Source organism: Moschus berezovskii, chromosome X (assembly GCF_049115385.1).
Source record: "Moschus berezovskii isolate FMDL1 chromosome X, NW_MosBer_1.0, whole genome shotgun sequence".
Lineage (NCBI taxonomy): Eukaryota > Metazoa > Chordata > Mammalia > Artiodactyla > Moschidae > Moschus > Moschus berezovskii.
This window is the reverse complement of record NC_142488.1, coordinates 69,717,025-70,005,382: the sequence shown is the minus strand read 5'-3', so window position 1 is coordinate 70,005,382 and position 288,358 is coordinate 69,717,025. Positions and strand designations below refer to the sequence as shown.

Here is a 288,358-nt window from a genome sequence, read left to right as displayed (position 1 = left end):
AGCATCAGAGTCTTTTCCAGTGAGTCAACTCGTCGCATGAGGTGGCCAAAGTATTGCAGTTTCAGCTTTAGCATCACTCCTTCCAATGAACACCCAGGACTGATCTCCTTTAGAATGAACTGGTTAGATTTCCTTGCAGTCCAAGGAACTCTCAAGAGTCTTCTCCAACACCACAGTTCAAAAGCATCAATTCTTCGGCGATCAGGTTTCTTCACAGTCCAACTCTCACATCCATACATGACCACAGGAAAAACCATAGCCTTGACTAGACGGACCTTTGTTGGTAAAGTAATGTCTCTGCTTTTTAATATGCTATCTAGGTTGGTCATAACTTTCCTTCCAAGGAATAAGTGTCATTTAATTTCCTGGCTGCAATCATCATCTGCAGTGATTTTGGTGCCAAAAAAAAATGAAGTCTGACACTGTTTCCACTGTTTCCCCATCTATTTCCCATGAAGTGATGGGACCAGATGCCATGATCTTTGTTTTCTGAATGTTGAGCTTCAAGCCAACCTTTTCACTCTACTCTTTCACTTTCATCAAGAGGCTTTTGAGTTCCTCTTCACTTTCTGCCATAAGGGTGGTGTCATCTGCATATCTGAGGTTACTGATATTTCTCCCAGCAGTCCTGATTCCAGCTTGTGCCTCTTCTAGCCCAGCGTTCCTCATGGTGTACTCTGCATATAAGTTAAACAAGCAGAGTGACACTATACAACATTGATGTACTTTTTTTCCTATTTTTAACCAGTCTGCTGTTCCATGTACAGTTCTAACTGTTGCTTCCTGACCTACATACAGGTTTCTCAAGAGGCAGGTCAGGTGGTCTGGTATTCCCATCTCTTTCATAATGTTCCACAGTTTATTGTGATCCACACAGTCAAAGGCTTTGGTATAGTCAATGAAGCAGAAATAGATGTTTTTCTGGAACTCTGTTGCTTTCTCCATGATCCAGCGGATGTTGGTAATTTAATCTCTGGTGCCTCTGCCTCTTGTAAAACCTGCTTTAACATCTGGAAGTTCACGGTTCACATATTGCTGAAGCCTGGCTTGGAGAATTTTGAGCATGACTTTACTAGCGTGTGAGATGAGTGCAATTGTGCAGTAGTTTGAGCATTCTTTGGCATTGCCGTTCTTTGAGATTGGGATGAAGACTGACCTTTTCCAGTCCTGTGGCCATTGCTGAGTTTTCCAAATTTGCTGGCATATTGAGTGCAGCACTTTCACAGCATCATCTTTCAGGATTTGAAATAGCTCAACTGGAATTCCATCACCTCCACTAGCTTTGTTCGTAGTGATGCTTTCTAAGGCCCACTTGACTTCACATTCCAAGATTTCTGGTTCATACAGAATACTAAACAATCAAGCAGAATTATTGAAATCCTCAGGTAAAAGAGCAGGAGGAGCTATCCATACCAGATTTTAACACTAACTGTAAAGCCTCTATAATTGAAACCATACAATTTGAGTATGAATAAACATTAATGAAAGAAAGTAGAAAATTCATTTAAACAGGCATATTTTGCATTTGATAAAGAAAATATCTTAGCTTGGATTTCTGCAGAAGGAGGTCCTGAGACAAAGATTCAAGTGCAAATGTTTATTTGTGAAGTGTTCCTAAGAAAGACTGTAGGGGTGAGAAAATAAATCAGGAAAGGGAAGGCAGCCAATTAAGGGTTGGTTATCAAGCAATTACCTGTGGCTATTTAAAACTCACTTGGGCTAAGTAGTTCTGGGGAAACCACATACTTCAGGGTTATCCCTCCTGATGCTTCTTTTCCCTGCAAATTTTGTTAGTCATTGCTTGTAAGCTGCTTCTGAGGGATGTTAATTCCCAGGTATTTCCAGCCTCAATGAGCAAAAAGGTAGTGGTGGCCAGTACCTTTCTTTTCCCAAGGTAAAGAAAGGCAGTTTATGTTAACAGGAAATCCTGTTTGGCATGCATTAAAGTGATAAGAGTAAGGCAAAATAGACAGGGCGCCGATAGCTTCTGCCTTAGCCAGAGCTTAAGTCAGTAGGAAAAAGATGGACTACTGGTATAAGGGTAACTGGAAAGCTATATCAGGATTAGGAAAAAAGTTCATACATACCTCAAACTATATAAAAGATCAAATTATATAAAGATCAGATATTTAAGTATAAAAAATTAGGCCTACTTTTTGGAGAGTTTTTATAATAAATGAGTTTTTAATTTTGTCAAAGACTTTCTCTGCATCTATTGAAATAACCATATGATTTTTATCTTTCAATTTGTTACTATGGTGTATCTCATTGATTGATTTGCATATATTATACGACAAACCCACAGCAGACATTATCCTCAATTGTGAAAAACTGAAAGCATTCCCTCTAAAATCACGAAAAACACAAGGGTGCCCATTCTCACCACTATCATTCAACATAGTTTTGGAAGTCCTAACCACATAAATCAGAGTAGGAAAAGAAATAAAAGGAATCCATATTGGAAAAGAAGTATAACTCTCACTGTTTGCAGATGAAATGATTCTCTACATTGAAAACCCTAAAGATGCCACGAGAAAATAACTAGAGTTAATCAATTAATATAGTAAAGTTTCAGGATATAAAATTAACACAAAGAAATCCTTTGCAGTCTTATACACTAACAATGAAAAATAAGAATGAGAAATTAAAAAATAATACCATTCACCATTGCAACAAAGCCATAGCTTTGACTTTCCAGTAGTCATGTATGGATATGAGTTGGACCATAAAGAAAGCTGAGCCCTGAAGAATTGATACATTTGAACTGTGGTGTTGGAGAAGACTCTTGAGAGTCCCTTGGACTGCAAGGAGATCAAACCAATCTATCCTAAAGGAAATCAATCCTTAATATTTATTGGAAGGATTGATGCTAAAGCTCCAATACTTTGGCCATCTGATGCGAAGAGCTGACTCATTGGAAAAGACCCTGATGCTGGGAAAGACTGAAGGCAGGAGAAGGAGATGACAGAGGATGAGATAGTTGGATGGCACCATCGACTCGATGGACATGAATTTGAGCAAGCTCCAGGAGTTGAAGATGGACAGGGAAGGTTGGTGTGCTGCCGTCCATGGGGTTGCAAAGAGTCAGACACTACTGAGGGGCTGAACTGAACTGACTGCAACAAAAAGAATAGAATACATAGGAATAAATCTACCTAAAGAGACAAAAGACCTGTATACAGAAAACTATAAAACACTGATGAAAGAAATCAAAACTGACACAAATAAGTGGAGAGATATACCGTGTTCTTGGATTGGAAGAATCACTATAGTGAAAATGATTATACTACCCAAATCTCAAAAGTTCCCATTACAAGAAAAATTCTGTAAATATGGTGATGGGTGGAAACTAAACTTATTGTGGTGATCATTTCACAACACATACAAATAGAAAATCTTTGTGTTGCATGCCTGAAATTAATATAATGTTATATATTAATTATAGTTCAATAAAAAAATATGAAAAGCTCTATTTTAAATTTACTCCATCAGTCAAAAGAGAGATAGGAAAGAATGTAATGAATTAGCTAAAACTCCTCTTGACTGCTCAAGACTTTCAAATGAAAACTAACATATATTACTATTAAAGGTATCACCAGTTTCAGAAAATTATAACTGAACATCAGCTATTTTAATAGCATGAACTAGGAGGTTCAGAGGACTCAAGAATAAATAACAAGCAAGAATGATTACAGTAGCATCTGTTTCACAATACACAGTTGAAAAGTAATAAAGTCCCTTCTATTAGGAAGTTCATAATTAGCTGGAAATACAAAATATTATAAGATGTTAAGTGCTACAATAGATATAAACACAATGAATAATAAGAGCACTGAAGACTGAGTTTATATCTGAATGAAGTGTGGTAACTGTTAGGAGGAACTAATATTTTGGTGGGCCTATGATATGATTTTTCACCGCTGGAGGAGGGCCGGGAGGAGCTACTCTGCGTTCAAGGTCAGGAGGGGCGGCCTTGAGGAGATACCCCTCGTCCAACGTAAGGTACAGCGGCTGCACTTTGCTGGAGCGGCTGTGAAGAGATTTTCCACGACCAAGGTAAGAGAAACCCAAATAAGACGGTAGGTATTGCTAGGGGGCACCAGAGGGCAGACAAACTGAAATCATAATCACAGGAAACTAGCCGATCTGATCACATGGACCACAGCCGAATGTGGTCCACTGGAGAAGGGAATGGCAAACCACTTCAGTATACTTGCCTTGAGAACCCCATGAACAGTGACAAAGGGCAAAATGATAGGATACTGAATGAGGAATTCCCCAGGTCAGTAGGTGCCCAGTATGCTACTGGAGCTCAGTGGAGAAATAACTATAGAAGGAATAAAGGGATGGAGGAAAAGCAAAACCAATACCCAGTTGTAGATGTGACCAGTGATAGAAGCAAGGTCCGGTGCTGTAAAGAGCAATATTGCATAGGAACCTGGAATGTTAGGTCCATGAATCAAGGCAAATTGGAAGTTGTCAAACAGGAGATGGCAAGAGTGAACGTCGACATTCTAGGAATCAGTGAATTAAAATGGACTGGAATGGGTGAATTTAACTCTGATGACCATTATATCTACTACTGTGGGCAGGAATCCGTTAGAAGAAATGGAGTAGCCATCATGCTCAACAAAAGAGTCCGAAATGCAGTACTTGGATGCAATCTTAAAAATGACAGGATGATTCTGTTCGTTTCCAAGGCAAACCATTCAATATTACAGTAATCCAGGCCTATGCCCCAACCAGTAATGCTGAAGAAGCCGAAGTTAATCGGTTCTATGAAGACCTACAAGACCTTTTAGAACTAACACCCCAAAAAGATGTCCTTTTCATTATAGGGGACTGGAAGGCAAAAGTAGGAAGTCAAGAAACACCTGGAGTAACAGGCAAATTTGGCCTTGGAGCACGGAATGAAGCAGGGCAAAGGCTAATAGAGTTTTGTCAAAAGAATGCACTGGTCATAGCAAACACCCTCTTCCAACAACATAAGAGAAGACTCTACACATGGACATCACCAGATGGTCAACACTGAAATCAGATTGATTATATTCTTTGCAACCAAAGATGGAGAAGCTGTATACAGTTAGCGAAAACAAGACCAGGAGCTGACTGTGGCTCAGATCATGAACTCCTTATTGCGAAGTTCAGACTTAAATTGAAGAAAGTAGGGAAAACCACTAGACCATTCAGATATGACCTCAATCAAATCCCTTATGATTATACAGTGGAAGTGAGAAATAGATTTAAGGGACTAGACCTGATTGATAGAGTGCCTGATGAACTCTGGAAGGAGGTTCGTGACATTGTACAGGAGACAGGGATCAAGACCATCCCCGTGGAAAAGAAATGCAGAAGAGCGAAATGGCTGTCTGAGGAGACCTTACAAATAGCTGTGAAAAGAAGAGAAGCGAAAAGCAAAGGAGAAAAGGAAAGATATAAGCATCTGAATGCAGAGTTCCAAAGAATAGCAAGGAGAGATAAGAAAGCCTTCCTCAGGGATCAATGCAAAGAAATAGAGGAAAACAACAGAATAGGAAAAACAAGAGACCTCTTCAAGAAAATTAGAGATTCCAAGGAAACATTTCATGCAAAGATGGGCTCGATAAAGGACAGAAATGGTATGGACCTAACAGAAGCAGAAGACATTAAGAAGAGGTGGCAGGAATACACAGAAGAACTGTACAAAAAAGAACTTCACGACCAAGATAGTCACGATAATATGATCACTGACCTAGAGCCAGACATCTTGGAATGTGAAGTCAAGTGGGCCTTAGAAAGCATCACTACGAACAAAGCTAGTGGAGGTGATGGAATTCCAGTTGAGCTATTTCAAGTCTTGAAAGATGATGCTGTGAAAGTGCTGCACTCAATATGCCAGAAGATTTGGAAAACTCAGCAGTGGCCACAGGACTGGAAGAGGTCAGTCTTCATTCCAATCCCAAAGAAAGGCAATGCCAAAGAATGCTCAAACTACCGCACAATTGCACTCATCTCACACGCTAGTAAAGTCATGCTCAAAATTCTCCAAGCCAGGCTTCAGCAGTATGTAAACCGTGAACTCCCAGATGTTCAAGTAGGTTTTAGAAAAGGCAGAGGCACCAGAGATCAAATTGCCAACATCCGCTGGATCATGGAGAAAGCAAGAGAGTTTCAGAAAAACATCTATTTCTGCTTCATTGACTAGGCCAAAGCCTTTGACTGTGTGGATCACAATAAACTGTGGAACATTCTGAAAGAGATGGGAATCCCAGACCACCTGACCTGCCTCTTGAGAAACCTGTCTGCAGGTCAGGAAGCAACAGTCAGAACTGTACATGGAACAACAGACTGGTTCCAAATAGGAAAATGTGCACGTCAAGGTTGTATATTGTCACCTTGCTTATTTAACTTATATGCAGAGTACATCATGAGGAACGCTGGGCTGGAAGAAGCACAAGCTGGAATCAAGATTGCCGGGAGAAATATCAATAACCTCAGATATGCAGATGACACTACCCTTATGGCAGAAAGTGGAGAGGAACTCAAAAGCCTCTTGATGAAAGTGAAAGAGGAGAGTGAAAAGGTTGGTTTGAAGCTCAACATTCAGAAAACAAAGATCATGGCATCTGGTCCCATCACTTCATGGGAAATAGATAGGAAAACAGTGGAAACAGTGTCAGACTTTGTTTTTTTGGGCTCCAAAATCACTGCAGATGCTGATTGCAGCCATGAAATTAAAAGACGCTTGCTCCTTGGAAGGAAAGTTATGACCAACCTTGATAGTATATTAAAAAGCAGAGACATTACTTTGCCAACCAAGGTCCATCTAGTCAAGGCAATGGTTTTTCCCGTGGTCATATATGGATGTGAGAGTTGGACTGTGAAGAAAGCTGATCGCCGAAGAATCGATGCTTTTGAACTGTGGTGTTGGAGAAGACTCTTGAGAGTCCCTTATACTGCAAGGAGATCCAACCAGTCCATTCTAAAGGAGATCAATCCTGGATGTTCATTGGAGGGACTGATGCTAAAGCTGAAACTGCAATACTTTGGCCACCTCATGCGACGAGTTGACTCACTGGAAAAGACTCTGATGCTGGGAAAGGTTGGGGGCGGGAGGAAAAGGGGACGACGGAGAATGAGATGGCTGGATGGCATCACCGACTCTGTGGACATGAGTTTGAGTGTACTCCGGGAGTTGGTGATGGACAGGGAGGCCTGGCGTGCTGTGATTCATGGGGTCGCGGAGAGTCGGACACGACTGAGCGACTGAACTGAACTGATGATTTTTCAAATCACTGTGCTCAGTGGTTATTTCTTTCAGTCTCCACAACAATCATAAAAATTACATTCACAAAATGTACTTAATCTAACATTTCTAACACTTAGTTCAAAGGAACAACTACATATAAATGTATATAGTGAACTGTATGATGTTTTATTCAAACTGAAATTTTTGGGTGCTTCTTCCTAAACTGTCATGTTGACATGACCTACATGTCTACATATAAGCTCATACATGTCTACCTACAAGCTCATATACATGTCTACATATAAGCCTACATATACGCTCATATACATGTCTACACATAAGCTACGTATAAGCTCATATGCCATATAAAGCTCATAAAAAAATGGGTATTTAAAATTTTAATTTTTAAAATTTGCTAGTGGAAACATATGTTTCCTGCTTCAAAACCTCACTGTTCAGCAATCATGTTTCTATTTTCCTCTCACTTTTGCTTTTATTTGTTCTCACACAAAACTGTGGATAGAAGAAATGTTAAGTTACTTTTGATTATCTCCTTTTTACAGATCAAAGGAACTAAAACCTAAAGAAGTTAAGTAACTTGTCCAAGATAACACAAATGACAAGTGCTCGAGAATTCTAGATTTACAGACGTTTTTCTGACAGAGGAGAACTTTAGGCTGAACTTTGAAGGATGTGTCTCTAAGGCCATGAAGGGGAATGGTATGAGCAAAGATAGAGCTAAAATTGTTTTTGTTAATGTTCAGGAAATGGCAACTAGTCAGATATTGATGTGAGAAAGAGAGAGAAATTATGGAGGGAAAAACTGGAAGGTAATGAAGCTGGAATGGTGACTTGGAGTCATATTGTCAAGAAATTTGTAAGCTATATGGATATATTTGTTGTTGTTGTTATTCAGTTGCTGAGTCATGTCTGATACTTTGTGACCCCATGGACGGTAGCCCACGAGAGTCCTCTGTCCATGGGATTTTCCAGACAAGAATAGTGGAATGGGTAACCATTTCCTCCTCCAGGGGATCTTCTCAACTCAGGGACCAAACCCATGTCTCCTGTTTGGCAAATGGATTCTTTACTACTGAGCCACCAGGGAAGCCCATGTGGCCATATACATGAGCTTAAAATTAACTTGTGAGTAAATAAAAGTGATAGAATCAGATTGCAGTTTAGAAATTCCTGATGATCTTGTGTAGGATGGAATAAAGAAGGAAGAAATTGTATACAGGGAGATAATAATTATTATCTATAATAATTTTATTATGTAGATATTACATAATATCAGATATGAAATGACAGGGGTTTAAATTAGGAATGTATTATTGTGTGTGGAAAGTTGAAGAAAGAATCAAAAAGATAAGTTGGGGGACAGATTAAGATGATGGAGTTGTAAGACATGGAACATACCTCCTTCCATAAGCACATCAAAAATACGTCTACCTGTAGAACAATTCTTACTGAAAACTAACTAAAAACCGGCAGAAAGACTCCTGTACAACCAAGGATGTAATAAAGATTCATATATAATCATGTATTAAGGGAAGATAAGTAATCATATCAGGACCTGTGCCCCTGGGAGGGGATTTAGAGGAAAAGAGAGAATACACAGGTTGAGATATGCTCTGGGGAGTGAGCAGTTTAAACCATACATTAGGTGCCCCAGTACTGGGGTCCAACACAGGGAGGATGAGCCCCCTTCACTGGTTGGAAGGCCACTGGGACTAACAGGAGGGCTAGTTGGAAGCCTGAACTCTCCTTGTGAGTAGTGCACAAGCACTGGCTTTCTCCAGAGGCAGGACAGAGAGTACTGACTGAGGACTGCACCAAACACTGTGTGGTTTCCCACAATAGCCCCAGCACACACTATACCATGAGCCAAGTGAATGTCCCAGTCCCACTTATTTCAACTCGCAACTCCATATTGAAGCTAAAGCACCATAACCAGGGAGAGAACTCAGCTATGAGACACAGAGGACTCAAACCCAGGGTGGCATATGAGTGTGGTATGGGTGGCTATTGCTGATACTTGTATATGCATAAATTCTGGGGCATTCAGTCTCCAGTGGCAGTCAAGCAGATGCCTGCATCCACCACTAGCAAGAGGGAGCTGGGCAGGGAGGCACAGGCTGCATTGCTTAGAGTAAGGACTGGTCCTGAATGCCCTGAGGGCAATATGAGGGAACTAACTTCAGATAGCAAAGCAGACTGTAGGATAGCTACCCCACAAAAAGGCGAATAAAACCTAACCTATTGGGGGTGGGAGGAGAAGGGGATGACAGAGAGTGAGATGGCTGGATGGCATCACCGACTCAATGGACATGAGTTTGAGTGAACTCCGGGAGTTGGTGATGGATAGGGAGGCCTGGCGTTCTGTGATTCATGGGGTCGCAGAGAGTCGGTCACGACTGAGTGACTGAACTGAACTGAACTGAACTGAAGACACCGTCAGACCTGCTCACAGAACAAAAGGCTGACTAGAGATAACAGGCTGGGGATGGCCCATCCTCTGCCGAGACAGGCAGGGGAGGGCAGCCAGAGGCGAAAGGGGGCAATCACAGCCCCAGAGATACATCATTTACCAAACTGAAGCAGGCTTCATTGCTAACCAAGACTTCTTGGGATTCTGGCCGGTTGACATCTGCTTGAGAAGGTGCACCAGTTGTACACCCAGAAAACTGAGTGGCAGGGACCAGAGAGGAGAAAAATCGCAACAACCACACTCACCAAACACCTGGTCATCTGAGCTGCTCAGACTGGGGAAGGGCACAAAACGTAGGCCCAAATGAGTCTGTGTCTCTGTGGAGTACCTGAGAACCTGAACCTGAGCAGCTCAGACCTGGGAAGTATATGCAACCCAGGGCCTGCCTCAGACAGTTCCTGGCAGAGCAACCTAGAACCTGATCAGTATAGAAAGGGAAAGCACACATGCCGTGAGTGGGGGCAAACCCAGTGTGGCCAAGACACTGTGAGCACTTCCCAAAGACACCAGTGATATTTGTTTGCAGCGTTCCTCCCGCCCCAGGGCAAAACTGAACAAGTGAGCCTTAAAAAAGTGTCCACCACCGCTCCCTTGTGTCAGGGCGGAAATTAGACACTGAAAAGACCAGCAAACAGAAGAAGATAAAACAGTGGGAACTGCCTTGGAAGTGACAGATGGAGAAGTCTTGAGGCTACTGCAAGAATAAGACTGAAAACCAGAGGCAGAGGCATAAGTCCAAATCCGGAGAACACCAGAGAACTCCTGACTCCAGGGAATATTAATCAATAAGAGCTCATCAAATGCCTCCATACCTACATTGAAACAAAGCACCACCCAAGGATCAACAATTTCCAGAGCAAGACATACCATGCAAATTCTTCAACAACACAGGAACATAGCCCTGAACTACAATATACAGGCTGCCCAAAGTCACTCCAAACCCGTTGACATCTCATAACTCATTACTGGACACTTCATTGCACTCCAGAGAGAAGAAATCCAGCGTCACCCATCAGAACACCGACACAAGCTTCCCTAATCAGAGAACCTTGAAAAGTCACCCGTCCAATCAGACCCATAGCGAGGAAACTCCACAATAAAGAGAACTCCACAAACTGCCAGAAGACGGAAAGGCCACCCCAAACCCAGTAATATAAGAAAGATGAAGAGGCAGAGTAATACCCAGCAAGTAAAGGAACAGGATAAATGCCCACCAACCCAAACAAAAGAGGAAGAGAAAGGAAATCTACCTGATAAAAAATTCTGAATAATGATAGTCAAAATGATCCAAAATCTTGAAAACAAATTGGAGTTACATATGAATAACCTGGAGACAAGGATCGAGAAGAGGCAAGAAAGGTTTAACAAGGATCTAGAAGAAATGAAAAAGAGTGAATATTCAATGAATAATGCAATAGATGACATCAAAAACACAATGGAGGGAACCAACAGTAGAATAACGGAGGCAGAAGATAAGTGAGTTAGATGATAGAATGGTAGACATAAATGAAACAGAGAGGAGAAAAGAAAAATGAATTAAAAGAAATGATGACAATCTCAGAGACATATGGGACAATGTTAAACTCCCCAACATTTGAATCATAGGAGTACCAGAAGAAGAAGACAAAAAGAAAGCCATGAGAAAATAATACTTGAGCAGATAATAGTGGAAAACTTCCCTAAAATGAGGAAGGAAATAATCACCCAAGTCCAAGAAACCCAGAAAGTCCCAAACAGGATAAACCCAAAGTGAAATACCCCAAGACACATAGTAATCAAATTAACAAAGATCAAACAGAAAGAACAAATATTAAAAGCAGCAAGGAAAAACAACAAAGAACCCACAAGGTGATTCCCGTAAGTATAACAGCTGATCTTTCAATAGAAACTCTTCAGGCCAAGAGGGAATGGCAGGACATACTGACAGTGTTGAAAGAAAATAACCTGGAGCCCAGATTACTGTACCCCGCAAGGTCTCATTCAAATATGAAGGAGAAATCAAAAGCTTTACAGACAAGCAAAAGCTGAGAGAATTCAGCATCACCAAACCAGCTTTCCAACAAATGCTAAAGGACCTTCTCTAGACAGGAAACACAGAAAGGGTGTATAAACTTGAACCCAAAACAATAAAGTAAATGGCAATGGGATCATACTTATTAATAATTACCTTAAATGTAAATGGTTTGAATGCCCCAACCAAAAGGCAAAGCCTGTCTGAATGGATACAAAAACAAGACCCTTATATATGTTGTCTAAAAAAGACCCACCCACTTTCAGATTGAAAGTGAAGGGCAGGAAAAAGATATTCCACGCAAACAGAGACGAAAAGAAAGCAGGAGTAGCAATACTCATATCAGATAAAATAGACTTTAAAACAAAGGCTGTGAAAAGAGACAAAGAAGGACACTACATAATGATCAAAGGATCAATCCAAGGAGAAGATATAACAATTATAAATATTTATGCACCCAACATAGGAGCACCGCAATATGTAAGATAATTACTAACAAGTATGAAAGGGGAAATTAACAATAACATGATAATAGTGGGAGACTTTAATACCCCACTCACACCTATGGATAGATCAACTAATCAGAAAATTAACAAGAAAACACAAACTTTAAATGATACAATAGACAAGTTAGACCTAATTGATATCTATAGGACAAATCACCCCAAAACAATGAATTTCACCTTCTTTTCAAGTGCACATGGAACCTTCTCCAGGATAGATCACATCCTAGGCCATAAATCTAGCCTTGGTAAATTCAAAAAAAAATTGAAACCATTCCAAGCATCTTTTCTGACCACAATGCAGTAAGATTAGATCGAGATCTCAATTACAGGAGAAAATCTATTAAAAATTCCAACATATGGAGGCTGAACAACACGCTGCAGAATATTCAAAAAGTCATACAAGAAATCAAAATATGCATAGAAATGAATGAAAATGAAAACACAACAACCCAAAACCTCTGGGACACTATAAAAGCAGTGCTAAGGGGGAGGTTCATAGCAATACAGGTATACCTCAAGAAACAATAAAAAGTCAACTAAATAACATAACTCTACAACTAAAGCAGCTAGAAAAGGAAGAAATGAAGAACGCCAGGGCTAGTAGAAGCAAAGAAATCTTAAAAAATTAAGGTAGAAAAAAGTGTAAATGACATTTCTAAGATGGCGGAGGAATAGGACAGCGAGACCACTCTCTCCCCCACAAATTCATCAGAAGAACATTTGAACGCGGAGTAAAGTCCACAAAACAACTTCTGAATGCTGGCAGAGGACATCAGGCACCCAGAAAAGCAGCCCATTGTCTTCAAAAGGAGGTAGGAAAAAACATAAAAGATAAAAAGAGAGACAAAAGAAGTAAGGACGGAGCTCCGTCCCAGGAAGTGAGGCTTTAAAAAGAGAGAAGTTTCCAAACACCAGTAAACACTCTCACTGGTGAATCTGTGGCGAGCCTTGGAACCTCAGAGGGCCACATAACCCTCTTTTTTTTTAAGATTTTTTTTAAAACCCACATATTACCCACCAAACAGTAACTCCCAGCGGAGAAGCAGTGCAGACACCTGCATACGCCATTAGCAAGCGGGGTCTGGGCAGGGAGGAGCGGGCTAAACTGCTGAGAGAGAGGAATGGGCTTGAATGCCTCAAGGGCAATCTGAGAGAACTGGGGATAGCAAAGCAGACTGGGATAGCTTCCCCGCGAAAAGGCGGAAAGCTCTAACCTAAGACTCCACCAGCCCCACTCACAGAACAAAGGACTGAGCAGAGCGAGCCGGCTGCGGTCGGCCCATCCCCCATCCCCCACCGAGACAGGCAGGGAGGTCAGCCAGAGCCGGAGGGGGCAACCGTGGCCCCAGAAAGTCATCCAATACAAACTGCAGGCAGGCTTCGTTGCTAATCAAGACTTCTTGGGCTCGGGCCGATCAATATCCGCCTGAGAAGGTGTGCCGGTTGTACACCCAGAAAACCGAGTGGCAGGGACTGGGGAGGCGATAAGTCACAGTGACTGTGCTCGCCAAACACCTGGTCACCTGAGGTGCTCGGACCGGAGAAGGCACAGAACGCAGGCCTAACCAAGTCTGCACCTTTGTGGAGTACCCGAGAACATGAACTTGAGCTACTCAGACCTGGGAAGTGCATACAACCCAGCACCGGCCTCGGACAGTTCCCGGCAAAGCAACCTAGAGCCTGTGCTGTGTAGACTGGGACAGCACACGCGCTGTGAGCGGGGGCAAACCCAGTGTGGCTGAGACGCTGTGAGCACTCCCCACAGGCACCAAAGATATTTGTCTGCAGCGTTACTCCCTTCCAAGAACAGGACTGAATAACTGAGACTTTAAAAAGTGTCCACCCGCACCCTAGTGTCAGGGCAGAAATTAGACACTGAAGAGACCAGCAAACAGAAGCTAAAACAGAGGGAACCACCTTGGAAATGACAGATAAAGTAGTCTAGAGGCTACTCCAAGAATAAGACCAAAAACCAGAGCCAAGAGGCTTAAGCCCGAATCCTGAGAACACCAGAGAACTCCTGACTCCAGGGAACATTAATCGATAGGAGATCATTAAACGTCTCCATACCTACACTAAAACCAAGCACCACCCAAGGGTCAACAAGTTCCAGAGCAAGACATACCACACAAATTCTCCAGCAACACAGGAAAATAGCCCTGAGCTTCAATATACAGGCTGCCTAAAGTCACTCCAAACCCACTGACATTTCATAACTCATTACTGGACACTTCATTGCACTCCAGAGAGAAGAAATTCAGCTCCACCCACCAGAACACCGACACAAGCTTCCCTAACCAGGGATCCTTGACAAGTCACCCATCCAACCCCACATACAACGAGGAAACTACATAATAAAGAGAACTCCACAAACTGCCAGAAGAGGGAAAGGCCACCCCAAGCAAAGAAATATAAGCAAGATGAAGAGGCAGAGAAAGATCCAGCAAGTAAAGGAACAAGAGAAATGCCCACCAACACAAACAAAGGAGGAATATATAGAGAATCTACCTGATAAATAATTTCGAATTTTGGTGGTGAAAATAATTCAAAATCTTGAAAGCAAAATGGAGTTACAGATAAATAACCTGGAGAAAAAGATTGAGAAGATGGAAGAAAGGTTTAATAAGGAATTAGAGGAAATAAAAAAGAGTCAATATACAATGAATAATGCAATAGATGAGATCAGAAACACTGTGGAGGGAAAAAACAGTAGGATAGTAGAGGCAGAAGACAGGATAAGCGAACTAGAAGATAGAATTGTAGAAATAAATGAAACAGAGAGGAAAAAGAAAAACAAATAAAAACAAATGAGGACAATATTAGAGACCTCTTGGACAATGTTAAACGCTCCAACATTTGAATCATAGGAGTCCCAGAAGAAGAAGACAAAAAGTGAGACCATGAGAGAATACTTGAGGAGATAATAGTTGAACACTTCCCTAAAATGGGGAAAGAAATAATCATCCAAGTCCAAGAAACCCAGAGAGTCCCCAACAGGATAAACCCAAGGCGAAATACTCAAAGACACATATTAATCAAATTAACAAAGATCAAACACAAAGAACAAATATTAAAAGCAGCAAGGGAAAAGCAGCAAATAACACACAAGGGGATTCCCATAAGGATAACAGCTGATCTTTCAACAGAAACTCTTAAGGCCAGGAGGGAATGGCAAGACATACTTAAAGTGATGAAAGAAAATAACCTACAGCCCAGATTACTGTACCCAGCAAGGATCTCATTCAAATATGATGGAGAAATCAAAAGCTTTACAGACAAGCAAAAGCTGAGAGAATTTAGCATCACCAAACCAGCTCTCCAACAAATGCTAAAGGATCTTCTCTAGACAGGAAACACAGAAAGGGTGTATAAACTCAAACCCAAAGCAAAAACGAAAATGACTACGGGATCGTACTTATCAATAATTACCTTAAACGTAAATGGGTTGAATGCCCCAACCAAAAGACAAAGGCTGGCTGAATGGATACAAAAACAAGACCCCCATATATCTTGTCTACAGGAGACCCACCTCAAAAGGAGGGACACATACGGACTTAAAGTGAGGGGCTGAAAAAAGATATTCCATGAAAATAGAGACCAAAAGAAAGCAAGAGTATCAATACACATATCAGATAAAATAGACTTTAAAACAAAGGCTGTGAAAAGAGACAAAGAAGGACACTACATAATGATCAAAGGATCAATCCAAGAAGAAGATATAAAAATTATAAATATTTATGCACCCAACATAGGAGCACTACAATATGTAAGACAATTACCAACAAGTGTGAAATGGGAAATTAAAAACAATGCATTAATAGTAGGAGATTTTAATACCCCACTTACATCTATGAATAGATCAACTAAACAGAAAATTAACAAGGAAACACAAGCTTTAAATGATACAATAGACCAGTTAGACCTAATAGATCTCTATAGGACATTTTACCCCAAAACAATGAATTTTACCTTTTTCTCAAGCGCACAGGGAACCTTTTCCAGGATAGATCACATTCTGGGCCATAAATCTAGCCTTGGTAAATTCAAAAAAATTGAAATATTCCAAGCACCTTTTCTGACCACAATGCAATAAGATTAGATCCCAATTACGGGAGAAATACTATTAAAAATGTCAACATATGGAGGTTGAACAACACGCTGCTGAATAATGAACAAATCATACAAGAAATCAAAAGAGAAATCAAAATATGCATAGAAATGAAAACAACAACCCAAAACCTCTGGGACACTGTAAAAGCAGTGCTAAGGGGGACGGTCATAGCAATACACGCACACCTCAAGAAACAAGAAAAAAGTCAACTAAATAACCTAACTCTATATCAAAACAACTAGAAAAGGAAGAAATGAAGAACCCCAGGATGACTAGAAGGAAAGAAATCTTAAAAATTAGGGCAGAGATAAATGCAAAAGAAACAAAAGAGACCATAGCAAAAATCAACAAAGCCAAAAGTTGGTTCCCTGAGAAGGTAAATAAAATTGACAAACCACTAGCCAGACTCATCGAGAAACAAAGGGAGAAGAACCAAATGATAAAATTAGAAATGAAAATGGAGAGATCACAACCGACAACACAGAAATGCAAAGGATTATTATAGAATACTATCAACAATTATATGGCAATAAAATGAATAACCTGGAAGAAATGGACAAATTCTTAGAAAAGTACGACTTTCCAAAAGTGAACCAGGAAGAAATAGAAAATTTGAATAGACCCATCACAAGCATGGAACTAGAGGCTGTAATCAGAATTCTTCCAGCAAACAAAAGCCCAGGACCAGACGGCTTCACAGCTGAATTCTACCAAAAATTTAGAGAAGAGCTAACACCTATTCTATTCAAACTCTTCCAGAAAATTGCTAAGGAAGGGAAACTTCCAAACTCATTCCATGAGGCTACCATCATCCTAATCACAAAACCCGGTAAAGATCCCACAAAAAAGAAACTACAGGCCAATATCACTGATGAACATAGATGCAAAAGTCCTTAACAAAATTCTAGCAATCAGAATCCAAAAAACACATAAAAAGATCATACATCATGACCAAGTGGGCTTTATCCTAGGAATGCAAGCCTTCTTCAATATCCGCAAATCAACCAACGTAATACACCACATTCAGTTCAGTTCAGTCACTCAGCCATGTCTGACTCTCCGCGACCCCATGAATCACAGCACGCCAGGCCTCCCTGTCCATCACCGACTCCCGGAGTACACTCAAACTCATTAACAAACTGAAAAATAAAAATCATATGATTATCTCAATAGATTCAGAGAAAGCCTTCGACAAAATTCAACATCCATTTATGATAAAAACCCTCCAGAAAGTGAGAGTAGAAGGGACATATCTCAACATAATAAAAGCTATATATGACAAACCCACAGCAAACATTATCCTCAATGGTGAAAAACTAAAAGCATTTCCCCTAAAGTCAGGAACAAAACAAGGGTGCCCACTCTCACCACTACTATTCAACATAGTTCTGGAAGTTCTGGCAAAGCAATCAGAGCAGAAAAAGACATAAATGGAATACAAATTGGAAAAGAAGAAGTAAAACTTTCACTTTTCGCTGATGACATGATCCTCTACACAGAAAACCCTAAAGACTCTACCAGAAATCTACTATAGCTACTCAATTAATACAGTAAAGTTGCAGGATATAAAATCAACACAGAGAAATCCCTTGCATTCCTACACACTAATAGTGAGAAAATAGAAAGGGAAATTAAGGAATCTATTCCATTCACTGTTGAAAAGAAAAGAATTAAATACGTAGGAAACTATCTACCTAAGGAAACAAAAGACTTGTACATAGAAAACTATAAAACACTAGAGAAAGTAATCAAAGAGGACACTAATAGATGGAGAAATATACCGTGTTCATGGATTGGAAGAATAAATATTGTGAAAATGAGTATACTACCCAAAGTAATTTATACATTCAATGCAATCCCTATCAAGTTACCAATGATATTTTTCACAGAATTAAAACATATAATCTCACAATTTGTATGGAAATACAAAAAACCTCCAATAGCCAAAGCAATCTTGAGGAAGAAGAATGGAACTGAGGGAATCAACCTGCCAGACTTCAGGCTCTACTACAAAGCCACAGTCATCAAGATAGTATGGTACTGGCACAAAGACAGAAATATAGATCAATGGAACAAAATAGAAAGCCCAGAGATAGACGCACGCACCTATGGACACCTTATCTTTGACAAAGGAGACAAGAATATAAAATGGAGAAAAGACAGTCTCTTTAACAAGTGGTGATGGGAAAACTGGTCAGCCACTTGTAAAAGAATGAAACTAGAACACTTCCTAATACCATACACCAAAATAAACTCAAAATGGATTAGAGAGCTAAATGTAAGACCAGATTCTATAAAACTCCTAGGGGAGAACGTAGGCAAAACACTCTCTGACATAAATCACAGCAGGATCCTCCAAGACCCACCCCCAGAATATTGGAAATAAAAGCAAAAATAAACAAATGGGAACTAATTAAAATCAAAAGCTTCTGCACAGCAAAGGAAACTCTAAGCAAGGTGAAAAGATAGCCTTCAGAATGGGAGAAAATAATAGCAAATGAAGCAACTGATAAAGGATTAATCTCCAAAATATACAAGCAGCTCCTGCAGCTCAATTCCAGAAAAATAAATGACCCAATCAAAAAATGGGCCAAAGAACTAAACAGACATTTCTCCAAAGAAGACATAAACATGGCTAACAAACACATGAAAAAATGCTCAACATCCCTCATAATCAGAGAAATGCAAATCAAAACCACAATGAGGTATCATTTCACACCAGTCAGAATGGCGGCTATCCAAAAGTCTACATGCAATAAATGCTGGAGAGGGTGTGGAGAGAAGGGAACCCTCTTACACTGTTGGTGGGAATGCAAACTAGTACAGCCACTATGGAGAACAGTGTGGAGATTCCTCAAAAACTGGAAATAGAACTGCCATATGATCCAGCAATCGCACTCCTGGGCATGCACACCGAGGAAACCAGAATTGAAAGAGACACATGTACTCCAATGTTCATTGCAGCACTGTTTATATTAGCCAGGACAAGGAAACAACCTAGATGTCCATCTGCAGATGAATGGATAAGAAAGCTGGGGTACATATACACAATGGAGTATTATTCAGCCATTAAAAAGAATCCATTTGAATCAGTTCTAATGATGTGGTTGAAACTGGAGCCTATTATACAGAGTGAAGTAAGCCATAAAGAAAAACACCAATACAGTATACTAACGCATATATATGGAATTTAGAAAGATGGTAATGATAACCCTGTATATGAGACAGCAATAGAGACCCAGATGTATAGAACAGTCTTTGGGACTCTGTGGGAGAGGGTGAGGGTGGGATGATTTGGGAGAATGGCATTGAAACCTGTATGTTGTCATATGTGAAATGAATCACTAGTTCAGGGTCAATGCATGTTACCGGATGCTCGGGGCTGGTGTGTGGGGATGACACAGAGGGAGGATAAAGGGAGGATGGAGGTGGGAGTGGGGTTCAGGAAGGGGAACCCATGTACACCCGGGTCGGATTCATGTCAATGTATGGCAAGACCAACCAATATAATATTGTAAAATAATTAGCCTCCAATAAAAAAAAAATTAAAAAAATCAAAGTTAAGTTTGAGACTCCATAAAAGTCTCAGCAAAAAAAAAAAAAAAAAACGGGGGGGTCTATGGTTATATAAATAATCAGGTCAAGTTTATTGAGAACAGATCTATTTTTTAAACAAGTCTTAATTTGTTTATATTTGGTAAAAATGAGGGTGATTTTACGGAGAAAATGATGTTTCAATAAATGTTAAATCCCAGTTTGTTAATGGCGGTTTACCAATGGAGGTAGTAAGACTCATTTCTTGGATAGTTCCTTGCTGTTATGTGATATTAATGTAAAATTTAATTGAATACTTAAATAACACCCTAAGTTTGTTTCTGAAGCTTATCTCAGTGATCTATCTTTGGATGAAGATCAGATGCCTTGTGACCTGCAACCAGGTCAAAAAAAAAAAAAAGGGACATAATTTAAAGGACTGTCTCCAACCTGGATGGAAGGACTTTCTTCAGAAGAAACTACACTACACCAGGATGAGATGACGATGACATCAGAGGTAGACAGCTTGCCCAAGATGCTGGACCTGATTCGTATGATCATTTATAATGTTTTCTTGACTTCTTAGCCCTCTGCATATAAATCAAATGCTTTTCTACCATAGGCCTGATCCTATGCTAGTTTTAGAAATTAATCCAATTGTCGGGTTTGTAGACATGTAAAAGCTCATTCTGCTTATACAAAAACTCTGTTAGAATTGTGCCATCCTAATATCCCTAAACCATGGCAACAGTCTGCTTCTAAATTGGAAAATTAAAAACAATAGCTGGAAATCAGAGTCAGGGCTATGAGAAATCCAAGATGGCTGCTTGGCTTTTCCCAGCTTCCTGACAAACCTCATTTTTTATTTGATAGGTTAAAGCCTCCTTGGCTAAAGGGCCTCCATAATGAAAAATTACGGAATATTAAGTTTTGTAAATTGTTAAATTAAATTTCTAGTTTTGTTAATGTCTAGTGTTTACTAAGACTCACTGCTGAGACAGTTCCTTGTTACATGATACTGCTAAAAGATTTAATTAAGTTATTAAAAAGGACACTCTAGGTTAAAAATAAGAAAGAAAGAAATGCAAAAGAAACACAAGAGACCATAGCAAAAATTAACAAAACCAAACGCTGGTTCTTTGAGAGGGTAAATAAAATTGACAAACCACTAGCCAGAGTCATCAAAAAACAAAGTGAGAAAAACCAAATCAATAAAATTAGAAATGAAAATGGAGAGATCACAACAGGCAACACAGAAATACAAAGGATCATAAGAGACTACTATCAGCAATTATATGCCAATAAAATGGACAACTTGGAAGAAATGGACAAATTCTTAGGAAAGTACAACTTTCCACAACTGAACCAGGAAGAAATAGAAAATCTTAACTGACCCATCACAAGCATGGAAATTGAAACTGTAATCAGAAACCTTCCAGTAAACAGAAGCCCAGGTCCAGATGGCTTCACAGCTGGTCTACCAAAAAATTTAGAGAAGAGCTAACACCTATCCTGCTCAAACTCTTCCAGAAAATTGCAGAGGAAGGTAAACTTCCAAATTCATTCTATGAGGCCACCATCACCCTAAATACCAAAACCTGAAAAAGATGCCACAAAAAAGAGAACTACAGGCCAATACCACTGATGAACATAGATCCAAAAATCCTTAACAGCATTCTAGCAATCAGAATCCAACAACACATTAAAAAGATCATACATCATGACCAAGTGGGCTTTATCCCAGGAATGCAAAGATTCTTCAATATCTGCAATCAATCAATGTGATACACCACATTGACAAACTGAAAAATAAAATCCAGGTGATTATCTCAATAGATGCAGAGAATGCCTTTGACAAAATTCAACATCCTTTTATGATAAAAACCCTCCAGAAGGCGGGAATAGAAGGAACATTCCTCAACATAATAAAAGCTATATATGACAAATCAACAGCAAACATTATCCTCAATGGTGAAACATTCAAAGCATTTCCCCTAAAGTCAGGAACAAGACAAGGGTGCCCACTCTCACCACTACTATTCAACAGTTTTGGAAGTTTTGAAGACAGCAATCAAAGCAGAAAACGACATAAAAGGAATCCAAATTGGAAAAGAAGAATTAAAACTCTAACTTTTTGCATATAACATGATCCTCTACAAAGAAAACCCTAAAGAGTCTACCGAAAAATTACTAGAGCTAATCAATGAATATAGTAAGGTTGCAGGATATAAAATCAACACACAGAAATCCCTTGCATTCTTATATACTAATAATGAGAAAATAGAAATATAAATTAAGGAATTGTTATTCCATTCACCATTGCAACAGAAAGAATAAAATACTTAGGAATATATCTACCTAAAGAAACAAAAGACTTACATATATATAAAACCATAAAACACTGGTGAAAGAAAGCAAAGAGGACACTAATAGATGGAGAAATATAACGTGTCCGTGGATTGGAAGAATCAATATTGTGAAAATGAGTATACTACCCAAAGTAATCTATAGATTCAATGCATTCCCTATCAAGCTACCAACTGTATTTTTCACAGAGCTAGAACAAAATAATTCCACAACTTATATGGAAATACAAAAAACCTCGAATAGCCAAAGCAATCTTGAGAAAGAAGAATGGAGCTGAAGGAATCAACCTGCCGGACTTCAGGCTCTACTACAAAACCACAGTCATCAAGACAGTATGGTACTGGCATAAAGACAGAAATATAGATCAATGGAAGAACAAAATAGAAAGTCCAGAGATAAATCCACGCACCTATGGACACCTTATCTTTGACAAAGGAAGCAAGAATATAAAATGGAGAAAAGACAATCTCTTTAACAAGTGGTGCTGTGAAAACTGGTCAACCACTTGTAAAAGAATGAAACTACAACACTCCCTAACACCATACACAAAAATAAACTCAAAATGGGTTAAAGATCTAAACGTACGACCAGAAACTATAAAACTCCTAGAGGAGAACAAAGACAAAACACTCTCCGACATAAATCACAGCAGGATCCTCCATGACCCACTTCCCAGAATATTGGAAATAAAAGCAAAAATAAACAAATGGGACCTAATTAAAATTAAAAGCTTCTGCACAGCAAAGGAAATATAAGCAATGTGAAAAGACAGCCTTCAGAATGGGAGAAAATAATAGCAAACGAAGCAATGGACAAAGAATTAATCTCAAAAATATACAAGCAACTCCTGCAGCGCAATTCCAGAAAAATACACGACCCAATCAAACAATGGGCCAAAGAACTAAACAGACATTTCTCCAAAGAAGATATACAGATGGCTAACAAACACATGAAAACATGCTCAACATCATTCATAATCAAAGAAATGCAAATATAAACCACAATCAGGATGGCTGCTATTCAAAAGTCTACAAGAAGCAAATGCTGGAAAGGGTGTGGAGAAAAGGAACCCTCTTACACTGTTGGTGGGAATGCAAACTAGTACAGCCACTATGCAGAACGGTGTGAAGACTCCTTAAAAAACTGGAAATAGAACTGTCATACGTCCCAGCAATCCCACACCTGGGCATACACATTGAGGAAACCAGAATCGAAAGAGACACATGTACCCCAGTGTTCATCGCAGCACTCCTTGTAATAGCCAGGACATGGAGGCAACCTAGATGTCCACCAGCAGATTAATGGATAAGAAAGCTTTGGTACATATACACAATGGAGTATTACTCAGCCATTAAAAAGAATACATTTGAATCAGTTCTAATGAGGTGGATGAAACTGGAGCCTGTTATACAGAGTGAAATAAGCCAGAAAGAAAAACATCAATACAATATACTAATACATATATATGGAATTTAGAAAGATGGTAACAATAACCCTGTATACGAGATAGCAAAAGAGACGCAGATGTATAAAACAGTCTTTTGGACTCTGTGGGAGAGGGCGAGGGTGAGATAATTTGGGAGAATGGCTTTGAAACATGTATATTATCATATGTGAAACGAATCGTCAGTCCAGGTTCGATGCATGATACAGGATGCTCGGGGCTGGTGCACTGGGATGAACCAGAGGGATGATACGTGGAGGGAGGTTGGAGGGGGGTTCAAAATAGGGAACACATATACACCCGGGGCGGATTCATGTCAATGTATGGCAAAACCAATACAATAATGTAAAGTAATTAGCTCCCAATTAAAATAAATAAATTTAAAATAAAATTTAAAAAAATAAAAAGAATTCTTCAGTGTATGTAAATCATCAATGTGATACACCACATTAACAAATTGAAAGATAAAAAGCATATGAGCATATCAATAGATGCAAAAAATGTTTTCTAAAAAATTCAAAACACATTTGTGACAAAAATACCAGAAATTTGGCATAGAAGGAACCTACCTAAATGTAATAAAGGCCATATACAACAAACTCACATCAAACATTACTCTCAGTGAAACCATTTCCTCTAAGATCAGGAATGAGACAAGGGGGCCCACTCTCACCATTATTAATCAATATAGTTTTGGAAGTACTAGCCATGTCAAGCAGAGAAGAAAATGAAATAGAAAGAAACCAAATAGGAAATGAAAAAGGAAAATTCTGTCTGCAGATAACATGGCAGATTTTATATATATAGCCCAAAAATGCCACCAAAAACCTACTAGAATTAATCAATGAATTTAGCAAATTCACATCAGTTTACATTTTGAAAAAAGCTAGATGTGAGATGTGAGGTCAGATTGTGCTGAGTCGCTTCAGTCATGTCTGTCTCTTTGGACAGCAGCACCCCATGACAGAAGCAACCCATGGACAGCACCACGTGGACAGCAGCATTCCAGGCTCCTCTGTCCGTGGGTTTCTCCAGGCAAAATTACTAGACTGGTTTGCCATTTAGTTCTTCAGGGCATTTTCCTGACCCAGGAATTGAACCTGCAACTCTTCTGTCTTCTGCATTGGCAGGCGAGTATTTTACCACTAGTGCCACATGAGAAAGGCAAAATGGTTGTCCAAGGAGGCCTTACAAATATCTAAGAAAAGAGAAACGAAAAGTAAAGGAGAAAAGGACAGATACACCCATCTGAATGCAGAGTGCCAAAGAGTAGCAAGGAGAGATAAGAAAGACCTCTTACATAAACAATGTAAAGAAACAGAGGAAAACAATAGAATGGGAAAGACTAGAGATCTCTTCAAGAAAATTAGAGATACCAAGGGAACATTTCATGCAAAGATGGGCACAATAAAGGAAAGAAAATGTATGGACTTAACAAACAGAAGATATTAAGAAGAGGTGGCAAGTAGATACAGAAGAGCTATACAAAAAAGATCTTCATGACCCAGATAAACATAATATGTGATCACTCAACTCCAGACATCTTGGAGTGTGAAGTCAGGTGGACCTTAAGAAGCATCACTACTAACAAAGCTAGTGGAGGGGATGGAATTCTAGTTGGGCTATTGCAAGTTTTAAAAGATGATGCTGTTAAACTGCTGCACTCAATATGTCACTAAATTGGAAAACTCAGCAATGGCCAAGGACTGGAAAAGGTCAATTTTCATTCCAATGCCGAAGAAGGACAATACCAAAGAATATTCAAACTACCACACAATAGCACTCATTTCACATGCTAGCAAGCTTGTGCTGAAAATACTCCAAGCTAGGCTTCAACAGTATGTGAACCAAGAAATTCTAAATATTCAAGCTGGATTTAGAAAAGTCAGAGGAACCAGAGAATCAAATTGCAAACATCCATTGGATCATAGAGAAGCAAGGGCATTCCAGAAAAATGTCTACTTCTGCTTCGTTGACTATACTAGATTCTTTGACTGTGTGAATCACAAGAAACTGTGGAAAGCTCTTAAATAAATTGGAATACCAAACCACCTCAATTGCCTCCTGAGAAACCTGTATGCAGATGAATAAGCAACAGTTAGAACCAGACATGGAACAACAGACTGGTTCCAAACAGGGAAAGGAGAATGTCAAGGCTGTATATTGTCACCCTGCTAATTTAACTTATATGAAGAGTTCAGTTCAGTTCAGTTCAGTCGCTCAGTCGTGTCTGACTCTCCGCAAACCCATGAATCACAGCACACCAGGTCTCCCTGTCCATCACCAACTCCCGGAGTACACTCAAACTCATGTCCACAGAGTCCGTGATGCCATCCAGCCATCTCATTCTCTGTCGTCCCCGTCTCCTCCAGCTCCCAAACTTTCCCAGCATCAGAGTCTTTTCCAGTGAGTCAACTCGTCGCATGAGGTGGCCAAAGTATTGCAGTTTCAGCTTTAGCATCAGTCCTTCCAATGAACACCCACGATTGATCTCCCTTAGAATGGACTGGTTAGATCTCCTTGCAGTCCAAGGGACTCTCAAGAGTCTTCTCCAACACCACAGTTCAAAAGCATCAATTCTTCGGCGATCAGCTTTCTTCACAGTCCAACTCTCACATCCATACATGACCACGGGAAAAACCATTGCCTTGACTAGACGGACCTTTGTTGGCAAAGTAATGTCTCTGCTTTTTAATATTCTATCCAGGTTGGTCATAGCTTTCCTTCCAAGGAGCAAGCGTCTTTTAATTTCATGGCTGCAATCAGCATCTGCAGTGATTTTGGAGCCCAATAAAATAAAGTCTGACACTGTTTCCACTGTTTTCCCATCTATTTCCCATGAAGTGATGGGACCAGATGCCATGATCTTCGTTTTCTTAATGTTGAGCTTCAAGCCAACATTTTCACTCTCCTCTTTCACTTTCATCAAGAGGCTTTTGAGTTCCTCTTCACTTTCTGCCATAAGGGTAGTGTCATCTGCATATCTGAGGTTATTGATATTTCTCCCGGCAATCTTGATTCCAGCTTGTGCTTCTTCCAGCCCAGCGTTCCTCATGATGTACTCTGCATAGAAGTTAAATAAGCAAGGTGACAATATACAGCCTTGACACACTCCTTTTCCTATTTGGAACCAGCCTGTTGTTCCATGTACAGTTCTGACTGTTGCTTCCTGACCTGCATACAGGTTTCTCAAGAGGCAGGTCAGGTGGTCTGGTATTCCCATCTCTTTCAGAATGTTCCACAGTTTACTGTGATCCACAGAGTCAACGGCTTTGGCATAGTCAATGAAGCAGAAATAGATGTTTTTCTGGAACTCTCTTGCTTTCTCCATGATCCAGCGGATGTTGGCAATTTGATCTCTGGTGCCTCTGCCTTTTCTAAAACCAGCTTGAACATCTGGAAATTCACGGTTCACATATTGCTGAAGCCTGGCTTGGAGAATTTTGAGCATGTCTTTACTAGCGTGTGAGATGAGTGCAATTGTGCGGTAGTTTGAGCATTCTTTGGCATTGCCTTTCTTTGGGATTGGAATGAAGACTGATCTTTTCCAGTCCTGTCGCCACTGCTGAGTTTTCCAAATCTTCTGGCATATTGAGTGCAGCACTTTCACAGCATCATCTTTCAAGACTTGAAATAGCTCAACTTGAATTCCATCACCTCCACTAGCTTCAAGTGGGCCTTAGAAAGCATCATTAAGAACAAGGAAACCATAAACAAGATAAAAAGACGACCTACAGAATGGGAGAAAATATTTGCAAACAATGCATCTGACAAGGGCTTAATTTCAAAAATATACAACAGCTCATACAACTTAGCAACAACAAAAACATACAGTCACATGGAAAGACGTTCAGCATTGTTAATTATTCAAAAATGCAAGTCAAACTACAATGAGGAACCACTCAAACCAATCAGAATGGCTATCTTTAAAAGTCTACAAATAAATGCTGGAAAGGATGTGGAGCAAAGGGAACTGTCCTACACTGTTGGTGGGAATGTAAGTTGATGCAGCCACTATGAAAAACAGAATGGATGTTCCTCAAAAAACTGAAAATATATTTACCATATGATCCAGCAATCCCAATCCTGGGCATATATCTGGAGAAAACTATAATTCACAAAGATACATTCGCCCGTATGTTCATAGCAACACTATTCATGATAGCCAAAACATGGAAACAACCTAAATACCCATTAACACATGAATAGATAAAGAAGATGTGGTACATATAGCCAAAGCTATGGTTTTTCCAATCGTCATATATGGATGTAATAGTTGGACCATAAAAAAGGACCAAAGAATTGATGCTTTCAAACTGTGGTGCTGGAGAAGTCTCTTGAAAGTCCCTTGGGCTGTAAGGAGATCCAATCAGTCAATCCTAGAAGAAATCAGTCCTGAATACTCATTAGAAGGACTGATGCTGAAGCTGAAGCTCCAAAATTTTGGCCAGCTGACATGAAGCGCCAACTCATTGAAAAATGCCCTAATTATGGGAAAGACTGGAGGAAGGAGGAGAAGGGGATGACAGAGGATGAGATGGTTGGATGGCATCACCGACTTAATGGAGATGAACTCAAGCCAGCTCTGGGAGATTGTGAAGAACAGAGAAGCCTAGCGTGCTACAGCCCATGGGGTTGCAAAGAGTTGCACATGACTTAGCAAATGAAAAACAACAAAGTAGTTGGATACAATGGAATACACCTCAGCCACTGAAGGAACAAAATAATGCTACTTGAAACAACATGAATGCAACTAGTGATTTTAATACTTTGTGAAGTAAGTTAGAAAGAGAAAGACAATATGATATTACTAATATGTAGAATCTAAAATATGGCACAACTTAACCTATCTACGAAACAGACTCACAGATATAGAGAACAGAGGAGTTGACTGGGAGTTTGGGGTTAGTAGATGCAAATATATTACATATAGAATGCATGAACAACAAGGTCCTACTGTATAGCACAGGGAAATATATTCACTATCCTGGAATAAACCATAATGGAGAAGAATATAAAAAAGAATGTATATGTATGTATAACTGAGCCACTTTGTTGTATAGCAGAAATTAGTACAACATCGTAAATCAAGTATACTTCATTAATTTTAAAAAAATCATTTGAATTCCATGAACCTCAGAGTTTTATTTATTTATTTATTTTAATTGGAGGCTAATTACTTCACATTATTGTATTGGTTTTGCAATACATTGACATGAATTTGCCCCGGGTGTACATGTGTTCCCCATCTTGAACCCCCCTCCCACCTCCCTCCCCATCCCATCCCTTTGGTACATCCCATCCCTCTGGTACATCCCAATACACCAGCCCTGAGCATCCTGTATCATGCATTGAACCTGGACTGGCGATTCGTTTCACATATACATGTTTCGATGCCATTCTCCCAAATCATCCCACCCTCGCCCTCTCCCACAGAGTCCAAAAGACTTTTATCCATCTGTGTCTCTTTTGTTGTCTCGTATACAGGGTTATAGTTATCATCTTTCTAATTTCCGTATATATGCATTATATGTGCATATATATGCAGTATACTGTCAGCTTTATCTGCAGATACAATACCAACTTCTCAGAGTTGTTATAGGAACTAAAGTGAGATAATATATGTATAACGCTTGTTATTGTACATAGCTAATAAACGTAAGTTTTTACCTGAAAGATAAGTAATGCTGAAGAATGAGTAAATTCCATATTCATTTCTAAATATATAAACCTTTCTTGTGTATAATATACTCTGTATAAAAAGGAACTGCAATTTGTGTGTGGGGAATTCTCAGATCTCTTCTAAAATTCAAATACAGGGGTCTTATTTTAAATATTGGAGTAAAAATCACCATGTAACTTTTTACCATGAATCTCAGAATAAGGTTGCAGTGTTTCTGAACTAGGATTATTTTGCTCCAAAGGGAACATTTGTTAATATCTGGAGACATTTTTGGTAGTCAAAACTGGGTTAGGGGGTTGCTACACACAACTAGAAGGAAGAGAGCAGAGATGCTTTTAAACATTTTACAATGCACCAGCAGCCCTCACCCAACATAGAAACACACCACAAAGAATTATCTGACCCAAAATGTCAGCTTTGGGCCAGATAATTTAAAGTGGGCTTCCCTGGTAACTGATATGGTAAAGAATCCACCTGTAATGTGGGAGACCCGGGTTTGATCCCTGGGTTGGGAAGATCACCTGGAGGAGGGTATGGCAATCCGTTTCAGTATTCTTACCTAGAGAATCCCCATGGTTAGAGGAGCCTGGCGGTCTGCAGTCCATGGGGTTGCAAAGAGTAGGACACGACTGAGTGACTAAGCGCACAGCACAAAATGTCAATAGTGATGAAGTTGAATTAATGAAAGTGAAGAAGAACTAAAAAGCCTCTTGATGAAAGTGAAAGAGGAGAGTGAAAAAGTTGGCTTAAAGCTCAACATTCAGAAAAGCTAAGATCATGGCATTCGGTCCCATCACTTCATGGCAGATAGATGGGGAAACAGTGGCTGACTTATTTTTCTGGGCTCCCAAATCACTGCAGATGGTGATTGCAGCCTTGAAATTAAAAGACGCTTACTCCTTGGAAGGAAAGTTATGACCAAATAGAGAGCATACTGAAAAGCAGAGACATTACTTTGTCAACAGAGGTCCGTCTAGTCAAGGCTATGGTTTTTCCAGTGGTCATGTATGGATGTGAGAGTTGGACTATAAAGAAAACTGAGCACTGAAGAAATGATGCTTTTGAACTGTGTTGTTGGAGAAGACTCTTGAGAGTCCCTTGGCCTGCAAGGAGATCCAACCAGTCCATCCTAAAAGAGATCAGTCCTGGGTGTTCATTTGAAGGACTGATGTTGAAGCTGAAACCCCAATACTTTGGCCACCTGATGCGAAGAGTTGACTCATTTGAAAAGACCCTGGTGCTGGGAAAGATTGAGGGCAGGAGGAGAAGGGGACGACAGAGGATGAGATGGTTGGATGGCATCACCGATTCAATACACATGGGTTTGGGTGGACTCCAAGAGTTAGTGATGGACAGGGAGGCCTGACATGCTGCAGTTCATGGGGTCACAAAGAGTCGGCCACGACTGAGCTACTGAACTGAACTGAAATAATGAAATGAAGTTAGAGTTTATTAAAGTTAATAGATGAATATATGTTTAATTGATAAATGTTTAAGATATTTGCTGTGATTTGCACTTGAACAAAATGAGTGTTCATCTGTAAAGTATTTGGAAATCAAAATATATGTCCCAATTTCTAGAATATGTGTCCACATTACCTAGGGATAGTTTTAGGAATGTTACTAGGTTTAAGCCTTCCATCTGTTCAGTTTGTTTTTTTTTTCATTTCTACTATTTTGAACTCAGACACATTTATCACAAACTTTAGATCATAGCCCCTGACTTCAAGGAGCTTACAGCATAGCTGTAAAAGTAAGAAACACATACAGAAAGCTCTACTATATTATCAGCTTCAAGACAGCAAGAGTCCTATCTATCTTGTTCACTCCTGTGTCTCTTGTGCTCAGCACAGGACCCAGAACTATATGAAAAAAGCAATCAGTGAACAAGGTACAAGAAGTCATGTGAAAAAAATAGTTAATGATATAGGATTGAGAAAAGGGAAAAATAGAATATAAGTATGAATTCATACTGAATAAGTCATAAAGGTTTAAAGAGGGAGATACTAAATAAATGAGAAAATTGAGTCACTAGAAGTCAGACAGAGGAGAAATATTGTATGACATCCCTTATATGTAGAATCTAAAAAGAAATGAGGCAAATTAAATTATTTACAAAACAGAAAGAGACTCACAGACTTAGAGAATGAATTTATGATTGCCAGGGGGAAGGACATGTATACACTGTTATATTTAAAATGGATAACTAACAGAAACCTACTGTATAGCACGTGAAACTCTGCTCAGTATTATGTGGTAGTTTGGATGGGAGTGGAGTTTGGGCGAGAATGGATGTATATATATGTATGGCTAAGTCACTTTGCTGTTCACCTGAAGCTATCACAACATTGTTAATCAGCTATACCCAAATACAAAACAAAAAGTTTGTTTTTTTTTTTAATTAAGTTACTAGAGAAGATGAGAGTGGATATTTCAGAATAAAGTAGCAATGATCTTGATAGTAGAAAAATGGCATAAAAGGGTATGATTTCCATACAGAAACAGAAAACTAAGAGGTCAGAAGGTGAAAGGATGAACATTTAAGAAAAAAATACTGAAAAATGTTTTTTATCATCCATACATAGTGAGTTTGACATTTGCAGAACATCACAAGAGAAACGTCTAAGAATTAAACAATCTGAAATTCTGACTCCTTATTGCCAAATTCAGACTTCAAATGAAGAAAGTAGGGAAAACCACTAGACCATTCAGATATGACCTAAATCAAATCCCTTATGATTATACAGTGGAAGTGAGAAATAGATTGAAGGGACTAGATCTGATAGAGAGTGCCTGATGAACTCTGGACGGAGGTTCGGGACAGTGTACAGGAGACTGGGACCAAGACCATCCCCATGGAAAAGAAATGCGAAAAAGCAAAATGGCTGTCTGAGGAGGCCTTACAAATAGCTGTGAAAAGAAGAGAAGTGAAAAGCAAAGGAGAAAACGAAAGATATAAGCATCTGAATGCAGAGTTCCAAAGAATAGCAAGGAGAGACAAGAAAGCTTTACTCAGTGATCAATGCAAAGAAATAGAGGAAAACCACAGAATAGGAAAAACAAGAGATCTCTTCAAGAAAATTAGAGATTCCAAGGGAACATTTCATGCAAAGATGGGCTCGATAAAGGACAGAAATGGTTTGGACATAACAGAAGCAGAAGATATTAAGAAGAGGTGGCAAGAATATACAGAAGAACTGTACAAAAAAGATCTTCATGACCAAGATAGTCATGATAACATGATCACAGACCTAGAGCCAGACATCTGGGAATGTGAAGTCAAGTGGGCCTTAGAAAGCATCACTACGAACAAAGCTAGTGGAGGTGATGGAATTCCAGTTGAGCTATTTCAAATCTTGAAAGATGATGCTGAGAAAGTGCTGCACTCAATATGCCAGCAAATTTGGAAAACTCAGCAGTGGCCACAGGACTGGAAAATGTCAGTCTTCATTCCAATCCCAAAGAAAGGCAATGCCAAAGAATGCTCAAACTACCGCACAATTGCACTCATCTCGCACGCTAGTAAAGACATGCTCAAAATTCTCCAAGCCAGGCTTCAGCAATATGTGAACCGTGAACTCCCAGATGTTCAAGCAGGTTTTAGAAAAGGCAGAGGCACCAGAGATCAAATTGCCAACATCCGCTGGATCATGGAGAAAGCAAAAGAGTTCCAGAAAAACATCTATTTCTGCTTCATTGACTATGCCAAAGCCGTTGACTGTGTGGATCACAATAAACTGTGGAAAATTCTGAAAGAGATGGGAATACCAGACCACCTGACCTGCCTCTTGAGAAACCTGTATGCAGGTCAGGAAGCAACAGTCAGAACTGTACATGGAACAACAGACTGGTTCCAAATAGGAAAGGGAGTGTGTCAAGGCTGTATATTGTCACCTTGCTTATTTAACTTCTATGCAGAGTACATCATGAGGAACGCTGGGCTGGAAGAAGCACAAGCTGGAATCAAGATTTCCGGGAGAAATATCAGTAACCTCAGATATGCAGATGACACTACCCTTATGGCAGAAAGTGAAGAGGAACTCAAAGGCCTCTTGATGAAAGTGAAAGAGAAGAGTGAAAAGGTTGGCTTGAAGCTCAACATTCAGTAAACAAAGATCATGGCATCTGGTCCCATTACTTCATGGGAAATAGATGGGAAAACAGTGGAGACAGTGTCAGACTTTATTTTGGGTCTCCAAAATCACTGCAGATGCTGATTGTAGCCATGAAATTAAAAGACACTTACTCCTTGGAAGGAAAGTTATGACCAACCTTGATAGTATATTAAAAAGCAGAGACATTACTTTGCCAACCAAGGTCCGTCTAGTCAATCTATGGTTTTTCCTGTGGTCATGTATGGATGTGAGAATTGGACTGTGAAGAAAGCTGATCACCAAAGAATTGATGCTTTTGAACTGTGGTGCTGGTGAAGACTCTTGAGAGTCACTTGTACTGCAAGGAGATCCAACCAGTCCATTCTAAAGGACATCAATCCTGGGTGTTCATTGGAAGGACTGATGCTAAAGCTGAAACTGCAATACTTTGGTCAACTCATGCGACGAGTTGACTCACTGGAAAAGACTCTGATGCTGGGAGTGATTGGGGGTAGGAGGAGACGGGGATGACAGAGAATGAGGTGGCTGGATGGCATCACCGATTCGATGGACATGAGTTTGAGTGAACTCCAGGAGTTGGTGATGGACAGGGAGGCCTTTCCTGTTGTGGTTCATGGGGTCGCTAAGAGTCGGACACGACTGAGCGACTGATCTGAACTGAACTGAACTGAAAAGAAAAAAATAAGTAAACTGAAAGTAGCCAAAGACTAGTCAGACTTTAGTAGTGACAGCTAAGAATATAAAGAGAAATTGGAGTTAATAAGGAAAACACGGAAGGAAATATTGGAAATTTGCGAAGAAAATTGGAACAACAAAACATCATGGAAGCCAAGGTAGAGTTTTGAGAAGTTTCTGCCACAAGCAGCAAAAAAGGGGGATGGAGAAATGTGGTTGGGTTTCACAATTTTTCAGTAGCAGTTGGAATAGAAGCCTGACTGCAAATAATTAAGGACTGAATTAAGCTACAAAGAAATAGAATCATCTGCATCAGTTTGGGCCCACACAGTAATTTGAATAGAGAAAGTTGAAAGTACAGAATTATTAGCTATAAGAGTAAATGGTAATGAAGGGATTGGCTAATAAGAAATAAAGCCTTTTTAAAGAATATTCCTAAAGAATAGCAGAAATTAGGAATAACTACTACTCCTAGGGCTGAGATAGAGCACCAAAAGTAAAGCATCCCTATCCCACCCCCTGGCCAAGGTTGAGATCCAGACATCATTGGACTGGGCACTACCATGACAAAGAAGTCACTGTGGTGGTACGCTGATGGAACTTGCTGGAAATTTTCCCTCCAAGGTTTACCAGAAACCACGCTCTAAATTACCTAAGAAAGTTGATTATGTGTAAGTATCAGCTAGAAAAATGCCCATGGGGGATGGTGTCAAGGGAAGCTGTGGGAACAGAACACTGAAGAAGCATCTCCGTTGAAGGAGCTAAGTACTTGGGAAGCTACACGTGCTACAGGAGCCAAGTACTGGAGAAACTGCCCATGTGTGTCATAAGCTAGGCACCAGGGAGGCCACATGCACTGGAGTCTACATGTGAAATCTCCAGTGAGGCAAATCTGGAGAGAAAGTGATATCTTCTTGTTAGAACCAGATTTTGTTAGACTGATAAAAGATTTAGAAATAAGCAGAATTTGCCTACAACCATTGGGGTCTCCATAAAGCACCCTAGAAGAGAGGAAAGGGGGGAAATGCAGAATTGAGAGCACTATAGAGTAGGGTAGGGATATGTTGGATGAGTATTTGTATCTTGTATCTTGATGGAGGTAAAAGAAATAAGAGATTGCATCTTCACTGGATGGATATTGAAAACTGAAATGGGTAAAGTAATGGAGTAGAAGCAAAGATTATAGTCACAGAATTTTAGAGTTAGAAGAAATACACTCATTATATAGTTGTTTTCTTAAAACCTAAATAGGTTAAATGATTTGCCTAAGTTCATGCAATTAATGACAGAGCCAGAATTAGAATAAAATTTTTCTGACACTCACACTATTCATTATTGTTTGAACTGCATCATGCTGGAAAGATCTATTAAGATTTTGAGAGAAATAAAGCTACTAGCAAATTCATAAGAATTTCAAAGGACAAAGTGTATTTTGATGTCATTAGCTCAGGTAGAAAACAAGTTTACTCAGAATAAGAAATTCACATTGTCAGGAATTTTTGTTTGTGATGCACTTAGAAGAAAGAATAGATATTTGGGGATTAGGTGATTTAACTTTGGCTATAAAGGCTTCCCTGGTGGCTCAGAGGTTAAAGCGTCTGCCTCCAATGCCAGAGACCCGGGTTCGATCCCTGGGTTGGGAAGATCCCTGGAGTAGGAAATGGCAACCCACTCCAGTACTCTTGCCTGGAGAATCCCACGGATGGAGGAGCCCGGTAGGCTACACCCCACAGGGTCGCAAAGAGTCGGACACGACTGAGTGACTTCACTTTCACTTTCACTTTCACTTTCATACCATTTAAAAATGTAAAACAATAAATTGAACGGGCAATATGGATTTTAATGCATCTAAAATTAATTATAGAGAATTTTCAGTTTAATCAGAGAGCTGGGGAAAGAAGAATTATGGTTCATAGTACCTGATTAATCAGAATTATCCAAAACTTAATGTGAAAATTTTGTCTTACAGTAGTGAATAAGAATGCTGAAATCAACAATATTTCTTTGAAGACTAAAAATTCTATACTAGGCTTTTATATTATCACTGTGTTTACTGGAACATTCTATAGACTCATTGCATATACAGAGATTGAGCTATGTTATCCTGACCCTCAGACATTCCCTAAAGTATAAAACAAAATTACTTCTTTATTTTGCTAAAGGTAAAAAGTTATATAAACTCATGTTTATAATGAAGGTTCTCAATTAGCTGGATATGAATGCAAATTTAGTATGATTTGTTCTGTTCATATTTGTAGACAACATCAATTAATAGTTAAGTGAACAATTTTTAAGGGAGAAGTCTGTAAATCATGATTATAATTTTTTGATGACACTATATAATTTGCCCCAAGTAAAGAAAGAAACTAGGAAAATTTCAAAAAAGAGATCTTCTACTCCAGAGACAGAAAACTGGCAGTCATAGGCCAGACCCAGCCCTCAGATTCTCCTGGGATTTGTGTTGTCTTGTTTCCTTTTGATTTGCCCATACAGAGTTTTAAAACAATTAGAATTAGATATCAATATTTAAAATCTAAGAAATTTAACATAAAATTCTGGATTTATGGCATCTCAAAAAATCAGATCTAACCACACTGGGTCTACATTCTTACTTTACAACAATCAACTGGCACTGAGTTATGGCTGTTCCATTTAGACGGGGTATGAATTATTTTGTTTATCACATCCGCCATCACTTTCTTTGCTACAGTTACAGAGTTTCAGCCTCCATGCACTATACAATTATATAACAGACCCACATTACTTAAGAATACAGGTTCAAAAATCCCAATTCAACAGTGTATTATACACTATGCTATATGCTAATATAATATGAAATTTAATATATAATAATATGCCATTCACAAATAGGGTTTAATCCAAGAATGGAAGGATGATTTTATATTAGGAAACCCATTAATATATAACATCTGGAGAAGGAAATGGCAACTCACTCCAGTATTCTTGCCTGGAGAAACCTTTGAACAGAGGCACACGGTAGGCTACAGTCCATGAAGTCACAAGAGTCAGACACGACTTAGCAACCAAACCACCACCACCATATCTATATTATTCATGGAAATATTTTTATGTGGTTCAAAAGAGTACAGCTGATAAGATAAATGAAGAATGAGCAGAAAAGAAGTAAAACAAAAGATATAAAATAATACCGACACTATCAGCTTAATAAGTACTAGAAAAATCTATTTGATTTATAAAAACAAACGCTTCTGGACACAGTAGGGGAAGAAGTATGTGGGGCAAATTGAGAGAGTAGCATTGACATATATATGCTGCTGCTGCTAAGTCGCTTCAGTCGTGTCTGACTCTGTGCGACCCCATAGACGGCAGCCCACCAGGCTCCCCCATCCCTGGGATTCTCCAGGCAAGAACACTGGAGTGGGTTGCCATTTCCTTCTCCAATGCATGAAAGTGAAGTCGCTCAGTCATGTCCGACTCTTAGCAACCCCATGGACTGCAGCCTACCAGGCTCTGTCCATGGGATTTTCCAGGCAAGAGTACTGGGGTGGGGTGCCATTGCCTTCTCCTATATATACACTGCTGCTACTGTTGCTGCTAAGTCACTTCAGTCGTGTCCGACTCTGTGTGACCCCATAGACGGAAGCCCACCAGGCTCCCCCATCCCTGGGATTCTCCAGGCAAGAAAACTGGAGTGGGTTGCCATTTCCTTCTCCAATGTGTGAAAGTGAAGTCGCTCAGTTGTGTCCGACCTTTAGCAACCCCAGGGACTGCAGCCTACCAGGCTCCTCCATCCATGGGCTTTTCTAGGCAAGAGTACTGGAGTGTCTTGCCATTGCCCTCTCAGCTATATATACGCTACCATGTGTAAAATAGGTAACTAGTGAGAAGCTTCTATATAACACATAGAGCTCAGCCAGATGCTCTGTGACAACTTAGATGGGTGAAATGGTGGGGGAAGACTCAAGAGGGAGGGGATATATATATATATATATGTACTCAGGGCTGATTGACGTTGTTGTACAGCAGAAACCAACACAACATTTTAAAGCAATTATCCTCCAATTAAATAAATGAACAAAACCCTTCTTAGAAAACGAAGAATAAGCCTGCTTTTTTAATCTGACAAAGAATAGCAACCTTAAATCAATAGTCAATATTATGCTGAACACTAGAAATAGCCAAAATAAAACTGAATTTTAACAGTTATAACCATATGACTATTAAACATAATTTGGAAAGTTCTGATCATTGTACTAAAAAGATGTGAATTAAAAGACTTCCCTGGTGGGCCAGTGCTTAAGACTGTGTTTCCAATGCAGGGGGCATGGATTAGATTCCTAGTCAGGGAACTAAGATCCTTCCTGCCATGCTGGGTGACGGGGGAGACATGAGTTAGAAGTAAGTATGGGGTGTTCCCTCATGGTCCAGTGGTTAGGATTTGGGACGTTCACTGTCCTGGCCAAGGTTCAGTCCTTGGTCTGGGAGTTAAGATCCCTCAGACTGCATGGTGTGGCCCCCCAAAAAAATTTGTTAAATGTTATAAAGGAGATTAAGTCATGATTCAGTTCAGTTCAGTTCAGTTTGGTCCCTCAGTTGTGTCCGACTCTTTGCAACCCCATGAATCACAGCACGCCAGGCCTCCCTGATCATCACCAACTCCCGGAGTTCACTCAAACTCATGTCCATCGAGTCGGTGATGCCATCCAGCCATCTCATTCTCTGTCGTCCCCTTCTCCTCCTGCCCCCAATCCCTCCCAGCATCAGAGTCTTTTCCAGTGAGTCAACTCTTCTCATGAGGTGGCCAAAGTATTGGAGTTTCAGCTTTAGCATCAGTCCTTCCAATGAACACCCAGGATTGATCTCCTTTAGAATGGACTGGTTGGATCTCCTTGCAGTACAAGGGACTCTCAAGAGTCTTCTCCAGCACCAATTTAAAAGCATCAGTTCTTTGGCGATCAGCTTTCTTCACAGTCCAACTCTCACATCCATACATGACCACGGGAAAAACCATTGCCTTGACTAGACGGACCTTTGTTGGCAAAGTAATGTCTCTGCTGTTTAATATACTATCAAGGTTGGGCATAACTTTCCTTCCAAGGAGTAAGCATCTTTTAATTTCATGGCTACAATCAGCATCTGCAGTGATTTTAGAGCCCCCCCAAAAAATAGCAGAAGACATTTATCAGTTTTCACAATCAATATTCAGACCAAAAAAAAAGATCATTATAATTGTAAGCCATAATGGAAACATGATTAACCTAACAATATACAATAATTACATACAATTTTGGGGGGGGGGGTTAAGTAGACTGATGTGGTAAGTGGAAGTGGATACATGCACATGTTTTCATATGTCCAGCCAATTTATATCTTTTGGTTTCAGCATTTAATCCATTTACATTTAAGGTAATTATAGATAAGTATAATCCTATTAAGATTTTCTTAATTGTTTAGGGTTTATTTTGTGTAGGTCTTTTCCTTCTCTTGTATTTCCTGCTTAAATTTCCTTTAGCATTTTTTTGTAAAGCTGGTTTGGTGGTGCTAAATTTTTTAAGCTTTTGCTTCTCTGGAAAGCTTTGATTTCTCTCTCAGAACTGAACAAGAGTCTTTCTGTGTAAAGTATTATTGGTTCTAGGTTCTTCTCTTTTATCACTTTAAATATGTCATGCCATTCCCTTCTGGCTTGTAGAGTTTCTGTTGAGAAATCAGCTGACAACTTTACAGGAGTTGCCTTGTACGTTGTCTTTTTTCCTTTTTGTTTTAAAATTTTTGTCTTTGTCTTTATTAGTTGTCAGTTTGATGACTATGTGTCTGCGGCCGAGAGGAATTACCCCACATCCAAGGTAAGGAACAGCGGCTGCACTTTGCTGGAGCAGCCGTGAAGAGATACCCCATGTCCAAAGTGAGAGAAACCCAGTTAATACAATAGGTACTGAGAGAGGACATCAGAGGGCAGACAGACTGAAACCACAATCACAGACAACTAGCAAATCTGATCACACGGACCATAGCCATTTCTAACTCAATGAAACTAAGCCATGCAGTGTGGGGCCACCCAAGATGGGCGGGTCATGGTGGAGAGGTCTGACAGAATGTGGTCCACTGGAGAAGGGAATGGCAAACCACTTCAGTATTCTTGCCGTGAGAACCCCATGAACAGTATGAAAAGGCAAAAAGATAGGACACTGAAAGGTAAATGCCCCAGGTTATTAGGTGCTCAATATGCTACTGGAGATCAGTGGAGAAATAACTCCAGAAAGAATGAAGGGATTGAGCCAAAGCAAAAAAAACAGCCAGTTGTGGGTAGGACTGGTGATAGAAGCAAGATACAATGCTGTAAAGAGCAATATTGCATAGGAACCTGGAACGTTTGGTCCATGAATGAAGGCAAATTGGAAGTGATCAAACAGGAGATGGCAGGAGTGAACATCGACATTCTAGGAATCAAGAAACTAAGATGGACTGGAATGGGTGACTTTAACTCAGATGACCATTATATCTACTACTGTGGGCAGGAATCCCTTAGAAGAAATGGAGTAGCCATCAAAGTCAACAAAAGAGTCCGAAATGCAGTACTTGTATGCAATCTCAAAGCCGACAGAATGATCTCTGTTCATTTCCAAGGCAAACCATTCAATATCACGGTAATCCAAGCCTATGCGCTGACCAGTAATGCTGAAGAAGCTGAAGTTGAACGGTTCTAGGAAGACCTACAAGACCTTCTAGAACTAATACCTAAAAAAGATGTCCTTTTCATTATAGGGGGCTGGAATGCAAAAGTAAGAAGTCCAGAGAGAACTGGAGTAACAGGCAAATTTGGCCTCAGAGTACAAAATGAAGCAGGGTGAAGGCTAACAAAGCTTTACCAGAGAACACACGGTCATAGCAAACACCCTCTTCCAACAACACAAAGACAACTCTAGACATGGCCCTCACCACATGGTCAATACCTAAATCAGGTTGATTATATTATTTGCAGCAGAAGATTGAGAAACTCTACACAGTTGGCAAAAATATGACCGGGAGCTGACTGTGGCTCAGATCACGAACTCCATATTGCAAAATTCACGTTTAAATTTAAGAAAGTAAGGAAAATCACTAGACCATTCAGGTATGACCTAAATCAAATCCCTCACTATTATGCAGTGGGAGAGACATATAGATTGAAGAGATTAGATCTGATAGACAGAGTGCCTGAAGAACTATGGATGGAGGTTAGTGACATTGTACAGGAGGCAGTGGTCAAGACCATCCCCAAGGAAAACAAATACAAAGAGTCAAAATGCTTGTCTGAGGAGGCGTTAAAAATAGCTGAGAAAAGAAAAGAAGCACATGCTCAAACTACTGCACAATTGGACTCATTTCACATGCTAGTAATGTCATGTTCAAAATTCTCCAAGCTAGGCTTCAGCCGGAGAAGGCAATGGCAAGCCACTCCAGTACTCTTGCCTAGAAAATCCCATGGACAGAGGAGCCTGGTAGGCTGCAGTCCATGGGATCGCTACGAGTCAGACACGACTGAGCGACTTCACTTTCACTTTTCACTTTCACACATTGGAGAAGGAAATGGCAACCCACTCCAGTGTTCTTTCCTGGAGAATCCCAGGGACGGGGGAGCCTGGTGGGCTTCCATCTATGGGGTCACACAGAGTCGGACACGACTGAAGTGACTTAGCAGCAGCAGCAGCAGCAGCAGGCTTCAGCAATATGTGAATCATGAATTTCCAGATGTTCAAGCAGGTTTTAGAAAAGGCAGAGGCACCAGAGATCAAATTGCCAACATCCGCTGGATCATGGAGAAAGCAAGAGAGTTCCAGAAAAACATCTATTTCTGCTTCATTGAGTATGCCAAAGCCTTGGACTGTGTGGATCACAATAAACTGTGGGAAATTCTGAAAGAGATGGGAATACCAGACCACCTCATCTTCCCCTTGAGAAACCTGTATGCAGGTCAGGAAGCAACAGTTAGAACTGGACATGGAACAACGGACTGGTTCCAAATAGGAAAAGGAGTACGTCAAGGTTGTATATTGTCACCCTGCTTATTTAACTTATATGCAGAGTACATCATGAGGAACGCTGGGCTAGAAGAAGCACAAGCTGGAATCAAGATTGCTGGGAGAAATATCAATCACCTCAGATATGCAGATGACACTACCCTTATGGCAGAAAGTGAAGAGGAATTCAAAGGCCTTTTAATGAAAGTGAAAGAGGAGAGTGAAAAGGTTGGCTTGGAGCTCAACATTCAGAAAACGAAGATCATGGCATCTGGTCCCATCACTTCATGGCAAATAGATGGGGAAACAGTGGAAATAGTGTCAGACTTTATTTTGGGGGGCTACAAATGGGGAAACAGTGGAAATAGTGTCAGACTTTATTTTTGGGGGCTACAAAATCACTTCGGATGCTGATTGCAGCCATGAAACTAAAAGACGCTTGCTCCTTGGAATGAAAGTTATGACCAGCCTAAATAGTATATTAAAAAGCAGAGATATTACTTTGCCAACAAAGGTCCGTCTAGTCAAGGATATGGTTTTTCCCATGGTCGGTGTATGGATGTGAGAGTTGGACTCTGAAGATAGCTGATCGCCGAAGAATTGATGCTTTAGAACTGTGGTGCTGGAGAAGACTCTTGAGAGTCCCTTTTACTGCAAGGAGATCCAACCAGTCCATTCTAAAGGAGATCAATCCTGGGTGTTCATTGGTAGGACTGATGCTAAAACTGAAACTGCAATACTTTGGCCACCTCATGCGACAAGTTGACTCACTGGAAAAGAGTCTTATGCTAGAAGGCATTGGGGGTAGGAGGAGACGGGGACGACAGAGAACGAGATGGCTGGATGGAATCACCGACTCTATGGACATGAGTTTGTGTGAATTCCGGGAGTTGGTGATGGACAGGGAGGCCTGGCGTGATGTGATTCATGGGGTCTCAGAGAGTCAGACACGACTGAGCAACTGAACTGAACTGAACTGAACATGTACTCCCATGGCAGATTCATCTCAATGTATGGCAAAACCAATACAATATTATAAATTAAACAAATAAAACTGTGATAGAAAAATAAAACTAACAACAACAACGAAAGATATGTGAAAGGCAAAGAAGGAAAGGGAATATATTCAATGCACAGTTCCAACGAACAGCAAGGAGAAATAAGAAAGCTTTTCTCAGTGATCAATGCAAAGAAATAGAAGAAAACAGTCAAATGGGAAAGATTAGAGATCTCTTCATGAAAATTAGAGATATCAAGGGAACATTTTATTCACAGATTGGCACAATAAAGGACAGAAATGGTAGGGACCTAACAGAAGCAGAAGATATTAAGAAGAGGTGGCAAGAATACACAGAAGAACTCTACAAAAAAGATCTTCATGACCCAGATAACCATGATGATGTGATCACTCACCTAGAGTCAGATATCGTGGAATCTGAAGTCAAGTGGGCCTTAGGAAACATTACTACAAACAAAGCTAGTGGAGGTGATGGAATTCCAGTTGAGCTAATTCAAGTTCTAAAAGATGATGCTGTGAAAGTGCTGCACTCAATATGCCAGCAGATTTGGAAAACTCAGCAGTGGCCACAAGACTCGACAAAGGTCAGTTTTCATCTAATCCCAAAGAAAGGCAATGACAAAGAATGGTCCAACTACCACACAATTGCTCTCATCTCACGCACTAGCAGAATAATGCTAAATATTCTCCAAGTGAGGCTTCAACAGTACATGAACCAAGAACTTCCAGATGTTCCAGCTGAATTTAGAAAAGGCAGAGGAACTGAGAACAAATTTCCAACATCAGTTGGATCATAAAAAAAACAAGAGAGTTCCAGAAAAACATCTACCTCTGCTTCATTGACTACATCAAAGCCTTCGACTCTGTGGATCACAAAAAACTGTGGAAGATTCTTCGAGTGATGGGAATACCAGACCGCCTTACCTGCCTCGTGAGAAATCTGTATGCAGGTCAAGAAGCAACAGCTATAACCAGGCATGAAACAATGGACTGGTTCCAAATTGTCACACTGCTTATTTAACTTATATGCAGATAACATCATGCAGAATGTCAGGCTGAATGAAGCACAAGCTGGAATCAGGATTGTTGAAAGAAATATCAATTACCTAAGATACACAGTTCTAACTGTTGCTTCCTGACCTGCATATAGGTTTCTCAAGAGGCAGGTGAGGTGATCTGGTAACCCCATCTCTTTCAGAATTTACCACAGTTTATTGTGATCCACACAGTCAAAGGCTTTGGCATAGTCAATAAAGCAGAAATAGACGTTTTTCTGGAACTCTCTTGCTTAGAACTGGACATGGAACAACAGACTGGTTCCAAATAGGAAAAGGAGTGCGTCAAGGCTGCATATCGTCACCCTGCTTATTTAACTTAAATGCAGAGAACATCATGAGGAACACTGGGCTAGAAGAAGCACAAGCTGGAATCAAGTTTGCTGGGAGAAATATCAATAATGTCAGATATGCAGATGACACCACCATTATGGCAGAAAGTGAAGAGGAACTCAAAAGCCTCTTGATGGAAACGAAAGAGGAGAGTGAAAAAGTTTGTTTGAAGCTCAACATTCAGAAAAGTAAGATCATGGCATCTGGTCCCATCACTTCATGGCAAATAAATGGGGAAACAGTGGAAAAAGTGTCAGACTTTATTTGGGGGGGCTCCAAAATCACTGCAGATGCTGATTGCAGCCGTGAAATGAAAAGACGCTTGCTCCTTGGAAGGAAAGTTATGACCAACCTAGATAGCATATTCAAAAGCAGATACATTACTTTGAAAACAAAGGTCCGTGTAGTGAAGGCAATGGTGTTTCCAGTGGTCATGTATGGATGTGAGAGTTGGACTGTGAAGAAAGCTGATCACCGAAGAATTGATGCTTTTGAACTGTGGTGTTGGAGAAGACTCTTGAGAGTCCCTTGGACTGCAAGGAGATCCAACCAGTCCATTCTAAAGGAGATCAATCCCGGGTGTTCATTGGAAGGACTGATGTTAAAGCTGAAACTCCAATACTTTGGCTATCTCATGCGAAGTGTTGACTCACTGGAAAAGACTCTGATGCTGGGAGGGATTGGGGGCAGGAGGAGAAGGGGACGACGGAGAATGAGATGGCTGGATGGCATCACCGACTCGATGGACATGAGTTTGAATGAACTCCGGGAGTTGGTGATGGACAAGGAAGCCTGGCGTGCTGTGATTCCTGGGGTCACAAAAAGTCGGACACGACTGAGACTGAACTGAACTGAACTGAAGATACACAGATGACACCACCCTTATGGCAGAAAGTGAAGAAAACAGAAGCGTCTCTTGAAGAAAGTGAAAGAGGAGAGTGAAAAACTGGCTTAAAGCTCAAAATTTAAAAAATGAGGATCATGGCCTCCGGTCCCAGCATTTCATGGCAAATAGATGGGAAAACAATGGAAAGAGTGACAGACTTTATTTTCTTGGGCTCCAAAATCACTGCAGATGGTGACTGCAGCCATGAAATCAAAAGATACTTGCTCTTTAAAAGGAAAGCTATGACCAACCTAGACAGCATATTAAAAAACAGAGACATTACTTTGCCAGCATAGGTCCGTCTAGTCAATGTTATGGTTTTTCCAGTAGTCATGTATGAATGTGAGAGTTGGACTAGAAAGCAAGCTGAGTGCCAAAGAATTGATGCTTTTGAACTGTGATGTTGGGGAAGACTCTTGAGAGTCTCTTGGGCTGCAAGGAGATCCAACCAGTAAACCCTAAAGGAAATCAGTCCTGAATATTCATTGGAAGGACAGATGCTGAAGTTGAAGCCCCAACACTTGGCCACCTAATGTGAAGGGCTGACTCATTTTAAAAGATCCTGTTGCTGGGAAAGGTTGAAGGCAGGAGGAGAAGGGGACGAGAGAGGATGAGATTGTTGGATGGCATCTCTGACTCAAAGGACATGAGTTTGAGCAAGCTCTAGGACTTGGTGATGGACAGGGAAGCCTGGTGTGCTGCAGTCCATGGGGTCACAAAGAGTCAGACACTACTGAGCTACTGAACTGGACTGAACTGTTCATATCCTTTCATCTAGGACATAACTTTCTGGTTTTTCATGCTAATTAAGCTTTAGTAATGTGTTTTTGTTCTATCTACTGTAGGATGGTTGTTCCTACTTCTATTGTCTCCTTTCTGATGGAAGAGGCTAAGAGGCTTGTGTAAGCTTCTGTGGTGAGGGAGAGGGGGACTGGGTCTTGCTCTTGTGGTCAGGGCTGTGCTCAGCAATATTTTAATCCAATTATCTGCTGATGGGTTGGGTTGTGCTCCTTCCCCGTTAATTTTTTAGCCCAAGGCGACCCAGCCCTGGGGTCTATGCTCCCTATGGTAGATTTAGTGGAGAATTCTGAGAGCACTTACACCAAAGGTCCCCTTTCAGAACGGTTGCTGCCAGTACCGCTGTCCCTGCAGTGAGCCACTTCTGACCAATGCCTCCACATGAGATCCTCCAGCACTAGCAAGTAGGTCTGGTTCAGTTTCCTGTGGGGTCTCTGCTTCTTTCCTCTAGGTCTTGGTGCATGCAAGATTTTGTCTGTGCCCTCCAAGTGTGGAGTGTGTTTCCCCTAGTCCTGTGGAAGTCATGTAATCAAATCCCGCTGGCCTTCAAGTCAGATTCCCTGGGAGATTGCCTGTCCCTTTGTTGGGGCCCCAGGCTGGGAAGTCTGATGTGGGGCTCAAAATCTTCACAACAGTGAAAGAACATCTTTGATATTAATGTTTTCCAGTTTGCGGGTCACCCACCTGGCAGATATAGGATTGATTTTATCATTATTGTGCCCCTGCTACCATCTGGCTATGGGGTTATCATGTTTAATGCTGATATAAGCATTCAAATACAAATTGTTGAGTAGACATACATTTTCAGTTCTTTGGAGTACATATCTAGGAGTAGAATTGTTTTAACTCTATGTTTACGTTATTGGGGAACTGTTGATCAGTTTTTCAAAACAGATTCCACATTTCATGTTCTCACCAACAGGATATGAGGGTTCCAATTTCTCCACATCTTTGTCAACGCTGTAAATTTCAGTGCAAGGTCAGGGCAGGATAAGATGAGATGTCCCAGCTTAACAGTAAAACAGGGAAAAAGAGATAAATTCCTCTTTCCTCTGCCTTTTGTTCTATTTAGGTTCTCAAGCGATTAGATAATCCCCATCTAAAGTTCACAGATTGAAATGTTAGTCTCATGCAGAAACACCCTCCCAGACACACCTAGTTGTTATTGTTGTTGTTCAGTCACTAAGTCATGTCTGACTCTTTGTGACCCCATGGACTGCAGCCAGGTTTCCCTGTCCTTCATTGTCTTCTGGAGTTTGCTCAAACTCATGTCCATTAAGTGAGTGACGCCATTCAACCATCTCATTCTCTGTCACCCCCTTTCCCCTCCTGCTCACAATCTGTCCCAGCATCAGGGTTTTTATCCAATGAGATGGCTCTTCTCATCAGGTGGCCAAAGCATTGGAGCTTGAGCTTTAGCATTAGTCTTTCCAATGAGTTTTCAGGGTTGATTTCCTTAAGGATTGACTGCTTTTATCTCCTTGCTGTCCAAGGTACTCTCAAGAGTCTTCTCCAGCATCATGGTTTGAAAGTATCAATTCTTCGTTACTCAGCCTTCTATATGGTCCAACTCCCCCATCTGTACATGACTCCTGGAAATACCATAACTTTGACTATACAGTCCTTTGTTGGCAAAGTGATATCTTTGTTTTTTAATATGCTGTCTAGATTTGTCATAGCTAGATTTGATGCTTTTGAACTGTGGTGTGAAGACTCTTGAGAGTCCCTTGGACTGCAAGATCAAACCATTCAATCCTAAAGGAAATCAGTCCTGACTATTCACTGGGAAGACTGATGCTGAAGCTGAAGATCCAACACTTTGGCCACCTGATGAGAAGAACTGAATCACTGGAAAAGACTCTGATGCTGGGAAAGAGAGAAAGCAGGAGGAGAAGGGAGCGACAGAGGATGAGGAGGTTGGATGGCATCACCAACTCGATGGACATGAGTTTGAGCAAGCTCCTGGAGTTGGTGATGAACAGGGAAGCCTGGCGTGCTGCAGTCCATGGGGTCACAAAGAGTCGGACACGACTGAGTGATTGAACTGAACTGAACTGAGATCTGACACAGCTAGAAGTAGTGTTTAATCTGGGCACCCCTAGGCCCATTCAAGTTGACACACAAAATTAACTATTAGAAGCCCACACCTGTCAATCTAAAACCATATTTTTAACTATCAAAGACAATAACAAGGTCTTAATTCTAACATATAAAGATATCCTGAAAATAACTGAAAACATACTGACACCTAAAAAGGAAATAAATTCCTTGAGTGATGTTTAGTCCTCTTAATTTCCCATTATTTAAATATTATAATGTAAAATTGACAATACTCAAATACTGTGATATAAAATCATTACACCTTACATGCATACACAGACACACCCGCATTCATAGCAAAGTAAGTAGAAAAACATCCATGATGATTACAGCTCTTGTTTCTATCACTGATCAGTGGACACAGATGGTATTTTATAATTACCTTCTTCTGCTATCCATTTTGTATTTCCTTTGTCTTCTGTAAGTACTTCAGCTGGTCAGGGTTCTTTACCTGGTAGGATGATTCAAATCTTCATTCCCGAAAGATCTGGGTAATGACTAATTTTGCCTGGATTTGTTTGTTGTAGTTTTCCATTGATCTTAATCAAAGAACATGGTAAACAAGAGAAGCAGTAAGGGATCTTTTGTATACCACACATATTCTTTACCTCCATTCTGAAGGAACAGTCCAGTATTCCCTTCGTATTCACTATCAAACAACTCAGTTCAGTTCAGTTCAGTAGCTCATTCATGTCCGACTCTTTGTAACCCCGTGAATCACAACATACCAGGCTTCCCTATCCATCACCAACTCCTGGAGTTCACTAAAACTCATGTCCACCAAGTTGGTGATGCCATCCAGCCATCTCATTCTCCGTCGTCCCCTTCTTCTCCTGCCCCCAATCCCTCCCAGCATCAGAGGCTTTTGCAGTGAGTCAACTCTTCGCATGAGGTGGCCAAAGTATTGGAGTTTCAGCTTTAGCATCAGACCTTCCAATGAACACCCAGGACTGATCTCCTTTAGAATGGATGGGCTGGATCTCCTTGCAGTCCAAGGGACTCTCAAGAGTCTTCTCCAACGCCACAGTTTAAAAGCATCAATTCTTTGGCGCTCAGGTTTCTTCACAGTCCAATACTCACATCCATACATGACCATTGGAAAAGCCATAGCGTTGACTAGATGGACCTTGGTTGGCAAAGTAATGTCTCTGCTTTTTAATATGCTATCTAAGTTGGTCATGGAGAAGGCAAAGGCACCCCACTCCAGTCCTCTTGCCTGGAAATTCCCATGGACGGAGGAGCCTACTAGGCTGCAGTCCATGGGGGTCACAAAGAGTAGGACACGGCTAAGCGAATTCACTTTCACTTTTCACTTTCATGCACTGGAGAAAGAAATGGCAACCCAATCCAGTGTTCTTTCCTGGAGAATCCCAGGGACGGGGGAGCCTGGTGGGCTGCCGTCTATGGGGTCGCACAGAGTTGGACACGACTAAAGAGACTTAGCAGTAGCAGGTTGGTCATAACTTTCCTTCCAAGGACTAAGTGTCTTTTAATTTCATGGCTGCCATCAGCATCTGCAGTGATTTTGGAGCCCCCAAAATAAAATCTGACACTGTTTCCCCATCTATTTCCCATGAAGTGATGGGACCAGATGCCATGATCTTTGTTTTCTGAATGTTGAGCTTCAAGCCAACCTTTTCACTCTCCTCTTTCACTTTCATCAAGAGGCTTTTGAGTTCCTCTTCACTTTCTGCCATAAGGGTAGTGTCATCTGCATATCTGAGGTTATTGATATTTCTCCCGGCAATCTTGATTCCAGCTTGTGCTTCTTCCAGCCCAGCGTTCCTCATGATGTATTCTGCATGGCAATATACAGACTTGACGTACTCCTTTTCCTATTTGGAACCAGTCTGTTGTTCCATGTACAGTTCTAGCTGTTGCTTCCTAACCTGCATACAGGTTTCTCAAGAGTCAGATGAGGTGGTCTGGTATTCTCATCTCTTTAGAATTTTCCACAGTTTATTGCAATCCACACAGTCAAAGACTTTGGCATAGTCAATAAAGCAGAAATAGATGTTTGGTAAGAGAAACCCAAATAAGACAGTAGGTATTGCGAGAGGGCATCAGAGGGCAGATACACTGAAATCATAATCACAGAAAACTAGTCGATCTGATCACACAGACCACAGCCTTGTCTAACTCAGTGAAAGTAAGCCATGCTGTGTGGGGCCACCCAAGACGGGCGGGTCATGGTGGAGAGGTCTGACAGAATGTGGTCCACTGGAGAAGGGAATGGCAAACCACTTCAGTATACTTGCCTTGAGAACCCCATGAACAGTATGAAAAGGGAAAATGATAGGATAATGAATGAGGAACTCCCAGGTCGTTAGGAGCCCAATATGCTACTGAAGAAGAGTGGAGAAATAACTCCAGAAAGAATGAAGGGATGGAGCCAAAGCAAAAATAATACCCAGTTGTGGATGTGACTGGTTATAGAAGAAAAGTCCGATGCTGTAAAGAGCAATATTGCATAGGAAACTGAAATGTTAGGTCCATGAATCAAGGCAAATTATCACCAGATGGTCACACACACCCCAAAAAACTCATTATCTTGTACCTGATTAGAAAATTTTCAAAAGAATGTGGAGAAACGATCTGTTTGTTGAAAATAAGATGAGAAGTGATAGTTTAGACAGACAGAAGGGAATAACCAAAATGACTTGAGAAGGGCATAATATTGAAGATGTGGGTCAAAAATTGGAGTTCCAAGAATCAAATAAAGGGGCAGAAGTTAAGGCTGTCAAAGGAGAGAGAAGGAGAGGAGAGAGAAGATAGAAAAGTAAATAATTCAGGGCAGAATAGTGCCAATATCATGGGTGATGTTCAATGAAGGTTGGGTGGATGGATGATGGATGGATGGATATATATATATATATATATATGTAAAATTATCTAGTGTTTATGTATATTATAAATAATTACATTTATCTTTAATAATACAATGTTATTACATAATACAACTTATTGAACTATCTACAGAGAGAAAAAGATAATTATCAAAGATTGTTCTTATTTTTGGTTTAATTCTTAGAACCCAATACAAAAAGACAAAACAAAACAAAAAATTTCCAGTCTCTATACTTACACCCAGAAATTGTCAGTTCTGCAGCTGAATAAGCCATAAATACATGCTCTATATGCCTGGTGTGCTGTGATTCATGGGGTCGCGGAGAGTAGGACACGACTGAGCGACTGAACTGAACTGAACTGGTCAACACCTAAATCAGATTGATTATATTCTTTGCAGCCAAAGATGAAGAAGCTCTACACAGTTAGCAAAAATAAGACCAGGAGCTGACTGTGGCTCAGATCATGAACTCCTTATCACCAAATTCAGACTGAAATTGACGAAAGTAGGCAAAACCACGAGACCATTCAGATATGACCTAAATCAAATCCCTTATGATCATACAGTGGAAGTGAGAAATAGATTTAAGGGACTAGATCTGATAGATAGAGTGCCTGATGAACTCTGGACGGAGGTTCATGACCTTGTACAGGAGAACAGGAATCAAGACCATCCCCTAGAAAAAGAAATGCAAAAAAGCAAAATGGCTGTCTGAGGAGGCCTTACAAATAGCTGTGAAAAGAAGAGAAGCGAAAAGCAAAGGAGAAAAGGAAAGATATAAGCATCTGAATGCAGAGTTCCAAAGAATAGCAAGGAGAGATAAGAAAGCCTTCCTCAGCGATCAATGCAAAGAAATAGAGGAAAACCACAGAATAGGAAAAACAAGAGATCTCTTCAAGAAAATTAGAGATTCCAAGGGAATATTTCATGCAAAGATGGGGTCGATGAAGGAAAGAAATGGTATTGACTTAACAGAAAGAGAAGATATTAAGAAGAGGTGGCAAGAATACACAGAAGAACTGTACAAAAAAGATCTTCATGACCAAGATAATCACGATGGTGTGATCACTGACCTAGAGCCAGACATCTTGGAATGTGAAGTCAAGTGGGCCTTATAAAGCATCACTACGAACAAAGCTAGTAGAGGTGATGGAATTCCAGTTGAGCTATTTCAAATCCTGAAAGATGATGCTGTGAAAGTGCTGCACTCAATATGCCAGCAAATTTGGAAAACTCAGCAGTGGCCACAGGACTGGAATAGGTCAGTCTTCATTCCAATCCCAAAGAAAGGCAATGCCAAAGAATGCTCAAACTACCGCACAATTGCACTCATCTCACACACTAGGGAACTCATTCTCAAAATTCTCCAAGCCAGGCTTCAGCAATACGTGAACCGTGAGCTTCCAGATGTTCAACCAGGTTTTAGAAAAGGCAGAGGAACCAGAGATCAAATTGCCAACATCCGCTGGATCATGGAAAAAGCAAGAGAGTTCCAGGAACACCTCAGTCAGTCCAATAATTCTCTTATTTGCCTGTTGATTTGGAGGCATTAGGGGAAATTCCCTGTCAGTCAGTGGTTAGGATTCCTGCTTTCACTGCCAAGGTCCTGGGTTTGACCCTTGGTTGAAGAACTAAGATCCCACAAGCCACACAGCATGGCCAAATAAATAAATAAATAGAGGCATTAGGAGCCCAAAGTGCCTGGGTGACAGTCTTAACTTTCTTTTCAACAGAATGATTGTTGCTACTAGTGGAAGCATTCTTCCATTTGGAACTAAGATCTCCAGCCAAACAAAGCATGATATCATTGTAACAAGAATCAAAAATCTTGCTAACAGACCACTAAGGGTAATTATAAGTGGTGCAACTCCCATTTTTACCCCTTGATTCTTGGATCCATAAATTCTGGCTATTGGAGCAACAGTTATCATATATTGGATGTTGATTCAAAGCATATACAGGTTTCTGGAGAATATTATATTATGAAAGATATCACCATCTAGTGTGCACTGTAACTGAATTTTCAAAAGCCATTACACTGCACTATCAAGCCAGCTTGCACAGTGGTAAAGAATTAGCCTTCCAGAGCAGGAGATGCAAGAGACCTGTGTTTGATCCCTGCACCGAGAAGGTACCCTGGAGTAGGAAATGGCAACCTGCTCCAGTATTCTTGCCTGGAAAATTCCATGGACTAAGGAGTCTCACAGGCTATAGTCCATGAGGTCTCAAAGAGTTGAACATGACAGAGTGACTGAGTAAGCATTAAGCCAGCTGCTTCAGGATGGCAGGGAACATGATAAGATCGGTGTATTCCATGAGCACAGGCTCATTGACACACTTACTTATTGTTTCTTGATCAGAAACAATGCTGTGTAGTATACCATGATGGTGGATAAGGCATTCTGTTAAGTCAAGAAATGATACTGATGACAGAAACATTGTTTGCTGGAAAGACAAATCCACATTCACAGTAAGCTATTTGAGAAAGAACAAAATGCTTTTACTTCCATGATAGAAGTGGTCTGATGTAATCAACCTGCTACCGGGGAGCTGGCTGATCAACCCAGGGAATGGCTTCATAGCAGGAGCTCAGTGTTGTTCTGTGTTGCTGGCAGATTGGGCAATTCAATGGTGACCATAGTCAGACTGACTTTGGTGGGTAGAAATCTATGTTACTTAGCACACCTACAACCTCCATTCCTGCTCGTTTTGTTCATGAGCCCATTGGGCAATGATAGGTCTGACTGGTACCCAGGGAACGAATCATACTCTCAACTAGGTTATTAAAATCATGCTCTGCTAAGGTTACTCTTTGGTAACAATTCATATGAAACACAGATATCTTCATATTTTTTGACCATTCAGAGAGTTATATCCACATGGTGTTAGTGTTAGTCACCCAACTCTCAGGAGCCTGCCAGGCTCCTCTGTATGGAATTATCCAGGCAAGAATACTGGAGTGGGTAGCCATTCCCTTCTCTAAGGGATCTTATGTACTGAAGGATCAAATCCAGGTGTCCTGCATTGCAGACAGATTCTTTACTGTCTGAGCCACCAGGGAAGCCCTCTTTCCACATACCTCTTCCCCAAATGCCTTTGTTACCATTTTCCTGATCATATTCCTTCCAAGTCCCAGACAATCCAGCCAAATCTTTGGTTACAGCCCGTCAATTTATATATAATCACACATTTGACCATTACTCCTACCAAGTGAAGTGAACAACAAGGTGCACTGCTCAAAATTCTGCACACTGGGAGAATGTCACTTTATCAGTGGCCTCCAGCAATGCCTCAGAAAGGGTCTGCAGTGCTGTATTTCTCCACTTTCAGGTGGTGCTATTATGTTGTCCAGAATCATTTGTAAACCATGTTGGAGCCTTTTCTTTCTCTGTCAACTTATCTTATAGAACTCCCCATAAGGGCAAATGGACCAGAATGGGAGAGCGAAGTTAATTTAAAAGAAATGAATTAAAAAAAGAAAAAATAAGATTGGAGACGATGGGCATTTGAACCACTTTTTAATATAACTTACTTGTGCTTCTAAAGCCTGCTTCAGCCCAATCCTGTATATATCACTTACACTTGATAATGGTGTGTTGCTGTGAATTCCCAATTTTATAACTTGGTGTGTCAGATAACACCCAGCTCATGATTGGCAGCTTAGGGAACATGGTAACTAGGTCACTCATGTTCATTGGAAGGACTGATGCTGAAGCTGAAACTCCAATACTTTGACCACCTCATGCGACGAGTTGACTCACTGGAAAACACTCTGATGCTGGGAGGGATTGGGGGTGGGAGGAGACGGGGACGACAGAGAATGAGATGGCTGGATGGCATCACTGACTCGATGGACTTGAGTTTGAGTGAACTCCGGGAGTTGGTGATGGACAGGGAGGCCTGGCGTGCTGTGATTCATGGGGTCGCAGAGAGTCGGACATGACTGAGCGACTGAACTGAACTGAACTGAACTGAAGGACTGCAAGGAAATCCAACCAGTCCATCCTAAAGGATATCAGTGCTGGGTGTTCATCGGAAGGACTGATGTTGAAACTAAAACTCCAATACTTTGGCCACCTGATGTGAAGAGCTGACTCATTGGAAAAGACCCTGATGCTGGGAAAGATTGAGGGCAGGACAAAAAGGGGACAACAGAAGATGAAATGGTTGGATGGCATCACCAACTCAATGGACATGTGTTTGGGTGGACTCCGGGAACTGGTGATGGACAGGGAGGCCTGGTGTGCTGCAGTTCATGGGGTCACAAAGAGTCAGACACGACTGAGTGACTGAACTGAACTGAAGTGAACTGAAGGCCCAGCAGCAGGCAAAGAACTAGTACTCAAATGTAGAGTAGCTATCTGCAGATGATGGCAAGATCTTGTTCCAAAATCCTAAAAGTTCTGTGCTACAATTCACCTAGACAGGCCTCTCAAAGGTTTTAAAGATTATCCCTACCTGCTTTAAGTACCATTGAATATGCAGGATAATATAGTCCAAGTGGCAGAGCAGTTTGCACAGCAGCCAAGACCTGTTGTAAATCCTTCCCTTGTTCTGGGCCCCGCTTAAAAGTAGTAACTTTTTGGTTGACTTGGTAAATGGACCAGAGAAATATACCAAGGTAGGAATATGCTACCTCCATAATACAAAGAAGCCCACTAGGTGTTATGCCTCTTTCTTGGTTTTAGGAGGGGCCAAATGCAACAATATATACTTCACTTAGAAAGGAATTCTCTACATGTCTCATATCACAGGACTCCTAGAAATTCCACTGAGGTATAAGTCACCTGAATTTTAGTCAGATATATTGCCCATTCTCTGACATACAAATGTTTTACCAAGTTTATAGTAGTTGCTATCTCTTGCTCTCTGGGTCCAATCAACATAATGTTATGAATGTAATGGAATAGTGTAGTATTTTGTGGAAGGGAAAGTTGATCAAGACCACTGAGAATTAAATTATAGCATAGGGGTAGAGAGTCCATACACTTCAGAGAAAGAACAGTGAAAGTGTATATTTGGCCTTCTCAGATGAAAGCAAAATGCTTCTGGTGGATTTTTATGTACAAAGATGTAGAAAAAGACATTTGACAGATCTATAGCTGTATATCACGTACCAGGGGATAAGTTAATTTCCTCAAGCAATGAAACTACATTTGGTATATCAGCTGCAATGAAAGACATCGCCTGATTAAGCTTATCACAATCTAGTGTCATTTTCCAAAACCCATCTGTCTTACTCACAAGCCAAATAGGAGAGATGAATGGGGATATGGTAGGAATTACCACTCAGATGTCTTTCAATTCCATGTTGGTGGCACAAATCTCTTCAGTTCTTCCAGGAATGTGGTATTGCTTTAGATACACTGTTTTTCTAGGTAGAAACAGTTCTAAGGGTTCCATGTGGGCTTTCACATCATGATAACCCTCATTCCACAGATTATAGAGAACCAATGCGGGAATTCTACCATTTACTAAGTATGTCTATTCCAATTATGCATTCTGAAGCTGGGGAAATAACCACAGGGTATGTTTTGGACACACTGTGAGATGGATCTGAGCTAAAACACTATTGATCACCTGACCTCCATCAGCTTCTACTCTGACGAGAGAACCACAGTGACATTTTGGATCTCCTGGAATCAATATCAGTTCAGAACCAGATCCCAGTAGCCCTCAAAGGTCTAATTATTTCCTTTTCTTCAGTACACAGTTATTGTGGTAAAAGGCCATAGGTCCTTTTGGGTAAGGTTGAGGGAAAGAATAACAGTATAATTTTTAGTAGTGTACTAGTCTCTCCAAAATCACTGCAGATGCTGATTGCAGTCATGAAATTAAAAGACGTTTACTCCTTGGAAGGAAAGTTATGACCAACCTAGACAGCATATTAAAAAGCAGAGTCATTACTTTGAAAACAAAGGTCCGTCTAGTCAAGGCTATGGTTCTTCGGGTGGTCATGTATGGATGTGAGAGTTGGACTGTGAAGAAACCTGATCGCCAAAGAATTGATGCTTTTGAACTGTGGTGTTGGAGAAGACTCTTGAGAGTCCCTTGTACTGCAAGGAGATCCAACCACTCCATTCTAAAGGAGATCAGCCGTGGGTGTTCATTGGAAGGACTTATGCTGAAGCTGAAACTCGAATACTTTGGCCACCTGATGCGACGAGTTGACTCACTGGAAAAGACTCTGATGCTGGGAAAGGTTGGGGGCGCGAGGAGAAGGGGACGACAGAGAATGAGATGGCTGGATGGCATCACCAACTCGATGGTCTTGAGTTTGAGTGAACTCCTGGAGTTGTTGATGGACAGGGAGGCCTGGCATGCTATGATTCATAGGGTTGCAAAGAGTCAGATACGACTGAGTGACTGAACTGAAGTCTTTCCTTGAAACAATGTGCCCTTCCTTTTATTCAAAGGTTTCTGGGTCTGTAAACTGGCTTGTCTGGTAATTGAGTGAGTGAGTATGACTACATTTCTATGACTTAGGTTGGACTTTGATTTACTTGACGTAGAACTTTTCTCCTCATATACATCAAGTCAGGTTTTAGTAGGTTTCCTATCTCTTTTACTTCTAAGATCACTATGATCAATTAGCCAATGTTATAGGTCTGGCAAGTCACACTTTTGTAATTGCAGCTTTAATCCTACTGTCCACTACAAAAATCATGCCCACAAAGCCTTTAATGGTTGAATGCAGCCACTTGGCCTCTGTCATCTTAGTTCACATCAGTTCAGTTCAGTTCAGTCGCTCAGTCATGTCCGACTCTCCGCGACCCATGAATCACAGGACGCCAGGCCTCCCTGTCCATCACCAACTCCCGGAGTTCACTCAAACTCATGTCCACAGAGTCAGTGATGCCATCCAGCCATCTCATTCTCTGTTGTCCCCTTCTCCTCGTGCCCCCAACCTTTCCCAGCATCAGAGTCTTTTCCAGTGAGTCAACTCGTCGCATGAGGTGGCCAAAGTATTGGAGTTTCAGCTTTAGCATCAGTCCTTCCAATGAACACCCAGGATTGATCTCCTTTAGAATGGACTGGTTGGATCTCCTTGCAGTCCAAGTGACTCTCAAGAGTCTTCTCCAACACCACAGTTCAAAAGCATCAATTCTTCGGCGATCAGCCTTCTTCACAGTCCAACTCTCACATCCATACATGAAAACGGGAAAAACCATAGCCTTGACTACACGGACCTTTGTTGGCAAAGTAATGTCTCTGCTTTTTAATATACTATCAAGGTTGGTCATAACTTTCCTTCCAAGGAGCAAGCGTGTTTTAATTTCATGGCTGCATTCAGCATCTGCAGTGATTTTGGAGCCCCCCCAAAATAAAGTCTGACACTGTTTCCACTGTTTTTCCATTTCCCATGAAGTGATGGGACCAGATGCCATGATCTTTGTTTTCTGAATGTTGAGCTTCAAGCCAACCTATTCACTCTCCTCTTTCACTTTCATCAAGAGGCTTTTGAGTTCCTCTTCACTTTCTGCCATAAGGGTAGTGTCATCTGCATATCTGAGGTGATTGATATTTCTCCCAGTAATCTTGATTCCAGCTTGTGCTTCTTCCAGCCCAGCGTTCCTCATGGTGTACTCTGCATATAAGTTAAATAAGCAAGGTAGCAATATACAGACTTGACGTAATTCTTTTCCTATTTGGAACCAGTCTGTTGTTCCATGTACAGTTCTAGCTGTTGCTTCGTGACCTGCATACACGTTTCTCAAGAGTCAGGTGAGGTGGTCTGGTATTCCCATCTCTTTCGAAATTTTTAATAGTTTATTGTGATCCACACAGTCAACAGCTGTGGCATAATCAATGAAGCAGAAATAGATGTTTTTCTGGAACTCTCTTGCTTTCTCCATGATCCAGCGGATGTTGGCAATTTGATCTCTGGTGCCTCTGCCTTTTCTAAAACCTGCTTGAACATCTGGGAGTTCACGGTTCACAATAAAACGGTAGGTATTCTGAGGGGGCATCAGAGGGCAGACACACTGAAATCATAATCACAGGAAACTAGTCGATCTGATCACATGGACCACAGCCGTATGTGGTCCACTGGAGAAGGGAATGGCAGACCACTTCAGTATACTTGCCTTGAGAACCTCATGAACCGTATCAATGGTGATGCAAAATGATAGGATACTGAATGAGGAAATCCCCAGGTCGGTAGGTGCCCAGTATGCTACTGGAGATCAGTGGAGAAATAATTCTAGAAGGAATAAAGCGATGGAGCAAAAGCAAAACCAATACCCAGTTGTGGATGTGACTGGTGATAGAAGCAAGGTCCGGTGCTGTAAAGAGCAATATTGCATAGGAACCTGGAATGTTAGGTCCATGAATCAAGGCAAATTGGAACTGGTCAAACACGAGATGGCAAGAGTGAACATAGACATTCTAGGAATCAGTGAATTAAAATATACTGGAATGGGTGAATTTAACTCAGATGACCATTATATCTACTACTGTGGGCAGGAATCCCTTAGAAGAAATGGAGTAACCATCATGGTCAACAAGAGTCCGAAATGCAGTACTTGGATGCAATCTTAAAAACGACAGAATGATTTCTGTTCGTTTCCAAGGCAAACCATTCAATACTACAGTAATCCAGGCCTATGCCCCAACCAGTAACGCTAAAGAAGCCAAAGTTGAACGGTTCTATGAAGACCTACAAGACCTTTTAGAATTAACACCCCAAAAAAGATGTCCTTTTCATTATAGGGGACTGGAATGCAAAGTAGGAAGTCAGGAAACACCTGGAGTAACAGGCAAATTTGGCCTTGGAGCACGGAATGAAGCAGGGCAAAGGTTAATAGAGTTTTGTCAAGAGAACGCACTGGTCATAGCAAACACCCTCTTCCAACAACACAAGAGAAGACTCTACACATGGACATCACCAAATGGTCAACCCCGAAATCAGATTGATTATATTCTTTGCAGCCAAAGATGTAGAATCTGTATACAGTTAGCAAAAATAAGACCAGGAGCTGACTGTGGCTCAGATCATGAACTCCTTATTGCCAAATTTAGACTTAAATTGAAGAAAGTAGGGAAAACCATTAGACCATTCAGATATGACCTAAATCAAACCCTTTATGTTTATACAATGGAAGTGAGAAATAGATTTAAGGGACTAGATCTGATAGATAGAGTGCCTGATGAACTCTGGATGGAGGTTCGTGACATTGTAAAGGAGACAGGGACCAAGACCATCCCCATGGAAAAGAAATGCAAAAGAGCGAAATGGCTGTCTGAGGAGGCCTTACAAATAGCTGCGAAAAGAAGAGAAGTGAAAAGCAAAGGAGGAAAGGAAAGATATAAGCATCTGAATGCAGAGTTCCAAAGAATAGCAAGGAGAGATAAGAAAGCCTTCCTCAGTGATCAATGCAAAGAAATAGAGGAAAACCACAGAATAGGAAAAACAAGAGATCTCTTCAAGAAAATTAAAGATTCCAAGGGAACATTTCATGCAAAGATGGGCTCGATAAAGTACAGAAATGGTATGGACCTAACAGAAGCAGAAGATATTAAGAAGAGGTGGCAAGAATACACAGAAGAACTGTACAAAAAAAGATCTTCACGACCAAGATAGTCATGATAATGTGATCACTGACCTAGAGCCAGACATCTTGGAATGTGAAGTCAAGTGGGCCTTAGAAAGCATCACTACGAACAAAGCTAGTGGAGGTGATGGAATTCCAGTTGAGCTATTTCAAATCTTGAAAGATGATGCAGAGAAAGTGCTGCACTCAATATGCCAGCAAATTTGGAAAACTCAGCGGTGGCCACAGGACTGGAAAAGGTCAGTTTTCATTCTAATCCCAAAGAAAGGCAATGCCAAAGAATGCTCATACTACCACACAATTGCACTCATCTCACACGCTAGTAAAGTCATGTTCAAAATTCTGTCATCTAAGGATACAGTTATTCCCACTGCATTTAGGTTTTCTAATACAGTAAACTGCAGTTCCCACTCTGAGGTGTGGCTTACAAAGAAGCGTGACCACAGAGCTCTTCAAGGATGCTGTGGCTCTGCTCACAAGTATATGCTTCACAACACTGGTAAAATGTGTCTTTTGGACCATCTCTCTTTGGGTATGTTGGTCTTTAATGACAACCTCCACCTTTCCAACCTCCCTAAGCCCTAAGTCTTTGTAGCCCTTCCTCTGTTCAACCAAAGCATGTCTAGAATTTTCAGCTCACTCATGCTGGCTACCTTTTAGTTCTACCAAACAAAAAACTAAACAAACTGTTAAGAGTCCTTTCTAACTCCCTGGGCTGCAACATTAAACATGTAATTTCTGTTTAATGAGCCCATATCAAAAAATTTGTCCTGATTCATTATGTTCCATCCACTATTATCCACACCTTTCCTATCCATTTCCACATATGTTCCCAGAATTTTGGTTTGTGTAATTAGAAAACACGTAGTTCTTTTGGAATACATACACTGCCTTATGGGTCACACACATTTTACCTCATCTTTAGGGGCCTGCAGGTATTCCAATCTAGTTATAGGTATAGAAGTAAAGAGTGGTGGTGGAGGTGGGCCCTTGGGAGAATCACCATTGTCTTACATGGCAACTGCCTTAGAAGGGATCTTTACAATTTCTTTGGGCAATGCATGATTAACTCCTTTAGGTGGAAGAGGAAACCCTGATACTGCTACTGATGGAAAAGCTGATACCAATAAAGTTTGAGATGTTGCTGCTGCTGGAGGTAATAGACCACTTCTGACAGGAGTTGGGAAGCCAATTCTGCTGGGATTGAGGAGAGCACTTTCCACTGGTGGAAAGATGTCCCTTGGACGAGTAAATGAGATTAATCAGAATTTAGGGGCCCAATGTCCATAGCTTCTTCAGGATCTTCCCACATTTCCCCATTTCAATTTATGAAATCTCATTCTTTCAAAATCTATGTTCTCACTTTAACACAGATACCTTGCAAGGCTGGGAGCTCAACTTACATTGTAAGTCAGCCAGTCACAAGATGACATTCTGTATTTGATTTCCAGCAATTTCAGCTCTACAGCTACAAGAGATAAGATTTATTTCATGGCACATGTACACCTTAGGTAATTTCTGTGCCTTTTTTAAAAAATCAAATTTATTTATTTTTAATTAAAGGATAATTGCTTTACAGTATTGTGTTGATTTCTGCAAAGCATCAATATGAATCAGCCATATGCATACTTACGTCCACTCCCTCTTGAACAACCCTCCCACTTCCCTCCTTATCCTACCCCTCTAGGTTATTACAAAGCCCCAGTTTGAATTTCCCAAATTATACAGCAAATTTCCATTGGCTATCTATTTTGCTTATGGTAGTCTATGTTTCCTTGCTACTCTCTCCATACATCCCACCGTCTCCTTCCTTCTCCCCAGCCCCATGTCCATAAGTCTGTTCTCTATGTGTCTCTGTTTCTGCCCTTCAAATATGTTAATCAGTACTGTCTTTCTATATTCCATATATATGCATTAAATATATGATATTTATTTTTCACTTTCTAATTTCATTCTGTACAATAGGCTCTAGGTTCATCCAAGTAATTAGGACTGACTCAAATGCATTCCTTCTTATGGTTGAGTAATATTACATTGTGTGTATGTACCACAGCTTCTTTATGAATTCATCTGTTGATGGATATCTAGGTTGCTTCCATGTACTAGATATTGTAAATAATGTTGTAATAAACATTGGGGTACATCTGTCTTTTTCAACTTTGATTTCTTCAGGATATATGCCTAGTAGTGGTATTGCTGGGTCATATGGTGGTTTCCTAGTTTTTTAAGGAATCTCCATACTCACTTCCATAGTGGCTGCATCAATTTACATTCCCAGCAACAGTGAAAGAGGATTCCCTTGGCTCCACACCCTCTCCATCATTTATTGTTTGTAGAATTTTTGATGGTGACCATTCTGACCAGCGTGAGTTGATATCTCATTGTAGTTTCTATTTTCATTTCTCTAATAATGAGTGATGTTGAATATCTTTTCATGTGTTTATTAGTCTTCTGTATGTATTTTTTGGAAAAATGTCTGTTTAAGTCTTTTGCCCACTTTTTGTTTGGTTGTTTGCTTTTCTAGTATTGACTTTTATGAGCTGCTTATATAATTTTTAAATTAATTCTTTGTCAGTTGTTACATTTGCTATTATTTTTTCCCATTCTGAGAGTTGTCTTTTCACCTTGTTTATAGTTTCCTTTGCTGTGCAAAAACTTTTAAGTTTAATTAGGTCTCATTTGTTTGTTTTTATTTTCATTACTCTAGGAGGTGGGTCATAAAGGATCTTGTTATGATTTATGTCATAGAGTGTTCAGCTTATTTTTTCCTCTAAGAATTTAATAGTTTCTGATCTTAAATTTAGGTGTCCAATCCATCTTTAGCTTATTTTTGTATATGGCATTAGGAAGTGTTCTAATTTCATTCTTTTACATGTAGCTGTCCTGTTTTCCCAGCACCATTTATTGAAGAGGCTGTCTTTGCCCCGTTGTATATTCTGTCTCCTTCATCAAAAATAAGGTACCCACAGTGCATTGGTTTATCTCTGGGCTTTCTATCTTGTTCCATTGGTCTGTATTTCTGTTTTTGTGCCAGTACCATACTGTCTTGATGACTGTAGCTTTGTAGTAGTGTCTGAAGTCAAGAAGGTTGATTCCTTCCAGCTCCATTCTTCTTTCCCAAGATGGCTTTGGCTATTTTGGGTCTTTTGAGTTTCTATATAAATTGTGAGCTTTTTGTTCTAGTTCTGTGAAAAATGCCATTGACAATTTGATAGGGATTGCATTTAATCTGTAGATTGCATTTGGTAGTATAGTCATTTTCACGAGATTGATTCTCCAACCCAGGAGCATGGATTATCTCTCCATCTGTTTATGTCATCTTTGACTTCTTTCATCAGTGTCTTATAGTTTTCTTTATATAGCTCTTTTTTCTCTTTAGGTAAGTTTATTTCTAGATATTTTATTATTTTTCTTGCAGTGGTAAACGGGTTTGATTCCTTAATTTCTCTTTCTGATATTTCATTGTAAGTGTATAGGAATGCAAGTGATTTCTGTGTATTGATTTTGTATCACGTGATTTTGCTAAATTCATTGATTAGCTCTAGTAATTTTCTGATAGTACCTTAGGGTTTTCTGCGTATAGTATCATGTCATCTGTAAAGAGTGAGAGTTTTGCTTCTTCTTTTCCAATTTGGACTTTGTATTTTTCTTCTTCTCTGATTCCCATAGCTAGAACTTCCAAAACAATGTTGCATAATAGAGGTGAGAGTGGGCACCCTTGTCTTGCTCCTGATCTTAGAGGGAATGCTTTCATTTTTTCACCATTGAGAATAATGTTTGCTGTGGGTTTATCATATATGGCCTTTTTATGTTGAGGTATGTTCCTTCTATTGGAGAAGGAAATGGCAACCTGCTTCAGTATTCTTACCTGGAGAATCCCATCGACAAAAGAGCCTGGCAAGCCCCAGTCCATGGTGTTGCAAAGAGTTGGACATGACTGCGACTAACACTTCATTTCACTTCATGTTCTTCCTATGGGCTTCCCTGGTGGTGCTAGTGGTAAAAATCTGTCTGCCAATGAAGGAGATATAAGGTATGTGGGTTTGATCCCTTGGTCAAGATGATCCCCTGGAGAAGGACATGGCAATCCACTTCAGTGTTCTTGCCTGGAGAATCCCATGGACAGAGGAGCCTGATGGGCTACAATCTATGGGGTTACAAAGAGTTGGACACAACTGAAGGGACTTAGCATGTTCCTTCTATGACCATTTTTTGAAGAGTTTTTATAATAAATGGGTGTTGAATTTTGTTGAAAGCGTTTTCCACATCTATTGAGATTATCATATTGTTTTAATCTCTCAATATGTTAATATGGTGTATCACATTAACTGATTTGTGTACATTGAAGAATCCTTGCATCCCTATGGCAAACCTGACTCGATTATAGAATATGAACTTTTTATTGTGTTGTTGAATTCTGTTTGTTAGAATTTTGTTGATGATTTTTGGATCGCTGTTCATCAGTGATATTGACCTATAATTTTCTTTTCCTATGTTGTTTTTGTCTGCTTTTGGTATCAAGGTGATGGTGGCTTCATCAAATGAGTTTGGAAGTGTTCCTGCCTCTGTAATTTTTTGAAAGAATTTTAGGAGGATAGGTATTAGCTCATCTCTAAATGTTTGATAGAATTCACCTGTGAAGCCATCTGGCCCTGGGCTTTTGTTTTATGGGAGATGTTTGATCACAATTTCAATTTCAGTGCTTGTAATTGGCTTGTTCATAATTTCTATTTATTCCTGGTTCAGTTTTAGAAGGTTGAACTTTTCTAAGAATCTGTCCATTTCTTCCAGGTTATCCATTTTATTGGCATATAGTTGCTCATAATACTCTTTTATGATCCTTTGTATTTCTGCGTTGTCTGTTGTAACCTCTGCTTTTTCATTTCTAATTTTCTTGATTTGATTCTTCTCCCTTTTTTCTTGATGAGTTTGGCAAGTGGTTTCTCCATTTTGTTTATCTTCTCAAAGAAACAGCTTTCAACTGTATTAATCTTTATTATTTCCTTCGTTTCTTTTTCTTTTATTTCTGCTCTGCTCTTTATTACTTTTTTCCTTCTAAAAACTTTAGTGGTTTTATTTTTCTCCTTTTTCCAGTTGTTTTAGGTGTAATAGGTTTTCTATTCAATTTAGGTTTTCTTGTTTCTTGAGATAGGATTTTGTTGCTATAAACTTCCCTCTTAGAACTGCTTTTGATGCATACCATAAGTTTTGAATTGTCAAGTTTTCATTGTCACTTGTTTCTAGGAATTTTTATTTCCTTTTTTATTTCTTCAGTAACCTATTCGCTATTTAGAAATGTATTTTTTAATCTCCATGTATTTTTTTTTTACAGTTCTGTTCTTATAATTAATACCTAGTCTCATAGTGTTATGGTCAGAAAAGATGCTTGATATGATTTCGGATTTATTAAATTTACTGAGGCTTGATTATTTGTTCCAAGATGTGGTCTATCCTGGAGAATGTTCTATGTGCACTTGAGAAGAAAGTGTATCCTTCTGCTTTGAACGTAAGATATCAATTACGTCCATTTGGTCTAATGTTTCATTTAGGACCAGTGTTTCTTATTAATTCTTTGTTTTGATAGTCTGTCCATTGGTGTAAGTGGGGGCTTAAAGTCTCCTACTATTATTGTGTTACTGTCAATTTCCCCTTTTGTGTATGTTAGTGTTTGCCTTATATATGGAAGTGCTCCTGTGTTGGGTGCATAAATGTTTACAATTGTTATGCCTTCTCCTTGGATTGATCCCTTGATCATTATATAGTGTCCTTCTTTATCTCTTAAAATATTCTTTAAGGTCTATTTTGTCTGCTATGAGATTTTCCATTCTGGCTTTCTTTTTATTTCAATTTGCATGGTATATCTTTTTCCATCCTTTTACTTTCAGTCTGTACGTGACTCTAGGTCTGAAGTGGGTCTCTTGTAGACAGTATATATATGGGTCTTGTTCATATATCCACTTAGCCAGTCTGTGCCTTTTGGTTGGAGCATTTAAATAATTTACATTTAAAGTAATTATTGATATATATGTTCCTATTGCAATTTTCTTAATTGTTTTGGTTTGTTTTCGTAGGTCTTTCCTTTGTCTTGTATTTACTGCCTATATAAGTCCCTTTAATATTTGTTGTAAAGCTGGTTTGATGGTGATAAGTATTTTTCACTTTTCCTTGTCTATAAAGTTTTTTTATTTCTCTATCAGTTTTGAATGAGATCTTTGCCATATGGAGTAATCTTAGTTGTAGATTTTTTTTTTTCTTTCAGTACTTTAAATGTATCATGCCATTCCCTTCTGGCCTGCAGAATTTCTGCTGAAAGATCAGCTGTTAATTGTATGGGTTTTCCCTTGTATGTTGCTTGTTGCTTTTCCCTTGATGTGCTTAAAATGCTTGCTTTGTGTTTAGTCTCTGTTAGATTGATTAGTGTGTGTCTTGATGTGTTTCTACTTGGGTTTATCCTGTATGAGACTTTGTGCTTCTTGGACTTGATTCAATATTTCCTTTCCCATGTTGGGCAACTTTTTTACTATAATCTCCAAAAAATTTCTCAGTGCCTTTCTTGTTCTCTTCTGCCTCTGGGACCTCTATACCTCATGTGTTCGTTCATTGTCCAGGAGCTCTCTGAGGCTAGCTTCAATTATTTATTTATTTATTTCTGCTTTTCAGCATTTATTTCCACCACACTATCTTCCTGTTCACTTATCCATTCTTCTGTCTCAGTTATTCTACTATTGGTTACTTCTAGAGTATTTTTAATTTCAACAGTTGTGTTATAGTTCTCTGTTTATTCTTTATTTCTTCCAGGTCCTTGTTAATTGTGTTAATTGCTTGTATTTTCTGTATTCTATTTTCACTGTTTTGGAACATCTTTACTATCATTACTCTGAATTATTTTTCAGGTAATTTGCCTATTTACTCTTCATTTATTTGGTCTTGTGTGTTTCTAGTTTCTTCCTTCATGTGTGCAATATTTTTCTGTCTTTTCATTTTTTAACTTATTGTTTGAAGTCTCCATTTCTCAGGAATCAAGGTAGAATTCTTTCTTCCTTTTTGTTTCTGCCCTTGGTGGGTAAGGTTTGTCCAGTGGTTTGTGTAGGCTTTGTGTTGGGTGTGACTTGTGCTTTCATTTTGCTGGGAGGAAGTGAGTTTTTTCCCTCTGATGGACAGACTTGTATGACATGGTAATCCTGTCTGATGGTGATTTGGTTTGTGTTTTTGTCTTGTTTGTTGTTTGGGTAAGTCTTCCTATACTGGTTGCTTCGGGCAGTTGGGTGACTGCCCAGGTCTTGTATATAGTTGTCAGGTCTTGTATATAGTTGGAGACCTTTGTAGGAGTTCTAGCTAATTAATATTCCCTGGGGTTATGAGTTTTCTGGCAGTAAAGAATACTGTTGTCAGGGCTCCCCCTCCTAATGCTCAAGGCCCTATCTCTGACTGGGAAACTGAGATTCCACAGGTGATTTGTTAATGGAATTAGAGTTATTGTTAGTGTTAGTCGCTCAGTTGTGCTAGACTCTTTGGGACCCCATGGACTGCAGCCCACCAGGCTCCTCTGTCCATGAGATTTTCCAGGCCAGGATACTGGAGTAGGTTGCCATTTCATTCTCCAGGGGATCTTCCCAACCCAGGGATCGAACCCAGGTCTCCTGCACTGCAGGCAGATTCTTAATCCACTGAGCTACAAGGGAAACATTAAAGGGGAGTAATGCACACAAAAAGAATAAACTAAATACAAATCCCTGACACATGGGAAATACACTATCAGGCAAATAATAACAAAAATAATGGAATGTACGCACACATACACACATAAACAAAACCAAAACAGTCCAAAAAAAAAAAAAAAGCAGAAGTGATTGACCCAGTGAGTAAAGGAAAGCTACAATGGTATCAAACAGTTAAACTAACTAAAGCACAAACTGGAAAACAAAACCAAAGCAAGATGCCAATTTGGGAATAAAGCAATGAAAGCAAAACAAACTAATAAACATAGAGATAAAAAGAAAAAAATAGAAGAGCAAAGTTAAATAGAGATGAAGATTTATATATATTAAAGAATAACTACAACAGGAAAAGGTTTCCCAGGTGGTCCAAGAGGTAAAGAACCTGCCTGCCAATGCAAGTTAGGCATAAGAGATGATGGTTTGATCTCTGGGTTGGGAAGATCCTCTAGAGAAGGGAATATCAACCCACTCCAGTATTCTTGCCTGGAGCATCCCATGGACAGAGGATCCTGGTGGGCCACAGTCCATAGGGTTGCATAGAGTCAGACATGACTAAAGCAATTTAGCATGGCACATAGCACAACAGGAAAAGAACAATAAGAAAAGCCAACAAAATCATATACGTATAAAAATAATAAATTTAAAAAATTCTAAAATAAAAAAAGTTAAAAGAAAAAGCCACATAAACTCATAAATGGCAACATAGAGGCAGAACTACTTAAAAGAAATTTAAAAATGTGATTAAAAAATTATCTAAAGTGTAAATAAATTTAATAGTATTAATAAAATCAACAACTTCAACAGAAGTGGAAAAAGGAAAAGAAAAAAATTCAGAAGCAACAACAGAACAGGTCAAAATATAAGAATAATAAATGTTTTTCTTGGATCTCAGTTGTCAGTGTCCTTTTTCTTTGCTGTGAATCACAGTCCACCTCGCCTCCCTAGGATACCCTTGGTCTGTGGACTTGCTGTGAGGGCAGCTCAGATTCTAATCTAGTCCTATTCCTGCATGTGCTTGCCACTTGTCCACAAGTGCCAGGGCTTGGGCGTTTTCTTTTGTGGGATTTCTCATTTTCCTTTTATTTATTCCATAGACACAAAGTCTGCCTAGTTGATCATGTGGATTTAATCTGAAGCTTGTACCACTAATGGGAAGGTTTTAGGTTCTCTTCCTTAGAAACACTGTCCCTGGGTTTCAATTGTGGTTTTAACTCCAACTCTTCATGTGAGTCATCCACAAGGTTTTGCTCCTGAGGCTGCCCTAGAGGACCTGGGTCTGACCGAGCAAAGACCAGATGTTGTGGTGGTACAGCTGCTTGGATCACTGAGGCTCTGGCAGCATCAGTTACTCAGGGGAGCTGGAGGCTAGGACAGCAGGAAATATGGTGATCTTAGGGTTTTATCCTAGCCTCTGGCAGCACTGTCCCAGTGGAAATTGAGTGTGGAGTTTGGGCAGTTGCTTGGATCAAGGTGACCATGCCAATGGTCCCTTGAATGTGTGAATTTGAATCTGATCCTTTCCTTTCACCATTAGTGACATTAAAAGCAATAAACCAACATCATTATACTCATTAGTTTTCCAAAAATACTGAAACGTATCATATACCAGTTACCTAGCTCTTGCTCAGTGTCATCTTTCAATGTAATCGATTAGAGATTGGAAAAGCTTAAACCCTAGAACCAAGGAGTTTTGTAACACTGTATAGGAGGTGGTGACCAAAATCATCCCGAAGAAAAAGAAATGCAAGAAGCAAACGATTGTCTGAGGAGGCCTTAAAGCTGAGAAAGAAGGGAAGCAAAATTAAAAGAGAAGAGGAAAAATGTACCCATTTGAATGCAGAGTTCCAAAGAATAGAAAGGAGAAATAAGAACTCCTTCCTAAGCAATCAATGCAAAGAAATAGAGGAAAACAATAGAATGGGAAAGATTAGATCTTCAAGAAGATTAGAGATACTAAGGGAATATTTCATGCAAAGATGTTCCCAGTAAACGACAGAAACGGTATAGATATAACAGAAACAGAGGAGATAAAGAAAAGGTGACAAGAATACACAGAAGTACTGTACCAAAAAAACAATGTCTAAATGACCCGGATAAACATGGTGGTGTGGTCAGCAACCTAGAGCCAGACATCCCAGAGAGTGAAGTCAAGTAGGCCTTAGGAAGCATCACTAAGAACAAAGCTAGTGTAGATGATGGAATTTCAGCTGAGCTATTGCAAATTCTAAAAGTTGATGCTGTTAAAGTACTGTACTAAATATGCCAGTAATTTGGAAAACTGAGTAGTGACCACAGGACTGGAAATGGTCAATTTTCACCCCAATCCCAAAGAAAGGCAATGCCAAAAAAGTTCAAACTATTGCACTCATTTCATATGCTAGCAAAGTTATACTCAGAATTCTTCAGGCTAGGCTTCAACAGTTATGTGAACTGAGAACTTCAGATGTACAAGCTGGATTTATAAAAGGCAGAGGAACCAGAGATCAAATTGTCAACATTTCTTGGATTGAAGAAAGAGCAAGAAAATTCCAGAAAAAAGATCTACTTCTGCTTCACTGATTATACAAAATCTTTGACTGTGTGTATCACAACAATCTGGAAAATTCTTAAAGAAATAGGAATACCGAACCACCTTACCTGCCTCCTGTGAAACCTGTATGCAGGTCAAGAAGCAACAGTTATAATCGGACATGGAACAACAGATTGGTTCAAAACTGGGTAATGAGTATGTCAAGCCTGTACACTATTACCCTGCTTATTTAACTTATATGCAGAGTACATCATGCAAAATGCCAGGTTTCATGAGTGGCAAGCTGGAATCAAGATTGAAAGGAACAATATCAACAACCTCAGATATGCTGATGATACCACACTAATTTCAGAAAGGGAAGAGGAGCTAAAGAACCTCTTGATGAAGGTGAAAGAGGAAAGTGAAAAAGCTGACTTGAAACTCAACATTCAGAAAACTAAGATCGTGGCATCTGGTCCCATCACTTCATGGCAATCAAAGGGGAAAAAATGGAAACAGTGACAGACTTTACGTTCTTTGGCTCTAAAATCACTGCAGATGGTTACTTCAGCCATGAAATTAAAAGACGCTTGCTCCTTGGAAAAAACTCTATGACAAACCTAGACAGCATATTAAAAAGCAGACACATTATTTTGCTAACAAAGATTCGTCTAGTCAAAGCTATGGTTTCCCCAGTAGTCATGTATGGATGTGAGAGTTGGACTATAAAGTAGGCCGAGTATGGAAGAATTGATGCTTGCAAACTGTGGCACTGGAGAAGACTCTTGAGAGTCCCTTGAAGAGAAAGGAAATCAAACCAGTCAATCCTAAAGGAAATCGACCCTGAATATTCATTGGAAGGACTGATGCTGAAACTCCAATACTTTGGCTACCTATGGTGTTACTGAAGGAGCATATGTGTGGGGTCTGGCTTTTCGCTGCTCTAAAGCCAATAAGCAGGCCAAGTTGTGGAAAAGAAAGTTTGCTTTATTTCAGATGCTGGCAACTGGGGGGTGGGGGTTGGGGAGGATGGCAGACATATGTCCAAAGGCTGACTCCCTCTACCAGACAAGCAGGGGGTGAGAGCTTTTATAGAGTGGGGGGGGGGAGCTATATGCAGAAACCGCACAGTAATGTCTATCCACCTGAGGTTTTAGTATCTATAAGAAAACTCACAGGATATGGCTCAGAATCTTGTCTACAGACCTTAAAGAACAAAATGTCCTTGACTATGCTTAATGACTACGTTATTATTATTTAGTCTCCTTTGGCTATCTTCCTTTGTTTCAGTATTTTACACTTCTTTGATTAAACTTATTCTTTTCCACAGAAAAAGCCAGGTAGAGGATGTGCTGTGGGGGATGGGGAGTATGGACAAGGACCAAGTGATCCTGCTCCATTTCAGTGGGAAAAGCCAACTCATTGGAAATGATCCTGATGTTGGGAAAGATTGAAGGCAGGAAAAGGTGATGAGAGGGGGAGATGGTTGAATGGCATCACCGACTCGATGGGCATGAGTTTGAACAAACTCCAGGAGATGGTGAAGGACAGGGAAGCCTGATATGCTGCAGTCCATGGGGTGACAAAGAATCAGACACAACTTAGTGACTGAACAACAAACCCCATAACAACTTCAGAAAACAGATCCATAAAATTCTGTTCCTCTAGAAATTGACTTATATGTTTACAAAGTCTTGAGAAGTCCCAGTTGTCTCCAGTTTAGAGACTGTGGTATAATGCACTCTTAAGTCTGAAGCCCTGAGAACGAGGGGAGCCAATGTTGTCATACTTATTCAGAGGGCAACATGAGGAACACTGGGCTGGAAGAAGCACAAGCTGGAATCAAGATTGCTGGGAGAAATATCAATAACAGATATGCAGATGACACCACCCTTATGGCAGAAAATGAAGAGGAACTCAAAAGCCTCTTGATGAAAGTGAAAGAGGAGAGTGAAAAGGTTGGCTTGAAGCTCAACATTCAGAAAACGAAGATCAAGGCATCTGGTCCCATCACTTCATGGGAAATAGATGGAAAAACAGTGGAAACAGTGTCAGACTTTATTTTTGGGGGCTCCAAAATCACTGCAGATGCTGATTGCAGCCATGACATTAAAAGACGCTTACTCCTTGGAAGGAAAGTTATGACCAACCTAGATAGCATATTAAAAAGCAGAGACATTACTTTGCCAACAAAGGTCCATCTAGTCAAGGCTGTGGTTTTTCCCGTGGTCATGTATGGATGTGAGAGTTGGACTGTGAAGAAAGGTGATCGCCGAAGAATTGATGCTTTTGAACTGTGTTGTTGGAGAAGACTCTTGAGAGTCCCTTGGACTGCAAGGAGATACAACCAGTCCATTGTAAAGGAGATCAATCCTGGGTGTTCATTGGAAGGACTGATGCCAAAGTTGAAATTCCAATACTTTGGCCACCTCATGCAACGAGTTGACTCACTGGAAAAGACTCTGATGCTGGGAAAGGTTGGGGGCGGGAGGAGAAGGGGACAACAGAGAATGAGATGGCTGGATGGCATCACTGACTCTGTGGACATGAGTTTGAGTGAACTCCGGGAGTTGGTGATGGACAGGGAGGCCTGGCGTGCTGTGATTCATGGGGTCGCGGAGAGTCGGACACGACTGAGCGACTGAACTGAACTGATTCAGAGGGCAGGAAAAGATGGGATGAGATGCTCCAGCTTGAAGAGTGAAATGGGAAAAAAGGGGTCAATTTTCTCCATTCCCTGTCTTTGGTCTTTTTAAAGCTGTGAATGCATAGGGTGATGCCTCCCCACATTAGGAGGGGCAGTCCACTTTACTGAGCTTACCAATTCACAAGTTAATTTCATCCAGAAACAGCCTTGAAAACACACCCAGTATTGTTTAATCTGGTCACCTATTTGTAGTCAAGTTGACACATTAAATTAACTATCACAATATTAATAGGAGATACTGTGTATAGTTTTCTTGTGATGTATTTTGTTGTTTTATATGTCAGGGTAATACCTCATAAAATGATTTATAAAGTATTATTTCGTCTACTATTTTTTGAGGAATTTGTGAAGCATTGCCATTAATAACTTAAATGTTTGTTAGAATTTAGGAGTAAAGTTAACTGGGTCTGGGCTTTATTTTTTGTAAGTTTTTTTGATTTTTTGTTTCTGTGAGTTGGCATCTTTTATTCCTGATTTTAGTAGTGTGATTCCTCTTTAATTTTTCTCTTGGTCAGCCTATCTAATTTTCTCAGTTTTGTTGGCTTTTCACACTATCAAATTTTTCTTTCATTGGTTTTTTCTCTACCATTTTCCCATTTTCCATTTCATTAATTTTTCTTTAATTTTTATAATTTCTTTCCTTTTGTGTGTTTTGCATTTCATTTGTTTTTCTTTTTCCAGTGTATTGTGGTGTAAGGTTAGATTACTGATTTTGGAATTTTCTTCTTTTTTAACATAGGCATTTACAACTTTAAATTTCCCTCTAAGCACTGCTTTAGATACATTTCATAAGGTTTTGTTTCATTGAGTTAATCTAAAATATTTTTAATGCAATTGAAGAAGCAACAGGACTATGGCTATGCACTTAGCATGGTAAAACCACCACTAGGACACATTCTAAAGTTTTTACAATGCTTTTCAAGCTTGTGTTAAATAGTTTTGGACAGTCTCAATGACAGGTGATAACATTTTCTATTGTATAGTTCTTTTGTGTATTCTTGTCACCACTTCTTAATCTCTTTTCCTTCTGCTAGGTCTTTCCCGATTCTGTCCTTTATTGTTCTTATCCTTGTGTTAAATTTTCCCTTGGTATCTCCAATTTTCTTGAAGAGATCTCTATACAAATAAAATAAAATAAAGCTGTTAATGACCTGGATAACCATGATGGTGTGGTCACTCACCTAGAGCCGACATCCTGGAGTGTAAAGTCAAGTGGGCCTTAGGCGGCACTACTATGAACAAAGCTAGTGGAGGTAATGATATTCCAGGTGAGCTATTTTAAATCCTAAATGATGATACTGTTAAAGTGCTGCACTCAATATGTCAGCAAATTGGGAAACTCGGCAGTGGCCACAGGACTGTAAAAGGTCAGTTTCATTCTAATCCCAAAGAAAGGCAATGCCAAAAAATGTTCAAACTGCCAAACAGTTGTGCTCATTTCACATGCTAGCAAGGTTATGCTCAGAATCCTTCAAGCTAGACTTCAACAGTTTGTGAACTGAGAACTTCCAGATATACAGGCTGGATTTAGAAAAGGGAGGGTCTTCCCAGGAGGTGTTAATGGTAAACAATTCACCTGTCAATTCAGGAGACATGAGACGCAGTTTCCACCCCTGGGTCAAGAATATCCCCTAGAGAAGGACATGACAACCCACTCCAGTATTGTTGCCTGGAGGATCCCATGGACAGAGGTAGTCTGATGGGCATAGGGTCTCAAAGAGTCAGACATGACTGAGGCAACTTAGCATGCACAGAGAAAACTTATTAAAAAGCAGAAACATTACTTTGCTAACAAAGGCCCATATAGTTGAAGCTATGGTTTTTCCAGTAGTCATGTATGGATGTGAGAGTTGGACCATAAAGAAGGCTGAGCGCCAAAGAATTGATGCTTTCAAATTGTGGTGCTGGAGAAGATTCTTGAGAGTCCCTTGGACTCCAAGGAGATCAAACCAGTCAATACTAAAGGAAATCAACACTGAATATTCACTGGAAGGACTGATTCTGAAGCTGAAACTCCAATATTTCGGCCCTTTGATGCGTAGAGACAACTCATTGGAAAAGACCTTGATGCTGGGAAAGACCTAAGGCAAAAAGAGAAAAGAGTGACAGAGGATGAAAAGATTAGATGGCAACATCGACTCAATGGACATGAGTTTGAGCAAACTCCTGAAGATAGTGAAGGACAGGGCAGCCTGGCATGCATACAGTTCATGGAGTTGCAAAGAGCTGGACATGACTTAGCAACTGAACAACAACAACATTATCTTTTGAGAGTGAAACCAGTTTTGGAGATGTTTCAAAAGTAATTCAGAATCAAGTCTACTGAACAACGTGTGTGTGTGTGTGTGTGTGTGTGTGTGTGTGTGTGTGTGTTAGTCCCTCAGTCAAGTCTGACTCTTTGCAATGCCATGGACTGTAGCCTGCCAGGCTTCTCTGTTCATGGGATTCTCTGGGCAAGAATACTTGATTGCCATTCCCTTCTTCAGAGGATCTTCCTGACCCAGGGATTAAATCCTGGTCACCTGCATCATAGGAAGATTCTTTACCATTTGAGCTAAAAGGAAGTCTACAATGGGAAGAAGAAAGTGAACAATGAGGGTAACACTATTTTCGTTTGAAAATTATGTCATAGAGAGGACACTGTGAAAACAGAGTAATAGAATTCTAAAATCAGTCAATGGTAAAGTATATTTCTGTACTTCACAGATACCCTCAGATGTCTACAAAATTAATTTGAATGAAGTTTTGAGAAGTTTTGTACAAAGACTACTACTGAAGTCTATGAAAATAATCTATTTTCTCTTCCTGTTCATCTAGTTAGCAATCATTTACAGAGTTTATAACTGCATGCAAGAAAATCTAAAGTTTGTACTGAAGGTGTTGATGTTATTTGAAATCATACTGTTCATGGGGTTCTCATACTGTTCATGGGCGTGCTTATTGGAAGAAAAGCTATCACCAACTTAGACAGCATATTAAAAAGCAGAGACATTACTTTGCCAACAAAGGTCCGTCTAATCAATGCTATGGTTTTTCCAGTAGTCATGTATGGATGTGAGAGTTGGACTATGAAGGAAGCTGAGAGCTGAAGAATTGATGCTTTTGGACTGTGTTGTTAGAGAAAACTTTTGAGAGTCCCTTGGACTGCAAGGAGGTCCAATCAGTCCATCCTAAAGGAAATCATTCTTGAATATTCATTGGAAGGACTGATGCTGAAGCTGCAACTTCAGTATTTTGGCCACTTGATGCGAAGAACTGCCTCATTGGAAAAGATCTTGATGCTGCGAAAGATTGAAGGCAGGAGAAGGTGATGACAGAGGATGAGATGGTTGGATGGCATCACCAACTCAATGGACATGAGTTTGAGCCAGCTTCGGGAGTTGGTGATGGACAGGGAAGCCTGGCATGCTGCAGTCCATGGCATCACAAAGAATCGGACATGACGGAGCGACTGGTCTGAACTGAAGTGAACTGAAGTCATACTATAAACATCTTGTTTTATCATTAGGTACTGATTTCCTCAAAGACTAGATTCCTTAAAAGATCAGAATATCTGACACTTCACGTATATTACCTCTTGAAGGATGGACAAGGACTGTCCCTAAGTTTTGGTTCATAATAAAAGAGAAATGTAGCTCACATTTCAATTTCTTTTTAAAAGAAATCCAATTTATTTCAATGCAACAATCATCAGATTAATATTATTTGGGAGAAATACAATCTCAGTGATTTCATCAAATAAATGAATAGATAAAATAGAATATAAAATTTTTCTTTTGGTTTCTTCTTCCTTGGTAATATAGGAGTGTGCTGTTCAATTTCCACATATTTTTAAGTTTCCCAAATTTTTTAGTTTAAATTATTTATTTTAATTGGAGGATAATTACTTTACAATGTTGTTTGTTATTAACTTCTAATTTTGTTCGATTGTGGTCAGAAAACATAATTTGTCTTACAGACCTTCCTTGACTTATGGTGGAGTTACATCCTAATAAACCCATTATAAGTTGAAAATATTGTAAGCCAAAAATGCATTTAATACATCTAAACTACTGAGCATCATAGCTTAGGCTAGCCTACCTTAAACATGCTCAGAGCACTTGCATTATCCTACACTTGTGCAAAATTATTTAACACAAAGCTTACTTACAATGAAGTGTTGAATATATCATGTATTTTCTTGATTACTGTACTGGAAGTGAAAAACAGATGATTGTGTGGGTACAAAACCTTATGTATCAGCTGTTTACCCTGGTGATTGCATGCCTGCCTGGGAGCTGCAGCTCACTGCTGCTGCCCAGCATCATGACAGAGTATTGTATTATATACTCCTTGCCCAGGAAAAGATCAAAATTCAGAATTCAAAGTATAGTTTTTTCTTTTGCACCTTTGAAAATTTGAAAAAATCATAAGTACCAACCTAAGTTGAGGACTGCTTGCATTTCTATCTTTTACAAATTATTGTTTTTCAGTCGCTCAGTCATGTCTGACTCTTTGTGACCCCATGGACTGCAGCACACCAGGCTCCCTTGTTCTTCACTATCTCCCAGAGTTCGCTTAAACTCAATGTCCATTAAGGTCAGTTTTATGGCCTAGAATATACTTCTTCCTGATGTATTGAAACTTCTACCATAAAATGTCCCTCTTTATCGCTAGCAACATTTTTTGTTTTAATTTTATTTCTTCTGATATTAGTACAGACTCCAACTTTCCTGTGGCTGCTGTTTGCGTGATATATATTTTCCCATCCATTTCATTTTAATGCTTGTATTTTTGATTCAAAAGTGTTTTACCTACAGACTGCATATAGTTGGATAGTGATATATTTAAATCCAGTATGACAAACTGCCTTTTCACTGGATTGTTTAATCCTTCATATTTAATGGCATTATTGATATATTTGGATTTACATGTAATTTTAGTTTTTCCCCAGCTTTATTGACATATAACATTGTGTAAGTTTAAGATGTATAATGTGATGACTTGATACAAATATGTATTGTGAAATGATTATCATACAAGATTAGTTAACACATCCTTTACATAATTACAATTTTTGTTGTTATGGTAAGGACGTTTCAGATTTATTTTCTTAGTAACTTTCAAGCATACAATACTGTATTGTTAACTATGATTACCATGTTGTACATTAGTGTTGAGGGTTTAGTTAAAGTACTCTACAACATCACTTCCTTGGTATCCATTTTGTGTAGCCAAGTGGCATCCAGGGTCCCTGAACTGACACTTGGTCTTCCTGGGAGCACCTGCCCTAGAAACAACTTGTAGAGTAACAAGCAGCTACAAGTTCCTGACGACTACCCTAAAGGCCCTTGTGATGAACAGTCCCCACCACATTTCAGAGCCTTCCCCTTGTGTACTCCTTAGATAAAACCCTTGTAAAACAGACCAAGCACCTTCTCTTTTTGGTTTGAATTGATCAGTCTGGCTTTAGCCTGGAAATCTCAAAACACTGCACCCTCGGACTCTAATAAAGGCATGGATATTTAGGTCGTGCTACACACGGTCCCTTGAGGCATGCTGTGTACCTCCTCCAGGACTTGTGAGGAATAAACTTTACTAGTTTTGGTTTTGTTTTTGTTTTTATTTAATGGCCTCACATTGCAAGGCTTGTGGGATCTTAGTTTCCAATCAGGAATTGAACCTGTGCCCCCTGCATTGGAAGGGCAGAGTCTTAAAGAGTAGTCTGTCAGGGAAGCCCTCAAAACTTCTCTATTTTAATCCTTTTGTGGTCTTTTCCTGAGCTGAGGCTCACCACCAGACACTGAGGCTCTACTTAAAAATAACTTAACACAACAATTAGATTCCCAGAACTTCTTTATCTTATAACTAGAAGTTTGTACCTTTTGACCAACATCTCTTTATATTCCTACTCCCTTGCTCCTGGAAGCCATCATTCCACTCTTGCTTTTATATTTAGCCTTTTTAGGTTCACATATATATGTGAATTTAAAAAAAATAAAAGATTATACAGTATTTGACTTTCTCTGTCTGACTTCTTTCACTTAGCAAAAGGCCTTCAAGTTTTATCCATGTTGTTGCAAATGGAAGAATTTCCATTTTTCATGGATGAATATTGCCGAAGAATTGATGCTTTTGAACTGTGGTGTTGGAGAAGACTCTTAAGAGTCCCTTATACTGCAAGGAGATCCAACCAGTCCATTCTAAAGGAGATCAATCCTGGGTGTTCATTGGAAGGACTGATGCTAAAGCTGAAACTGCAATACTTTGGCCACCTCATGCGACGAGTTGACTCACTGGAAAAAGACTCTGATGCTGGGAGGGGTTGAGGGCGGGAGGCGAAGGGGACGGCAGAGAATGAGAAGGTTGGATGGCATCACCGACTTGATGGGCATGAGTTTGAATGAACTCCGGGAGTTGGTGATGGACAGGGAGGCCTGGCGTGCTGTGATTCATGGGGTCGCACAGAGTCAGACATGACTGAGCAACAGAACTGATATGTATATATCAGATTTTTTTTTTTCATTTTTTTGGCTGCACTGTGTAGCATATAGGATCTTAGTTCTCCAACCAGGGATCGAACCTGCAAGCCCTACTTTGGAAGCACGAGACACCTTTCTACTAGACAGCCAGGTAAGTCCCTATACCAGATATTCTCTATCCTTTGTTGATTGACACTTAGGATGTTTCCCTGTCTTGGCTATTGAGGATAATGTTATGAACATGAGAGTGCAGATATCTGCACGACAGTGAAGTGAGTAGTTTATGATGCAGCATTCAAATTTCTTTAATAATATTTTCACTACATTTTGGGGAGTTATTTCCATAGTGGTTCTGAAGCTTACTATGTACAATATAAATCATCAGAATCATCTTAAGATTTATACTAACTTAATTCTGTGGAGATATAGAAATGTTACTCCTATATGACTCTACGGAGAAGGCAATGGCAAGCCACTCCAGTACTCTTGCGTAGAAAATCCCATGGATGGAGGAGCCTGGTAGGCTGCTGTCCATGGGGTCGCTACGAGTCAGACATGGCTGAGTGACTTCACTCTCACTTTTCACTTTCACACATTGGAGAAGGAAGTGGTAACCCACTCCAGTGTTCTTGCCTGGAGAATCCCAGGGATGGCGGACCCTGGTGGGCTGCCGTCTGTGGGGTCGCACAGAGTCAGACACGACTGAAGTGACTTAGCAGCAGCAGCATATGACTCTACTCCATTCCCCCTTTTTGATGTTAAACATATTACATTTATAAAGTTTTCAATCCACACAATATATTATTATAACCATTACCTTATGTAATTTAAAAAGAAGTGAAGAGAAGAACTAGTATATATTTGTAGCTTTTGTTATATTAACGTGATTATTTGTTATTTCTTTCACTCTGCATTTGTTCCTACAGATCTCACTTACCATATGGTATTACGTTCTTAACCCAGTACAGCTTTGTTCTCAACTTCTTTTTGCTGTTATCTGCAAATATATGTGATATGCTAAACATTTTATTTTATACAATCATAAAATAATTCAACAATGTAGGAGAAATATATATTTTTACTGTCTTTTGTAATTTACTCAGTTATCTTTGCCATTGAGTTTTGTTTTCCATGTGGGTTTGAAAATTTTTTTTTTCTTCTGGATCCAGTTGCTTTCAGGCCAAACAACTTCCCTTTATAGTTTTTGTAATATGGGTCTGCCAGCAACAAATTCTCTCACTTTTTATCTGGCAATTTCTTTATTTCACCTTCATTTTAAAAGATAGTTCTCTTGGATCTCGTATTGTCCTTTAATTTTTTTTTTCTCTTTGAACACATTAAATATGTTGTCCACTGCCTTCTGTCCTCCATTGTTTCTGATGAGAAATCAGCTTTTAATCATCCTTTGTAAGATATAAATCATTTTTCTTTTGCTGCTTCAAGGCTTTCTCTTTGTCTTTATCTTTCAGAATTTTTACTATAATGTGACTATTTGTGAATTTCTTTGTATTTTTCGTAATTGCAGTTCACTAAGCTTCCTGCATGTTTTGAGTACTGTTTTTCAATAAACAGTCATCATTTTTTCTATTTTTTTTAATTCTCTTTTCTCACTCTTCTTTCCTTCTAATACTCCCAAGCCACATATGTTAGTACTCTTTCTTTAAAAAATTATTTATTTATTTATTTATATTTGGCTGCACTGGGTCTTCAGTGCTGCATGAGGGCTTTCTCTGGTTGTGGTGACTGGGCGTTATGCTCTAGTTGCAGTGTGCAATTGAGGTGGCTTCTCTTGTTGCCCAACTCTGTCTCTAGGCACACACGCTCAGTAGTTGTGGCCTGCAAGGCTTAGTTACTACAAGGCATGTGGAATTTTCCCAGACCAGGAATCAAATCCATGTCCCCTGCACTAGCCTGGAATTCTCCAGGCCAGAATACTGGAGTGGGTAGCCTTTCCCTTCTCCAGGGGATCTTCCCAACCCAGAGACTGAATCCGGGTCTCCAGCATTGCAGGCATATTCTTTACCAGCTGAGCCACAAGGGAAGTCCAGCAATGAACTTGGGGGTGCATATAACTTTTTTGAAACAGTGGTTTCATTTTCTTCAGGTAAATACCCAGAAGCAGAATTTCTGCATCATACACTAGCTCTGTGTTTAGCTTTTAAAAGGAAACTCTACCATTTTGCAAAGTGTCTGCACCAATTTACTTTCCCACATCAGTGCACAGGGGTTCCCTTTTCTCCACATCCAGCTAACACTTGTTATTTCTTTTCTTTTTGATGATAGCCATTCTAACAGGTGTGAAGTGATATCTCAGCGTGTGTTTCTTTTTTCTCATTGTGGTTTTGATTTGCATTTCCCTGATGATTAGTAATGTTGAGCATCTTTTCATGTACCTATTATGTCTTCTTTGGCATAGTGTCTATTCAGATTCTCTGTCCCCACCTTTTCCTCCCTGAATCCTGTGGCTTGGGGGATCTTAGATCCCTGACCAGGGATTGAATCCAGGCCCTGGCAGTGAAACCATTGAATCTTAACTACTGGATCTCTAGGGAATTCCCTCTCTGCCCATTTTTAAGTCAAATTGTATGTTTCTTTTATTAATGAATTGCATGAGTTCTTCATGTACTTGGATATTAATGTATTATGAGATATGTAGCTTGCAAATATTTTCTCCCATTTAGTAGGTTGCCTTTTTAATTTTTTGCTTCCTTTGCTGTGAAGAACCTTCTCAGTTTGATGTAGTCCTACTTGTTTATTTTTATTTTGATATTTTTTTATGCTGCCAGTTCAAAGATACTCTTGTTCCCTCTAGTGAGTTTTACATTTTAGTTATTGTTCTGTTGAAACTTAAAGTCTCCATTTTTTAATAAATATAAGTTTTCTTTATGTTCTTTATTTGATGTGACATTGATGCCATACTTTCCTTCTTTAATTATGGCTTCCTTTAGTTTTTTGAGCATATTTACAATGGTTACTTTGAAGGCTTTGGTTATTAAATATAATCTGATCATTTTCACAGGAAGTTTTTGTTGCCCCCCCCTTTTTTCTGATATATGGTTCATCAGTTCAGTTCAGTTCAGTCACTCAGTCGTTTCCAACTCTTTGCGACCCCATGAATCACAGCACGCCAGGCCTCCGTCTATCACCAACTCCCGGAGTTAACTCAAACTCATGTCCATCGGGTCGGTGATGCCATCCAGCCATCTCACTTTCTGTCGTCCCCTTCTTCTCCTGCCCCCAATCCCTCCCAGCATCAGAGTCTTTTCCAATGAGTCAACTCATCGCATGAGGTGGCCAAAGTATTGGAATTTCAGCTTTAGCATTAGTTCTTCCAGGGAACACCCAAGACTGATCTCCTTTAGAATGGACTGGTTGGATCTCCTTGCAGTCCAAGGGACTCTCAAGAGTCTTCTCCAACACCACAGTTCAAAAGCATCAATTCTTTGGTGATAAGCTTTCTTCACAGTCCAACTCACTTTCCTATTTTTTTGCATGTCTTTTTTTTTTTTCTTTTGATGGAAACTGGACGTTTTAAACATATTGCAGCAGTTCTGCATACTGGTTTTTTTCCCCACCTCCATGTCTTTGTTATGTGCTTGTTTACTTCACTGTGTGAAGATCTTGATGTTGACCCTCAGAGGGGTGTAGCTTTGAAAACGCATACAATCACCCTGGGATGACACTAACTTCGGCAGGGTTCTCTTTCTCTTTCTCTGACCACTTCCAGCTCTTAAATTTCATGATTTGCCTGCTGTTTGCTCTACTCTTTTCAACAATACCCTTGGGTATTATTGCTTTACAGTCTGATCTAGTCAAATTTGTGCCCCTTTGAAGAGGTATTTCCCTAAGATAGTGTTTGAAATTTGCTCTGACTTCAGGAGGGATTTTTTTTTTTTGGCCTCACCACACAGGTTGTGGGATCTCAGTTCCCCAACTAGGGATCTAACCTGGGCCTTTTGCAGTGAAAGTGCAGAATCCTAGCCGCTGAACCACCAGGGAATTCCCAAGAGGGCTTTTTCAGTTGTCTTTTTCCTATGTTTCTTTTCTGCAAGGTAACCAGCCTATGGTTTAGCACATAATTCCAAAGAATATACCAATTTTCTTAAAATCCTCTTTTACCACTATCTTCACTGTTTTTTGGAGTGCTCGTAGATTTGAATTTCTTTATTCTGTTGCAAATGAAATCAGTTCTTCTGGGTGAAGATTAAGAGCTCTCTATTCTTAGCCCAGTTTCTCCCCTAGGACAAAATTTCTGAGCTACAGGTCTGGTACTAAGGGGCAGGACAATAGCACACTTCTCTCTGACATCTCTGCTTTTGGAGATGAGTGCTCTGTGTAGGAAGGGAGCAACAGGCCTAGGTCTCTTTGCCTTGCCTATTTAGCGTATATCTCCTGTGCCTCAATCTGGTGCAAGGGTGATTGAGGCCCCAGTATTCCCAATACTACCCATCGTGTCCAAGATGTAGTCCCATGACTAGGGGTTGGGTAAAAGAAGGGGGCTCCCACCTCTTGGTTATTGAGAAGTTAGCCTCAGCAATAGGTAGCTGGGAGAAATATGAGAAACATTTATATCCTTTCCCACACAAGAATATAGCCCTTCAACTGAGAAGCAAGGGGAGAGGAAGCCCTGTGTTCTTGGCCGTTCTACTCTGCAGTGACAAGTCCAGTGGTTAAGACTGTGTTTCCAATGCAGGGGACATGGCTTCAATCCCTGGTTGGAGCACAAGGATCCCACAGGCAGCAGGGCTTGGCCAAATTAAAAAAAAAAAAGAATCTATATCCTATAGCAAGAGATTCTGATTAGAGATGACAGACTTGTGGAAATATATCCTCATAAATGAGATACTAGGCATGCACTTTTCCTCCTTGACATGTCTCGAGAATTTATTAACAGTGAGGTGAGGGTGGTGGGTCTTCGTTCAAATACCATAAACTTTCACTGTTTTTAAAGTTTTAGTAGATTTCTTCAACATGTGTGTTTTTTTAAATTGTTTTATGCCATTAGGACCATTTTCAGAAATTTTAAATGATTGTTTACATTTTATAATTTTTACTAGTTTAATTGGGGAGCTGGTCTACAAAGCTCTTCATGCTATCATGCCAAAAGTGAAATTTATCCATCCACATGTAATGTTTTTATTGATGTAGTTAGATTTATGTCTGCCATTTTAATATTTTTTTCTATACGTCTCATGTTTTCTTTGTCCTACTCTTCCTTTTTTCCTTTCTTTTGCACTAACAAAATACTTCTTAGTGGAACTTTAATATTTCTTTGAACTTTAAAATTTTTTTAAAATTTTTTCCACTATTTTTAAAGTTACATTCTTAGTGGTTCATCTAGGGCTGACTGTGTACCTCTTAACAGAGTACAGTTTGCTTTTATACCAAATTCATTCTTTTGAGATATACAAATGATACTCTTCTATAGTTCTATTCCCTCTTCTTTCTTTATTTTTGTTATATTACACCTGCTGCTGCTGCTGCTGCTAAGTCGCTTCAGTCGTGTCCGACTCTGTGCGACCCCATAGACGGCAGCCCACCAGGCTCCCCCGTCCCTGGGATTCTCCAGACAAGAATACTGGAGTGGGTTGTCATTTCCTTCTCCAATGCATGAAAGGGAAAAGTGAAAGTGAAGTCGCTCAGTCTTGTCTGACTCTTAGCGACCCCAGGGACTGCAGCCTACCAGGCTCCTCCGTCCATGGGATTTTCCAGGCAAGAGCACTGGAGTGGACTGCCATTGCCTTCTCCATATTACACCTATGTATGTGTTAAAATAAATTATTAATAACATATTATAATGCACATGATATGTTTTTAATGTAAGAGCATGTTATTTTAATTATCATACTATATAATTTTGTTATTTTAAGAAATGGAGACAGGAAAAGAAAGCAACTATTTATTTACAAAGTTTGTTATATTAATCTTTTATTTTTAACTTTTTTGACAGTGCTGAGTTGCTTGCAGGATCTTAGTTCCCTGGCCAGGGATTGAACCTGGGCCCATGGCAGTGAAAACATGGTGTGTCCTAGCCACTGGAAAGCCAGGAAATTCCCTTAATCTCCTTATTTACCACTACTGTCCCTCCATCTCAGAATTTCCTATCTTCATTTTTCCTTTTTTTTTTTTGGCCATCCTGGGGAGAACTACTAAATTTTCAACTTTGATCTTCCCTTAAAAGGTGATTTTTGTAGAGTCAGAATAAAATAAATACCTTGTGGGTTTAGTTATGCATTATCCATAAAATATGTCTATGCCTTATCCTCTAGTACCTGCGAATATGACCTTGTTTGAAAACACAGTCTTTGCAGATGTAACTAAGTTAAGGTGCTCAAGATTATTCTGGATTTGGGATGGGGTCAAACCCCAATGATTGGTACTTTTGTAAGAGAACAAAGAGAAGGAGATTTAACACAGGGACACACAAGGAAGAAGGCCATGTTAAGCCAGAGGCAGAAATTTGAGTTCATGCATGCTAAGTCGCTTCAGTGGTATCCAGCTATTTGTGACCACATGGATGATCGCCCACCAGGCTCTTCTGTCCATGGGATTCTCCAGGCAATAATACTGGAATGAGTTGCCATGCCCTCCTCCAGGGAACCTTCCTGACCCTGGGATCGAACCCACATGTCTCTTAAGTCTCTGGCATTGGCAGGTAGGTTCTTTAACACTAGCACCACCTGGGAAGCCTGAGATATAATTTCCAGGAATGCCAGGAGCCATCAAAGCTGAAAAAAGGGTTCTTCACCAGAAATTTTGAGGAATTCTGGCCTGATGACAGTTTAATTTCAGACTTCTGGCCTCCAGAACTCTCATAAAACAAATTTCTGTTATTTTAAGATGCCCAGTTTGTAGTATTGGGTTAAATACCACAAAAGTTTTGTTTGGTATTTTCCTTAATATGGCTCTCATAGTGTTTAAGTTGTCTTTAACTTCACTTGGAACAATTTTGTTAGATTGTATTGTGACGGCTGTCAGATTAGCATGAATTAAAAAAAAAATCAAAATAGGTGAATTTTTATGTAGCCATTTTAATATTGGAAATGGAAGAGAAAAAGAAACATTTTCAGCATATTATGCTTTATTATTCCAAGAAAGGTAAAAATGCAACTGAAACACACAAAAAGGATTTGTGCAGTGTATAGAGAAGGTGCTGTGACTAATTAAATGTGTCAAAAGTGGTATGTAAAGTTTCATGCTAGAGATTTCTGGTTGGAAAACACTCCAGAGTCGTGTAGACCTGTTGAAGTTTATAATGATCAAATTGAGACATTAATTGAGAGCAATCAATGTTAGACAATGCAGGAGATAGCTGACATACCCAAAATATCCAAATCAAGTGTCGAAAATCATTTGCACCAGCTTGGTTATGTTAATCACTTTGATGCTTGGGTTGCAGTAAGTTAAGTGTGTGTGGAGGGGAGATGGGGGACATTCTTGACTATTTTCACATATGATTCTCTACTGAAACATAGCAAAAACATTCCATTTTTGAAACAAACTGTGACCAGTGATGAAAAGTGGATACTGTACAACAATGTGGAATGGAAGAGATGGTGGAGAAAGTGAAATGAACTAACATCAACCACACCAAACGTTGATCTTCATCCAAAGAAGGTGATGTTATGCATATGGTGGGATTGGAAGGGAACCCTCTATTATAAGCCCCTTTCGTTCCGTTCTGTCCCGTCGCTCAGTCGTGTCCAACTCTTTGCAACCCCGTGGACTGTAGCCTACCAGGCTTCTCCGTCCATGAGATTCTCCAGGCAAGAATACTGGAATGGATTACCGTTTCCTTCTCCAGGGGATCTTCCCGACCCAGGGATCGAACCCGGGTCTCCCGCATTGGAGGCAGACGCTTTAACCTCTGAGCCAGCCCCTTTCAGAAAACCAAATGATTAATTCCAATAAGTACTGCTCCCAATTAGACCAACTGAAAGCAGCACTTAATGATAAGCATCTGGAATCAGCAGAAAATGCATAATCTTCCATCAGGATAATGCAAGACCGCATGTTTCTTTGATGACTAGGCAAAAAGTGTTATAGTTTGGCTAGGAAGTTCTGATTCATCCACTGTATTTAGCAGACACTGCACCTTCAGAGGGAGAAGGAAATGGCAACCCACTCCAGTGTTCTTGCCTGGAGAATCCCAGGGATGGGGGAGCCCTCTATGGGGTCACACAGAGTCGGACACGACTGACGTGACTTAGCAGCAGCAGCAGCAGCAGCACCTTCAGATATCCATTTAATTTCAATCTTGACAAATTATCTAAATGGAAGAAATTTCAATTCCCTGGAAGACTGTAAAAAGGCACCTGGAACAGTTCTTTGCTCAAAAAGATAAAAAGTTTTGTGAAGATGGGATTATGAAGTTATCTGAAACATGGCAGAAGGTAGTGGAACAAAACGGCGACACATTATTCAATAAATTTCTTGGTAAAAATTAAAAATGTGTCTTTAATTTTTACTTAAAAATCAAAGGAACTTTTTGGTCAACCCAATAATTTGTATGGCAGCCCTTGTAACTAACACACCTATCAGGTAAACAGTCCTGACTCCTTCTACATATTCCATATTTGCTTTAATTTATAAAAATGTCCTTCTCCTTCCAATTAAGCCTTTAGCTACACGGTTAAGACTTTAGCCACAGGTGATTGTTTAATAATTTTATTTATTTATTCATTTTTGGATCTTTGTGTCTTCTTGCAAAACACAGGCTCTAGGGCATGTGGACTTCAGTAGTTGTGGCTCCCAGGATCTAGAGCACAGGCTCAATAGTTGTGGCACATGGGTTTTGTTGCTCTGAGGTGTGTGGGATCTTCTTGGATCAGGGATCGAACATGTCTCCTTCACTGACAGGTGGATTCTTTACCCTGAGCCACCAGGGAAGCCCCACAGGTGATTTTAATTGCAACAAAATAATTCAAAGCATTAGCCTTATTCTAAAAAACAGATGCAGGGATTCCCAAGTGGCTCAGTGGTAAAGAATCTGCCTGCCAATGCAGGAGACAGCAGGCCTGATCCCTGGATTGGGAAGATCCCCTGGAGTAGGAAATCAAAACAAGCTCTAGTCTTCGTGCCTGGAAAATTCAATGGAGAGAAGAGCCTGGCAGGCCACAGTCCATGAAGTTACAAAGAGCTGGACATGGCTGAGCACATTATATTATATACTATGTCTTCTATTTCTATTTTTTTTTTTTAGTTCTCATTACACCTTATTAGGTAATTCCTCATTATTCCACTTTTCTGTTATTTTCTGTTATTGTTAATAATTCTGTATCTTAAACTTTTTCTATTCAAATTACTGTGTGCTTTTTCTCTCCTGTGTGCACCCAGATTGATACTGAGAATCATGGAAATAACAATGCCCTATAAAGTTTGAAATATGACACAAATATATTCACATTATTTTACAGCAGTTCCTTTGAAGTGAGATGGCAAGTACTATTACATTTTATACATGAAGAATATGTAAGTGAGTTGTCCAAAGTCAAACAGTATTTTTATCATTTGTAAAATGCAGATAAAAATAGAAACTACATCCTAGTGTCATTATAAAGATTAAATGAGATAAATTATGTAAAGTGCTTTGTAAATGGTAATGGCTTAATGTTAACTGTTATATATATATTATACTTGATCTGTAAAATGTATTTAGTCTGGTATTTTGCTGAGCTACTTGCAGTTACTTATATAGGGCTTATATATTTTTTCAATATCTAATATTTTTTTAGTTAATGGCATTTGTCAGTACTATAGCATAATCACCTAAGACAGACCTATTATATCACATATCTTGTGCGGTTCTCTCTTAGGGGAAAATAATGACCAGAGTGAAAGCTAACCAAGGTATGCTAAGTTGATGTCATTACGATGTAATGCTAGGCCCTCTGTGGTCACTGGATGAGCTCTGTGGGAGGAAATCAAATTTCTAGGAATTCAGCCCTAACCTTAAAAGGTGAAACTTCAAATCGGAATATTTCATTGTAAATAGTACATGCAGCTTAAACAGCATTTCTGGTTTCATTAGGTTCGGCTTCCATTAAGTACTTTTTGGTCAGGGCTTGAGGTGGGAACATGACATTACATAAGAGAAAATAAGAGCCTTGATGAAAGTGAAAGAGGAGAGTGAAAAGGTTGGCTTAAAACTCAACATTCAGAAAACTAAGCTCATGGCATCTGTTCCCATCACTTCATGGCAAATAGATGGGGAAACAATGGAAACAGTGACAGACTTTATTTTTTTTGGTTCCAAAATCACTGCAGATGGTGATTGCAGCCATAAAATTAAAAGACACCTACTCCTTGGAAGGAAAGTTGTGACCAACCTAGACAGCATATTAAAAAGCAGAGATATTACTTTGCCAAAAAATGTCTATCTAGTCAAGTCTATGGATTTTCTAATGGTCATTTATGGATGTGAGAGTTCATCGCAGCACTGTTTATAATAGCCAGGACATGGAAGCAACCTAGATGTCCATCTGCAGACGAATGGAAAAGAAAGCTGTGATATATATACACAATGGACTATTACTCAGCAATTAAAAAGAATACATTTGAATCAGTTCTAATGAGGTGGATGAAACTGGAACCTATTATACAGAGTGAAGTAAGCCAGAAAGAAAAACACCAATATAGTATACTAACGCATATATATGGAATTTAGAAAGATGATAACGATAACCATGTATACGAGACAGCGAAAGAGACAGCTGTATAGAACACTCTTTTGGACTCTGTGGGAGAGGGCAAGGGTGGGATGATTTGGGAGAATGGCATTGAAACATGTATATTATCATATGTGAAACAAATCGCCAGTCCAGTTCAATGCATGATACAGGATGCTCAGGGCTGGTGTACTGGGATGAACCAGAGGGATGGGATGGGGAGGGAGGTGGGGGGGGTTCAAGATGGGGAAGAGGTGTACACCCGGGGCAGATTCATGTTGATGTATGACAAAACCAATACAATAATATAAAGTAAAAAAAAAAAGTTATCTCAGCAGATATGACCTTGGAACATATTATAATAAATTTGCTTTGCAAAAAAAAAGAAAGCTGAGCACAGAAGAATTGATGCTTTTGAACTGTGGTGTTGGAAAAGACTCTTGAGAGTCCCTTGGACTGCAAGGAGATTCAACCAGTCCATCCTAAAGAAGATAAGTCCTGGGTGTTCATTGGAAGGACTGATGCTAAAGCTGAAACTCCAATACTTTAGCCACCTGATGAGAAGAGCTAACTCATTGGAAAAGACCCTGATGCTGGGAAAGATTGAGGGCAGGACAAGGAGACAACAGAGGATAAGATGGTTGTATGGGGGTGGACTCCTGGAGTTGGTGATGGACAGGGAGGCCTGGCATGCTGCAGTTCATGGGATTGCAAAGAGTTGGGCAGGACTGAGCGACTGAACTGAAACATTCAGAAGTGGAAAAATAAAATGCTTCATGCCTGACAGCAAATTCTTCCTGAAATATTTATCAGAAACAGGGGACATTTGATAGCTGCTCCTTCTCTGTAACAATATGAGCCCTGCCCTCTGGACTGCTAACTACACAGAATTTTCATCCCGTACAAAGAACATTCTAAAGAAAAACAAGTGACCACGAAGTAGGGTATCCTTTTCTTTCTCAGTCACAAGATCCATTAGCGGCTAACCTTCTCTCGGTGGAAGAGAGGCAAAAAAATAAAGCCTCTCGTAAGGAAATCTAAGAAAGATGCTGAGTCAAGTTGGCTCCTCACAAGTCCCTCATCACAAAGCCAGAGGAAAGTCCTTAACAGGAAAGGACCTGACTGCTCTCACAGGAAGGGAAACAGATTCAGGATCTCGCGGAAGGGAACGTCACCACAGAGTTCTGCGGCGGCTGCCAGAGTGTCGGCCATCAGTTAGCACCTCCCCTTCCTTCTGGGAGTAGTAGCTAGGCAACCGTGGCAGTCTAGGAGAGAGGAGGACTGGCGGCTGTGTTAGTGCCCCTGGCGGCGAACAACGAGCGCTGCAGTTACCTCTTACAGTTTTTACCCTCCCCTCTCTCCACCCCCTCTACCCCCGCCCACCCCTCCGCCACTTCGGCTCCTCCCTCCTCTTCTCTCTCTTGCTCTCCTTCCTCCTCCGCCTCCTCAGCTCTTGGGCTAGAATATCTATGGGTCGAAACGTGATGCGATGAATCCGAGAAAGACCGAAACTGGGACGCGGAGTGCGGCGGAAGCGGCGGGACTCCTGGGCATGGGGGCTTCACCACAATAGAGACAGCGCCCCCACTCTCCCCCGCCAGTCCCTCTGGAGCGAAGCCCCCAAACCCCCTCAGGAAAAGGATGGCGGCGGCACCTACCCAGATCGAAGCCGGTGGGTGGCTGTGTCCGGGGGTTAAGAGGATGGGGGCTTAGCGCGGCGGCTGTCAGTTTCTTTTGAAAAAGCTTCTATTTCTCTTTGCCTCCCTCTCAACCTCTTCCCACCCCCCCCCCTCTTCCTCAGAGCTGTATTACCTGATCGCTAGATTCTTGCAATCCGGACCCTGCAACAAATCCGCTCAGGTGAGAAGGGGAAGGAGATCTGGGAGTCTTGGGGAATGGTCCCAATGGGGAAATCGAGGCAGCAGAGTGTGCGGTTTCGTTGTGGTTGAGGTAAAGGCCGGCCTTGAGTAGCTCTACAGTCAGCGGCTGGGTTCGAATTGGGGAGGGAGGAATGGGTGATGGCCCGAGCTGCTCGTCATAATCCGTGTTTCCCTTTTGCTCAGGTGCTAGTGCAGGAACTCGAGGAGCATCAGGTACGTAGCCCCTTCGGGAAGAGGTGGGTAGGGTTTGGGTGAGACTGGAGGAAGGGGAGGGCAAGTGAGGGGCGGAGGGCAAGGGCTGGGAGGGAGCCTTGGATCTGGGCACTCATAGCTGTTGCTACAGGGGTGAACTAGCTCCTTCCCTGAAAGGAGGCGGATATCTCTGGGGTCCTAACTCACCCCATTTTATGCCTGTGGGAGGTGGTTTTTCAGGATTTCCTCCTCCTCGGCCTCCCCCCTTCCCCTCCCCTCCCCTCCCCCCCGCCGCCACACTCGTCCAGCTCTGAGACAACAGCTATCAGGCCAGAGAAATAAACACGCCAAGGGTCGAGGACCCGGACCCAAGCTGGGTTGGGTTGATGCGGAGCAGAGGCTTGGCCTTTATCGTTGCCCCCTCCACCCTTCCTTTTTGCCGGCCCCCAGCTTATTCCTCGCCGCTTAGACTGGGAGGGGAGAGAGCACCGAAGAAGCTTCGAGGATCTGGTGAGTAAAGTTTTCATTTCAACTCAACCCAACTCTTTCTTCACTCCCTTTCCACCACCTTGTTCCCCCAACCTACCCCCGACCCTTCTACCGACGCGGCTCTAGCGCTCCGTGCTGAGCCGATGAACGTCCCTTCCCCCCTCTTGGCGAGTCGGAGAAAGGGTATCTTGCCCTCCCCTTGGCCTCGTTTGTTTCCACCCGAAAACTTTGAAGAATGTGAGTTGGTTATCAGAGATGCCATATTGTGGTTTATAAATGTTACAAACATCAGGAAAGGCCCATTGTAGAGGGAAAAAGGAGAGAAACCCGGGGGTTATCTTGGGGCACGTACCAAGGACTGACGCTGGCCAATGACAGCGTTGGTAACAGCCGGGAGTTCCGGATTAGTGGAAGAAAACTGGTTTTTGGTTGGTCCTGGCTTAAAATACGGGAACTGAGGCCAGGCTTAGCCTTTTTTTTGGGGGGGAGCAGTCGGGTGGCACGGCGAAGGCGCTTCCGAAGGGGAATTGACAGACCCGGGACTAGGGAAAAACGGCACAATTAAAAATAATAGGGAGCATCGAGCTAATTCCAAAATTTTCCAGGTTTAGATAATCGACTGCGGAATAATAGCATAATCATTGTATATCTCAGATTTTAGAAAATAGCTTTAGTCATTATTAAATTGCGTTTGTGTAGTTAAAATTTCACTAGATAAGAACTATAGATTATGCGTTTTTTGAGGACTGATGAAACACGATTTGGGATTTACAAGGAGACAACAATGGTTTTTGAAATTTTTAAATAAAATATACTTTAGTAAAGAACCAAAAGCACTGGATTGACTGTTGTCTTAGAGATATAATTCATAGTGTAAATGCACCTTCTGTTTGGCATTGACACACACAAAAAGGTGATCCTTTTTATTTGGGGGGGGGGGTTGTTACCTTCTGTTATCCACTGGCACGGTCAGATGGAAGGAAATGGAAGGAGAAAGGTATGATGTTACTAAAATCTAAATTCAGCTACTTTTCCTTCCAATAAGAGCCGAATGGAGGAAAATTAAAGAAAGTTGGAGGGATATGGTAGACTCTAAATGTAAATAACATAATTTAAAGTTTACTTTCAACAAGACAATATTTAAATTACTTTGGTGTTCATTTCACTTTTCTTTGTATTAAATTACAAGAATGAAGCCATGCTAATTACCGAATGTAAATTTTTTAGTTTTGCAAAGCACAGAAAATGGTATAATACTTGCGATAAGGATAAACTCCATCATCTGTACTATTATTAATTGCAAAAGTTCTCAGATGGATAAAAATTATTTCTGAAAGACTGCATGTATTTCCAGTTTATTTAATTTGTAGTCAGACCTTTTTGTTGAAGTCCTGCCAATAAAGGGCGAAAACAACAATGCCTACCAATATGTTTTAACGCTTCATGACTAATGTGGTTTTGAAAATAGTGCTTCATACTAAAGTGTATCGACAAATATTTTGGTTAACATTTATTTGTCTCTAAGTGTACCATTTTAAGCAAGTAGCATTTTTTAAAAGGAAAACGGTTTTTAAAAATTCACTTGATGTGATAAAAAGGAAATGAGCATCAAAAGTATTAAAAATACAGTCTTCTAACTACACACACATAATACACACAAACACACACAGAGAACAAAAAACTAAACAAAGCCCAGTTTACTAGACTTCCTTTCCTTATATTGTAAAGGCATATTTTCATGTATTTGCAATCAGTATCCACTTCATGCTTTATATTTTCTTAACACTTTTATATATACTTATCTATATTTGAATAGCTATTTTTGTTTTAATGGAAAGGAAAGATTCAGTTTTATTTAAGTTGCTGTGATTAGAACTCAAATGGTAGTTGAGTATTTGGGTTACTTGCAGTTTTTCACTAATATCTTTGCATAGTTAAGTAGTCATTCTGCTTTTTCCCCTCTTTTTTCCCCAGTTGTTTTCCTGGGCTCTATTTCTGAAGTGGAGTTATCAGGTCAGGGGTCTCATCCATTTTATATATTATAAAATGCTCTTCAGGAGATTGTACTAATTTATAATCTAACCATCTAGATACTTAGATACTTAGAATGAATTTTAAAAATCTTTTGGTGACTTTAATAGGTGAAATAATCCTCTTTATTTTGTTTATTTAATTAGCTCTTTTCTGTTAGTGAGCCTTTAACTTTAGCAAGTTATTTTTAAATTATTTTTAATTCATTTGTATATTCCTGTGTATACTTGATTTTCACCTTTATCTTTTTAATTTATTGTTTTTATAATTCCGTATACATTTTTAGTTTTTATATACACAGAATTTCTCTATTAATATTACCCTTAGTTTAGATAGTGTTATCTTTTTGTTTTTAACTTAATTTTTATATTGTACATATAGGCTTTTATTTTTCCACACCAGGATCCAATTTTTTCTAGGGATAATACATTTTGATAATATGGTTTTATTTTTAGTCATATGTCTGTTCGCTACCTATAGATTTCTTTGTAAGGGGAGATGAAGCAGAGCTGAATGAGAATTTGAACAGAAGGAAAAGAAGTGGCTGAGAACTGAGTGTGTAGTGTTAGACTGATTGCTAGATTCATCAGTTGTTGATAAAAATGATTTCAAATCTGATGTGAGATTTTGAGTGGCTTCATTGTAGGAGAGATGGATTTTTTCCTTGGGGTATTTTTTAAAGTGATGTTAGAACAATGGATTTAAACTGTGATCTTTGATTTAGCTACATATTTTTGATTGAAATTTAGAACAAAGTGTTATTAATTAGTATAACCTTATATGTTAAATTATATTGCAGAATTTCAAACTTAAAATGTACTGGGATATTAAAAGGAAAGAATACAAATGCATAATAAAGAGGCAAAGGAGCATAAACAAGGATATCAAAATACTGAATTGAAGTTGCATAGTCATGCATACTACATACTTGAAATAAAAAAATCCTGCCTTTCTGTCCATATGTATATTTTTAATTGAATTGTAAAAACTATATTGCTTAACTTGATTTATCCAGAAGAATATTAAGATAATATGTTGGATTTCTTCAGCACTTATTACTACTGTTATTATTACATAGTCTAAAAATCCCTCTTTTTCTTTCTTAAATCTGATTAAGTGTTTTACTTATACTTTGGAACACCAGGAAAGGTGCTTTTTTTGTTAAACCTACTTGCAGCCAAATATCAACATGTTGGGATCTAAAGTGCCTTTTATTTCATTTTTTATTTATTTATTTTTAAATTTTAATTGGAGGCTAATTACTTTACATTATTGTATTGGTTTTACCATACATTGACATGAATCTGCCCCGGGTGTATATGTGTTCACCATCTTGAACCCCCCCACCTCCCTCCCCATCCCATCCCTCTGGTTCATCCCAGTACACCAGCCCCGAGCATCCTGTATCATGCATCGAACCTGGACTGGCGATTCGTTTCACATATGATAATATACATGTTTCAATGCCATTCTCCCAAATCATCCCACCCTTGCCCTCTCCTTTTGTCAGTATATGTTGAACTGTAACATTTTTGATTATGACATTAGAAAATTCTAAATTAATTTTCAGAGTTTTGTAATGATACAGGGAGAGATTTGAAGTCAGGGTGATTGTTTTTGAAGTTTGAGTATTTTTCTTTATTTCTGCTTGACTTATTTAAAATATAATAGAATTAGATTTGCTTCTTACTTCTTAAGGTAGATAATTTAAGTAATTACAAATGTCCTTTCATTTGTGGTTATCCTGTTGATTTGTTCACTATTTTATTGCTTCCTCCTTGGAGCTATACTGGGGATGATCATTGGGAATGACAGAGCAGTGAGGAGTGTGTGTGTGTGTGTGTGTGTTTAAATGAATAGTTTTTGTTCATACACAAATTTTACATATTGGAAAGATGACTTGGAAACATTTTTAAGGACATACCTTAAGACTTTTGAATCATTTTGTGGGTACTTCTATCATAAGACTGAACCAGAGACATAATTATCTTTAGGTGTGTTGTATATTTTTACATTTACTCAGCATTTTTCATCCATAGAATTGAAAGCACCAATTAGTGCTTACATTTGGAGTGGCATAGATTATATTGCCTTTGTTTTATATGGAAAAGACTTGAAGCAGTTTTATGCTATTTAAAAAAATAAGAAAACTTTATCAAGATTTTAATCTTCACTTGTATCTTTAAAAGTAATACATCTATGGTGATATATGCCATTATAAGAATTTACACCTGCATTTAACATATTTAAGTTTAAAAATGTTTTCAGATTATTTCATTTGATCCTCACCAACTGCTTTTTAAATACCATATTTGAATTACAGACATACCTGTATTTTTTTCTCCTCTTATCCAGCTCTTGTTCTGTAGTTACTAGTAATAGCTTAAATTGTCTAGTAGAACTGTAGAATGATCTTTGAGCGCTAGTAGCATGGTTATTCTGAGGGAAGGCAATGGCAAGCCACTCCAGTACTATTGCCTAGAAAATCCCATGGATGGAGGAGCCTGGTAGGCTGCAGTCCGTGGGGTCGCTAAGGGTCGGACACGACTGATTGACTTCACTTTCACTTTTCACTTTCACACATTGGAGAAGGAAATGGCAACCCACTCCAGTGTTCTTGCCTGGAGAATCCCAGGGATGGGGGAGCCTGGTGGGCTTCCGTCTATGGGGTCACACAGAGTCGGACACGACTGAAGTGACTTAGCAGCAGCATGGTTATTACATCTCTAAGTGTGGAAGCAATTTAAGCATGTGTGACTTATTAACTGTTATGTGAACACAAAGCCATAGTTAGGAACAGAATGCATCGTGGGAAACCAAAAGTCATGTGCTGTTTGACCCCCTTGTGGATATAATGCTAACTGATAGGTATGGCAGGCAGCAATCAGTGTCTGGAAACTGATCTTCGCTACTGATTTGCCTGAGCCACATCAGTTTTAGTTATTCATCTGGATTGATCCTTGGCTTTCCCCCCCCCCACACTTGGGCTCTAGGAATGCATTTTCAGTGATTAAAATCCCTTTGGAGATTTCTCATCAGTCCTAGGAAAACTGGTATCTCAGTTCAAATGAGATGGTATTAAGGAAATGAAGAGAGTAAGAATTTGTATTGCGTGAATGTTTCTTATAAAATTTTGTCCCGAAAGAACCTTTGTGATATTTGACTACTAAGTTTAGTTTCTGTGTTTTTGTTAAAGTTTTGATGATGTTGGTTATTGATTGATTAATAAATTTTTGTAGGGATTAAAATAGTAATTTAAAGTCAATTTAATGTTTACGTCATATTTTAGAGATGCCTTTAACATTTTTCAAATAGAATTTTGTGAGTAGCAGAAAAGGCCATAATATTTAGTCATTACTTGCTGAGCCACCCTGGGGAAGTTACTTAACCTCTCAGAGAATCAGTTTCTTCATTTATAAAATAAGAACCCCTACCTGTTTTGAAAGGTTATTACGTGGACCAAATGAGTTAAATATGAAAGGATGCAAATGAGTGCAAGTAAGTTGGTTACTACATTTGACTATATTTTAAAAATAGAACAGAGAGTTTGAATGACCAGCATTAAAATCTGAACAACTCTGACCCCAGAATTTATGTTTTTTTTAGTTAGCTAATTATCACTACTCAATTTTCTTAGTAATTTTTTTTATAAGGTAAGGGGCATATATAATAGTAACATTAAAAAAAAGAGTAGAAAGTGTCAGAATTGAGCCCAAAATGAGTGTTTTTGAAGTGCATCTGTGTTAACTCAAAGAATGATCGTTATAGCAAAAGATATTTAGTGTTATTTGCATTTTTATGAATTACAGAAAATAATTCAGTGTAATACTGGAACAGTATTCACTGATTTTTAAGAAGTGGGAGGTATGTTTTTCCCATGTCTTGTTGCAGGGATCCTCAACCCTTCTGATTGATTTCTTCTTATCCTAATCTTATTTTCTACACATGATTGATAATTTATTTCTTGTACTTTATATTACCTTGTTGAAAGTGTTTTTCTTATGCCTTTTAGTACCTACCATGGCTCTTTATAATTAGCTAGTTCTTATTTTTTTAATTTTCTTAACTTTTTAAAAAATTGTTTCATGGTATATACTTTTTACATATGCTAATCTGCTAGCTAGTATGGAGTTCTTTTCATTGGCCCTTTCTCTCCTGAGAAACTTCTAGAATGTGGGTGGGTCCCTAGTTCTTGTCTTGATATCATCTGACCTCAAGGTTATAGTACTTTTAGTACTTTCTTGAGGCGGTATAACCCAGAGAATACTTGAGCCCTAGGTGGATTGCTCTGCCTGTTTCATTCCTGAGGAAATCTTAAAACTAATAAAAAGATGCTATGAACAATGATTAATATTTTCAAAAGAAAGTGATAGGAAGTCTTAACACTGTAGCCCACCCTGTTAACCAGTGGTATTACTACAATGGGGAGGCCTGTTTTCTTTCCTTTGCTGCCCAGTTTTTCATTTCTCCTTCAAATTATTCAAATATTAAAACTAATTTTTTAAAATTATAAAGGTAATATTGGATTATTGTAGACATTTATATTTTACTGGAATGTATCAAGCAGAAAATAAACTATTTTTTAACGTTCTCTTTCATTTTGCTTTTTTTGTACAATTACGTGCATTTTTTTCCTTAAAAATTAGATGGTACTCCGGATAGTGTTTGATTTTTTTTTTTTTTTAATGTTGTGGAGGTATATCTTAAACCTAGGCACTGTGCAAAGTGTTTTCTTTTTGCCTAGAATGCTTTCTCTTTGTCTCTCTTGTTAACTTTCACTTAGAATCCAGGTGTGAAATTGGACATGAACCCCTACCCCCAGGGTGAATGAGGTACTGTACTTTATTCCTTTAGCTCTCTGTACTAAACCTCTGGGAACTTGTAGATTTGATTTGTTTCTATCTACTAGTTTTCCTAACTCGGACTATGGATTCTTTTAGGGCAGCAATTTAATCTTTCATTATATCCCTATACTTTAAACGTCTGAATGAGTTAATGCGTAAGTGAATGGTTTTGTTTTTGGTTTATAAATAATATTAAGTAGCTATCATTACTCCCTGTTTTACAGATGAGGGAGCTCAGAGTCAGAAAGGCTGAACAATTTTGCAGGTCACATAAATAGGAGCCTGGGGATACTGGAAACATTCAAATCCAAGTCTTTTCTACTGCATCACACTCCCAAAAGGAGTAACAGCTAGTCAGTTTTGGAACCTGAGTAATTCAGGCTCTTAGAATTCAGAGTATCATGCTTATCTTAAAGCCTTGTTGTATTTTTCAAAATCTGTTTCGTTTTCTGTCCCTAGATATCAAAAAGTCCTGTGATAAACTGTGTATGTGCTTTTTCTCTTCCCCCTCCTCCACCAGAAAAAAGAACATTTTAAATCTCAGATAAAATGTTGCATTTTACTTCTTCAGCATATGTTCTCAGTTTCATCATTTTTCGTGTGTAGTCATTATTTTAGTTAAAAAACGAAATACACAATTCTGTTTTATTCATTTTTTAGTTACTTGTCTGATCCTATTATTTCAAAACACCAAAGTAGAAATACTATCATGGCCATCTGAAAATTAGTATTTCAAATATAGCTCTTGGTGCAGGCCTGGTCCCCTGAGATTAGGGACCCTTTGTGTTTTATTCAGTGCCCAGCTGGATTTCTTTTAACTAATTATGACTAGTAGGATCTCTCTGGTCTTCTCAGTTGTCATAATGATTCTGAAGTGTGGTAATTTCAGTTGTTAGATTTGCTCTTTAGGTCAGCCAGTCATCCTGTTAAGAAGGTTTATTTATAATCTAGGCTTCATTTAATTTCTTTCAGTTTATTCAGACTTATAGTTTTAATTTTTTGCAGTCTTTGTGTTAATTACCTTTATTTTTCAGTTGCCTTAATGGGGCAGTAATGGAAATAACAGTGGGCAGAGAGACCCAGATTGCTATCCATTCATTTTGACCATTGGACATCACTTCTCTGAATCTGTTTTTCCTACTCAGATGTGGAATTAAGTTAATTATATATAAGGATCCTTCCAGTTCAAAAGTTTTATAATTTAACTCCTTGGAGTTTTTTTTTTTACAAAATAATACAGAAGTTTGTATTATGCAATATATAATAAAATATCAAAAGTATGTATTAAAAATATTCTATGAAATTAATGCCTTATTAAAAGCCATTTTTTGATTAAAATTCAAAGCATTCTAATTTCAATTATTTAACCAAATTTCTCTTTCTGGAATATAATGACCAACAAGTAACAGAACAAGTGCTTTCTGCAAGCATTTGTTCTGTTACTTGTTGATAGAACAAATCTGAAAGCACTTGTTCTGTTACTTGTTGGTAGAACAAATCTGAAAGCACTTGTTCTGTTGCTTGTTGATAGAACAAATCTGAAAGCACTTGTTCAGTTACTTGTTGATAGAACAAATCTGAAAGCACTTGTTCTGTTACTTGTTGGTCATTATATTCCAGAAAGAGAAATTTGGTTAAATAATTGAAATTAGAATGCTTTGAGTTTTAATCAAAAAATGGCTTTTAATAAGGCATTAATTTCATAGAATATTTTTAATACATACTTCTGATATTTTATTATATATTGCATTATATTCACGTGTAATTCTAATATAGAATTTTTTTAAAAACTTAGAAATGTAATTACTGAGTATAGATAAGAGCTCTTACGTTTTAAAAGCTCACCTTTAAGAAATTCCAGCTTTAATCAAAGAACATGGGTTGAAGTAAACATTTATACCACTTAAAAGTCCTGAAGTTTGATTTAGAAGAAACTATTATTGCAAGAACTGTGCTGATAAAGTCTGGAAGCCTGCTAATGTTATTTAAAGGAGAAGAGCATGTTCAAACTCAAAAATATTGTTATTGCCATTGTGTTGATAGAATCTATGTTCCTCTAGTACATTTTTTTTAATTTTTATTTTTATTGGAGGCTAATTATTTTACAATATTATATTAGTTGGTTTTGCCATACATTGACATGAATCCGCCCCGGGTGTACATGAGTTCCCCTTCCCGAACCCCCCTCTCACCTCCCTCCTCCCCTTATCCTCCCTCTGGGTCATCCCCGCATACCAGCCCCGAGAATCCTGTAACATGCATCGACCCTGAACTGGTGATTTGTTTCGCATATGATAATATACATGTTTCAATGCCATCCTCCCAAACCATCCCACCCTCACCCTCTCCCACAGAGTCTCAAAGACTGTTCTATACATCTGTGTCTCTTTTGCTGTCTCGTATACAGGGTTATCATACTATTTTATAATCAAATTTTTATTGATTTTAGCGGAATGAATTTTTGAATGGGACTACCTAGAAGTTGACTAATTTTTCTGTTGTATAGGGTGAAAAGCAAACTTGTGAAAAATTTATTTAATAGTTTACAATGCAAATTTTCAAGGGGGGGGGAATTTGAGAGTAGATGAGCCTTGTTTTAGTTGCTTAATTAATGATTCTGTGTTTTAAAATAATTACTGTTCAGTTCAGTCGCTCAGTCGTGTCCGACTCTCCGCGACCCCATGAATCACAGCACGCCAGGCCTCCCTGTCCATCACCAACTCCCGGAGTACACTCAAACTCATGTCCACAGAGTCGGTGATGCCATCCAGGCATCTCAATCTCTGTTGTCCCCTTCTCCTCCCGCCCCCAACCTTTCCCAGCATCAGTGTCTTTTCCAGTGAGTCAACTCGTCGCATGAGGTGGCCAAAGTATTGCAGTTTCAGCTTTAGCATCAGTCCCTCCAATGAACATCCAGGATTGATCTCCCTTAGAATGGACTGGTTGGATCTCCTTGCAGTATAAGGGACTCTCAAGAGTCTTCTCCAACACCACAGTTCAAAAGCATCTATTCTTCGGCGATCAGCCTTCTTCACAGTCCAACTCTCACATCCATACATGACCACAGGAAAAACCATTGCCTTGACTAGACGGACCTTGGTTGGCAAAGTAATGTCTCTGCTTTTTAATATACTATCCAGGTTGGTCATAGCTTTCCTTCCAAGGAGCAAGTGGAAATGATAAAAAGTTTATATAATTGTTGGTGCAGATGGTAAAGAATCCACCTGCTAATGAAGGAGACACACACAAGAGGCGTAGGTTCAATCCCTGGGTTGGGAAGATCCCCTAGAGGAGGAAATGGCAATTCATTCCAGTATTCTTGCCTGGAAAATTCCATGGACAGAGGAGCCTCTCAGGCTACAGTCCACAGGGTCACAAAGAGTCAGACAGAAATGAGTGTACATGTGCACACCTGCGTGCACACGAACACACACAGACACACACACACCTGAAAATCAAACATTTTTTCGAAAATTTGTTTTCATTATTTATCTGGGTGTACACACACATCCATCTTAGTTGCAGCAGGCAGGATCTTTGATCTTTGTTGCTGCATGCAGGATCTTTAGTTGCAGCATTCAAACTCTTAGTTGTGGCATGCGAGAACTAGTTCTCTGACCAACGGTCAAACCTGGAGTCTTAGCCACTGGACCATCAGGGAAGTCCCTAAACATCATTGTTTTTATAAAATGAAGTAGACAGGGGTCCTAAGATTTCAGTGTAAGACATACTTGCTGGAATATTCAACTTTAAGCAGTAAGGGTTTTTTGAAGAAAGATTATTTTTTGTCCTTTTCTTACTGCTTGATTCTTAATAAAATTTATATAGTCACAAAAAAGACAAATCTGACAGGTTTCTATAAGTGGGTAATTCTAAAAATTCATATCAGAGAACTCCTATTTTCTGGGTAAATATTACTGTATATTGCAAGTTCTAGGGTAGTTAGCTTTTTGTAATTCTTGAGATGGTAAGGAAATGAGGAAAAGAAAATTGATAGAATAGAAAATGCCACTGAAGACATCAACTACCATCAAGTGTAAACCCTTCTTATAACATTTACTTGGTGGAAAATGATAATAGAAGCCCAGTTTACACAAGACAGTTTTTTTGGGAAAAAGGCACAAACTATTATAGATGTTAATATGCTGTATTTTATGGCTTTTTTCTTTGTGATGTATATATATTTTGGGAGTACTAATTATATTTGTGTGTAGGCCTATTTAGGAATGCCCTCTTGTGGAGAGGATGAATTACAAACTAGGATTCTAGGATATCAGTGTCTCTGAAAAGTGAAAGTCGCTCTGTTGTGTCAAATGCTTTGTGACCCCAAGGACTATACAGTCTATGGAATTCTCCAGGCCAGAATACTGGAGTGGGTAGCCTTTCTCTTCTTCAGGGGATCTTCCCAACCCAGGGATCGAACCCAGGTCTCCAACCCAGGTCTTCCACATTGCAGGTGGATTCTTTAAGAGAAGCCCATCAGTGTCTCTAGGTAACAAAAAACAAATGGCTTTTAAATTGAATCATCACCTGCTTTGACTTTAATATTACTTGTATTATTTTAGTTCTATGTAGTTAATTGCTTAGAAACACAACTAGAGTTGTGTGAAATAGCTGAAAGAATTTGCTTGATCTTTTGTCCCAATCCAGATGCAAATGAAAAGTAATCAGATTAAGTTGCCATTCTTCCTGACCATCATGACAGTTGCGCAGGCCACAGTGATTTGGATAGATCAAAATTGGTTTGTGGGGGCTTCTCCGATGGTCTAGTGGTTAATACTTCCACTGCAGGAGGCATGGGTTCTATCCCAGGTCTGGAACTAAGATCCCACATTTCATGTCGTGTGGCAAAAAAAAAAAAAAAAAAAAAGGTTTTTGAGGGGTCTTGTAAAAGATATTTGGCAATAAATAATTTGTTTTAATAAATAATTTTAAAAAGTCATAGTAGATCATTTATCCCCAGATCCTACCTAAATGTTGGATTGTAGTTCTTCAACCTGTGTTTCCTAGGAAAACAATCTGATAGAAACATTTTCCTCTGTGAATTCTTCTGATATTGCTTATAGGTTCAGTTCAGTTCAGTTCAGTCGCTCAGTTGTGTCTGACTCTCCGCGACCCCATTAATCACAGCAAGACAGGCCTCCCTGTCCATCACCAACTCCCGGAGTTCACTCAAACTCAAGTCCACAGAGTCGGTGATGCCATCCAGCCATCTCGTTCTCGGTCGTCCCCTTCTCCTCCCGCTCCCAACCTTTCCCAGCATCAGAGTCTTTTCCAGTGAGTCAACTCGTCGCATGAGGTGGCCAAAGTATTGCAGTTTCAGCTTTAGCATCAGTCCTTCCAGTGAACACCCAGGATTGATCTACTTTAGAATGGACTGGTTGGATCTCCTTGCAGTCCAAGGGACTCTCAAGAGTCTTCTCCAACACCACAGTTCAAAAGCATCAATTCTTCAGTGATCAGCTTTCTTCACAGTCCAACTCTCACATCCATACATGACCACGGGAAAAACCATAGCCTTGAATAGACGGACCTTTGTTGGCAAAATAATGTCTCTGCTTTTTAATATACTATCTAGATTGGTCATAGCTTTCCTTCCAAGGAGAAGGCGTCTTTTAATTTCATGGCTGCAATCAGCATCCGCAATGATTTTGGAGCCCCCCAAAATAAAGTCTGACACTATTTCCACTGTTTTTCCATCTCTTTCCCATTAAGTAATGGGACCAGTTGCCATGATCTTTGTTTTCTGAATGTTGAGCTTCAGGCCAACCTTTTCACTCCTCTTTCACTTTCATCAAGAGGCTTTTGAGTTCCTCTTCACTTTCTGCCATATGGGTAGTGTCATCTGCATATCTGAGGTTATTGATATTTCTCCTGGCAATCTTGATTCCAGCTTGTGCTTCTTCCAGCCCAGCGTTCCTCATGATGTACTCTGCATATAAGTTCAATAAGCAAGGTGACAATCTACAGCCTTGACGTACTCCTTTTCCTATTTGGAACCAGTCTCTTGTTCCATGTACAGTTCTGACTGTTGCTACCTGACCTGCATACAAGTTTCTCAAGAGGCAGGTCAGGTGGTCTGGTATTCACATCTCTTTCAGAATTTTCCACAGTTTACTGTGATCCACACAGTCAAAGGTTTTGGCATAGTCAATGAAGCAGAAATAGATATTTTTCTGGAACTCTCTTGCTTTCTCCATGATCCAGCGGATGTTGGCAATTTGGTCTCTGTTGCCTCTGGCTTTTCTAAAACCTGGTGAACATCTGGGAGTTCACGGTTCACATATTGCTGAAGCCTGGCTTGGAGAATTTTGAGCATGACTTTACTAGCGTGTGAGATGAGTGCAATTGTGCAGTAGTTTGAGCATTCTTTGGCATTGCCTTTCTTTGGGATTGGAATGAAGACTGACCTCTTCCAGTCCTGTGGCCACTGCTGAGTTTTCCAAATTTGCTGGCATATTGAGTGAAACACTTTCACAGCATCATCTTTCAGGATTTGAAATAGCTCAACTAGAATTCCATCACCTCCACTAGCTTTGTTCGTAGTGATGCTTTCTAAGGCCCACTTGACTTCCCATTCCAAGATGTCTGGCTCTAGGTCAGTGATCACATTATCGCGACTATCTTGGTCGTGAAGATCTTTTTTGTACAGTTCTTCTGTGTATTCTTGCCACCTCTTCTTAATATCTTCTGCTTCTGTTAGGTCCATACCATTTCTGTACTTTATCGAGCCCATCTTTGCATGATATGTTCCCTTGGAATCTCTAATTTCCTTGAAGAGATCTCTTGTTTTTCCTATTCTGTTGTTTTCCTCTATTCCTTTGCACTGATTGCTGAGGAAGGCTTTCTTATCTCTCCTTGCTATTCTTTGGAACTCTGCATTCAGATGCTTATATCTTTCCTTTTCTCCTTTGCTTTTCGCCTCTCTTCTTTTCACAGCTATTTGTAAGGCCTCCTCAGACAGCCATTTTGCTTTTTTGCATTTCTTTTCCATGAGGATGGTCTTGGTCCCTGTCTCCTGTACAATGTCACGAACCTCCGTCCAGAGTTCATCAGGCACTCTATCTATCATATCTAGTCCCTTAAATCTATTTCTCACTTCCACTGTATAATCATAAGGGGTTTGATTTAGGTCATATCTGAATGGTCTAGTGGTTTTCCCTACTTTCTTCAATTTAAGTCTGAATTTGGCAATAAGGAGTTCATGATCTGAGCCACAGTCAGCTCCTGGTCTTGTTTTTGCTGACTCTATAGAGCTTCTCCATCTTTGGGTGCAAAGAACAGAATCAATCTGATTTCGGTGTTGACCATCTGGTGATGTCCATGTGTAGAGTCTTCTCTTTTGTTGTTGGAAGAGGGTGTTTGCTATGACCAGTGCGTTCTCTTGACAAAACTCTATTAGCCTTTGCCCTGCTTCATTCCGTGCTCCAAGGCCAAATTTGCCTGTTACTCCAGGTGTTTCTTGACTTCCTACTTTTGCATTCCAGGCTCCTATAATGAAAAGGACATCTTTTTCAGGTGTTAGTTCTAAAAGGTCTTGTAGGTCTTCATAGAACCGTTCAACTTCGGCTTCTTCAGCGTTACTGGTTGGGGCATAGGCCTGGATTACTGTAATATTGAATGGTTTGCCTTGGAAACGAACAGAAATCATTCTGTCGTTTTTAAGATTGCATCCAATTACTGCATTTCGGACTCTTTTGTTGACCATGATGGCTACTTCATCTCTTCTAAGGGATTCCTGTCCACAGTAGTAGATATAATGGTCATCTGAGTTAAATTCACCCATTCCAGTCCATTTTAATTCACTGATTCCTAGAATATCTGTGTTCACTCTTGCCATCCCCTGTTTGACCAGTTCCAATTTGCCTTGATTCATGGACCTAACATTCCAGGTTCCTATGCAATATTGCTCTTTACAGCACCGGACTTAGCTTCTATCACCGGTCACATCCACAACTGGGTTTTGGTTTTGGTTTTGCTCTATCCCTTCATTCCTTCTAGAGTTATTTCTCCACTGAGCTCCAGTAGCATACTGGGCACCTACCGACCTGGGGAATTCCTCATTCAGTATCCTATCATTTTGCCCTTTGTTACTGTTCATGGGGTTCTCAAGGGAAGTATACAAGTGGTTTGCCATTCCCTTCTCCAGTGGACCACATTCGGATGTGGTCCATGTGATCAGATCGACTAGCTTCCTGTGATTATGATTTCAGTGTGTATGCCCTCTGATGCCCCCTCACAATATCTACTGTCTTATTTGGGTTTCAGCTACCTTGGGCGTGGGATATTTCTTCACAGCTGCTTCAAGGAAGCGCAGCCACTGCACCTTACCTTGGATAGGGGTATCTCCTCAAGGCCACCCCTCCTGACCTTGAACGTGGAGTAGCTCCTCTCAGCCCTCCTGCGCCCGCACAGCCACTGCCTATTGGACGTGGGGTAGCTCCTCTCAACCGCCGGCCCTGGCCTCAGGCGTGGGGTAGTTCCTCACGGCCGCGCCTCTTTGCATGGTCGGTTGCACTGGGGCGGTGTCTCTTGCGTCTGTGCTGCCGGGGCTGGCGTATACTTTGGTTTTTATTTATTCATTGATTCAGTGAACCAGTATTTATCAAGAACACACAACATCTCTTCTGCTGGTGATCATTAAGGATGATTTACAAAATTATCTTTTGTACTATATTGTTCTTGATTTGGTGGTAATATATTGATGTGTGTCCTATGTGATGGCAGGTACACAGACACACACGTGTTTCTCTCTATGTATCAGTTCAGTTCAGTTCAGTCACTCAGTCGTGTCTGACTCTCCGCGACCCCATGAATCACAGCACGACCTGTCCATCACAGGCCTCCCTGTCCATCACCAACTCCCGGAGTTCACTCAAACTCATGTCCACTGAGTTGGTGATGCCATCCAGCCATCTCATTCTCTGTCGTCCCCTTCTCCTCCCGCCCCCAACCTTTCCCAGCATCAGAGTCTTTTCCAGTGAGTCAACTCGTCGCATGAGGTGGCCAAAGTATTGCAGTTTCAGCTTTAGCATCAGTCCTTCCAATGAACACCCAGGATTGATCTCCTTTAGAATGGACTGGTTGGATCTCCTTATAGTCCAAGGGACTCTCAAGAGTCTTCTCCAACACCACAGTTCAAAACCATCAATTCTTCGGTGATCAGCTTTCTTCACAGTCCAACTCTCACATCCATACATGACCACGGGAAAATCCATAGCCTTGACTAGATGGAGCTTTGTTGGCAAAGTAATGTCTCTGCTTTTTAATATGGTATCTAGGTTAATTTCATGGCTGCAATCAGCATCTGCAGTGATTTTGGAGCCCCCCAAAAATAAAGTCAGCCACTGTTTCCACTGTTTCCCCATCTATTTCCCATGAAGTGATGGGACCAGATGCCATGATCTTTGTTTTCTGAATGTTGAGCTTCAAGCCAACCTTTTCACTCTCCTCTTTCACTTTCATCAAGAGGCTTTTGAGTTCCTCTTCACTTTCTGCCATAAGGGTAGTGTCATCTGCATATCTGAGGTGATTGATATTTCTCCCAGCAATCTTGATTCCAGCTTGTGCTTCTTCCAGCCCAGCGTTCCTCATGATGTACTCTGCATATAAGTTCAATAAGCAAGGTGACAATATACAGCCTTGACGTACTCCTTTTCCTATTTGGAACCAGTCTGTTGTTCCATGTACAGTTCTGACTGTTGCTTCCTGACCTGCATACAGGTTTCTCAAGAGGCAGGTCAGGTGGTCTGGTATTCCCAGCTCTTTCAAAATGTTCCACATTTTATTGTGATCCACACAGTCAAAGGCTTTGGTATAGTCAGTGAAGCAGAAATAGATGTTTTTCTGGAACTCTCTTGCTTTCTCCATGATCCAGCAGCGGATGTTGGCAATTGCCTCTGGCTTTTCTAAAACCTGTTTGAACATCTGGGAGTTCACGGTTCACATATTGCTGAAGCCTGGCTTGGAGAATTTTGAGCATGGCTTTACTAGCGTGTGAGATGAGTGCAATTGTGCGGTAGTTTGAGCATTGTTTGTGCTCAATGTGTAAGTGCTCTATGTATAGCACTTATAAAAATTGGCATTGTAAGTTTGTAACTAGATAGATTTTAGGCCCTTTTGTCAAGAAGAGAATGCAAATTTTCTTTTTATCTAAGAATTTTTAATATTCTACTCTGTTTACTGTTTTAATAATTAGGTTTTTGTGAAACACATCAGTAACTTTAACACTAGCTTAGATAAAAAATGGAAACCACTTTTGTTGTTTTATTGTCTCATTCCTTTCTGCATTTGTCAACCATCTTCAAAAATTGTGTTGTAAAAATGAGTTGTTGCATTGAATTTTGAGTACATAGTTTAGTTGTTTAGGACATGGTATATAAAATTATCATTAATTTTATACTCTTGAAAACCAATTAGCTTTTTTAGGGAAAGAGTGCTGTTTTAATTAAGCAAATATGTACTCTTAATCCTAAAGGGGCTTAAGTGGGAGTTTTATGGAAGTAATACCTTTGTTTGCATTCTTATCATTTATATAGAATCTAGATTCTCTGATACTTGATCAGTTTATCACTGCTGATTAAGTACTAGTAGAATTTAGCCATCATCTTTGTACTTCTTTGGGTTTTAGGCATGCTCATTTTTGCTGTTTTGTAGCACTTATTTGTATAAGATTAACAGCTAAGCAAATGATTTAATCAAAACATGTAAAAGTAAGTTAAACTGCCTTGTCATTTACATGTTAATATTTGTTTAAATGGTGCTTAATTCTTTGTAGCTGTTTCCTAAATTTCTTTGAAGTATTAAATATTTAAAATCTTATTTTCCTTGTTGTGTACTTTAAAATTGTACTTTGTTCCATGTTGGAGCAGTTTGGTAATGTTTTTAAACCAAATTTGTTTTCCTGTATTATATTTATGCCTTTTAGGTGGCAGCCAATGCACACATTCCTCCAGACTACCTCCTTAAAATTTGTGAGCGGATTGGTCCCTTACTAGATAAGGAGATCCCTCAGAGTGTTCCTGGGGTACAGACATTACTCGGTGTTGGTCGGCAGTCTCTGTTAAGGGATGCCAAAGGTAAGATTTTTACAGTTTTTAGAGAAAGAAATATTTTTATGTGAATGAAATGTTCCCAGGCTTTTCTAAATACTAATTTTCTTCTAGTGTTTCTTATCTTGCCAATCTTGTTTTTATTTTCCTAGTGTACAAGTAAATTTCTAGAGGCCTAAATGGAGCCCTTTTCTGTAAAACAGTGAATACTGTAGAGGTAAAGAATATAAAATCTCTTTGTAATCCTGTGGAATAGAGTTCTCAAAAGATCACTGCTCTGATTAGTACAGTATTAATGTGTAAAATATTCTTTCATTACATTTTGATGTTCTTAATCTTTGAGTCTTGTTATTCTAATCACAAGGGGTATTTCATAACAGGTAAATTAAAATTATGATCTGTCAAGATGTTTATATTTAAAGATATTTAAACAAAAGTATCAATCCATCATTTTTCAGTAAGAGTTTCTCTACTTTACTGTTTTTCAGTCTTTTACAGATTTTCCCCAAAGCTGTTTTTTAATTTATTAATTGATTTATGGCTGCACTGGGTCTTTGTTGCTATATGCAGGCTTTCTCTTGTTGCAGTGAACAGGGGCTCCTCTCTAGTTCTGGTGCTTGGATTTCTTATTACAGTGGCTTCTCTTGTTGCAGAGCACAGGCTCTAGGCTCTAGGACTTCTGTAGCTGTGGCATGCAAGCTCAGTAGTTGTGGTACACAGGCTTAGTTGCCCTATGGCATGTGGAATCTTCCTGGACCAGGTATTGAATCTGTATCCCCTGCATTGGCAGATGGATTCTTAACCACTGGACTACCAGGGAAGTCCTCCCCAATGTTTTCCATGGAACCCCAGTATGTAAATTATATAGACAGAATTTTCTGAACATTTAGGTGTTAAGGATGCTTTGTGAATTAAGTACTTCAGGTCTATCTAGCAACCAATTTATTTCTGTTTTGCTTTTTTAGCATAATGTTTTTAAAAATCCTAATTCACAAAGATAAATACATGGTTGCATAAATGATACCAGTTTTTTATTATCTCATTTTATAATTTAAGGAAATTCTTCAATTTGTTTAGCTTGACATCTTTCGGGAGATGAGTAGAATACTTTTGTTTCAAAGTTGAATTATTAGGAATATTTCATATTTGCTTGAATTTTGACATAAACATTAAAGACAAAAATCACAACTATTTTTACTCAGTTTTCATCTGATATATAGTGTTGTTACCTGTTACAGTACTGGCAGTCACTCCATAACATGAGCCTACACAAAGTATAAATTTCTGAATTTTACCTGGCATACTTGTGCTGTATTCATTTCCTTGCTTATATAGTTTTATATGAGTAGACATGTGTAAGCCTAAAGATCCAGAAGGGGACCAATATAAACTTAAAACCTTATTAATCCATGACATATTTACATAAGATTCAAATATATGTGTAATAAGATCTTTGATTCTAGATTATCACAGAAAATAAAATATCCTGATGATAACATGAAGGCATTTGTGTTTACCTGTCATAATATAGATTATAGCATGTTTAAATATATAAGTATGTTATTTTTTTATTGGTTTTAATAATTTTAAATGTATTTCAGCAAATGAAATTGAAAATAGACATTTGCCTCTGAGATACAGTTTAAAACATATTCTATGCCTTGACTAACTTTTGAATCTTTTGGTATAGACTGTAAGAGTACACTATGGAATGGCTCTGCTTTTGCAGCTCTACATAGAGGCAGACCTCCAGAACTACCTGTAAATTATGTGAAACCTCCAAATGTGGGTGAGTAATGTCCATGTGAGTTATAAACACATTCTTGATTTGTTCCTTCCTGAACTTATTATAAAGCCAAAAATAGGTACCAGAATTAAATTTGAAATGTAAATGAACTGCTTACATTTTGAAGTGTTTCATGGTTGGTCTAGAATTTTTTAAAGCATTTTTATAGTTTTGTAAAAAGTGACTTTTTAAAATTCATTTTCTTTCTTCCCCTCCCCCTCCCTCCCCTGCTCCCCTCCTTTTCCCCTCCTCTGTCATCCTCCTCCCTTCTTTTTTCCCTCCTCTCCCCTCTCCCTCCCCTCCCTCTTAAGACCCCTCCTTTTTCTCTCCTCTCCCGTTCCCCTCCCTATCCCCCTTCCACCTCTCCCCTCTCTGCCTCCCCCATCCTCCCCTTCCCCTTCCACTTCTCTCCTCTCCTGTCCTGTCTTTTTATTTCTTCCTAGCAGAAGCATTTCCTTTTTTATATACTTCAGGTGTTTTTAGCCATATGGAAGTGTATTTACATATTTCTGTGCCAAGCTCAAAGATTTTACAGGGAACTATGTAAAGACAGATTTTAGAAGGAAACAAAAGTATATTTTTCTTATATCTGCTTGCCAAACTTATAATGATGTAATAAGTTTTATCTTTATTAAAAGAAAGAAACATCGCCCTTCACATATGTAGTTTACTGAAATTCATATGTCCTTTTCATATTATCCTGGGTCATCTCTGGCCAAAACATTGTAAAGAAATGCTAGTAGTGATTCCTGAGAAGATCTAGCTAACAAAACCATTTATACTAAAGTTAATTCTTGCAGACTGTATAGAACCAAGCAGATAGATGAGTAACTGTCACTCTTTTTTCCTATTTTCTCACTCTTCTGAAAAATTAAATTATTTTATTTAGTGCCTAGTACCTAGAGAATATGCCTTAAATTTGAATTGAAAAATAAGAATACATAATTAGCTTATAGAACTTATTTACCCAAAGAGGTTAAATAAATTTAGACTAGAAAGTTTTTTAAATATTTAGATGAAGTCATTGATAAAAGATTCATAAGCATTATTAAGATAATTTTGGATTCTTTGATCTATATTGCCAACAGTACTCTTTGATAGCCTGGATTTTACCAGAAAAAGTAGACTACTAGGTTGGGTCTAATTTGACATGGTGTTTTTAACACTTTTTTTCATTTTCCGGGGTAGTTTGTTCACCATACAGAATTTTCTGGTGTTCACTTTTCCCTTAAGCTTTATTGATAATTAATTGATTGAATTAAATTGAGATAGCTTTTATTATTCATGTATTTATTTATGTTCAAATGATATAATAGTTTTAGCCACACTATCAATATTGTTTATATGCTTTATGCTTCCCTCAGTGGTCACATGTGAAGTGCTGAAGAGCAGTCTTTAGAGTATTAGGTTTTCAATATTTCTTTATTCTTTTCTTTCCTTTTAAAAAATTCTAATACTGCACATATGGATTTGAACTTCTGTTGGTTTTTTATACTAATTGCATTGATTTAATCACTTTGTTGTGCTGTGATTCATGGGGTCGCGGAGAGTCGGACACGACTGAGCGACTAAACTGAACTGAACTGAATCACTTTGTTATTCATAATTTTAATTGCTTAGGAATTTTAGTGTCCCTGTCATTGGTGTTTTCACGTTCTTAAATCAGCCATGTTATTTGGGGAGGAGCTATTAGAATAGAGATAGTTCAAATATGATATGTTTTCATGTAGTATGTACTAGTCAAGATACTTAAGTTCAGCATATTTAGAATTCAGAACCTGATAAAAACTCGAGGGGGTTGACTAGGAAGTAAATAAGATGAATAGAAGATCTTTTAAAATTTATCCTTTGAAATAGTTTTCTCATGGTGGGGTATAGTTTTTTCCATAGCTACTTTTAAATCAGTTAGTTTTATAATTCCCCTATGTAAATAAAGCTTAATCATGAAAGTAAGTCTTTAAGACTTACTTAAAAGGTTTTATAAAAGTATCTTAGCACTAGAAACAACTTTTATTAATATTATTTCTTATCTTGGTCAACTAAATGTGAAAAACACTGAGTTTTAAAAAAATATGGGAAAAAATGACTACATATAGGACTGCTTATATGCTAAAATGCCTTGTGAATCATCTTTGGGAGAACATTATCTAAGTAATTTGACAGTGGAAATCCTTTTCCCTGTAACATTCTGAAAGTTTCCTGGTAACAAATTTGGGAAACTGCGTTCTAAATCCCTATTTACAGAAGAAAAATCCATAGCCCAGAGAAGTATGTGGCTGGCATACATTATACTGCTTGTCTTTCAGTTTATTTCTGAACCATTTCATGAGGCGTTCCCTGACAGTCCAGTGGTCAGGACTTTGTGCTGTCGCTGCCAAGGTCCTGGTTCAATCCCAGCCCAAAAAAACAAACCAAAACCAAACAGATGTTACCAATACTTTGTAACAGATCTATACTTACAGCACTCAGAAGATTGAGAATTAGCCACATTACTTTTATTTTTTTTTTTAAGTCAAGTACATTACGGTGTATGTATGATTCACATAAAAAAGTTCTCCCCTTTTTTTTCTTTTGGTCCCTGCCATGAGGCTTGTGGGATCTCCACAACCAGGAATTGAACCTGGCTGGCAGTGAAAGTTGAGTCCTAACCACTGGACCACCAGGGAATTCCCAAGTTCTGCCTTTTTAAGTGTGCAGTTCAATGAGTTTTGACAAATGTATACATTTATATAACCACCACTAGCACAATACAAATATAGAACATTTGTATCACTCCTTAAATTTCTTTCGTGCCTCCTTAGAGTCAGTCCCCTATTCCTCAATCCCTAGAAACCACTAATCTCTATCACTGTTCCGTTCTGTTCCATCACTCAGTCGTGTCCGACTCTGCGACCCCGTGGACTGTAGCCTACCAGGCTTCTCTGTCCATGGTATTCTCCAGGCAAGAATACTGGAGTGGGTTACCGTTTCCTTCTCTATCACTGTACTTTTGCCTTATTTAGAATGTCATCTTGCAGTTATACAGTAAGTAGCCTTTTGTGCTTGTTTGATTTCGCTTAGATCGAATTCTTCTGATTCATGCATATCATTTCACCAAGTTGTATTCTGTTGTATGGATATAATACAGTGTTTATTCATTCATCAGTTGATGGACATTTGGGTTCCGTATTTTGGCTGTTATAAATAAAGGCCTATAAATATATTGTACACATTGTTTCATGAACATCTATTTTCATTTCTCTGGGTAAATAGCTAGGTAGTGGATTATTGGATCATATGGTAAGTGCAGGTTTAACTTTAAGACACTGTCAAATTATTTCGATAGTAGCTATTTCATTTTGTATTCTACTAGCAAGGTATAATTTTAGAATTAGAGTATCAAATTCTATTGAAAAAAGTGATGTAGATTTTGTTTGGGATTACTTTGAAGCTATAGATGAATTTTGGGAAAATTAATATCTTAGCAACATTGAGCCTTCAATTCTAGGAACATAGTATAATTCTCCATTTATTTAGATCTTTTTAAATTTCTCACAGCAATGTTTTGTGAAATTTTCCCCTAAGAATTTCCTGGGTTTCTGATGATATTTTAAGTTCTGTATTTTAAAATTTCAGTTTTCAGTAAATAGAAAATATACATATGTGTGTGTGTGTGTACACACATCACTAAATCAACAATTCCACTAACTACATCAAATGGCCTCTACTTTTTTGAGATTCTTTGGGATTCTCTACATGAATGATCATGTTTTCTGCAAATAAAAACAGGTTTACTTTATCCTTTCTAATCTTGTTTGCCTTATAGTGTTTTTTTTTTTTTTTTTTTGCCCATTGAACTGCTAGTACCTCAAGTACACTGGTGAATTGAAGTGATGAAACTGGATGTCCTTACGTTGTTGCTGATCTTATAGGGAAAGTGGGCAATCTCACCATTAAGTATGATTATAGATGCTCTTTATCAGGTTGAGAATGTTCCTTTCTATTCCTACTTTCTTTAGAATTTTTATTGTAAATAGATATGTCCCATGTTTACAATTTCATTCAGTAATGTTAGAATTTTACTAGTCATTTCTTGGCACTCATTTTAATTGACATTTTATGTAGAATAGTGCTATCCAATAGAACTTTCAGTGATAATGGAGATGTTCTATCCTGTGATATCTAAAACAGTAACCACTAGTCACATGTGGCTATTGTATCTGAGGTCTAAGTTTTTGTTTTTAATTTTAGTTATTTTTTGGGGGGCTTTTCTCTAGTTGCAATGTGCAAGCTTCTCATTGCAGTGGCTTCTCTTATTGTGGAGCACTGGCTCTAGAGCACATGCTCAGTCGTTATATAGCACATGGGTTTAGTTGCTCCGCAGCATGTGGGATCTTACTGGACAAGGTATAGAACCAGTGTCCCCTGCATTAGAAGGAGAAATTTTTACCACTGTGCCACCAGGGAAGACCCTAAGTTTTTAATTTTATAAAATTTTAAGTCAGTTTGACATTCTGTAAGCACATATAGCTAATGGACAGTGCATATCTAGACATATGTGGGAACCAATAAGCAGCCCTCTGAATAGGTGCATAATTTGTTAGTAATCTATTGACTAATATTCACTCTACATACTTAACCTGGAGTGTTTCCAATGTTTGTACTTAGAAGCTGAGTTTAACTTTTCCTATTATGAGTTTAGTAATTCAGTTTAAAAATCACATTGTGCCACTTTTTTTCCAATGAGAGTTTTACAGTTGTCTTTGGCCAAATCCAAGAAATTTTTACCTTATCTGGACTCTCTACTATATTGGGTTATGTATTCAAATGTTTCCATCTTCTGTGCAGTTAGCAACATTATTTAGTAATTTAATGAAATGGAGGGGAAGGAGCATGGAATGAAATTTAGGAGTTACTTCCCACATACTCTTCAGGCTAGCAACTGTAGTACTTTAAATGTATGTGATTTAAGTGCACCAGGAGTAAATTTCCAAATTCCTTTAGGGCAGGGACAGTGCCTATATTTACATTATTATAGGTCTAAGCTCCAGTCATTCTACCTCATTAGCTGTATGCTTGACTAATCAAGTTGATTTTGCTTTGTGTCAAATTAAATCAGAGGAAGAAACTTGAACTGAATTAAAAATAGTATTTTTTCATATTAAGTCTCTGTCTTAATCTTTTTTAACCTTTTTAAAAATTGAAGTATAGTTAGTTTATAATGTTGTATTAGTTTCAGGTGTATAGCAAAATGATTCAGTTATATGTATTTTTTACCTACTTCTCAGATTCTTTTCCATTATAGGTTAAGATACTGAATATAGTTCCCTGTGCTATACAATAGGTCCTTATCTATTTTATAAATAGTAGTGTATATAGGTTAATCCCAATCTCCTAATTTTTCTCCCTTCCTGTCCACTATCCCTTTAGGTATTCATAAGTTTCCTACGTCTGTGAGTCTTTTTTTGTTCAAAACAGTGACCTAATGCCAGTCAAAGAAATCTTGGGGCATATGTAATTAATATTTGTAGTATTGTTTGAGATCTTGCACTCTAGTCACTACGTATTTTTACTTCTTTATCCCTTAACTAATACAATAATGTAAAGTAAGTAGCCTCCAATTAAAATAAATAACAAAATTAGTAGTTGTCTTGGAAACTGTGTAGTGGTCACACTAAAATTTGAAAATATAATTTCACACCAACATAAATCTGCTATGAGCTAGTTTTTCAGTACAGAAATAATTTAAAAAATCTGTTTCATGTCTGTTCAAAATCGGTATTTGGAAGAACTAGTATTATAGTTATTACCCATCATGGTAAAGATTTCAGAAATTGTCCTAATTATCACATTCTGAACAGTTTTCATAAAATTATAGAAATATCAGAAAGATAGCTTGTTCATTTTAGTTTGCGGCTTAATGTAATACCCAAGGAACAAATGTACATTCTTGTATTTCTAAACTGAGTGAAGAGAATAATGCAGTAACACTCTAAACCTTTTTTTGTTTTACCACTTTTATCTTTAGTACAGTTGACATATAGCAGTGTTCTATAATTTGCATACTAGGCCTGTAATTTATACCTTGCACAGCTCAGGAGACTTATATTAACTGTATATACAAATTAATATTTATTTGTTTTCATAAGCTTCCATTTTGCATTGATTGGCTCTTGACTTATTGGCCATTGTATGGTTATATGTAACACTTAAAGCCAGAATTCACTTGGAGGTGGGAAATCTGCCTCTTGTTAATATGTAAATATAAATTGAAAGAAAGGAGTCTAATTTATGCCTTCTTTGGCTGAGGTGACAGGGTTTCTGCCAGGAATATTTGTCATCCTTCCTCTCTGATTTTGTGTAGTTTTCATCTCTTGCCCATGGATCACTCTTCAGCTAGGCCTTGCTGTTTGTTGCTTGCTTCCCTCCACTTCATCTTCCTCCTTTTGGTGCTTGATAATTGTGCATGAAGCAAGTTGCTTCTAAAGTTATTACCTTTTTTTTTTTTAATATCTGGAGAGGAGAAAGGGATTCTTGTCACACCTGCAAGTTATTCAGTTCAGTTCAGTCGCTCAGTCGTGACCAACTCTTTGCGACCCCATGAATCACATAACGCCAGGCCTGCCTGTCCATCACCAACTCCCGGAGTTCACTCAAACTCATGTCCATCGAGTCGGTGATGCCATCCAGCCATCTCATTCTCTGTCGTCCCCTTCTCCTCCTGCCCTCAATCCCACCCAGCATCAGAGACTTTTCCAGTGAGTCAACTCGTCGCATGAGGTGGCCAAAGTATTGGAGTTTCATCTTTAGCATCAGTCCTTCCAATGAACACCCAGGATTGATCTCCTTTAGAATGGACTGATTGGATCTCCTTGCAGTCCAAGGGACTCTCAAGAGTCTTCCCCAGCACCACAGTTCAAAAGCATCAATTCTTCGGTGATCAGCTTTCTTCACAGTCCAACTCTCACATCCATACATGACCACGGGAAAAACCACAGCCTTGACTAGACGGACCTTTGTTGGCAAAGTAATGTCTCTGCTTTTTAATATGCTATCTAGGTTGGTCATAACTTTCCTTCCAAGGAGCAAGCGTCTTCTAATTTCATGGCTGCAATCAGCATCCGCAGTGATTTTGGAGCCCAAAAAAATAAAGTCTGACACTGTTTCCACTGTTTCCCCATCTATTTCCCATGAAGTGATGGGACCAGATGCCATGATCTTTGTTTTCTGAATGTTGAGCTTCAAGCCAACCTTTTCACTCTCCTCTTTCACTTTCCTCAAGAGGCTTTTGAGTTCCTCTTCACTTTCTGCCATAAAGGTGGTGTCATCTGCATATCGGAGGTTATTGATATTTTTCCCGGCAATCTTGATTCCAGCTTGTGCTTCTTCCAGCCCAGCATTCCTCATGATGTACTCTGCATATAAGTTCAATAAGCAAGGTGACAATATACAGCCTTGACGTACTCCTTTTCCTATTTGGAACCAGTCTGTTGTTCCATGTCCAGTTCTAACTGTTGCTTCCTGACCTGTATACAGGTTTCTCAAGAGGCAGGTCAGGTGGTCTGGTATTCCCATCTTTTTCAGAATGTTCCACAGTTTATTGTGATCCACACAGTCAAAGGCTTTGGTATAGTCAGTTAAGCAGAAATAGATGCTTTTCTGGAACTCACTTGCTTTTTCCATGATCCAGCGGATGTTGGCAATTTGATCTCTGGTTCCTCTGCCTTTTCTAAAACCTGCTTGAACATCTGGAAGTTCACTAGAAGTGGAATATAAACTCAGTCTTTTTGTATGTTCTACATACATTCAGTGAGTCCTCGCTAAATATTAAATGAATGGATGGGTTATAATTGCTGTTACATGGAAATGGAAGCATCCCTTTTAAAGGCATTTTTATGGTTTTTTATAGCTTGTGTGAGTTTCTAGCCCTTCGTATCCATTTCTGGAATCAATGTTGTATTAATCTTAGGGCAAAAAATTTTATTTGCTTTATTTGAAGGAAAATAGATTTTATTGTCTTAGTATGATCATGTAAAGTATGAAAACAGTTTCTGTTTAATTCTGTTATAGACACTTTTTTCTTTTCCTTATTCTTTGTCATTTCTTTAGCTTTTTCTTTCAACATACATCAAAGTATTCTAAAAGGATCTTTCAGTACTTGTTATATACATTTTACTCAGTACCTTAAAAAAATAAAATTTTATATTTATAGTTCACAAAGGGAAGCTGTAAACAGTTCTAGATTTGTTTAGTTGGAAGAAAAGGCAGTCTAAAACGTCTGTTTACAATAACCAAATCAAATGAAATGGTTTAGAAGAATATAGTAAAATGAAGATTTCGAATATTTATTCTCAAATTATATTAAGTGAACTTTGCAGAAAGGCTGAATGGAATTAGAAATACTGTTTATTTGCCATATCTTAATATTATCTAGCAATAAGACATTCAATGACCATGAATACCAATAGCCTTAGGACTTACTGCTGCTGCTAAGTCACTTCAGTCGTGTCCGACTCTGTGTGACCTCATAGACGGAAGCCCACCAGGCTCCCCCGTCCCTGGGATTCTCCAGGCAAGAACACAGGAGCCGGTTGCCATTTCCTTCTCCCTAGGACTTACTAGTTTTATTTAAATTTTACTATGGATGGGTGTTTAAGGGGGTGGGAATGGCATTAGCCTTAAAGTCTGTAAAGCTGTTATTCTGTGTGATTAAGGTTTCAGAGACCTAATTTGATTCATAGTAGCATCAAATCCTGGAGAATGAAATGGCAACCCATTCCAGTGTTCCTGCCTGGAGAATCCCAGGGACAGGGGAGCCTGGTGGGCTGCCATCTATGGGGTCGCACAGAGTCGCACACGACTGAAGCCACTTAGCAGCAGCAGCAGCATCAAATCCATGAAAGAAACAGTTCTGTTTTGCTTCTACTACAGTCTTCAGGTTTTAATAAAATTCATTTTTCTTTTTTTAGTCTGGCTTCTTTTGAGACTTTTTGTTAATTTGCTTCCCAGGTGGCTCTAGTGGTAAAGAACTCACCAGCCAATGCAGCAGACCTAAGAGGCATATATTCGATCTTTGGGTTGGGAAGATATTCTAGAGGAGGTCATGCCAACCCACTTCAGTGTTCTTGCCTGGAGAATTCCATGGACAGAAGAGCCTGACAGGCTGCAGTCCATGGGGTCACAAAAGAGTTGTACTCTACTGAAGGGACTTAGCAGGCACTCATGCATGCAGAGCTATTTTGGGAAATCCCAAACCAAGCTTCACACAGAAAATACTACTCGTCATTTTAAATCTTGAGTTGACACTGAATTTCATGAGTCAATTTCCAATGTTCTTTTTTTATGTATACATTTTTAAATTATTTATTTATTTTGATTGTGCTGGGTCTCTGTTGCTGTGTGTGGGCTTTCTCTAGTTGCGAGGAGTGGGGGTTACTCTTCATTGTAGTGCATGGACTTTTCATTGTGGTGGCTTCTCTTGTTGTGAAGGACAGACTCTAAGCGCATGGGTTTCAATAGTTGCAGCTCTCAGGTCCCTAGAGTGCGCAGGCTTCAGTAGCTGTGGCACTTGAGTGGTTCACGGGCTCTAGAGTTTTGTGGGCTTAGTAGTTTTGGCACAGTTTTTTCATGGCATGTGGGATCTTCCTTTCTGGTCCTGGGATTAAACCCATGTCACCTGCACTGGCAGGTGGATTCTTATCCATTATACAACCAGGGAAATCTGATGTTTTTGACAGAGTATTTTCTTGGTTTGTTGTAGTCTTCTCTGTTTATAGGAGCTGATTGATATGTTGAACTACATTTTAACCAATCAGAAAGTGGTATATATGATATTATTCTATTTTCTAGTTAAAATTAAAATACATAACTATAAATGTTAATCATGTGACTTCTTTTGTAAAAGATAAAAGACTAATCCAAGAATATTTTAAATCTCTTTAAATAAGCCTTTTTTTTCTGAAAAAGTGTATTTGAAGATGTTGTTGATGGGTGTGGTATAAGGAACCTGATCTGTGAACAATAATCTTTTCTGCCTTGTGTGTATAAAGCCTTAAATCTTTTATTTGCTTAGTAGTTATTGGCTGAGCCTGGTACTGTTTTGATTGTCTTAAGCTTTTGCTGAAAGCAGGCTTCTCCCTGTTTCATCCTCTACCCTACTCCCACGTTCCTGAGGTTTGTCTTTGAGGTAGATGTATAGCTACTATTTCCTAGAAGGTCACAACTTTACTTTACTGTTATGGAGTTGTTTTAGTGGATTTTAAAACATTTCTTCTTGATGCTATAGGTATCATATTAGAGTCTGGTATCTCGAGCTTGATGCCAAGTTGAAGATAGTGTTTTTTTCTAGCAGATATAGTAGTTACTGGGCTTCTCAGGTGGCCCTAGTGGTAAAGGACCTGCCTACCAGTGCAGGAGATGTATGAGACGTGGGTTTGATTCCTGGGTCAGGAAGATCCCTGGAGGAGAACATGGCACCTCACCCCAGTGTTCTTGCCTGGAGAAGCCCATGAACAGAAGAGCCTGGCAGGCTACAGTCCATAGGGTCGCACAGAGTAATTACCTTGTTCTGGTTAAACATTATTATCTCTTAGCACCGTTGATATTTCCTGTGATATAAGGAGTAGAATTCAGTGTGTTGCTCATCTTTATTGGAAGTGGAAGTTTCTTGTGCTTAGTGATTTTCAGGTTTAAGTTCATGAATCTTTTGTTTTGGCGTGGAGAGGGCTTTTGTCAGTACTAAACGGCTGAATATGTAGGGTAATTCAAAATAACTTACCCTGTTAAGGTCTCATCAGATGGCGACCACCAGGAACAAGCCAGTCTGAAAAAATCAAATTTATTGACTCATAGTGAGGGAGTATACTCCTGAGGGATCATGGAAGGCCTTTGGACAAGAGGGAAGAGGGAAGTGTCTTTTGTGAATTTTGGCTTACCACTGAAGAATTCTGTGGTCAATCTGAAGGAAGCCAGGATTAGTTCTGGATTGGTGGCTGCTCCTGAGGCAAATTGAGAGAAGTGGGGTTGGGTGCTGTCATGAAACAGGGCAGTATAGGAATTGGGTATATTGTTCCAGTAAGAAATGAAAATACCAAAGTGAGGATGGGCGCATCATTGGTAAGAAAGCAGTAATCACCCAAAGAAGGGGTCGTTATGATAGTTTACAACTGCTGCATGACCTTGGGAGGAACAGTGTTTCCTGTTAACTTTGCAGCTGGCTTTATCTGTGTCTGTCTTCACAGTCTGATTAATTGCAGAGCCACTATTTTCTTTTTCAGCCCTAGCTGATAGTTTACTCTTTCAGTCCCAAATAGATTTTGATTCTTTCAACATTTGTTCTTATAAGTCTTTTAGAAACACATGGTCAGTATACAACGATTTGTTATTTTGTTTAAGGGCTTCTTTGGGCATCCCTGTGGTTCAGATAGTAAAGAATCTGCTTACAATGCAGGAAACCTGGGTTTGATCCCTGGATTGGGAAGATCACCTGGAGAAGGGAATGACAACCCACTCCAGTATTCTTGCCTGGAGAATTATGTGGACAGAGGAGTCTGGCGGGCTGCAGTCCATGGGGTCGCAAAGAGTTGGACATGACTGAGCGAGCAACAAGGGCTTTTCTGGATGTTCTTGTTTGTTGAATCGAAAATCCTTTGTTTAGCCTAGAAATATTTTCTAACACCAGTTCAATGTTCCATGCCAATGTAAAATAATTTTAAAACAAATAGATTTTTCTCCAATGTAAATAGAGAATGAGTGGAGTAGAAGAGTGGTCTAACAACTCTGATGTGGTCATTTCAGAATACTCTTTGGATCTTGGTAAACTTTCCAGTAAAACCCAATTTAGTAGATACCAGAATCTCTGCTGATTTTGTTCAGTGTCTTGCAGGTAGAGGGAATATTGAAGAATGTAATGTAGAATTTTTGATGTTAAAGTTATTTCCTATTTCAGGATTATATTAGGTTGTATTTCCTATAATGTCAGTAAGTAAACAGCGTTGAAATGTAAGAAGACTATTGAACTAGAATCGAGAGACCTGGATTGAACCAAGGGTCTGCCATGTATTGATGTTAGGCAAGACATTTAGTTCCTTTGGGCTTTAATTTCCTCATTTACGGATTGAACAAAATGCTTGCTTTCACATCTCACAGAATTACTGTGAACTCAAATGAGATGTCTGTAGAATTACTTTATAAGCTTTAAAATGTTATGTAAATATAACATGTAATTAAGATTTTGGGTCATGTGTGTGTGCTCAGTTCCTTGTTGCTGCTGCTGCTAAGTTGCTTCAGCCGTGTCCAACTCTGTGCGACCCCATAGACAGCAGCCCACCAGGTTCCTCTGTCTCTGGTATTCTCCAGGCAAGAATACTGGAGTGGGTTGCCATTTCCTTCTCCAGTGCATGCATGCATGCTAAGTCACTTCAGTCGTGTCCGACTCTGTGCGACCCCATGGACAGCTTCCCACTAAGCTCCTCTGTTCACAGGATTCTCCAGGGAAGAATGCTGGAGTGGGTTGCCATTTCCTTCTCCAGGCTCAGTTGCTTAGTTGTGTCCAATCCTTTGTGACCCCATAGACTGCAGCCCACCAGGTTCCTCTGCCTATGGAATTTTTCAGGCAAGGATACTGGAGTGGGTTGCCATTTCTGACTCCATGGAATCTTTCTGACCCAGGAATTGAACCCCTGCATTGGCAGGTGGATTCTTTACCACTGAGCCACTGAGGAAGCACATGATATTGGGTCACAGATGCTGATAATAATGTTGATAATGATAATAATAACTCAAAGATTAAAGATCTAGTATTCAGGTTATCATCACAAAAAGAATATCTAGCTCACGTGCAGCTATAGTGTGGTGTTTTTTTAGTATCTAAACTTAAGTTTCAAGATCTGTTCTTTGTCTCCAAATCCAGTGCCCTTTCCACAAAAGTCTCAGCAGAGTAAGTAATATATATTTCCTAGTTGCCATAATAGAACCCCTTGCAAGAGCTTAGGGTTCGTGTTGGGAGGTGAAACTGGAAAGGGAGGTTTGTTGTTGTTTAGTCACTAAATTATGTTCGACTTTTTTGCGACCCCATGGACTGTAACCTGCCAGTCTCCTCTGTCTGTGGGATTTCCCAGGCAAAAATACTGGAGTGGGTTGCCATTTCCTTCTCCAGAGGATCTTTCTGACCCAGGGATTGAACCTACATCTCCTGCTTGACAGGCAGATTCTTTACCACTAAGCCATCTGGTGAACCAAAGTGAGGTTGCTGCTGCTGCTGCTGCTCAGTCACTTCAGTCGTGTCCGACTCTGTGTGACCCCATAGACGGAAGCCCACCAGGCTCCCCCATCCTTGGGATTCTCCAGGCAAGAACACTGGAGTGGGTTGCCATTTCCTTCTCCAATGTGTGAAGGTGAGGTTAGGACCCAATTTTTCTGAACTGTCCATGTCAGGAGTCAGCAAAATTTTTGGATAAAAGGGCCAGATAGTCTAATTTTTTAGCTTTCTGGATCATTTGGTCTCTGTTAAAATTACTCGACTCTGTGGTAGTGTAAAAACAGCTCTAGATAATATGTAAATGAATGAGCATGGTGGTGGCCTGAATTTGGCCTACTGACCCTAGATTGCCAACCCCTGTTCTACAATTATGAATTTAGATTTTATCTTATAGGTACTGAGGAAATATTGGATACTTTTGAATGGGAAAATTATATGATTGATTTTTTTTTTATTTTTAAAAGATAACTCAGGTGACAGAGGCAGCTGCTGCTGCTGCTGAGTCACTTCAGTCGTGTCCGACTCTGTGTGACCCCAAAGACGGAAGCCCACCAGGCTCCCCCGTCCCTGGGATTCTCCAGGCAAGAACACTGGAGTGGGTTGCCATTTCCTTCTCCAATGTGTGAAGGTGTGAAAAGTGAAAGTGAAGTCGCTTAGTCGTGTCCGACCCTTAGCAACCCCACGGACTGCAGAGTATAGGGTAAATTGGAGAAGAGAGAGATTGGAGGAGGCAGGCTGGAAAATCAGAGAAGGCTATTAGTGTAGATGTAGACAGAAGATGATGAGTGTGGGGACAGTAGCAATAGAAATTGACATTAACAAATTTATTCAAGCAAAATTTTCGAGGTGAGATGAATACTACAGTTTGATTGGATATGGGGCATAAAGGAGAAGAGTAAAAAAAAAAATCTATCAGTAACAAAATTGAGGAGAAGAAGAATATAGAAAACTTGTGATGAAAGAATAATGAACTTGATTTGGGAACTCTCCATTTGTGGTACACCTCTAGGTAGAGGGGAAGGATGTCTATTAGGTAGAAAATGTGGTCCCGGAGCTAAGGTGAAAGATAATGTTCTAGGTAAAGATTTCACAGTAATTAGTATGTTAGTAGGTAAGATTGCAGGGATAGCGTGAAAACAGAGAAGAAAGCCCAGGGTAAGATTTGAATGAACTGTAAGCATTTCATCAAGAGTGAGTTGGAGTAAACAAAAACAATATAAGAAAGTAAAAAGCCAAGGTATAGAGAGGCAGGGGGAGAATCAGAAATGGTATTTGGAAGTCATAATAAGAGAATTATAGATTTGATCAATATTCCCTATAAAATTTGCTATTAAATTTATATTCTCAGTGGTTTGGAAGGTTTAACACTAGAAATAATTTTTATTTAATTCAGCAAACACTTGAACACCAAATTGATACAAAACCTTTTCTAAATGTTCAGGGAAGTACTTGCTTTCAAGGATTTGACTCTTTGGGAAAGTTTAGACAGATGTTGGAGTATGATTATAGAACAAGGCATTGTCTCAGTCCTTTTAGACTGCTATAACAAAATAGTATAAACAAAGTTATTTATAAACAACATTTATTTATGACTGTTCTGGAGTTTGGGAAGTCTAAAATTAGGCTCTAGCAGATTTAGTGTCTGATTAGGACCAGTTTTCTGGTTCATATATACCTCACATGGAGGAAGAAACAAGGGAACTTTCTTAGGCCTCTTTTATAAGGCCACTAATTTACTTCCCTGAAGGTTCCACATCCATTGTTCAGTCACTAAGTCATGTCTGACTCTTTTTGACTCCATGAACCGCAGCACACCAGGCTTCTCTGTCCTTCACTGTCTCCTGGAGTTTGCTCAAACTCATGCCCATTGAGTTGGGGATGACATCCAACCATCTCATCCTCTGTCACCTCCTTCTCCTGTCCTCAGTTTTTCCCAGCATCAGGCTCTTTTCCATTGAGTTGGCTCTTCACATCAGGTGGCCAAAATACTGGAATTTCAGCTTCAGCATCAGTCCTTTCAATGAATATTCAGGATTGATTTCCTTTAGAATTGACTGGTTTCATCTCTTTGCTGTCCAAGGGACTGTCACACAAGTTCAGTCTAAAGCAGACACAGACTAACTGATTTAAGGGAAATACAGTAATGAACATTAAAGAAGAAGAGATGGAACTGATTAAGAGAAATAAGGAAAGATATTAAGGAATAAGTGATCTTTGAAATGAACTTTGAAGGATAAATTATAACTGAAAGAGGGGAACATTCCAGGTGAGAGTCTATCTGCATAGGACAGAAAAAGAGGCTTGTCTGATTTTAAATGGAAAATTTATACCTTGGAGTAGTGTGAATTATGGTTGGATATTTTGGGAAAGATGGGACTGGTTAATTAAATAGTTGAGTGTTTTTTGCTTCCAAGGAACTGAGCTCAGTCAGTACATGATACATTAGACATTAATCTCTGTCCTTAAAGTGCTGGTAATTAATCGTAGATCAGAGATGTACACATTAATATTAGGACTGAAATAAGTGAAGCTAGAGAGTTTACTTTTGGTTGAAGTGGTTGAAAAATATTTTATGAAAAAGAATGGTTTTAGGTTGTGCCTCCGAGGATAAGGATCTTGACAAGATGAAATGGTTGAAGTTTGGCGTAAGACTAAGGGAATAGCATAAAGAAAGGTGCTGGGTTGGTAAACTTGGAGAAGTTTAGGTTTGAAGTTGAGGGGAAAGTTAATTTTTTTAATCAATAGTTGTCTAGTTGCTCCAGTACCATTTATTTAAAATTATATCCTCTTCCATTGCATTTGATTAGTACTTTTTTAAAGCATCAGTTAAGAATATTTGTCTGAATCTACTTCTTGGTCCTCTATTCTTTTCCACTGATCTATATATTTAACTCTTTACCAGTACTGTATTGTTTTGATATACTGTAGTTACATAGTAAGCCTTAACATTGGAAAGAGTAATCCCTCCCACTTTATTATTTCTTGAGAATGTTTTCAGCATGCTAGGGCCTTCTAGCGGAGAAGGCAATGGCAAGCCACTCCAGTACTCTTGCCTAGAAAATCCCATGGATGGAGGAGCCTGGTAGGCTGCAGTCCGTGGGGTCGCTAGGGGTCGGACGCGACTGAGCGACTTTACTTTCACTTTTCCCTTTCACACATTGGAGAAGGAAATGGCAACCCACTCCAGTGTTCTTGCCTGGAGAATCCCAGGGACGGGGGAGCCTGGTGGGCTTCCGTCTATGGGGTCACACAGCGTCGGACACGACTGAAGTGACTTAGCAGCAGCAGCAGGGCCTTCTAGGGCCAGCCAGTGCCATTCCATATAAATTTTAGAACAAAGATATTAATGTCTGTAAAAGCCCTTTGGAAAGAAATTGCAGTAAGAGCTTACTTAATTGCAGTAAGATCATTTTGAGGGAATTGATGTTTACTTTGTGGAGACTTCCAATCCACGAACCTGGTATGTCTCTATTGAGGTCTCCTTTGATTTCTTTCATCAGAATTTTATAATTACAGCATACAGATGTTGTCCATGTTAAGTATATATCTAAGTATTTTTTGAGTGATCAGAAATGGTATTGTGTTTTTAATTTTGGTTTCTGCATATTCATTATTAGTGTGTAGAAATGCATTTGATTTGTGTATGTGTATCTTCTTTCCTATGACCTTGCTGAGTCCACCTATTTCTAGGAGTTTTCAATCTCTTTTTAAACATATTCTATCTTGCTTTCTTATACTATAGTTTTGGGATTGGATGATTTGGCAGATCTTTTTATGTTCTGAGTTGGTTTGGGCTAGAACTTAAGGTTTGTGGTGAAACCTATTATAGTCATTGTAGCATAGTTTACCTATTGGGGTAAATGCTAATTTTTAAAAGTCTTTTCTTTTCTTCAGAAGAGCTATTATAGAATATTGGTTAAGAGATCAGCCTCTGAAGTCAGATTGAATCTTGTATGTATTGTTAACTAGCTTGGGACCTGGGAGAAGTTGTTTAACCCCTTTATGCCTCAGGTTCCATGTCTTAAAAAGGGGATATTAATAGTAATCACGGGGTTAAATAAGTTAAACATAAAATGTAGATGTGCTCCAGAATTCACTTCGCTTAATTTTCAAGATAGGTGGTATTATGCTTATAGATTTTATAGGTAAGAGAGAAGAAAGGCCACTTGTTCTTTTCTCAGTACTGTGTTACCTTTTTATTGCATCATTCTTCCAAAATAGGGGGAATTAGCAGAACCCATTCTGCCAAAACCTATTGAGCTACATGCCTGGCTCTTTGATTTTTCCCATAGGATTACTGATGTATATATCCTTACCCCTGCTCTCCTTGCCCGTCAGAAACATGTCCTCATTGTTTACCATTATGTATTGAACAGTGACTTGGTACCCAAAAAAACAAGGAGATGAGTTTCCTGCTTTGATCAGCAATATCTTTTATTTGGTGGGAGATAAGAGTCGCTGATATGTTTAAACATAAGCACTAACTAAAGAGGCAGCTATCATATAAGAAGAAAGAACACTGGACCCAAGTTCAAGCACCCTCCTCTGTTTATTATCACCTGTATGACTTGGGAAAACTTGCTTCACTAACCTGAATCACAGTTTATTTATATGTAAAATGAGTGGTTGGACTAAAAATTAATCTTTATAAAGTCCGTTCAAGCTCTGGCAGAATTCTGTAATGTACACTAGTTCAAAGAGAGAAAGGCTGCTTGTAGATTACTTTCTAGGGCCTCAGAAATGATGATTAGCCTCTCAGAATCTTCACTAGTGTTGGTTTGCATTTTTCCTTTTTATTTTTGACAGATACATATTGTATACATTTAAGTTGTACAATGTGGTGTTTTGATATATGTCTGTGATGTGAAATGATTACCACATTTGTGTGTATGTGATGAGAACACTTAAGATCCACTTTCTTACCAGATTTCAAGTATACACTAGATTATTAATGTTAATTATTGTCACTAAGCTGTATATTAGCTGTATATTAGATCTCCAGAATTATTTTCATCTTAAAACTGAATATTTGTACTCCTTGAATAGTATATCCCCTTATCTGTCTCCTCCAAGCCTCTGGCAGCTACCATTCTACTTTATTGTTAGTATGAATTCAATATTTTTAAAAAAGATTCTACGTATGAGCGAACTCATGTAATATTTATCTTTTTCTGGCTTATTTCATTTAGCATAATGTCCACCAGATTCATCCATGTTGTCATAGATGGCAGGTTTGCATTTTCTCATTGCAAAAGGCAGCTGTTTTCCCTATCTCCTGCATTTCCTATATCGAGAATTAAAGAGCACAAAGGTCAGTTACTTTTTAAATGTAAATCTCAATGAAAAATTTCATAAGACAGAAAATGATTACAAATATTAAATTTCTAATTGTACCTGTGGGCAAATGTTTCTTCATGTGGTTGAATCAAATGCTTATTTGAGCCTATGCTTTTTACAAAAATGGACATTTTTAATGCACATTTTTAAAATTGAAATTATTTGTTACACATATAGTGTAAATTTAAGGACTGCAACATGTTGATTTGATACATTTACATATCGTAATATGTCCATTGTAATGATAGTTAACACGTCTATCACATTACATAATTATCATTTTATTTTAGCAATTGGAATAATTAAGCTCTAGTCTGTTAGCAAGTTTGATGATTATAAATCAATTCTGTTGTCCATATTCACTGTACTGTGCATTATGCCCCTAGGACTTATTTACTACTTTTCAGACGTTTATACCCTTAAATATCTGTCCTATCCCCCTAGTCTCCAGCCCCTGATAACCAACATTTTACTGTCTTTATGAATTTGGCTTTTTTAAGATTCCGCTTATAAGTGATATTGTATAGTACTTATCTTTCTCTGTCTGAGTTATCACAGTTTTATTAAGTCTTCAAGGTCTATATGTGTTGTCACAAATGGAATCTCCTTCTTTATCATGGCTGAATAATATTCCATTGTGTATGTATTTATATACCATAACTTCTTTATCCATTTGTCTGTTGATAGGTAGGTACGGAGGTTGTTTTCCAGATCATGGCTATTGTGAGTAATACCACAGTAAACATTGGAGTGAATCTCTTTAGTGTCCTGTTTTCATTTCCTTTAAGTATATAATGAGAAGTGGAATTGCTGGATCATATTGTAGTTCTTCTTTTTTTTGACTGCAGCATGCAGAATCTTAGTTCCCTGACCAGAAGTTGAACTTGTGCCCCTGCAGTGGAAGCGCAGAGTCCTAATCCCTGGAATGCTAGGGAATTCCCTGGTAGTTCTAATTTTAATTTATTGAGAAACCTCCATATTGTTTTCCATAGTGACTGAACCAATTTACATTCTCACCAACAGTGGACAAGAGTTCCCTTTTCTCCTCAGTTCAGTTCAGTTCAGTTCAATTGCTCAGTCATGTCCGACTCTTTGCGACCCCATGAATCATAGCACGCCAGACCTCTCTGTCCATCTCCAACTCTTGGCGTTCACTCAAACTCATGTCCATCGAGTCGGTGATGCCATCCAGCCGTCTCATTCTCTGTCGTCCCCATCTCCTCCTACCACCAATCGCTCCCAGCATCAGTGTCTTTTCCAGTGAGTCAACTCATCGCATGAGGTGGCCAAAGTATTGGAGTTTCAGTTTTAGCATAAGTCCTTCCAATGAACACCCAGGATTGATCTCCTTTAGAATGGACTGATTGGATCTCCTTGCAGTCCAAGGGACTCTCAAGAGTCTTCTCCAGCACCACAGTTCAAAAGCATCAATTCTTCGGCGACCAGCTTTCTTCACAGTCCAACTCTCACATCCATACATGACCACGGGAAAAACCATAGCCTTGACTAGACGGACCTTTGTTGGCAAAGTAATGTCTCTGCTTTTTAATATGCTATCTAGGTTGGTCATAACTTTCCTTCCAAGGAGTAAGCATCTTTTAATTTCATGGCTGCAATCAGCATCTGCAGTGATTTTGGAGCCCCCCCGAAAATAAAGTCTGACACTGTTTCCACTGTTTCCCCATCTATTTCCCATGAAGTGATGGGATCAGATGCCATGAACTTTGTTTTCTGAATGTTGAGCTTCAAGACAACCTTTTCACTCTCCTCGTTCACTTTCATCAAGAGGCTTTTTAGTTCCTCTTTCTGCCATAAGTGTGGTATCATCTGCATATCTGAGGTTATTGATATTTATCACGGCAATCTTGATTCTAGCTTGTGCCTCTTCCAGCCCAGTGTTCCTCATGATGTACTCTGCATATAAGTTAAATAAGCATGGTGACAATATACAGCCTTGACGTACTCCTTTTCCTATTTGGAACCAGTCTGTTGTTCCATGTCCAGTACTAACTCTTGCTTCCTGACCTGCATACAGGTTTCTCAAGAGGCAGGTCAGGTGGTCTGCTATTCCCATCTCTTTCAGAATTTTCCACAGTTTATTGTGATCCACACAGTGAAAGACTTTGGCATAGGCAATGAAGCAGAAATAGATGTTTTTCTGGAACTCTCTTGCTTTCTCCATAATCCAGCAGATGTTGGCAATTTGATCTCTGGTGCCTCTGGCTTTTCTAAAACCTGCTTGAACATCTGGGAGTTCACGGTTCACATATTGCTAAAGCCTGGCTTGGAGAATTTTGAGCATGAATTTATTAGCGTGTGAGATGAGTGCAATTGTGCGGTAGTTTGAGCATTCTTTGGCATTGCCTTTCTTTGGGATTGGAATGAAGACTGGCTCAGATCATGAACTCCTTATTGCCAAATTCAGACTTCAGTTGAAGAAAGTAGGGAAAACCACTAGACCATTCAGATATGACCTAAATCAAACCCCTTATGATTATACAGTGGAAGTGAGAAATAGATTTAAGGGTCTAGATCTGATAGATAGAGTGCCTGATGAACTCTGGACGGAGGTTCGTGACATTGTATAGGAGACAGGGACCAAGACCATCCCCATGGAAAAGAAATGCAAAAAAGCAAAATGACTGTCTGAGGAGGCCTTACAAATAGCTGTGAAAAGAAGAGAAGCGAAAAGCAAAGGAGAAATGGAAAGATATAAGCATCTAAATGTAGATTTCCAAAGAATAGCAAGGAGAGATAAGAAAGCCTTCCTCAGCGATCAATGCAAATAAATAGAGGAAAACAACACAATGGGGAAAAACAAGAGATCTCTTCAAGAAAATTAGAGATATCAAGGGAATATTTCATGCAAAGATGGACTTGATAAAGGACAGAAATGGTATGGACCTAATAGAAGCAGAAGATATTAAGAAGAGGTGGCAAGAATACACAGAAGAACTGTACAAAAAAGATCTTCACGACCAAGATAATCATGATGGTGTGATCACTCACCTGGAGCCAGACATCTTGGAATGTGAAGTCAAGTGGGCCTTCGAGAGCATCAGTATGAACAAAGCTAGTGGAGGTGATGGAATTCCAATTGAGCTATTTCAAATCCTGAAAGATGATGCTGTGAAAGTGCTGCACTCAATATGCCAGCAAATTTGGAAAACTCAGCAGTGGCCACAGGACTGGAAAAGGTCAGTCTTCATTCCAATCCTTTTCTCCTCATCCTTGCCAGTTAATGTTATCTCTTGTCTTCTTGATGATAGCCTTATAATGATATCTCATTGTGGTTTTGCTTTGCATTTCCCTGGTGATTAGTGATGTTGAACCTCTTTTCATTTACCTGGTGCACATTTGGATGTCTTTCTTGGTTTTAGTTCCTCTATTTTTTTTTCCTCTGCCCACTTTTTAATAATATATATTTTTTGTTATTGAGTTTGAGTTGTTTATACATATTGGATATTAACCCCTTATGAGATATATGAACTGCAAAAAATGTTTTCCATTCTGTAGTTTGTCTTTTCATCTTGTTAATTACTTTGCTGAGCGGGAGCTTTTAAGTTTGTTTTAATTTTTGTTTTTGTTGTTTATACTTTCGGTGTCACATCTGAATAATCATTGCCACAACCAATATAAAGGAGTTTCTTCCCTATATTTTCTTTTTAGAAGTTTTATGACATCAGATTTTTGATATATTTTGAGTTAACTTTTATGAGTGATGCAAGATAGGGATCTGGTTTCATTTTTTGTTGTTGTTGGCCTGTGTTTATCCGGTTTTCTCAGCACCATTTGTTGAAGAAACTCCTTTCCCCATTGAGTGTCCTTGGTTCCATTGACTTTGTTTTAGAACATTAGTTAACTGTACATGTGAGAGAATTAATTCTAAGGTAGGTTGAGTCCTGGCTCTCCAAGAGGAGAAAGGGGTCTGGGGCTCTCACAGAGGAGAAAAGGACAAACTACATTGCTTTGTCGTAGTCACATAAGACATTTTTTTTCTTTAACTCTTGAGTTGTTATGGCAACAATCTTAAAGACTAACTTTCTTTAAGCCCAGAGCTAATGATTATGCAAGAAAACAATGCATTTTTCTCAAGGGTATGTTTTTCCTTAAGCTCTGTACTAATGATTATATAACAACAGTGTATCTTGCTCAAGGACATGTTTCTCCTTGTTAACAAGAACCTTCTGATGTTGTGGGACTGGGTCTGGTAAGACCTTTCTGTTGTTAGTTCTAATCTTGTTAACTTAAGATGTATGTTGTGGGAGTAGGTCTGGTAAAAGTATATAAGGCTTTGATAAGACTAGCAAGTGGGGCACTCTGCATCCCCCTTCTGATGTCTATGTCAGAAGCTTTCTCTGTCCTTTTGCACTGTAATAAAACTTCTGCCACACAAAAGCTCTGGGTAATCAAGCCTGGTCCCTGATCCTGAAGCTAAATCTTCTTTGGAGGTCATAAATCCAATGCCATTCGCCATAAGCTATCACATGAAGGCTTATTTCTGGATTCTCAATATGTTCCATTTGTATGTGGGTGTGTGTTTATATTGGTGTTATCCTGTTTTAATTACAATAGCTTAATAGTATAGTTTGAAATCAGAAAGTGTGGTGCATCTGGCTTTGTTCTTTCTCACGCTTGCTTCAGTTATTCTTGTGTTTTTGTGGTTCCTGTACAAATTTTAGGATTGTCTTTTCTTTATCTTTGAACTATGCCATTAGAATTTTGATAGTGGTTGCATTGAATCTATAGGTAGCTTTTGGTGGCATGGACACTTTAACAATCTTTCCATCCATGAACATGGGATTTCTTTCCATTTGCTTGTTCTTCAATTTTTTTCAACAAAGTCTTACAGTATTTTACTTTTTGCATAGATCTTTTACATTATTGGCTAAATTTATTCCTAGATATTTTGTTGTTTTTGATGCTGTTGTGAATAGAAAAGCTTGTTTACAGATGTTTCATTAATTTTTGTGTTTAGAAGTGAAGCTTTTATCTTTATGTTGATTTTGTATTCTGCAACTTTGCTGAATGTGTTGATTCATTCTAACATATATAAAATCATATCATCTCAAAAAAAAGAAAAATCATATTATCTGCTAATCACAACTGTTATACTTCTTCCTTTCTCATTTGGAAGTCTTTTATTTCTTTGTCTTAGATAATTACTCTGTCTAGGACTTCAGTACTAAACTGAATAAAAGTAGTGAGAATAGGCATGCTTTTCTTGCTCCTAGTATTAGTGGAAAAACTTTTGAAATTTTCCATTCAATGTGATGTTAACTATGGATTTGTTGCATGTGGCCTTTTTTATGTTGGTATGCTGTTTCTATATCCAGTGTATTGAAGATTTTTACCATTAAAGGATGTTGGATTTTTCCAAATGCTTTTCTTCATCTTTTGAGATGATTATGTGATTTTTATATTTTATTCTATTACTGTTATACATTATATTTGCTACTTTGCATATGTTGAACCATCCTTGTATCCTAGGGATAAATTCCACTTGACCATTGTCTGATTCTTTTAATGCTTTCTTGAATACAGTTTGCTGGTATTTTGTGGAGAATTTTTTGCATCTCTGTTCATTAAGATATTGATCTGCAATTTTCCTATAATGTCATTATCTGACTTTAGTATCAGAGTAATCCTGGCCTTGAGAATGAATTTGGAAGTGTTCACTTTGTCTACAGTTTGAAAGAGTTTGAGAAGGAATGGCATTACTTCTTGAAAGTTTTGGTGGAATTGGCCTGTGAAACCACCTGTTCTAGGGTTTTCTGTTTGAGAGCTGTTTGATTACTGATTCAGTCTGTTTATTTGTTATTGATCTGTTCAGATTTTCTGTTTATTCCTGCTTCAATGTTGGTAGGTTATGTGTTTCTAGAAATTTATCCATTTCTTCTAGCTTATGTAAATGTTGGCAACTAATTGTTCATTGTAGTCTCTGATGAACCTCTGTGTTGGGTTGGCCAAAAAGTGCTATCAATTTTTTTCCCCATAAGATGGTTCTTCAGTTCAGTTCAGTTCAGTTCAGTCGCTCAGTTGTCTCCGACTCTTAGCGACCCCATGAACCACAGCACGCCAGGCCTCCCTGTCCATCACCAACTCCCGGAGTTCACTCAAACTCATGTCCATCGAGTCGGTGATGCCATCCAGCCATCTCATTCTCTGTCGTCCCCATCTCCTCCTACCCCCAATCGCTCCCAGCATCAGTGTCTTTTCCAGTGAGTCAACTCGTCGCATGAGGTGGCCAAAGTATTGGAGTTTCAGTTTTAGCATCAGTCCTTCAAATGAACACCCAGGATTGATCTCCTTTAGAATGGACTGATTGGATCTCCTTGCAGTCCAAGGGACTCTCAAGAGTCTTCTCCAGCACCACAGTTCAAAACCATCCATTCTTCGGTGATCAGCTTTCTTCACAGTCCAACTCTCACATCCATACATGACCACGGGAAAAACCATAGCCTTGACTAGACGGACCTTTGTTGGCAAAGTAATGTCTCTGCTTTTTAATATGCTATCTAGGCTTGTCATAACTTTCCTTCCAAGGAGTAAGCGTCTTTTAATGTCATGGCTGCAATCAGCATCTGCAGTGATTTTGGAGCCCAAAAAAATAAAGTCTGACACTTTTTCCACTGTTTCCCCATCTATTTCCCAAGAAGTGATAGGACCAGATGCCATGATCTTTGTTTTCTGAATGTTGAGCTTCAAGCCAACCTTTTCACTCTCCTCTTTCACTTTCATCAAGAGACTTTTGAGTTCCTCTTCACTTTCTGCCATAAGGGTGGTGTCATCTGCATATCTGAGGTTACTGATATTTTTCCTGGCAATCTTGATTCCAGATTGTGTTTCTTCCAGCCCAGCTTTCCTCATGATGTACTCTGCATTTAAGTTAAATAAGCAGGGTGACAATATACAACCTTGACGTACTCCTTTTCCTATTTGGAACCAGTCTGTTTTTCCATGTCCAGTTCTAACTGTTGCTTCCTGACCTGCATACAGGTTTCTCAAGAGGCAGGTCAGGTGGTCTGGTATTCCCATCTCTTTCAGAATTTTCCACAGTTTATTGTGATCCACACAGTCAAAGGCCTTGGCATAGTCAGTGAAGCAGAAATAGATGTTTTTCTGGAACTCTCTTGCTTTCTCCATAATCCAGCGGATGTTGGCAATTTGATCTCTGGTGCCTCTGCCTTTTCTAAAACCTGTTTGAACATCTGGAAGTTCACGATTCACATATTGCTGAAGCCTAGCTTGGAGAATTTTGAACATGACTTTACTAGCATGTGAGATGAGTGCAATTGTGCGGTAGTTTGAGCATTCTTTGGCATTGCCTTTCTTTGGGATTGGAATGAAGACTGACCTTTTCCAGTCCTGTGGCCATTGCTGAGTTTTCCAAATTTGCTGGCTTATTGAGTGTAGCACTTTCACAGCATCATCCTTCAGGATTTGAAATAGCTCAATTGGAATTCCATCACCTCCACTACCTTTGTTTATCGTGATGCTTTCTAAGATGGTTCTTAGTTGTCTTTAAGTTTATTTGCAGCAGTTTTGTTAGATTGTATTGTGTATAATGATGCTGTCATATCAGCGTGCATTATAAAAAACTTACCAAAAATTGGTGAATTTTTGTGTAGCCATTTTAATATTGAAACTGAAGAAAAAAAGCAATATTTTGGCATATGGTGTTTTATTATTTCAAGAAAGGTAAAAATGAAACTTAAACACACAAAAAAAGATTTGTGCAGTATATTGAGAAGGTGCTGTGACTGATCAAATGTGTCAAAAGGGATTTGTGAAATTTTGTCCTGAGTATTTTTCTCACTGCATGATGTTCCATGGTTGCAGAGACGAGTCAAAAGTGATAATGATCAAATTGAGACATTAATTGAGAACAGTCAATGTTATACCACATAGGAAATAGTTGACATACTCAGAATATCCAAATCAAGTGTTGAAAATCATTTACACCAGCTTGGTAAATTAATCACTTTGATGTTTGTGTTCCACATAAATTCAGTGAAAAAAACTTTCTTGACCATATTTCCGCATGTTATTCTCTTCTGAAACATAACAGAAAAGTTCTGTTTTTTAAAAGAAATTGTGACAGATGATGAAAAGTGGATACTGTATAATAATATAGAATGGAAGAGAGTGTGGGTCAAATGAAATAAACTACCAGCAACCAGACCAAAGGTTGGTTTTATCCAAAGAAAGTGATGTTGTGCATATAGTGGGATTGGAAGGGAGTCCTCTACCATGAGCACCTTCTGGAAAACCAAATATTAATTCCAACAAGTACTGCTCCCATTTAGACTGTGGAAAGCAGCACTTGATGAAAAGCGTCTGGAATTAGTCAGCAGAAAATGCATAATCTTTCACCAGGCTTATGCAAGACCACATGTTTCTTTGATGACCAGCCAAAAACTGTTATGGCTTGGCTGAGAAGTTCTGATTGATCTGCCATATTGATCAGACATTGAACCTTTGGATTTCCATTTATATCAATCTTGACAAAATTCTCTTAATGGAAAAAAATCCAATTCCTTGGAAGACTGTTAAAAGGCACCTGGAATAGTTCTTTGCTTAAAAATATAAAGTTTTATGAAGATGGAATTATGAAGTTGCCTGAAAAATGGCAGACGGTAGTGGAACAAAACAGTGATACACTGTGCAATCAAGTTCTTGGTGAAAATGAAAAAAAAAAATGTGTCTTTAATCCAAAATTGAAGGAACTTTTTGGTCAACCAAGTATTTCTGCAGTATCATTTGTAATGTCTCTTTCATTGCTAGTATTATTTGAGTCTTCTCTTTTTTTTCTTAGTCTAGCTACAGTTATCAATTTTATTTATCTTTTTGAAGAACCAGCTCTTAGTTTTGTTGGACCTTCCTACTGTTTTTCTTGTCTGTTTCACTTATTTTCCCTCTGATCTCTTATTTCCATCCTTCTGCTGTTGTTCTTTCTAGTTTCTTGAAGTGATGTTGTCTAGTCCCAATTGTTCTGATTTTTTGATACATTCTGCATCGTCTCATAGGGTTTGGTATGTTTCCATTTTCACTTATTTACATATAGTTTTTTTTTTTTATTTCCTTTTGGTTTTTTCCTTTTACAATTGGTTGTTCAGAAGTGTGTTGTTTAGTTTTCACGTTTGTAGACTTTCCAGCTTTCCTCTTTTTGTTGATTTGTAGTTTTATACCATTATGGTTAGAAAAGATAGTCAAAATGATTTCAGTCTTCTTAAATTTGCTAGGACTTGTTTTGTGTCCTGTCATATGATCTTCTAAGGAACAAGTGTCCTTTTTAATAGTCTTTTCCTTTAAGCTGTATACTAAAGTGGTTAACGTACCATTCTAATATCGAATTATAGTTTTCTAACTCTGTCCATTTTTAACCTTTACCAGAGTGTTTCATATGTTATCATCTTGTTTTTCAGTGTTGTTTTTTTTTCCCCCTCAGCTTGAAGAACTCCTTTTAGCATATCTTTTCAAAGCAAGTGTACTGTTGTTGAACTCCTTCAGCTTTTGTTTGCCTTCAGTTCAGTTCAGTGCCTTAGAAATCCTTTATTTCTCCTTCACTTTTGAAGGATAACTTAGCTGGGTAAAGTATTCTTGGCTGGCAATTTTTGTTTTTTAATAATTTGAATATATCATTCCACACTCTCCTGACCTATAGAGTTTCTGCTGAAAAATCTGTTGATAGCCTAATAGGATTTCCTTTGTAGATTATCTTTTTTCCTTTTGCTGCCTTTAATATTCTTTCTTTATCATTGATTTCTGAAATTTTCATTATAATGTGTCTTACAGAAGGTCTTTTTGATTTGTGGTAATAGGGTTTTCTATTAGCTTCATGTGCTTGCATGTCTTTCCCCATGATTGCAGTGTTCTCGGCTGTTATTGTCCAGTTGGTTTTTTATCAAAGGGGAGAGAAAAAAAAGAAAAAAAACTCAACTGCTACAATGCCGACACTAATCCCCTAGTGCATTTTACATTTGGATTCTTTTACTGGGCCGGCTCCCCCGAGCCATAAGCCAGCCATTTGCTCTCCTCCATCTCTCAGAGCTCTCCGCTGTGCCACCCCGCTGCACCTGCATGACCCCACCCCGCCCCACGTGCGGGCTCGCATTCCAATTCCCACCAGGCCTCCAGCCCACAGCTTCAGCCCGTGCCTTCCCGGTCCAGCGGAGAGCCCACGGCGCAAGCACCATGGTCTTCTATTCCTTTTTCAAGTCCCTTGTCGGCAAGGATGTGGTCGTGGAACTCAGAATGACCTGAGCATCTGTGGAACCCTCCATTCTGTGGATCAGTATCTCAACATCAAACTAACTGACATCAGTGTCACAGACCCTGAGAAATACCTTCACATGTTATCAGTGAAGAACTGCTTTATCCGGGGCTCATTGATTCTCTATGTGCAGTTGCCAACAGATGAAGTCGACACACAGTTGCTACAAGATGCAGCAAGGAAGGAGGCCCTGCAGCAGAAGGAGTGATAGTTCCTCCTCCCTTCCCCTCCTTCCATTGGTGATCCTTAACATCATGTCCCCGGAGAAGGCAATGGCAACCCACTCCAGTACTCTTGCCTGGAAAATCCCATGGGCGGAGGAGCCTGGTAGGCTGCAGTCCATGGGGTCGCTAAGAGCCTGACACGACTGAGCGACTTCACTTTCACGCATTGGAGAAGGAAATGGCAGCCCACTCCAGTACTCTTGCCTGGAGAATCCTAGGGACGGGGGAGCCTGGTGGGCTGCTGTCGTTGGGGTCGTACAGAGTGGGAAACGACTGAAGTGACTTAGCATTGATAGCTGTATCCTCTCAAGGAATCATGTTTACTATGAGATTTAAAAGAAATTCTCATTTTATTTATTTTTAAAGAAATGTTCATTTTAACTCAACATTTTTATTAAGTATGTAAAAATATGAAACCTTAAAGTTAGTATAAGATAAATATTTTATGCTTTATTACTAATTTTTCCCAATTTTAAAATTATTTGCTACTTTGTAGTCTTTGTCTGCTGTTATGTGATTGTTTCAGCATGTTTTAGTGGAGGTTTCCTAATCTTTTTTTTTTTGTTTTTTGGTCTAATAATATTCTATTTTTCATGTATGGAGGTAATATAAGGAAATGTACTTTGAGGTTTGTTTTTTTTTTTTTCCCCCACAGAATTTGTGCATTTTCAATTGCAATGATCCTTCTCTTTCTTCCTGCTTACTGACCTAGGTGCTTTGATATGATTGACTGGATTTAGGAGAACAGACTGTGTTGTCTTGAACAATTGTAGAAATAAGCTGATGTACTAATTAAAGTTTTCTTGATACAACCACCCTGTAATAAGTCCTTGGTATGGATTTGCTGTCCTTGTTATTGATTCTTCTAATGATTTTTAGTTCTTTTTTTTTACCATTTAGTAATTGAAGGTCTAGTACTGACCTTTGAAGTCAAGGTAATAAATAATACATGTTGTGTTACACTCAACAAATGTTCGAAAATATGCACACTTTTTTCTAACAGAATTTTACCAGTTATTGATACTTTTTAATTTTTTTCATATGAAATGAGATGGATGGATCACTTAATGGAGAGGACAGTGAAGAAAAAAGTAACATAAGAAGCACATCTTTATAAAAAATTGAGGCTGTCACAGCATGAAGAAGTTCAAGCTATTATTGAAGACTAGATGAAAAAATTCAGTGTGATTCTAACTTTATTAATTTGGAATACAGTGTTCTGTATTGTAATTTTGAAACAAATAGAACTTGATTACATGAAATGGTGCATTAATATCCAACATACAGTAGAATATTATATGCTTTGCATTATGAGATTTTTCTTTTTTCAAAGGCCATTATTATTCATTTCTCAATGTAACTAAATAGCATTTAAAATGTTAATAGAATATAATGACAGATTTCAGGAGAACATTTATGTGAATTTTATTCAGTTTTAATTAATTCCTTAATATGTTCCTCATAAAATTTGAGGCTTCTTAGGGGATTACTGTGTCCTTGTATTCTCTCCCTTTTACTCTTCATTACCACTTCTAACTGATGTTGAGAAAGCACAGTATATTAAGCCAAAATAAGTTTAAGTTACTGTTTTTTAGTGACACTAGTAAAGTTACCTGTAAGAAAATTACCCAATGATATGATTAAGTATACCAAGTATAAAATGAGGAAAAGACCTATAAAGCAGAAAGTGACCAGTAATTCACAATAGAAAACATTTAAGTTAGGCAGGATATTTTTAAATATTGGATATAATGCAAGAGTGAACTAGAAATTTTAACATAAAGAGATTCAAAACTTGAAATAGTATTAGTGCTTAAAATGTGATGAGTGGCTATATTTGGTCCTAAACAAACATATCTATTGGGAAGGTGAGGCATAGTTCAGTTCAGTTCAGTCACCCAGCCGTGTCTGACTCTTTGTGACCCCATGAATCACAGCACGCTGGGTCTCCCTGTCCATAAGAGGCATAGTAGTGCAAGTTAACTGTATTTACAAATCCATGGACCAAAATTTGGCTGTACTACAGTGGGTAGAAATTGAGTGATAAATTTATACAGGATTATATTACAGACTGGGCAGTATGAATGATGCTTTCCTAGTAGAGAGGTAAAAAATCAGGATATCTAGATCAAACTAAAAATGAATGTCCCCATTCCTCCCAACTCCAATTTAGTTATTATGTTGAGGCATTTAAAACTACTACTTCTGTTTGCAGAAAATGATTTCATATTAACAATTTCATATGGTTAATCCATGTAAGAATATCCCCAAAACACATTTAAAGTTCCATTTAGCATATAGGGAAGGAATTTATGATTTGTTAAAAAGGAATAGATGGGATAAGTTAAGTACTAAAGTTTTAAGTGTTGGGAATAATTATATTTTGCTTTAGTCTTCTCTATCCAATAGAAAGATTTCTAAACTGTAAAGGGTAGAGCTAGCATGGTGAAAAAAAACCTCAAGATATATGAGTGAGTACCTGGCTACTTTGAGTTCCAAATGAATTAAGTCCTGGTATACTGAACTAGTTTAGGTTTTCTTTGTGCAATCAGAGTAGACAAAAGAAATGGGAATACCCAATGAACAGGAATTGAAAAGGCAACAAAGAATAGATCTTGAAATTATTGATTGGTGAATTTAGCGTAAACTCCAAGAAATTTTAGACAGGCTTATTTAATAACTGTGTACTTTTATTTTTTTAATTTTAACTTTTCATTGGAGTATAATTGCTTTACCATGTTGTGTTTCTTCTGTACAACAAAGTGAATCAGCTGTATGTATACATATATCCCCTCCCTTTTGAACCTCCCTCCTACCTCCCCCATCCTACCCATCTAAGTCATCAAAGAGCACTGAGCTGAGCTCCCTGTACTTTATAGCAGGTTCCCACGGTAGTGTATATGTCAATCTTAATCTCCCAATTTGTCCCACATTCCCCTTCTGCCTCTCTGTCCCCATGTCCATTCTCAATGTCTGTGTCTCTATTCCTGCCCTGGAAATAGGTTCTGCGGAAGACCTAAATAGACCTCTCTCCAAAGAAGACATACAGATGGCCAAGAGTCACACGAAAAGATGCTCAACATCACTAATTATTAGAGAAATGCAAATCAAAACTACAATGAGGTATCACCTCACATCGGTCAGAATGACCATCATCAAAAATAACTACAAACAATAAATGCTGGAGAGAATATGGAGAAAAGGGAACCCTCTTGTACTGTTGGTGGGAACGTAAATTGTGGAGAACAGTATGAAGGTTCCTTAAAAAACTAAAAGTAGAACTATATATGACCCAGCAATCCCACTTTTGGGCATATACCCTTGAATAAAACATAATTCAAAATGATATATGTACTCCAATGTTCATTGCAGCACTATTTACAATAGCCAGGACATGGAAACCACCAAAATGTCCAATGACAGATGAATGGATAAAGAAGATACACATAAATACAGTGGAATATTACTCAACCATAAAAAAGAATGAATTTGGGGCTTTTATAGAGATGTGATTGGACCTAGAGTCTGTCATACAGAGTGAAGTAAGTCAGAAAGAGAAAAAAACAAATATCATATATTAATGCATATATGTGAAATCTAGAAAAATGGTACATATGTGTACTTTAAGGAGGTTGTCACTGGAACTCAAATATGTATACTAAAAAGGAATGTCAAACTAACTAATCTGGCTAATAGGTAGTATAAGGCAGCTGTTTTAGAAATCTAATGTAGTAGAGGTGTAGCTGGAAATAATCCCCTGTATTCTGCACTGATTAGACCACCAGGATATTTTGCTCAATTCTTACTGTTTTAAGAGGCTCAGACATTGATGAACTAGGTATTTCCCAGAAAAAAAAAAAAGCAAACACAGTAGTTTTTATGGTGAAAGTGTTTTTTCTGTAGGGAATGATAGGAAAGAAAGGTGTTTGTAAATTATTGCTGTGAGTAATGTAAAGGGGGACCTCACATGTTGAGAGACACAATTAAGGTGCAAATGATAGTGATGTTTAAATATTTCATGAATTACCATATAGCAAAGGGATTTGACTTGTCTGTTATGTGTAGCTCTCAAGGGCTAAGCTCAGAGGAGGCAATGGCAAACCACTCCAGTACTCTTGCCTGGAAAATCCCATGGATGGAGCAGCCTGGTAGGCTGCAGTCCGTGGGGTCGCTAAGGGTCGGACACGACTGAGTGACTTTACTTTCACTTTTCACTTTCACACATTGGAGAAGGAAATGGCAACCAACTCCAGTGTTCTTGCCTGGAGAATCCCAGGGACAGGGGAGCCTGGTGGGCTTCCGTCTAGGGGTTCACACAGAGTCGGATACGACTGAAGTGACTTAGCAGCAGCAGCATCAAGGGCTAAGCTATTATTCTCTGGAAGTTATGGGGAAAGCAATTGAGTTCAGTTAAAGATAGACTCTCTCTAAAATTAGAGCAATTTTTGAGAAATAATAATCTCTTCTTTATTAGAAGTGTATAGGAAGAGTCTGAAAAGCCTTCAAACAGATATGTTATAGAAAGGGTAATTTGGTGGGGAGAGAATTTGGAGTAGAATTGGTAGTTCCCTGATGGGGCATAGTATCAGCATCACTTGCAGAGCTTATTAAAAAAACATGTTGAGAGCTATATATATTTCTGTAGATAATTTCATTAAAATATCTTTTTCATTCCTATAGTTGAGTAACGGAGAAGGCAATGGCAAGCCACTCCAGTACTCTTGCCTGGAAAATCCCATGGATGGAGGAGCCTGGTGGGCTGCAGTCCATGGGGTCGCTAGGGGTCGGACACGACTGAGTGACTTAACTTTCACTTTTCACTTTCACACATTGGAGAAGGAAATGGCAACCCACTCCAGTGTTCTTGCCTGGAGAATCCCAGGGACAGGGGAGCCTGGTGGACTTCCATCTATGGGGTCACACAGAGTTGGACACGACTGAAGTGACTTAGCAGCAGCAGCATAGTTGAGTAAATGATTAAAGCTTTTGCCCAGTAAAATAATGTAAATTCCACAAGGATAGGGATCTTGTTTGACTTATAAGTTGTATTTCCTGCATCTATCAGAGTGCTTAGCTCATAGTAGGTTGTGAACAAATATGTTTTAAGAAATATAGCAATAACTTTATTTGTAGCTGTTTATTAATTTTTATGACTTAATAAGTTTATAAATACATAGAGTAAGTCTTATCTTGTTATTACTTGAATCTTTAAGCATTTTGGTCTCTTACTGAGTTAGTTCATATATCATTTTTTTAGAGAACAGTTTGGAAGCTTATTCTACAAAAATTTAAAGAAAAAATTTAGGAGACATAATGGATTCTGAATATAATATTTTGTACTTAAATGCATTTTATGCATATGTATATTTGACTAATTTGTCAACATTTTATTTTGACATCAAAGATGTTTCAAAAATTCTTAATATATTTTAAGACAAAGTTGGCATGTTCACATCACTACTCAAGAGAAAATACTCTGTGGTTGATTGTTCGAACCTGACTATAACCATCTTAGCTCCCTAGAATGAAAGGTGTCCTATTTAATGTGTGCTATTTTTCAAAGGTTGCCAAATCCTTTAAAACAGTGGATGAAGAAGCAGACATTTTGTTCTGACTAAAATTATGTTGCTTGATTGCCTTGTTCTTACTAGTGTTTTGAATGTTGTAATCTCACTTTTTTGAGAGCTAAATTCGTTAGTAAAGAGAGGTTGAGATAACATTTACTTTTATAGTGTTTTTAAAAATGCTTTAATCAAGGTAATTAATTATATATACTGAAACTGTTACCTGATTTTGAAATATTGTAGATATTAGAAGACTAAATATTGAGAATGTGATAATGAATACTGGATATATTGGTATAGAGTTTCTGGGAATTTTTTTATTTGTAGCTGTTTCTCATTAATACATCATTTTACTTTGTTAGAGTGGAAGTTTAAATTGCTCATCTCTTATCTTGTGCTTATAATAGAAGAAGCAGCAATATAGTGTTTTAATCATAACTGCCAATACCTTTATCTAAAGACCTCCTGCCATTTTGACCTTTTCTGAAATTTTTGTCACCAACAAAGGCAGGATTACATTTTTTTCCTTCCAGATTGAGTTGGTGTAGTGTATTCTTGGTTATCAAGATACTCATAGCTTTGGGACTTTGGAATGGTAAATATTTATGATGTGTGAAACAGCATGATACTTAACTGTAAGATCTTAATTACATAAAAATGGATGCTTAGTTGTGAAAATAGAAAAATGAGACCTAGAAGACACATCAAATGGTAAACTACTTGTGATTATGAATGACTTTGTTTTTTGCTTCTTGTGTTTTTTGGTTTCCTAATATGTAATGTTAACTTTTAAGAAATAAATGTTATTTCAAAAACCTTACAAAAAGAATCAATGTGTTCAAATAGTGCATTTAATAGACATTTATTTTTAAAGATTTTTAAAATTTGATATATACCTTTTTTTTTATTTTTGACTGCTTTATTTTTAGTTGACATATAATTGATTTACAATATTAGTTGCAGATATATAATTGATTCAAAATTTTTATTGATTGTACTGCATTTATAGTTAATATAAAATATTGGTGATATTTCCCTGTGCTGTACAATATATATCCTTGTGGCTTGTATACATTGTAGTTTGTATCTCTTAATCTCCTATCCCTAAGTTGCCCTTACCCCCTTTTCTCTCTTCATTGGTAACCGCTAGTTTGGTTACTGATGGCCTATTCATATTTTTCTGTTTCCTCCTAGTTTAATCTTAGGAGTTTGTACATTTCTAGGAATTTGTCCATTTCTTCTAGGTTGTCCATATTATTGGCATATAGTTTTTCATAGTAATCTTGATAGAGACATTTAAATACAACACAGTAATAATTGTGTGTGTGTTTCCCTTTATTTTATTATTACTTTTGAGGAAAGGAACTTTGAGCATCCTTCTCCCCCAAAGGAGCTATATATATTCATGCTAGAAGAATGAGATTCACTTCTTTCAAGTAAAATACTCAACGATTGGTCAAAAGTGAACTCCTTTTAATTGTACTTTTATAGTCATTTATCAGCCATTACAAATTTCAGAAAATGTTCTTGATAAAATGCTCTTTAACGATGTGAGAAAAACAAAAAGCATCAGTGCTGAAAAATAGTGGCTAAATGGAGAATACATGCAGAAGAGTGTTGACAGAACTCCTTATTGAATATAGAGCCTAAGACCTGTTGACATTACCAAATGTCTGAGAAAAATGTACAAACATCATTTCATGTGATTATATATATATCATTTTATGTATAAAAAAGATTGCTGAGTTAAGAAGCAAGGAATATTTGATGATTATGCTGTCGAATATGCAATATACCTTATATTGGAATTTTCTGAATAGCTGTTAGTGGACTACAGAACCTAATGGAAAACTTGTGTTTAAGATAAAAATGTATGTTAAAAGAGTGTTAGTGAAAGTGAAAGTCACTCAGTTGCGTCCAACTCTTTGCGACCCCGTGGACTGTAGCCTGCCAGGCTCCTCTGTCCATAGAGTTCTCCAGGCAAGAATACTGGCGTGGGTAGCTGTTCCTTTCTCCAGGGGATCTTTCCAACTTAGGGATTGAACTGAGGGCTCCTGCAATGCAGTCATATTCTTACCATCTGAGCCACCAGGGAAGCCCATAGAAGAGCGTTTAAATGAAACTTAAAAAAAAAATCTACACTTTTATCACAAAGTAGTTGGTTTCATTTTTCTTTTTCCTTCTAGTGTTTATGCACATACATATGTATCTTTATATAATTTAAGTCATCATATATTTAGAAGTTCATATTTTTTCCTTTGTAGTTCATAATTGTTCCACACTGAGGTAGTTTCCAATTTTAATTATTAATTTTTATAGAATAGTTTATCATATATTGTGTAATTCTGATTCTTTCTCCATCTGATTTTCTGGTTTATACTTCATGTTGATGTTGTTGCTTTTAGTACTTAAACATCAAATAGATTTTTATCCAGGGGCAATTTTTTTCCCCCAGAGATGTTTGGCAATGTCTGGGGATGTTTTTGCACATCACAAGTTTTTGGTGATAGGGTGTTAATAGCCTCTGTTGGGTAGAGGCCAGGTATGCTGCTAAACATTGTACAATAGACAGATAGCCCCCTACAACAAAGATTCACCAGTCTCAAAGTTCCTTAGTCCAGTAGTTCCAAGGTTGAGAAATCCTTCCTTAAAGTAATACACCTTTTCTTCTATTTACTTACAAAATATGAATGTAGAAAAGCAAAGCAGAAGTAATGGCTGATTATTTCAAGGAACTCAGAGCAGTAAGAAATATTTGACTAGAGAAGGAAGATAACTTCTATAATTTTCAGACTTTAATGCCTACTCTTCCCAACTTAGAGTTGTGGATATTTCTAGAATTTGGGATGGGAAGCTACTGCCAAAAAGGAATCTTCTTACATGGTACTGATGGTTATGGATTTTCTACCATTATTTACTTAGCATCTTGATATAAATACTCAGATCTCTAATGTGTTCTTATGTTTTGCATTCAAAGTTGGATTTTGCTATTCATCATTCATTTTTTATCATTTTGTCAATTTAAGGTGACTGTTAAGGTGACCTCTGCCTGAAAAATGTTTGAGATGTTGAAAGGTTTTTTATTTTTATTTGTGGCATGGTTCTAATTGTATTAATCACAGTTCTTGCCTTAATTTTGCCTTGCTTCAACATAAAGGTATTATCTATACTGTTATTTATTCAGTATGGTAAAATTTTGCCTTGCCTCAAGATCAGAAGGTTTCTATGTTTTGATTAAAATACAGTTTATGGGATGTGGAATACTGGAGGAATTTCACAGAGCAAGTAGATGCTTGTATATACTTACATAGGGAACAAGATCTTTGTTTTAAGGAAGTGAGAAGATTCCACGAAGTATTTGGAGAATTGTGCAGGTTTATGCTTCATTCTGGCTGCTTTTTAAGAAAATTAGATCACAAAACAAAAAAAGGAGACAGGATCTAAGATGGTCTTGTAGGAGATGAAACCTCAAAAGTTCACTGATAACTAGAGGGGGAGTCTATAGGTTCTGAAACCAGAAATGGGGAAAACCTATAGATAAGTCTAGAAAGCATTGTTACTGAAAACCTATATGGTGTTATAGGCTTCTTCCTCTTTTTACTGTATGAATCTCTTGTAATACTCTTCATAAATTTTTAGGGACAACTGTTTATGGTGTGGATAGGTGTGAGAAGGTAGGACAGGAGTTCATAAAATTTCCTTTATAGTTTTTAAGATGTATTATACTTAACCAAATGCTTTCTTTATTCTAAAATTCCTTCATGTTATAGTAAGATTTATTTATATATTTAAAGTTACAGTTTCTTTGACTATAGTGAACCAAGGAAGGCAAAATGGGATTGTACTTGAGAAACCATAGGAAGGCAAACAGAAAATCAGACTTCTGGGATTTAAAAAAAAAAAAAGTATTCTTAGAGCTTTGTGGTAATGAACTTGAGTTGGTAAAATTGTGAAATGTGTGATGGAATTTAGACTTCTCACAGCATAGAATTGCTGTTGTATGTGTACCCTCTTTTTTTTCATCATAATATTGATGATTTAACTTTAAATGTAGGTTTCGCTTTTAGGTTTTAAGAAGTGAATCTTCTGTTTTATGTTTTTCAGTGAATATCACCTCAGCTAGGCAATTAACCGGATGTAGTCGTTTCAGCCATATTTTCCCTTCAGCTGCTTACCAGCACATTAAGATGCATAAGAGAATTCTGGGTCACTTGTCATCTGTCTACTGTGTAGCATTTGACAGAAGTGGGAGAAGAGTTTTTACAGTGAGTTTAAAATTTATGACACTTGCATATTAGAGATTTACAACAATAGAAGCTAGGCTTCATGACATTGAATTATGCTTTGTAAGCAGTTCTTCCTTTTTAGACACATGAATGCAAGAAAAAAATAAATAGAATTTGAAAATCTTTTCTCTTTTTATGTAAGTAAATGGATGAACTATAATGACTTCTATCATTTGGGAAATCTAATTTTTTTAAAAAATTAAATCATCAGAAGGCCTTATATTCTAGAGGTGGTTAATTTATGTGAATCAAGTTTCATCTGCTTAGTTTGAATTCGTTCTATTTTAGCAAACATTGAAATGCATTTTTCATTTGCCATTTAGCATAATTGTTGCCAGTTCTGCTTAATTAATGACTACATCATCCTTATAGTTGAGTAGTTGAACTACACAGTTAGTAACAAAGATTACATATTGTAATATTGTATATATCTCTGTTTGAATTCAGTACTATTTTTAAAATTGGATTTTTATTAACTAGATCATATTGTATGCTTTTTTGTACAAAATTATAGCACACTAATGTTTCCAAATTAAGGCTTAGTCTCATTGTCTCAGTACTAAGTTACGTAAAAGTGTAGGTAATGGCATAATTTTCTTTTTAAATTCCTATACTAAAACAAAGGAAGTGGTTTGTATTTTGAGAAGTTCGACTTCTTGGAGTTCATTACAGAGTCTTCCATTGCTGTTTTCATGACTTCAAAATGAGTATATGGATGTTGTTGAGGATGAGGATGAGGATGATGATTTTAATTTTTTAATAAACAGATAGCTTATCTACCACATTAGAGTAGAATTGCTTTTTACTATTTTAAAGCTCTTTTGAAATTCTCATGAGGAAGTTCATAATAGTTTCACCAGAGGTTATAACAAAGCCTCATGTTTACTGAGAAATTCATGTAGATTTTAGGTTAAAGTTTTAAGTATTTGTAGAGAAAAAAATATTCAAAATATTCAATCAATTAAGAAAAAAAGACTGTCAGGTGTAAGGAAAGAAATAATGGCAGATATACTTAATTCCACCACACTTAAATGTGAGTTAAAAATGTTTCGAATTGTCAGAATTGGTAGTAACTTTGAGGAGTTCTTCACATATCCCATTATCATTTTAGACTGTCAGTGCTATTATTTGGACATCTTTTATATTTGCTATCAGATCCACATTATATGAAGAAAAGAGACTAAAAAGTAAACACTTAGAAGCAACCTTAATAAAATCCTCACTTTGTTTTTGCTTTTTTTTTTTTTTGACCCCTTTTGAGGGGACAAATTTCTGTTTCATTGAAAATCTTTTGTCCTTTTGTGTTGCTGTAGGGTTCCGATGACTGTTTGGTGAAAATCTGGGCAACAGATGATGGACGCCTTCTTGCTACACTTCGAGGGCACTCTGCTGAAATTTCTGACATGGCTGTTAACTATGAAAATACTCTCATTGCCGCAGGCAGCTGTGATAAAGTTGTAAGAGTGTGGTGTCTTCGAACTTGTGCTCCAGTTGCAGTCCTTCAGGGACATTCAGCTTCTATCACTTCCATACAGGTAAGAAAAATATAAAGATACCTCTAATATATATATAATAAAAATGAGAATTTTCTTGTTTTTTGTTACATTGTTTGGATAATATAAAGAATGGCAACAGAAAAATTTTCATCTCTTAAGGGCTTTGTCCTTATCTTGCAGACAGGTATTTTTAAGTTCCTTTTTCATATAAATCTGTTCCATTTAGAAACAAGTAAAACAGTTATTGAAAAGGTTTTTCAAGTACAGTGTAAAACGTCTTATCTATCTCATTCGTATTTGTGAACAAGGGACAAGACTTGGAATGGCCTTAAGGAACACTGATACCGTTTAGGCAGGATATAAATAGGTTCTAACTTGAATATTGGCATACTTTTTGTTAATATTTAAGGCAAAATGTTTGTCAGTTCAGATTTTGTGTGTGTGTAGTTTAATATTAGGAAAATTTTTATTCTTATTTTCAGTAATTTCTTACTTCAACTTGATGTTTGACATATTAAATATTTGTCTATATAGTATTTTTACCAGACGTTGTTAATGAAAGTCCTGGATACTCCCCAAAGAATTTTGTTTTCTTCTTTGTGTTGACAGCAAAACAGAGGAATCCTTTTGACACTTTTAGTTTGGTCAGGGAGACCACTTTTGTGGATGAAATAATTACTCCCATTTAATTTTCTTTGTTCTTTAGTCACTAATAAGTATGCCAGGCAATTTTTGTTATTAATATTTAAATAATATATCACCTGTTTATAAAGCACTAGCAAGAACTGGGTTCAATGTATATTGGATTTGAAAATTTATACATCAAATTTTTGACTGGTTGAAATTATCTATTGGATTTTGTTTTGGGATATTACTAGTTACTTATGTTCTCACCATACTCTCTGACAGACTATTTGTGAAATTTGGAGATAGTCTCATACAACATGAAAAATATGAATATTTGTTACTACTGAAAATGTTTATGGAACTGTTTTGCTCCATCATAGTTTCATTTGCTAGTTTCTGTTTCATTTTGTTTGTGTGTGTAAGTGCCCTAGAAATCCATGGACCTCTTTTGTTTTTGTATTTTGTGTTGTTTTTGTGTGGACCTCTTTTCTATAACATTCTTTCCCTTAGTGATTGCATCAAGTTTCATGGCTTTAAATTTCATCTGTAAGCTGATGACTCCAAATGTGTACTTCCATCTTGGGGCCTGTCTTTTAGCTCCATACTTGAACATTCACTTACCTAGTTGGCATCATCACATGAATGTTTGCAAGGCATCTTAAACTCAACATCTTCAAAATTGAACCCCTGTCTTCCTTCCTCAGATTTACTCCTTCCAAACCTTTTCCCATATAAACAAATGACAACTTCATCCTTCCAGTTGCTCAGAGTAGTCATCCCTGACTTTTTGTTTCTTATATTGCATATCTAACTTGTTAGCAAATCATGTTGACTCCCTCAAAATATATCCAGAATCTGAACAAATTATCATGACCTTTGTCATTACTACCGTATTTCAAACCACCATCATTTGTGACCTATATTATTGAAACAGACTTCTAACTGATCTTCCTGTTTCTTCCCGTCTCTCTTTCCTGCCCGAGTCTAGCCTCTGCATAGATGCATAAGTGATTTTAAGATGGAGGTTTAAAAAAAGGAAATTAAATCATGTCACTTGTGCTCAGAACCTTTCAGTTCAGTTCAGTTCAGTCGCTCAGTCGTGTCCGACTCTTCGCGACCCCATGAATCACAGCACGCCAGGCCTCCCTGTCTATCACCAACTCCCAGAGTTCACTCAAACTCATGTCCATTGAGTCAGTGATGCCATCCAGCTATCTCATTCTCTGTTGTCCCCGTCTCCTCCTGCCCCCAACCTTTCCCAACATCAGAGTCTTTTCCAGTGAGTCAACTCGTCGCATGAGGTGGCCAAAGTATTGGAGTTTCAGCTTTAGCATCAGTCCTTCCAATGAACACCCAGGATCAATCTCCTTTAGAATGGACTGGTTGGATCTCCTTGCAGTCCAAGGGACTCTCAAGAGTCTTCTCCAGCACCACAGTTCAAAAGCATCAATTCTGCAGTGATCAGCTTTCTTCACAGTCCAACTCTCACATCCATACATGACCATGGGAAAAACCATAGCCTTGAGTAGACCTTTAATAGCCTCCCAACTCAGAGTTAAAGCTGAAAGTTTTACAGTGACCCATAAAACCTGACATTCTCAGCCCCTTGCTCTCTCTGACCATATCTTCTACTGCATGTACTCATTCTGCTTTAGATGCTTCTTTAAACCACACTAGCTACTCCCCTGCCCTTGCTTTTTCTGTTTTATGTCTCTGAAATGGTCCTCTTTGGATCGTCATATGACTCATTCCCTTACTCTCTTTTTTTAAAATTTATTTACTTTAATTGGAGACTAATTACATTATTGTATTGGTTTTGCCATACATTGACATGAATCTGCCTTACTTTCTAAATGAAGGAAATGCCTGTCAGTTTTCCCAGAGAGACCTTCTTTGACTACATTACTATTTTAAAATTGTAAATCATTACCCCTACCAGCACTCTTTCATTTTTGTTCATGGTAATAATCATCATTTAGCATGCATTCTATATGCTTTATTCTTTGCTAATTGTCTCTATTAACATTGTAGTATATTATTATTTTTTCAGTTTCTTTCTTTTTTAAATAAAATTGAAGTAAAATGGTATGGTGTTAATAGTGGTTGCCTCTAGATAGTGGGATTATGAATAGTTTTTGCTCTGTTTTTCTATATTTCCTAGCTTTTTTCAATAACTATGTATTAAAATTGTAATTGTAATGTAATAAAAATCATATTCAGAAATGCACATGTGTTTTTAATTTTATAATCTTAAACATGATTTCTCATTTAAAAACAACCCCATAATGGGGCTTCCCTGGTAGTCCAGTGGTTGGGAGTCTGCCTGTCAATGCAGGGAACATGAGTTCAGTCCTTGGTCCCAGAAGATCCCACATTCTGTAGGGCAGCTAAGCCCAGGTTCCACAACTACTGAGTCCACGCTCTAGAACCTGCAAGCTGCAACTACTGAAACCCGCATGCCTAGATCCTATAAGGGAAGCCACTATGATGAGAAACCTATGCACCATAACGAAGAGTAGTCCCCACTTGCTGCAACTAGAGAAAGTCCATGGGTAGTAATGACCCAGTGAAGCCAAAAATAATAAATAAATTAATTAAAAGCACATTAAATACAAAAATAGATACATTTATGGACTGAATTCCCCTTTGTGATTGAAAAGGTTAAAGTATAATGAGGATAATAAAGGTTTTAGTATTTCTTCAAACTTAATCAGTTCAGTTCAGTTCAGTCACTCAGTTGGTCCGACTCTTTGCGACCCCATGAACCACAGCACACCAGGCCTCCCTGTCCATCACCAACTCCCGGAGTCCACCCAAACCCATGTCCATCGAAGCGATGATGCCATCCAACTATCTCATTCTCTGTCGTTCCCTTCTCCTCCTGCCCTCAATCTTTCCCAGCATCAGGGTCTTTTCCAATGAGTCAGCTCTTCGCATCAGGTGGCCAAATTATTGGAGTTTCAGCTTCAACATCAGTCTTTCCAATAAACACCCAGGACTGATCTCCTTTAGGATGGATTGGTTGGATCTCCTTGCAGTCCAAGGGACTCTCAAGAGTCTTCTCCAACACTACAGTTCAAAAGCATCAATTCTTTGGTGCTCAGCTTTCTTCACAGTCCAACTCTCACATCCATACATGACTACTGGAAAAACCATAGCCTTGACTAGACGGACCTTTGTTGGCAAAGTAATGTCTCTGCTTTTTAACATGCTATGTAGGTTGGTGATAACTTTCCTTCCAAGGAGTAAGCGTCTTTTAATTTCATGGCTGCAATCACCATCTCTAGTGATTTTGGAACCCAGAAAAATAAAGTCAACCACCGTTTCCCCATCTGTTTCCCATGAAGTGATGGGACCAGATGCCATGATCTTAGTTTTCTGAATGTTGAGCTTTAAGGCAACTTTTTCACTCTCCTCTTTCACTTTCATCAAGAGGCTCTTTAGTTCTTCTTCACTTTCTGCCATAAGGGTGGTGTCATCTGCATATTTTATTGTCTCATTCCTGTAGATCCTAGACCAGCATATTTACTAGCCAGATATGGCTTTGCAAACCATATAGCCTCTATTGCAAACTAAGCTATTTTACTTTAATGCCTTGGAGAAGGAAATGGCAACCCACTCCAGTGTTCTTCTTGCCTGGAGAATCCCAGGTTCGGGGGAGCCTGGTGGGCTGCCATCTATGGGGTCGCACAGAGTTGGACATGACTGAAGCAACTTAGCAGCAGCAGCAACTACTTTCTGTTGCAGTGCAAAGCAACCATAACCAATTTAAGATGACTGTGTACCAATAAAGCTTTATTTACAGAAACAGGTAAGCTGGATTTGGTGTGTGGGCTATAATTTGGAGGCTTCTGCTATAGATTGTGAATTAAGCTTTCTGATGGAAGCTTCTGTAGCTCAGAAATGAATATATAAGTGTACTACCTGAACACTGGTTTCTTTACTGTTCATCAGCTCTTAATGGATAATATTAATTGGTATTTTTTGTTTGATTTAAGCTTTGTAGCCTTTAGAAGTTCTGTGCTTCCAAACAAGAAAACTAAATAAATGACTTCTAATATCTATAATGATTATTTGGTTTTGATTTAAGTTTAAAATTTAGTCAAGTCATATTCATCTTGATCCTTAATCTTCATCTCAGTGGAAGATATTCATTATGTTTATTTGAAATTTTTATTTTTTTAAATTATTTATTTGGCCATGCTGCATGGCTTATAGGATCTTAGTTACCCAAGCAAAAATTGAACCTAGGATACGGCAGTGAAAGCACTGAGTCCTAACCACTGGACTGCCAAGAAATTCCCTATTTGGGATTTTTAAAACTCATGGGCATGCTCAAGACCCTGGTTTGATTTTCAGTCTTCCTGTGTCCCAGACATCAAGAGTGCAGTTAACTTTTCCCTTATTTTCTTCTGAGGATGTGTAAAATACTGAGAGTTAGAGCTTGAGAATTCTAGGTGACTAAGACCATCTGTGGTTTATCTAGGATAGTAGTCATCCTTCAAATTGGCAACTCAATTTATATTTTTAAATCTGTTTTTCCACAATGGTACATACAGACATTTGACTTATGTTATCCATGTACATGAAAAATGATTTAGATTTAAAAATGCCAAAGTTTCCATTGTACTTCATTGAAGTTAAGAGTTATAAAATGTTAAAACCCAAATACTTGTAACTTCCTAGTTACTGATTTTTAGATTTTCTTTTGATGCCTTTTTCGGGTGAACTATAAAAATTTTATGTTGTCGTATAAGTATGTATTCAGTAGATTTATAATGGTTTAACTAGTAATGACTTTGTGTTTTCACCATTAAAAGCAGTGAAATAATAATCTTTAAGTGTTATGTTGAATAATTTTTAAATAATTGTCTTTAGGACTAAAATATTTCATCCTAAATGAAATGACTGAGTTTTCTCTACAGTTTTTTGATATTTTAATTTTTTAATAAGATATCCATTAATCTAGGAAATTTAAATAACTAATTTCTTGAAACTGAAATTAAGTTGGAACATGAAATGTTTCTATTTTAATTAGAATTTTTTTTCCAGTTTTGTCCATCAACTAAAGGCACAACCAGATACCTCACTTCTACTGGTGCTGATGGAACAATCTGTTTCTGGCAATGGCATGTGAAAACAATGAAGTTTAAGTAAGTTTAGAATTTGGTTAAAAATTTTATGAAAAGGATGTTCATTTTTCTTATCATCTTGAGAGATTCTTTTTTTTTTAATTTTTATTGGAGGCTAATTATTTTACAATATTTTATTGGTTGGTTTTGCCATACATTGACATGAATCCTCCCCAGGTGTACATTAGTTCCCCCTCCTGAACCCCCCTCCCACCTCCCTCCTCCCCTTGTCCTCCCTGTGGGTCATCCCCGCATACCAGCCCCGAGCATCCTGTAACATGCATCGACCCTGAACTGGCGATTCGTTTCACATATGATAATATACATGTTTATGTATTAAATATGTGAATTATGTGTGCATGGTTGTGTGTGTACACATCTATACTGACTTCAATTGGATGTTAGAGATTTTAGAGTAAATTTTTTATGAAACCAATGTTGAAGAGACTATACACAAAATTTTGATAAGGAGTATTTGTTTCATTTCTTACTGTGGTAAGAACACCTTGAACTTTTCTTCATAATGGTAGTAACATGGTAACTTATTTGTAAAGCTAAAATAGCAACACTGATAGTATAAATTATGTTTGTAAGTTTAAATGCATTTTTAACTTCAAATATGGAAATAGTACCTATTGACTACTTCAGTTTTGTGGTTTCTATAATATTGATGATAAATCTGTCAATGTCTAGCAGTGTGCTAAAGTATGTTTGTAAGTTTAAATGCATTTTTAACTTCATTAGTGGAAATAGTACCTATTGACTACTTCAGTTTTGTGGTTTCTATAATATTGATGATAAATCTGTCAATGTCTAGCAGTGTGCTAAAGTATGTTTGTAAGTTTAAATGCATTTTTAACTTCAATAGTGGAAATAGTACCTATTGACTACTTCAGTTTTGTGGTTTCTATAATATTGGTGATAAATCTGTCAATGTCTAGCAGTGTGCTAAAATTCTTGTACATTAAAAGAATATGATGAAAAATAAAAGCATCTTACTCTTCTCTTAGAGATCGCCCAGTGAAATTTACTGAGAGATCTAGACCTGGAGTTCAGATATCTTGTTCATCTTTCAGTTCTGGTATGTATAAAAATTGAGTGTTTTGAGTACCTAAAATATTGAATAATCTAGTTATGAAAGATTTTTCAGTTTTGTGCAGAAAAATGCAAATGTTTGAGAATTAATAGACACATACTAAAAATGTGAACCATGTTATAATAGACCTTTGTGGATTCTCATTAACATATAATAGAATTTGAGTTTTTTTCTTATTTACAATTAATGTGTTTTTGTGTAACAATGAATTTAGTTGGTAAAAAGTACAGCCTTCCCCCAACACTCACACACAATTCAACATGAAAATCCTACCCTGACTTTTCAGAAAACATGTACTGTGACTCCATATAGAAGACCTGTTAACCTGTTAATATGTAAACAGTGCTTTTCTACTGCTGTTAAGAATTGTATGCTAATTAACCTTCTATTTTTTGTTGTCAGAAAATATAGCATTAAATTTACCATTTTAAGAAAGATTTTTCAGTGTACAGTTCTATGGCATTAAGTACATTAACATTGTTCTGCATACATTACCACCATCCATCTCTAGAAGTTTTTTCATCATCCCAAAAGCTGCTGAATTTTCACCCTTAAACACTATAGCCACTATACAGAGAATTGTAAATATAGATTATTTTATAAATAATTTTGGAACGTTATGTTTTTATGAGATATAAAGAAATGAATTCCTCAAGGCTTTTAGTCTTAATGATCCATAGGCCTGTATTTGGTGTAAAATTTGTGTTTTTATTGGGTGAGTGATATAGTTATTCTTAAATATTCCTCTTGTTTTTCTTGAATTTTGCTTATTTTTCTCTGAAATATTAATATGCCTTTAATAGAAGATAACCTTGTGTTTGCTGAAGACTTTTTTATTAATAAGGTAAAGTATAACTAAGGAAGCAATCAGAGGGTTTTTAAAGTTTCTTGATATCATTTTCTAAAATGTTTGTTTATTTTTTAATCCCCTAGGTGGTATGTTCATTACAACAGGTAGCACTGACCATGTGATTAGAATATATTACTTGGGTTCTGAGATCCCTGAGAAAATTGCCGAATTAGAGTCACATACGGTAAGAACAAAATGAAAAACTTATCATGCTTTCTTTTTAAACACCCATGGAAAGCTGGTTTTATTTCTTCTTTGCTGATCTCTAATCTAATATAGATTGGTCCTGAAACCTGTATGGTAAGAGCTCTTTAGTGGTGAAGATTGATATGAAATTCTGAATTTAGTATACTTATAGTATTTAAGACAATTTCTGACTATATGAGAAAGGAAAAATATATGTTACAGTAATGATTTATTAAAAAATCATCTTTTAGCCTGCTTTATTAATCATATAAGTGTTTGTTACTTTGAAGTCTACTTATTAAAAGACATATTAAGGTACATCTTAGGAAAAGAATTCTTTTTACTGAACTTAGCTCATTGGTCTTAGTTTGATTATTTTCAGAATGCCATCAGACTCCTGAAATCTAATCCCACTTAATTGTCAACAGCAGCCTTCCATACAGCGAACAGTTTTATACTAGGGTGACAGCCATTGGTGCCTGGGACTTTTCTTCTCAAGCTCTCTCCACTGTTGTATGACATTTACAAGAAATTTTGGAGCCATTATTGTTTATTTATATCCCTGTATACCTTTTACTTCTTCCTCCTTTTTATTTCCTTACCTTCTTCTCCAGATAGTTGTTTACTGTTGAATATGGGAGTATTTGTTTCAATTCACTGTAGATCTTGTGTTTCTCATTGTCAAAGCTATATAGTCTGCATCTGGAAGCACTCAGCTTTACAAGTCTTACTATTACTGTTCCTACTACTTTTGATGCTTAATTGATTTGGGATAGTATTAGTACATATCAGTAAAACACAAAATTTCCCTGAAAGATAACTTTTAAAAAAAGGTACTTTGTGAGTTCCAGAATCACTCATGGTCCTGAAATTTGAGTAAAACAGAGACCCCTGTTAGAAACTTTTCCTTGAACTTTTGGAAACAGCCTCCTGCTTTGTCTTATCACGTGAACATAATTGGATATTCAGCTTATGAAGAGTTACTGAACAAAGCTGACCTCACACCTTGCTGTAACTTATTCCTAGATACTAAAATCCTGGAATATTATTTAAATTGTGAAATACAAAAACTTAGGAAATATATAACAATCTCAATCTTGACACTATCCAGTGGGAAAAATCCACTTGTGCTAGAGCACACGAAGGAGGCATCTTTACAGTTACCACCCAAGCAAGGTGTGTATACAGTGTGGTCAAATTTATTGAGAGCTGAGAAAGGAGGAAGTAATAAATAAATGGGAAACAAGTGAGGGGGAAATGTTGAATAAAGATTGATTGGTAGAGGGTTTTTTGGCAGAGGCCCAGATAAAAAATGTTAGAAAACTTAAAACATTCTCTGTTGAAATTAGTGCCAGCTGTTAGTCATTGAAAATAAGATGTCCTTTCATAACATCTAAACCCAGTTATTGGAACTGGCAGTGAGAGTCCTGAATCTATCAGATAAAAATACTCAGTGAAATCATGGAACAGTGTGAATCACAGATATGTCTGACTTATGAAGATGGTTTAATGTGTTTTTAGAATGAAAAAATAATATTAAGACATTTAGTATCAGCTTTTTACTAAAATTTAAGTACAAATAAAAAAAGAAAATTAAAAGAAGTTAAGTTCAAATGTAGTTCAATAATAGTGGTTAGTGAAAATGTTTACTACATTTGAATGTACATTACTGTAGTATAATCACTACAGTACACATTATATTTGTAATAAGTATAGTTTAGTCATAAAGGAAAATTCAAACAACAGTATCTAAATTAAGATACCAAAAGACTGTCAAATTAATTCATTGTGAAATAATTAAATAAACCATGTGAGAAACAGCAAATGCCTGATTTGTTTTCTGAAATTAAAAAAATGCTAAGTGAAAAATTTAATTCAAATACTGTTAAGTGAATTATTTTAAAATGGCATTTTAGTGTGTTGTTTTATTATGGGGAATATAATAAACTAATATCTATTCAGAACTATCTTGTCTCTTGAGATTATGGTTTAGAAACAGATTTGCTTATGTTAAGAAACAAGTTTGTCTCAAATTACTGCTGCTAACTATTCCTCCTTAGTTAATAATTTCAGTCTTCATTAATTTTTTAAAGAAAATTAGAGTTTTTTTAAAAGAAAATTATAACATTAAAAAAATCCACTTAATGATAATTTTGCATATGAATTTGAGGAAAATAGTATTAATTTTAAAAATAAATTAATTCTAATCACAAACCTTTTGTTTTATGTCTTAGGACAAAGTTGTTGCTGTTCAGTTCTGTAACAATGGAGACAGGTAATTATGTATACATATCTGTATAAATAGATGTTTCACATATTTTACCTCTATATCTTCAGAAAAAGCTACTTCTACTATAGATGTTTTATTTCTGTCTAGTTAATTAAACTGAAAGCTGTTGTCTCTTTTTGATGACATTCTCATCCCAGATCTTCTAAGCTGCCATCCAAACTGGTAGCCATAGTCTATCAGTTCTTCCTGTATGAATGATTTATTTTTATGTTTATTTTGCTTTTTCCCTTTCTGTATCATTTATCTTGGTCAAGAATTCCATTATTTGACCCATTACCTTCAATATTCTTCTCCCTTCTAAATGTGTCTTATCCATTTCTGTCAGACTAATTTTGCTCTATTCAGAAATTTTTAGTGTTTCCTCTTTGTTTATAGGATAGAATCCAGATGTTTTAGCCTGGCATTCAGAATTTTCTACAACTTGACTTAGGCCTACATTCTTTTCTCATCTACTATTCCTTATTTAAATACTCAGATCCAGCCCAATTGATTTAGTCATCGTTATTATTATAGTCCATATGCATTCTCCCATACATTCTTTTGCTTATACTTTACCTCATACCAGGAATAATCATACCCTAATTCCTTTCACTCCTATTCTATCCCTCCTATGTCTTCCCTTTCTCTTCTGCTCTCCTTCCTTTTATTTCCTTCTCCTTCCTGTCTCTTTTTCTTCTTTAAGTTCTGTCTTTCAAGGTTCATACCCTACCTGAAGCCTTTCCTGACTCATCGAGATTTTGGCTATCTTGTCTTCCTCTGAATACCTAGATTGCTTACTGTCTCTACTACTCATATGATACACATTTCCTATGTCTGTTAACTTAGAAATTATATACAAGTATTCTTGTACCCTCTCAAATGTCTCATCCCCAGAAGGTGATAACTTTCTGCCTTGGCCTACAGATTGACCTAGAATAGGTTTTAAAATTTATCCACTTGTCATAAATTTGTATCCATATCTGTCTATGAGGACATTATGTGAGTGACCATGTTTTACTATTAAATACTTTTCAAACACCAGGTGATTACTGTGGTGAATGTGTTCATCTTCATTCAATGTAAGAGTAAATAATAATGATCTACCAAGAGTGATATTTTTATTAGGAATGAAAAAACCTTCAAATAATTTTTAAGGTTGTTTTAAGAATATGGTTGTTTAAGAATAGCTACTATTCTTTCTTACTAGGAGAATCTGAATTTTTAAAATTCTTTACCTTTTTCCTTAAATGCAAAACAGCAAAACATTATTTTATCTAAGTTATGTGGCCAGTACATATATCAAAAGATGTCCAATTTTACTAATAATCAAGAGAAATGCAATTTAGAATAACAATAACAATTTTTTCTTTCAGAATGACAAGATATTGAAGAATCATAGCATCCAATATTGCCAAGGGTTAAGGAAAAATAGGCACTGTCCCACAACCTTGATGATAACTATAAATTGTTTTTTTAAAAAAGAACTCTTTAGGGAAATAATTTGGCAGTATGTCAAAAGCTTTCAAAATGTGCCTACCTGAAGGGGGAATATTACGGAGAAAAGATGCAGAAAGAGTATAAATTCTTCATGAAATAGTCTATTATACCATTAAACTAGGAAAATGTCCTTGATTTGACAGCTCCTAGTGTGCGCATCTGTGGCCAAATCTGAAGCTGGAACAAGCTTTTCTTTCTTTAAAAACATGTGCCTGCCCTTTGACTCAGCATATATATAAGGTTTTACAAAGATGTGTATAGAGATATTCATCACAGCATTATTTATAATGGCAAAGACTGGAAATAGTAAAAATGTTCATTATTTAGAGGTTGATTGAATAAATTTTGATAGATCCTTATTGTTGAACAGTTATTGAAAGGGATGTTAATTTTTATATTTGTAAACAGAGAAATATATCTACACAATATAGTTGATCTTTGAAAAACATAGGTTTGAACTGTGCAGGTCCACTTATGCGTAATTTTTTAAAATTAATACATTAGAAAACTTTTTGGAGATTTGTGATAATTTGAAAAAACTCAGACAAATCACATAGCTTAGAAATATTGAAAATATTAAGAGAAAGGTATATCATGAATGCATAAAATATATATAGATATATGTATAAGACATAAGATATGGGGTCTTCCATCTTCGTTGGGATGTGGGAGCTTCCATCTTCATTGTGGCATGCAAACTATAGTTGCAGCATCTGGAAAAACACTATAAATCAGTGTGTGTGTGTTTGTGTGTGTGTGTGTGGTAAGTTGCTTCAGTCATGTTCGACTCTGACCCTATGGACTGTAGCCCGCCAGGCTCCTCTGTCCATGGGATCCTCCAGGCAAGAATACTGGAGTGGATTGCTATGCCCTCCTCCAAGGGATCTTCCTTTGTACTGTAATTCTGTTCCCTGAAGTGGGAATATATAAATGCATGTAAAGAATAGAAACTAAGTTACGGATAGTGGTAGGTTATAGTTATAGGTTAACGAATGTATTTTTATTCAGTTTTATTGAGATGCATTCCACATAAAATTCAGTGTTTTAAGTATATTCCCAGGGCTGTGCAGACTTCACTATGATCACTTTTATTTTATTTTTTAATTAAAATATTTTTGATGTATAAAATTATATTAATTTCAGGTATAAAATATGGTGATTAAATATTTTGATAGATTACGCTCCATTTAAAGTTATTATAATCACTATATTTCTCCATGCTTTACTCTTATATCCTTATTGCTTATCTATTTTATGCATAATAGCTTGCATCCCTTAATCCAGTATCCCTAGAACATTGTCATCACTCCCAAAAGAATTCCCATATCCATACCCTTTAGCTTTCAATTTCACATCTTTCTGCACCCCTACCCTCAGCTCTGAACAACCATTAATCCACTTTTTATTTTTGCAGATTTACCTATTCTGGACATTTCATATAAGTGGAGTCATACAGTATTTGGTCTTTTGTGACCTTTTTTACTTAGCATGATGTTTTCAAGATTCATCCATGTTGAAGCATGTATAAGAATTTGATTTCCTTTTTATGGCTGTCAATAATTTGATTGTATGGCTATACAATATGTTTATCCATCTATCAGTTGATCAACATTTGGGTTGTCATCACTTTTGGAATATAATGAATAATACAATGAATATTTGTGTACATGTTTTTCTGTGGACTTATGTTTTCATTGCTCTTGTATACTTATGGAGGAGTAGAATTGTTGAGTCACGTGGTAATATTTATCATTTTGAGGAACTGCCAAACTACTTCCCAAAGTGTACCATTTTCATTATCCACAGAAGTGTATGAGGATGAATGTATTACTTTTATAAGTAGTGATTTCCATTCTAGAGAAAGGCAATAAGAATATTTTAACTGTTTCTTTGCAGTTTAAGATTTGTTAGTGGAAGTAGAGATGGAACAGCAAGAATTTGGCAATATCAGCAACAAGAATGGAAGAGTATAGTACTAGATATGGCTACTAAAATGACTGGGTAAGATTGGATGTTAGATATTTTAGTGATTCTCATATGGTATAGTATCTTTTACATTATTGTGTTCTATTTAATAATGAAAATAAATATCTTTTTAATTTGGAGTTAATTGGTAAAAATTTGTATCTGTGTTTAATCTCTAAGAACCTTGTCTTTAATTGTTGATTGACAGATTGGATGATAGGAACATATCTGACTCATTCAAACTTCTGGTCTCTTGTGATCCAAAGATCTCTGTACTTTACTAATGCCTATAGAATCATTCTCTGCCCTAGTTTTCTATAAGTCATTTTTATATTTTTGTATACTAGACAACTTTGAGGGTTGTCCGTATTAAATGTCATCATATTTTTAGATATTTCTCTGACTTATTGAGAATACCTTTATGTTTCATATTGTTAGTATTCCTTTTTTTTTTTTTTTTTTGCAAATTATTCCACTTTATTTTGAATCTATTTAGCAATTGCTTTGGTTTTGTAATTGTGCTGTCGATGAGCAAATTAGTTAGCAGCAAGGGAGGAAGCCAGCATTTGCCTAATTATCCTTAAATGACATTCTTCTGAATCCAGACTCCTCATATTGTTAGTATTCCTACTCAACATTACAAATACAGTTAATCAGAATTACATTTCATCATCTTCACTGTTAACTGGAAGATACATAATTACCTTTTTAGGATACAACAGTTTCTTTACGCTATGATCCTGAAATTAATTATTTTCCCATTAATAACAATATAGAATCAACTTTGTAGTCATAGTTAGCTACTGATAATGTCATTTGATTAAATCAATTAACTGAATTTCTTACTGCTTTTTTGTATGCCTATTTTAGTTTCAAAAAATGAATATTTAAAGGAATAAAATGTCCATTTTATTTTATTTATGTTTTCTTCATATTTTCTGGTAGCCAACCTGAGCTTGTATTTTACTTTTCAAGGTATCTGAAGATTCCTTTCTAACTTCACTTTTTTATTGCTCTCATTTAACTAACTATAAAATTTTTGTCATTTTGTGTTTTATTTCCTCCCTAAAATAAGCATATAGATGTTGCCCTATGTGGTATTAATACTTTTATTATTTTATTTCATGTGTAGTTAGAGTTTAGGATTTTTTTATCTAAAAAGTTGCAGGCTCCTAGAGAGATTTTTTTTCATAATTTGCTATTTAGATGCACTTTTGTTCAGTATCTATTAACTCTGAAATTATTTTGTTTAGGAACAATTTGCCATCTGGAGAAGACAAGGTCACTAAACTTAAGGTGACTATGGTGGCCTGGGATCGATATGACACCACAGTTATTACTGCAGTGAACAATTTCCTTTTGAAAGTATGGAATTCTATCACAGGCCAACTTCTACATAATTTATCCGTAAGTATTCTATTTTTGGAATAATTAAAAATGATCTACAAGGGCATTATTCTAGAAGACAGGAAATTTAAGTGTTCTAGTTTGCTTTCTATGGCTTACTGTTGCTTGGAGAGTTATTCAAAGTACCTTTGTTGGCATATCTACAAAATAAGGATGGTACATGCTGTAGCTATTAAAAGCAGGTATGAAAACTTTTCAGGATCTTTTTCCATATTTATTTACCCATTATGTTACCATATGCAGTCAAGGGTATATAAGTTATGTGTTCGTAGCATGAATTGGGATCTTTTTGTTGTTTTTAAGGGTAGAGCTGGCTTTATTTAACCCAGTGTATACAAAATAGTAGCTTTTCAACATGATATAAGAAATATTAATTAAATTGTTGACCTTTTTTCATACTAAGTCTTTGAAATCTAATGTGTATTTTAAGTTTACAGACCATCTCAGTTTCCACTAACCATATTTCAGATGCTTAGTAGCCACATGTGGCCAGTGGCTACAGGTCTTTATCTCTAAAAGTCAAAACTTCAAAGGCCATTTTGTAGCCATTGTTTTTATAAAATCTGTGTAAAACTCTGTCTTAATTAGTATCTTAATTTACAGTTCTGTTCAATGGTACTCTTCCCATGCACTGATTCATGGGTCATCTTTCCAGTGAATTTTAAAATTTTAAAAGAGACTATTTTTAGTCCTTGTAACAGTAAAATCTGCTTAGTTTTGGTATAGAATTTATATTTTATATGTTAAAAATTTGTGTACCAGAGTCTTACTAGGGTGTGAAGTTCTTCAGTTCAACAAATACTTATTGAGTATCCATTGTTCCAGCCACTGAGATAGGTTTAAATAGTAGATTAAAGAGTCCCTATCCTCCTGGAGTTTATAGCCTATTAAATAAAACAAAGAAACAAGCATTTAATCAAGTAAATGCTAATAAGAGCACAGCGCAAGTTTCTAGTAGGATCAAACCTGTTCTGGAATGGTCAGAGAAAGCTTCCTGAGAAGGTGAAGCTTGTGTTAAGATTTGTAAGAGAGGTAAAAATTTCCCAGCTCTCATCCTAAATGTCACCTCCTTGATAAGACCTTCCTTGAGCAAACAATCTCGGGTAGCCTCCCAGTCATCATCTTGCTTTATTTTCATCGTAATGTTGATCACTACCTAGTATTTTCTTACTGTATTTTTTGTTTATTTTATGTCTTAGCGTGGTAGGGGATCAATAAATATTTGGTAAATTACATGTGTGAGGAGGTTGAAAGTTCCCTCCAAGATGAGGGAAAAGCATGTACAAAGGTCTTGAGGTAGACAGGAGGTGAAAGCTAATTTTTTGGCTAAAGCACAGAGAGCAGAACGAGTATCACCTGATAGGAGGAGAAATAGGCAGGGGCCAGACCATGCAAGGTCTTGTAGGATCTATGCTGAGACTAATAGGTACCATGAAAAGGTTTAAAAGCAAAGGAATAGCATGTGAATTTTGCTTTTGAAAACTGCCTCCTAATTGTAGCAACAGAGTAGAGAGACTAGATTGGAATGCGATAAAGATGACTCTGAGTATACTGTAGGATTCTCTGATAGGATGGGCCTTAATGATAATTTGGATTTGTATGGAAGTGGTGGAAATAGAGGTGTGCTTAATAAATAAAAATAAGGCAGATGATAAATCTTAAGATATTATTTAATCTGACTAGATTTTGTTTCCCATGACCAAGGACCAAAAATGGAACCCCCTATTTAAAAGTCTCTCTTTCCTAATGTACACTAATGTAGTTGTATCATTATCATTTGACTTTAACAGTAATTTTACTGCTTACTGATTTGGAACCTGAGAAAGTATTTACTATATCAAAGTGGATATTCAGTAAGAGATTTTGTTATGACAAAGAAAGAATTTTTTTGATAGTCACTGGGAAAACAGTTTTTTGTTGGTATTTATCGAAATGGATTTTACCTGTTCATCTTCTACTTTTCATTTTGAGTCATTCTGAAGTTACTTTTTAATAAGCTACATTTTTTAACATAATGGTAGTAGGGCAGGATACTCTTCTATTTTTATGCGATGTTTTGGGGTAAAATGCACTTTTTAGGTTCACAACATGTGATTATTTCTGGAAGCTCCTGATGTGTAATATGCTGATTGTTTGTTCCTAAGTGAAATGCAGTTTCAGGATGTCCCACATGCTTCTCTAAAACTTGGAACCTGTACTCTCTAGCCAGGAATCAACAGAAATGAACAGTGATCTAAATTAGGTGTTGACAAACTTTTTCTTTAAGAGGCCAGATAGTAAATATTTTAGGCTTTGCAGGCCACATATGGTCTCTATTGAATATTCTTTTGTTTTTTACCACCTTTTAAAAAATGTAAAAATCATTCCTTAGGCTGTCTGTCCAGAAACATTGGGGAGCTAGTTGGCCTAAAGTTTCCAGACTCCTGATCTAAAGTCTGTAGAGATGCTGATATTAATTTATTGCTGGGGAAATATAGGAACGTTGGTTTTCAACCTTATTTTTTTTTAGCAGCATACGCATTTTTCAGGTAGAATATTAAATGAAACCTTCAAATATAAAGTAGATAAAGGTAAAAAAGACAAACTATACTTTGTTGTTTGAACATATCATAGGTCCTCCCATGATACAATACAAATATCAGTGAGTACTGGATGAAGAATAGTGAAGGTTTGTCTGTTATCACTGTGTCAGAATTGGGTGTTAATAAAATATTTTGTTTGTCACATTTTCTGTGACCTTTTAATAGCAAAGTCCTAGAATTATGAATTCCATTTCAGGGGCCTGATTTTGGATTGTATTTCAAATACCTTTCAGGTCTTCTGTCTATTGAATATTTTATGAAGTGAAAGTGAAAGTCGCTCAATTGTGTCCAACTCTTTGCGACCTCTTGGATTATATAGTTCCTGGAGTAGGGAATATCTCCGGGGGATCTTCCTAACCCAGGGATTAAACCCAGTCTCCCACATTGCAGGCAGATTCTTTACCAGCTGAGCCACAAGGGAAACCCAAGAATACTGGAATGGATAGCCTATCCCTTCTGCAGTGGATCTTCCCAACCCAGGAATTGAACCGGGGTCTCCTTCATTGCAGGGTATTTCTTTACCAACTGAGCTTTCAGGGAAGCCATATTTTATGAAGTCAGCATTTAAACATATAAGGAACTCTAACAACTATTTCTTGTAGTGTCCATGTTTGTAAATGCTGTTAAATTTGCATATGTGAATTCATCTGAATCAGATTGATAGGATATCCTGAGATCTTTTAACCAAATAATAGAGATATTCATGTTGCTTTTCATTTTTAATATTGATTTTATCACAGGGACATGATGATGAAGTATTTGTTTTGGAAGCACATCCATTTGATCAAAGGATCATACTTTCAGCAGGTCATGATGGGAACATTTTTATTTGGGACCTTGACCGGGGAACCAAAATTCGGAATTATTTTAACATGGTAAGGGAAATCTATGCTTGTGAAAGTCGCTCAGTTGTGTCCGACTCTTTGCAACGCCACGTTCTATACAGTCCATGGAATTCTCCAGGCTAGAATACTGGAGTGGGTAGCCTTTGCCTTCTCGAGGGGGTCTTCTCAACCTGAGGATTGAACCCGGGTCTCCCGCATTGCAGGCAGATTCTTTACCAGTTAAGCCACAAAGGAAACCCAATCTATGCTTAGTTGATATAAAAGCAGACTATGATAATTTTGTAATTAAAGTATACTTAGTGCCAAGGAACCTCTTGCCCTCTGTTTAAATCCATATAATAACTTAGAGAATGACTCAAGATCTGAAAGTAAGGCCAATTGAGAATTACGCCTTTCAGGGTGTCTCTGTTTTGTGGTGTTAACATTTTCCAAATTCTTTTTCCCAGCTCTTAATTCTAGAAACTCAAATTGAATAAGCATTTGGATTTAACACTAAACAAAATTACAAAAAAGTTAACGTTTAAACTGTAATCCTAATGAATGAATCACAACAGTGACTGTATTGTATCTGTCTCTGGTAAATGCTGTATAGTTTAGTTAGTAATCAGGAAGTTGTATGGCACACATGGAATTGGAGATGTGGATACTCCTAAGATATATTTCATACAAACAATGGAAAAATATGGTGAAGTATCTCTTCTCCCAGTTGAACACCCTCCTATGGTAATGGGAATACTCATATTTCCCATATTTATTGTTCCTTTCTGAAAAATAGTTCTGACTAAATATTTCTAAATTGTTGGCCTTTGAGCTCCGTTTTATAGGCTTAATACAGATTCAGAGTGTTAATAATAACCCTTTGTCTTTTGTCAGTGAGATTAATTTGTGTGCTTTAATTTTAGGATGGTTCTTTTAAAGTTTGATTTGCAGTTTAAATATGAAGATAATATCTTGACTTTCCTGAAATAGCACCTTTGTCAATTTGGTTGTGTTTAGGTCTTTTTTATTCTCATCAGTCATTCATGCAGTCCCTCTTCAGTTAGGGCATTGCTAGTAATGTTTGATACAATGCATTTCATATTGAATCTCCCTAATTTCTTTCAGAGCTTTACTATTACAGTAGGATTCTGGCTACATAAGTCAGAGGGTACATTGGAATGTTGATATATCACAGAATCCATGGTATTAGCAAGTAGAAGCTATTGACTACTTATTATTTGAAAATTACCTCCTAAGGTAACTTAAAGTGACTTCTAAATTTCAGATTGAAGGCCAAGGCCATGGTGCAGTGTTTGACTGTAAATTTTCACCAGATGGAAACCATTTTGCCTGCACTGATTCGCATGGGCATTTGCTGCTTTTTGGATTTGGATGCAGTAAATACTATGAAAAGGTTAGTATACTTGATTGTTGTTATAGATTGCGATTTTTGATAGTATCATTCATACATCTTACTTGAAGGTTAATGGTTAATAAGGATCACTATATTTCAATAGATATAAAATAACAAAGTCACTTTTTTTTGGTAAAATTTTTCACCACTGCCAGAATATAAGGCTTGGCAGTTCAAATTACTATTAAGATATAGGGTGATGTAGATATAAAAATTCATTGGAAAATAACTCTTGCTTAGTACATATTCTCTCTCTGTACTACCTTTTAGGTGTAATAAGAGAATAACTTGACCAGGTTTCATCCTTTACTTATCCTAAATTAGGAATAAACAGCTCATTGCTGAATGTTTATTTTACCTATTATTGATCTTGTTAAAATACTTTGGAAGCTAATTTAATTGGTTTCTTTTATTGTATTAGCTGCGAGTTTAGGATAGATGATAGAATCTTGGAGTTGGAAAAGAACTAGAATCTTTGAGTTCATCTCGATACTTAATCACCTTTGTGTTTTTCATGCATTGATATTTACCTGTCTCACCATTTATATTATACTCCGTCTATTCTTGTTTGAATAAAAACAAGCAAGAAAAATAGTTATTAAAGTTTGTATGTTTTTTGCAACTTAAAAACCACTAACTTTATCTACTACATTGTTATTTTGCTTCTTCTTATCCTAATTGGAGAAATATGATAGGGAAGGGCCAGAAAATAGTATATATTGTAGGGTTTTGTTGAGAAAAATAGGATTATCATCAAGGTGATTCACTTCTACCTAGGGAGAACACATGACAATAGAGGAGTATATAGATAATGCAAAAATTGTCTGATTTGAAAAACATACGTGCTCTTGGAATGAAAATAAATACTTATTAATAAATTTCCTGTGCACATTAAATACTAAAAGTCTATCATAAAGATTCCAGATCAGATGTTCTTCCATACTGATTATCGACCTCTTATCCGTGATGCCAACAACTATGTATTGGATGAACAAACCCAACAAGCTCCTCATCTCATGCCTCCACCGTTCTTGGTGGATGTTGATGGAAATCCTCATCCCACAAAATTTCAAAGACTGGTACCAGGACGGGAAAATTGTAAAGATGAACAACTTATACCACAGCTGGGATATGTGGCTAATGGTATGTTATCAACAAAGTTAAATTTAAAATGTTTTGTAAAGTGTTAAACTTACTGTTCTCTTCGTAATATATCCCCATGCTAAACTATGTAGTAGGTTATATTTTACCTGAAAGTGAAAAGTGTTAGTCGCTCAGTCATGTCCGACTCTTTGTGACCCCATGGACTATTGCCCACCAGGCTCCTCTGTCTATGGAATTTTCCAGGCAAGAATACTGGAGTGGGTTGCTATTCCCTTCTCCAGGGGATCTTCCTGACCTGGGTTTTGCAGGCAGATTTTTTACATCTGAGCCACCAGGGAAGCCCCATATTTTACCTGATACCTTATTAATTTTCAGTGGCATAGAACTTTTTACCTTACCAATGTACTTTTTTGCATTGTTTATCTCATCTGGACAGAGATAAATGGATTAGGGCAGACAAGAGTACACTCAAGCAGAGAATGTATTGACCTGCTTCCTTAGAAACCTGAACATGTGTATGATCCTGATGCTTTTAGAATTGACTTCTAGTGATAATTTAAGCTGGTCTAAAACTCAACATTAAAAAAACTAAGATCATAGCATATGGTCCCATCACTTCATGGCAAATAGATGGGGAGACAAAGGAAATAGTGTCAGACTTTATTTTCTTGGGCTCCAAAATCACTGCAGACAGGAACTGCAGCTGTGAAATGAAAAGATTCTTGCTCCTTGAAAGGAAGGCTGTGACAAACCTAGAAAGCGCATTAAAAAGCAGAGACATTACTTTGACTACAAAGGTCCGTATAGTCAAAGCTATGGTTTTTCCAGTGGTCATGTATGGATGTGAGAGTTGGACTGTAAAAGAGGACCAAGTGCTAAAGAATTGATGCTTTTGAACTGTGGTGTTGGAGAAGACTCTTGAGACTCCCTTAGACTGCAAGGATATCAAACCATTCAATTCTAAAGGAAATCAGTCCTGAATATTCCTTGGAAGGACCGATGCTGAAGCTCCAATACTTTGGCTGTCTGATGTGAAGAACCAACTCTTTGGAAAAAACCCTAATGCTGGGAAAGTTTGAGGGCAGGAGGAGAAGAGGGTGACAGAAGATGAGGTAGTTCGATGGCATCACTGACTCAATGGACATGAATTTGAGCAAACTCCAGGAGATGGTGAAAGACAGGGAAGTCTATGCTTCCTGCAGTCCATGTGGGTGCAATCTATGGAATCGCAGAGTCAGACACGACTGAGTGACTGACTGAACCACAAAAGTGATGATTAAACTTACTAACTTTAATGTGTCAGGCTTTTATAATTGGTGGAATTCTACTGCTCTTAATATTGGTATTTTAATTTGAGAGTACATAGTTAATGGACTGAAGAAGAGGAAATTTCAAGAACTATAAACTGGAAGGTGGCTGTTTAATTATTGAGTGTTGGGGAGGAGAATGCTAAGTTTTTAAATAGCAATAGTATTGGAGGATATTGAAGATGCAGTGATGTATGATGCCTGATGGGAGCATAGTAGAAAAAGACATTAAAAAACAACTGTTTTGGTTGATATGTTTCCCTTAGGTATACTGCCTCCATCCCACCCTAACACCAGAATGTCTTTATATGTTAGTTTGTTACTTGTAGGTTTTCTTCCAAGTATGAGACAATGAGTTATTTATTTGCAAATGGAATTTTATATCCTTACTTGCAAATTAAGACTTGACTTTTATAGAATGAAATGTTACATATCCTTTTATATTCTCTCATAAAGATTTGTAGAGCAATGAAATGGTGTTAAACATGTGATAATACTTTGTTGATGTCATATTTAATTAAACAAGGGGAAATATATGAATATTAAATAGGAGGTAGAGCTGAAAACCTATGAATTAGAAAATCTATGCTTTATCATATTTGTTTCCTGTAAGACCTGATCACTTGGCTACTCTTAAAGATACCATTTACTCTGACTAGAAGGAAGACAAGATGAAAAACAGGTCTAAGATGTAGTTAAGAAAGAAAAAGATCATAGAAATAAAAATTTTTCATTTGGACATAATAATTGAATTTCATTATAAGAAATAATTTTTATACTCAAATGTATGAAAAGTGAAAGTGAATGTTGCTCAGTCATGTCCGACTCTTTGCGACCCCATGGACTATACAGTCCATGGAATTCTCCAGGCCAGAATACTGGAGTGGGTAAGCCTTTTCCTTCTCCAGGGGATCTTCCCAACCCATGGATGGAACCCCGGTCTCCTGAATTGCAGGTGGTGGATGCTTTACCAGCTGAGCCACACGGGAAGCACAGGAATACTGGAGTGGGTAGCCTATCCCTTCTCCAGGGGAATCTTTCCAACCCAGGAATTGAACCGGTGCCTCCTGCATTGCAGGAGGATTCTTTACCAATTGAGCTATCAGGGAAGCCCTCACATCTGTCTACTGAGATATTATCAAAAGAGACAATATTTTAAAGACCATAATTTTGATTTCTTTCAGAAAGGAAGTTCTCATGAAAGATGCAAAGCATTTTTGGTATTTGCAGTTGAACTTATTAAAACCTTACTCAAATATTTACTCCTAGCTTTTAACTTCAGAGGAGCCTGATGGGCTTCAGTCCATAGGATCACAAAGAGTCAGACATGACTAGGCAATTGAGCATGCACACAACTTTTAGCTTTGAATATTCCATAGAGAAAATTCATTCTTAGTAATTTAATCACTTTTTTTTCTGTAAGATGAGAAGATCCTCATCAAAATGTCTAATTTTGGGACATTGGTTAAGTTAAACACACAAGCTGACATACTTAAAAGTTCTTTAAAAATATTTTGTTTGCTATGTGCTTTATTTTCATTTTAATCCTTTAAAAATTATTTGTCAATCAACTTATAGATTGACCTTGATTTTACTCTACTTATGGTACTCCGGGAGTTGGTGATGGACAGGGAGGCCTGGCGTGCTGTGATTCATGGGGTCGCGGAGAGTCGGACACGAATGAGCGACTGAACTGAACTGATGGTATATAAAAATGTAAATAATTTTGTGGCTTTATATCTTTGGTCTTATTTAGGTGATGGTGAAGTAGTAGAACAGGTAATTGGGCAACAAACCAGTGATCAAGATGAGAGCATTCTTGATGGAATAATCAGGGAGTTACAAAGAGAACAAGATCTGAGGCTAATTAATGAAGGAGATGCTCTACATTTTCCAATTAATAGATCATATTCTGCTAATGGTGGTAAGTATGTATATATTTGTAAAAGATATGATGAATGAACTTTATTTTATCTGTACCAAATAATTACACATGAGGAACATTTTAGGTTTTTAAATGAAAGCAACATTTTGTTAAAGTTTTGATATCAGATACACCAAAGTGCCATGATCTTATTATCATTTGGGAGTAAAGTAATTTAGCATGTTCTAAGGAATACAGGCCGTGTATTTTAATATACTATTTTCTTTTAACTTAGTAATATGTTTGCAGTCTTATTCTAATAAGCAAGGTACTATAACAAGTCCAGTCCCTTCTAGGGGAACCAACCTATAAAGTTTTCAAAATTAAAATCACTTTAAATTTAAAAATTACTTTCAGAAATATTTGCCCTCATTTATTGAAAACGTGGGCTTCCCTGGTGGCTCAGATGGTAAAGAATCAAAACAGTAATATATCATCTGTCTCTCTTGAGTTTACAAAATCATACTGGCAGACAACAAGCCCTCTTCTGAGGGAATATAATTTCTTAATCGACTCTCACAAGTTTGATCTCATAGTATTATATTATTCTAATCTATTGTAGGTCTTCCTTCACTTTACATGAAATGTGTTTATGCATCTGAGTTTTATATACTCTTAGGCTATGTTAGTTTTACTTTTGTTAAGAACCGTTCAACTTTAAAAATGCATCCTCTTATGGGATTTTGGCACATGTTTCTTTTTATGTTTACTTAATTGCGGTCATTGATTTGGGTAGTATAACGTTTTGGAGTTCACAGAAATGTGATCTAAATTTGAGGTGATTCACAGGGTCTTTTAAAAATCACTTTCTGATTTGTTTAGTATCCCATAAATTTAAAATAAAAATATTATTTGTTCATGTCATTTGGAGCACCTTTCTCATATAACTTTCCTTAACCTGGAATAAGATAAGATGTGGACTGGTGATCCTATGTGTCCAAGCCTTTTGTTCCTAAGACATGAAACTTTCTTAGATCCCTGATTTAGAGATCAGTAACTTCATTATTAGGTTTGCATAAATAGATTTGAATGTTGTTAAGCAAAGAGATTCCATTGTCTTCTCTTTGCAGTGTTCATTTGTTTTCAGTTTTTTCTGATGCATACTTTAACAGTTTAGTGTTTCAGCTTCCATTTTTGTTTCATTTGCAAATAGAACAAAATAATCAGAAACTTTTGTGGAGGATTAAAAAGAAAAATAACATTTCTATTACTTATTTCCCTTTTGTTTCCTTCCTTATCAATTTTAAAACTGAAATTTTGATAGTTTAAATTTTTTTATAATTTTATTTTTTATTTTATTGTTTTATTTTTAAATCTTTGGCTGCCCTGGATCTTCATTGCTGCGTGAGGGCTTTTCTCTAGTTCTAGCAAGCAGGGGCTCCTACTCATTGCAGCTCACACACTTCTCATTGCAGTGGATTCTCTTTGTTGCAGAGCACAGCCTCTAGGCTTCCAGGCTTCAGTAGTTGCCACGTGTGGGCTCAGTAACGGTTATGGGCTGTAGAGCATGGACTCAGTAATTGTGCACAGTTTCTCTTTTTTCCTTCAGCTATTTTTTTTAATAAATGATATTTATGTTATTTATGTGTTTGTTTATTTATTCTTGGCTGCACTGTCTTCATTGCTTTGCTTGAGTTTTCTCTAGTTGAAGCAAGTAGGGGCTACTCTTTGTTGCAGTGTTCAGGCTTCTCATTGCTATGGCTTCTCTTGTTGCAGAGCATGGACTTTAGGCACAAGGGTTTCAGTAAAACTGTGGCCCACAGGCTCAGTAGTCATGGCTTATGGGCTTAGTTGTTCCGCAGCATATGGAATCTTCCTGTACCAGGGATAGAACCCATGTCCCCTGCATTTGCAGGCTGATTCCCAAATACTGGACCACACAGGAAGTCCTATAATTTTTTTCTTCCTATTTTTGAAAAGTTTATTGGGGTTTTATTCAGAAACCTTGTAATGGGCTGAAGGTAGAATTTAGATTAAAAAGCTGCTTTGTGAACTAGTACTAGTAACATGTATAAATCTACCAAATACATTAAATTCACTTTTTGTATTTACTGTGTGTTTAGTAGATGACAGATGTGAAAGTACTTTGAAAAAAAATTAAAAGAGCTATAGAAACAATAAACATTTATTGAGTACCTGCTTTATTTATAAGACTATAAAGACCATAAAGGGGATACAAAAAATATATTAAAGGAACAGCGATATTGTCTAGCAGTATTATCTTTGAATCTCTTATTTTATTTAGAGCTCTGATCTGGAAAAGTTTGGTGTCATTCTTTGCTCAGAGCGTAGAGCATTCCTTTGTTTTTGTTTTAGCTCTGAGAAATCCAGATATGGACATATCTTCTTCCCCAAATATTGGACTGCGACGTAGTGGTCAGATTGAAGGTGTCCGACAAATGCATAACAATGCTCCTAGAAGCCAGATGGCCACTGAACGAGATCTCATGGCATGGAGCAGAAGAGTGGTAGTCAATGAGCTAAATAATGGGGTTAGTAGGTGAGTCAATATGGTAACGTTCATAAGAACATTGAGAGTTTTCCTTTTTAGTAAATAAATTAAAATGGACTATGTTAGGCTAATAACTAAGATTTTTTTTTTTAATTTAGCTGAGTCATGCATTATTTTTTCCACATTCTTCCATTAGTTCATTCCATAACAAGATTATCTTAAATTTTCTTAGCTTGTTGCTAAATGGTTTGGGGAATAATGAAAAGTGAAAAACATGACCTCTGTCTTCTTTAAGTTTATCGTCTAGGTTAGAAGATAAGAAAAAAATATTATTAAGTAAAAACATCAGGCCATATGTGAGTAAATATGTCAGTGATACATGGACCCAAAAATTCAACAGTGGTTCTGAGGAAACTCAGAATTGGAACAGTTTGGAAGTGCGGTACAGATATATAGTAGAGCCCAGTGCATAGTGTAGTTTTAGAAATATATTTAAGTAGACTTCTTTATAAGGATTTCATTAGGATGAATTTCAAATTTGGAATCCCTATCTTTATCTGTAAACCTTAACATTTACTATAATATTGACTTCAAATAATGCACAACAACTGGAAATAGATTTGGAAAAGGGAAAGCACATTGATAGAGGACCTATAAAATCTGTTTAAATCATGATATCTTCCCAGTAGACCTTTTCACAAGCTGAGCCAACAAGTAGCAAAATTAATTTGGTTTCACCTTATTATTTCTTTAACAGCAATAAGAAAAAGGGAGACATGGCTGATTTATGAACTGAATGATACGCCCTGGCAGTAGAACAATTTAATGTAATTCTTTGCTCAAAAGTGTGAAAAGTAGAATTGAAAGCAGGGACTCAGATACTTGTTTGACAATATTTATTGTAGCATTATTCATAATACCTGAATGGTAGAAACGATTCAAATATAAGTCAACGGATGAATAGATAAATAAAATGTGATAGATCTGATACAGTGCCTGAAGTACTATGGATAGAGGTTCGTAACATTTTACAGGAGGCAGTGATCAAAACCATCCTCAAGAAAACGAAATGCAACAAGACAAAATGGTTGTCTGAAGAGTCATTAACATATAGCTGAGAAAAGAGACCCAAAAGGCAAAGGAAAAAAGGAACGTTATACCCAACTGAATGTAGTTCCAGAAAATAGCAAGGAGAGGTAAGAAAGACTTCCTAAGTGATCAAAGCAAAGAAATAGAGGAAAACAATAGAATGGGAAAGACTAGAGATCTCTTCAAGAAAATTAGAGATACCAAAGGAACATTTCATGAAAAGATGGGCACAATAAAGGACAGAAACAGTATGGACCTAACAGAAGCAGAAGATATTAAGAAGAGGTGGCAAGATTACACAGAAAAACTATACAAAAAGTTCTTAATGACCCATATAACCACAATGGTATGATCACTCACCTAGAGCCAGACATCCTGGAGTGTGAAGTCAAGTGGGCCTTAGGAAGCATCACTACAGACAAAGCTAGTGGAGGTGATGGAATTCCAGTTGAGCTATTTCAAATCCTAAAAGATGATGCTCTTAAAGTGCTGCACTCAATATGCCAGCAGATTTGGAAAACTCAGCAGTGGCCACAAGACTGGAAAAGTTCAGTTTGCATTCCGAAGGGCAATGCCAAAGAATGTTCACACTACCACACAATTGTACTCATTTCACATGCTAGCAAAGTAATGCTCAAAATTCTCCAAGCTAGGTTTCAACAGTACATGAACTGAGAACTTCCAGATGTTCAAGCTGGGTTTAGAAAAGGCAGAGGAACCAGAGATCAAATTACCAACATCCGTTGGATCATAGAAAAAGCAAGAGAATTCCAGAAAAACATCTACTTCTGCTTCTTTGACTACGCTAAAGCCTTGACTGTGTGGATCACAACAAGCTGTGGAAAATTCTTGAAGAGATGGGAATACCAGACCACCTTACCTGCCTCCTATGAAACCGGTATGCAGGTCAAGAAGCAACAGTTAGATCAAAACATGACACAATGGAATGGTTTAAAATTGGCAAAGGAGTAAGTCAAGGCTATATATTGTCACCCTGCTTATTTAACTTATATGCAGAGTACATCATGTAAAATCCTGGGCTGGATGAAGCTCAAACTGGAATCAAGATTGCAGGAAGAAATATCAATAACCCCAGATATGCAGATGACACCACCCTTATGGCAGAAAGTGAAGAGGAACTAAAGAGCCTCTTGATGAAAGTGAAAGAGGAGAGTGAAAAAGCTGGCTTAAGTGGTTAAAAAAACTAAGATTGTGCCATCGGGTCCCATCACTTCATGGCAAACAGACGGGGAAGCAATGGAAACACTGAGACACTTCTTGGGCTCCAAAATCACTGCAGATGGTGACTGCAGCCGTGAAATTAAAAGATGCTCCTTGGGGAAAAAAAAGCTATGATAAACCTAGACAGTGTATTAAAAAGTGGAGACATTACTTTGCTGCCAAAGTCCATCTAGTCAAAGCTATGGTTTTTCCAGCAGTCCTGTATGGGTGTGAGAGTTGGATGATAAAGAAGGCTGAGTGTCAAAAAATTGATGCTTTTGAATGTGGTGTTGGAGAAGACTCTTTGAAAGTCCTTTGGGCTCCAAGGAGAACAAAACAGTCAATCCTAAAGGAAATCAGTCCTGAATATTCACTGGAAGGACTGATGCTGAAACTCAAGCTCCAATACTTTGGTCACGTGATGCAAAGAGCTAACTCATTGGAAAAGACCCTGATGCTGGGAAATATTGAAGGCAGGAGAGGGGATGACAGAGAATGAGATGGTTGGATGGCATCACCTTCTCAATGGACATGAGTTTGAGCAAGCTTCTGGAGTTGGTGAAGGACATAGAAGCCTGTCATGCTGCAGTCCATGGGGTCGCAAAGAGTCAGACGTGACTGATTGACTGAACAACAACAGTGTACTTCAGTGAAATGAAATTCAGCTGTATAAGCTTCTTATACTTGCTACATGCTTGAACATCAAAAACATTATGCTTAGTGAAATAAATGAGACAGAAGGGGCAAATAATGTATAATTCTACTTATATAAAATATCTAAAGTAGACAAATTGATAGAGGCATAAAGTAGATTGGCAGTTAACAGGCACTGGTAGGAGGAGAGATAGAGTTATTGCTTAATGGTTCAAAATTTATGTTTGGAGTGATGAAAATGTTTTGGAAATTGTGATGTTGGTTACACAACTTTGTAAAGGTCAACAGCACCACTGAATTATACACCTAAAATGGTTAAGATGTCCAGTTTTACATTTAAAAATGTTTTTGTTATCTGATTTTAAATCATTTGGTTTGCTTTTTGATGATCTATTACTTTGACCTTCAATTTATTACTAGGGTTCAGGAAGAATGTCGAACTGTAAAAGGTGACATAGAAATCAGTCTTTATACAGTTGAAAAGAAGAAAAAACCATCTTACACTACCCAAAGGGTAAGTTTAGCTACAGAGTACTCTGCAATACACTATTTGCAAATACCAAGTGTTTGAAAGATGGCCATTATGTATTAAGTGATTATTTTGATAGATGTCTGTATATAGGGAAACTATTTTTTGAAGCCCATATTGAGATATGATTATTATTAATAAGTATAAAATTACACAGCATTAGGACTATCCCCTTAAGTCTAGGACGTGGTTATTGTAGGTATAAGATAATTTAGATTAAAATACCATTTTCATTTAGTTAAAGTAGAACCTTAAAATTATTGCCTGATCACTAATCACAGTGTAAAACAAATGCTGAGATACCCTAGGCCAGAGGTTGACCAACTACTACCCATGGACTAAATCTGGTCTACTGCCTATTCCTATTAATAAAGTTTTATTGGAACACAGCTATACCTATTCATTTATATATTGTCTATGGCTGCTTTCATGCTCTATGGAGTTGAGTAGTTACCACAGATCATATTACCTGCAAAGCCAAAATATTTATACTCTGATCCTTCACTGAAAAATTTTGCTCACCCCTGCTATAGGCTTACTTCTGGCCTACCTAAACAGGTGCAAAATCTGATCTATACATTAGGAAGATTAATATTCCCAGTAGAAACTTGTAAGCAGGGAGTAAGAGCCTGTACTCCATTAGGTACATAGTAAACCCCTTACTAGGGCTTCTCAAGTAGCTTAGTGGTAAAAAAAAAAAAAAATTCTGCCTTCCAATGCAGGAGACATGGGTTCCATCCCTGGGTTGGAAATATTCCCTGGAGAAGGTCATGGGTATCCACTCCAGTATTCTTGCCTGGGAAATCCCATGGACAAAGAAACCTGGTGGTCCACAGCCCATGGGGTCACAAAGAGTTGGACACAACTTAACAACTGAACAACAACAGGAAAACCCCTTACTAGTTCTTAGAGGTTGAACAAACTAGGGCCATAAGAATATATAGTTTTGTTCCCAGATCTAATAAATGTAACTCCTAAAGAGTATGATTAATAGGGAAGTCTAGGTTGATTTTCTCTTTCCTGGAAAATCCCATGGACGGAGGAGCCTGGTGGACTGCAGTCCATGGGGTTGAAAACAGTTGGACACGACTGAACGACTTCACTTTCACTTTTCAGTTTCATGCATTGGAGAAGGAAATGGCAACCCACTCCAGTGTTCTTGCCTGGAGAATCCCAGGGACAGCAGAGCCTGGTGGGCTGCTGTCTATGGGGTCGCACAGAGTTGGACACGACTAAAGCGACTTAGCAGCAGCAGGTTGATTTTAATTTTATTAAACAAATATAGGGGATGGATGCTGAATTTTAAATGTCTTTCAGTATCAATAAACACAGTTTTAGGTGGTGTATTACTATCTCTAAATATTCTTAGATCATTTTGATATCCACTTTCTTAATTTCCATTCAAATTTTATTAGCTTATTTGATGTTCTCTGATAAGATTATTTTCTTAGAGATTATGAATAACTCATATCCATGATTTATATTTTTTTCCTGCTAAGCTGATTTGTCAGACATCAGACTTGTCTAAGACTAATAAACAGGGGAGTTGACTCTGTAAGCATTTTTATTTATACAGAAAATGAGAAACATTTACACATAAGATAAAAACCTGGCCCTTGATTCTGATTTATAAGAACTTTAAAATTATTTACTTCTGATGACATATTAGGGTTATAGGTTTGACATATGATATATCAATGATAATATTTTATACTTGTAAAGTTTAGAATAAAACAGCTTTTACGTTTTAGTTGTTAAAATTACATTTTTATTTTGATTTGTTTACTGAATGTAATTTTTATAGAACTAAAGAAATACATGTTATATTAAGAATTATATATATAGATATAGATAGCTTGCTTTATCCTATAATAATTTGTAGATAATATGGTATATATAAATTCTGGGCAAATTCTTGTAGCTTAGAGTTTCTGCACTGTCTAATTTGATCACAATGTTTTCAAAATAGGAAAGTAATCAATATTAGTGGAAATGGGTTAAATATATAGAAATGAAATGTATTTTTTTATAAAAATGTAGTATTAATGTATATCTTGGATTTTCTTTTGAGTATTTATTCCTGTCTTTTACCTCCACCCTTACTCTATCCCTGCCCAATTGATTTGCTTTATATATATTATTTTGTGCATATTCACTGAGCTTTTCATTTTTAAAAATTTGTTTTCCTTCTGTTTTACAGAGTGATTATCAGCCTAGCTATGGGCGGTCTTTACGAAGGACACAACGCAAACGACAGCATACTTACCAAACACGATCTAACATAGAGCATAATTCACGAGCATCATGTCAAAATTCAGGTGTACAGGAAGACTCAGATAGCTCCTCAGAGGTTAGATATCTACTATTTATTTATTCAGTGTAAATTTTTGTTTCCTCATTAGTATCATCATTTTGGATTTACTTTTTGTTGTTTCTGCTTTGTCAATATTGCTTTTTCAATTAGATTTAATAATATGATACCATCAATGAAGTCAATATCTGAGATCTTGTAAAATCACAAAGAAGTTGATGAATATCTGATACCTAGATTCCTTTTCAAAGTTCTTTTTATCTATGAAAGGCTGAAGATCTACACATCAAAAAAGAAAGAGGAATTTGATAAAATCTGGATTTACTTTTAAGGGTCACCTTAATAGAAAATTATTTAGATAACTTTCTTATAAGAGGAGTTTTCATTAATAAGGCATTTAGTAGACAAATTTGAGCATTATATTGAATTCCTTTAGATATATTCTCTTATTTGTACCTAAGATATTATCCTGGTTGAGGGTATCAAACATGCCAGGAAAAGTTAGACTTTGGGACAGTGAGAAAAGAGAGTGAGAACACATCTGCCTAGAAATGAAAAAAAGTAAATATTAACAGAGATAGCTAGTTATACAGTCCCAGAGCTTGTTCACTGGATAATCATAATATACATGTTTTCTGTTATTGTTGACTTTACTTGTCATGGAGATTACTGAGGAATGATTTTTCTCAGACCTAACCCTTTTCATGGTAATGGAATAAAGACCATAGCAGTTCTTTTCTTCACATTCCTCTCTTCTTCAGTCCTTTGCTTTTGTTCTTTTAAACAACTGTCATTGTTAAGTGAACAATGAAGGTTTCATTACGTACTGACAATATATGGTACCCCCATTCTTCTCCCAGCATTCACAGTTCTTTAATTCTTATCAATGATATGCCTCCTTCTCTACCCCTGTTCATGAAAATCTTGATCTGAAAAGAATGATCACTTATTCAGGAATTGATACTGTCTTTTTAATATAATAATTGTGGTTGTGCTTTAAAAAGGTTTCCTGGTCTTAATAAATATTTATAGTAGAAATGCTTTTCTTCCCCCCAAAATAATCCCTGAGATATGAGGCAGTTGGTAAGAGTATATATACAATAAAATAGGCAATGTGATACTGTTTAAACTGGTGATTGTATGTAGAAGGGTGTTATCTATTTCCTCTACTTTGGTATGTTTGAGATCTTCTGTAATAAAAGGCTTATTAACTTTTTTATAGAAAGTAATTATACTAACTTGGTAGAGGTATTTAAGTATTTTTATCTTTTTTATATAGATTTTTTTAAATAATGATTTTTAGATTTTTAAAATAATAATTCTTTTCTATAAGAAAAGAATCTGAACAAGAATATATTTTGTATGTATATACAAACATATATATGTATATATACATATAAAACTGAATCACTGTGTTGTATACCTGAAACTAACACAGCCTTGTAAATCAGCTATACTTAAATTGAAAAAAAATTTTTAACAAAATTTAAGAGAGTTATATTTGGAATTCAAAAGGAATCTACCGAACCTTTGAAATAATAATAGATGCTTCATATCAATAAGATAGTAGATGCTAGAAATCTTTAAATACTCAGCCGGCTTACTTGTGAGTTATATAGAATAATGATTATGTACATTTTAACCAGAACTTTTTTTTTGGAGGGAGGAATACAAAAAGTTTTATGAAACAAATAGTACATGCTAATTAATAATATACTGGTTAATAATAACCATATATCTCAATTGCTGACTCTTTCTTCCAGGAAGATGAAACAGTTGGCACAAGTGATGCTTCTGTAGAGGATCCTGTTATTGAATGGCAAAGTGAAAGTTCCTCCAGGTAGTTTTAATGGTTTTGATTTGGTCAAAATTATTTAATGGTTTTAATGTGAAATTATATATGTTCTTATAGAAACTTGGTAAATCCAGTTAAAATAGTGTTTTATAGTAGAAAGAGTACTAGGTTGGAAGCCCAGAGATCTGTTGTGTTATCCTGGCTCTACCAATATATTTTTGTACATGGAATTTAGTTCCCTCTTCCCTAAAGTAAGATTCTTTGTAAATCCAAGATTCAACATCTTGGCAGGCTATCTGTATTTGTTTCAGGGTTAAAACAACTATATTTAAGCATTTCTAGGGATAGGAACATCTTTATTTAAAGAAGTTTTTGTGGTTTGGACAGGAATCTTGAATTTTAAATACTGTTATGGGAAATTAAGCATTATACTTTATCCAAGATCATTTCATTAAAATCTCTTAGGTAATGGTCAAAATTCTATATTGATTTATTTTGTCTTTGGTTAGAACAAAATCAAACAATGTCATTTATAATACTGTTTGATTACAAAATTATCATCTTTCAATCATGAGGCAAAACATTTCCTTTTCTAAACTTATGTATTCATAACTTTGATTTATTTACAGTGATTCATCAAGTGAATATTCTGATTGGACAGCAGATGCTGGAATAAATTTGCAACCTCCAAAAAGGCAAACAAGACAGGCAACACAGAAAATATGCAGCAGCTCTGAGGAGGAAAATTTGAAGTCACTTGAAGAAAGGCAGAAGAAACCTAAACAGACTAGAAAGAAGGTTTGTGAGTTCACAAGTTTTTTGTTTTGTTTTGTTTGCTTGTTAATTTTGTCTTTGATATTTGAATATTTGGGCTTCCCTAGTGGCTCATATAGGCTTCCCTGGTAGCTCAACTGGTAAATAATCCACCTGCAATGCAGGAGACCCCAGTTCAATTCCTGAGTCGGAAAGATCCCCTGGAGAAGGGATAGACTACTCACTCCAATATTCCTGGACTTCCCTGGTGGCTCAGACATAAAGAATCTAGCTACACTGCAGGAGACCTGGGTTCAATCCCTGGTTTGGGAAGATCCCCTGAAGGAGGGCAAGGCTGTTCACTCCAGTATTCTTGCCTGGAAAATCCTCATGGACAGAGGAGCCTGGTGGGCTACAGTCCATGGGGTCACAAAGAGTCAAACTAAGCACAGAGCACAGTGGCCCAGATGGTAAAGAATCTGCCTGCAATGCAGGAGACCGGGGTTTCATCCCTAGGTCGGGAAGATACCCTGGAGAAGGGAATGGCTACCCACTCCAGTATTCTTGCCTGGAGAATTCCATGGAAAGAGGAGCCTGTTGGACCCCAGTCCATGCAGTCACAAAAAGTTGGGCATGACTGAGCAACTAACACTTTCACTTTCTTTCACTTAAATATTTAACAGTAACACTTCACTTTTGTGACAGCATAGACTGTAACCCACCAGGCTCCTCTGTCCATGAGGATTCTCCAGGCAAGAATACTAGAGTGAGCAGCCTTGCCCTACTTCAAGGGATCTTCCCAAACCAGGGATTGAACCCAGGTCTCCTGCAGTGTAGGTAGATTCTTTACCATCTGGGCCACCAGGGAAGTCCAGGAATATTGGAGTGAGTAGCCTATCCCTTCTCCAGGAGATCTTTCTGACTCAGGAGTTGAATTGGGGTCTTCTGCATTGCAGGTGGATTCTTTACCAGCTGAGCTACCAGGGAAGACTATTCTCTAAAATTCTCTAAATCCACATAATTCTTTGAATACTAATTTAAATATGTATTCTGTGTGCATGTTCTAACTTCTTGCTTCAGTAGACAGAATTATCTTCTTGATGGTTACCATTTTATTTGCAAAAAGTTATTGTGTTACTTGTGTTTGAATTCATATGATATACTAGGGGCATGAAGAGTAACATTTATGTCTTTTAGATAGTATATAGTGTCATATTATCTGTCAACCAAATTTAAGCAACAGGTTACATATTTGGCTGTTTTATTGGTACAAAAGTTGTACATAATTAATTGGTAAATAAAGTTTAAAATATATATATTTTGTTTTATTATAACCTGATTTTTTTCTTTTTTTTAATTTATTTTAATTGGAGGCTAATTACTTTACATTATTGTATTGGTTTTGCATTACATCAACATGAATCTTTTCCTGTAACTGTTCATATATTAAAGTTTATATATTTGTGAACTATATTTTAGAAAGGAGGACTAGTTTCTATGGCAGGAGAGCCCAATGAAGAATGGTTTGCCCCTCAGTGGATCTTGGATACCATACCACGACGTTCACCATTTGTCCCACAAATGGGAGATGAGGTAATTGTTTCCTATTGTAACATTTTTCTCTTGTAATCTCAAGAGCACTCACTTTGATCAGTCTGAAAGTATTTATATTCTCAATTATATTATAGTTATATGTATGCCATCTTAAGTGTGCTGCTCAATTATATATTTCTTGTGTACAGTGACTGAATCTTACTAATTTTTGTGACCTTTGTAGGACCTGACACAGAGTCTTTAATTTAGTGTATGCTCAATGAACATTGAGATAAATTGATTGGCTTGTGATGCTGTGAACATAATTGCCTTTGTTTTTATCTTAATTGCCACATAGTTGAATTGAGTGGTATTTTGAATCCTAATCAAGTCCTAATATTTTTTTTTAATATTTATTTTTTATTAAAGGATAATTGCTTTACAGAATTGTGTTGATTTCTTCCAAATATTAACATGAATCAGCCATAGGTATACATATATCCCCTCCCTCTTGAACCTCCTTCCCATCTCCCTCCCCACTCCACCCCTCTAGGTTGTTACAGAACCCTGGTTTGAGTTCCCAGAGTCATACAGCAAATTCCTACTGGGTATCATTTTTACATATGGTAATAATAAGTTTCCATGTTACTGTCTCCATATAGCCCAACTTCTCCTTCCCTCACACCATGTCCGTAAGTCTCCATTGCTGCACTGCAAATAATTTTATCAGTACCATCTTTCTAGATTTCGTAAATATGTCTTAGTATACGATATTTGCTTTTCTCTTTCTGACTTCACTTTGTATAACAGGTTCATCCTAGGTTCATCCACCTAATTAGAACTGACTCAGATACTTTCCTTTTTATAGTTGAGTAATATTCCATTGTATATATGTGACACAGGTTCTTTATCCATTCATATGTCAATGAACATCTAGGTTGCTTCCAAGTTCTAGCTATTGTAAACAGTGCTACAGTGAACATTGGGGTGCATGTGTCTTTTTCAATTTTGGTTTCCTCAGGGTATATGCATAGTAGTGGTATTGCTGCTATGGTATGGTAGTTTTATTCCTAGATTTTAAATGAATCTCCATACTGTTCTCCATAGTGACTGTACCAGTTTGCATTCCCACCACACCCATTCCAGCACTTGTTGTTTGTAGACTTTTTGATGATGGCCATTCTGCTCAGTGTGAGGTGATATCCCTTTATAGTTTTGATTTGCATTTATCTAATAATGAACAATGTTGAACATCTTTTTATGTGTTTGTTATCCATCTGTATGTGTGCTTTGGAGAAATATCTGTTTAGGTCTTTTGCCCACTTTTTGATTGGATTGTTTGTTTTTCTGGCATTGAGTTATATGAGCTGCTTATATGGTTTGGAAATTAATCCTTTGTCAGTTGCTTCACTTGCTATTATTTTCTCCCATTCTGCAGGTTGCCTTTTCACCTTGTTTATGGTTTATTTTTGCTATGCAAAAGCTTTTAAGTTTAATTAGGTGCCACTTGTTTATTTTTGTTTTTTATTTCCATTACTCTAGGAGGTGAGTCATAGAGGACCTTGCTGTAATTTATGTCATAGAGGGTTCTGCCTATGTTTTCCTCTAAAAGTTTAATCATTTCTGGTCTTACATTTAGGTCTCTAATCCATCTTGTATTTATCTTTGTGTATGGTGTTAAGAAGTATTCTAATTTCACGCTTTTGCAAATAGCTGTCCAGTTTTCCCAGCACTACTTACTAAAGAGACTCTTTGTTCCATTGTATGTTCATGCCTCCTTTGTCAAAAATAAGGTACCAATAGGTACATGGACTTATCTCTGGGCTTTCTATCTTTTTCCATTGGTCTGTATTTCTGTTTTTGTGCCAGTACCATACTGTCTTGATGGCTGTAGCTTTGGGGTAGTGTCTGAAGTAAGGAAGGTTGATTCCTCCAGCTCCATTCTTCTTTCTCAAGATTGCTTTGGCTGTTCAGGATCTTTTGTGTTTCCGTATGAATTGTGAATTTTTTTTGTTCTAGTTCTATAAAAAATACCATTGGTAATTTGATAGGGATCACATTGAATCTGTAGATTGCATTTGGTACTATAGTCATTTTCACAATATTGATTCTTCCAGCCCAGAAACATGGAGTATGTCTCCATCTGTTTATGTTGTCTTTGATTTCTTTCATCAGTGTCTTACAGTTTTCAGTATACAGGTCTTTTGTCTCCTTAGGTAGGTTTATTCCTAGATATTTTATTCTTTTTGTTCCAGTGCTGAATGGGATTGATTCCTTAATTTCTCTTTCTGATTTTTCGTTGTCAGTATGTTTTGAATCCTAATCACGTCCTAATATTTTTTTTTAAAGAAGCTGATAGTCAACCTGATAGAAAATATTATAGCGGATAATCACCCCTTTTGGTGCTCAGGAGAATGTCATTTCACAAACAAGGCCTTCCTACTGAACCAGTGATTGAGTAACAGCCATATTTATGATTGGTCAGTCAAAAATTGATTTAAATTCTGTACAGTGAAAAAATTTGATTTTCTTGTAAAAATTATGGTAACATTATTATATTTTGAGCCCTAGTTGACTTGTATAGTTTCTAATACATTGACTAATCATTCATTTTTGAATCATTAAATGTTTACCCACAGTTTTCAACTTAAGACCAATAGTAGGAATGCAATATTATCATTATAACAAAGAAGGAGCAAAACCTTGGAAATGGTTCTAAATGTCTTGGGCCATATAGCAATTTCACCAAACACTTCTATAATTGTCTTTTATAGGTACTTTAAGAGACAGCTGTGAATTAAACTATTACTTGCTGACTATGTTTTGATTTTAAAATGTCTCCTTGCCTAAGTGTGTTTTTTTTTTTTTCTTTATGTATTGGACTTTTGAGCAATGCTTATTTGTGTGGTTATTTTAGTAAAACATGCTCTGAAAGAATGTTGTAAGAAAAAAGTTAGAAGAACTTTTTAGGGGCATATACAAAATCAAGTTTCTTTTATTTATTTCCTATTATATGGGAGCTTAAGAGAAATATTTTTGAATTAATCTTAGAATAAGGATCTATATACTCTGTGATCTGAGACTCCTTTCTCTTTTATAGGAATGTATTTAACTTTCCTTCTATTTTATTAAACTTAGCACATGCTTATATGTTTCAAGATTAATGTGTGTTAGGTAATAACAGTTGTTCAGGTAATCGGAAAGGTGTATAAGTAAATCAAACAATGAAATGTGTGAATTAAAGAATGTTTTTAAAGAACTCATAAAGGCAGAAATACACTTTTTATATAATCGTTTTCTTAATGATAGCATTACTTTTTAAATGTGAAGTCTTCATTATTTTGCCTGTAATATTCCTACCCACACATCGTTACCTCTCAAAATGCTCATTTTTCAAGGTTTACTTAAATACCAACTTCTCATTCGTGTTATCCCTACTTTCCATTTGTTTTCACTCCTTCTTCATGAACTTTCCCATCTAAATTATTTCTCTCATGATATATATTACTTTCTGCCATGCATTGTATATCTACATGTCTGTCCATATTCTTGAGGGAAAAGATTTTATTTTGATTATGTGCCCTGTACATGCATACATATTTGTTCAATATTTGTTGAGTACAGAAATAAAAATAAAGGATGACTGAATAACATGCTTATGTTATTGGTAAGCATAGTAATGACTTTTTTTCTTAACCACTGCAGTTGTGTTTATATGTGCATGTGTGTTAGTCATTCATTTGTTTCTCACTCTTTGTAACCCCATGGACTATAGCCTGCCAGGCACTTCTGTCCATGGAATTCTCCAGGCAAGAACATTGGAATAGGCAGCCATTCCCTTCTCCAGGGCATCTTTCTGACTCAGGGATTGAACCTAAGTTTCTGGCATTGTAGGCAAGTTCTTTACCATCTAAGCCACCAGGGAAGCCCCTGTGTTTTTATACTAATATTTAAACCTTTAAAAATTTAACCTGTATTTTTAACTATTAGAAATTCTGACTTAGACAATGTTGATAGATATATGTCAGAGTATTTTAGAAATCTCCATAGTATGGTATTTTTTGTGTTAACTTTCTTCTATTTATCTCTTCCACCACTTTAAAATTATTATAGAAACATTTTTTTTTATTTTTTAAAAATTTTTATTGAAGTATAGTTGATTTACAATGTTGTTTTAGCTTTAAGTGTACAGCAAAGTGAATCAGTTATACATATATCCACTTTTATTGTCAGATTCTTTTTCCATATAGGCTATTACAGAGTACTGAGTAGCATTTCCTGTGCTATGCAGCAGGTTCTTAGTAGTTATCTATATTATATATAGTATATGTATATGTCAGTCCTGATCTCCCAATTTATTCATTTCCTCATTATCCCTGATAATCATAAGTTTGTTTTCTGTATCCATGACTTTTTTTCTGTTTTGTAAATGAGTTCATTTGTATCTTTTTTAGATTACACAAATAAGTGATATGATATTTGCCTTTCTGTTTGACTTACTTCACTGAGTATAATATCTAGGTTCACACATGTTGCTGCAAATGGCGTTATTTCATTCTTTTTTATAAATGATTAATATTCCATTGTATATATGTACCACATCTTCTTAATCCATTCAACTGTTGATGGACATTTAGTTTGCTTCCATGTTCTGGCTATTGTAAATTGTGCTGCAGTGAACATTGAGGTACATGAAACATAAGATTTTGACCAATTTTTGACTAATTGCTTAACCTCTCTGTGCCCTAGTTTCCTCAACTGTACAATGGGGATAAAAGAACCCTTATAGGGTTCTGAGAAGTATTAAATTAATGGATATTTGTAAGGCATTTAGGATAGTACCTGAGGCATGCTTCTCTATCTCTTGTTATTGTTATTAATCTTTAAAACACACCTGGCAGCAAAATGTTCTCTTCATTTGATAGGTGAGCATGTGAAAGACCAGAGTCACATGGCCTATAAAGGTAGCACAAACAGCAATCAGATCTCCTGACTTTTTCCCTGTCCCCAGATTTGCCTCTGTGTAGTGATTGTGAGCTGTTTGGAGTAATCATAAATCAAGGAAGTAGAGTGGGAAAAACTCCTCCAAAATAGGTCTGCTGTTAGAGAGTAGCTACATGTATAAGAAGGGTAGAACTACTTACCTATTCTACATGCAAGCTGATCTTTAGCTTCTCAGGTACAGAGTGCCCCCAGGGGTATTTGAGGACCAATATTGTGCAAGGCCATTCACTCTGGCATTGTTCTACCCTGGTGGGCACATGCTTGGGACAATAAGCTGTATCCAGGGTGGCACTCACTTGTGAAATGTTTGCTGATTGTTTAGTCAGATCTTGTATTTGTAGCTTTAAAGGAAACTAAGAATTTTGTGGTTGGGAGGTGATTCAAACCTGTCAGTAGGGTGTGAGGTTGAAAAAATAATTATTGTGTGAAAGAAACTTTTTAAATGAATCTATATGGTAGTGAATGCTGTCTTAAGAAAGCGAAGGGTTTTACCAAACACTTGGATTAATTTTTCTTTCATACCATGCCAGTTCTGATGTTAATTTTTAAAAAAGAAAAAATTTAATTTGGAAATTACTGTATTTAGCAGTAGACTGTGGTATACACACACACACAGACAGGCTTCCCTGGTGGCTCAGATGGTAAAAGAATCTGCCTACAGTGCAGGAGACCCTGGTTCAATCTCTGGGTTGGAAAGATCCCCTGGAGAAGGGAATAGCTACCCACACTAGTATTCTTTTTTTTTTTCTAATAATTTTTAATTGGGGAATAATTAGAATATTATGGCGGTTTTTGCCATACAATGACATGAATCAGCCACAGGTGCCATCCTGAACCCCCCCCCTTCCACCTTCCTCCTTACCCTATCCTTCTGGATTGTCCCAGAGCACCAGTTTTGAGTGCTCTGGTTCATGAATCAAACTTGCACTGGTCAATATGGTAATACACATGTTTCAATGCTATTCTGTCATATCATCCTACCCTCGCCTTCTCCCACATAGTCCAAAAGTCTGTTCTTTACATCTTTATCTCTTTTGCTGCCTAGCATATAGGATTGTCATTACCATCTTTCTAAATTCTATATATGTGTGTTAATATACTGTATTGGTGTTTTTCTTTCTGACTTACTTCACTCTGTATAATATGCTCCAGTCTCATCCACCTCATTAGAACTGACTCAAATGTGTTCTTTTTCATATCTGAGTAATATTCCATTGTGTATATGTATGTACAACTTCCTTATCCATTTGTCTGCTAATGGACATCTAGGTTGCTTCCATGTTCTAGCTGTAGTAAATAGTGCTTCAATGAAGATTGAGTTATGTGTGTCTCCTTCAGTTCTGGTTTCCTCGATGTGTATGCCCAGCAGTGGGATTGCTGGGTCATATGGCAGTTCTATTTCCAGTATTTTAAGGAATCTCCATACTGTTCTCTGTATTGGCTGTGCCAGTTTGCCTTCTCACCAATAGTGTAAGAGGGTTCCCTTCTCTCCACACCCTCTCCAGCATTTATTGCTTGTAAACTTTTTGATGGTAGCCATTCTGACCAGCATGAGATGATACTTCATTGTGGTTTTGATTTACATTTGTCTAATAATGAGTGATGTTGAGCATCTTTTCATGTGTTTATTAGACATCTGTATGTCTTCTTTGGAAAACTGTCTGCTTAGGTCTTTTGCTCACTTTTTGATTGGATTGTTTGTTTTTCTGGTATTGAGCTGCATGAGCTGCTTGTATATTTTGGAGATTAATTTTTTGTCAATTGTTTCGTTTACTATTTGTCCCATCCTGAAGGCTGTCTTTTCACCTTGCTTATAGTTTCCTTTGTTGTGCAAAAACTTTTAAGTTTAATTAGGTCCCATTTGTTTATTTTTGCTTTTATTTCCATTACTCTGGGAGGTGAGTCATAGAGGACCTTGCTGTGATTTATGTCAGAGAGTGTTTTGCCTATGTTTTCTTCTAGGAGTTTTATAGTTTCTGGCCTTACATTTAGATCTTTACTCTATTTTGAGTTTATTTTCATGAATGGTGTTAGACAGTGTTCTAGTTTCATTCTTTTACACATGGTTTACCAGTTTTCCCAGCACCACTTGTTAAAGAGATTATCTTTTCTCCATTGTATATTTTTGCCTCCTTTGTCAATGATAAGGTGTCCATAGGTGCACGGATTTCTCTCTGGGCTTTCCATTTTGTTCCATTGATCTATAGTTCTGCCTTTGTGCCAGTACCATACTGTCTTGATGACTGTATGTTTGTCATTTAGTCTGAAGTCAAGAAGCTTGATTACTCCAGTTCCATTCTTTTCTCTCCAGATTGGTTTGGCTATCCAAGGTTTTTTGTGTTTCCATACAAATTTTGAAATTATTTCTTATAGTTCTGTGAAAAATACTACTGGTAGCTTGATAGCAATTGCATTGAAACTATAGATTGCTTTGTGTAGTATATTCATTTTCACTATATTGATTCTTCCAATCCACAAACATGGTATATTTCTCCATCTATTTGTGTCATCTTTGATTTCTTTCATCAGTGTTTTATAGATTTCTATATATAGGTCTTTTGTTTCTTTAGGTAGCTTTATTCATACTTTGGCCACCTCATGCGACGAGTTGACTCACTGGAAAAGAGTCTGATGCTGGGCGGGATTGGGGGTGGGAGGAGACGGGGACAACAGAGAATGAGATGGCTGGATGGCATCACCGACTTGATGGACATGAGTTTGAGTGAACTCCGGGAGTTGGTGATGGACAGGGAGGCCTGGCGTGCTGTGATTCATGGGGTCGCAAAGAGTCGGACACGACTGAGCAACTGAACTGAACTGATTCCTAAGTATTTTATTCTTTTTGTTGCAATGGTGAATGGGATTGTTTCCTTTTCTCTTTCTATTTTGTCTACTCTAGTATTCTTGCCTGGAGAATTCCATGGAGAGAGGAGCCTGGTGGGCTACAGAGCATGGGATCGCAAAGAGTTGGATACGACTGAATGACTAACAAACACACACACACACATATACTTTATATATATATATATATATATACACTTCCTAGGTGGCTCAGTGGTAAAGAACTCCCTCTGTGTCAGTGCAGAAGACAAAAGAGGCACAGATTCAGTTACCGAGTTGGGAAGATTCCCTGGAGGAGGAAATGGCAACCCACTCCAGTATTCTTGCCAGGAAGATCCCATGGAAAGAGAAGCCTGGTGGGCTACAGTCCATGGGGTGGCAAAAGAGTCGGGCAAGACTTAGTGACTAAACAGCAACAGCAAATGTGTGTATTCACACACATACATAGGCTCACTATTAAGAAAATGATGTTTTAGAATGTCAATTATAGTTTGAAATATATTGTTTTAAAAGATAACTGCTTTTGTGTACATTTGTCATTAGTCTGTTTCTTCAGAAATTTATGGAGGAGGACTGTGTTTTGGGACTTCCCTGATAGCTCAGTTGGTAAAGAATCCACCTGCAATGCAGGAGACCCTGGTTCAGTTCCTGGGTCAGGAAGATCCCTTGGAGAAGGGATAGGCTACCCACTCCAGTATTCTTGGGCTTCTCTGGTGGCTCAGCTGGTAAAGAATCCACTGAAATGCAGGAGACCTGGGTTTGATCCCCAAGTTGGAAAGATCCCCTGGAGAAGGGGAAGGGTACCCACTCCAGTATTCTGGCCTAAAGAATTTCATGGACTGTATAGTCTATGGGCTTTCAAAGAGCTGGGCATGATTGAGCAACTTTCATTTTCTCTCTGTTTTTATTATGCAGTGCTTAGTGCATGGCTGCATAGGCATAAGTACTGAATGAACATTATTTGATGCTGACAAGTAACTATTGTATATTTCTTTTTCAAATTTATAATTATATTTTGTTAATTGAAGAGGGCATTTGTGGGAATATATTGGGATGTATAGAGTGGTTAAATGGGATGCTGCTGTTTAATAACTCATTCTTTTTTGTTTTAGCTTATATATTTTAGGCAAGGACATGAAGCTTATGTACGGGCTGTAAGAAAATCAAAAACATACAGTGTTAATTTACAAAAACAGCCGTGGAATAAAATGGATCTCAGGGTAAGTTTGCCAAATTAATAAGCTATGCACTTGAAGTGTCTTGGAATTAAGTTACTTTCCTGTATGCTTATTCTCAGTTTCTGAATATTTCAGTGTTGATTGTATGTCCAGGGTAAGGTGATTTACCATACTCCTGAGCTGAATGTTGTGGGCTGCATTTTGTTTCCTGGAATTTGTATGCCGTCTGTTGTCTTGATTATTTGACCTAATTTCCTTCAAGCTTCAGGTTCTCTGGTGTATACCAGATACTTGGAGCAGTGCAATAGTTCCATGGTGTGGATATTTTCCTTAGCAGCTTTGTACTTTCTGGAGGCTTTATAAATTGACTGCATGTGTGAACCAGAGACACCCTCAAGATTCTGGCAGCTTTAGGATATAGACAGAGAATGAGATGGCTGGATGGCATCACCAACTTGATGGATATGAGTTTGAGTGAACTCTGGGAGTTGGTGAAGGACAGGGAGGCTGGGCGTGCTGTGATTCATGGGGTCGCAAAGAGTCGGACCCGACTGAGCGACTGAACTGAACTGAAATATCATACATCCTAAGAAACTCGTAACTTTGTGGTTATTGTTGTTCTGTCACCCAGTTGTGTCCAACTCTTTGCGACCTCATGGACGATGGCAGCATGCCAGGGCTCTCTATCACTCACCATCTCCCAAAGTTTGCCCAAGTTCATGTCCATTGCATTGGTGATGCCATCCAACCATCTCATCCTCTGATGACCTCTTTTCATTCTTCTCTTCGTCTTTCCCAGCATCAGGGACTTTTCCAATGAGATAGCTATTCACATCAGATGACCAAAATAGTGGAATTTCAACTTCAGCATCAATCCTTCCAATGAGTATTAAGGGTTGATTTCCCTTAAGATTGACTGCTTTGATCTCCTTGCTGTCCATGGGACTCTCAGGAGTCTTCTCCAGCACTGTAGTTCAAAGGCATCAATTCTTCAGTGCTCCACCTTCTTTATGGTCCAGCTCTCATAACTGTACATGACCACTGGGAAGATCATAGCCTTGACTGTACGGAACTTTGTCAGCAGAGTAATGTCTCTGCTTTTCAGCATACTGTCTAGGTTTGTCATAGTTTTCCTGTCAAAAAGCAAATTTCTTCTGATTTCATGACTGCAGTCATCATCTGCAATCTTTTTAGAGCCCAAGAAGGGGAAATCTGTCACTTCGTCCACCTTTTCCCCTATATTTGCCATGAAGTAATGGTGACGGAGAAGGCAATGGCAAGCCACTCCAGTACTATTGCCTAGAAAATCCCATGGATGGAGGAGCCTGGTAGGCTGCAGTCCGCGGGGTCGCTATGGGTCAGACACGACTGAGCGACTTCACTTTCACTTTTCACTTTCACACATTGGAGAAGGAAATGGCAACCCACTCCAGTGTTCTTGCCTGGAGAATCCCAGGGATGGGGGAGCCTGGTGGGCTTCCGTCTATGGGGTCACACAGAGTCGGACACGACTGAAGTGACTTAGCAGCAGCAGCAGCAGCAGCAATGGTGATGGATGCTATGATCTTAGTTTTTTTTAATATTTAGTATTAAGTCAGCTCTTTCACTCTCCTTCTTCACTCTCATTAAGAGGCTTATTAGTTTCTCTTCACTTTCTGCCATTAGAGTGGTATCATCTGCATATCTGAGGTTGTTGCTGTTTCTTCCACCCATCTTGATTCCAGCTTGTAACTCATCCAGCCTGGTATTTCTCATGATGTGCTCAGCATATAGATTACACCAACAGGGTAACAGCAGACAGCCCTGTTGTACTCATTTCTCAATCTTGAACCTCAGTTGTTCCATACAGGGTTCTAATTGTTGCTTCTTGACACTCATACAGGTTTCTCAGGAGACAGGTGAGATGGTATGGTATTCCCATCTCTAAGAGCTTTCCACAGTTTATTATGATCCACACAGTCAAAAGCTTTGACATAGTCATTGAAGCAGAGGTAGATTTTTTTTTTTGTAATTCCATGGCTTTCTCTATAATCCAGTGAATGTTGGCAATTTGGTCTCTGGTTCTTCTTTTCTTTTCTAAATCCAGCTTGGACATCTGGAAGTTCTTGGTTCACATAATGCTGAAGCCTAGCTTGCAAGATTTTAAGCATGACCTTACTAATATGGGAGATGAGTGCAATTGTCCAATGATTAGCACATTCTTTAGTTGTTTTGTAATGATGTGTAACAGGAAGGATAGAAGAAAGAATGTGTGTATTTATTGAAATAAAGATTTAGGCACTTCTAAAAATTGTATTAAGGCTATAAGGTGCTAAAATATCAAGTGAGCTTTACATAATCATCTCCTGGGAAATAGGGGTGCTACCACCTATTGTGAATTAGGTGAAAAAGAAGATTTTTTTTTTTTTAGAATTATAAGAATGAATAAACCATACGTTTTCTTTTTTTTTTTTTTTGACTTTTATACATTTATATTTGACACCTGATCACACTTTCAGTCACCATAATACCTTCTCTCCAAGTTTAAAAAATAGTATGCTGATTTCTGTAACAAAGCTTTTATTCGTACAAAAATCAAATAATGGCCAACAAATCACAACAGTGCAATAGGTAGAAAGTAAAACAACCACATTAGCAAAGTGCTGAAATAAATACTAACGAGGCAGAAAGGATGCGCCCTCATGGGGTGTTTCTGTCACCAGGATGTGTGGGGTTTGTCTTCACAGCCCAGAGTCCACAACCTCATGGAGCCACATCCTTAGACTGAGTAGTATTGGACCCAGTACCTGCAAGTCAGATGCCTCGGGTCACCAAGGTTGTGGTGGGGTTAGGACCACGCTGACTCCCAAGGAAGGCCATTTCCTAGTGTTCAGCCTGGCCTACAGGGCATCCAGCAGCAGTTCACTGAGCCTGTGTGATTTCTTATTTTAAATTCTAACCCTGTGGTTATAGTAAATTTTAGAAGTCAGCTTACTTGTGGTATAAGATCCTGGACTTTGGAATAAGATCTGAATTTCAGTCCCAGCTCTGGTTTATACAAGTGTGTAACTCTAAAAGCATCACTGTAATCATGAGACTCTGTTTTGTCATCATTAAGTATGACTAATAGCAGTGTTTAAGGATGATATTTAAAATAATATTGTAGCACTCAAAATTGTAAGTCCTTTTCTCAAACGTGTACATAATATGTCCACCTGCCTAATTACAGACTGTATTTCTGCTAGAGGGATGATTTTTTAAAATTTATTTATTTCAATTGGAGGCTAATTACTTTACATTATTGTATTGGTTTTGCCATACATTGACATGAATCTGCCCCGGGTGTACATATGTACACCGTCTTGAACCCCCCTCAGTTATCAATAGAATTTAATATTATTGACAAGATAGGGCCACAATGGGCAGCTCCACAGAACACAAATAAGACAATCCCAAGAGTGTAAAATTGTGATAGGTAAATATTTTCTAACCTCATCCTCTCCTTCAGCCCTATGCACTGCGACCTCCTCATAATCCTTCTCAAAGGCAGCCATGTCCTCACGGGCCTCAGAAAACTCTTCTTTCTCCATGTCCTCACCCACATACCAGTGAACAAAGGCAAGCTTGGCATACATCAGATCAAATTTGTGATCCAGGTGAGCCCAGGCCTCAGCATGCCCAAAGCTCGCTGTACTTTGGCTTGGTCTCCACCAAGTAGCACAGTGGGAGACTGGTAATCAGTGCCAACTTTGAATCCAGTGGGGCACCGGTCCACAAACTGGATGTTGCACTTGGTCTTGATGGTGGCAGTGGTGGCACTGATATCTTTTGGAATCATGTCACCATGGTACAACAGGCAGCAAGCCATGTAATTACCTTGGTGAGGGTTGCATTTCACCATCTGGTTGGCAGGCTCAAAGCAAGCATTGGTTATCTCTGATACAGAAAGCTGTTCATTTTAAGCTTTCTCACCAGAGATGGCAGGAGCATATGTGGTCATATGGAAGTGGATGCAGGGATAGGGTAACAGGTTGGTCTGTAATTCTCATATCTACATTCAGGGCTCCATCAGATCTCAGGGAACTAATGATGGAAGACAGTACTTGTTGGCTTATGAGACAATTAAGACTAGTGTAGATTGGGCACTCAATATCGGGTTTTCTACGACAGATGTCATAGACGGCCTCATTGTCTACCATGAAGATACAGAGTGCTCCCTGGTGGTGTGGTTGGTGAGGGTGGAGTTGTAGGGTTGAACTATAGCTGTGTAAACCTGGGGGCTGGGTAAATGGAGAACTCCAGCATGGAATTCTTGCCATAATTGACAGAGAGATGTTCCAGTGGCAGGAAGGTAAACCCAGAACCAGTTCCCCCACCAAAGCTGTGGAAAAGCAAGAAGCCCTAAAGACCTGTGAATTGGTCAGTCAGTTTCTGAATTCAGTTCAAGATGAGGTCAATGATCTTCTTGCCAATCATGTAGTGACTGCAAACATAATTATTGGCAACATCTTCCTTGCCATGATGAGCTTCTTTGTTTGGAAGAACTGGCAGTAGGTGCCAGTACCAGCTTCATCAGTGACCATGGGTTCCAGGTCTACAAACACTTCCCTGGGCACACGCTTGCCAGTGTCTGTGTCACTGAACAAGGTGTTGAAGGAGTCTTTTCCTCTTCCAGTAGTGTTATCACTTGACATCTGGCCATCAGGCTAGATGCCATGTTCCAAGCAGTAGAGCTCCCAATAGGCATTGCCAGTCTGTACACCAGCCTGGCCAATGTGTATTAAGATGTACTCATGCATGAATGAAACTTGTTAGGGTTCTGTGGGACTTGAGGAGGTGAGGAGACGGCCACAAAGATATCACACCAACAGACTGCCAAGGAGTCCAAGGGAGAAGTAGTGACTAGAGGAGTGATTCTTAACCAGCAGAAAACTTCTTAACTCTCCAGAGGAAATCCTGGGGAGTTTGTTCAAAATACATATGACTGAGCTTTACCCTAGACATAGTGAACTCAGTTCCATAGTAGTATAGTTTAGGAACATGAATTTTAAAAAGATTACCAAGGGGATTCTTCTGCTTATCCTTGGTTTAGAGCCATGCACTAAACTACAAATTGCTGTTAAGGGGTCAAGAGTCATGTCTTATTACCTTTAACACTTAGTGGAATGCCTCAAATCTAGTGGGTATTCAGATAATTTTTATTATCTGAATTATCAGATAATTTTAAAATTTAATAATTTTAAAATAAAATTTATCAGATAATTTTAAAAATTTTAATGGAGTATAGTTGATTTATAATACATTTCAAATAATTTTTAAATTGTTCAAATAATAATGAAATAATATGCAAATGTTAGGCAATTATTTATATTGAAATTAATAATTTTTTTGTATTCTCATGAATAGGAACAAGAGTTTGTTAAGATTGTAGGAATCAAATATGAGGTTGGACCACCTACACTATGCTGCTTGAAGCTTGCATTTCTGGACCCCATTTCAGGCAAAATGACTGGAGAATCTTTTTCCATTAAGTGAGTATCTATGCTGGATCGTGTGTGTGTGTGTGTATTTTAATTCCTAACATGTATTCTTTATGGTAAAGAAAACATGACAGCACTACGGGCTTTTGAGTTTTAAAGACCATGGTTTAATGTTTAATTCTTGTTTTGTTTTTCCACTTAATAGGGTCAAAAAGAGTCGGACACGACTGAAGCGACTTAGCATGCACACTATACATATATACATATATATATATATATATATATATATCAACTGAAACAAAAACATACAACATGAGAACTATGGGTTTCAGTTTTATTTGGGAGCTTGCTGAGGACTATAGTCTGGGAGATAGCCTTAGACAACTCTGACAAGGTGTTCTCAAGAGGTAGCAGGGGCAGAGCCAGGGTATATTTGCAATTTTTTTGGCTGGGAAATACATGTAGTCAAGCATACATCTTGCTAGTTATTGGTAGTCACGAGGATCAAATATCTCATTGATTTTAGTGTTCTATATATGGAAAATGCAAGAGTCCAGGGTCATTGAAATTCTTCCTTACATATGCATCTTAACTATCTAAGAGTCCATATAACCAAAACACAGAATGTTTCATCCTGTATTCCTTTCAGGGTGAGCTGCAGGTCAACAACTACAGTGGCTAATGACTTGATTCTTTTATTGGGATAGCCAGAGTTCTTTTTTTTTTTTTTTCCATAAGATGACTCTCGTTGTCTTTAACTTCATTCAGAACAGTTTTGTTAGGTTGTATTGTGACAGCTGTCATATCAGTGAGCATTAAAAAAAAAAAAATCAAACTGGTGAATTTTTGTGTAGCCATTATAATATTGAAGATGGAAGTAAAAGAGGAACATTTTTGGCATCTGATACTTTGTTTCAAGAAAGGTAAAAACAACTGAGATGCCAAAAAATGATTTGTGCAATATATGGAGAAGGTGCTGTGACTGATCAAACATATCAAATGTGGTTTGCGAAGTTTTGTTTTGAAGATTTCTTGCTGGACAATGCTCCATGGTCGGTTAGATCAGTTGAAGTTGATAGTGATCACATTGAGACATTAATTGAGAACAATCAAAGTTATACCACACAGGAAATAGCCAACATTCTCGAAATATCCAAATCAAGTGTTGAAAATTGTTTGCACCAGTTTGGTAATGTTAATCACTCTGATGTTTGGGTTCCACGTAAGTGAAAAAAACCTTCTTGACTGTATTTCTGCGTGTGATTCTCTACTGAAACAAAGCAAAAATGTTCCATTTTTAAAACAAATTGGGACAGATGAAAAGTGGATACTGTACAATAATGTGGAATGGAAGAGATCATGGGGCAAGTGAAATGAACTATCACACAACCACACCAAAGGCTGGTCTTCATTCCAAAGAAGGTGATGTACATATAGTGGAATTGGGAGGGAATTATTAGCTCCTTCCAGAAAACCAAATGACTAATTCCAACAGGTACTACTTCCAATTAGACCAACTGAAAGCAGCACGTGACAAAAAACTTCCAGAATTAGCAGAAAGCGCATAATTTTCCATCAGGATAACTCAAGACCACATGTTCCATTGATGACCAGGCAAAAACTGTTACAACTTGGCTGGAAAGTTCTGATTCATCCACTGTATTCACCAGACATTGCACCTTCAGATGTCCATTTATTTCTGTCTTTACAAAATTACCTGAATGGAAAATACTTCAATTCCCTGGAATACTGTAAAAGGCATCTGAAATATTGTTCAAAAAAATGAAAAGTTTTGGGCAGATGGAATTAGGAAGTTGCCTGAAAAATGGCAGAAGGTAGTGGAACAAAATGGTGATACACTTAAAGTTCTTGGTGAAAATGAAAAATGTGCCTTTAATTTTTACTTTAAAACCGAAGGAAGATTTTGGCCAACACAAAATATGATCAATTGTCTCAAGACATTTAGGCATCGTTAGTTTTGTTGGAGATACACTTACACACTGGATATTGTAAGAAATAACAGTCTTGCAAGACAGGATAAAAGTAATATAGATAGTGATTTAAGGTCATAAGTAAATATTTAAGACAAACAGATCAAACACATAGGGTTTAATTTGATTAAAAGCATTTGTAAGGACCTTGAGGTTTGCAACAGTTTGCTCAATAGCCCCATATTAAGCATATATATCCCTGGATATTTAGAAAGTGACATGTACTGTTATATCTGTATACTGAATCTGCTGCTGCTACTGCTAAGTCACTTCAGTAGTGTCCGACTCTGTGCGACCCCATAGACGGCAGCCCACCAGGCTCCCCCGTCCCTGGGATTCTCCAGGCAAGAACACTGGAGTGGGTTGCCATTTCCTTCTCCAATGTGTGAAAGTGAAAAGTGAAAGTGAAGTCGCTCAGTCATGTCTGACTCATAGCGACCCCATGGACCGCAGCCCACCAGGCTTCTCCGTCCATGGGATTTTCCAGGCAAGAGTACTGGAGTGGCTTGTCATTGCCTTCTCCGGTATACTGAATCACATGTACTTTATTTTCTCTTCAGGTATCATGACATGCCAGACGTCATTGACTTCCTTGTGCTACATCAGTTTTATAATGAAGCCAAAGAAAGGAACTGGCAGATAGGTAAATATAGAATTCCCATTTAAATATTGTTTGAAGCAGAGTAACTTTTAAACTGAATTAACATTGAGAAACTTTAGACTGAAAAAACTGTTAGCCAAATTAGAAAAATTAAATTTTTCTTTCCATTTATGTTTAGGTGATTTTATGTACTTTGTATGTGTTATAAAAACTTTTCTGTGAATATCTATTCTATTAGAATACAAATCTAAATTAAAATGAAAATCTGAAGTTTCAATTGCCTTCACATGGAGTACTTAACACTTGGGCTCTTAACAGACCTTTACTGATTGTGGCTTTCTCTCTCTCTCTCTCCCCTCTTCCACCTCTCTCCTTTTTTCTCCCTTTCTCTCTTTACCCCTCCTGTTGTCTGCCTATCTATTCATTCCACCTTCTCTAGCTATTTAATCTTGGGCATGATTTTAACCTGTCTGTGCCTCACTTCCATTATCTGTAAAATGGGAATCACATCTTAACATACCTATAAGGTTTATATGAATGATAAATAATATGTAGAAAAAACTTAAAACCAGACACAGAGCAAACACTGTATCTGCTATTTGTAGTTTTTTTTTTTTTTTCTATTAGTATTTTCTATCTTTTCTAATGTGAAAGAAACATTTTTATCCACATGGTTGGTTTTGTATTCCTTAGCCATTTAGAGGCACAAAACTAGTATGAAGAGATTTTTAGAAACAAAATGGTAAAACAAAAAATAAGAGGAAGAAAAAAAAAAAAACAACTGGAGTATTATATGTGCAGTACAAAAAGCAGACTGTCTAATGATGATCCCAAGTAATTGAAAGAAGTTAAATTATATGTGGTAATATGTGATTTTATTTCATAATAATTATTAACACTTGGAAATCAAAATCCTTGAAGAGAGTAATATGGAATACTCAGATTGAAATCTGTAATAATGCTGGATAAAATGATGCTATTGTATTCCTCAAAATGTGCAGTTTAGACTGGGAACATAGCAATTATTCTCAAGAGCACTCTTTTAAGAATTTTTAAAAACATTGTAGGTGATAGATTCCGCAGTATAATAGATGATGCCTGGTGGTTTGGGACTGTGGAAAGTCAGCAACCTTTTCAACCAGAGTATCCTGATAGTTCTTTCCAGTGTTACAGTGTTCAGTAAGTACACTTATGGTCTTTTATACCTGATAAAATACTTTAGTACTATATGGACTTTCTATAAACCCTGCCTTACCTAGTCTTATGAGACCTCTACCTATAAGGAAGGAATCATAGTACTTTTAAGGAAGGGATTTGATGATAAACCTTCTGGTGCAATATGCATGCTAAAACAAAGCAGGAACTGAATACTTATTTCTGCCCCCTTAATTCCTGTGTTTTCTCAAATATTTCTATTTTAGACAAGAATTACAACTATTATTTCATGAAGAATACTGAAATTAATTCAGTGTTTAAAGTAATTGTTTCAGCTGGAATATAATAGTGAATATTTATATAGTCTTTTATTTGATGGTATAAGTTCTTGTCAAGGGTGAGTGCATTACTTTTGGATATATTGATACTATTTGTCTATATTTGTTTTTGTTCTTCATGAAATACCAGAGTTGTAAGATTCCTAATAAATAAAACTTTCTTCTTAAGAATGATAAAACATATGTTTATTCTGTGAAGATTGACTTTTAGTCTTCATATTGTAGCTCAAAAGGGAATAATAGTGAACTTTTGGAGAAGCTATAATACTCAACCTGGTAGAAAAAAGTAGGTTATCTCATAGAAATAAGTGATGTATTAAATTGATTTTTTAGCCTAAAAGGAATTTTCCAGTGAGATCTTTTTATTCTGTACCCTGGCTTAACATTGAATGTATACTTGGTTGGAATTAAAAAAAAAAAAAACACAACAGAACTAAGAATACGCTTAGGGCTCTCTAACTTTCATATTAGTGGACCATGTTTTCTCTGTTAGAGGGTTATTGTTATCTTTGTGTAAGCAAAATTGTGCTTTAAAGAAATTGTACTGCCCCTTTCCAGATTTCACCCCCAAGAAGTCCTCCAAATTATGCTGGTATCATGTGAATGCTAGTATCATGTAAAAGTATCATGTGAATTTGATTTGTATCTTGTTATTTTTTAATAGCTGGGACAATAATGAGAGAGAAAAGATGAGCCCCTGGGATATGGAGCCAATTCCAGAAGGAAGTAAATATGCCTTTAAAAAATGAATTATAATTTTTCTAAAAGAAGAATGGCAATAGCATTATTCTGAAAACTAATTATTTCTGATTTTTCACCTTATGCATAGCTGCCTTTCCAGAGGAAGTTGGTGCTGGTGTTCCTGTGTCCCAGGAGGAACTGACTGCTTTGCTATACAAACCTCAGGAAGGAGAGTGGGGGGCTCATTCCAGAGATGAGGAATGTGAACGAGTTATTCAGGGAATCAACCACCTTCTTTCCCTGGGTATGGTGAATGTGAAAGCATATTAAGAAGATGAGAAAAGAATATTAGGAAGATGAGAAGGAATAAGGAAAACCAGCAGAATTTTAAGTTCTATGAAAGGAAATGCAGATTTTCACTAGATACTTCTAACTCAAGAGACACAGGGATTCTAGTTTTAATAATATTTTTGTATGCTTGGCCAAAATAATAACTTGCCAACCTTTTCAGTTCTGGGGTTATAATAGTGAAGGCATATAAGTGTCTTTTACTTTTGTGAGCCATTTTGGCTCTCTAGGTATTCCCTGATCCTAACTTTGGATGGATTTTTTTTTGGTAAAGACTATGTGTGGAGCAATCAGTTTTACTCCATGACTAGCTATATTTTCTGGAGTATATCACATGAGACATTTGGCATTTATCCAGAAAAGACATAAATTTGAAGTTAAAAACAGTTCTCCAGAATTTTTTCTTGTTTTTATCTGATTTGAACCAGTGTATCAGGCATGATTCATTGATAATATGTCCAAATAAAAAGAATAATATTATAATAGTATTGGTCTAATTTTTGCATAATTTAATCATCTCATTTTAGTAATATAGTTTTATATTGCCCACACTTCTTGTTTATATGTGCTTTTTGTTTGTTAACATGAGATGTTAGTGTTGTTTATAACTATATTTTCTGATTTTGTAAATATTGTAGATTTTGCCAGCCCTTTTGCTGTTCCAGTGGATCTCAGTGCCTACCCCTTGTATTGTACTGTAGTTGCTTATCCAACTGACCTCAACACCATCAGGCGGAGACTTGAAAATCGCTTTTACAGGTTTGTTTAGTTTTTACCATTTCCTATAAAGCTTATAGCTATATGTCTTGCTTTTGTTTTTGCATGACGATACACTGAGATATTTGTTTTCATCATGTAAAATAACCACTCTGAAGACCCACCTCAAACTTTCTTTGGAAAATTTGGAACAATTGATTTCCTTTCCTTCAGAAGATTCTCAGTTTTCCAGGGTATAAAGGAATATGGACAGGGAGAAAATTATGACTAGTACAAGTCACAAATGAAGCAACAATTACAGTTAACTTTTAGTTTATTAAAGGCAGATTAAGTGGTTTGTGGATTCATCTTGATTATGGTGCTCCAGAGTCTTTGAGCATGTTTTAAATCCCCTGTTGGGAAATTAGGCAGCAGTTAATTAGATTTAATCACCAGCCCCAAAATGTGTAAAGAAAAAAAAAATCAAGTTATTTTTTTCTTTGGTTTTGCTCGAAGTTAAGAGATTACAGGGAGGCGGTGGAGGGCAGCTTTTGTTATCTCTCTCACCCTCAAGTCTACTGTGTCCTAACAACAATTATTCCATGAAATTGTTATAAATAATACCATTTGGGTGTATCTTAAACATTACCTATAATTTCTTTAGTAGTGTATTATCATAACAGCAACTGCATTAAAATATGTGTCCTTTTCTACAACCTGGCTTCTTGATTTTTGGTCTTCTCTGAAAACTAAACATTTTTTTGTTGTTGTTGACTTTGTCAAAGCACTGTTTGTTTCTATTTGTTTCTTTGTATTTGGTCAAATCACTATTTACCCATAATGTCATGGGTCAGTTCTCTTTCAGGTTTTACTATTCAAGTTTATAATCCAGTGGTTCTGAACTCATGCCTGTGCCTCAGATACTGTAACTATATACTTTTATTGGTGCATATTAGTCACACAGATATATTGAGTCACATACATATATTTGAACACTTTTTATGTATCATGATTAAATGCCTAGTCATTCTATATTGTCTAATTCTAGAACGGACTTTAAATGTATCAACCAAGAGTGACAGGGTATTTTTGCTTTCCTAGGAGAATATCAGCATTAATGTGGGAAGTACGCTATATTGAGCATAATGCTAGGACTTTCAATGAGCCAGACAGTCCTATAGTTAAAGCAGCCAAAATTGTAACTGATGTCTTACTTCGATTTATTGGGTAAGAAGCAGTTTTATCTTCTATAGAGGCTGACTTCTGAGTTTTAAAAATTTATTGAAGTGTATTTTAACTTATATTGTTTCTCAGGGATCAGAGCTGTACTGATATACTGGATACTTACAATAAAATTAAAGCAGAAGAACTAAACAGTACTGATGCAGAGGAGGTAAGAATCACAGCATGACCAGTAGGTATTAATTCCTTTTCTGTCATTTAAAGTACATTAGGTATTATACGTGAGTGTTTTAACTGGGTATTAACAATGAATCTGATTTCTGAAAACTTGCTGAACACCGGCACCTTTTTATATTAAGCTCTTTAACCTATATTTAGATAGTGTATACCAAAAATATAGTGGTGCTGCAGTGTTTGGTCAGAGAGAGGTGGCCATTCATCCTTTTGGACACAGTGGGTTTCAGTGTTGAGAAATCAATACTTTAATTTCCAGCCCTTGAAAACAGGACAAAGCACTAAACTGTGTTTTAAAAGAATGGTTAGTTGATAGAAATTTTAGTAGGGATTAAGTGAAAGAGAAGAGTGAAAAGGTTGGCTTGAAGCTCAACATTCAGAAAACAAAGATCATGGCATCTGGTCCCATCACTTCATGGGAAATAGATGGAAAAACAGTGGAGACAGTGTCAGACTTTATTTTTTTGGGCTCCAAAATCACTGCGGATGTTGATTGCAGCCATGAAATTAAAAGACGCTTACTCCTTGGAAGGAAATTATGACCAACCTAGATACCATATTAAAAAGCAGAGACATTACTTTGCCAACAAAGGTCCGTCTAGTCAAGGCTATGGTTTTTTTAGTGATCATGTATGGATGTGAGAGTTGGACTGTGAAGAAAGCTGATCGCCGAAGAATAGATGCTTTTGAACTGTGATGTTGGAGAAGACTCTTGAGAGTCCCTTGTACTGCAAGGAGATCCAACCAGTCCATTCTAAAGATCAATCCTGGGTGTTCATTTGAAGGACTGATACTAAAGCTGAAACTGCAATACTTTGGCAACCTCATGCGACGAGTTGACTCACTGGAAAAGATTCTGATGCTGGGAAAGGTTGGGGGCGGGAGGAGAAGGGGACGACAGAGAATGAGATGGCTGGATGGCATCACGGACTCTGTGGACATGAGTTTGAGTGAACTCCGGGAGTTGGTGATGGACAGGGAGGCCTGGCGTGCTGTGATTCATGGGGTCACAGAGAGTCGGACATGACTCAGCGACTGAACTGAACTGAATTTTCTATACTACATACATATATACACATGTATCTATATATACACATACACATATACATATATACATGTGTATATATAGATACATGTATACATATATGTGTATATATATGTATATATATGTATATATATAATATTAAAGTATTTTATAATTTTAGACTTGAAAGTCTCTATTTTTAGTAGTTTCATGGAATTGCTGTTTGATTTCCTTTGTGGAAATTTATAAACGTAAACCAGTATTTCTTAATGAAATGAAATTAGTATTGTCAGCAGACCCTCCTGTATCTTATTTCCCCACCCAGTCATATCCCTAATTTACATTAAGTTATTTTTGACTAGAGGCTATGATAGAAGCAAAAACCAGGTTAAGAGGCTGAAACAATAATGGAAAGTGAAAATTCGAAAATATTTTATGGAAAACAATTCATCCCAGGGATAAGTGACTCAAATATGCTGGATTTTATTGCAGTGGCTATGATTATACAGAGGTATTTTACTTGTTTATATTTTCTGTACTGTTAATTCTCAGAATGTAAATCTCTAATAGTTTTTCAATTTCGCAAAAATGTGTTTCACTATAAAATGTTGTAAGTATTATTGAAGTTAAATGCTATTTACATATTAAAGAAAACTCAGATATTCCAATTAGATATTATCCTCCTAAAACTAATACAAAATTTATCATTCTTATACCTGATATTTTCTCTAACCTTTAATATGAATGAATTTTGACTCAGAATTGATGTAGCAAGAATTTCTCCTCAAAATAACATAACTTGGATTAGAATAGGAAAGTAAAATAAAACATAATTCAGCAAGCTTATTTTTTCTTTTTCTTTCTCTCCCTTCCTTCCAACATTTAAGTTCTATACTTTAAACAAATTGCAGTTATACAATACAGTGTTATCAACTAGAGTCACCATGTTTTACCTTAGATCCTTATATTCTCAGAATTTATTCAACTTATACCTAGAAGTTTATGTCCGTTTACCACCTTCTCCCTGTCCCCTCCCACCATCAGTCCACTACCCAACAAATTTTCTGTATTCTGTTTCTGAGTTTGACCTTAAAAAATAATTCTACATATAAGTGATACCATGCTGTGTTTGTCTTTCGCTGTCGGACTTAGTTCACTTAGAAAAATGCCCTCAAGTTCCATCTGCATTGTCGCAAATGGCAGAATTACCTTCTTTCTTATGGCTGAATAATATTCCATTGTGTATATGTGTGTATCAAATTGCCAACATCCGATGGATCATCAAAAAAGCAAGAGAGTTCCAGAAAAACATCTATTTCTGCTTTATTTATTGTGCCAAAGCCTTTGACTGTGTGGGTCACAAGAAACTGTGGAAAATTCTGAAAGTGATGGGAATACCAGACCACCTGACCTGCCTCTTGAGAAACCTATATGCAGGTCAAGAAGCAACAGTTAGAACTGGACATGGAAAAACAGATTGGTTCCAAATAGGAAAAGGAGTACGTCAAGGCTATATATTGTCACCCTGCTTATTGAACTTATATGCAGAGTACATCATGAGGAACACTGGGCTGGAGGAAGCACAAACTGGAATCAAGATTGCTGGGAGAAATATCAATAACCTCAGATATGCAGATGTCACCACCCTTATGGCAAAAATTGAAGAGGAACTAAAAAGCCTCTTGATGAAAGTGAAAGAGGAGAGTGAAAAAGTTGGTTTAAATTTAACATTCAGAAAACAAAGATCATGGCATCTGGTCCCATCACTTCATGGGAAATAGATGGGGAAACAGTGGAAACAGTGTCAGACTTTATTTTTTTGGGCTCCAAAATCACTGCAGATGCTGATTGCATCCAGAAATTAAAAGATGCTTACTCCTTGGAAGGAAAGTTATGACCAACCTAGACAGCATATTAAAAAGCAGAGACATTATTTTGCCGACAAAGGTCCATCTAGTCAAGGCTATGGTTTTTCCAGTGGTCATGTATGGATGTGAGAGTTGGACTCTGAAGAAAGTTGAACACCAAAGAGTTGATGATTTTGAACTGTGGTGTTAGAGAAGATTCTTGAGAGTCCCTTGGACTGCAAGGAGATCCAAACAGTCCATCCTAAAGGGGATCAATCCTGGGTGTTCATTGGAAGGACTGATGCTAAAGCTGAAACTCCAATACTTTGGCCACCTCATGTGAAGAGTTGACTCACTGAAAAAGACTCTGATGCTAGGAGGGATTGGGGGCAGGTGGAGAAGGGGATGACAGAGAATGAGATGGCTGGATGGCATCACCGATTTGATGCATATGAGTTTACACACACACACACACACACCATATTTTCTTTGTCTTTTTATCTGTTGACAGACACTTAGATTGTTTCCACATCTTGGCTATTGTGAATAATGCTTCAGTGAACATGGGAGTGCAACTTTATATTTTAATATCTTGTTATTATTTACAGAAGTGAAATTGCTGGATCGTATGGTGTTAATAGTTCTATTTTTAATTTTTTGAAGAACTACCGTATTGTTTTCCATAGTGGCTGTACCAATTTATATTCCCACCAACAGTGCACAAGGGCTCTCTTTTCTCCACATCCTCATCAACACTTCTTATTTCATTGTCTTTCTGATAATAACCATTCTAACAGGTGTGAGGTGATATTTCATTGTGGTTTTTATTTGCTTTTCCCTGATGATCAGAGATGTTGAGTTCCTTTTCGGGTACCTATTGGCCGTTTGTTTGTATGTCTCCTTTGTAAAAATGTCTATTCAGTTTCTCTGTGCATCTTTCATTAGGTTATGTTTTCTCCTGCTATCCAGTTGTTTATTCTTTTAGATATTAACTCCCTGTATAATTTGCAAATATTTTATCCCATTTGGTATATTGCCTTCATTTTGTTGATGGTTATTGTTTGCTGTGAATAAGCTTTGTAGTTTTATGTAGTCCCAATTTTTTATTTTTTATTTTGTTGCCTTTTATTACCTTTGGATTTTGTTAAATCCCAAAAAATCCCTGTCAAGACCAGTGTCAAGCCCCTTACCCCTGTGTTTTCTTTTAGGAGTTTTATGGTTTCATGTGTTATATCCAAGTCTTTAATCCATTTTGAGTTGTTTTTAATGTATGATGTAAGATAGGGGTCCAGTTTCATCTTTGCAGGTGGATTTTTTTTCCAGTTTTTCCAACACAATTTATTGATGAAGTTATCCTTTCTTCATTTTATATTCTTGGTTCTTCTGTTGTAAATTAATCGACCAATATGCAGGATTTATTTCTGTGTACTTTCTGTTCCCTTGATCTATATATTTTATGTTAATACCATACATTTTGATTACAATAACTTTGTAATACAGTTTGGTATCAAGAAGTGTGATGCCTCCAACTTTATTCTTCTTTCTCAAGATGGTTATTAGAATTCTTTTTTGTGGTTCTATATGAGTTTTAGGATTGTTTTTCTATTTCTGCAAAAAATACCTGTTGGGATTTTGATAGGGCTTGCATTGAATCTCTATATTGCTTTAAATAGTACAGATGTTTTAACAGCATTAATTTTTCATATCTGTGGCATGTAACATCTTTCCATTTATTTGTGTATTCTAAATTTCATCAATGTTTTATAGTTTTCAGTGTACAGATCTTTCAACTACTTGGTTAAATTTATTCCTAGTATTTTATTCTTTTTGATGTAAATATAAATGACATTGTTTTCTTAATTTTTCTTTCTGATAGTCCATTGTTAGTGTATAGAAACACAACTTACTTTTGTATGATGATTTTATATCCTGCAATTTTACTGAAATTGTTGATTAGTTCTAACAGTTTTATGGTGGAGTATTACAGACTTTTCTATGTGTAATATCATATCATCTGCTAATAGAGACAGTATCAATTTTTCCTTTTTGATTTAATTTTTTTTTTGTTTTTCTTGACTAATTGTTCCAGCTAAGACTTTCAATACTATGTTAAATAAAATAAAAGAGTGCAAATTCGTGTCTTGTTCCTTATCTTAGAGGAAAAGTTTTTAGCTTTTTACAATTGACCATAAATTAGTTGTGGGTTTTTCATATATGGCCTTTTTTATGTTAAGATACAGTCCCTCTATACCTATTTTATTGAAAGTTTATATCATGGATGGATATTGCTCTCCTCAGACTAGCATTCTGGTTTAGAATAGAAAATTAAACTAAAATGTAATTCAGCGACTTCAGAAAGGGAAACTAATGGCTTGTGAGCTACTTCTCTTCTTTTTGAAACAAAATTCATTAAGGTATAGTTGATTTACAATGTTGTATTCGTTTCAGGTATACAACAAAGTGAATCTGTTATACATATATGTAGACCCACTCTTTTTTAGATTCTTTTCCCATATAGTCCATTTCAGAGTATTGAATAGAGTTCCCTGTGCTATACAGTAGATCCTTATTAGTTATCTATTATATATATAGTAGTGTGTATATGTCAATCACAATCTTCCAATTTATCCCACCCCTTTACCCCTGGTAACCATAAGTTTATTTTCTACACCTATATCTCTATTTCTGTTTTGTAGATAAGCTCATTTGTAGCATTTTTTTAGATTCTCCTAGGCATTACTTATCTGCTTCACCATCACCAGATTAGTACTGGTGTGTGGGACTTGTCTCTTTTTATTAAAAAACTATCCCTTGGAGTGATACTTCACTGAATCTTATCTTTTAATACATATTCTTATTTTCCCTATAGAAAAGAGGTTTGTTTCTTGAAGTAGCAAAAGATTAATCATGAGCAATTCATGATTATAGTATATTAAATTAGCATGTTGTATAAAAAAAGTTTTTTAAAAAATACTAACACTTAGGTATAACTTTAGAGACCAGTCACTGTACTTTCCCCCTCATTTCCTGTCTGAGTTAAAGAGAAACCTTGCTTATTTCTTCTTCCACTATATTTTCCAACTTGTATATAGCATGCAGCTGAAGTTTAGAGTGAATCATTCTCCCACCTCTCTGTTCTGCTGCCTGCTTCAATGAGGGAGTTAATTATGATTGTATTTGCCATTTCTTTGTAAATGTTTATCTAGTGTTTAAGACTAAATAAAACAATATCATCTCCTACTCTTCCCTTTTAATTTTAGGATACAGAAATGATTGATTTAGATTCAGATGGACCTGGTACTTCATCTGGAAGAAGGGTGAGTGGATAAATGAACTGCTAATAAGAAAAAATTCAAGCTTCCTGCATCAAGGATCCCTAAGACCAACTCCACAAATTTGAAGAGTTGCTAGAAAGACTTTTAGAACTTAGTATACATACTTGTTGTTGCTGTTGTTTAGTTACGAAGTCGTGTCTGAGTCTTTTGCGACCCCATGGACTCTAGCCTGACAGACTCCTGTATCCATGGGATTTCCCAAGCAAGAATACTGGAGTAGGTTGCCATTTCCTTCTCCAGGTGATCTTCTCAACCCAGCAATCGAGCCCATGTCTCCTCCATTGGCAGGTGGTTTCTTTATCATTGAACCACCAGGGAAGACCTATGTATACTTGTTAACTCATTGCTAAGGTTTATGACAGTGACAAAGTAAATATGCAAAGCTGGAACACAGGGAAAAAGATACTGGCAGAGCCTGAAGGAATCTATGTGCATGTTTCCTTATGCACTCTCTCTCCTCTGAAAGGCCACACAGAGGACGCTCTTTCCCCACAATGAAAATGTAGCAATATGTGAATGACTAGAGACTCAGTTCCCAAAGAATTTATTGGGAACTTGTTATGTCTACCTTATCTGATTAGTCCATGCCAAGATTCCAGACTTTCAGAAAGCAGGAAAGCACCGGAAATGTACAGGAAAGTGGGTATTCAGCACAAATAACATTGTTTGTACCAACTTGGGCACAGTAAACTACTTTTATCATTTAAGAAACAGTTCAAGTCCCAAGTTCCTAGACACCAGTCAAGGGCTAACCTGACATGCAAGGCCTATTAAAGATAGCCTCAGGTCTTTTATGTTAACTCTGTTCTGCACACTTCTACTCTATGATAATTAGACAAACATTTGTTATATATTAGGAAAATGTTTCCTTTCAAATACTGAAAGAGAATGTATATAAAAGACATCAAAATAGTAAAGGCTAGAGTATATTCTGATGACAAAAAATTTACTTTAAAAATATACATATTGTTCGAGTGTTATTTTGAGAAAATTATGGTACCATTGTCAAATATTCTTATCTACCAGAAAAGATTAAAGTATTAAAATTATTGCCCTTGTATAGGAAAAATTTGTTCCTCTGTGTTTAAGATTTGGATTTTCTCAAAATGAGAATTCAGAATACTAGAGTTCTTGCTGTTTTTGTGAATATAATAATCTAATTTTTGTTTATATTTTTGCCAGGGGGAATGATGTTTAATCAAAACTAAGAAACTTTTAAATGGGTGCTGTAAGGCGAGTGCGGACAAAAAGAGAGTGAACCGGGCAGTCAGGCAAGAAAAGGAAATTTATTAGAAGGAAAAGATAGGGTGATTGGCTCTTAAGGAGTACCAGCATTCTCCCTTTCTGATGGAGTCCTTCTTATACCCCACCAGGGAAAAATTATCTGAAGGGGTGGTCGCATAGCCAGCGGTCTGGAATCTGGTGGTCTCCCAGCTTTGAGAAGATAGGGGCCAGTGAGATAACAGGATGCCATTTAGGAAATTTGGTCAGTCTCACAGATCACTGTGATTTATTCTTTGTGAGGTCAACATAATGAGCCATCTTATCAATGAGACCCCATGTGGGCCCTATCATTCCAGTCTTTTTGATTTAGGATAAGGGCCGAAGGTCAATCTTCTGTAACTGCCAATCTTCTGTAAGAGGACAGGGACGTTATTATCTTACCGGGGTAAGATAAGAAAAGGCTGAAATGCGGATCAAGGGGATTTGTGTGAAATTGAAGCTTTTGATAATCTGAGTGAGTTAGAAGTAGCTCGTGGATGGTTCGGTTGGTGCAGGCTTGTAAGTGGTCCTGAAGAAATTTTGGAAAAAGATGCATTAAACATGGGCCAAAAGTTAGAATAAGGGTAAGTAGAAGGAGAAGTCCTAGGAAAGGTAGGACCCAAGGCATCCAATTCCAATTGCTTAACCAGTTTTCCAATGAATTACTGAGGTGTTGGCGTATTCTCGAGGCTCTGTTTGTCAAATTTCTTGCTGCTTCCTTTACAACGCCTAATTTATTGGCATAAAAACAGCAGGCTTCCTCCAAAAATAGGCATAGGCACCCTTTTTCTGCTGTGAGGAGGTCTAATCCTCTTCTGTTTTGGAGGACCATGGCTGCCAGGGAATCTAGCTGGTTTTGGATAGTGATAAGACTGTTAGGTATTTTTTCTAGGCTGTCAATGAGGTCTTTAGAAAGGCTTTGATAGTAATTTAAAGAAGTTGTGAGTCCTGCGGTCCCTGTCCTAATCACAGTGGCTATTCCTAAACTGATTAATAGAGGAATGAATTGAATTGCCTGTCTGGGTCGGTTATGAGTTAGTGGGATAGGAAGGGTCTGATTGTTAGAATCAATAGAAATATCTGGGGCCAGATATACCAAGGTGCACGTTCCTGTCCAGTTAATGGGAAGACATAAGTAAGTAGTAGGTCCACATAAGAAAAAAAATTCCAGGAGTAAAAAGACAACAGCTGAAATCTATAGCAAATAGGTGTCTTTCTGGGAACTTGTTAGTAGTCTCTGAAACTGACAGTGAACTTGCCAGTGTATCCCCTACAAGAGGAGTATTTACACCATACGCAGAAGGGAGTCTTCCTGAGAAAGTAATAAAATGTCCTGCATTTCCTGAGACGAGATAGAGAGATGTGAAGTGAGATTACAGAGGTGCGGTGGTATAGTCCTTAGTTGGGGGTAAGAATTGTTTATAGAGTTTTGTCAGGTAAAATAGAAAGGAGCCTATTGTAGACAAATGTCAGAAGCGGTGGAGCAGTAACCAGGCTAGATCAGAGGGTGGACTTGGGATAGTAATAAAGGCTTTGAATTTTGAGAGAAGGTCTCTCACAAGAATAGGAGTGGGGCATTTTGGGAGTATGAGATAAGAATGGGAAAATGCGGTATCTTAATGTGTGCAAGGTAGAGGCTCCATTATTAGTGGTATAGATATTAAGCAGTCAACCCCCATAACAGAGACCTGAGAGACCTTGGTTTCTCCGGAGTAGGCAGGCATAGCAGACAGAGTAAGTGGCCTCTGTGTCAATCAGAAAGGAGATTGGCTTACCTTCCACTGTAAGAGTAACCCTGTGCTCCGTAGAGGTGATGAGAGTCGGGGGACTGGGGCCCTGGGCACCTTCAGTCTTCAGCAGCAAGTCCAAGGAGGCTGGGCAGAGCTGGGTTGGAGGACTCCTGCTGAAGACCAGGGGCAGATATCTGAATCCCTGGAGGGGAATTTGGTCAGTTGACTTTCCAATGCCCCTTTATGCCATAGCTGGGACATGGACCTAGAGGGGGGGTCTTGGCTTTAGGCATGAGCAGGCCCAGGGGCCTTCTTTGACACATTTGAAGCAGGGCCCAGGTGGCTTCCTTTCTTTGTTGGTTGATCGAGGCTTGGAGCCATTAGGGCAGTGACTAAAAGGTGGTATTTGGCCTGATCTCGTTGGGCCTTCTCTAACTTTGCCTGTTCTTCCCGGTTATTGAAAATCGTAAAGGCTAAATTTAAAAGGTCTTGTTGAGGGGTTTGAGGGCTGCCTTCTGCCTTTTTTCAGATATCTGGGAAAGACTGGGCGATAAAATGGGTGTTAAGGACAGTCGTGCCCTCTGCTGAAGTGGGGTCTAATTTGGCATGTTTTTGTAGCACTTCAGTTAACCTGGCTAGAAATTGTGCTGGGCTTTTGTCCAGCCCTTGAGTTATTTCCCAGAGCTTATCAAAGTTGATGGCTTTGTGCCCCGCCTTTTGAAGGCCCACAATGAGACAAGCAACCATGTGAATACGGGCTGCTCATCCAGGTCTCCCTGCCTGATAATCCCAGTTGGGATCTACTCAGGGGACAGCTATTGCCCCTACGGGCTTAGTGTTGTCTGTCCTGTGTATCGCATCAGCATGAGCCTGAGAGACTTTCCATACTCGTTCCTTCTCTTCTGGGAGAAAAGTGGAGGAAAGAATGATGTAAATATGCCAGGTTAAGTCATAAGACTGGGTAAGACACTTTAATTATTTTAGATAATTAACTGGGTCTGAGGAGAAGGAGCCAAGACGCTTTTCAATCTGAGATAGATCGGTGAGAAAGAATGGGACATGAACCAAAACAGTGCCTTCTGCTCCAGCTATTTCCTGTAAAGGAGGAGTGGAGCAGGGGAAGGAGCGGGGTCCTGCAGTGAAGTTTCCTGTTTAAAGTTGTTCAGGACAAGGTACAGGGAGGAGATCTAGGGAGATGGAGGGTGAGGCTGAGGTCTCAGAGCTTATCTCAGGCACAGGCTGGGGAGGGGTTTGGGAGCTTCAGCAGTGGCAGAGACCTGCTTTAGAAGGAGGGAGGGAGGAGGGGACGTAGGGTGGAGGTTGTGGAACTGGACCTGGAGTGGCTGCAAGGGGATTGGGAGCGATAGGGGGTGAGCTGTGGTCAGAAGGGTTGAAGGAAGAAGAAAAGTCTGAACAGGGATGGGGAGACATTGTGTTAGGAGGATGTGGCCCAGAGTAGGCTAAGAGTATTTGAGAAGTAGAACAGGATTCACAGAGAAAGGGTCGAGAGTGAAGAGCAAAGAGCCTGAACATAAGGGATTTCTAACCACTTGCCATTGCAGCCACAGAAGTTACTGAGGTCCCATAGAATATTATAATTGAGAGTTCCTTTTTCTGGCCATTGGGACCTGTTATCAATCTGTATTGTGGCCAGACAGTGTTAGAATAGTAAATAAATCTTTTTGGTCTTATCACCCCTTGGAAGCCCAAGGCTTTTTAGATTTCACAGAAGGCATCCTAGAGGAGTAGATTTTGAGGGCTCGAATTGAGACTTTCCCATTGTGGTGGAATAGGGAGGTTAGACAAGGGCAAGAGAAAGCAAGGAGAAAGGTCCGAGAGAAAAGGCATCCCCATTCTCGGGATTTTTCTCAGAGAGTAATAATAGTCTGCTTTGAAATGGGCGTTCCCTATTTCAAAGTCAGACAGGACACAGGCCGAGGGCCTGAGGGCCATGGGCATCCTCCCGCCTTGACCTAGGACTTGGAAACCAGGCGAAAAAGAGAGAGGATCCGAGGGAATGGGATTCCACTCACCCTTGTAACCAATGGATGAAATGTGGTCCGGTGTGTGAATGTCAATCCAGCAAGGCAAGTGGAGAGTCCCGTCCCGGAGCTCGTCTCAGTTTCTCGGCAGGGTCCAAAGGAGGGGACCACCACGGGTGGTCTCATGAGAGGAGCCCACCCAGTTGCAGTGGATCTTCCCTCCCGGGTTTTGGCACCAGAATGCAAGGCGAGTGCAGAGAAAAAGAGAGCGAGCCGTGCAGTCAGGCAAGAAAAGGAAATTTATTAGAGGGAAAAGAGAGGGTGACTAGCTCTCAAAGAGAACCAGCATCCTCCCTTTCAGATGGAATCCTTCTTATACCCCACCAATGAAAAATTCTCTGAAGAGGTGGTCACATAGCTGGAGGTCTGGAATCTGGTGGTCTCGCAGCTTTGAGTAGATAGGCACCAGTGAGATAACAGGATGCCATTTGGGAAATTTGTCAGTCTCACAGATCTTTGTTTGTGAGGTCAACATAATGAGCCATCTTATCAATGAGACCCCATGTGGGCCCTATCAGGTGCTCTATCTTATATAGATATATTAACATTAGGAAGACAGGAAAAAAATCAGTGAAAACTTAAGGAAAGAGCTTTTAAATATAATTCTTTAAAAATCTACAGGTCAAATGCCGAGGCAGAAGACAGTCTTTAAGGTGTAATCCCGATGCTTGGAGAAAACAGTGCAAAGAACTGTTGGGCCTCATTTATGAACGTGAAGACTCAGAGCCGTTTCGACAACCATCTGATCCTCTTACCTACCCAGTAAGCATAGTTATTTAAATAATTACCAATATGTATTTTAATTTCCCATAAATGACTGTGCTAAGGTCTAGTTAAGAGCTCTTCCTCTCCTTTCTTCTTTCCTTCCTCCTTCTTTGTTAGTGCATCTCTGAATTGTGAAAGTGAGTAGTGTGATTAGTCCTGACTTTTTAAAATGGCTGATGTACTTTGTGTGTAGATACACAGTTGTAAACCAAATTTTAACCTAATTATCTTTGCATTTCCTTCCTGCTTTTATTTTGGATATTTATTTAATGCTTTTTGCTAACTTCTACTACACTCCTACACACTTGAGTTCATTCATAACATATGTCAGCCTTATTTAATTTGTAATAAACATGTTATTCAATATGGTCACTTATTGAGTAACCAGTATACCATATTACTTTTCATCAAAGACAAAAGCGTGAGATCTTTAAATTATAGGATACCTTTTCTAGGAGTTTATTTATATGTTGAATAACCTTTATTACAGATAACAAATCTGTTTTAACTTTTTCAGAAAAATGATGCAGTAATATTTCAGAAATACCATCAGACCATCCTCTGAAATTAGCAAGCATCAGTATTTTCTCTGTATACACAGGTTTCAGTTGGGGAAAAATGTCATTCGAATAAGGATCAAAATTATGTTCAACAAAACTTGATTTGTTTTTTGTAGTGGATTTAGGTAGAATAAATTAGTCCTGTATTAGTCCTGTGTTTTTCATAATAGAGAATGGTGAATGTAGAATTCCTCCTTCATCTTAAATTATAGTCAGTAAAAACATTCCAATTTATGGATCTTTGTGCATTAAATCCTAATTGCATTATAAATTTTGGTATTTTGTTGTGGTAGTCTGGAAACACAATATATCTTTTTTACCCTGACAGGGCCATCAAGAGCAAGAGGGTGAATCCTCTGAGTCTGTTATTCCAAGACAACAACAAGATTCATCTCTTTGTGAGGTATGCCTAGTAATATCTTAAAAGGTTTATATGTTCTGATTGTTTTTGTGTTATTTACTTTTTAAAATCTCCATACAGTAAATAAACCTTTTGTAATTTGTAAAGCTATTTTCCAACTTTGCTCACTGTCTTTTTACCTTTGCTTAAGCTTTTGGTTGGTTGTTAACTTTTTTTTTTTAAATAACGCACGTTCTCAAGAGTTTTTTGTAGCAACTAGGCAGGTGTTTGTTTCTATAGGTCTAAAGCTACTGTAGCAGAGTAGAAAACATCAATTACACAACATAACTATGTCTGTAATTGCAGCTGATTATTCTGAGTAGGACTTCATTCAGCAGGCTGAGGTGGTCTTTTGAGTTTTGGCCATCATGTTATATAAAGTACCTATAATTTTTCTCTATGAGAAGTCTTTGTTTTATAAACCATATTATATTGGAATACACTTTTTTTTTTAATTTAAGCCAAAAAATTGAAAATATATTAATGCATTAAGATCAATTGTGTTTTCTTGTACTTAGAAAAATATTTTTGCCCTTTTTTAATAATACCTTTCTTCTGCCCCATCTTCTGGCCGTTTGGCTTCTCCTTTGAGAAAAATGTGCTCTTACTTCTTAATGATTCTAAATAGGATGAAGGAGCTAATACTGGCTATGGTTTTCACTCCAAAACATGTTTATTATTGGTGGTAGTGGTATATATAAGATATAAATTCCAGATGTAGTTCCATATGATAACCCTAGGAACATCTTAAGTAAAATTGAAGTATGTGGGCTAAAATAGAGTCTTCTCCCACCCTTAACTATTGGGTTGACCAAAAAGTTTGTCTGGGTTTTTCATAAGGTGTTATAAAAAACCTGAAGGAACATTTTTGCCAACCAAATAAAAATCTGAGACTGAAGACTTTAGATGAAACAAAAGTGTCACATTTATTAAAAAACAGAAAGGAGAAATATATGATTATATTTGATTATAACCTTCAACTAATTATAGTTTAGGGAGAATGCCCTCATGCCAACTCCCTGGCAAATTGCTCAATGAAAGTAGAAAATGGGATTATTCACACAGAATTAAATAATTTGATGTCACAAATTAGCTACCTATTTTCAAGATACTCTAAACTATGTAGTGATGAAGTCAGTGTCTCTAGATTTTCTGCTCTGTCCCTTGAGAGAGTCATAATGGTTTTTCATTGAAGGGTGAGGGCTAAGGCTCTTCCACAGAACCCTACTATTTCCTTGAGCCACCAAAAGACCTCTATTAAATAGATGATTTGGGGGCTAGGAAGAGGTAAGTGGCAGATTAAAGAAGAGCAGTATATTTATTTAATGGCTATGCAAATCTCAGTCCCATTGTTTTGTGTAGTATTTTTACTTAGCTTTTGTGCTTAATAACACATTCTTCTTTGTAGGATTATCATGATGTTATAGACACTCCTATGGACTTCAGCACTGTGAAAGAAACATTGGAAACAGGAAACTATGGTAGTCCTCTGGAATTTTTTAAGGATGTTCGCCAAATATTCAGCAACTCCAAAGCTTACACCTCTAATAAAAAGTCACGGGTATGAAGAACCATTATTAAGTGGATTAATTACTTAAGCGTTTAGTTATATATATCAGGCAGTTTTCTATAACCAGTTTTAAAATTGCTAAACAAGTATGTACTATCATTCTGATGTAGTTTCTAAAGTTTGATTCTCAGTACTTTCTCTGAAACAGTTTATCAAGCAAGCATTAAAGAGAAATTAAGCTGCCCCTCTTGCTTTCTCCTACTTGCCTCTTCTTTACTCTTAAATAACACCTATATTTGCCAAAAGAAGCCAAAGAAAGGAACAGTAGAAATTTGAGTATTCTTTAATAAAAATGGTTGGCAGGATTAATTTATATGAAGTATTTAGATTAGCTCTGAATGTTTATATTCCCTTTATAATAACAAATTAGTGAACTATAATGGGAAATTATAACTTTATTCATACTCACATTTAATGTAATACTTTTTTATGTTCTATCATAACTTACACATCTTAATAATAATGTAAGTTTCATGTTATTTTATCACTAGTATCTGATTAACTTTTAAATCAGTTGCACAGTAGGTATTACATGGTCAGTTCTACTTCATATAAAATGAATTTTTACTATTTTCTGAACACATAATTTTTCATATTTTTCCCTACATTTTCTGCATATTTCTAAAATAAATGTAGATTTATTTTCTACATTTACATGTGTACTTATAAATGTTTATATATCTTTTAGTAGGTTTTGCATTTTGAAGCATTTCTAAAAATATATAATGAACATTTTCTCATTTTATCATTACTCTTTGAAAACAGAAGTTTTAATGTCTCCATTGTATTCCACCATACAGGTGGTTTTGTGTTGTTTAACTGGCATCCTAGTGCTAGAGATACAGGTTGTTTTTAATTTTTCACTTTAAATGGATAATGCTGTGGCTAACATTTTTAACATCCTTGAACATAATGAGCATGTGTAATTCTCTGATATTACCTTAGGATAAATTCCTAGTGAAGAAATTATTAGCCAAAGGATGTGAATATTTTAAGGGTTTTTTCATGTATAGCCAATTGTCTTTAGAAAGTTGTTTAGGTTAAAATATCCACTGGCAATGTATGAGAATGTTTTTTCCTAACGTTCCCAACACTGGATATCATCTTTTAAAAATCCTTATTATTTGTAAGTGAAAATGGTTTCTTGCTTTAATTCTTCAGGAAGAATTTTTCAAGTGTAGAAGTAGCACATATATTATGTCTGAAAGGATGATGCTGATATTGTTCAAGCATGTTTATAACCTTTTATTTTTATATAATTGAAGTAGTTGGTAAAACAAGACTAATTTCTACCTTTGCAGATCTATAGCATGACACTGCGATTGTCTGCCTTATTTGAAAGTCGTATTAAAAATATCATCTCTGAATATAAGTCAGCAATCCAGAGTCAGAAGAGGAGAAGGCCACGGTACAGAAAACGTCTAAGAAGTAGCAGCAGTTCATTATCTAGTAGCAGAGCTCCTAGGTATATTACATTGATGTAGCAGTTTAGTTTTCAAAACATTTTGTATGTATTACCTTACTTCTTAAAGTTTATTAACTATTTTGAGGGAATCTCAAGACACAAGAGGTTTTTTGTTTTTTGTTTTTTAAGAACTCTTAAAACTGTGTAAAGATGGAGTTGGTAACCTAAAGCTTTGTTTATATGAATTTTACTATACCAAAACCTTTTTTAAAATTTTTTTTAATGATTGAAATTTAACTTTGTCCCATTACTAGTTTGAAGTATTTCATTCAAATTATATTGCATTTCTTCTATGCTTAGCTTTAGCATTTTGTAACATACTATCTATCATAACATATTGCTACTAGAAAAAAAAACTGCTCATTATTATATATTTTTACTTATAGTCCAAAAGGGAAACAGAAGCAAATGAAGCTGCAGCCTAAAAATGACCAGAATACCTCAGTGTCTTATGCCAGGACTAGCTCTCCTTTCTCATCTCCTGGTAAATATGTCTTTTATTTTTGGTGTTCTGTATTTTAGCTAAATACTAAGGATATAGAAGAGGGAGCGTGGTTTATAATGCAAAGGGCAATGGATTTGGATATAGAAAAGTTGCATTTTACCCCTAGTTCTTCTATCTCTGTGGCCCTAGGTAAGACATTATGTCATAGTTTCTTTATTTTTAAAGTAAGAGTGTTAAGACTAGATGAATTTTAAAATAACTTACCTTTAAAATTATGTGACTTTATGATTTTCAAAATCTGTAATATCTCAGGCAACTCATCTGCAATATATTTTCCGACATAAAAATTGAAAAGTCATTATGTGAGGAAGTAGTTTCCTTGGAAACATTTTTTGACATTCTGTGCTTGAAAGTTTCAGTTTAGTTCAGCTCAGTTGTGTCCTATTCTTTGCAACCCCATGGGCTGTGGCACACCAGGTGTCCCTATCCATCACCAACTCCTGGAGTTTACTCAAACTCATGTCCATTGAGTCAGTGATGGCATCCAACCATCTCATCCTCTGTTGGCCCCTTCTCTTCCTGCATTCAGTCTATGCCAGCATCAGGGTCTATTCAAATGAGAGCTCTTCGCCTCAGGATGCCAAACTGTTTTAGTTTTAGCTTTAGCATCCGTCCTTCCAATGAATATCCAGGACTGATTTCCTTTAGGATGGACTGGTTGGATCTCCTTGCAGTCCAGGGACTTTCAAGAGTCTTCTCCAATACCACAGTTCAAAAGCATCAATTCTTCAGTGCTCAGCGTTCTTTATAGTCCAACTCTCACATCCATACATGACTACTGGAAAAACCATAGTTTGACTAGATGGACCTTTGTTGGCAAAGTGATGTCTCTGCTTTTTAATATGCTGTCTATGTTGGTCATAACTTTTCTTCCAAGGAGTAAGTGTCTTTTAATTTCATGCTGCAGTCACCATCTGCAGTGATATTGGAGCCGAAAAAATAAAATCTGTCACTGTTTCCACTGTTTCCCTATCTATTTGCCATGAAGTGATGGGACTAGATGCCATGATCTTAGTTTTCTGAATGTTGAGCTTAAAGCCATTTTTTTCACTCTCCTCTTTCACTTTCATCAAGAGGCTTTTTAGTTCCTCCTCACTTTCTGCCAAAGGGTGGTGTCATCTGCATATCTGAGGTTATTGATTTTGGCAATCTTGATTCCAGCTTTTGCTTCCTCCCGCCTAGCGTTTCTCAAGATGTTCTCTGCATATAAGTTAAATAAGCAGGGTGACAATATACAGCCTTGACGTACTCCTTTTCCTGTTTGGAACCAGTCTGTTGTCCCATGTACAGTTCTAACTATTGCTTCCTGACTTGCATACAGATTTCTCAAGAGGCAGGTCAGGTGGTCTGGTATGCCCATCTCTTTCAGAATTTTCTACAGTTTATTCTGATCCACACAGTCAGAGGCTTTGGCATAGTCAATAAAGCAGAAATAGATGTTTTTCTGGAACTCTCTTGCTTTTTCGATGATCCAGCAGATGTTGGCAATTTGATCTCTGGTTCCTCTGCCTTTTCTAAATCCAGCTTGAACATCTGGAAGTACTTAGTCTGGAAGTACTGGCTTGGGGAATTCTGAGCATTACATTACTAGCATGTGAGATGAGTGCAATTGTGCGGTAGTTTGAGCATTCTTTGACATTGCGTTTCTTTGGGATTGGAATGAAAACTGACCTTTTCCAGTCCTGTGGCCACTGCTGAGTTTTCCAAATTTGCTGGCATATTTAATGCAGCACTTTCACAGCATCATGTTTTAGAGTTTGAAATAGCTCAACTGGAATTCCATCACCTCCACTACCTTTAATCATAGTGATTCTTCCTAAGGCCCACTTGACTTCGCCTTCCAGGATGTCTGGCTCTAGGTGAGTAATCACACCATCGTGATTATCTGGGTCGTGAAGATCTTTGTTGTATAGTTCTGTGTATTCTTGCCACCTCTTCTTAATATCTTTTGCTCCTGTTATGTCCATTCCATTTCTGTCCTTTATTGAGTCCATCTTTGCATGAGATGTTCCCTTGGTATATCTAATTTTCTTGAGCTCTCTAATCTTTCCCATTCTATTGTTTTCCTCTGTTTCTTTGCACTGATCACTGAGGAAAGCTTTCTTTTCTCTCCTTGCAATTCTTTGGAACTCTGCATTCAAATGGGTATATGTTTCCATTTCTTCTTTGCCTTTCGCTACTCTTCTTTTCACAGCTATTTGTAAGACCTCCTCAGATAGCCATTTCGCTTTTATGCATTTCTTTTTCTTAGGGATGTTCTTGATCCGTATCTACTGTACAATGTCACAAACCCCCGTCGATAGTTCTTCAGGCACTCTGCCTGTCAGATCGAATACGTTGAATCTATTTTTCACTTCTACTGTATGATCGTAAGGGATTTGATTTAGGTCATACCTGAATGGGCAGGTGGTTTTCCCTACTTTCTTCAGGTTACGTCTGAATGTGGCAATAAAGAGTTCATTATCTGAGCCACAGTCAAGTCCCGGTCTTCTTTTTGCTGACTATACAGAGCTTCTCCATGTTTGGCTGGAAAGAATATAATCAATCTGGTTTTGGTGTTAACTATCCGGTGATGTCCACATATAGAGTCTTCTTTTGTGTTGTTGAAAGAGGGTGTTTGCTATGACCAGTGCGTTCTCTTGGCGAAACTCTATTAGCCTTTGCCCTGCTTCATGCTGTACTCCAAGGCCAAATTTGCCTGTTACTCCATTTCTCTCTTGACTTCCTACTTTTGCATTTCAGTCCCCCCTAATGAAAAGGACATCTTTTTTGGGTGTTAGTTCTAGAAGGTTTTGTAGATCTTCATAGAACTGTTCAACTTCAGTTTCTTCAGCATTACTAGTCAGGGCATAGGCTTGGATTAGCGTGATATTTAATGGTTTGCCTTGGAAACGAACAGAAATCATTCTGTTGTTTTTGAGATTGCATCCAAGTAATGCATTTCGGACTATTTTGTTGACTATGATGGCTACTCCATTTCTTTTAGAAGAATAAATAACAGTAATAGATATAATGGTCATCTGAGTTAAATTCACCCATTCCAGTCTATTTTAGTTCTCTGATTCCTAAAATGTCAATGTTTACTCTTACCATCTCCTGTTTGACCACTTCCAGTTTACCTTGATTCATGGACCTAACATTCCAGGTTCCTATGCAATATTGCTGTTTACAGCATCACACTTTGCTTCCATCACCAGTCACATCCACAGCTAGGTGTTGCTTTTGCTTTGACTCCATATCTTCATTCTTTTTGGAGTTATTTCTCCACTGATCTCTAGTAGCATATTGCGGACGTGCTGACCTGGGGAGTTCATCTTTCAGTTTCGTATCTTTTTGCCTTTTTAAACTGTTCATAGGGTTCTCAAGGCAAGAATACTGAAGTGGTTTGCCATTCCCTTCTCCAGTGGACCACATTTTGTCAGAACTTTCCACTATGACCCGTCTGTCTTGGGTGGCCCTACATGGCATGGCTCATAGTTTGACTGAGTTAAACAAGTCTGTGGTCCATGAGATCAGATTCGTTAGTTTGCTGTGATTGTGGTTTTCAGTCTGTCTGCCCTTTGATGGAGAAAGTAAGAGGCTTATGGAAGCTTCCTGATCGGAGAGACTGACTGAAGGAGAAACTGGGTCTTGTCTGATGTGAGGGGCCATGCTTAGTAAATCTTTAATCCAATTTTGTGTTGATGGGTGGAGCCTGAAAGTTTAATGATGTAATAAACAATTTGTTCTCAAAATATTCATATTTTCTCCTTCAAACAACTTGTAGATTTGATGTTAGAGGGAAATAACAGAGTGAGCTATAGTTTTTTTTTTTTTCTTTCTTTTTTTAATTTCTTTTTTTTTATTTTTTATTTTATTGGAGGCAAATTACCTTACATTAATATATTGGTTGGTTTTGCCATATATTGACACGAATCCGCCCCAGGCATACATGTGTTCCCTTTCTTGAACCCCCCTCCCACCTCCCTCTTCCCCTTATCCTCCCTCCAGGTCATCCCCATGCACCAACCCCAAGCATCCTGTATCATGTGTCGAATCTGGACTGGTGATTCATTTCACATATGATTATATACATGCTACAATGCCGTTCTCCCCAATCATCCCACCTTCACCCTCTCCCACAGAGTCCCAAAGACTGTTCTATATAACTGTGTCTCTTTTGCAGTCTCGTATACAGGGTTAAGGTTACCATCTTCCTAAATTCCATATATATGTGTTAGTATACTGTATTGGTGTTTTTCTTTCTGGCTTACTTCACTCTGTATAATAGGCTCCAATTTCATCCACCTCATTAGAACTGATTCAAATGCATTCTTTTTGATGGCTGAAAAATACTCCATTGTGTATGTGTACCAAAGCTTTCTTATCCATTCAACTGCAGATGGACATCTAGGTTGCTTCCATGTCCTGGCTATTATATACAGTGCTGCAATGAACATTGGAGTACATGTGTCTCTTTCAATTCTGGTTTCCTCGGTGTGTATGCCCAGGAGTGCGATTGCTGAATCATATGGCAGTTCTATTTCCAGTTTTTTGAGGAACCTCCAAACTGTTCTCCATAGTGGCTGTACTAGTTTGCATTCCCACCAACAGTGTAAGAGGGTTCCCTTTTCTCCACACCTCTCCAGCATTTATTGCATGTAGACTCTTGGATAGCAGCCATTCTGACTGGTGTGAAATGGTATCTCATTGTGGTTTTGATTTGCATTTCTCTGATTATGAGGGATGTTGAGCATTTTTTCATGTGTTTGATAGCCATCTTTATGTCTTCTTTGGAGAAATGTCTGTTTAGTTCTTTGGCCCATTTTTTGATTGGGTCATTTATTTTTCTGGGATTGAGCTGCAGGAGATGCTTGAATATTTTGGAAATTAATCCCTTATCAGTTGCTTCATTTGCTATTATTTTCTCCCATTCTGAAGGCTGTCTTTTCACCTTGCTTATAGTTTCCTTTGCTGTGCAGAAGCTTTTGATTTTAATTAGGTCCCATTTGTTTATTTTTGCTTTTATTTCCAATTTCTGGGAGGTGGGTCTTGGAGGATCCTGCTGTGATTTATGTCGGATTGTGTTTTGCCTATGTTCTCCTCTAGTAGTTTTATAGAATCTGGTCTTACATTTAGCTCTCTAATCCATTTTGAGTTTATTTTGGTGTATGGTGTTAGGAAGTGTTCTAGTTTCATTCTTTTACAGGTTACTGACCAGTTTTGCCAGCACCACTTGTTAAAGAGACTGTCTTTCCTCCATTTTATATTCTTGCCTCCTTTGTCAAAGATAAGGGGTCCATAGGTGCGTGGATTTATCTCTGGGCTTTCTATTTTGTTCCATTGATCTATATTTCTGTCTTTATGCCAGTACCATACTATCTTGATGACTGTGGCTTTGTAGTAGAGCCTGAAGTCCGGCAGGTTAATTCCTCCAGTTCCAGTCTTCTTCAAGATTGCTTTGGCTATTCGAGGTTTTTTGTATTTCCATACAAATTGTGAGATTATTTGTTCTAGTTCTGTGAAAAATATCGTTGGTAGCTTGATAGGGATTGCATTGAATGTATAGATTACCTTGGGTAGTATACTCATTTTCACAATGTTTATTCTTCCAATCCATGAACACGGTATATTACTCCATCTATTAGTGTCCTCTTTGATTACTTTCACTAGTGTTTTATAGTTCTCTATGTACAAGTCTTTTGTTTCCTTAGGTAGATATATTCCTAAGTATTTAATTCTTTTCATTGCAACGGTGAATGGAATAGTTTCCTTAATTTCTCTTTCTATTTTGTCATTATTAGTGTATAGGAATGAAAGGGATTTCTGTGTGTTGATTTTATATCCTGCAACTTTAATGTATTCATTGATTAGCCCTAGTAGTTTTCTGGTAGAGTCTTAGGGTTTTCTGTGTAGAGGATCATGTCATCAGCGAATAGTGAATATTTTACTTCTTCTTTTCCAATTTGTATTCATTTTATGTCTTCTTCTGCTCTGATTGCTGTAGCCAAAACTTCCAGAACTATGTTGAATAGTAGTGGAGAGAATGGGCACCCTTATCTTGTTCCTGACTTTAGGGGAAATGCTTTCAGTTTTTCACCATTGAGGATAATGTTTGCTGTGGGTTTGTCATATATAGCTTTTATTTTGTTAAGATATGTCCCTTCTATTCCCACTTTCTGGAGGGTTTTTATCATAAATGGATGTTTAATTTTGTCAAAGGCTTTCTCTGCATCTATTGAGATAATCATATGATTTTTATTTTTCAGTTTGTTAATGTGGTGTATTACGTTGATTGATTTGCGGATATTGAAGAATCCTTGCATTCCTGGGATAAAACCCATTTGGTCATGATGTATGATCTTCTTAATGTGTCGTTGGATTCTGATTGCTAGAATTTTGTTAAAGATTTTTGCATCTATGTTCATCAGTTATTTTGGCCTGTAGTTTTCTTTTTTTTTTTTTGTGGGATCTTTACCAGGTTTTGGGATTAGGGTGATGGTGGCCTCATAGAATGAGTTTGGAAGTTTCTTTTCCTCAGCAATTTGTGGAAGAGTTTGAGTAGAATAGGTGTTAGCTCTTCTCTAAATTTTTGGTAGAATTCAGCTCTGAAGCCTTCTGGACCTGGGCTTTTGTTTGCTGGAAGATTTCTGATCACATCCTCTAGTTCCGTGCTTGTGATGGGTCTGTTCAGATTTTCTATTTCTTCCTGTTTCAGTTTTGGCAAGGTGTACTTTTCTAGGAATTTGTCCATTTCTTCCAAGTTCTTCAATTTATTGCCATATAATTGCTGATAGTATTCTCTAATAATCCTTTGTATTTCTGTGTTGTCAGTTGTGATCTCTCCTCTTTCATTTCTAATTTTATTGATTTGGTTCTTCTTCCTTTGTTTCTTGATGAGTCTGGCTAGTGGTTTGTCAATTTTATTTACCTTCTCAAAGAACCAGCTTTTGGCTTTGTTGATTTTTACTATGGTCTCTTTTGTTTCTTTTGCATTTATCTCTGCCCTAGTTTTTATGATTTCTTTCCTTCTACTCACCCTGGGGTTCTTCATTTCTTCCTTTTCTAGTTTCTTTAGATGTAGAGTTAGGTTATTTAGTTGACTTTTTCTTGTTTCTTGAGGTGTGCCTGTATTGCTATGAACTTCCCCCTTAGCACTGCTTTTACAGTGTCCCAGAGGTTTTGGGTTGTTGTGTTTTCATTTTCATTCATTTCTATGCATATTTTGATTTATTCTATGATTTGTTCATTATTCAGCAGCGTGTTGTTCCGCCTCCACATGTTTGCATTTTTAATAGTTTTTCTCCTGTAATTGAGATCTAATCTTTCTGCATTGTGGTCAGAAAAGATGCTGGGAATGATTTCAATATTTTTGAATTTACCAAGGCTAGATTTATGGCCCAGGATGTGATCTATCCTGGAAAAGGTTCCGTGTGACATTGAGAAAAAGGTGAAATTCACTGTTTTGGGGTGAAATGTCCTATAGAGATCTATTAGGTCTAACTGGTCTATTGTATCATTTAAAGTTTGTGTTTCCTTCTAATTTTCTGTTTAGTTGATCTATCCATAGGTGTGAGTGGGATATTAAAGTCTTCCACTATTATATATGTGTTATTGTTAATTTCCCCTTTCATACTTGTTAGTAATTGTCTTACATATTGCGGTGCTCCTATGTTGGGTGCATAAATATTTATAATTGTTATATCTTCTTCTTGGATTGATCCTTTGATCATTACATAGTGTCCTTCTTTGTCTCTTTTCACAGACTTTGTTTTAAAATCTATTCTATCTGATATTTGTATTGCTACTCCTGCTTTCTTTTGGACTCAGTTTGCGTGGAATATCTTTTTCCAGCCCTTCACTTTCAGTCTGTATGTGTCCCTCTTTTTGAGGTGGGTCTCTTGTAGACAACACATCAGTTCAGTTCAGTTCAGTCGCTCAGTCGTGTCCGAATGTTTGCAACCCCATGAATCACAGCATGCCAGGCCTCCCTGTCCATCACAAACTCCCACAGTTCACTCAAACAAACTCATGTCCATCAAGTCGGTGATGCCATCCAGCGGTCTCATTCTCCGTCGTCCCCTTCTCCTCCCACCCCCAATCCCTCCCAGCATCAGACTCTTTTCCAGGGAGTCAACTCATCGCATGAGGTGGCCAAAGTGTTGGAGTTTCAGCTTTAGCATTAGTCCTTCCAATGAACACCCAGGATTGATCTCCTTTAGAATGGACTGGTTGGATCTCTTTCTTGTTTTTCTATCCATTCAGCCAGCCTTTGTCTTTTGGTTGGGGCATTCAACCCATTTGCGTTTAAGGTGATTATTTAAGTATGATCCCGTTGCCATTTTCTTTATTGTTTTGGGTTCGAGTTTATATACCCTTTCTGTGTTTCCTGTCTAAAGAAGGTCCTTTAGCATTTGTTGGAGAGCTGGTTTGGTGATGCTGAATTCTCTCAGCTTTTGCTTGTCTGTAAAGCTTTTGATTTCTCCTTCATATTTGAATGAGATCCTTGCTGGGTATAGTAATCTGGGCTGTAGGGTACTTTCTTCATCACTTTCTTCATCACAAGTATTGTTGGAGAGCTGGTTTGGTGATGCTGAATTCTCTCAGCTTTTGCTTGTCTGTAAAGCTTTTGATTTCTCCTTCATATTTGAATGAGATCCTTGCTGGGTATAGTAATCTGGGCTGTAGGGTACTTTCTTCATCACTTTCTTCATCACAAGTATTTCTTGTCATTCCCTCCTGGCCTGAAGATTTTCTGCTGAAAGATCAGCTGTTATCCTTATGGGGATCCCCTTGTGTGTAATTTGTTGTTTTTCTCTTGCTGCTTTTAATATTTGTTCTTTGTGTTTGATCTTTGTTAATTTGATTAATATGTGCCTTGGAGTATTTCGCCTTGGGTTTATCCTGTTAGGGACTCTCTCTGTTTCTTAGACTTGGGTGATTATTTCCTTCCCCATTTTAGGGAAGATTTCAACTATTTTCTCCTCAAGTATTCTTTCATGGTCTTTCTTTTTGTCTTCTTTTTCTGGGACTCCTATGATTCAAATGTTGGGGCGTTTAATATTGTCTTATGTGTCTCTAATATTGTCCTCATTTCTTTTAATTCTTTTTTCTTTTTCCGTCTCTGTTTCATTCATTTCTACCATTCTATCTTCTAGCTTGCTTATCCTGTCTTCTGCCTCCGTTATTCTACTGTTTGTGCCCTCGAGAGTGTTTCTGATCTCATCTATTGCATTATTCATCGTATATTGACTCTTTTTTATTTCCTCCAATTCCTTATTAAACATTTCTTGCATCTTCTCAATCCTTTTCTCCAGTTTATTTATCTGTAACTCCACTTTGCTTTCTAGATTTTGAATCATTTTCACAATTAAAATTCGAAATTCTTTATCTGGTAGGTTCCCTATATCTTCCTCTTTTGTTTGTGTTGGTGGGCATTTATTCTGTTCCTTTACTTGCTGGGTATTTCTCTGCCTCTTCATCTTGCTTATATTGTTGTGTTCGGGGTGGCCTTTCCATCTTCTGGCAGTTTGTGGAGTTCTCTTTATTATGTAGTTACCTCGTTGTGTGTCGGGTTGGATGGGTGACTTCTCAAAGTTCCCTGGTTAGGGAAGCTTGTGTCGATGTTCTGGTGGGTGGAGCTGTATTTCTTCTCTCTGGAGTGCAATGAAGTGTCCAGTAATGAGTTTGAGATGTCATTGGGTTTGGAGTGGCTTTGGGCAGCCTGTATGTTGAAGCTCAGTGCTATTCTCCTGTGTTGCTGGATAGTTTGCGTAGTATGTCTTTCACTGAAACTTGTTGACCCTTGGGTGGTGCCTGGTGTCAGTGTATGTATGGAGGCATTTGATCAGTACTTATCAATTAATGTTCTCTGGAACAGGAGATCTCTGGTGTTCTCAGGATTTGGACTTAAGCCTTTGCCTCTGTTTTTCAGTCTTATTCTTGCAGTAGGCTCAAGGCTTCTCCCTCTGTTACTTCCAAGGCAGTTCCTTCTGTTGTAAAAGCTCTTCTGTTTTCTGGTCTCCTCAGTGTCTATTTCCCATCCTGACACCAGGATGCAGTGGTGGACACTTTTTTTTTTTTTTCCCGGCTCACCTGTTCAGTCCTGCTGTGGGGAGGGAGGAACGCAGCTAACAAATATCCCTGGCGTCTGTGGGAAGTGCTTGCAGTGTCTCGGCTACACTGGGAATGCTCACACTTAAGGTGTGAGTGCTTTCCCTGTTTATGCTGCTTAGGCTCTAGGTTGCTCTTCTGGGAGCTGTCTGCAGCTGGCTCTGGGTTGCATGCACTTCCCAGGTCTGAGCGGCTCAGGTTCAGGTCCTCGGGTACTCCACAAAGGCACAGACTTGGCTGGGCCTGCGTTTTGTGCCTTCCCCGGTCTGAGCAGCTCAGGTGACCAGGGTTTGGTGAGCGTGGTCGCTGTTACTTATCACCTTCCTGGTCCCTGCCGCTCGGTTTTCTGGGAATACAACCGGCACACTTTCTCAGGCAGATATCGACTGGCCCAAACCCAAGAAGTCCTGGCCAGCAAGGAAGCCTGCCTGCAGCTTGGCACGGGAAGCCTCTTTGGGGCCGCGGCTGCCCCTTCCAGCGCTGGCTGCCCTCCCCACCCACGTCAGCGGGGGCTGGGGGATGGGACGCCCACTGCCGGCTTGTTCTGCTCATCCACCTGTTCTGTGAGCGGGGCTCGTGGAGTCCTGGGTTGGGGATTTTCGAAGGCTTTTCGTAGCCTCTTCGCCTTTTAGCTTCAGCATCTGCTTTGCTATTTTAAGTTCACACCCTCAGTTTGCCCTGGGGCTTTCAAGCCAGATTCTCCCTCTAAGTGCTGCCTGCGCCTCCCTGCCCAGCCCCCTCCTGCTAGTGGGGGATGCAGGCATCTGCACTGCTTCTCCGCTGAGAGTTTCCTCTGGGGACTTAGTCTGTGAGTTTTAATTATTTATGTCTTTTGTGTCCCAGTTTTGTGGCCCTCTGAGGTTCCACTTGCTAGTGTTTCCAGGTGTTTGGAAACTTCTCTCTCTTTTTTTTTTTTTTTTAAGCCTCCCTTCCTGGGACGGAGCTCCGTCCCTCCCTCTTTTGTCTCTTTTTATCTTTTATACTATTTCCTACCTCCTTTTGAAGACTATGGGCTACTTTTCTGAGTGCCTGATGTCCTCTGGTGGTATTCAGAAGTTGTTTTGTGGGATTTACTCAGCGTTCAAATGTCCTTTTGCTGATTTTGTGGGGGAGAAAATGGTCGCCCCGTCCTGTTCCTCTGCCATCTTCCCGTGCTCCCTGAGTGAGCTATAGTTTTAAAAGCAGCCTTTTTAGTTTTTATGAAAGCATAATTATGTTAACATTACAGTCTTTTATTAAATGTTAAGTTTCAGATGCTGCTGAAGGGCTTTCACTGTATTTACTTGATGATGAACCGGATGGGCCATTTTCTTCATCGAGCTTCAGTGGATATAACCGAAGTGGAAATAGCCATGACCCAGGGAAAACCAAATCATTTCGAAATAGAGTTTTGCCAATTAAGCAAGGTAAGAAATAAATATGAACAGGGCATTTACTCTTTGTTCCTTTATGACAGATCCTTTAAAAGCTGATATATTTAGGTAGTAAAAGTTAACATGTCCTTAAAATTAATGAGGATTTCAATATTCTCAAATTTGAGTCAGATAGGATTTCATATGCACATTTCCAAACATATCTTAGTCTTTTAAAATAAAATTAAAATGAGTGGGGAAGAAAAACTAAATAAAGTGATCTTTCCCTGAGCATATAAAACCCAGACTGTTTGACATATTTAAGAGTGTTCATTTTATTAAACCACATTAAGAGAAAAGGAAACAATTTTCCAGTATCATCTTTAAATAGGCTTAATATTTCTAAAGGAGATCGATCCTGGGTGTTCATTGGAAGGACTGATGCTCAAGCTGAAACTGCAATACTTTGGCCACCTCATGCGACGAGTTGACTCACTGGAAAAGAGTCTGATGCTGGGAGGGATTGGGGGTGGGAGCAGACGGGGACAACAGAGAATGAGATGGCTGGATGGCATCACCGACTCGATGGACATGAGTTTGAGTGAACTCCGGGAGTTGGTGATGGACAGGGAGGCCTGGCGTGCTGTGATTCATGGGGTTGCAAAGAGTCGGACGCAACTGAACTGAACTGAACTGAATATTTCTAAGAGCTACCCGTATTTTACAAAGGGTTTATGTTGAAAAATGAGCCTTCTTTCAGTCAACACCCACTTTTGAAACCTTCCTTTTGTTTTCCAGTTATATAACTCAGATATTCTCTTTCTCCTGGGCCTGCTGTCTCAAATTCAGGGGTTTTCAGACTGCTCTACCTATTTCTTGGTAATCCACAGAGGTACTTCAGAAAGTCTCAGAAGAACTTTCTCCATCCAACCAGAACAACTCTTTTTTTTTTTTTAATTTCATGTGATGAGCTTTCATATAACTTTCATTTGAAGAATTATTTTCATTGCTAAAACGGAAATCACTGACCTAATAACATCCAGTTTGGAACATGTCTCGGCTCATCAGTTATAAATACTGAATGTTATGCAAACTTTATATTGTAGACCCTGTCCATGTTCAAAGGAAGTTCTGATGTAGTCATCTGTTTGAAGTTTGGAAGAATGATTAATATTCTTTTAAAAATAATCATTTTTTGAATATATACATTATAATTTATATAAATTTTAGTGAAAGATTAAGTAGTTTATTATTATTAAAGTATTAAATAACTTAAAATTATATATTCTAAAGTTATATTTTATGTTATATGACAAATATTGAAGCATCTGATTTCTTTAAAATAATTAGTGCCTTTATTTTTCCCAGTCTATATCTTTACCTTCACCTTTGATCCTGCTATACATTGTATATTCATTGCCACTTCTCTTTTTGTCCTTTGCTTCACTGTCAAGCTTTTAGAAAGAATAGCTTCTACTCTCCACCTTTGTTTTCTTTTCATCTAAACATCCCTTTTTCCTTTGTAGTCTGACCTCTGCTGCCACCACTCCCCAAAAGCTATTCTCCTCAGAATCACCAGTAATCTTCAGTGACCAACCAGTGTCCTTTTCTTAGTACCCCGCCTCCTCGATCTCTCTATATCTTTGCATGCTGTTGACTACCTGCTCTAGGAACTTCACTGGTTGGCTTCTATACTCTACTGATTATATATCTCTGTTTCGCCTATATTTCTATATTTTGTCTTTTCTTTGGCCCTTCATGCCTCCTATTTGCAGTTTCTCACTTTTTTTGGTCTTCTACAAATAAAGGAATCTAATAACTACATCAGTCGTCTTTATGCTGCTGCTGCTGCTAAGTCACTTCAGTCGTGTCCAGCTCTGTGCAACCCCATAGATAGCAGCCCACCAGGCTCCCCCGTCCCTGGGATTCTCCAGGCAAGAACACTGGAGTGGGTTGCCATTTCCTTCTCCAATGCATGAAACTGAAAAGTGAAAGTGAATTCGCTCAGTCGTTTTCAACTCTTAGCAACCCCATGGTCTGCAGCCTACCAGGCTCCTCCGTCCATGGGATTTTCCAGGCAAGAATACTGGAGTGGGGTGCCATTGCCTTCTCTGGTCTTTATGCTAATGACTCCAAATTCATGTATCTAGCCCTAACATCTGTTTGTTCTATCAGTATAATTTATAGTACTTTCTTAAAAAAGTTTCCCCTGTGTGCTTAGCATCCATTTTTCTGTTTCAAGTGTGCTTCTTTCTCTACACACACTATTTTATTATTTTTTTAATTAATTAATTAATTATTTATTTTAATTGGAGGCTAATATTGTATTGGTTTTGCCATACATTGACATGAATCTGCCCCAGGTGTACATGTGTTCCCCATCTTGAACCCCCTTCCTACCTCCCTCCCTGTCTCATCCCTCTGGGTCATCCCAGTGCACCAGCCTCGAGCATCCTGTATCATGCATCGAACCTGGACTGGTGAGCCGTTTCACATATGATCATATACATGCTTCAAAGCCATTCTTCCAAATCATCCCACCCTCACCCTCTCCCACAGAGTCCAAAAGACTGTTCTATACATCTGTGTCTCTTTTGCTGTCTTGTATACAGGGTTATTGTTACCATCTTTCTAAATTCCATATATATGCATTAGTATACTGTATTAATATTTTTCTTTCTGGCTTACTTCACTCTGTATAATAGGCTCCAGTTTCATCCACCACATTAGAACTGATTCAAATGTATTCAATTGCTGAGTAATTTAGTTGACGACACTGTCATCTTCTGAGTCACCAGCTTAAAATCTTACAACGTTCTTTGACTTACCTTTTATCCCTCATAAGTGTCACTTTCTAAGTTTGTAAATTCTACAACTTTTTAATATCACTTAAATCTCTTGTCTACAGTTCATATTGCTATCCCCATAGTTTCTCGCCTAGTCTAGTAGTCAACGTAGGTGGTCACAATGAGAGACTACAGACTGGGTAGCTTAAACAACAGATACTCATTTTGTAGCAGCTTTATTGAGATATCATTTGACATTTAAAAATTGTATGTTTAAAGTGTACCACTTGATATTTTCTTTTATATATGCACTGACAAATGGCCACCAGAGTCAATCTAACATTGTTCATCACCTCTACATAGCCACTGTGTGTGTGTGTGTGTGTGTGTGTGCGCGTGCGCACGCGTGTGTGGAGAAGATTTAAAGTCTAGCCTCTTAGTGAATTTCAGGTATACAATACAGTATTAACTGTTGTCACCATGCTGTATATTTGATATCCAGAATTTATTCATCCAGAATAACTGAATCTCTGTACCCTTTCACCAACACCTCCACATTATTCCTCCCTCCAGCTCCTGGCAGCCACCATCCTATTCTTTGCCTCTGAGTATGACTATTTTAAATTATACATATAAATAATATTGTGCAATATTTCTTTATCTGTATGTTGCTTATCTTGCTTAGCCTTACATCTTCCAGTTCCATGCATATTGTAAATGGCAGGGTTTCTTTCTTTTTTATCCATTCATCTGTAGGAAGATACACTGTTTCCATGTCTTGCCTCTTATGAATACTGCTATATTAAACATGGGAATACAGACATGTCTTCAAGATCCTGATTTCTGTTTCTTTGGATATATGCCCAGAAGTAGGATTGCTGAAGCAAATGGTAGTTCTGTTTTAGGGAACATCTGTACTAATTTCCATAATGGCTGTACTGATTTACTTTCTCTCCGACAGTGTGCGGGGGTTCCCTTTTCTCTCTGTCCTCCCTAGCACTTGTTATCTTTTTAAATTTTGTATTTTAATGTTTAGTTTTTAAAAATTTTTGGCTGTGCTGTACAACATGTGGGTTCTTAGTTCCCTGACAAGGGATTGAACCTACACCCCCTGCATTGGAAGTGTGTAGTCTTAACCACTGCCAGTCTTTATCTTTTCAATATTAGCCATCCTAACAGGTGTGAACTTATACTTGATTGTGGTTTTGATTTGCATTGCCTGATGATTAGAGATGTTGTTCACCTTTTCATAAATTTGCAATAGACATTATTTTCTCACAGTTATGAAGGCTCAAAATCCAAGATCAAGGTGCCAGTAGGATTGGTGTCTGGTGAGGACTTTCTTCCTTGCATGCTGATAGCTACCTTCTCCCTGTGTCCTCATGTGGCTTTTTCTCTCTATACACAGTCAGGGAGAGCCAGCAAGCACTGGTGTGTCTTTCTCTTCTAAGGATGCCAGTTCCAATGCATTAGGGCCCATCTACCCTTATGATTTCATTTAATTTTAATTATTTCTATAAGGGCCCTGTCTCTAAATACAGTCATATTGGGGGTTAGGGCTTCAACATATGTACTTGGCAAAGGTGGGAGAGCACACAAAATTCAGTCCATAACATTTATACCAATCTTGTAATTATGGTTACCATACAACCCTACTATTTGTTCTCTCCAGTTTTCCAGTCCACTCTCCTGTTTTCCTCCTACCCTGCTTATCTTTGCCAATTATTTTTTATCTCTAAATGTTGAAATATACCACGTCTCAGTCCTCAGCCTCCTTCTTGCTCTCTCGGTGAGCTTTCTCAGTTCTCTTCACCCTAAATGTTACCTCTTTACTGAAAATTTCCAAAACTATATCTCCAACTCTATGCAGGTCTCCCTTGATTTCTAGACTGCTATATCCACCTGATTTTCTTTTTCTTCTTAAAATGCCTTAAGATTTCTAGTAGTATTTAAATCTGGAATCTCTCTTTTTTTTAACAGCTTACGCAAGCCTATTCTCCTTCATTGATCTCTAACCAAGCAAAATATCTCCACCATCCACCAAGTTATTCAGGCCATAAAACCTTGGAGTTGACTTTCCTTTTTGCTTAGCATTTCATATCCAACCAGTCAACAATTCCTGTAAGTTCGAACTATAAATGTTGGTTCTTATAGCTCCTCCAGAAGGAAATATGTAAATCCAATCTCTTCTCATGACCTCAATTGGTAAATCTCTCATAATAACTTACATATCATGTCTATTACAGTGGACTGTCAATTGATCTCTTCTTCCAATCTTGCCCCTTCTCTATTCTGTTCTCTGAACAACAGCCATTGGTGTTCAGTCACTTAGTTGTCTCCAACCTTTTGCAATCCCATGGACTGCAGAATGCCAGGCTTCCCTGTCCTTCATCATCTCCTGTAGCTTGCTCAAACTCATGTCCATTGACTCAGTGATGGTGCCATCCAACAAGCTCGTCCTCTGTCATCCCCTCCTCCTCCAGCGTTCAATCTTTCCCAGCATCAGGCTCTTTTCTAAAGACTTGGCTCTTTGAATCAGGAGGCCACAGTAATGGAATTTCAGTTTCAGCATCGGTCCTTCCAATGAATATTCCAGGGGTGATTGCCTTTAGGATTGACTAGGTTTGATCTTGCTGTCTAAATCTCCAACACTACAGTTCGAAGGTATCAATTCTTAGGCACTCAGCCTTCTTTATGATTTAACTCTCACATCCATACATGACTACTGGAAAAACCATGGCTTTGACGCGATGGACCTTTGTTGGCAAAGTAATGTCTCTGCTTTTTAATATGCTGTCTAGGTTGGTCATAATTTTTCTCCCAAGGAGTAAGCGTCTTTTAATTTCCTGGCTGCAGTAACCATCTGCAGTGATTTTGGAGCCCAAAAAAGTAAAGTGGCCACTGTTTCCGCTGTTTCCCCATCTATTTCCCATGAAGTGATGGGACCAGATGCCATGATCTTTGATTTCTGAATGTTGAGCTTTAAGCCAACTTTTCCACTCTCCTCTTTCACTTTTATCAAGAGGCTCTTTAGTTCCTCTTCGCTTTCTGCCATAAGGGTGGTGTCATCTGCATATCTGAGGTTATCGATGTTTCTCCCGTCAAACTTGATTCCAGCTTGTGCTTCATCCAGCCCAGTGTTTCACACGAAGTACTTTGCATATAAGTTAAATAAGCACGGTGACAATATACAGCCTTGAAGTACTCCTTTTCCTATTTGGAACCAGTTTGTTGTTCCATGTCCAGTTCTAACTGTTGCTTCCTGACCTGCATACAGTTTTCTCAAGAGGCAGGTCAGGTGATCTGGTTTTCCCATCTCTTTCAGAATTTCCCACAGTTTCTTGTGATCCACACAGTCAAAGGCTTTGGCATAGTCAGTAAAGCAGAAGATGTTTTTCTGGAACTCTCTTGCTTTTTCGATGATCCAAGCGATGTTGGCAATTTGATCTCTGGTTCCTCTGCATTTTGTCAATCCAGATTGAACATTTGGAAATTCACGATTGATGTATTGTTGAAGCCTGGCTTGGAGAATTTTGAGCATTACTTTACTAGTGTGTGAGATGAGTGCAATTGTGCGGTAGTTTGAGCATTCTTTGGCATTGCCTTTCTTAGGGATTGGAATGAAAACTGACATTTTCCAGTCCTGTGGCCACTGCTGAGTTTTCCAAATTTGGTGGCATATTGAGTGCAGCACTTTAAGAGCATCATCTTTTAGGATTTGAAATAGCTTAACTGGAATTCCATCACCTCCACTAGCTTTGATTGTAGTGATGCTTCCTAAGGCCCATTTGACTTCACATTCCAGGATGTCTGGCTCTAGGTGAGTGATCACACCATCATGATTATCTGAATCACGAAGATCTTTTTTGTACAGTTCTTCTGTGAATTCTTGCCACCTCTTCTTAATATCTTCTGCTTCTGTTGGGTCCATACCATTTCTGTCTTTATTAAGTCCATCTTTGTATGAAATGTCCCCTTGGTGTCTCTCATTTTCTTGAAGAAATCTCTGGTCTTTCCAGTCTGTTGTTTTCCTCTATTTCTTTGCACTGATCACTGAGGAAAGCTTTCTTATCTCTCCTTGCTGTTCTTTGGAACTCTGAATTCAAATGGGTATATCTTTCCATTTCTCCTTTGCCTTTTGCGACTCTTCTTTTCACAGCTATTTGTAAGGCCTCCTCAGACAGCCATTTTGCTTTTTTGCATTTCTTTTTCTTGGGGGTGGCCTTGATCCCTGTCTCCTGTACAGTGTCATGAACCTCTGTCCATAGTTCCTCAGGCACTCTTCCAGATCTAGTCCCATAAATCTATTTCTCACTTCCACTGTACAATTGTTAGGGATTTGATTTAGGCCATACCTGAGTGGTCTAGTGGCTTTCCCTGCTTTCTTCAATTTAAGCCTAAATTTGGCAATAAAGAGTTCATGACCTGAGCCACAGTCAGCTCCCGGTCTTGTTTTTGCTGACTGTGTATAGCTTCTCCATCTTTGGCTGCAAAGAATATAATCAGTCTGATTTTGGTGTTGACCATCTGGTGATGTCCATGTGTAGAGTCTTCTCTTATGTTGCTGGAAGATGTTGTTTGCTATGACCAGTGTGTTCTCTTGGTAAAACACTATTAACCTTTGCCCTGCTTCATTCTGTACTCCAAGGCCAAATTTGCCCGTTTCTTGACTTCCTACTTTTGCATTCCAGTCCCCTCTAATGAAAAGGACATCTTTTGGGGGTGTTAGTTCTAGAAGGTCTTGTAGGTCTTCATAGAACGGTTCATCTTCATCTTCTTCAGCATTACTGGTCAGGTCATAGACTTGGTTTACCGTGATATTGAATGGTTTGCCTTGGAAACGAACAGGGAGCATTCTGTCATTTTTGAGATTGCATCCAAGTACTGCATTTCGGACTCTTGTTGACCATGATGGCTACTCCATTTCTTCTAAGGGATATTTGCCCACAATCACAGAAAATTAATCAAACTAATCACGTGGACGACACCCTTGTCTAACTCAATGAAACTATGAGCCATGCCGTGTAGGGGCATCCAAGACAGATGGGTCATGGTGGAGAGTTCTGGCAAAATGTGGTCCACTGCAAAGGGAATGGCAAACCACTTCAGTATTCTTGCCTTGAGAGCCCCATGACCAGTATGAAAAGGCAAAAAGATAGGACACTGAAAGATGAACTCCCCAGGTCTGTAGGTCCCCAATATGCTACTGGAGATTAGTGGAGAAATAACTCCAGAAAGAATTAAGAGATGGAGCCAAAGCAAAAACAACACCTAGCTGTGGATGTGACTGGTGATGGAAGCAAAGTTCGATGGGAATGCTGTAAAGACTCAGTACTGCATAGGAACCTGGAATGTTAGGTCCATGAATCAAGACAAATTGGAAGTGGTCAAGCAGGAGATGGCAAGAGTGAACGTTGATATTTTAGGAATCAGATAACTAAAATCAACTGGAATGGGTAATATTAACTCAGATGATAGCAACCATAGCACTCTTTTAATGTAAATTGAATCCTGTCATGCTCTAGCTTTTAAATTCTACATTGGCTGTCATCTCCAACTTATATCCTATTTTTCTCTTCTACTCTTAATTTTACTGGTTTCTGTTTCCCTCAGTGGAAGTCCAGATATCACCTCATTCAGTTTTTTCTCCAATACTGCCTCAGCCGAAAAGTCTTCCCTAGCTATTATACATACATTTACACTCTTTTTTTTTAACCTACTTTTCCTTTTCTTTATAACCCGTTTTAGTACTTGAAATTATTTATTTGTCTGCTTCATTGTCTGTCAGGGTTTCCACACTAAAATATAAAATATAAATTCAAAGAGCAAATACTTTGTCTCATCATTGCCATATTCCAAGGTTCAAACAATGCCTAGTTGACAGTAGGTAGTCAGTAATAATTGTTGAATGAAAGCATAAAATTATTCTGAACATGGGCCTATGTTACCTCCTAGAGTTCAAGCACTTGAATTTTTGCCTAGCTTTTTCATCCCCCGTCATCCCTACACATTCCCTTCATCCCTGCAAAAATTAGTCAGACAGAAATAAAAACCTTTATATCTTCCATTTCAGGAGCTTCCCTGGTTGCTTAGTGACAAAGAATCTGCCTACCAATGCAAGAGATGTGGGTTCCATCCCTGGGTTAGGAAGACCCTCTGGAGGAGGAAATGGCAACTCACTCCAGTATTCTTGCCTGAGAAATCCCATGGACAGAGGAGCCTGTCAGGCTGCTGTCCAAGGGATTGCAAAAGAGTCAGACATGACTTAGCGTATAAACAACATCTTCCATTTCAAACATATTTAAATTCATATTCCAACACTCTGTATGGTTTTACCCCATCTATATTTGGGCACCAAATATTTTTTTTTTTATAGATTGTTTCTTTACTTTTGAACTTAAATAACCATCTTATCAGTGTCAAAGCTTAACTTTAAAAAATTATTCATCTTGATTTAGATCACTCCCTTGATGGACCCCTTACAAATGGTGATGGCAGAGAGCCCCGGACAGGAATCAAGAGAAAACTACTTAGTGCATCAGAAGAAGATGAAAGCATGGGAAGAGAAGAGAAAGAGAAAAGAGAAACGAAAGAAAAATCACATTTATCCTCCTCAGAGAGTGGAGAGTTAGAATCCAGTTTAAGTTCTGAAAGTACCTGTGTTTCTGATTCTGACTCTGAATCAACTTCCAGAACAGATCAAGATTATGTAGATGGAGACCATGATTATAGCAAATTCATACAAACTAGGCCTAAAAGAAAACTCAGAAAGCAGTATGCCAATGGAAAAAGAAACTGGAAAACGAGAGGCACAGGAGGAAGGGGCAGATGGGGCAGATGGGGTAGATGGAGTAGAGGAGGCAGAGGAAGAGGAGGCAGGGGACGAGGCAGTCGAGGAAGAGGTGGAGGTGGTGGGAGAGGGAGAGGAAGAGGGAGAGGAGGAAGAGGTGCTTCTAGAGGAGCCACCAGAGCCAAACGTGCACGTATTACAGATGATGAATTTGATACTATGTTTTCAGGACGCTTCAGTAGACTGCCTCGAATTAAAACAAGAAACCAAGGCAGGAGGACTGTTTTATATAATGATGATTCTGATAATGACAATTTTGTGTCCACTGAAGATCCTCTGAATCTTGGTACATCCAGATCAGGCAGAGTGCGTAAAATGACAGAAAAAGCCAGGGTTAGCCATCTCATGGGATGGAATTATTAGCAGTTAATAAATTTAGAATAATTTTAAAAGTTCAATGGCCTTCTACTGCAGGGAATTTACCAGGAAATCTACAAAGCAAGTTGTGTGGGGACTTCTGCTTCCTTTCACATTGGTGCTTTTCCATTATGCCAGTATACATTTGTTTCAAGACTTTTGATCTCCACACTTCATTTGTTCAAACAAGCCTTACTCATTAGGCCTTAAATTTTAAAAAAAATTCTACACACACACACACAAACCACAGACACACTACAGATTTACTACATTAAGGGAGCATTCAGCTTCTTAAGAGTAGCATGACATTTTTATCTAAATGGAATATCCCTCTTTTGCTTTTGTATCACAGAAGTATAGCACCTTCTTACAGAGTTTTATATAGTTTGTTTTTGCCATTTTGATTCTTGTACCAGTAATAATAACTTTTGCACAATACACCAATCCTAAAGGCAGCTATTAAATGTTTACAGTTTCTATATTGTAAGAACGATCTGGATTATTTTACTCTTCCCAGGCCAAACTTTCATGAATTGTACTGAACTGAAGTATATATTTATACTACAGTTTTTTTTTTTGGGGGGGGGGTTCTTAATATGCTTTTCATTGATTTGCTTAATTCATGTTAAAGGTGAGAAAGGGTTGGTGCCTTGTAAATATGTAGCAGATCTTTGTGGTGTGTCCTGATGTGTGCATTAACTTTATTAAAAAAGAATACTTGAGGTATCAATCTAGACAAGGTGCCAAATGTAAAAGTTTCTTGCATCCATTTTCTTTTTTCTGTTATATTTTATTGCATTAATAGAACTTGTGTAGCTTAAAGAATAACTTAAACATTTGAAAAATCCTCATCCACAAAGAATAACTGAATAGTAGCTCAGCTACCTCTATTAACTACAACTACTGGAAACATTAAGAAAAATAGATGCTGTTATTCATTACTAACTAAGGAGAAATAGAACAAGCTTGGTAGGAATGAATACTCATAACTTATAAGCTGAGAGGTTGTTGATAATTGTATTGGCTCTCAAATGAATAGTTGTAATTAAATTTTCTCAAGTATCATAAGCTCTACCTTATTAGGCTTTTCTTAGAGCATATTTGTGTAAGTAGACTTGATCTACTGCTTAAATATCTCTGCTACCACTTGCTATTTAACAGCTGTGAGTGACTGGTATTGAATTTTAAAATGTAGCACAGCACCTAGTTTGAGTTGGAATGTTTTAGCTAGCTAATATTTTGATTAAATGTAGGTTCTGCTCATACCATTCCAAAGGGTTCTTCTGTTAATCTTTCAGAATAGAACCTGGTTGCACTGCACACTGATATTTTGAGTCATTATTTTAGAGATTAAAAATAATCTTTAAACCCTATGGTCTTGTTTACAGCAGTAGAGTGCACATTGGTTCCATAAGTGAGCTTGAGTTCCAAGATCAGTTTTACTCTTCAAATTTGAGAGATTGCAAATTTGCTAATTCATTAGATACCTAGATTTTTGAGATAAGAATAATATTGATCTCTGTTTTTGTAACAACCAATTTGCCCATAGATCAGACTTTTGGAATAAAAGGAAATTCTTAATATATGCTTAGTAATCCCAGGAGATTTCTTAAGCTAATGTATTTGTCTCATGTTTTCAATCATTTCATGCATCTGAAAATCCTTAAGTGCAGAGGAAGGAGTACACACATAGCATTGCTTTTTTGGTTGAGTTGGGTGGGGGGTTTTCTTGGACTAACATCTTTAAGCAGTTTTCACTTGCAGTAGAAATGATGTTCAGGCTTTAAGAAAGTATTGTGAATTATTAATGGAACTAATTTATATTTCCTGACAGTAGATCAAGTTTATTTTTGGTTATTATAGTCTGCTTTTCACTATACCAAAATTACTTCTGGTTGTAACTCAGCTGCCACTTTTAACCCATAATATAGATTTAAAAATTTTCATGTTTAAAACTCTACATTTAATTTTTGATAAAATGTACTATTTTAGTTATTCATATCTTGGACATTTAGACTAAATTTGTGCCTGTGTTTTCCTGGAATAGATAACACTTTGGCCTACCCTATTCAAAGTAACGTAGTTACTTAAATTCATGGATATATCCAAATGTGTATCTTGTATATCGTTTTAGTGTGAAATTTTTTTTGACATTCTTCTATGAAGAGCTGACCTCTTGAAATGTAGAAGAATTGCCATTTATGTGATTTAGCTATCTCAAGCTTTATTTATAATTTATTTTGAAAAATAAAAATGGCACATTTATTTCCCAAATGTCAAGATTTTCTAGGTTTAGATAATTAGAATAAAAAGAGTGAAGACATTTTAAAGAATATTTTATATGTAGTGAGAAACTGTGAAAATACTAGTGAACAGCATTTTGCTGTAATGTTGATTTCAGTTATTAGGATATAAAGAGTTAGTCACCAGGTATGTTAGATGAGCATAGTTTTCACTTACTACAAAACAGATAATTTTCAGTTTGCATGCAAATTATTTTAATAAATGTAAAAATAAAAGTTTGGAAGACAGTGTTTTTACCTTTATATCTGGATTCCCACCCCCCAATTTATACTTTGCTTTTTTTGTAATATCACCTCCTGTGAATGTGTTGTAATTTGTATCGCATTGATATTTTATCACTTTAATTTTCTAGAGGTTCTTTAAACCTAAATAAGATCTGGGTTTAGCCATAGCAAAGCAAGTAGGAAATGAGCTAAGAAATTTGGGAAAAAAAAAAAAGTCTAAATTTTAAATGAATTTCTAAGAAAAAAGTTACATTTAGGTCCATGAGAGCATATACATGTACAAGCCTATTCCCGTTCTAGATATTAATAGTCAATGAATTGTAATATTTCTCATGAATGCTAATAATGTTTAAATTCCCAGCTTTAATATTCTAGCATGTGTATCTGTTTATGAAACAGATTGTGTTGCTTCTATGGCTTGCTGTGTGTATCTCTTCCAGCAATAGGATGCTCTCTAAAACATTCACTGGCCTCTTAGTGTAATGACTAAATTTGCGTGTGTGTGCGTGCACGCACGCACTCATGTATGCACGTGCACAGATCTATATGTAGATTTTTTTCCCTCAACATAACATGTTTTATCTCAGACATTAAAAAAAAATAGTTTGTATGGAAGACAGCTGTATTCACTGTCTACCAATTCATTGCTTCTGTTGCAAAGCACTTACCCTGTATATATACTGCTTGATTATCCATATCATTATGTCTTCTAGATAAACAATCTAGGTTTTGTTGTGTACATATGCCCTATTTTTAAAATTTAATTTGCCCTTCTTTCATGTGTTTCTTTGTCTGTTTCCTTTCCCAGAGATCAGGCTTGTGCTAGAATTCTTCCATACAGCACTTTGTTTCACCCAGAGGCTAGGAAACTGAGTAAAATTATTAAATCTTATTCTGCACAACTGTGTGCTCAGATATCTAACTCTGCCTTCCAATGTTTTTAAGTAAATTTGAGTGATTTATCTTTGTCGTTGCTTTTGTTGTAATCCTAGATTGTCATCAGATAATAACAGAATGATTGAAATAGAAAGATGTGTATGCCACTTCTAACTTTTGATAAAAACTTTTTGGAGAATTTTTCAAAATTTGTATCTTGTAGTGATAAAATTAAACATCTATTACTTGCTTATATATCTCGGGAATTATTTTATGCACATTTATCAACTGGTACTTATGTTTAAATTTGGCATTTTCTTTTTAAGTTGGAATTTTCACATCCACAGAAGGGAGACTTACTACATAATTTTCAGTATACTTTGATATCCTGCCTTTTAAACAATAACCAACATTTTGAGTTGGGAAATAAATATTACTTCTGGGGGAAGAAATGGAACTTTCAACATTTAAAATTCATTATTTTAAATGTTAATTCCATCCCCCAAATTTTTGTGTTACGTGAGGCTTTATGAAAGTTATTGAAAGTAGAATATTCAAAGATCATTTCCCAAATTTAACAAGTTTTGATTAAATTTTACTTTTGAAGTTAAATTATATTTATGGTGCTGTATTTTGTATAATATGTATTGTCCTCATATTTCTTTACATTTATTTCTCATATAGTCTTATACTTATTTCCTATTCCATCATTTTTCTCCTGCTTGCTCGTACCTTCATTTCTCTTTCTGCAATGAAGACTGTACCTAGTTTAGCAAACTTCAACAAAACTGGCAATTTATGATTCATTGATGGGAGAAGTACAGTAGAAAGGCCCTGCAGTTTAGAGTTAAGATGTGTTTGTTTATTTATATGTGTGCCCATTTGTTACTCTTAGACCTATCTTAATTAAATTTAGAATATGATACTTTGGCATAAAAGCATTGTAAGTATTTTCTAAAAAATAAAACTATTGATACATATTAAAATTGCCATTGGTAATTGACTTTTGAAATCACATACAAGAATATTTAGAAACCCACTTGGGAAGTGTGGTTTACATGTGTCACCAGATACATATTAGGCAGTACTACAAATGTTAATTCTTTAAACAATACTGTGGTGATGGCAATCAGTAATTTATTTCTTTGTCCTGTAACTTATCATCCTTGTCTTTTGTAATTCCTAACAAAGTATTAACAAAATTGTACCTTATGTTTGTTAGTATCCGTAAATTTTAAGGTGGAAAATCATTCAGTTAATAGTTGATGTGATGTTGTATATGGACAAAATGTCCATTAAACTGAAATTCAGTAAAGAAAGGTAAACTAAACTGGCTTGGTTTATAAAAGATGTTTTGTTTGGCAGTTATTAGTCATTATAAGCAATTATCTTCAAAGAAAAAAACTGGACTAATTTGTTGCCATTCTTTATGGGATGTTTACAATAAAATTCCAAGTTGTTTGGAATCAGTTGCACTCTTGCTGCTTTGTGCTTCAACTCAGATACTGGACATAAATTAACAAGAAGAAAGAAATATGGAGTTACCTTTCTATTATCCAGCTTCAGAGACTGTAACATGTAACTCTTAGGCCTTTCCTTTCTTGTTTCTTGTCATATAGTATTTTATTGTTATTATTTTAGTCTGAGAAACTAGGGTGCTTCTTCCTATCAAAGAGAATTAAGGTTTGTTTGTTTGTTTTTATTTTCCTTAGTTGTTTCATGTATTCTTTGGGTCATTTTTAGATAATAACTATGTTAAAATTTCAAATGTGGGCTGCTTGGTGCATTAAAAAAACAGCCTGCAAAGCTTTAACATTTTGCTTTATAGAGAGAGCTCTTTGAAGTGAATAGATTTCTAAGGTGTTTAAAGCTTCTTAAAAGTTGAAGCATCTGAGCTTATGAATCTCCACCATTCTTATTTATAGTAAAATTGCCCACAGAGGCTTAACTATATTATAAATGGTGTTTTGATTCAATGTACGTGAAAGAGGGAGAGAAGTAAGGTTAGAGGTAAATTTTGAGCCAGGAAGTGAAGGCTCGTTTAACAAGAATATTCCACTTCTGCAACTAAATGGTTGCTGAGAATTTTCTTCCCAATGGTCAGAACTCCTTTCACTTCAAGGTAAGTAAGCTGGCTAAAGACTCGACTGTATGTTTTATACATACACTGTCTATTTAGAATTAAGAAATAAGGTATTTAGAAAAAAAATACTACCTTTGCTTTCCAGCATCATCCTATGGCTATGAGAGTAGTCCACATTTTTGCAATATTTGGAGATTGAAGAGGAGATATATTGTTTGGTATTTATATGTAGTCGCTTGATTGGTTAAAGATAGCCCTCTTTAAAGATACAGAAGTGTACCTTAAAAATTATTTATTAACAGGCTCTGATGTTTTCTGACTTCACCTGATATGTTTTTTAAGATTGTTGTTATTAAGTTGCTAAGTCTTGTCAGACTCTTCTGTGACCCCATGCACTGTAGCTCACCACCTCTGTCCATGGGATTTCCCAGACAGAAATACTAGAGTAGGTTGTAATTTCCTTCTCCAGGGGATCTTCCTGACCCAGGGATTGAACCCCGCCCCATCTCTCCTGCATTGCAGGTGGATTCTTTACCTCTGAGCCACCGGGGAAGCCTTTTTAAGATAGAAAAAGTAAATAATTTTTTATAACAAAATTTTACAGCAGTATTCAGAGGATCCATTTTTTCCTAGTTGGGAAAATCAAGAACAGAGTGCTCTCTACCCTATTCTTGAGTTATATGTCCATGATAATTTAAAACTACTTTCCATAAATGCACAGAATAAATTAAAACCTATGTATTGAGCCTGTGGGTTGGTTTCTTGTTTTTTGGATACTTAAGCCTGTACACTTATGGTTGCTTTCTTAAGGCTTTTATATAAGTACTTAAAAGGATGTTTTTTAATGCTACTTATTGTCAGTAAACCAAATATATCATTAAATAAAAAAGAACTTTTTATGGTATCAGTGTTTTACTGAATTTTGAAGGAAAATTTTTTTTTCCTTTTTTTGTAACTTTAGTATGTTTTTCCTATGTCAGTTGCCTTAATAAAGTTACCTCTCACCTATCAATTATAAAACATCTAATAGATAATTCTAACTTTTAATAATTATTAACAAATTAAACCTTAATTTGACATTGTAGCACTTTTAAAGACAACTTTGAAGCTAGTATACTTTAATTTGTAATCTTTATATACTGTTAGATTGCCTTCTCATCATCTTTATGTTCTTCAGAGAATAAGTTTTGTAGTAAATATATGAAGAAATAAAAACATTTTAAATTGCTTGGTTTAGGTTACTAATATTACTTGGTGGAATTTATTCATTTTTAAGAATGCTTTTGTGGTTGATTTTTGTCATGTTACAGTTCTAAGTAGTATTTGTGTAGCACAATGTTAATTTATATTTGGTATTTTGTGTAACCTGTCAAGTAATTTAAGGCATTAAAATTCTGAAGGTGTTTTTTAGAGGATTTTTTTGTAACTGTTGCATATTGTTCACCTAAAACATTAATGATATACTTGTCATTCTGAATTGTTTCAGTTTTTTTATATATTTTTTTTAATTTGGCTGCTCCAGATCTTAGTTGAGGCATGCGAGATCTAGTTCCCTGACCAGGGATCAAACCCGGGCCCTGCATTGGGAGCACAGAGTCTTAACCACCGGCCCACCAGGGAAGTCCCTATTTGTTAAATTTTAATTTATAAATTAGAGCAAACCTTGTATACAAGAACATAAGTGTTAATTTTGTCTAGTCTGATGGTATGCAGTAGTAAATGCTTGATCATAGTCACATTGCCTTTCACTTTTGAAGGATGCTATTCATTTTTATTGTTAATTGTATTGAGTAGTTATCATAATATAGAAAAATACTTATTAAGTGATATATTTCTACTCTCCAGTCACCTCAAAAATATGACTGGTAAATACGTTTCAGCATTGTCAAAATATTAATCTTTTATCACTTTGCTTAATTATTCAGGTAAAAATTGTTGGGAAAAAATCTGAGATAATGAGTTACATTCTTTTTCCAGATACGTATGAAGATCTCCTTCATAAAAGAAGATACTTACTACCAGGAATTTATAGCCTATATTCTTCACATCAATGATAAGAGGTGGCTAAAAGAAGACTGATTTATTCCTTTTCAGGCTTGTTTGTTTGTTTTATTAGTTCAGTCAACATGTATTAATTAATTTCAGCCTTTGCTGAGTACTTATTATGTGCTCATTGTGATTTTTTTAAAAGAGCTTTGCAGTTTACAAATTTCATCTTTAAGTATATACTCAAGCACCAGAATGACACTATCAGTAAATTCTATTCTGCATATCAGAAAAAATGAGTTTCAGTGAAATCTAGTAATTTGCTGAAGGTCACATGGCTAATAAATAGAAAGCCTTGATTAATCCAGACTATCTGCTTCCAGGTTTCTAGTCTTAACTTTTGTATCTTATTAATGGGGCAATATTTGGTTCCATTTTCCTCTTTTCCATTGTCCATGAAATGAAGATTGCAAAGTCATACAGTGTGTAATTTGAAGGTCACATTTCTTTTTGCTTATGGCTAAGATTATTTAATAAAGGAGACATTAATATGTGGATCTTTATGCCTCTTAGTACTTTGGGAAGGTGGTTCAGTTCAGTTCAGTCGCTCAGTCGTGTCCGACTCTCCGCGACCCCATGAATCACAGCACGCCAGGCCTCCCTGTCCATCACCAACTCCCGGAGCTCATTCAAACCCATCTCCACAGAGTTGGTGATGCCATCCAGCCAGCTCATTCTTGGTCGTCCCCTTCTTCTCCCGTCCCCAACCTTTCCCAGCATCAGAGTCTTTTCCAGTGAGTCAACTCGTCCCATGAGATGGCCAAAGTATTGCAGTTTCAGCTTCAGCATCAGTCCCTCCAATGAACACCCAGGATCGATCTCCCTTAGAATGGACTGGTTGGATCTCCTTGTAGTACAAGGGACTCTCAAGAGTCTTCTCCAACACCACAGTTCAAAAGCATCAATTTTTCGGCCATCAGCCTTCTTCACAGTCCAACTCTCACATCCATACATGACCACGGGAAAAACCTTAGCCTTCACTAGACGGACCTTTGTTGGCAAAGTAATGTCTCTGCTTTTTAATATATTATCAAGGTTGGTCATAACTTTCCTTCCAAGGAGTAAGCGTCTTTTAATTTCATGGCTGCAATCGGCATCCGCAGTGATTTTGGAGCCCAAAAAAATAAAGTCTGACATTGTTTCCACTGTTTTTCCATCTATTTCCCATGAAGTGATGGGACCAGATGCCATGATCTTTGTTTTCTGAATGTTGAGCTTCAAGCCAACCTTTTCACTCTCCTCTTTCACTTTCATCAAGAGGCTTTTGAGTTCCTCTTCACTTTCTGCCATAAGGGTAGTGTCATCTGCATATCTGAGATTATTGATATTTCTCCCAGCAATCTTGATTCCAGCTTGTGCTTCTTCCAGCCCAGCGTTCCTCATGATGTACTCTGCATATAAGTTAAATAAGCAAGGTGACAATATACAGCGTTAGGAGCTAAAAATTTTAAAGATATCAGATTTATAAGTAGGAAAATACATATCTTATGCATACTTACACAAAGGTAATATCCAAGGAAAATCAAAGAATTTACTTATATCTTATTTTGAGGATTAATTCTGCTAATAGTCAATGCAAGTGTCCTTTTCAGTGCATGATACAAAATTTATTGGTTACCGCTACTTTACACACTGTGGTTGCTTTCCAGCTGTAAAACCTAGACTTTCTTTTTCCTTTGGAGTTTGAATGGGTTTTAAGTACAGTTCTCAGAGAACATAGGAAGGTTCCTGGTTTAACCCATGGGTTTAATTTAGTTAAGTGTTTTCATTTTTTTTTTTTTCATTCCTTGAATCACTTCTGAGTTTCACTCATTTAATTTGTCACTCTTCCCTTTTACCTTCATTAAAGAAAAGTTCCCTAAATCGAAAATGTCTAGGGAAAATAACTTTTTCAGAAAGGAACCATTTTTAACCCATCTTTCATATACCAGTCCTTCTTTAGTACCATTTTACTTTTTTTTTATTTACTTATTTTAATTGGAGGCTAATTACTTTACAATATTGTATTGGTTTTGCCATACATTGACATGAATTTGCCCCAGGTGTACATATGTTCCCCATCTTGAACCCCCCTCCCACCTCCCTCCCTATCCCACCCCTCTGGTTCATCCCAGTACACCAGCCCTGAGCATCCTGTATCATGTATCGAACTTGGACTAGCGATTCATTTCACATATGATAATATACATGTTTCAATGCCATTCTCCCAAATCATCCCACCCTCGCCCTCTCCCACAGAGTCCAAAAGACTGTTCTATACATCTGTGTCTCTTTTGCTGTCTCGTATACAGGCTTATCGTTATCATCTTTCTAAATTCCATATATATGTGTTAGTATACTGTATTGGTGTTTTTCTTTCTGGCTGACTTCACTCTGTATAAGAGGCTCCAGTTTCATCCACTTCAGTACCATTTTAATTTAAATTTTTGTAAGACTTTGGGTCAGGGATGATGTGGTGGGTTTCAAGTCGCTGTATAAAACTGAATTTGAACCCCTGCTAATTTGAATTTTAGAAAAGTTTTTGTATTTTATTTTTATAGCAGTTCTGTTTATGTGGTTATTAGGGGGAAAGCTTCAAGAACCCAGAGCTAATGTCTTTGTTACATAGTAGATGTCTCCTTGTTATTCTTAAGTAATGGAGTTCCTCAGTGGGTTTTGAAGTCATTAGGACTGCCTAAGTTGCATTTTGTTATGGCATTTTACATTGGTCTTACTCATATTTCATCATGCCACCTTTTCTAACCACATTCCATTCATTGTCATCCAAGGAACAGAAATGTTTATTTCTAACAGATTGACTATTCAGTTCTTCTGTCAACAAAGATTACTGTAAAAATCAAACAGAAAGAGAGTAAAAGATAGAATATATTAATTTTCTTCGGGCTTCTGCCTAATTTCTAGTAAGTCAATTCTACTTTATTTTGGGCATCAAAATGAATAATTTATTTTGTAGCTAAATAGAGCAAGTCTGGTTTGGCTAACTTAGTATACCTATGATAATCTTTGCTTGTATTAGGATAATATAACCTAGAAACCTGGGTTGAGGCCTTGTGCTGTGGTTGGACACCATTCTATGGTCTAGCTTGTATGCTTAACATATGTTTTGATGGAAAGAGTCTAACTCTAGAGTCAAGTATTGTGGTTATGGTGGAGGGTAAGGAGAGAAAGGGAAGCTGAGGGGAAACTTACACATTTCTAAAATCATCTTAACTAGAGGAGAGAGAGGAATGGGATTTGGTGGGTTAATAAGGAATAAAATTCTCTAGTGTTCAGGTTGCCAATGATACCAGATAAGATAGCAAGCTAAAATATGCAGATTACCACTCTAATTGCAGAAAGTGAAGAGCAACTTTAGAACCTCTACAGAGCCTCTTGATGGGGTGGAAGAGGAGAGTGAAAAAAGCTGGCTTGAAACTCAGCATTAAAAAACTAAAATCATGGCATCTGGTCCCATCACTTCATGAAAACTAGAAGGGGGAAAAGTAGAAGCCATGACAGATTTTATTTTCTTGGGCTCCAACATCACTGTGGATAGTGACTGCAGCCATGAAATTAAAAAGATGCTTACTCCTTGAAAGGAAAGCTATGACAAATCTAGGAAGCATATTAAAAAGCAGAGACATCACTTTGCTGACAAAGGTCTAGCTAGTCAAAGCTATATATTTTTTTTTTCCAGTAGTCATGTACAGATGTGAGAGTTGGACCATAAAGAAGGTTAAGCACCCAAGAATTGGTGTTTTCAAATTATGGTACTGGAGAAGACTCTTGAGAGTCCCTTGGACTGCAAGGAGATCAAACCAGTCAATCTTAAAGGACATCAACCCTAAATATTTATTGGAAGGACTGATGCTGAAGCTCTAATACTTTGACCACCTGGTGCAAATAGCTGACTCATTGGAAAAGACCCTGATGCTGGGAAAGATTGAAGGCCAAAGGAGAAGAGGGTAGCAGAGATTATTAGATAGAATCACTATCTAACTCAATGGACATGAATTTGAGCAAACCCCAAGAGATAGTGAAGGACAGGAGAGCCTGGCGTGCTATAGTCCATAGGTTTGCAGAGTTGGACAGACTTCGCAACTGAAGACCAAGTGTTTAGGATTTGAGTGTTGATACCTTCAAGCACAGCAGCCTCAGAAACAGGTTAGGGGAAACTCCACCTGAGTTTTATTTTTTTGAGGGGAGTGGGTTGAAAAGGAATTGTTTGTGATGGGTGAGATTTTGTCAGAATTGATACATTAATGATAGATTTCTTGAGAGCTCAACACTATTGAGAAGGTATCATTGGCTCTATTTTGCAAATGAGAAAACTTGAGGTGTAGAAAAGCAAACAACTTGCCCAATATCACACAGCTAATAAATGGCAGGGTTTACACTCAGATCTGTTTCCAAAGCCTGTATATATACTTAACAGTTATTACACATGCCACTTCCCATTGGTCTGTTTTAACCCTAGATCTGTCAGAGACTAAGTGGCTTTGGCCAATTTCCTTTTCTTTCTTGGTTTCAGTTTTCTTTAGCTATACAAGGGTGAAGTTGATCACTAAATGATTTCTAAGGTCTTTATGAATTTATTCTCAATTTTTTGCATATTCTTTATGCATTTTCCTAATCTACAAAATATGCTTTCATTGCAGACTTGATTTTCTTAGATTCTTGATAACCCTTATATTGTATGGATTAAAGTTATTCATTTGAAGACAAATATTTTATCTGAACTACTTTAGGATGTTTCCATTTTCATAAAGGAAGGCTTACAAAATACAATTTTAAGTGCAAAGAGAGAATTTAAAAGATTAATTTCTAGCATGACAATGGGAGGCTCAAGTGGGAGAGAAATATGTATACATATAGCTGATTCACGTTCTTGTACAGCAGAAACTAACACTATATTGTAAAGCAATTATACTCAAATAAAAATTGAAACAACAGGACTTGGGCGGAAAAAAAAAGCAGGCCAATATGTAGGCAGGCTAGTTTGCAGGAGAGAGCTGGGGAATGAGAATTCTTCAGGTCAGGGCAGATATCAAACACAGACTTCAAAACCTTTAGTTTGTAGAGCAATTTATGCAAATAGGCCTTGTTGAAAAGAATTGAACCATCAGTCTGTAATTAGTGGAGTTTAACAGCTGAGTGCAGTCAGGAAAATAGAAAGAGACCCCTTCTCAAATCGCTGTCATCCAAGAGTGATTATAGGCATACTAGAATCAAACTCCCTGAGGCACAACATTACTCTTAACACTGTGGTAGGAAAAATAGACCTCATTAAAATCATCTCATCAGTTACTAAACAAATAAGCAAATAACATTAACAAGCCCAGAGTTGCTACAATATATTTTTCTAAATATCCAGTTTCCAACAAAATAATCATGAGACAAAAAGTGAAAGCAAATGCCAAAAGTAAACTCAACTGTATATGTGACCTTAGATGTGAAAGGATTAAACAATACAATCAAAAGGTAGATATGCTGGACTAGATTTAAAAAAACCCACTATACATTGCATACAGGAGATGTTTTAGATTTAAAGATACAAATAGGTGAAAAGTAGAAGAATGGCAAAAAATAGAGAGGGTATAGTAAATATAAGCAAAAGTAGACTTTAAGACAAAAACGTACTAGCAATAAAAAGGTATATTTCAGAATAATAAAAGGGTCAATCTTTAAGGAAGTTCATTATAAATCTGCATGTACTTAACAACAGCCCCAAACACATGCAGCAAAAAGTGACAGAATTAAAGGATAGTTAAACAATATTTGGGGACTCAGTTCCCCACATTCAATAATGAGTAGACTAACTAGGAAGAAAATTAAAGATACAAAAGGCTCAAGCAACACTCTACTCCAATTAGACCTAATAGACATATATAGAACACCATCTTGTAACAGCAGAATACATATTATTTTCAAGAACATGTGAGATATTCTCCAGAATATACCATATGCAAAGCCATAAAACAAGTTTTAATAGATTTAAAGGATGAAATCATGCAAAGTATGTCCTCCCACTATAGTGGAATGAAATTGAAAGCAAACAACAGGAGGGAATTGGAAAATTTATGTAGAAGTAAAACAGCACTCTTAAATAACCAATAGACCAAAGGAAATTATAGGGGAATTGGAAAATAATTGATATTAGAAAAAATGAAACACAAAACCAGCAAAAGGAGTACTCAAAGGAAAATTTATAGTTGTAAATACCTATATAAAATGGAAGAGGGACTTTACTGGCAGATCAGTGGTTAAGATTTCATATTCCCAATGCAAAGGCCAAAAGTAATAAATAATATATATATATATATATATATATATATATATATATATAGGAAGAAAGCTCTCAAGTCAGTAACCTAACTTTTCACTTTAGAAAATCAGAAAAAGAACAATCTAAACCCAAAGCAAGGGGGAAGAAGGGTATGATAAAGATTAGAGTGGAAATAAATGAAATAGAGAATAGAAAAACAAAAAAGAATATTAAACAAAAAAGTCAATTCTGTGAATGGATCAACAAAACTGACAAACCTTTAGCTACACTAAGGAAAAAATGAGATAGACTCAAATTACTAAAATCAAAAGTTTAAGACATTACCTTCTACCTTAAAGAAATCCAAAGGATTATTAGGGAATAGCTACCCCACGCCCGAGGCCGGGGGCAGCGGTGGAGAGGAGCTACCACAAGAACGAGGTAAGGAGCGGCAGCTGCGTTTCCTGGAGCAGCCATGAAGAGATACCCCATGTCCAAAGTAAGAGAAACCCAAGGAAGATGGTGCTCACTGAGAGGGCATCAGAGGGCAGACAGACTGAAACCACAATCACAGACAACAGGCCAATCTGATCACAAGGACCACAGCCTTGTCTAACTCAATGAAACTAAGTCATGCTGTGTGGGGCCACCCAAGACGGGCGGGTCATGGTGGAGAGGTCTGACAGAATGTGGTCCACTGGAGAATGGGATGGCAAACGACTTCAGTATTCTTTCCCTTGAGAACCCCATGAACAGTATGAAAAGGAGAAAAGATAGGACACTGAAAGATGAACTCCCCAGGTCGGTAAGTGCCCAGTATGACTTTGGAGTACAGAGGAGAAATAACTCCAGAATGAATGAAGGGATGAAGTCAAAGCAAAAACCACACCCAGCTGTGGATGGGATTGGTGATGGAAGCAAGAACCAATGCTGTAAAGAGCAATATTGCATAGGAACCTGGAATGTTAGGTCCATGAATCAAGGCAAATCAGAAGTGGTCAAACAGGAGATGGCAAGAGTGAACATAGACTTTCTAGGAATCAGCGAACTAAGATGGACTGGAATGGGTGAATTTAACTCAGATGACCATTATATCTACTACTGTGGGCAAGAATTCTTTAGAAGAAATGGAGTAGCCATCATAGTAAACAAAAGAGTCCGAAATGCAGTACTTGGATGCAATCTCAAAAACAACAGAATGATCTCTCTTCGTTCCCAAGATAAACCATTCAATATCACGGTAATTCAAGTCTATGCCCCAACCAGTAATGCTGAAGATGAACAATTCTATGAAGACCTACAAGACCTTCTAGAATTAACACCCCAAAAAGATGTCCTTTTCATTATAGAGGACTGGAATGCAAAAGTAGGAAGTCCAGAGAGAAGTGGAGTAACAGGCAAATTCGGCCTTGGAGCACAGCATGAAGCAGGGCAAAGGCTAATTGAGTTCTGCCAAGAGAACGCACTGGTTATAGCAAACAAACTCTTCCAACAACACAAGAAAAGACTCCACACAGACATCAACAGATGGTTGACACCAAAATCAGATTGATTATATTCTTTGCAACCAAAGATGGAGAAGCTATACACAGTCAGCCAAAACAAGACCAGGAGCTGACTGTGGCTCAGATCATAAACTCCTTATTGCCAAATTGAGACTGAAATGGAAAAAAGCCACTAGATCATTCAGGTATGACCTAAATGAAATCCCTTATGACTATACAGTGGAAGTGAGAAATAGATTCAGGGACAAGATCTGATAGAGTGCCTGATGAACTATGGACAGAGGTTCGTGACCTTGTACAGGAGACAGGAATCAAGACCATCCCCAAGAAAAAGAAATGCAAAAAAGCAAAATGGCTGTCTGAGGAGGCCTTACAAATAGCTGTGAAAAGAAGGCAAGCAAAAAGCAAAGGAGAAAACGAAATATATACCCATTTGAATGCAGAGTTCCAAAGAATAGCAAGGAGAGATAAGAAAGCATTCCTCAGCGATCAATGCAAATAAATAGAGGAAAACAATAGAATGGTAAAGACTAGAGATCTCTTCAAGAAAATTAAAGATACCAAGGGAACATTTCATGCAAAGATGGGCTCAATAAAGGACAGAAATCATAGGGACCTAGCAGAAGCAGAAGATATTAAGAAGTGGCAAGAATACACAGAACTGTAGAAAAAAGATCTTCATGACCCAGATAATGATGATGGTGTGATCACTCACCTAGAGCCAGACATCCTGGAATGTGAAGTCAAGTGGGCCTTAGAAAGCATCACTAAAAGCAAAACTAGTGGAGGTGATGGAATTCCAGTTGAGCTATTTCAAATCCTGAAAAATGATGCTGTGAATGTGCTGCACTCAATATGCCAGCACATTTGAAAAACTCAGCAGTAGCAACAAACCTGGAAAAGGTCAGTTTTCATTCCAATCCCAAAGAAAGGCAGTGCCAAAGAATGCTCAAACTACTGCACAATTGCAGTCATCTCACACGCTAGTAAAGAAATGCTCAAAATTATCCAAGACTCTCTTCAGCAATACATGAACCGTGAACTTCCAGATGTTCAAGCTGGCTTTAGAAAAGGCAGAGGCACCAGAGATCAAATTGCCAACATCTGCTGGATCATTGAAAAAGCAAAAGAGTTCCAGAAAAGCATCTATTTATGCTTTATTGACTATGCCAAAACCTATGACTGTGTGGATCACAATAAACTGTGGAATTCTGAAAGAGATGGGAATCCCAGAACACCTGACCTGCCTCTTGAGAAACCTGTATGCAGATCAGGAAGAAACAGTTAGAACTTCACATGGAACAACAGACTGGTTTCAAATAGGGAAAGGAGTACGTCAAGGCTGTATATTGTCACCCTGCTTATTTAACTTCTATGCAGAGTACATCTTGAGAAACGCTAGGCGGGAGGAAGCAAAACCTTGAATCAAGATTGCCGGAAGAAATATCAGTAACCACAGATATGCAGATGGCACCACTCTTATAGCAGAAAGTGAAGAAGAACTAAAGAGCCTCTTGATGAAAGTGAAAGAGGAGAGTGAAAAAGTTGGCTTAAAGCTCAACATTCAGAAAAGTAAGATCATGGCATCTGGTCCCATCACTTCATGGCAAATAGATGGGGAAACAGTGGAAACAGTGTCTGACTTTATTTTTCTGGCTACAAAATCACTGCAGATGGTGATTGCAGTCATGAAATTAAAAGACGCTTACTCCTTGGAAGGAAAGTTATGACCAACCTAGACAGAATACTGAAAAGCAGAGACATTACTGCCAACAGAGATCCGTCTAGTCTAGGCTATGGTTTTTCCAGCGGTCATGTTAGAGTTGGACTATAAAGAAAACTGAGCGCTGAAGAATTGATGCTTCTGAACTGTGGTGTTGGTGAAGACTTGAGAGTCCCTTGGACTGCAAGGAAACCCAACCAGTCCATCCTAAAGGATATCGATCCTGGGTGTTCATTGGTGGGACTGATGTTGAAGCTGATACTCCAATACTTTGGCCACCTGATGCAAAGAGCTGACTCACTTGAGAAGACCCTGTTACTGGGAAAGATTGAGGTCAGGAAGAGAAGGGGACGACAGAGGATGAGATGGTTGGATAGCATCACCGACTCAATGGACATGGGTTTGGGTGGACTCTGGGAGTTGGTGACGGACAGGGAGGCCTGGCATGCTGCAGTTCATGGGGTTGCAAAGAGGTGGACACGACTGAGCGACTGAACTGATCTGAATGCACCATTTTAATAGAATAAAATGAAAACTACATTATCTTGTCATTAGAATTAAAAAAATCATTTGGTAAAATTCAACACCAATTTTTGACAAAAATATGCAGCAAACAAAAGGGAACTTCCTCAGCCTGATAAAGGGTATCTATGAAAATAACTAGTTAATATCATACTTAATAGAGAAATACTGAATACATTCCACTTAAGATCAAGAAGAAAGGATTTATGCTCTCCCACTTCTATTCAACATTTTCCTCTATGTCCTCACATGGGTGTTTGTGTAAGGAAGAAAAAATGGCAACCAGAGTGGAAAAGAAGTAAAACTATCTCTATTTGCAAATTACATCATTCTATATATTAAAAATCCTAATGAATATAAAAAGTATTAAAATGAATGAGTATAGCAAGTTTGCATGATACATAAGTATTAAAAAATAGTTATAGTTCTGAAGGGCAGTACTAAGATGGCAGAGGAATAGGATGGGAAGAACAATTTCTCCCCCACAAATTCATCAAAAGATCATTTGAATGCTGAGCAACTTCCACAAAACAACCTCTGAACACTGGCGGAGGACATCAGGCACCCAAAAAGGCAGCCCATTCTCTTCAAAAGGAGGTAGGACAAAATATAAAAACCAAAATGAGAGACAAAAGAGTTAGGCATAGATACTCATCCTGGGGAGAGAGTTGTGAAGGATTAGAGGTTTCCAAACAGCAGATCTGTGGGGAGTTTTGGAATCTAAGAGAGCAACACAAGCAGGAGGAGAAAACCATGCACAGAATACATCAGTTCAGTTCATTTGCACAGTCGTGTCCGACTCTTTGCGACCCCGTGAATCAGCACGCCAGGCCTCCCTGTCCATCACCAACTAGCGGAGTTCATCCAAACTCATGTAAATCGAGTCGGTGATGCCATCCAGCCATCCCATTCTCTATCGTCCCCTTCTCCTCCCGCCCCCAATTCTTCCCAGCGTCAGAGGCTTTTCCAGTGAGTCAACTCGTCGCATGAGGTGGTCAAAGTATTGGACTTTCAGCTTTAGCATCAGTCCTTCCAGTGAACAGCCAGGATTGATCTTTAGAGTGCACTGGTTGGATCTTTTTGCAGTCCAAGGGACCCTCAAGAGTCTTCTCCAGCACCACAGTTCAAAAGCATCAATTCTTCGACAATCAACTTTCTTCACAGTCCAAATCTCACATCCATACATGACCACTGGAAAAACCGTAGCCTTGACTAGATGGACTTTGGTTGGCAAAGTAATGTCTCTGCTTTTTAATATACTATCTAGGTTGGTCATAACTTTCCTTCCAAGGAGTAAACGTCTTTTAATTTCATGGCTGCAATCAACATCCGCAGTGATTTTAGAGCTCAAAAAAAAAAAAAAAAAGTCTTACACTGTTTCCACTGTTTCCCCATCTATTTCCCATGAAGTGATGGGACAAGATGTCATGATCTTTGTTTTCTGAATGTTGAGCTTCAAGCCAACTTTTTCACTCTCCTCTTTCACTTTCATCAACAGGTTTTTTAGTTCCTCTTCACTTTCTGCCATAAGGGTAGTGTCATCTGCATATCTGAGATTATTGATATTTCTACCGGCAATCTTGATTCCAGCTTGTGCTTCTTCCAGCCCAGTGTTCCTCATGATGTACTCTGCATATAAGTTAAATAAGCAGGGTGACATTGTCCACGACAACATTGACGCAGTCCTTTTCCTATTTGGAACCAGTGTGTTGTTCCATGTCCAGTTCTGACTGTTGCATCCTGACTTGCATACAGGTTTCTCAAGAGGCAGGTCAGGTGGTCTGGTATTCCCATCTCTTTCAGAATTTTCCACAGTTTATTGTGATCCACACAGTCAAAAGCTTTGGCATCGTCAATGAAGCAGAAATATATGTCTTTCTGGAACTCTCTTGCTTTCTCCATGATCCAGTGAATGTTGGCAATTTGATCTCTGGTTCCTCTGCCTTTTCTAAAACCCGCCTGAACATCTGAAAGTTCACGGCTCACAAATTGCTGAAGCCTGGCTTGGAGAATTCTGAGCATGACTTTACTAGCGTGTGATGTGAGCACAATTGTACAGTAGTTTGAGCATTCTTTGGCATTACCTTTCTTTGGGATTGGAATGAAGACTGACCTTTTCCAGTCCTGTGGCCACTGCTGAGAATACATGCCTAACCACAACTCCCAGCAGAGAAGTAGCCCAGACGCTCCTGTCTGCCTCCAGCGAGAGGGAGCTGAACAGGGAGGCATGGGATTCATGCTTAGGGTAAGGACCGGGCCTGAATGCCCAGAGGACAATCTGAGGGAGATAACCTGAGAGTGCAACCCAAACTGTGGGATAGCTAGAGAGAGAGAGAGAGAAAAAAAAAAAAGAAAAGAAAGAAATTACTTGCGAAAAGCTCTAACCTAAGCACATCCAGGCTCCAAGCGCGCAGACACGACGCCGGGCTCCATGACCGACCACGTGCAGAAGCGTGGCTGAGAGGAGCTACCCCACGTCCAAGTGGCGGTGGCTTCATGAGTGCAGGAGGGTCGAGAGGAGCTACTCCACATTCAAGATCAGGAGGGGCGGCTGTGACGAGATACTGCTCGTCCAAGGTAAGGTGCAGTGGCTGCGCTTTGCTGGAGCAGCTGTGAAGAGATACCCTGCGACCAAGGTAAGAGAAACCCAAATAAGATGGTAGGTATTGTGAGAGGGCATCAGAGGGCAGACACACTGAAATCATAATCACAGAAAACTAGTTGATCTGATCACATGGACCACAGCCCTGTGTAACTCAATGAAACTAAGCCATGCCGTGTGGGGCCACCCAGTACGGACAGGTCATGGTGGAGAGGTCTGACAGAACGTGGTCCATTGGAGAAGGGAATGGCAAACCATATCAGTATACTTGCCTTGAGAACCCCATGAAAAGTATGAAAAGGCAAAATGATAGGATACTGAGTGAAGAATTCCCCAGGTCAGTAGGTGCCCAGTATGCTACTGGAGATCAGTGGAGAAATAACTCCAAAAAGAATGAATGGATGAAGCCAAAGCAAAAACAATACCCAGTTGTGGATGGGACCACTGATAGAAACAAGGTCCGATGCTGTAAACAGAATTTTGCATAGGAACCTGGAATGTTAGGTCCATGAATCAAGGCAAATTGGAAGTGGTCAGGCAGGAGATGGCAAGAGTGAATGTCGTCATTTTAGGAATCAGCAAACTAAAACGGACAGGAATGGGTGAATTTAACTCAGATGACCATTATATCTACTACTGTGGGCAAGAATCCCTTAGAAGAAATGGAGTAGCCATCATGGTCCACAAAAGAGTCCAAAATGCAGTACTTTGATGCAATCTCAAAAACGACAGAATGATCTCTGTTCATTTCCAAGGCAAAGCATTCAATATTACAGAAATCCAAGCCTACACTTCAATCAGGAATGCTGAAGAAGCCGAATTTGAACGGTGCTATGAAAACCTACAAGATCTTTTAGAACTAACACCCAAAAAAGATGTCCTTTTCATTATAGGGGACTGGAATGCAAAAGTAGGAAGTCAACAAACACATGGAGTAACAGGCAAATTTGTCCTTGGAGCACAGAATGAATCAAGACAAAGGGTAATAGTCTTGCCAAGAGAATGCACTGGACATAGCAAACACCCTCTTCCAACAACACAAGAGAAGACTCTACACATGGACATCCCCAGATGGTCAACACCGAAATCAGATTGATTATATTCTTTGCAGCCAAAGATGGAGAAGCTCTGTACAGTTAGCAAAAACAAGACCAGGAGCTGACTGTGGCTCAGATCATGAACTCCTTATTGCCAAATTCAGGCTTAAATGGAAGCAAGTAGGGAAAAGCACTAGACCATTCAGATATGACCTAAATCAAATCCCTTATGATTATACAGTGGAAGTGAGAAATAGATTTAAGGGACTAGATCTGATAGATAGAGTGCCTGATGTACTATGGACGGAGGTTCGTGACATTGTACAAAGAGACAGAGATCAAGATCATCCCCATGGAAAAGGAATGCAAAAAAGCAAAATGGCTGTCTAGGGAAACCTTACAAATAGCTGTGAAAAGAAGAGAAGTGAGAAAGAAAGGAGAAAAGGAAAGATATAAGCATCTGAATGCAGAGTTCCAAAGAATAGAAAGGAGAGATAAGAAAGCCTTCCCCAGTGATCAATGCAAATAAATAGAGGAAAACCACAGAATAGGAAAGACAAGAGATCTCTTCAAGAAAATTAGAAATTCCAAGGGAACATTTCATGCAAAAATGGGCTTGATAAAGGACAGAAATGGTATGGACCTAACAGAAGCAGAAGATATTAAGAAGAGGTGGCAAGAATACACAGAAGAACTGTACAAAAAAGATCTTCACAACCAAGATAGTCACGATAACGTGATCACTGCCCTAGAGCCAGACATCTTGGAATGTGAAGTCAAGTGGGCCTTAGAAAGCATCACTAAGAACAAAGCTAGTGGAGGTGATGGAATTCCAGTTGAGCTATTTCAAATCCTGAAAGATGATGCTGTGAAAGTGCTGCACTCAATATGCCAGCAAATTTGGAAAACTCAGTAGTGGCCACAGGACTGGGAAAGGTCAGTCTTCACTCCAATCCCAAGGAAAGGCAATGCCAAAGAATGCTCAAACTACCGCACAATTGCACTCATCTCACATGCTAGTAAAGTCATGCTCAAAATTCTCCAAGCCAGGCTTCAGCAATACGTGAACCATGAACTTCCAGATGTTCAAGCTGGTTTTAGGAAAGGCAGAGGAACCAGAGATCAAATTGCCAACATCTGCTGGATCATGGAAAGAACAAGTGAGTTCCAGAAAGACATCTATTTCTGCTTCATTGACTATGCCAAAACCTTTGACTATGTGGATCACAACAAACTGTGGAAAATTCTGAAAGAGATGGGAATACCAGACCACCTGACCTGCCTCTTGAGAAACTTGTATGCAGGTCAGGAAGCAACAGTTAAAACTGGACATGGAACAACAGGCTGGTTCCAAATAGGAAAAGGAGTGTGTCAAGGCTGTATATTGTCACCCTGCTTATTTAACTTATGTGTAGAGTACATCATGAGGAACGCTAGGCTGGAAGAAGCACAAACTGGAATCAAGATTGCCGGTAGAAATATCAATAACCTCAGATATGCAGATGACACCACCCTTATGGCAGAAATTGAAGAGGAACTCAAAAGCCTCTTGATGAAAGTCAAAGAGGAGAGTGAAAAAGTTGGCTTGAAGCTCAACATTCAGAAAACAAAGATCATGGCATCTGGTCCCATCACTTCATGGGAAATAGATGGGGAAACAGTGGAAACAGTGTCAGACTTTATTTTTTGGGGCTCCAAAATCACTGCAGATGCTGATTGTAGCCATGAAATTAAAAGACGCTTACTCCTTGGAAGGAAAGTTATGACCAACTTAGATAGCATATTAAAAAGCAGAGACATTACTTTGCAAACCAAGGTCTTTCTAGTCAAGGCTATGGTTTTTCCAGTGGTTATGTATGGATGTGAGATTTGGACTGTGAAGAAAGCTGATCGCCATAGAATTGATGCTTTTGAAGTGTGGTGTTGGGTAAGACTCTTGAGAGTCCCTTGGACTGCAAGGAGATCAAGCCAGTCCATTCTAAAGGAGATCAGTCCTGGGTGTTCATTGGAAGGACTGATGCTGAAGCTGAAGCTCCAATACTTTGGCCACCTCATGTGAAGTGTTGACTCACTAGAAAAAACTCTGATGCTGGGAGGGTTTGGGGGCAGTAGGAGAAGGGGACGAAAGAGAAGAGATGTCTTGATGGCATCACCGACTTGATGAGTTTGTGTGAACTCCGGGAGTTGTTTATGGACTGGTAGGCCTGGCATTCTGTAATTCATGGGGTCACAAAGAGTCAGACACGACTGAGTGACTGAACTGAACGCACATCTGGGCCCCCTCACAGAACAAAGGATTGAGTGAACACCAAAGGAGAGCTAGCTGGCTGCTGACCTGCCCATTCCCTCACCAGACGCAGACAAATAGGTGGTTGGCAGCAGGAGCCAGAAGGCAAGGGGCAAACTTGGCCCCAGTGATGGCATCCCCCCACCAAACTGTGAGCAGGCATCCAGTTTCTAATCAAGTTTTCCTGGGACCGTGGATGGTTGAAATTTGCCAGGAGGGTCCCAGCCAGAGATAAGGTCCCCAGAGGAGACACACAGTACACCTGAGATGGCATTTTTGCGGCAACCCGGGAAACCAAGCAGCCAGGGCTGGGGAGGTGATTAAGATGCACAGACCACCTGAGACAGTGTGCTCACCAAGCACCTGGTCATCTGAACTCCTTGCACCTGGAAAAGGGCACAAAATTCACGCCCAGCCAAGTCCGTGCCTTTGTGGAGTACCTGAGAACCTGAAGCTGAGCAGCTTAGACCTGGGAAGTGGACAAAATCCAGCTCCCCTGCAGTTCAACCTGAAGCCTGAGCAGTGTAGACCCGGGAAGCACATGCGCTGTGAGCTGGGGTAAACCCACTGTGTTCCATACACTGAGAGCACTTCCCACATACACCAGTGATATTTGTTTGCAGTTTCCCTCCCTCCCCACAGCACAACTGAACAAGTGAGCCTAAATAAGTGACCACCTTCACCTCCTTGTGTCAGGGTAGAAATAAGACCCTCAAGAGACTTGCAAAGAGAGGAAGCCAAATTAAACAAAAGAGGAGGGAACCGCTCTAGAAGTGACAGGTGCAACAGATTAAAGCCCTGTAGTTAGCATAGAACAAGCATGGGTAGGGGCTTTTAGACCTTGAGAAGAACAAGGAAGTATCTGGAACTGAACTGACCCCACATTACCCTCAAAAGCTCCAGAGAAATTCCTAGACATATTTTTATTATTATAATTTTTAATTTTTTAAAATATTAAGTTCTTTATTACTCCTTTATTTTTCATTTTTATAACCTATTACCTTGCCAAAAAGACCCTAATTGTAAAGCAAATTGCATATATATATATATATTTATAATTTTTGTGATTGATTTTGATTTGTATTTTTAATATTGTATTTTTGAGCTTCTAAACTCTACACTAGATTACTGATCTTTGCTTTTTGATATTTGTTATCAATTTTGTACCTTTATGAATCTAATCTTCAGTACCCATTTTTATTTAGGGGTGTGATTACTGGCTTGATTGTTATCTCCCCTTTTGACTCTCCCTTTTCTCCCCCAGGTCACCCTATCTCCTCCCTCCCCCTTCTCTTCTCTACTTAACTCTGTGAATCTCTCTGGGTGTCCCAGGCTGTGGAGAACACTTAGGTAACTGATTGCTGGCTAGATTGACCTCTCCCCCTTTGACTCCCTGTCCTTTCCTCCTGGTCACCTCTATCTCCCTCCTCCCTCTTCTCTTCTCTATGCAACTCTGTGAACCTCTCTGGGTGTCTCTCACTGGGGAGAATCTTTTCACTATTAACCTAGATGTTGATCATCAGTGCTGTATGGATGGAGAAGTCTTGAGGCTACTGTAAGTATAAGACTGAAAGCCAGAGGCAGGAGGCTTAAATCCAAAACTTGAGAACACCAGAAAACTTCAGACTCCAGAGAACATTAATCAACAAGAGTTCATCCAAAAGCCTCCATACCTACACTGAAACCAAGCTCCACCGAAGAGCCATCAAGTTCCAGAGCAAGACATGCCAAACTAATTCTCCTGCAACACAGGAACATAACCCTGAGGATAAAATTCAGGCTGCCCAAAGTCACAGCAAACCTATAGACACCTCAAAACTCACTACTGGACACTTTATTGCACTCCAGAGAGAACAGATACAGCTCCACCCACCAAAACACAGACACTAGTTTCCCTATCCAGGAAAACTTGACAAGCTGCTAGTCTAACGCCACCCAAAGCGAGGAACCTCCACAAAAAAGAGGAACCATAAACTTCCAGCATAGAGAAAGGCCACCCCAATCACAGCAATCTAAACAAAATGAAAAGGCAGAGAAATATTAAGCAGGTAAAGGAACATGATAAATGCCCAGAAAACCAAAGAAAAGAGGAGGAGATAGGGAGTCTACATGAAAAATAATTCAGAATAATGATAGTAAGGATGATCCAAAATATTGAAAACAAAATGGAATTACAAATAAATAGCCTGGAGACAAGGATTGAGAAGATGCAAGAAATGTTTAACAAGGATATAGAAGAAATAAGAAAGAGTCAATCAATAAAGAATAATGCAATAACTGAGATCAGAAGCACTCTGGAGGGAACCAACAGTAGAATAACGGAGACAGAAGAGAGGATAAGTGAGGTGGAAGATAGAATGGTGGAAATAAATGAAGCACAGAGGAAAAAAGAGAAAAGAATTAAAAGAAATGAGGACAACCTCAGAGACCTCTGGAACAATGTGAAATGACCCAACATTCGAAATATAGGATCCCAGAAGACAAGACAAAAGAAAGGCTATGAGAAAATACTTGAGGAGAAAATAGTTGAAAACTTCCTTAACATGGGGAAGGTTATAGCCGCCCAAGTCCAAGAAACCCAGAGAGTCCCAAACAGGATAAACCCAAGGTGAAACACCCCAAGACACATATTAATCAAATTAACAAAGATCAAACACAAAGAACAAACAATAAAAACAGCAAGGAAAAGCAACAAATAACACACAAGGGGATTCTCAAGGATAACGGCTGATCTTCCAATAGAAACTCTTCAGGCCAGAAGGGAATGGCAGGACATACTTGAAGTGATGAAAGAGAAAAACCTACAATCCACATTACTATAGCCCACAAGGATCTCATTCAAATATGAAGCAGAAATCAAAAGCTTTACAGATAAGCAAAAGCTGAGACAATTCAGCACCACCAAACCATCTCTTTACCAAATGCTAAAGGATCTTCTCTAGACTGGAAACACAGAAAAGTTTATAAAGTCGAACCCCAAACAACAAAGTAAATGGCAAAGGGATCATACTTACCAGTAATTACCTTAAATGTAAATGGGTTGAATGTCCCAACCAAAAGACAAAGACTGGCTGAATGGATCCAAAACCAAGACCCCTATATGTGCTGTCTACACCTCAAAACAAGGGAAACATACAGACCGAAAGTGAAGTGCTGGAAAAAGTTATTTCACACAAATAGAGACCAAAAGAAAGCAGGAGTAGCAATACTCATTTCAGATAAAATAGACTGTGAAATAAAGGCCATAAAAAGAGACAAAGAAGGACACTACATAATGATCAAAGTATCAGTCCAAGAAGAAGATATAACAATTATAAATATATATGCACCCAATGTTGGAACGCCACAATAAATAAGGCAAATGCTAGCAAGTATTAAGGGGGAAATTAACAGTAATGCAATAATAGTGGGAGATTTTAATACACCACTCACACCTAAGGATAGATCAAAACTAAACAGAAAATTAGCAAGGAAACACAAACTTTAAATAATGCAATGGAGTACTTAGACCTAATTTATATCTGTAGGACATTTCACCCGAAAACAATAAATTTCACGTTTTTCTCAGTTGAACACGGAACATTCTCCAGGAGAGATCACATCCTGGGCCATAAATCTAGCGTTGGTAAATTAAAAAAAAAAAAAAAAAAACAAAACTGAAATCATTTCAAGCATATTTTCTTAATACAATGCAGTAATAATAGATGTAAACTACAGGAAAAAAAACAGTATTAAAAATACAAATATGTGGAGGCTAAACAACACGCTTCTGAATAACATAAAAAGTCACAGAAGAAATCAAAAAGGAAATAAAAATATGCATAGAAACAAGTGAAAATGAAATCAAAACAACCAAAAACTATGGGACACTGTACAAACAGTTCTAAGGGGAAGGTTCATAGCAATACAAGCTAACCTCAAGAAACAAGAGAAAAATCAAATTAATAACCTAACTTTACACCTAAAGCAACTAGAAAAAGATGAAATGATGAACCCCAGGGTTAGTAGAAGGAAAGAAATCCTAAAAATTAGTGCAGAAATAATTGAAAAAGAAACAAAGGAGACTATCACAAAAAGTAACAAAAGTAAAAACTTGTTCTTTGAGAAGATAAATAAAATAGACAAACCATTAGCCAGACTCATCAAGAAAAAAAGGGAGATTAATCAAACCAACAAAATTGAAAATGGAGAAATCGCAACAGACACAACAGAAATACAAGGAATCATAAAAGACAACTCTCAGCAACTATATGCCAATAAAATGGACAACTTGGAAGAAATGGACAAATTCTTAGAAAAGTATAACTTTCCTTAACTCAACCAGGAAGATATAGAAAATCTTAACAGACCCATCACAAGCACAGAAATAAAAATTGTAATAAAAAAAATCTCCCAACAAACAAAAGCCAAGCACCAGATGTCTTCCCAGGTTAATTCTACCAAAAATTTAGAGTAGAGCTAACACCTATCCTACTCAAATTCTTCCAGAAAATTGCAGAGGAAGGTAAACTTCCAAACTAATTCTATGAGGCCACATTCACCCTAATACCAAAACCAGGCAAAAAGGCCACACAAAAAGAAAACTACAGGCCAATATCACTGATGAATATAGATGCAAAAATCCTTAGCAAAATTCTAGCAAACAGAATCTAACAACATTAAAATGATCATGCATCATGACCAAGTGGGCTTTATTCCAGGGATGCAAGGATTCTTCAATATTGGCAAATCAATCAACGCGATACACCACATTAACAAATTGAAATATGCAAACCATATGATTATCTCAATAGATGCAGAGAAAGCCTTTGACAAAATTCAACATCCATTTATGATAAAAAAAAAAACCCTCCAGAAAGCAGGCATAAAAGGAACATATCTCAAAATGATAAAAGCCATATATGACAAACCCACAGCAAGCATTATCTTCAGTGGTGAAAAATTGAAAGCATTTCCCCTAAAGTCAAGAACAAGACAAGAGTGCCCACTCTCGCTACTACTATTCAACATAGTTTTGGAAGTTTTAGCCATAGCAATCAGAGAAGAAAAAGAAATAAAAGGAATCCAGATTGGAAAAGAAGAAGTAAAACTCTCAAGGTTTGCAGATGACATGATCTTCTACATCAAAAACCCTAAAAACACCACCAGAAAATTACTAGAGCTAATCCATAAATATAATAAAGTTGCAGGATGTAAAATTAACACACAGAAGCCCCTTGAATTACTACATACTAACAATGAGAAAACTGAAAAAGAAATGAAGGAAACAATTATATTCACCATTGCAATGAAAAGAAAAAATAGTTAGAAATAAATCTACCTAAAGAAACAAAAAACCTATATATATAAAACTATAAAACACTGATGAAAGAAATCAAAGATGATACAAATAGATGGAGAAATATACCATGTTCATGGACCAGAAGAATCAATATCGTGAAAATGAGTATACTACCCAAAGCAATCTAAGATTCAGTGCAATCCCTATCACGCTACCAACGGCATTTTTCAGAGAACTAGAACAAATAATTTGAGTTTGTATGGAAATACAAAACCTCGAGTAACCAAAGCAATCTTGAGAAAGAAGAATGGAACTGGAGGAATCAATCTACCTGACTGCAGACTATACTCCAAAGCTACAGTCATTAAGACAATATGGTACTGGCACAAAGACAGAAATATAGATAAATGGAACAAAATAGAAAGCCCAGAGATAAATCTACACACTTATGGACACCTTATCTTTGACAAAGGAGGCAAGAATATACAATGGAGAAAAGACAATCTCTTTAACAAGTGGTGCTGGGAAAACTAGTCAACAACGTGTAAAAGAATGAAACTAGAACACTTGCTAACACCATACACAAAAATAAACTCAAAATGGATTAAAGATCTAAATATAAGCCCAGAAACTATAAAACTCCTAGAGGAAAAAACATAGGCAAAACTCTCTGATATAAATCACAGCAGGATCCTCTATGACCCACCTCCCAGAGTAGTGGAAATAAAAGCAAAAGTAAACATATGGTACCTAATTAAACTTAAAAGCTTAAGCACAACAAAGGAAATTATAAGCAAGGTGGAAAGACAATCTCAGAATGGGAGAAAATAATAGCAAACGAAGCAACAGACAAAGAATTAATCTCAAAAATATACAAGCAGCTCATTCAGCTCAATACAAGATAAATAAGTGACCCAATAAAAAATGGGCCAAAGAACTAAACAGTCTTTTTTCCAAAGAAGACATAGAGATGGCTAACAAACACATGAAAAGATGCTCAACATCACTCATGATCAGAGAAATGCAAATCAAAACCACAAGGAGGTACCATCTCATGCTAGTCAGAATGACTGCTATCAATAATTTACAAACAGTAAATTCTGGAGAGGGTGTGGAGAAAAGGGAACCCTCTTACACTATTGGTGGGAATGCAAACTAGTACAGCCACTATGGAGAACCATGTGGAGATTCCTTAAAAAACTGGAAATAGAACAGCCATACGACCCAGAAATCCCATTGCTGGGCATACACACTGAGGAAACCAGAATTGAAAGAGGCACGTGTACCTCAATGGTCATCACAGAACTGTTTATCATAGCCAGGACATGGAAGCAACCTAGAAGTCCATCAGCAGATGAACGGATAAGAAAATTGTGGTACATATATACAATGGAATATTACTTAGCTATTCAAAAGAATGCATTTGAGTCAGTTCTAATGAGGTGAATGAAACTGGAGCCTATTATACAGAATGAAGTAAGTTGGAGAGAAAAACACCAATACAGTATATTAAGGCATTTATATTTCATTTAGAAAGTTGGTAACAATGACCCTATATGTGAGACAGCAAAAGTGACACAGATGTAAAGAAAAGACTTTTGGACTCTGTGGGAGAAGGTGAGCCTGGGATGATTTGAGAGAATAGCATTGAAACATGTATATTACCATATGCAAAATAGATCACCAGTCCAGGTTCGATGTATGAGACAGGGTGCTCAGGGCTGGTGCACTGGGATGACCTTGACGGATGGGATCAGGAGGGCACTAGTAGCGGGGTTCAGGATGGGGAACACATTTACACCCATGACTGATTCATGTCAATGTATGGCAAAAAGCACTACAATATTGTAAAGTAATTAGCCTCCAATTAAAATAATAAATTAATTTAAAATAAAAATATTTCTATTTCTATAGGTTATCAGTGAAGTATTCAAAAATAAAATAGAGAAAGTAATCCCATTTACAACAGCATCAAAATTAATAAAATACTTCAGAATAAGTTTAACAAAAGTATAGGAGATGTACACTGAAAACTACAGGATACTGTTGAAGGAAAATTAAAGATCTAAACAATTGGAAAGATCTTGCATTCATGATTTAGAAGACACAATATTAAAATTGCAGTATGCTCAAATTGATCTACAGGTTCAACACAATCTCTAGCAAAATTCTAACTGGCTTTTGTTCAGCAACTTAAGAAATTCATTTGGAAATGCACAGCACCTAGAATAGCCAAGACAATCTTGAATAGAACAAAGTTATAGGATTCATACTTCTCAGTTTCAAGTCTTACCAAAAATTACTATAAAGTAAAACTGTGGTGTGGATGCAAAGATAGACATATAAATCAGTGGAATAAAATTCAGGGTCCAGAAATAAACTGTATCTCTATTATCAACTGATTTTTCACAGTGGTTTCAAGGTAATTCAATTGGAGTAAGAATAGTGCTGTGATAACAGGATTGTTGTTGTGTTCATTCACTAAGTCGTGTCCAATTCTTTGCATCCCCATGAGCTGAAGTATGCGGGGCTTCCCTGTCCTTCTCTGTATCTCCGAGTTTCCTCAAACTCATGTCCACTGAGTCAATGATGCCATCCAGCCATCTCATCTTCTGTCACCCCTTTCTCTTGCTCTCAATCTTTCCCAGTATCAGGTTCTTTACCAACGATTCAGCTATTCGCATCAGGTGGCCAAAGTATTGGAGCTTCAGCTTCAGCATCAGTCCTTACAATGAATATCCAGGGTTTATTTCTTTTAGGATTGACTGGTTTGATCTCCTTGCTGTCCAATAGACTCTCAAGAATCTTCTCCACCACCACAGTTTGAACTCATCAATTCTTTGGTGCTCAGCCTTCTTTATGATCCAACTTTCACATCTGTACACGACTACTGGAAAATCCATAGCTTTGACTAGGTGGACCTTTGTTGGCAAAGTGATGTCTCTGCTTCTTAATAGGCTGTCTATGTTTGTCATAGCTTTTCTTCCAAGGAGTCAGTGTCTTTTAATTTCATGGCTGCAGTTACCATCCACAGTGATTTTGGAGCCCAAGAAAATGAAATCTGTCACTGTTTCCACATTTCCCCATCTGTTTGCCATGAAGTGATGGGACTAGATGCCATGATCTTCGTTTTTCTTTTAATTTAATTTATATATTTTCTTGTTGCACTGAGTCTTCATTGCTGCATGAGGACTTTCTCTAGTTGCAGTGAGTGGGAGCTAGTCTCTAGTGGCCATGCACAGATTTTTCATTGTGATGGCTTCTCTCGTGGCAGTGCACTGGCTCTAGGTGCATGGGTTCAACATCCATGACACAGGGGCTTAGTTGCTCCAAGGCATGTGGGATCTTCCAGGACCAGGTATCAAACCCATGTCCATCGCATTGGCCTGCTGACTCCCAAAGACTGGTCCACCAGGGAAGCCCTGATCTTCGTTTTTTGAATGTTGCGTTTTAAGCCAGCTTTTTCATTCTCCTGTTTCAGCATCATCAAGAGGCTCTGTAGTTCCTCTTCACTTTCTGCCATTAAAGTGGTATCATCTGCATATCTGAGGCTGTTGCTATTTCTCTGGCAATCTTGATTCCAGCTTGTGAGTCATCCAGGCCATGACTTAGATGGTAAAGTATCTGCCTGCAATTCAGGAAACCAGGGTTCAATCCCTGGAACAGGAAGATCACCTGGAGAAGGGAACAGCAACCCACTCCAACATCCTTGCCTGGAGAATTATATGGACAGAGGAGTTTGACAGGCTATAGTCCATGGGGTTGTAAAGAGTCAGACATGACTGAGGGACTAATACTTCCACTTTCTACTCTGCATATAATTTAAATAAGCAGGGTGATAATATACAGCCTGGACACATTCCTTTCCCAATTTTGAACCAGTCTGTTGTTCCATGTCCAATTGTAACTGTTGTTTCTTGTCCTGCATACAGATTTCTCAGGAGGCAGGTAAGGTGGTCTCATATTGTTGCAGAAACCAGTACTTGAAAAAACAAGCACCACACTCAGAGAGTTGGAGAACTCAGGTTTATTACATCGGCAGGCCCAGAGAAGTTAACACTCCAAGCTCTGAGCCCTGAACAAAGGGATTACAGAGTTTTTATACATGGACAGGCATGGTTAAGTGAGTTCGTGGGTTTGAGGGGCTAGGGCGATTGCAAAGAGTAGGACAAGTGTGAGTGAGATCAACTCCAGTTCCTAGTACTGTTAGTCCCACCCACTTCCTGAGACCTACATGATCAGAGCAAACTGAGTTACAGAGGCAGTAAGAGCAGGAGGTTATGTAAAAAATTTAACTTTTCCTCTTCATTCCCCCCTCTTGATGCTTCTATCACTCATAGAAAGCACCATCTCATGTTTTAGTAGGGCATTTAGAGCTCCCCATTGTTTAGGGGCCTATACTGAGCTATTACCATTTATAATTTTATGGATTCAATCCAAGAGGTTATGAACTGGGTAATTGCATTCAGAATACAAGGGCCAAACAAGAGTGCCACAAAGAACATAAAGAGAGGACCGGTTAAAGGGAGAAGCCATGATGCCCAACTCCAGATATTGTTCCAATTACTCCAGAAATTTGCTAGTTCCTCTCTCCTTTACATGATTTGTTCCCTTAGCTGTTGGGCCATGTCCCTGACTATTCCTAATTGGTTTACATAAAAGCAGCTTTCTTCATTTAAGAAGAGGTAGAGTCCTCCCTTTTCAGTTGTCAGTAGGTCTAGCCCTCTCCTATTATGTAAAACCACCTCAGCCAGGGAATCTAATTGGTCCTGTAAGGCCACTAAAGATTTGGCTACTCTTTCAATGTTGTCTGTGAAGTCTTTGGATAGTCTATGGTAAAAGGTGGTTGATGAAGCAATTCCTCCTATTCCTATACCTATCCCAGCCGTGATTCCTAGACCAACTGCTGCTGCTAAGTCGCTTAAATCGTGTCTCTGTGACTCTGTGTGACCCCATAGATGGCAGCACACCAGGCTCCCCTGTCCCTGGGATTCTCCAGGCAAGAACACTGGAATGGGTTGCCATTTCCTTCTCCAATGCATGAAAGTGAAAAGTGAAAGTGAAGTCGCTCAGTCATGTCTGACTCCTATCGACCCCATGGACTGCAGCCTACCAGGCTCCTCCATCCATGGGATTTTCCAGGCAAGAGTACTGGAGTGGGGTGCCATTGCCTTCTCCACCTAGACCAACTAATAAGGGTATAAACTGGATGGCTCTTTTTGATCGTGCATGTGCTGCCAGAGGTATGGTGAGAGTCTGATTGCTAGGGACAGTATTTATCTGGGGAGTGAAGAAAACTAAGGTACAGATACCCATCCAATTGACTGGTAGACATAAGTAAGCATCTGCCCCACAAACAAAAAGGTCCTGGGAGCAGCACAACATTGTGTTTGTGGGAGGATGAGTGGGCCACTAACCTTTTAAAGTTTGATTACATTGGTCCCTGGCTAAATTGCCTACAGGATCAGTTCCTCCATCATTTGTAAAGCATTCTGTAGCCTTTTGAGTTAACTCAATTGCCCTTAAGACTGGCCCTTGTAAGGATTGGTCTATAGGAGTTCCCATGGCTGTTGCATTAATAGTACTGGTGTAGCTAAGTACTATCGGAGAAGGCAATGGCAAGCCACTCCAGTATTCTTGCCTAGAAAATGCCATGGATGGAGGAGCCTGGTAGGCTGCAGTCCATGGGGTCACTCAGTCAGACACGACTAAGCGACCTCACTTTCACTTTTCACTTTCACGCATTGGAGAAGGAAATGGCAACCCACTCCAGTGTTCTTGCCTGGAGAATCCCAGGGACAGCGGAGCCTGGTGGGCTGCCGTCTATGGGGTCGCACAGAGTCGGACACGACTGAAGCGACTTAGCAGCAGCAGCAGCAGCAGCAGCTAAGTACCGTGAAGCTCCTAAGGATAAGCAAAGCCAGCAATCCTTTGCCAGCTGGGGGTTGGTGTCATTAAGGAGGTGATGAGTCGTGCAGAGAACCAGGTACAGACTAAGCTCTAAGGGTGAGTTAACTCTGTAACTTGGGTTATACTGCCAACAGGTAGAGCCTGATTTTTTAGGGCAAAGTTGGTCTGTGATTTTGTTTATCTGCCTTACTGTCCCTGTCCAGTAGGTTTTTCCATTTATTTGACAGATGCCTGTATTGGGTTGTAACATTTGAGTGGTATCTGGGGTAGACAGAGGCACAGGGGCATGATGGCAATGCCATGGTGTTGGGATACTACCTGGGGTTTGGATCCTCTGGTGGGGGAAAGGTAGCGGCAGTGGGGGGCATGACTGGAAAATGTTTTTGGCACCTAGGCCTCTGGATCGGAGAAGGCAATGGCAAGCCGCTCCTGTACTGTTGCCTAGAAAATCCCATGGATGGAGGAGCCTGGTAGGCTGCAGTCCATGGGGTCGCTAAGGGTCGGACACGACTGAGCGACTTCACTTTCACTTTTCACTTTCACACATTGGAGAAGGAAATGGCAACCCACTCTAGTGTTCTTGCCTGGAGAATCCCAGGGACGGGGGTGCCTGGTGGGCTTCCGTCTATGGGGTCACACAGAGTCGGACACGACTGAAGTGACTTAGCAGCAGCAGGCCCCTGGATATACATCATATGGTTATGAAGGCAGTAGATGATCGGCCTATAGGACTGGCTATCTATAAATTGTTCTAGCTGATGGTTAAGTAAGTGATTTACCAAGGGTAGACTGTAATATTGACAGGTGCATGATGGATAAGGAACAGCACCATCTGTTACAGCAAGGGACACCAAAAGGCTGCAAAGCAGCCTGTACGTAACAGATAACTGAACACTAGCAAAAGGTTTTCTCCCCATCTTTGGGTTGTCACGGCTATAGCAACTGAACCTATCATGAAGGGGGGGTCAGCTATATTGTGGAACAATTTAGTTTTTAGGGAGAATTGATCATAAGTGACATCTAATAAGAATGAGACTTCCCACTACAGTGAGATAATAGACAGCTAACCACAGCTTCTGACCCAAATCCCAGTCCTGGGGTGTGACTGAAGCTAGTCCTGTAGTGAAGAGCACAGCAGCATTACCAATCAGGGATAGAGTCCAGGGTTGACAATGAAAATCCATTGATATTTTGATAGCTGCATCCTCAAGCTTCCTCTGTGCATTGACCAGCCAGCTGCCAGAATGTGGCTGGAGCAAGGCTGAAGAATCCTCAAGTTTCTGCTGTGCATTGAATAGCCAGCTTCTGGAGTGACTAGAGCAGGGCTCAGCATCCTTTGTGGGTGAGGGTCGTTGTTTTTGGAATCAGACCATGAGGGTTTTTTTGGGATCCTGAACTGTTTTCCAGGTGTCCTCATTACAGGAAGTCGCTGCCCTCTTAACTCTGGTGTGGTGGATCCAAGGGATGACACCTGTAACTTTAACAGCAGTAGGGGTTGCCGGGACGACCTTGAGGGCCCGTCCAAACTGGCTGAAATGGTTCTTTTTTTCCAATCTTTAACCCATACTTCATCTCCTGGCTGACAGGGATGAACCCAATTGTCCAAAGGAATAAGTGTCCTTTCTAAGGTTTCTCAGGCGATATGGTATAAGACTTCCTAGGGCCTGGAGGTATCAGGACATCTCCAGGTCAGCTAGTTGTTGGGGGTTTCCCTTGGGTTTTCCTATCACTGGGGGCATTCTTCCATATAAGATCTCAAAGGGAGAATAGCCTAAGGACCTTGGAGTGCATCAGGCTCAGAGTAAGGCTAGGGGTAAATTGTTGACCCAAGATAACTGAGTCTCCTGACAGAGAGAGAAAGACTATAGCTAATATAGTCTTGAGGGTCTGATTCATGCATTCAACTTTCCCTGAGCTCTGTGGCCTCCAAGCAGTGTGAAGCTTCCATCTGATTCCCAGTGTCCTGGACAAAGTTTGGATTATATCAGACACAAAAGCTGGCCCTCTGTCAGACTCTATGGAGAGAGGCAGCCCATATCTCGAGATTATGTCTCTTAGTAAGGCCTTTGCCACTTCTTGTGCCCATTCAGTGTGTGGGGGGTAGGCTTCAGCCCATCCCGAGTAGGTGCAGACTACCACAAGTAAATACTTATAGCCCCTATCGGGCTTGACTTCAGTAAAGTCCACATCTAGATCTTCAGATGGCAGTGTCCCAACTGTCTGCACCTCTGGGGTGGGTCTTGGTCCTTGGAGGTGTTGTTTTGTGCACAAGTCACACGTCTAGCACTCATCTGGGCACATAGGGATGGGAGCTTAGGAATGAAATAGTAGCAGCTCAGTAAACTCTTCAACGCAGGTTTTCCTAAATGAGTTGTCTCATGATGTTGTTTTACCAGCTGGATTGCTATATTGCTGGGGACCAAGAGTCTTTAGTTTGGGAGCTTCCACCAGCCCTCCTTTTCTTTTATTCCTCCCTCATTGATCTCTTCCTTGCCCATTGATCTTCTTCCTCGGTGTATCTCAGGGATGGAGGCAATTCAGATGCTAAAAGGACCTTAAAGATTGACTTGGGGCCCACTGTGGGGCTCGGTTGGTTTGCCACCTCCTTGGCTGTCTGGTCTGCCAATGGATTTCCTTTGCCAATTGGATCAGTTCCTCGCTGATGGCCTTTACAATGGATCACTTCCACTTGGGAAGGCTTCCAGACTGCTTCCAACAGCTGAAGGATTTTTTTTTTTTAATCTCCTTTTCCCCTGTTGTCAATAGTCCCCTATCTTTATAAATGTCTCCATGTCCATGTAAAAATAGTAAAGGCATACCTTGAATCAGCATAGATATTGACTTGTTTCCCTTTGGCATACTTTAGTGCCTGGGTGAGTGCCCATAGCTTAGCCCTTTGTGGTGACCACCCTTGTGGCAAGGCCTCAGCCTTCACTATCTCATCAGTTGTTATTATGGCATAGCCTGCTTTGCGTTGCCCATCTTGGATGAACCTTCTTCCATCAGTGAACAGTTCCAGTTCTGGGTTCTTGAGGGGAATGTCCGTCAGGTCCTGCCTGATGGAGTAAATTTCATCTATGACCTCCTCACAGTTATGATCAGGGGTTCCTGCTTCTGTAGGTAAAAAGGTGGCAGGATGCAGCGTCTGCACAGTCTCAAGTTGGACCTGTGGGTTTTCGCAAAGCAGTCCTTGATAGTGAGTCATCCTGAAGTTGGTCAGCCACTTATGCCCCTGGCTGTTCATCAGGGCAGTAACAGCATGGGGAACCCTTACATTTAAATTTTGTCCTAGAGTAAGTTTATCTGCTTCTCTGACCAAAATCACAGTGACAGCTAATGCCCAGAGGCATGGCATCCATCTCACAGCCACTGGATCCAGTTGTTTGGACAGGTATGAGACTGGGTGCTGCCATGGCCCAATTGTTTGTGTGAGGACCCCCCAGTGCAGTGTGATATTTCTCATGTATAAATAAGTTAAAGTCTCGAATTTCATCTTTTAGCCCTAATGCTGGAGTGCTGGTCAACAGTCTCTTTATCTTCTTGAAGGCCTTTTCTTGTTCAGGCCCCCACTCTAGGGGATCCTTATCAGACCCTGCTGTGGATTTAAACAAAGGCTTGGAAATTTCAGAGAAACCCAGTATCCAGATCTGGAAGAATCTGGCAGCCCCGAGGAACTCACAGACTTCTTTCTTGGTGTTCAGCTTGCTTCCTCTCATATCCAAGTGCCTGATGACCTTTTGAGATGAGAAACCCCAGGTACTTGACCTCCTGTCTTCAGATCTGAGCCTTTTTCCATGATACCTTGTACCTTGCTGTGGTGAGTAGAGCCAATAGGGCTTTGGTGCCTCTCCAGCAGTCACCTTGGGTGGGACTGGCTGGCAACAGGTCATCCACATACTGGAGTAGGGTGCAGTTTAAAGTTTCTCTGGGAAAGGGAGCAAGGTCCGCAGCCAGGACTTCACCGAACAGGGTAGGTGAGTTTTGAAGTCTTGTGGCAGTCGAGTCCAAGTCAGCTGTGTTTTTCTCCCAGTGTCTTCCCATTCCAAGGCAA

At 38.1% G+C, this 288,358-nt stretch overlaps 1 protein-coding gene and 2 pseudogenes across 4 annotated transcripts; 2 read left to right on the top strand and 1 right to left on the bottom strand.

Annotated features, from left to right (window-relative positions):
• The first annotated feature begins 92,197 nt into the window (after positions 1–92,197).
• On the top strand, positions 92,198–258,161 carry BRWD3 (bromodomain and WD repeat domain containing 3). Of its 4 annotated transcripts, none has more exons than XM_055393949.2 (41): positions 92,198–92,470; positions 92,600–92,658; positions 92,862–92,891; positions 93,321–93,380; positions 111,162–111,312; positions 112,976–113,074; positions 151,814–151,974; positions 153,309–153,530; positions 159,171–159,271; positions 160,261–160,331; positions 161,280–161,380; positions 163,617–163,657; positions 167,045–167,149; positions 168,367–168,520; positions 171,843–171,977; positions 173,212–173,340; positions 174,258–174,483; positions 177,508–177,675; positions 179,992–180,175; positions 183,512–183,605; positions 185,821–185,970; positions 187,695–187,771; positions 188,356–188,524; positions 189,959–190,072; positions 198,970–199,077; positions 204,421–204,545; positions 207,046–207,128; positions 208,154–208,265; positions 209,244–209,305; positions 209,409–209,564; positions 210,247–210,367; positions 211,406–211,531; positions 211,619–211,697; positions 217,852–217,908; positions 223,583–223,723; positions 224,615–224,689; positions 226,095–226,247; positions 227,558–227,721; positions 228,108–228,205; positions 239,566–239,724; positions 248,915–258,161. In XM_055393949.2, exons 1-41 carry the CDS (start codon positions 92,440–92,442, stop codon positions 249,667–249,669), a joined length of 5,406 nt encoding a protein of 1,801 aa, XP_055249924.2. In that variant the 5' UTR covers positions 92,198–92,439; the 3' UTR covers positions 249,670–258,161. The 4 variants fall into 4 exon arrangements, with proteins under 4 accessions (XP_055249924.2, XP_055249928.2, XP_088690175.1 ...); XM_055393953.2 differs by having other exon boundaries at positions 257,128–258,155; XM_088834049.1 differs by lacking the exons at positions 92,198–92,470; positions 92,600–92,658; positions 92,862–92,891; positions 93,321–93,380; positions 151,814–151,974 and having other exon boundaries at positions 111,264–111,312.
• Positions 139,242–145,094, top strand: LOC129535265 (U6 snRNA-associated Sm-like protein LSm2 pseudogene; annotated as a pseudogene).
• On the bottom strand, positions 202,395–203,813 carry LOC129535264 (tubulin alpha-1C chain pseudogene; annotated as a pseudogene).
• Positions 258,162–288,358: the final 30,197 nt, after the last annotated feature.

Coding starts and splice junctions, on each gene's coding strand:
- BRWD3 (XM_055393949.2), top strand. CDS start 92,440: ATGGCGGCGGCACCTACCCAGATCGAAGCCG. Junction 93,381..111,161: donor GAAGAAGCTTCGAGGATCTG/GTGAGTAAAGTT, acceptor TATGCCTTTTAG/GTGGCAGCCAATGCACACAT. Junction 209,565..210,246: donor CAACCACCTTCTTTCCCTGG/GTATGGTGAATG, acceptor TAAATATTGTAG/ATTTTGCCAGCCCTTTTGCT.